Here is a 254,250-nt window from a genome sequence, read left to right as displayed (position 1 = left end):
ACGATATTATTGTTGTATTTGACTAGAACTTTAGTATACCAAAGCCAACTACCCCAAAAATCTAGAAAATTAAACATGCCAATCAACCAATTTTCTAAGATAAGGATATGAACAAATGTCAAGATACTATTCATTGAGTGACATTTTAAATGGACACTCATCTAAATGAAATTTAATTTACCATTAAGCAAATGAATATCAGACAATGGGATAGAAATACATACTTAGTTTTGCATTTTATCCTAACACTATATAATTCAATTTAAACTATACACTATACTTTGCTTAATTTTTTTTTAAACTCTTTTTCTGAGTTTATTTGAACTAGAAAATTCTTCATCAAGTTAATGTAATTTTATCTTTTAGAAGTTAGAGTTACCATCTTTCCGTACGTTAGAAGTAAAAAAAAGTTATAAAATTTGAAACTACAAAGTATTTTTATCTTATGAAGACACGGACCTTTCATGTTTTCCAATATATATTCCGATTACATTTATCTCATTAAAAAAAATAATTGCATCAAGATAGAAAGAGATTATTAGATGGTTGAACATATGTGTATACTATTATACAATACATTTTGGAGTCGTATAGTTATTTAAATCTCAAATTAATGATCGTATAAATTTATAGTAATGTAGAAGTTTAATTGATGTCTATATATTTTGTACGATATTTTTCAAACTAAGTTTAAATAAACATCGTTTAAAATATATGGGTGTTTACTGATATAAATTCATCTAATATTTAATACTAACGTAATGGCTAAGAGAGAGTGAGAACCTTGAGGAGTAAGCCAATTTTAAGGCATTTCCACATAAATTTTGTTGTGATAAAATTATTCTATAGTTGCCCAACACATTAGTTTAACTTAATTGACATTTATATATTTTCGAGCTTAAACATAAATTTTCAAAAAAAAAAAAAAAAGAATTCCATAGATTTTTTCTTTTTCAATTTTTATACCATAAAATAGGATTTGAGATAGCAATAGGAAATTTCAATAGCTACTTCTGACTTTATATATACATTTGATCGTTCAATGAATAGTTATATTTTACTATATTTTAAAATATTTTCAATAATTTTGTCATTTGAAACAATTATCTCATTATATAATCCATCATTTTAATTAATATCAAAATGATGAACTAAATAATTTCACACAATGTATTTGGCTTAAGGAGTTAGGAAAGAGTAGTAGGTGATGAACTATATATAAATATTATATACTCAAAGCTGCTAGTTAGTGCTGTGTAAATCCGTCTTTTAGTCCCTCTAGACATACGTGCAAGTCTCACTCTTTTTAAAGCTTTTTATTTATATTTATTTTATATGTAAAGTAGCCGTCAACAAAATTTTTTGATTTGTCACTGCTTATACTGTAGGTTCTAGAAGTTCATAGCTCTGGTGTAGGTGTTAAATGTAGTTTAAAATTATTTGAAAATTTTGGAGATCATGCACTCTCTCTTGAAAAAGAAAAGATATAATATTAATGCGTTCCCATACTCTTTCACGATTGAAAGTGTAGATAGATTGATAGATGGATTGATAGGAATAGTGTGTTTAAAGTAGTCTCTCTTGGAATCAAGGTCTTTGAAGAATTAAAATATGAGTTCCCAATTTGAAGTACTTTATATCTAATCCCATTACACAATATATTTCACTACTCCAAGCAACACTACACTTTAATTTTCTCCAAAAAGAAGCAACAATTGGGACCAAATATAGGTAGGTGATAGTCACAAGTAATGAGAATAATACCCAACCCTTATTTATTAACTAACTTTATAGATAAATTAATGCATATATATATATATATATATATATATATATATGGAGGATTAACAAAAGAAAAAAAAATACTTAATCTAATATTTAAATATTTAATTATAGGTTATTAGATAGTAAATTTCTTTGTTTGTGATTTGTAAGCAAAAGAGTTAAGTGTATTTTAGGTAATACATTTAAATGTAAAAGTTGTTTTAATTTTATTGGTTCGGGAGACATCCAATAACCAAATCAAATCAATGTCTACTAAAAGAGAAAAAAAAAAAAAAAAAGTAATGGATTCGTTTTATCTTATTTGTTTTATATATTATTGATTTAGTTCTTGCTTTTTTTTTTTTCTTCGTTTTTTTATTTTTACTTTCAAATTTGTTTGTAAGTGGTTCTTTTTCCTATTTTTAAATTAAAAATTGGGTCAATTTCTTTCTTTAAATATTAGATTGGACATTTTTGTTTATTTTTCTTTCACTTAAGCATGCATCTTTTAGAATAGTTATTCTTTTTTCTTTCCTCTAAGTAACAAATGTGCTTGCACCGTACAAACTAAAAAACATACTTACATTCATAATAAAATATAAAATAAAAACTAAACCCGTGATCCAAGGTAAGGCTTTGTGTCCGTACCGTTTCCATTAACATTTTTGTGGCCACCGAATACACTCCCAAGTCCCGTCCCTACAAAATTATTGTCTTAAACTCTTTAAGAAACACTCATTTTTTTTTTTATGTATAAAAATAAAAACATTTATCAAAGTTATGATATTTTCAATAATAATAATAAAAAAAGGCACTAAAGAGTTTTACTTTTTAGGAAATGAAAAACATAAAAGTTGGTTCAATCACTTGGTAGTTTCAATGTGAGATGCGCATGGTGGTGTATGGGTAATTTTAGTTATAATAATGTATGAAAATTAAAGAAATGGTAACGTTGTAAAAGTTAGGACGGCAAAGGGAAATAGTGTTATAAAAACATATATAGAAGCATAAAAAGAGATATGGATAATTTTTGGGTATGTGTATGGGTGCATGATGACATGGGAAACCATAACCATATTTTATTTTACGAACGTGGGAATTGGGAGGGACGTCTCTTCCCAACTTCTATATCCCCCCCCTTCCGTACAATCACTTCCTCCAATGGCTTTTCAATTATTTTATCTTAACTAAATAATTATATATTCTTTTATTTCCAAATCTGTCCCCGGAATATCCGCATCTTCTTTTTCTTTTTTCTTATTTTTTTTTTAATTCGTTTAATTCTTTTTTCTTTCTAAGTCATTTGAAATTTCTTGGAGAGATTCGTCTATAAACAAATGGACAATGAGAGAAGTAACTCATTATTTATCTTATTTCTTTTGGTTGGATGTCAATTTCATTTTAATCAAACTCAATATGTTATGCTACCATATTAGATAGTGTAATGTTCCATCTTGAAATCAATTTTTGTCAATATCTATATATATAATTAAAAACATCTTGAGAGGAAATGTTGAGAATTTCACATTGGAAAAACAAAAAGATCCTTGAGATAGAATGACACCGTACTAGGGTTCATCCTACTTTGGAGCGAGGTTATTAAAATAGACCAAAGAAAAAAAAGCACTAATAGTATAGTTTATTGGTTAATTATGAATTAGTAGTACTAGAATTGGATGAAAAGGTGAAGGATAAAATTGGTTTTAATTTATTTGTTTAGCAAGTAGCTGTAAGAGTTATTAATTAATAGATGGGGAGGCACTTTACCAGCTTAACAAATAAAACAAATAATACTTGGAATGATACACTTGGGGGTGAGAGTCTCGACCAACAAAAGTAAAGTCCATTAAATCCTCAATAATATAGTTGATTAAGGGGAACTAAGGATCACAGTCGAATGCCTCTCCATAAAAAAAACACTTTGAATCTAATTGGATTATTTACTTAATCTAATCTAAAAGTATTTTGCATAACTTTTTGTTTGTTTATTTATTTATTAATGAATTGTCGCACGTATGAATTTGTGAACGAAGAAAATTATAAAAAGAAAAATCACTCCTTGTCAATAAGTTATATGCTTTTAATCTAAATATGTTAATTTTTTTTAAAAAAATGAAAATATTTATAAATATAGTAAAATTTCTTAATCTATCATTATCAATATGTTTGTTTTTGAAATTTTTTTAAATTTTTATTATATTTATAAATATTTTAGTTTAAAATGGTGTAGTTTGATTACATGGAATGAGGTGAAACGTGGTAAATAAAATAAGAAAAAATAATAAAAAAAAGTACCACTAATTGTGATTTTATTAATTTTTATTTTATTTTAAAAATAAATGGTTAACATTTGAAAGATGTTAATGGCATATTGACCTGTGAATCACTAAAATTAAATAATGAAAAGTAAAAGTTAAAAAGATTTGGTGTTGTATTTGATTTTTATTAATAAAGTAAGTATATTAATTAAAATTTCCCAAGTGTGTTGGTGCATTCAAATATTATATTATGTCAATGAAGCAGCCTTATCGTTGGATACAATTCAAAAAGTGTTAAGTGTTTTGTCAAATTATTAATAATAATTCAAGTGTTTTTTTAGATTAAAAATAATATTTAAGTGATGATAAATGGTTGAAAACTTCATAGAGGAAAGAATATAGTTTTTTTTTCTTTAAGAGGATAAAAGTTTTAAATTTTCTAATTAAAACTAGAAAAATAAAACAATAAACAGACAAAAATATTTTTAAGGTGTGTTTTCAAATCTATTTAAATTATTATTATCGATAAAATTTAAATTTTGTTCACGATTTTTCATTTTTTATAAAGAAATTTTAAAAGTATTTAAACAATTCATCATTCTTTCAAAAAGAATAATTTTCTTTGACTATATATATAAGTAATTACAAAAATTCTCAAAATACTTGCATTGCATTAGAAAAAATCAAATGTTAAAGTAAAACAAATCAAATTGAGTAATTTGCATATGGTAAAACATACAAAATCATATTCATTTGGATTAATCTTTTAAATGTTTAAATAAAATAGAAAAAAGAAAAACAATATTTATAAATACTAAAAAGGTCTTTTTTAAAGTGACCAAATCTTAAGAAGGTAGATACATTATGATTCATTAAAGAAAAAAGAATTCGACGTCTTTCGATATCTAGATTAATCAATATAATAAATAAATTGGTGTGCAAACTTTTAGATATTATGTCTCATCTAAAAGTGTCGTAGGTGTTATTAAGTGCAACAACATTTTGTTATTAGTCCAATTTCTATTGATAGTTTGTCATTGTGAATGGAATAAGTTATCATGAATTAGGTTGAATAAAGTGTTTAAGCTTTTATATCTAATTTACAATTGAATATGGGTCGATTTCATCTCATTAAGACACCTATTTTCGACTTACTAATTAATAAAACCTAATTTACTGTTCACATCCATCAATTCCTCATTATTGATTCACTTTAATAGTACTCTTGACAATACGTTACAACAACTACATTCAAACCGAAATTGAATACATAATATAACGGAAAAATTCAGGAACTACTACACATCAACGAGAACAAAAAGTAGAAAACAGTAGCTTCAAAGAGAATTTGCAAAACAAAAGCATGTAAAAGAAGGGTAAGTTGCAGATTGCGTTCTCTTTAAAACACCGCTTCGTAACCATAAATGTCTAAATGGTAAAAAGATTAAATCAAAAAAATTGGTTGGACCAAATTAAAATATGAATAATTATTTAATTTAAAAACATAATATCATTATTTTATTCCTTACCTCATCTCATCTCGCTCGAACGGAAGATGACACTTGTGGAGATAATATTATCAAGTCCAAACCTATCTATCTCTTTGCTTCCTCTAAAACATGGATTCTCCTATCAATTATTTCTTTTTAAACTCAAGTGATATTATTGTTGAGTTAATTTTAATAAAAATTACTTTCACATGACTAACTTTAAGATTTATTAAAAGCATGAAGACTAAAACTGAACACTTAGAAGTACAAAGATTAAAATCAAACGAATTTTAAAGTGTGGGGATTAAAATGATATTTTAACATAAAAGTTATTTCCTAGTTTTCTAAAAACTTGTTTTTATTTATTGAAAATTTAACTAAAAATTTAATGGTGTTGGAATTTTTTTAAAAAAAGATGTTGAAAGTTGCTCTAAGCAAGGTCTAAAGCTCGCATATGGGCGCGAAGCAAAAAGAAAACTAGTAGGGGACACACATAAGTACAGTTCCAAAAAGAGAAAAATCAGAACTTTGAGTTTTAGGTCAACTAGATAAGCCATTAAATATATAATAATTAAAAAATAATCAAGTCAACCTCAACTCAACACCAGAACCAGTTCAAGTATTGCAACTACTCTAACATCGTCAGAGTAACACATAACCTACAAATAAAGTGTTAGAGAAATGATATTATAAATAGCTCTATTCTACGACCTCAAAGAGGAAAAAAAAAACATGTAATCTCTAAAGAAAAGCCTTGACCTTACTTAACAACAAAGCTAAACTATTAATTCTCCCGATATCAACTTTCACAAGAAATATGGTAGATTTGTTTACATTGGTACAAAGAACTCTAAACCAAAAGCAAAGTTCATACTAATAAAGAAAACTAAAGAAATTACGGCTAAATAACATAAAGTTTTTAATTAAAAGAAATCTAAAATAGAAATATCATTAGCAAATAATCATCGTACGAATTTTAAGAAATTAATTAAGATTATCATGCAGTTCATAAAGCATAAAGTTAAAAAGGAAAGATTTGTAGATGGGAAGTTTGCAAATAATACATCTTAAAAATTAAAAAAAGCTTTTACCATTCTTTTTTAAAAGTTATCGTAAATAATAAAATTACAAAATTTTAAATTCTATTTATTTTATTATATTTGATTTTTTTTTTTAAATTTTGAATTTTAAAATGTAGAATAGCTTTTCACACATATGTGTTTGTGTTAATTGGGAAGAGAAATGTATTATTGATGAAATAGTGGGTGGGTCCTACGTAAGGTTCGTTTTTGTTTAGACAATATATTTTGTTTAAAATTAGAACCAATTAAGATTTATTGACTAAATCGTATGATCTTTTTGTATCTTAGTGGTTGGTTTTCAACGTTTAATTAAATGTTGCACATTATATTATGTGTCTACTTTTTATTTGTCTCATTTCTTGGTAAGCAAACTATTAATGATATGTCACAATTTTAGCATATTTACATTACCTTCCTTTCTATATTAATGTTTTCATTACATTATTTTATTAACAAACATACTTAATCTATATTATAATTTGCTTCTTTTAGATAATTATATATATATATATATATATATATATATAAAGGACACTTAAGTAAAAAGAAAAGAGATAAATACTGTAAATTATTCAAATTAGAAACATGCATGATCTTGCATACAATATTATATTCTTCAAACTAAAAAAAAAAAAACAAAAAAAAAGGGAAAAAAGAGGTTCAAAGACAGAATTCATTCAAATGGAGAAAAAATAAAATAAAACAAGACTGTTTCAAAAACAAATTGAAATAAAATAGGGTTAAATATGATTTTATTTTTTATATTTTAGTTTTAGGTATTCATCTCGATTTTTGTATTTTTAACTTACATTTATTTTAGTTTCATCTTTTTGAGTGTTTAGTCTTTTTTTTTTATATACCGTAGAAAAAAGGTAATACTTGAGTACATTCTTTTTGTGTATTTGTATATCTATTCTCACCTTCATATTAAAATATTTTAGGAAAGAAAAATAAAATTGGCTACATGACAAGTTATGATGGAACAATTTGAAGGGATGTACAAAGATATGTGTTGTCGGATATGCATCTAAGTATTTTTTAAGAAAAATAATCACTTCTTTCCACTTTTTATCTCATTTGTTCAACCAAATTTTTAGCATGACATTCTATTCGCTAATTAAATAATAATAAAAAGTATATACGTGAGAATAAATTAAACTAAAACTAGATTTTGTAAAATAATATATACATATATATATATATATATATATATATATATATATATATATATACTTTGAATTATTTTCATAAATATAACAATACACCAAAATATTTACGATCCGTGTAACAAAATTGAAAAGCCCATGAACTTGGCCATTTTTTAAAAAATATTTAGGTTTACCGTTGTCGATTTTTTTTTAATATCCCAACTTCGATTTCTTCCTTCTTCTTTTTCATCTTCTTTCTTCTCTTTTTCTTCTGTAATTTTTTTAAAAAATTATGATCATTATTCTATAATCATTATTATTCTTTCTTTTATATATTTCTTTTTTCACTTCTTCAAAATCCCACTTGGTAAAGGATCTTCTTCATATCTCATATATTTCCTCTTACAGATCTAAAACACTTGTACCAAAGCTAAATGATCTTGATCGTATCGAATATAAAAGATTTTGATACATGATCTTGACAAAAGTCATTTAGATCTTGGTACACATCTAGCTCTTGGTACACGGTTGTGTATAAAATCTAAATGATATTGGTACAAGATCGTGTACCAAATATAAAAGATATTGGTACACAATCTTGAACAAAAATCATTTAGATTTTGCATGATCGCTTAGCTCTTGGGATGCGATCTTGTACCAATATCATACACGATCGTTTAGAAGAACTACACGCCCGCATGTGATCGATTTAATCGCATGTTGATCAGAACATTTTTGGTATTTTTATTTTGGGCATTTGAGTTTTTTTCGTTTTCGAAATTGTTATATAAAGTGTAAATATTTTATCGATTTGTTATATTTTTTAAATGATTTTTTTAATAATTATAAATATAATTTACACATTGTCACCATTATTGATAATTTTCTTCCTAAACAAAGATATTCAACTAATTTTAGAGATAAAGCGGTTAGAAGATAGAAAGAGCATTTATATTTGCATTTATAACTTAATTAAAACTTCTTGAAATAAAGTGCAAAAATGAACCAAAACAAAATTAAAAACAATAAAAAAAAAAGTGGGATGTAATGAAAACATTGAAAATAAATTAAAACAAACAAAATTTAAAAAAAATTACAAAATATAGAGCTATATATACTTGCAATAGTTTTTTAAAATATACTCATTTTTTTAGTACATACTTTTGACTTTGACACTTATACATACTTACATTATTATTGGTTTTTTTTTTTTTTTTGAAGTCATTATTAATTATTTGGTTTTAAGTGAGTTTATATGATGACTTTTGACTATGGACTATGGTGTTTTAATTTAACCTCTTTATTAATATAGCATGTGCTTTTTCTTCAACCCTCTCTTCACATGGTTCAATTATAGGTATACATTAAATATTAGGTTCAAAATGTCAGCGATAATTTATATAAGCTTTTCATCTCCGAAGTAGAAAGTTTGGTTATATTAGGTTAAAATACTATATTAGATTCGTATACTCTTGATTTTGCTCAATTTTAGTTACGTTATCGTGCTTTTGAATGTTGCTTTTATATACGAGACTTATATTTATAGATTGAAAATTTAGTAAAATTAATTTTGAACGGCTAAATTTACGGTTTATTAAGTGTATGAAGTCTAAAATTGAATCTCTAATAAAATCCAATCTAAAATATATGAACTAAAATAATATTTTAATTGAATTAGTATTATTATTTTGGGTTCAACTGTCTACTTATATAGTAATCAAACACTTTTAAATTTAAATTATGTTATGATATTTTTATAAATTTAAATGTTAGCATTTAATCTAATTTTTATTTGTATATAAAATTATTTGATTTGATTCTTAAAGAAATTATTAGAGTTGTGACCCATTAGTCACTATCGAATTAGGTCACTCTTTTACCTTTAAACCAATCCCACGATGATTAAATTTTTTAAAAAGTGAACTAGAAGTAGTATGAGATTTTATTTTTTTATCATTTTTTTAATAACATAGCAAGTGGGAAAATCAAAAGTTGCTTACTCCGGTTTAGATAGATATAAATAGTTAGATTTACTTCTCTCTAACGTACATTCGAAGAAAAATCGAAGAAGTATTTTAAAACAATCCACTTTAACTGGATCTACAAAATTTAGATACACATATGTAGGATACAACAATACATCAATTTGTAAAAAGTTAGAATATTGATATGTTGAAGACACGCTTTTTTTAAAACAAAAGTCTACGATGTAGGTAAATTCAACATCAGATGTTAAATGTAATTCACTAAATCTACAAAAAAAAAAAAAAAAAAAAAAAAAATCAAATATCAAGTTAATTACAATAATACAAAACACAAATCAATTACTTACATTTGTAAGGACTCAATCGTGAAGATGAGATTTGATGATTCTAGGGTTTAGTCTTTTATTAATTCTTTTTTCCTTTTATGCATCGGCGGAAAGGTTTTTTTATTCTTTTATTGTTAATTTCGGACATTGAACTTTGAAATAGACTACTTAGTTCTATATTGAAAGAAAACATCGACGTAAAAATAAATATGCCATAAAATTGTATATTAGATACATTTTTGAGAAATATTTAAAAATATTACTATCCAATACGGATTATTGGTCTCGAAGAAAGTATTTGTACTCTATACGGGATGGTGGAAGTTTTTATTTATTTATTTATTTATTAATATTAATGATTTAAAAAGAGACTTCACCTAGAATAGCTTTATAATCCACCAACTAAAAGGTGTGTGTACATATATATAACACTGCTTTGATATATGTACAATGTTTTAATTAGTTTGAGTGTACCCAAGATTGCTAGCCTATCCTATAAAAATGATTCAAAAGTCAAAACTTTATAAAATTTATTTGTTGGAGAATCAAATCTTCCACTTGTTTCCATCTATGATATCTATTAATCAATTTATGATGTATTTAATGCGCTTAAGTTTTTATGTCAAAAAATAAAAGAGAAAAAATCCTTCATCTTCTTCTTTTTTTTTATCAATACTTTTAGAAAATTTTTAAAAATATATTTTATTTTAGGACATACGTAATTTTGGCTTTTATAATTATACTTACATTACTATTAGGGAGTTGTTGTTATAAAAGCATTGCGTTAAATATGTGAGGGAGAGATCAAATAAATCTCGAAATTCATAATACAAATAATGTACGAGTTGAATTAGGTTCATTTTGACTGATGTCTTATTATTTGTTTTTTTAATAATTTGATTACGATTCTAGATGATAGATATTTTAACTTTCATCTTTAATTACAACATGTGCTTTTTTTCATCCCTCTTTTATATAGTTCAATTACACACATAATTCACGTATATTAATTGTTAGCTTAAAATATTACTTTGCTTCTAATTTTGTTCAAGTTTGGTTGTTACATTTTTAAATAGTCCAATTCTAGTAGAAGATTTTCAAATATAGCAAAATGAACAAAAATATTTATAAATATAACAAAAATGTTAAATTCTAATAATGACAGACAACAATAAACTTTTATCACGGTTTATTACTGATAGAATATGAAATTTTGCGATGTTTATAAACATTTTTTTTTTTTTTGTAATTTTGCCATTTACAATAATTTTTCATTATAATCTTCTTAAATTATCTTAAAATTAATCTGGGAGTTTAGGTACTTGTTCATTTGTTCTAAATAATTTAGTTCTAAGAGAAGATTATATATATATATATATATATATATATATATATTGATTATATTTATAGGCAAAACTTGTTTCATAATACACCCAGAGTTCAACTCTAAATCTATGGTAGTTTACTTGCAGTTAATAAATGAAATTCAATTGATTAATTAATCTTGCATCAATGTATTTTATAATTTCTAATTCAAATCTAAGAAAAAAAATAGTAATTGCAGTGCAGTAATACGTATTTTGGTATGATTATATATTTGAATTATAAGGAACTAATTTATTTTAAAATAAATAAGTTATTTAAGTTGAATAAGGTGAAGTAAATAGATAATTGAAGGATTAATTTATTTAAACAGGATTGAAACAATTAATTACATTCAAATAAATATTAAGATATAATTTAAAGAATTGAAATCTTTGAGGTAATATGAATAATATTTTTGAACATTGGATGATATTAAATAAGAGTAAGATGTAGAGTTCTATAAACAGGGTCGAATCCCACGCACACTTCTCTCCACAAATAGTCGCATGTGTGTGTGTGTGTGTGTATATATATGTATGCACACAACACCTAACCCTACAATGTTATTGTTATGTATATATATTTTGACAATCACCAAATTATATTCATTTAATAAAATTTACGTGTGGAAGATAAATTCATGCAACTATAACATTTATTGAGTTTCTATTAAATTTTGTAAATGATTGCTTAAGTTTTTATTTAATGCTACAAAAAGTTCAATTATGAGATTATCAAAAATTGCAACTTTTTATTATTATTATTTATTTATTATTTTTTTTAAAAAATAAAATTATATGACTTTTCAAAAAAAAAAAAGAAAAAAAGAAAAAATTAATGAGATAAGAACAATTAATTATAAAAGAAACATCTGTCCCCACAGTTGGTCCACGATCTACCTTCCTCCTCCGCGGTTCCACCGTCCACCGCCGCCGCCGCCGCCACTTGTCTCTTCATCCTTCAGTTTCATTTTGCAGGTGCACCTGTTGACTTGGTCCAGGCTAGAAGCTTCATAAGGGCCCCCCTCTTTTGTAGGGCCTTTGACTCATTAATGAGGAAGTCGCGATTTCTTCGACGACGGAGCAAAAAATATCGACGGCTGCTCCGGCGACGAATGGTGGAGCCCGCCGCTGACTGTGATAGATTGGATACAATGAAATTGAAAGGACAGATGGTATGTTTTGTTTAGGGATGGTTCTTAAAAATTTTAGGGTTAAAAATCTGTTCAATTATTACTAACCCTTATCCCGATTTGTCCATTAGTTTGAAAAAAAGCTTCACGATCTTTACAATTAATAGTATGTGATGAAATGAACGGCTAATATGCTGAACACATCGATGAATAGTATTGTTTCAATTTTTATCTTTAGCTACGAAAATGTAAATAGGAGTTGCATTTATTAATGGATTTAGGAATCCCATTCCCAGATAACTTGAACAGCTCGACGAAATAGCTATGAAATTGTTTACTGACGCAAAAATTCTGTCGTATGTAGGTAGGCATTATTTTATATAAAACCCGAGAGCTCACCATGTGGACAGAAATGAAGTTTGTTCAACTTTTTGTTTCCTCTCAATTACTGTGAGAACCTTCATAATATCCATTTTTTGATTTTATTCCTATTCGTTTTCGAACAGAAAGAGCAAGATTAGATCTCTTCTTTTTTGGATCCAGATGCAAACTTTTTTTCTGTAAGTTCTTTTAAGCTTTCACTAAGGAGGTTGCAAAAGTTGATTCATCTTTATAGTTTTTGATGTTCTGCTTCCAATGGTAGTGTATCAATTCCAGTCCATTTTTACACACTTGCCTCTTTTGATGTTGGGCCCCTCTTAATGTTTTGTCTTTTAAACTTGAATTTGTTAAACTTCTCAATCTGGGATGTATTGTATTGGTTGTACTGGAGGTTTTGAAGTTCCATTTTTAAGCCATGAGAGCTTGGAGCCGCCCTTTTCTGAAGTATTTGAAAAAACCGCATTTACTTTTTGTAATTTAATCTAACTTTGCTACCTTTAATTTGGTTCCCATCTCTGATTCTTATTGGTCAATGAATTTCGTATTTCCACTATTATTCTTTGAAAATTTGGATTCTGAAATCCATGGCAATGGCTACTTAGAAACTAATGTCACTACCCACATACAATCCAGTTGGTAATCTGTTTGAGAAGTGGGTGAAAAAGCAGAGTTTCTAGTACTGTTTGATACCATGTTCTTTTCTATATAATTGTATGAGTCCTACTTCTAAAAGTTCTAGCTATTAGATTAATATTCATTCCTAATATATTGCTTGAACTTTTTCTAAATTAATGTTACATGGCAAGTGGACTTCTTATCTTCAAAGTTAAAATATAGAAGAAATGGATACAAGTTGGCTCAATCAACATTTATCTCTTAGAGTTTCGCTTTTAGAAAGTTAGATGGTTCATATATAAATTCTTCACTGATGGTTTATGTTCAGAAATTTTGTCATCGTTTCAAGCTAAATAGCAGGTTCCTTGTAGTACTGTTTTTTCTTTCCTTGTCTCCCTTATCCTTGCATTCTATTATTTTGGTTATAGTTTATTTTTGTTTATATGACTCTATTTAAGATATTTAAACTAATCTTTCTTCTCAGATTGGCTTGGATGAGTAGGTGATTCAAGATACTGAGGTACTGTGGTGCGGTAAAGACATTTGAAATAAAATCCAGTCAATCAGGTTCAAAGCTGACTCAAGTTGAATCTGATTGCAAACATGGCCATGGATCATACTGTAAAAGTCATTCTAGGCTCGATTGCCTTCGCAGTCTTCTGGTTATTAGCTGTTTTCCCTGCTATCCCATTTCTACCAATTGGGAGAACAGCAGGTTCTATACTAGGGGCAATGCTCATGGTCATATTTCGAGTCCTAACTCCAGAACAAGCATATGCAGCCATCGATCTCCCAATACTTGGTCTTCTGTTTGGAACAATGGTAGTTAGTGTTTATCTTGAAAGAGCTGATATGTTCAAGTATTTGGGGAAGGTGCTGTCGTGGAAGAGTAAAGGAGCAAAGGATTTAATTTGTCGAGTGTGTCTGATATCTGCAATTTCAAGTGCATTTTTCACCAATGACACCTCGTGTGTGGTTTTGACTGAATTTGTTTTAAAAATTGCCAGGCAACATAATCTTCCTCCCCGTCCCTTCCTTCTTGCACTTGCATCAAGTGCAAATATTGGTTCTTCAGCAACACCAATTGGCAACCCCCAAAACTTGGTCATAGCTGTCCAGAGTAAAATTCCTTTTGGGCAATTTGTGATTGGAATACTCCCAGCTATGCTTGTTGGTGTTGTTGTAAATGCTTTAATTATTCTTATCCTATATTGGAAACTGTTATCTGTCCAGAAGGATGAAGAAGATCCATCACCAGAAGTTATTGCCGATGAAGATGTTCTTTCTCACAGATTTTCACCAGCCAGATTATCACACTCACAAATTCCATCCCTTAATTCTGCAGAATGGGATTCTCGATTGGATTCAATGAACGCACAAAGTCCTCCATGCTCGAATGCAAATGTGGAAACTATAAGAAATTCAGTAAGTTCAAAAGATAATGAAATCCACAGGTCTCATAGTACTCTGACGGAGCCGGCAAGAATATCCGATGCTTCAAAAGAGTGGCTGCCCAATGCTTCTCCTCAGAAAAGGGAAGAAGGTTTCTCTTCTAAGAGCCTCAACTCAATGGATAAACAGAAAGAACCAGTAATTTTGCAGTCCTCAGAAGGGAAGGAACATTGGAGCACAAAATGGCGAAGGATTGCATGGAAATCCTGTGTTTATCTTGTGACTGTAGGAATGCTTATTGCTCTATTGTTGGGCTTGGATATGTCATGGACTGCCGTGACTGCTGCACTCGCTCTTGTGGTTCTTGATTTCAAGGATGCTCAGCCATGCCTAGAAAAGGTTTGAACCATTATTTCTTTGTTCATCTTTAATTACTACAAGTTATAATTTTTCGATGAAATTTAACAATTCTTTTTTTTTTTTACACTATTTCAACAGGTTTCATATTCACTTTTAGTTTTCTTTTGTGGGATGTTTATGACGGTTGATGGATTTAACAAAACTGGATTGCCAAGTGCTTTTTGGAATTTCATGGAGCCGCATGCACAGATTGATCGTGTTTCTGGGACTGTAGTTCTTGCTCTTGTCATACTGTACCTCTCAAACTTAGCTTCAAACGTGCCTACTGGTATTGACTACTTTTCCTCCCACTGTTGCTTGCTTTCCATATTTTATCTTTTCCCTTTTCCTCTTCTGAATGTTGATAGCCTTCATAGAATTAAGATTCCAATATAGGATAAAAAACCCTGAACTTCGTTACTTGCATGTTTTTGGTGTTCGATGATTTGAAATGCACAAAATAATCTGTGAAGAAATATCTGATTATGTAGACAATCACTGCAACTGATGTGTACGAGTAAGATTGAGGTAATGAACATATTGACAAAACACAAATTCGTTTTCGTAGTATAAAGCAATGAATGGACTGGAAAACACCCAGGTTGTTATAGATTGCTTAGGATCTCATGATTATCTAGGATAGATAGGTACTAACTCCACAAATTAATCTTTTCATTTGATTAAATCTTGAATAAAAAGTGTTAACTACATAACTTTTCTTGATTGTAATTCTCTGGTTCGATTGACCTGATGCTTTTATGTTGTCATATTGTCAGTTCTTCTGCTTGGAGCACGAGTCGCTGCATCGGCTGCTGCAATTTCTCCAGCTGAAGAAAAACGGGCATGGCTTCTTTTAGCTTGGATCAGTACTGTTGCTGGAAATCTTTCATTATTAGGGTCAGCTGCAAACTTGATTGTGTGTGAACAGGCTCGTCGTACTCCACAGCTAAGCTACAATTTATCCTTCTGGAATCATCTTAAATTTGGACTTCCCTCAACTCTTATTGTCACAGCCATTGGTTTAGTTCTTATAAGATGATTTTCCTGTTTTTACTTGCCTTATTTTATTGTTTTTTTTTCCTATAATAAGGTTTTATTTTATGAAGGTTAGAAATTGTAGATTTCGTTTGAAGTTGATCTATATATATATATATATATATAATAAATGAAGAATGTTTCCTTGAAAGGTCTGTACAAATTTTAGTATGAAACAAATGTTCAATATATGGTTGAGTTGAAAATGGAAATGAACTGATAAATAGCCATTTTTTGTTCAATGCCTCCATTTTCTCTTTATTTTATATTTATATTTTTAGTTATTATTGTTCTGTAAGATTATTTTGAATTTGAAAAAAAAAAGGGAAAAAGGGATCCACTAGAATGAGATATAATAAACAATAAAACTTAAAAATCTATAACATTGAGAATCAAGAGAGATATTTGAAGAGAGATATTTGAATATCTCAACTAGTTTGATATATTTAATAGGTCTTCATCACTTCCAAACAAAAATATTACAAATAGAATGAAATAAAAAACGACATAAAGTCTTAATCATGTAGGAATAAGAACAAAATTAGGTTAAAACATCGTCAAATCAGATTAAAAATGATAAAGAGAATATAAAAATGATAAAGAGAATATAAGCTAATATCGTGAATTGAGTAATTATCGATAAAGAGAATATAAGCTAATATCGTGAATTGAGTAATTCTTTGGATAATTTGGATAAAGAACTTAATTAGAATCGCACAATCTCATAATGCTCCATCCAAGAAAGGGTATTGTTCTGAAAAATTCTTCAATTCCTTTCTAACCAAATTTGCAAGGGAATCACTTTGACACCATTTACCCAAAGAAGGTAATTAAGGAATAACTTTTGAACAATCTTTCTGAACTAAGGACCCACTAAGATCTGCATAACATTCTCCTTTGAAAGAGTTGCTCCAAACCCACTTCAAATTAAAGCGTAAGAATAAGTTCCTCCAAAAGTTCTTGAAAAAACCTAACCATCGAAGAAAAGGTTTGTTGGCAGTCCTATTTCTCATGCACAGAGGGCATATTGAAGGTAATAATGAGTGTACTATGGGAGGCTTTATTTGAAGGGTTTAACAAACAATCAAGAACCCCAAATATCATCTATCTAAAACTCTACTTGATTTTCTCATCCCTTCAAACAATGAAAAGGACTTAGAGTGCACTTCCACTTATTCTCGTCTATTGTATAGGCTCTCTGCTACATCCAATTAAATATTTTTACACGACAGTTTGTTACTAATTTATATAACATTTAAAGCTCACAGTTTTCATTTAAGTCACTAATTTCTACCATATTTATTTAGGAAAAATTATTTTAATTGTATTTAGGTCATTAAGCTTTCAAACTCAGCAATTTTACCCGTTGACGTACATATTGTAGAACTAAAAAAGTTTATTTGTCTCACTATGTAAAATCATTATAATGAAGTTTCAATTTGACATAAACTTTACGTATCTTAAAAATAATTTGGTGATTTCTTCTTTGGAGATCCACAATTTGTACACTTGAAATTGGAAGATAACGTGGTATTTATTCGCTCAAGATAATTGAAAAAACATATTATCGATTCCTTGATTATTCTTCTACGATAAATAGAATTAATATCCATTCTTATCTTTAAATTATTATTTTTTTCCTTAAAACAACACAAGGAATCATTTAAAATTTTAAAAGAATAATGAAACTCTATCCCTATCTAAGAGTCATTCCACACCATAGAAATATTATTTTCTTAGACAATTATAAGAATTATCCAAAATATGAAAAGGAGATGATGTGATCACATCTTTATTGTCGTAAGAATTAATGTTTGAATCTATTAATATAAAGACTACAGCGTGTGCCTTACAAAATAGTCTAAAAATTGTCCATCGATTTTATCGAAGAGAATGTCAATTTTAATTCTTAAACTAATTTAGTCAGCAAAAGCGATTTTGGAAAATATTTCCATGGTAGACCACGAGTAGTTCGGGTCGAATCCGTTGCTTGAGGTGAATTTTGATACATTATAAACTATAAATATATCGAACAAAAAAGAGGGCTCTTTAGCTGATATCAAAGTCTCTATCGAGGACATAATTTTTATAACATCCCACTTTTCTAACACATTCTTAGAGAGGAGACTAAAACTGTTCATCAACGTTTGTCAATTTCATATCATACACATCTTTAATACTGCATTGAATGCACAAGACTTTTCTAACTATATTTTTAGTGAAAACTTATCACATGAGTAAAATTGCAATAGTTTTGCAATAGTCTTAAAAATATTCATTTTTTATATTACTTCTTAATAAAAAAAAACCTATTTAAAATATATTTCAATAATTATTTAGTATTACAATTCATATTAAGATTTTTTTGCAGTTGAATTAAACAAAAGGGAAAGTTTATCATTAGGAGTAATATAAAGATTTAAATTTAAGCCAACAACTAAAATAAAAAGAAAAAGAAAGTACATATCAATGATATACAAACTTTTTTTAAGCTTAGCTTTTTTATTTTCTTTTTAATATACTTTCGTTTTTTTATGCCAAATTTTTCAAAATAAAAAATCTAAATGTTTATTAAATTAAAAGAGGTCAAATTTATAATAAAGATATTGTATAGGAAAAGTAAATCAGTTTTATAAACAAATCATTATTATTAAACAAGTTTAAACGGCCTAAATTTTGTTTGCTATTTTTAATCCAAAGAGGTTTTCATCTTTTTTCTTTCGCAACTATTTTTTTTCTAAACATCTTTTCTTACATTTTGAGATTATGAAGAAGATCCCACGTATTAAAAATAAGAGAATTGTTAAAAAGGACAAAATTTCAGATTCTACCAATGATAGACATTGATAGATATGATATGTTTCATATTGATAAACAGTAACAAAAGTCTACCTATATCTATCGTTGAATAAAATCCAAAATTTTGCTGTATGTTCTAAATATTTTAGTTTATTTTACTATATTTAAAAATATTATTTAAAATTATTAATTTATCTCCACTTTAATATCCTTATCTAACACAATTTTAATTGGAAAATTGTAAAATATAAAATAGTTTGTAAATTTTTTTGGCCCATTTATTAGTTTATGGAAAGACAAAGAAAAAAATTTAATTTTAAAAATTCAAAGAAGGATGTTACCAAAAATTTCCACCCCTTGTAAGGTTCTTTAGATTTTTTTTAGGTTTTAAATGGATACATTTTCAAAAATAGTTAAATAGTGAATATATTTATAAAATATAGCAAAATTTATCAATTTTCTAGTGATCAATTCAAGTTTTCTTTTTTTTTTTTTGTTATATCTTGTAGGTAGTTTTATTTTTTCTATCTAAAACAATTCTCTTTTTGAGTATATTAATTTTCAAAATTTTTAATTAAATTATCTTTAAAAATTAAAAAAAATATATTATTATGATAATTCATTTTTTATTAAAAATTAGCTTATCATTGCAGTAGAATCTAAAATTTCGTTCTATTTCGAAAATGCTCTTACTAAATAGCTTTTCTTTATTAAAATAAAAACTTTTAATAGACTTTAATTAAAAAAATAATTAATATATATTTAAAATCTAAAATAGGAAAGAAAAAAAAAACTAAATATTACTTTAAAGATCTTTACAAGAAAAATTCGGTAAAGTTTATTTATTATTATTATTATTATTATTAATTTTTGTATTTTTCTTCTCGAAAGCCAATAAATGGGATAAAAAAACTTTACGATTTTTTTTTTAGAAAAAATAAAATTGGGATTTGTTAATTGGGATTTGAAATTGTGTTTAGGTAAATGTAAGATTGAAGACATTGAGTGAAAGACAAAATAGGTTTTTTTACCAATGAGATTCTTTAATGGTAATCTCAAAAAGCAAGAAAGTGGTTAAAAGAAATTGGTTAGTTTGTACTTAATGAAAACTTTTTTATTTTAAAAATAACCAATTTTTGTTTGATTTATTTAATTTAAAAAAAGTAAGAAAGATATTATTTGAGTGAAAAAGTAGTATTTAACAATTATTTTTTAAAAGTCCCCCAAAAAAATTGAAATTTCATTTAAGATTTGAGAAATTAGATGGTGTTAATACATATACACACACACAATAATACATTTGGGCTGACAAAATAGTGGGCCGGGCCAAATTCAAGAAGGGAGATCCGTAACGGTTCATACATACAAATCCCCTTTATACAAATAAATAAATAATCTAAACTTTACCGTTTGGGTTAAAAAAAAGTACAAAAACTACTAACAAAGTACGATTGTCTTAGTAAGCACAGATGCACATACTCACACACACATGCATCCACGGAGTTAAATATGCTCTTATTGTTTGTTACCATATCCATTATCTCACTCACCTTCCCTTTCCCTTTTCTCTTTTAGTTCACGTACTCTATCATCCAAAATTTTTCCTTTTTTTCTTCTCTCTCTCTCTCTCTCTTCTTAATCTTCTTCTTCTTCTTATTAATCGAGTGAGATTTTAAGACTTATATGTTTCAACGATATTATATATTTGTAGTTGAGTATGTGTTGGAAGCTAAATATATTGTTTTTGTATCTAACTGTTCTTTTTTAAAAAAAAAAAATTGAGGGAATATTTATTTTAATATTATGTGAGATTTTGTAAATTTTTTTATTTTAACTTGTTGAAGACTTGATACAATTAAAGACAAAAGTCATTTGCTTAATTTCATTTGAATTGTCGACTTCTACTCAGCATGACATGCAGCGACTTCTAATATTTCTTCTGAATGATCCTCAAGGAAGCTTCTTGGGAGGGATTCTATCAAAGTTATTGACCGTCGAGGTTGAAGGAAGTTCTTGTCTTTTCTTTTGGTAGGCTTAGGCTTCCCTATCTTCTTGCTCCTTCTTCCTTTTTTTTTTTCTTAATGGAAGATGCTTCTTTTTGCATGCTTTTAATGGAATGACGACTCCTTTTGAATGGAATTTGGTTGTCTCCCTTTACGATGAGTCACAACTATCCATCCTTCGCCATCATCCTTAACATGTTCTTCTTTATTTTGGGAGTCCGTTGTCATGATTTTTTGTTAGAATCGAACAAGTACAGGTTTGAAAGTCCTAAATTGAATCAAGCTTTTTCTTTGATCATAAAGTTGTGTTGATGGTGGACACTCGAAGTCATCTCGACCGCAACATGATTCGTTTGAGCAACTTCATCAATATCTAGCTCAATCTTCTTTTCACGAGCCAACTTTAGAATTAACTTCTTTAACACGAAACATTTTTCAACAGGGTGACTAATTACCCGATATACTTGCAGTAGTTAGAATCATCTACTTTTTCTGCTTGTTCTGGTCGTCTGCATTTTGGCAACTGAATAAGTTGGTTATCTAGCAGTTGCTCTAACATGTCTATAACATTAGAATCAAGAAATGGATAAATTTTTTCCTGCCTTTCTTTAAAAGTTGGGTGTCGCTTTTTGTCACCATCATGCTTTCTTTCGATTTTTGTTTCTTTTCTTTTAGAGAAGGATTTCAAAAGAGTTGCATGAACAATCATAGACTCGTTTATGACACTATTTCCGATCTTTTAGCGTCATCAATTTCATTCTTGTTACTTCTCATTTTTGGAACCAAGAAATTTTTTGCTAACCTATTGGCGATACTTAATTCCATATCATAGGCACGAGTCGCCAACTCTTCAAACGTGTAGAATTTTATTCCCTGTAAAATATAAAGAAGTTAATTTCCAATGCATGCTTTGGATGCACATCTCAACTGCAAACAGTTCAGTGAGTCGATCCTTACAATTAAGACCTAGAGCTCTCCATCGGTTGAGGTAGTCGATGACTAGTTCTCCCTTTCGTTGTCATGTGTTTGTAAACTCCATCATGCTAACGATACGCCGAGTACTATAGAAGCGGTTGAAAAAGTTTCTCTCAAGCTGCTCCCAACTATCAATGGATTTGGGTTCAAGATCGATGTACCAGTCGAAGGTATTTCTTTTGAGGTTTTGGATGAACTGTTTGACAAATAAACCTCCTCTCGTACCAGCAGTTTCACATGTTTTGATGAAGTGAGCAACATGTTGTTTTGAATTACCTTTTCCATCAAATTGTTGGAACTTGGGAGGCTGGTATTCATTCGACATTTTGAGATTGTCGATCCTCTTCGTATATGGCTTTGAGTACAAAGAGAAAGTTTGAGCAGGTCTACCATATTGAGTTTTGATGGAGTTTGCAATCATCTCCTGCAACTGTTGAACAGATAGCGATGCAATTGAAGTCGAATTTTGTGGCGGACTTTCTTGCATAACTGCCTTCCCTTTGTTAGCATTCTTACAGTATGTATGTGACTTGATTCAACAACACACGACTCTCGATGTGGTCCTTCAGAGATGCAATCTCATAATCCCTTTCTTCAACCACCTTCATGAGCATGTTCACCTTCTTTTCAACTCTACCATTCTATTTTCACTTGTATCGATGTCATTTACCATAACTAACATTATATTTGGGTGAAGCGTCTCCTCATTTGAGTGTCCAGAGGACGAACTGTGTTCGTCAATCATAGGATTTTCTTTGATTATAATTCCACCTTTTGGTGGCTTTGACAATTGTTCCCAAATATTCTTTGCGATGTTAAAGGGTGACATATCCTTATATGATTGAGTCTCCCTTGAGCGGCTGCGAGTACTTGGCCACATGCTGATGTCGCTTATGTTGGAATTTGTGTCCTAAAACTCGTACTTTGTTATTTGATTCAATAAATTTTATTATTGAATGCTATAATCTTAAATCCAATAAGTTAAGGTCCCGAGACTATTTTACTGAGTTTGTCAAATACACTTGAACTTTATGTAGAGACATAAACATGAATTAAGTTCAAGTTAATAGCCCAAATAGTCTATAATGTTTGAATAAGGTTGGATGTCTTATTATGGTAAACACTATGGATGCGGCTCGCTCCGTAGTTAGTACAAACGATGTAATCCTGAATCGTTTATGTAGAGACATGGGAGTGGTGGTATCCTACGTAAATGGTTTGCATAAGACTGGAACCACAAAATAATCACTTTTAGTTATAACACCGTAAACTATAAAATGACTATTTCAATTATGATGACCTAGGTAACTTGATCTTAATCCTGAGTTAACTATGAACTTCTGTTCATTCGGTAGTATCCTTAGATCTGCATAGGTGAGGGCAGCTCATCATCGTTGGCCTAATAAGCCTTCCATTTCAAGGATAAGACCGAGTGGATAGCTAGGGACATAGGGTGCAATACGGAATTCACTCCTACCCATTTCTGGGATAGTAGATAGGTTGTTCCCTTAAGGACTGAATCCAAGTCTTGAACAAGGGGCCCCACCTTCTCATTGGCCCGAGAATGATTCAAGTTTATAGGTTGGACCTTAAACCAATTATTCAATAGCGGATTAGTAGGTCTTAAGGAACAAGATGTAATCTCGAGTGTAAAACAGTATTTTGACCCAGCCAAGATTACGAACAACCTGTGAAGGATCAACTTATTCATTGTGGTTATATCAGGTGGACAGAAATATATCTATAGTGAGGGGAGTGCAACTAAGAGTTTTTAGTGGAATGACTCTTTAGTTAACGAATGTTGGTTAAGCTTGGTCTAAAAGAGTTTAGCCAGTTAATCTCGAATCGTTGGAACCCATGATCTATAGGTCCATTAAGTTCTCCTACTAGCTCATATGGATTCAACTAAGAACAATATGTTGAAGTAACTCGAATTGTTCGAACTAAGAAAAGAGAAAGAAACCAACAAATATAAGATATAAGTCGGTAGATATAAACTTTAAGTTTTATGTTTAAATATGATTTAAATAAATATGGGTATAGATTCATATTTAGAAGTTTGGAAAGTTTTGAAACGGTCAAAGTTGTAAAAGTCAACATGTTGATTTTTAACTTTAAACTTTGACCGGATTTATATTCAAATATGATTTGAATTTTAGAAAAATAAATGCGGATTCATACTTGGGAGGTTAGAATTAGTCAAGACGAAAAAATAGTTAAAAGTCAAAAAGTTGACTTTTGACTATGAAAAGTCAAAGTTTGAGTTTGACTTAATTGGTCAAATGACCAAAATACCCCTTTGACTAATTACTTTATTAATTAACAGTTAATGGGAAATGTGGCAGATTATTGTGAATTTGAAGCCACTAATTCCATTAAGAATTAATGGATTAATTAGGTGTTGAAAATGTATGAAATAATTTGCATGCAATTTGCATGTAAATTTCATATAAAACATTTCTCATTACAGAATGAGAGAGGATGATGTTTTTCTAAAAAACCACCTAAACGATACACTACCTCCTTCTTTCTCTTAAAGTTTTACTTCACAGACCGAGTCCCACAACTCCGTTTTTTATCCTGAGTTTAGTAGGTCAACTTAGTGGTTGTCCTTGCTCGTGATATTCAGGCAAAGAAGAAGTTTTGGATCGAAGAAGTTCAGAACTATAAAAGGTAAGTTCATCGTTTACCTCTTATGCTCTTCGTTTAGGTCCATCGCATAGCACATGCATGTCAACTTCTAAATTGTTTAGATGCGTATAGAGTAAAGCATGATCCTTTTTATTTCGCTGCAGCATGTCTCTTGTTGTTTTTCCATCAGCTTAGAGCTTCGATAATGTTGCCTTTAGATGTCATGATTTCTTTAGATGTTCTTTAAAAAGAGAAAGAGATGAAAGGTAGAGACGGTCCCATCGGGCGTGCCAAACTGTTCACATGAGATTTTTGGAGAAATGTGATTTGTGGAATTGAACTTTATATATTGATTTATATGGTGTTGTGGATATAATCTCTAATATTTACTCATTTGATGCTTTCTCTCGAATACAAATTAAGACTTAGAACTTTTTAATCTTCGATCTTCAGGAAGTTGTGGTTGCAAGTTTATTTAAGCTTCAATCTTATGAAATTCAAAGAAAGTTTGATCTTCCAATTCTTCAATATTTCAGAAGATGATGATCTTGATTCTGATAAGAACTTGCACATTTTGAGAGCTTTTTGAAGTTTGAAACTTCAATTCTTCAAAGCTTCGATTCTTCAAAGCTTCAATTCTTCCTTCAACTAAAGATCTCCAAAATGAATGAAAAGGTCTTTATTTATAGAGAATTTCCATGGGCTTAAGGTGAGCTTAGGCCCATTTGCTTCGTGGGCTCGAGTCCATTAATTCTTTGACCTAATTTTTCATCCAGGGCTTGAATTGGGTTGAATACGAGAAAACTTGACTACCCAAATCCAATCAAATTATAATCATCACAATTTTGCTGTGATGACGTGACACGATTTAATTGGCCAAAATTTCTTGTTCAATAATGATATCTTGGTCTTTACTTTCAAAATATTAAAACAAAATTTATACACAAATAAAATTTGTTAATACTTGTATTTTGAGAAACTTAGAGCTGATTTAATAACGTTTCTACTTTTTGTTTCTCATGTTCCAAATTTTAGTTAGAAACTATGGAAAGAAAATAATCAAAACGATGAGATTAAAAATTGTTAGTTTTAAGCACATAGACCAAACAAAATGTTTCGAAATATATAGAGAGATTAACGGAACAAAAGTCTTTACATAAACAAAAATTTTAAAGTGTGTAAACGAAAATAAAAGATAATAAAAATATAAGAAGAAAATAAACCAAAATAAAAAAGTTGAGTAGCAAAATAATATTCAACATTCTTATGTCGTTTCTCCTTTTTTTTGCAAAGGGCTTGCAAGATTTTGAACGCCCTACGAATTCACATCTTCTACTCTCATTTGCTTCAACAATTTGGGATTGACATATAATATGAGTGTTTTCCATGGCCATTTCTCAGTTAAAAAACCTTCAAAACATATGAGAAGAATACGAGGGCACAATGACACGTGCGAAGGTACATCTCCTCCAACTCCCACAAGTCTTCTCAATTAAGTGCTTATACATCTCCCTTTGGTGTATATACTTACAAAGATCAGCCAACCTTTCATCACCAACACAACAACTTACCTTTCTTCCTGCCTTCAAATACTATGCAATCTCTCCCCAATTTATGTTCTCCCTTACATATCCACCCCTCCAATTTATCTCTTTAACTTTTGCTTTTCCCCCATTAGTCCCTTCCTTTTGTTATCTTTTTTCTTTTACCAATTTCAATAACACCCACCTCTTTTCAACATCTAACATTTTCACCTAACTTATAATGTTTCACCTTTTACTTCAATTTCAGTTTTGTTGATTGCCTTCTCACTGTTAAATTATTGTATTGCACCTTTTACTTCAACTTACCCTTTGGTTTTTCTTTCTTATACTTAATTTTAATTCTTAATTGGTACTTACCTTCGTGTCTTCATTATTTGTCTGTTTACTTTGTTATTCAATTAATATTTGTCATGTGTTAAACATTTATTTATTTAAAAAAAGATTGTATAAGATAAAAAATGTAACGTAAGCTATTGTGACCTTTTCGAAGTGAATGATATTTTCATTAACACGAATTAAAAGAAAAAAAAAAAGAACAGAATTTTCGAAATGTGTTATACCAAATAGGTGTGTTTAATGTTTGTAAGTAATAAATTATTTAACATGAATTAATATTTAAACCAATGAGTATTTCTAAAAGAGTTAAAAGGTAAATTTTGTTGGATTGGTAAAGTTCTATGAATTCAAGAAATATTTATCGATGGACGAAAACATATTTACAAATAAATTAATAATAGTTTATTATCGACTAATCTTCGACGAAAGATATTTTTTTAAAAAAAAAATTAGTAGCATTTTCATATCTGAATATATATTGATACAATCTTACTTTTTAGTTGGATGTGTGTGTTTCAAATTTTTAATTTTGTATTTGCTACTGCAAAGGCCCTAATTTTATTAATGATTAGATGTTATCTACATTTTTATAAAACTATCTTATCTTAGGGAGAGAATCTTGAAACGTTACCTATCCTTTGGAAGAGGGAGTGGTAGAAACGGAGATCAAAATTCTTTCTTTTTTCCATGAGAGAAATATCAAACTCTCCATAATTTAATTTTTTATTTTTAGCTTTTAAAAATTATGCTTAAATTCTTTTATTTTTTTTTTCATGTTCGATATAAGTATAATAGTTGCATATTTAGTTAAATTTCAAAAATAAAATTTTAATTTTAATTTTTTTTTCAAAATTTGAATTGGTTTTTTTAAATATGGATAAAAAGTAGTTATCAAAAACAGAGATTTAGTCGTCGACATATGTTTATAGACTTAATTTTCAAAATTGAAAAACAAAAAAGGAAATGGTTTTATATCACCAAAAACTTTGAGGCATACCAATTAAATTAAATTTTGGACTAGTAATCCTATCATTTTAAAATTACTTTCGTGAATATCAATTTACATCCACTCCAAACAAACAGATGTGGGCTTTCAACGGAGTATCCTCTCATAAAAACGTTAAAAAAAATCATCTTCCTTCAGTATCGAAATGAATCTAGCTAACGGACAATTAACATGATCTTTTTCTCTAAACATAAAAAATACTATATTTTAAGCTTTGTACTATAAATATTTAAATTTACTCTTTCTACTTTTAAATAATAACTTTAAAACAAAATATTTATACTTTATAAAAAATTAAAAATTGTAGAAAAATTGTAGGAAAAAATACAACATTTAAGAAAATATTTACATTCAGCTATTTTGTTAATTAATTTTATCTTTTATGATTTTGTTGTAAATAGTTTTTCAAATTTTTTATTTTCGAAAAAACTTTTTTTTATACCAAATTTAACTAATTATATCTTAAAAATTTAATAAACATATCCTATAATATATATTTTTAATATTTTTTTAAAATTAAATTTAAATTAACAGTAATAACTAAGTTTAATATCTCTGGAGAATGATAATTATATTTTTACATTAAAAAGTAAAGAATATAAAATTTGAAGGTTAATATGAACTTAGTTTAATTGACACCTATATGTATCAATAAGAGGTTACAGGTTCAAATATCTCATATCTATAATAAATTACATTATTTTTTTTTTAATATATGTATATATAAAAAGTCTAAAGTGTATTTTAATTTACTTTTAATACAAAATATTGGTTATTCGATTTCTTAAAAATAAAGTATTGGAAAAGTAAATGCATTTGCTACAATGCATATGATTTTTCTAACTTTATATTAAAATATATAAATAAGTAAAGGGCACAAAATGATGAAGTCTACTACATTAGACATCATCACTTATTTACTTAATAATTAAGGACCCACTAATAATTAGTCTTTTTTTTTTCTCTGTTTTATAAAATATGGAAATTATTTATTTAGATTATACTTAAAAAAACATATTTCGAAACCTTCGCGACAACCAAGTGAAAAAACACAATAATAATTTTCTTAAAGAAAAACACCTACGACAAAATAGTTGCATTCTTAACTGAAAACCTTCATTAACGATGTTTTTAAAATTTAAGTTACGAAATGGAGTAATATGGTAATTGTGAAATTTGTTTTAGTATTTATCACATTAGTGATTTTGGATTATACTAAAGTTTTGAATAACTACACTTTTGTCAATTTAGACACCATTTCACAAATAGCTTATATTTTAAAATGCGAAGTAAGTTATCTCATTCAAAATTACAAAACGTGTGAATTGTGGTTTCAACTGTACAAATATTTTTACAAGCGATTGATTCCAAATCTTAAGTAATTTTGAAAATAATAAAAAACAAAAAAAATTCAAGTCAAAGGCTATGGATAAAATTTATATTTAAACAAGTTAAAAAAATTTCATAAAATATCTTGTCACAACCACATTATATTCGCACACAACTGTGGTATTTATGGTAAATATAAATTAGAAAAAATTCATAGAATAATTTGTTACATGCAAACAAAAGTCCATTTAACCAATGGAACATATAGTCTTATCAACACGTCCAATATTCAAACAATCCATTTATTGTTAGTACTTTAAAAAAGAGTTTCATCACACCCATTTTTCTTTTTTTCTTTCTTTTTTTTAATTGATTTATAAAATTTTAACGTATTACTTTAAAAGTTCATAATGAATTTTTGTTGTAAGAAAGAATTATAAAATTATCATTAAATAATTATAATTTCACGTGTCAATATTCTCGCAGCCACCTTAAAAAGAAATAAAAAAAAGTCCAACACTCAATATTTCTTTTTTCTTTTTCTAGAAAAAACAATACTTACTTGTTTGAGTTGAATCTAAAAAAGTGTCTAAATATTTTTGACAATAATCCCTTCTCTTTATTATTAATATTTACTATGAAAGAATATATTACTATTATATGTTTGACATAACCTTCGATTGGAAAGAAAGAAAATTACGTAAGAATTAAAATAGTGGAAATTAGTTAATAATTTGAAAAATTAGATACAAAATCAAATATTAAAAATATAATTAAAAGTTTATTAAAGTGAAAGGTTAGAGAGAGAGAGAGAGAGAGGAAAAAAAAAAAAAAAAACACAGAGAAAAAAAAAAGAGAAGCAATGAATGATGAAATAAATTATTTTATTTTATTTACGCCTTTTTTTCCTTCTAAAGTTTAAAATAAAATCAATAAAATATAAACTTTCGGACAACTCCATGTCGTTCGCTGATGCATACGCTCTTTAGTCTTTCTTTTTCTTTTTTTTTTTTTTTTTCTTTCATTTCTCTCTTCTTTTTGCGATTTTTCTCTCAATCTCACAATTCAATTCAACATGAAAATGGAGAAAGATTGTTTGATGTAACGCTTCTTGGGTTTTGCTAATTTGCGATTTCAGATTACTAGGGTTTCGATTTTCACTAATTTTTCTCTTCACTTGGAATTATTGTTGAAGTCTACCTCACTAGGATTTGGGCGAGTATAGTGGGATTCTACTGGAATTTGCAGTTTCCAATTTTTGAGGTACCACTTCCTCATTTCATTATTCTAATCTAATTTTAGTAAAATTACTGATTATCTGGTTTTAGTTACGTTAGTCACTGTGTGTTAGTTTGTCTATATTAGATTCTTGGTAGATCTGTATTGTTGAGTAGAGTCTTGAGGGATATGAACGTGTAGCTCGTTGTTTGATTTCTTGAACAGTCGTGGGAAAGAAAAGGAGGGAACTTGGAAGTGAATGGTTAAGTTCATTTTGTTGCAGTGGGAGTTTGGGTTTCTATCGAATGATATAAGTGATTAGAGGTTGGATTTGATTATGTGGTATGTATGTTGACTATTTATCGTTTTTACTTGTTCGGCGGTGTAGATTAGTGATCTCAAGTTCTCATTATCCATTAATTTTTCCCTTATTGTGAGGATTCTTTATTTGTTTATATTTTGTTTTTTCCTTCTTATATTATCCATGAAACTGCTCTTTTAATGCCGATCAAAGACTATATCTTATATCAATAAAAGTAATTACGTGAGAAATGGGACAAAATGTTCTAACCCCAATTAAGAAGTAGATTTGGGGATTGTGAAAATATCTCAAATTTATCAATGATACGATAATAGAAATCTGACTGTCTCCAATTAAGAAATAGATTTGGGGATTATTAACGAGAGTCAAATAGTGCTTGAAATCTGTCCGCTATTCCCTTAATATAAATGTTCAAAGGTATTTTGTTATTGTAGACCACATCGACCAAGAAATGCTCTAATTGTCCAATAGCCTTACCTCTACTTTTCAACTTTCAACCTCATATTCGAAATGTAAGATTGTGATTGTCGGTTATTCATGTGCTGTGGAAGACTTCCAAAGGTTAAGAGAAACTTACCCAGTTTTTGCAGTATTCCAGCTGAAAATAATAAATTTTATGGATGCAGAGCCCGCTTGAACATGTTTGTTTTATCTGAAGTGGTGAAATCCTCAATTTCCTGCATGCACAAGCTTACTTTTCGTTATGGCTATCAGGACATTTCTTCTTCTTCTTAAAAATGTGTGTGTAATATGCATGTATATATATATACATCTATCTTCACGATATCTTAAGTACTCAAACTTTCACTTCCTTTTCATGCAGGATTTTGTTACATGTAATTGATTATTGGGCTTTCTCAAAATTAAGTTGAAGTGGTAGTTTGGATACTCGGTCGCTGCTTTACCAGGGTGTGCCTATGGGGTGAAAGCTACTTTTGGTATGAAGGGTATCATTTACTTGTCGGATGCCTTGGAAGTGTAACATCTTCTTAGCATCTATTTTTACAAAATATTTTCGCTCTGGAGAGTGAGCTCAATTTAGAGCCGCTTCTTTGCTTCTTCCACATAATTTTGGAAAAGAAAAATGCCTTCATGGTGGGGGAAGTCATCCAAAGACGTGAAGAAGAAAACGAGCAAAGAAAGTTTCATCGACTCGTTACACCGAAAGTTTAGAAATTCACCTGATGGTAAAGTAAACAGCAGATCAGGAAGTTCTCGTAAACGTGGTGGTGACACTGTATCTGAGAAGGGGTCCAAATCACCAATATCAAGATCACCATCACCTTCCAAAGAAGTAGTTAGATGTCAAAGTTTTGCTGAAAGATCGCATTCTCACAAACTTCCACTTCCAGATTTGCGACCTGTAGGTGTAGGTCGCACAGATTCTGGGATTAGTGTGACAGCAAAATCCAAATTAGAGAGAAGCTCCAAGACATCCTCATTCCTACCCCTCCCTAGACCTGCTTGTATTCGTAGTAGGCCAGATCCTGCAGATTTGGATGGAGATTTGGTTACTGGTTCGGTCTTTGGTGAGTCATCAAGTGATAGTGATGATCCCAATGATTCACGTCAACGTAGTCCTCCGGCAACTGACTATGACATTGGGGCTATAACTGTGATAGGTTCTACTGAACCTAGGTAATCTCTCTTACCTTTATCTTTCATGTTGGAGACCATTTCATTGTTCTTATTCTTTATTGAATGGTTGAATAAGGTTATTTGCCCCGTTTTGTCCCTGTTTTAAGCTGTCAGCTTGAGATTCCATTTGTAGCATTGTTTTATTAACTTATTATTTTACTTGTCCCTTACATTTTTGGTGGATTTTTCTGAAGTGAAACTCTCAAAGATCAGTCTCCTACTGTCGTGCAAATAAATTTAAAAGAAGGCAAGAAAGCGGAAAATCTTCCATTTCCTCATAAGCATTCTTCAATACCTAAACGGAGGCCTTTAAGCAGCAACGTAACAAATCTACAAGTTCCTCGTCATGGGGCCTTCTTTAGCGCACCAGATAGTTCTATGTCTAGTCCCTCTAGAAGTCCTATGAGGATATTTAGCACTGAGCAAGTAATGAACGCCGCTGTTTGGGCTGGAAAATCTCATCCAGATGTCATTTTGGGTGGATCTGGTCATTGTTCTAGCCCGGGTTCTGGTCACAATTCAGGGCACAACTCTATGGGAGGTGATATGGCGGGCCACTTCTTTTGGCAACAAAGTAGGGGTAGCCCCGAATATTCTCCTGTACCTAGTTCCAGAATGACTAGCCCCGGTCCTAGTTCCAGAATTCAAAGTGGTGCTGTCACACCTATTCATCCTAGAGCAGGAGCTCCACCTGCTGAGTCACAAACATGCTGGCCTGATGAGAAACAAACCCATCGTTTGCCTCTTCCTCCCATAGCAATCTCAATCTCTTCTCCATTTTCACATTCAAATTCGGCAGTGACATCTCCTTCAGTGCCTAGGAGTCCAGGAAGGACAGATACTCCAGCAAGTCCAGGTCCACGCTGGAAAAAGGGGAAGCTGCTGGGTCGGGGCACATTTGGGCATGTATATGTCGGTTTTAATAGGTATGTGAACAGAGTAAACATTTAATTTTTTAATTCATTGATTCAGGCGAAAGTTTGTTCATTTTCATTGCTAGTCATGATGCTGTAGACTTATATAGCTTATTCTATATAAGTGATATGGTACCTTGATTATAGTATTCATGTCATTTATTTCTCTTGCTCTGAGGCCTGTCATTTTTTGTGCCTAACATGGTTGGTTTCTACCACAGATAAGATAGTAGTACTTAACATTCTGTTGTGTTTTCTTTCGATATTGCATTCTGATTTTACTTCATTTTATTTTTTGGTTTATTTTTGGAATCATTTAGCGAAAGTGGAGAGATGTGTGCAATGAAGGAGGTCACGTTATTTTCTGATGATGCAAAGTCTAGGGAAAGTACTAAACAATTGATGCAGGTACAAATTCCATTTTATACAGATCTGTTCTACTGCTTCTGTTTTTTCACTCTAAAATATTTCTATGTTTTATTAGAATTTAATTTTCCACTTTATGGCAGGAAATTGCTTTACTCAGTCGTTTGAGGCATCCCAACATTGTGCAGTATTATGGTTCTGAAACAGTGAGTAAATCTTCTAATTTTATTTTTTCTGTTAACATTCTCGTTATAAAATTATCAAGGGAAGATGTTGCGAAGAAGCAGCCATCTTGTAAAGAAGCAGTCATTCAGAATGGAGGCCTGCTGGGGGATTGGGGGGGGGGGGGGGTTAGAGAGAGATGGAGGGAGGTTCAAGATAATGATTTCTTAATGCTATAAATCCTATTAAACACCTTTGCATTGCCTTGTAATTACCCTATTGGATGTGTTAAATTGAAAGAACCGAAGAGTGGGTTACTTTTCTAACTTGGTAGAGCACCTGGGTCGCTTGTTTTAAAACCAGCACCCATTGTCCCTGGATCAACGAGAAAAACTGCCAAGCATTTTTTGTGACCTTTGTTGTAGCTACCTTTATTTGTTAACTGGGATAGGTAGTTCACAGTTTTCAATGATGACAAGTCCTGGAGGTGAAGCATCTATACTGTATAGGATCTGACTCAAAACCTAATTTGTATTAAGTTTCAATTAACCACTGTTGTTGCATACAATAGGTGTAGTTGGAAATCTGGTTCTAAGTGCTTATATAATCTTCCTGGTTTTAGACTTCCTTTTTTTATTTGTACTTATCTTTTAGTCATTTGAAACATTTGTAACAGGTGGGTGATAAATTCTATATATATCTGGAATATGTATCTGGTGGTTCCATTTATAAATTACTTCAAGAGTATGGACAATTTGGGGAACTAGCAATCCGTAGCTATACTCAACAAATACTATCAGGACTTGCGTATTTGCATGCTAAAGCTACAGTGCACAGGTAATTGTGATGTGAATTTTAAACATCTTCCCATGGTTTCTCTGACACATGCGTTAGTAACTATTACAGTCTTATTGTACATTGTTTGTGGGCTTCGGTGCACAATTGAACTTCTGACCTCTGCAGGGATATTAAAGGAGCAAACATACTTGTTGACCCAAATGGTCGTGTTAAACTGGCAGATTTTGGGATGGCGAAGCATGTAAGATAGCTCACAGTGTTTACCTTTATTACGCCTCAAATTACATGCTTTGAAAGCATTTCTATTTTGACTTCTCCATCCATTAAATTTCTAGAGCCAAGTGTCTTTTTCATTTTTTCTCTTTTTCCGACTATCAACCATCTTGTGCATATCAGATATGTACCTAACAAGCAATATTTGAAATTATTATAAAAATTTAATAATTGGAGTACATTGTTTTTCTTTTTTTTGGATAAGAAATAATTGGAGTCCATTGTAATATGGACAATAGAATATTATTCAATAATAATTATAAATTGTGTGGGAGTGTGTTTTTTTTCCCTAATCATTATGTTCTTGAAGAACATATACTATTGAAAAGCCAGGATTCTATTAGTTAATCATCAAAAAATTCACATTTTCATATCATATATATCTACTATATTTGCATTCCGTATTCTAGAATTTACTTTAAAGTTTTGCTATTTTGGTTCTGCAGATCACTGGTCAATCATGTCCACTATCGTTTAAGGGTAGCCCTTACTGGATGGCACCTGAGGTGAGAATTTATTGTATCTTTAAGCAAAAATAATAACGAATTGATTCATATCATCATATGTCTGAACCAATATTTTGTCAGGTCATAAAGAACTCAAATGGTTGCAACCTTGCCGTTGATGTTTGGAGTCTTGGATGTACTGTTCTGGAGATGGCTACTACAAAGCCACCATGGAGCCAGTATGAAGGGGTGAGTAAGGAAGCTGTTAATATCTAAGCTATAACAGTCTCCAACATTAGGAAATACACTTTGTTACCAAATCTCTATGCGAAACCACTGTTAAATTGTTCAAGCCTTTTGTTGTATTTGATTGATCTTTTATTTTAATTATTATTAGAAGCTTTGATTGTAACTTGTACCCACAAGTCTTATTTTGCACATTATTGTTTTTTCTTCTGAAAGCTCTTGGGTTTGTATGTGGTCTATGTTGAATGTTTCTTTGAAGCTTTCTCTTACGTTTCTTACACAGTACCCTGTTCTTTGTTCTGACGGTGGGACATTTTATATTCTTTATTAAAGGTTGCCGCGATGTTTAAGATTGGTAATAGCAAGGAACTCCCTGTAATTCCAGAGCACCTCTCAGATGATGGGAAGGATTTTGTTAGACTATGTCTGCAACGAAACCCACATCATCGACCTACAGCTGCTCAACTTTTGGAGCATCCTTTTGTCAAACATGCTGCACCTGTAGAGAGGCCTATTTTGAGCTCTGAACCTTCTGATACAACTCCTGGAGTTACAAACGGAGTGAAGATTTTGGTACACACTTCTTCACTTTGCCTTTTGATTCGTCACAGCGTATTGTTCCAGAAAGCATATGGCTCTCTTGTGGTTGTGGGTTTTGTTTCTATCTGTACAGCTTCTTTTAATTTGCATAGTGCATACGATTGCTGATTGAGCTATGTTTTGCTGTCTAACCGTTTTTTTCTTGCTGGATTCTTCCTTCCATTAGTTCTGTAAATAATTCCTCTTTTCGTTCCATCTTGGTTTTGAGTTGTCCATTGATCACTTCCAGGGTATTAGTCAATCACGGACTACTTCTATGGACTCGGATGGTAGACTTGCGGTTCATTCTTCAAGAGTCTCAAAAGCTGTTCTTCATGCCAGGTTCGTTCTCTTCTCCCCAACGGCCTACTCAATCTCCAACCAAAAACAATTAATTAATTAAATAAATAATATTTTACTGATTGAGGCTAAGATTAATTCTGATTTCATTTTTCATCCAGTGAAATCAATATTTCCCGAAACATATCATGTCCTGTTTCGCCAATCGGAAGCCCTCTTTTGCATTCACGATCTCAACATCCTAGTGGAAGAATGTCTCCCTCACCCATTTCAAGTCCACGAACCATGTCAGGCTCATCCACACCTTTGACGGGATGTGGTGGTGCAATTCCTTACAACCACCTGAAACAGACTATATACTTGCAAGAGGGATTCTTAAGCGTGCCAAAATCCTTGAATAGCAGTCCATACAGCAGCGGTATCTCCTTCCATGATTCAAATCCCGATATTTTCCGAGGGTTGCAGCCTGGGGCTCACATCTTCTCTGAAATGATACCAGAAAACGATGTCTTGGGAAAGCAGATTGGACGGCCTGCTTACAGTGAGTTATATGATGGCCAACATGTCTTGGCCGACCGTGTGTCTCAGCAGCTCCTGAGGGATCATGTTAAAACAAGTCCTTCTCTTGATTTGAGTCCTAGCGCTACATTGTCCGGCCGCATGAATGGTATTTGACTCTGAATGCATCCACCTACTAAGAGCTAGTTCTGAGGAGTAAGAAGCTTTCTTTGGAGTGGAAAGACAATTACCTAATCCTTCCTGCCAAAAGAAGTTACAATAAGAACAGAGGGGAAAGGAATAGTAGACTGAACAAGTGGGAGATAAATTCTTTAATACAATTTGATTTTTGAAGGATAAGAAGCTCAGCTGTGTGACTAAAATTAACATCTGGCTCGATTTGATCCAGTGGTGGTTACCTCCGGTATTGGTTTGTACAGTGTTCAATGATCGATTTATCATCTGACCAACTAATCTGAGATGCAAAAAAAAATTAAATTTTTTCAAGCGGGATGACTTCTGATGATCCAATGTGAAAAGGAGGTTACTTGAGAGAGATAGAGAGAAGTACCCACCAAACATGGAGTTCCTGAAGTAGGAAAAGCATTTACATCAGTGACAAATGTACATTTTTTTTAGATCATCATATAGAGAAAGACCAAAGGGACCAATGGTAATTACCTACCATCTCTCCAAACCTTCTTCCTTTCAACCAAAAAAACAAAAAGGAAAGATAAATTATGGTGTACAGTGTTGTTGAAGGAATGAACTGCCTTTTTTAGTTTGTATGAATCTTATTTAGAGAATCAACAACTTGTACAGTTCATGGAATTAAAGTCCCTTACAATGATTTATGGAAGTTCTGTTATGGCTGACATTTTATGTTAGTTTTACTTGATTATTGAATGCACTCCAAAATATTAGAATGCATAGGAATAATAGGTACTATCGTAAAGTCGGTAGAGTAGAATTAGGATTGTGAAAATAGAAAGAGAGGGGATACTTAATTCAGCTATTGTTGTGGGATGAAAGACAATAGTACACGGAATATTTGCGAAATAGATCTCAAGGAAATAAAATATTCACAGACTATTTATTACAATAAAAATATTTACAATTATATATCACCCCATCATTTTATTAATTGCTTATACATTTGAAATGGACATTCAGAGTGCGTGAGTGTGTGTGGGTAGGTGTTAATGTTTTCTTTAACATGGTGATTGCTTGTTGTCAAGTGTGTGTATTAATGTTTCCTTTAACACCGTGATTGATTGTTGCCAAGTGAGGTGTTTCTTTCATTTATTAAGAATGAATAATAGTTTCTTTTATTAATTAGAACTCAAAACAGTTTGTTTTTTAAATAATTATTTATCATACACCATACTAGTAACTGATTGTAATTGTTGCTAGAGTCGAATTTTGACTTGTCAAAATTGAGCGTCATAGGTAGTTGCAAAAGTTTGACATTGAAAGTGGTCACTAAAATTTATTATGATATAATGTTCGTTAAAAGCATGTCATCATCGATAACTCTTGTTGGAGTGAGATGATGGTATCTACCAACGATGGATATTGTCAGAATTTATTGTTGACAGTATTTTTCGAAGTGATCATCCAAATTTGATTGTAAAAAATAATAATTGTTGAGGATAATTGTCTCTGAAATTGACCATTAGAGTGTCATCTACGATGATTATTGTTGGGGTGAGGTGGTGTTAATTGCCACCACTGGTTACTTTACGAGGCAGGTCATTGGTGGTGACCATGAGTCATTATAAACAGCACAAGGAAGATGAGAGAAAAAATGATAAAATTCCTTGATAATCAAAATGGTGATCATTCTATTTCTAAAATAATAGTGAATACTATTCAAATTAATAGAGATAAATTATCAACACTAAATTTATGGAGCAGACTCATTTCACGCACTCAACTCAAACCATTGTATACATATTTAGGAGATGTTTGAGACAGAAATTTGGTTATTATAATAATTTGTATTTAAAATGTATATTTAAATATGAAAAGAAAATAATAAACACGATAACAAAAATTACAAAAGTAAAATAGTAAAAACTATAGCAAATGAAATTTATAAAATATCGTTACTTTAGTTAATTTATTTATAGTAATGATGTGATTGATTATTATAACTTTTAACAGTGTTTATCCCAAAAAAAAAAAAAAAAAAACTCAAATGTAAAAGAGTAGTTCCCAGTTCCTTAACCCTTTAGCATTTTGAAAGTAGAAAATTTAAAACAAATAATATATGAAAGAAAGTTTGTGTCCGATAGAATTGGAGGCTATACCAAAAGTTTAAAAGACCTATATCCTATCCATTGGACAATGAATGCTTTTCATTCCATTCTTTTTCGGTATACTCACCTGTTGTCCATAAAAAAAAGTGAAAATTTTGAAAATTGCACATATACTTCTATAATTTTTTCAAAACGGCAATATGATCCACAATATTTACAAAATAGAAAATATTGCCATTTAAGCATAATTCCCCAAAGTAAATATAATTTTGTTCAGTATTTGCTACCCCTTAGTCCTAAAGGAGTTGGATAGACCACCAGCAAAAAATGAGAGGCTAAGGCAAAAAAATAGGATGAACCTTTTCCATAACTAATAACAAAAATATTACAGGAACATCTAGAAAATTATAACAAAAATAAGGAATTTTCCTCGCTAACAAATCTGCTGCAGCAACCTGACAGAAATGACAGAATCATAAAAGATTTCCCAGTAAAGGAAACAAAAAGAAAGAAAAAAAAAGAAAGAAAAATTTCAACTTCCAAGACAGAAGACCATTGGAAAAATTGGCTCTGCAAAGAATGTAAAAGAAAAACAACTCGTGGGTTAAATCCCATTCTGTCTTCTTTATTAGGTGGTAGTAGTAGTAGTTCGAAGTTTGGGAATGTACTTTATCTTCGCACCCTTTTCAAATTTTGTCCTGAACTTGGTGGTGGTCTTGCCAGCAGCTTCATTTGTTGAGGACTTGGGAGCCTCCAAGTTTATCAAAATTGTATTGCCATTATTAACAATGCGTCTGTCAACGTTGGTTTCATTGTCATTTTGCAATTGAAAACATCCAGAAGATTCAGAATCTGAGGGTAGATTCAATTTCACGTGATCGGCTGTTATGGCCTCCTTCCACCCTGTATCAACGAAACAGTTCAAATTTAGGATACTATCACCTTTCACACCAGATGAAGTAAAAAACAAATGTGAACTTACTTTGTGCAAGGAAAGCTTTTGCAGCAAGACTAGAGAACTCCAAGCCAACTGGTTGTGCAGGTTCTTCCTGGATAAAAGAGTCGTTTCCAAAGTCTCCAGTGTCACCATCCAAGGAATGAGGAGAATATACATTCAGAAGGGCCTGATCCTCTAGCTTTTCAGTTGTCACTTCAGCTTCAGACTCGCCATTTTCACTTTGATCTGGCATCGCATATTTGGTTCCGTTACGACTAACTGGCCTCCAAAGCTTAATCATCACCCGATTTGTTGCAGTTTGAATTGAATCCGGCTTAATGAATTTCTCCAAATGATTATTGATCTTCTTAGGTGTTTGATGATCGTCCTGGTAATCATCTGGGGTTCCAACTGGATATTTACTCTCTTGATTGCAATTTCCTAATGCCACTGAAATAGAACCTATCAAAACTTCATGGCTCTTAATTTCCTCTGCCCGGGTCGTTGCCTCTTCCTGTATCCTGGCCTGGAAACGATCTCCATCTCTTTCTGGCTTTGGCTTCCGGCTCCATACCTTTTTCCCATTAATAATAGGTGCGGCCCTTGATTGCACATGGCTTCCATGCCTTCGCATATCTCCATTTTTGAGTCCCTGATAATTCTGATCTGCACGAAAACCATTAGAAAGTCCTCTTTGTGTCTTAGGCAATGCCTGCCACTGGGAGATTACATGCTTATGGCCATTCATTTGTATCTTCTGCTGTTCACCATTGTGATCAGCAGGAAGATGTTCGGGGTAGCCATTATGAAACCCAGAATGAGACTCGGATTCTTCATCTTCATCAGTTAGAGAATGTTGAGATGTTTCAATTGAAGATGGAGTATGATCAGGCAATATCCCCAGAGAGTCCCTTTCTGAATGGCATTCAGTCTGAGGGCTAGATGATTCTTCAAGTAACCCATCTTCAATCATTTCATCTACACTCCCCTCGACATCAGCCTTCTCTTCAAGTTTTTGCTCCTTTGACCTTTGTTCTTTCTGCCTCAGCTTCTTCTGCCTTTTTCTTTCCAACAGCTCCGCTTGTCTACAGAGTTACATATGACTACACGAGTGAGGAACAAGCAGTACATACAGAATTCACAAGAGGCAAGTTTTTGAACAGTAAGTATTCTTAACAAGGTTATTTTACTTGTATTTTTTTTCCCCAAGGGTTGAATGAATCTCCGCAAGGAGATACTAGTTCGTGTGTGTAAGTTAAGAACACCAGGATAATCATCAAGTCGAAGTATACTGGTTGAGATAATCTTGTTCCTTACCAAGAAATAATAGTTCAACAAAGTAGAATTTTGTTCTCTATCAAGTAGCACACTTACCATTGATCTAGCTACATGACTATTGATGTAAGAATACTTTTTATCTACTCTCTGACTACATATGACCAAGGTTTGTTATATCCAGCTAGATCAGGCTACTCTAATAAGAGTTCACAGGAAGGTACCAAAAAAGAATTGGAAATTAGATGATATATATACATATATTTGATAGCTGTGAGTGTCCGGGCATAACTTAGATGATGATGATGATTGATATACCTCCTTTGAGCAGCTTCTTCCTCCTCTACCAGTAACTTTTGGCACCTTAAAGCTTCGGCATCCTTATCAGCAAGCCATGTTTTGACCTTAAAGAAAACGACAAGTCACAGGTTAATGAGCCAAGAAAAATAAATAAAAAAGAAAGGCAATCAAGTCCATATGAATAAATGATTACATAACAGCATATTGCTTGTATACAACCAAAATCTGCAACGAAGCAGGAACTATCAGATAGACAAAATCTGAGAAACATACAAAAAATTAAAGGTAGACAACTTACCAATTTCTCTTCCAACAAGAAGCTCATGCAAGCAACTAAGTTTTTAGTTTCAAGACCAATCTTTACAGCATCTCCATCAAATATATATTTTTGCATCGAGACAGCTGTTCCACATAGGAAGGTTCTTTCGCTTGCATTGTCAAGAATTTCAAATAACTCCAGGGAAGATAGTGGAAACCTAGATGGTCTACCTTGTACAATATCCTGAAAAGGTTCGGGTATGCAATTAAAATTTATATTCATTCACAATAATTCACTGATGACCAATGGATTCAAAAATAAAGGCTGGTGGAACATGAACATACCAAAAGGGCAGAACCTGCCCTCAAATAGACATGTGGTAGAGCAGAAAATCCTGGTTTCCCAATGATAGCTGTCAGATTCTTGATTACGGCTGACCCTTGTATTCCCTATATGTTTACAGACATTAATCATTTAAGAGAATACAAAACAGAATATCTAAAAACTGAAGGATTTTCTTTCAGAATATGTTCAATTTTCATTTCTATCCAATGATTTAAAGGCTGCAAAGAAAAGGATACAGACGTTCTATTCAAGAATTTAAAGATAAAAAGAATAAAGTAAGGAAGCTGAGTAAGACTTGCCTCAATTGAAACGTTCTTAAATGAGACAGCCTCCTTTGTCTCTTCCCAGGTTAGCTGTATAAGACACCAATGAATGAGCTTTTTAATAAAGGAATTCAACTATGCAGGATAACAACAATGAAAATGTTTTGAAATAAAGAATGAGCCTGGGTAGAACAAACGGAATTGGATAGTAGACAAAGAGTACCTTGTCCCAGAATGCTGCCAGTAGATCCCTACTTTTGGCAGAATCCTACAAAGTGCAAAAGAGCATGTATGTTCAAGCGAGCAAGAAATCAAGGAGAAGAAAGAATATTAGAAGGAAAAATCACAACTCAATGTACTAGTTGGCAAGCACATGGTTCCAAACGCAATATGTCAAGTAATTTTCTTAAAAGTAAAAAGAATTAACATCTGAGAGTAGAAAAGAAACACCTTATCAAGCTTTTTCAGCCTATGATGCACTCTTATATGTCTTCTATAATTGATAACTGAGCAAAATTCCCGGGCACACTTCTCACACTTCTGCATTTGAATCTTTAAAGGAGAGAGCAAGGGCCAACCTGGGAGTTCTGATGAAAAAAAAACAAAAACAAAAACAAAATATGTCTCAAAGCTATTAAATCTGAACGGATAATGAAGGAGTGGAAAATATACAATTTGAATAAAGAATAATGACTTGTTAAATGAAAAATTGATTCCCTCTAGGAGGCTTTGTTATTGCATAAGAATTCTGTTGTACGGACACTAAAGAGCAGAGGCATGGGCATGCCTGTATACACGCAAAAGATGACAAAACTTTACAAAAAGAAATTTGAAAAATATGCTAAAAAAATTCAAGCAAATTTGTTCCTGATCCCAGCCACTAAGCTTGTCTAAAAATGTTGTATATACCAGAAGATTATTCTATACCATTGACATGAAATGCAAGTAAATGAAACACAATAATCTTACATCCAAAGGGCATTATATGCCACTCCAATACTCCAAAGATTAGAATTAACCATCAGCACAACAACATTTCAGAGAGGGCCCCTTCATTGCAGTTTGATTTAATTGAACAATTCTATACCTTGCTGGTCGAGAGCATGAAGTAGTTGAATCCACTGGACTGGACTCTCACCAGCTCTTGAGAAAGAAAGAAAAGGTTCTTTTCCGATTGCCTGTCTAATAATAGTGTCTAGAGAATCATTTCCCTCCTCCGGTTTCATCACATCTGGATAGTTAGAGGCCTTGAGTTTTGCAACTGGCATCTACACACAAGTTTTAAACCCAAAATTCAAGGCCTGAAGCACTGCATAATGTCAAAAAATAAAAATAAAAAAAAATCATTACATGGTGGAAAGCAATACCTAGTGACCCTGGCCAAACAACTACACCAATCAGAGATGAGTCAAGGAAATAAAGCACAAGCTCTTAGCTGTAACAGCGTGCTGCATACAGAAAAGAAAGAAAGCTCTCCATCCACTAAGAATGAGCTAGCATACAGAAAAAACTTTGCAATGGAAAAAGGGCAAAAACACTTTCTAGGCGAACATACGACCACGCCAGATTCAAGTGTTGGCCCTCAAGTAAAGAATTCATTCCACTGATTATAACGGGGAACAAAAACTATTCTCCACAATTTATTAAAAAAAAAAAAATCCTAGAAAAGGAAAAATTAATCATACAAAAAAATATATAACATAAGAAATGAAGAGAATTCAATAGGTTTTTCCCAACATTTACAAAACCACTTCCGGGAACAAGACGAAAGAAATCAAGAACAAGAGAAGACAAACGAATAAAAGTCAGCATTTTCTAAATGCCATCTCGTTCAAAATTAATTACACAAATCTCACATCATTAAAACAGTCAAGTTACGTCCATTATTAGAAAAAAAAAACTAATATAGAGATACACACTACGTTCCATCCATCCATCTAGCAGACCACCAAAGACATATGAATTGGGAACATCAATTACAACACTAAAACAAACGAAACGAAACAAAGATTGGCAAGCAAGAAAAGAACGAAACAACCATTTCAAGAACTCGGGCATGTGATCTGTAATCGACAGAAGAATTAAACACATACAAAACGCAATACTCTTAAACAAAAATAACCAAAAAAAAAAAAAACGAGTGTGATCGGTTCACGTACCAGTAAGAACGAGAAAGATCGATTCAAAAAAAGAAACAAAACAACAGATCGGATCGTATGCGGAGAGGATTTGGGAAGAGTTGCCGGAGGAAAAGGGCCGGGAAAATTCGAGAAGTGATCGGTGGAGAAAGAGAGAAGCTGTTTTTTTTTTTTTTCCTTTTTTTTTTTCCTCTTTCCCTTTAGTTTTTCTTAGGGAGAGTTTCTTCAGAGAGAGAAAAAAAACGAAGGTTTGTAGGAGAAAATATAAAGGCATAAAAACGAAGCCCTCCTCGTGGTTTAGTCCGGCAAATTAAAATTAAAAATTAAAAATTTTGAATAATGTAAATTTGGAATTCTATGACGTGGAAATTACACAGGCGCACGCGCGGTTAACGTGCGTACGTTACTAAAATTGGATATTGGGCCGAGCAACTCACGGCCCATCTTCTATTTCAGCCCAATTAGTCTAACTAATTTGAGAAACCCTTTGGCATAAACTCCTTTTGTGACAACAAAATGAAGAGACCAACGTTTGGAGCTCCAGAAAATAAGAAATGAGATTATTCAAGTGATTTAAGGTTTGTGTCTCAATAATTGATTCCCATTCATTGTTGATTAAAAGATTATTTATTTATTTATTATTCTTATTCTTATTCTTTGATTCTTGTTCCTTTGAAGTAGACAAGCTTAGATGAAATCAATCAATTTTTGTTGTCCATGGAGTATGTGAATGATCCATCTAAGTATGGTTGACATATATCAAAATATCCCTAAACTTTGTATTTTAAGTAAAAAATATTCCTAAACTTTTACAAGTATCAATAATACTCTTGAAATTGAAAAAAAAAAAAAAAAAAAGAAAGAAAGAAAAGAAGGATACTCTGACCTTTGATTTTGGATGAGAATTGTTTTAAAAAAATACACTTAAATCTTCAAAGTTTTAATAATACTTTTAAAATTTAACTAAATAAAAATGCTTTTATTATTTAACCATAATAAAATCCAATTAACCATTTAAAAAATATTATTTAACTTTTAAAAGTTGCATTAATACTTTTAATCTTCCATGATAACCCCATAATTAACCTTTTTCACTAATCACAATAAATATAGTAATTTGTAAAGAGATAAAAAATCTTTGATTCGGTAGTCCACATGTAATTTTCTTCTTCTATTACAAGCTATCCTTAAAACTAAAATCTTAGTGTCCTCTTTTGTGCTTTAAGGCCCCTCACTAATTCCATTAATCTCTTTCTTTCAATCATAGTCTATATACCTACAAATAAAATGAAAGTTTTTTTTTTTCTTTTGTTTTTCTTTTGATAAATAAAGGTCAAATAATTAACCAGGATGAGAGTAACAAGATATTTAAGAAAAGAGGGAAGGAAAAAGAGAGAAAGAAGAGAAAAAATCGCAAAAATTAGGTCATAGAGGGAGAGTGGAAAAAGAAATCAGAGATGATAGAATGCATATAAACCATAAGAGCATTGTTTAACATTTTTGTTAAGGAGGTACTTTTAAAGTATAAACACATACTGTTTAACATTTTTGTTGAGAAGGTACTAAAGCCAATTTTAAACTATAAAGACATTTTTACAAGGAATTAGCAATTTCTGATCATATATTGATCATAAGGATATTTTTACACTTCCATTTTGAATTTAATGGTATTTCGTAAGCTTTAAAAAGTTCTAAAGTATTTTGAAAAAAGAAAAGAGAACATTTTTAAAAGCTTAGGGATAATTTTAAAACTTTTGAAGGTTTCAAATATTTGTATCCAATTAGTACAAAATTTAAGAACAATTTTAATAACTTAGTCATATTTTGTTTATTTGTAAGAGCAAATGGCCACCCGTCCAAGGGCTTTTCTGTGGTAAATGAAGACAATCGCTGATCCCTAGGCAAACCTCCAATAATTCAAATGATGAAGTCTTCCACCTTTGCAACTAAGAAGTGTTTATTTCATTCAAATGTAGGATAAAATCGTTTTGATGAGAATGGTTTTGAAGAACAAAATTTTACCTCTTGTTTATTCTCTCTGTACAAAACCCTCACCCCAAGGAACTTCCTTAAAGCAAATTTAACCCCCATTTTCAAGCATTCAATTCAAGTTGGAAAAACAAATTTTCATAGAGACAATTTTATCTGTCTAAGTTTAAATCAACAGTATGAACTATGCTTTATTTAGGTCTATAACAATGTTCTGTACATGGAAAGATATAGGTATGTAAATAACATGTATGAACTGTTATTATGGGACAGCTTTTGTACCAACCCTTACCAGTTTGTAGTATCTTCTGGCAGGTGAAGGTGTAAGGAATCTAAAACAAAGTCGTCATAGCTGATGCTGCCACTCTTGAATTGCATTCAGAAGAGCATAATTTGGTACAAGATTACAGTGCTCAAGTTTAAGATTTGTCATCGGAGAAGTGTTGTGGCCACTTTGGAACCATCCTCTTATTGCATCAGCTTCGTATGTGAATCCATCTGCAGCAATGAGTGGATCTTTCATAATTTCCTGAATTAATCAAAGGGTTTCAAGTAAGTTTCCCTCTCTATCTCTTTAAATAATGTAAATTTACCAAACATCCTCAGGAAACCATTTTCGGCTAGACTTTTACCTGAAAAATCGGACACGTAAAATGTGCAGGCACTCGAGAGTGTTTCTTCAGACTCGAACATGATGCTGAGGCAATGGATCTCATTGGCTCCAAAACACACCATAATTCTGAGACAAGGTCAGGCCGATCCAACTTTTCCTTCTCGCAGCACCTCAATGCCACAAGAGCTAATTGCTCTGCTAGATCATGTGGCCAGTCTCCAGCTGATGAATCTAAAACGACAACAATGTTGTCATTTTCTATAGCACATTTTACATCTTTTACTATACCCGGAGGTGTTCTGCCAGTTAAAATTCGCAGCAAAATAACACCAACAGAGTAGACATCTGATTCTGGAGTGAACTTTCCCGTCTCAAGATATTCAGGATCTATATATGGATTATTTTCTTTCGATATATTACATACTGAGGCCGAATTAAAGGCCTTCTCTTCTTGCGGGATCAAACGAGAGATGCCCAGACCACCTAGTTTGGCAATAAAATTGGTATCAAGTAGGATTTTGCTTGGTTTTATATCCCCGTGGACAATGCAAGGGTCGCTGTAATGTAGAAATATAAGGGCTGAGCAGATATCAGCAGCAATGCGAATCCGTGTCTGCCATGGAAGTGGGCAATTGTGATTTTTGCAGGCAAGGTGGTCTTCCAAACTGCCATTTTTTAAATTTTCATACACTATTAACCTAGATTCTGGACATGCTCCAATAATTGAAACCAGGTTGGGATGCCTAACCCTACTCAAGACCTCAACCTGCTACTCAACAATAGAAAACGAAACACGTAGTTAAAAATCAATTGTGTATATAATCATAGACCAGCAAACAAGACATGAATGTGAACAACGTGGTGAAAATATTGAACTTACGCTAATCTACTAGTTTTTTAGGTTAGTGGAGACTTAGGCTAAGATATTTAAATCCCGGCAGTGTTGGTTGCTCCTCTTTCATATTAATAGTAGTCCATATATTGGACATGTTGATCTACAAGCATACATTGAATGGGAAACCATGAGAGTAGAGTAAAATATCACAGTTTTCATTTTTATTTTTATATTAACAATTATTTGGACCAACTTCGCCTATTCTTACTGAGCAATCATCTAACCACACTACATTTGGTTACAACAAAGACTCATGGAATATTAAATTTTAAGTATGACTTTAATCGATTCTCTTAAACCCTAAATTACTTTCATTGCCAACCACTAGGTTAAGGTTAACACACGGTGGTCTAGAATATTGAATTTATTATCAACTATTCATTTAAACTTTTTAGTTGAGTGATTAGTTGATAATGTACCGTTAAAATTTTCCTTAACAATGCCTGTTACAAAGAAGTACAGTATCGAAGGTTTACCTTCAAATCACAAAACTAATTAAGAATGCTTGTATAGAACAGATATATTCAATGGTAACACATTTCAAAACTGACCATTTCTTTAAGCAATTTACTTTTTAGAATTTTCTTCAGATGAGAATACTGTGACAGTTGACTAGTTTTATTATTGGCCAAGTTTTACCTCATAATGAAATGCTGATTGGGAATGAGAACCATACGAAGGAAACATTTTTAGAGCGACATCCATGTGACGAAGGAGGCCTTTATAAACACTGCCATGTCTTCCCTCACCAATCTTCCAGGAAGGGTCAAAGTTTCTCGTTGCTTCAATTATTTCTACGAAGGAGAACATAGGCATTTCTGCATTGTGATAGCGTGAAGGTTCCCTTTTAACAATATTCTTCAGCTTTCGAAGCTTGTCCATTGCACCTTCACGCTCTATCAGCAATTTATCTCGCTTCTCCTTGAAACTCACTAAAAGATCAACAGCTGCAAACATCTTCTTCTCCAGCTCCTCCATATCAGACTGGTACTCTGAAGCTTTTCTCTCGAGTACTGATTTCTGTTCTTCGACATGTTGTAGTTCTTCCAAAAGCCCATCACGCTCTTTGTTCATCCGTTCCACTTCCTTTTTCTCTTTCTCTAAAAGTTCTTCCATCTCTTTTCTTTTCTTCACCTCCTCCATACACGAGCTTTCTAATGATTCAGCCTGTAAAATGACAAAAAGAACATCTTTTATTGAAAACTAAATAAACAAAATTAGCATGCATAACTCCAGAGGAAAACTTCATAAGTCAATCATAACAATTTTCTGATCATTAAGCTTTCTTATCAATATGCGTCGTATCAGATGATCTCGCTGATAGTATACTGGAGGAGAGACGGGTATGTTACAACCTATGAACGAAAATGAAATCCTGCCAAACTCAACTAGCCAAAATCAACCAAGATCTGAAAAACTACTCTTTCTTTCACAAAAGTTGATATTACCTCAGGAAACATCACAAAATACCTTGAATTCAGCACCCACAGTATCTTTCTCTACCCAAGCCTTCACTCCCTCAAAGTCTTTTATGGATTTACCATTCATCGAGGCTTCTTGCAAACCACTCTGGCTAACTGGATGTCCCTCTTTTACTCCCTAAGAAATTCATGATTCACCCGTTATGTTTAAGTACATAACAATGTTAAAAGATAGTTGAATGCCACGCTTCTGATATGAATAAAAATGTATCAAGTTTGTAGTACAAGCAAAATGAAACATGGTAAAACCCATTACATGCAGAATTTATTTTCCTTGGAAACCAAGGGCGATGGTGGTAAGTATTGGATGTTTGGAGAGACACATAGGTCCTAGACCCAAGCCTCTACGTTAAAATTTTAATAACTTCAACCCTTGTTCTCTTTCAAAAGTGGCCTCGTGATAGGTGAAATCTTCGCAGATCAGTGGGGTGAGGGAGTGAACACCTAACACCCAATTTTACTAAAAATACAGGCATTCACCTTTTAAATATATTGAAAATAGAGATGTAGAACAAACACAAATTTACGTGAAAACCCTAATAGAGAGAGAAAACCACGATGTCGATATTTCTTATTATAATAAAGGTACAAAGAGGAAAATATTTATAGGCAACACGAGCCTAATAATAAAAAATTAGAAAAAGTAAATCTCAATTACCCTTAGACTTTCAACATAACCCAGGCCCACTATTTCTAACCGTCCCCCTCAAGTTGGGACGTAAATTTCGAAAAGATCCAACTTGCTAACACACGAATTAAAGTTTTGTTTGAGGAGCCCTTTTGTGAGTATATCAGCAATCTGTTGACTCGAAGGTGTATGTAAGGGGTGCAGATGCTACCATAGTCCGGTCTTTCTTTGATAAAGTGTTAGTCAATCTCCACACCACATATTTCGTTCTGTCATGTTGGACCGGCTTATTGACAATGCTAATAGTTACCTTGTTATCGCATAATAGTTTTATAGGTATCTCATAGTCTTGATGAAGATCATAAAACAACTTCTGGAGCCAGATTTCCTCATAAAACTCATAGCGCACGTCATTCGGCTTCGCTGCTTCGAGACATAACTCCTTGCTTCTTACTTCTCCAAGTAACAATATTGCCCCACACAAAGATTCAGCATCCTGAGGTGGATATTCTATCAACAATGGACCTCGTCTAGTCAGAGTCAGTATAGGCCTTAATACACCGTCTGTCAATCTTCCTGAACCTCAACGCTCTACCGGGAGTTGCTTTTAAATACCTTAGAATTCTGTTAACTATCTCCATGTGGTTTTCATAAGTAGACTGCATGAACTACAAGACAGTACTTACAGCATAGAAGATATCAGCTCTTCTGTGAAACAGTAAATCAACTTTCCCATAAGGCGTTGATATTTCTCTTTATCAACAAGAATCTTGTTACCTGAATCTCCGAGTTTAGCATTGAACTCGATGGGCGTTTCAAGAGGACGACATCTTATCATACCTGTTTCAGCTAATAAATCAAGGGATGCCCTCTCTAGACCTAGCAACCTTCATCCCAAGGAAGTAGTTCAGATTTTTCAAGTCTTTAATTTCAATTTCATCCCCCATCTTCTTTTTTAGTTGGATGATCTCAACGGTGTCATCCCCAGATAGCACAATATCATCAGCACAGACGATCAATACGACAATTTTCCAAGTCTTGGAGACTTTTGTGAACCAATTGTGATGGGAGTGCCCTTGATTGTATCCTTGCTTGAGGCTTGACGAAAGTGGTAAACCTATCAAACCAAGCTCTCGGTGACTGTTGCAACCCGTACAAAGACTTCCAAAGCTTGCAAACCTGATTATCAAACTGAGCTTTAAATCTTGAAGGAGGACTCATATACACTTCCTCTTCTAAATCTCCATTCAAGAACGCTCAGTCCTTATTTATAGCAATTGACAACAAGACTTTAACAATGTTCAACTTTACAACAGGGGAAAATGTCATTAACCCCATAAGTCTGAGTGAACCTTTTTGCACCTGGCCTTATGTCTATCAAAGGTACCATTTGCTCTGTACTTGAGAGCAAGCACCTATTTGCATCCCATAATCTTGTGTCCCTTGGGGTGTGTAGAGATCCTAGGTTTTGTTCTTTTCTAGGGCTTTCATTTCTTTCATGATGGCAATCTTTCACTCAGGGCACTCTACGGCAAAGTGGATATTCTTGGGTATCGCAGCAGAATCAAGGCTAGAAGTGAATGCTCTAAACTGGGTGGGTGAGAGGTTCTTGTACGAAACATAGTTAGAAATGGAGTGCTTTATATAGGACCTGATAACTTTCCTTAGCGCAATAGGAAGATCCAGAGTATTGATATTTCCTAAGAGGTCCTGCTTGGTTTTGTTTTCAGTAGATTCAGCAAGGACCTCATTCTCATCAACCCTGACCTCTCTATCTGTAATGACCTCATCAACACTGCCCTTCTCAACTATATCTTCAGGGACAGATGTTTCAGACCCGTTATTTGCAGACCCGTCATTCTCACCCACCTTACTATCAGCATGTGCATTAGTGGAATTCATTTCGGACCTCTCATTCCCACTCATTCTGTTAATAATATGTGACTCAATGGAATCGGTCATACCTTGATCTCGTAAAAGTTCAGAATCCTGGACCGGAGTTGACTAAACAATAGGAAACCGAACTTCCTATCTGAGATTGCTCCTATAGTAGGTTTTCCAGAGAACTTGGTCTGTAGGTAGGAATGTAGTGTGAGAATTTGGGTCAGGTAAGGTAACCAGAGTAGAATAGGTAGGCTCTAAGGAAACCCACATAGTTAGACTTTTCACTCATACTCTCCCTCTGAAGTATACTAACGGGAAAGAAGGGACGATCTTCAAGAAAGGTGACATCCATGGAGACAAAGTATTCATGTGAGGATAGGTGAAAGTATTTATCGCCTTGTTGGTGCAGAGTGTCCAACAAACATGCATGGCTAAGCCCGAGAAGTGAATTTAAATTGGTTAGAACCATGGTTATGAACATAGGTTGTGCACCCGTACACACGAATGGGACATCAGAAATGAGACGGTTGGAGGGATAGAATTCTTTGAGACATTCTAAAGGGGTTTGGAGGTGTAGGATACTGGAAGGTGTTCGATTAATAAGATGAGTTGCAGTGAGAATAGCATCGTCCCATAGATAGGAAGGAACAAAAGCAGACAACATAAGTGAATGGGGAACTTCCAAAAGGTGACGGTTCTTTCTCTGAGCAACCCCATTTTGTTAAGGGGTATATGCACAAGAACTCTGTTGGACAATTCCCTTAAAGGACAAAAACTCGTTAAAGGTGTGGTTTTGAAACTAGCAACCATTACCAGTGCATAGGATTGCAATCTTTGCATTGAATTGCGTTTCTACAGTGTGATAGAAGTTTCAAAATGTGGATGTGACTTCGGATTTGTCGGAGATGAGAAAAACCCAAGTGATGCAGGTATGGTCATTAATGAGGGTAACAAACGGCAAAAGAAGTAGTGACCTTGGACGGTCCCCAAACATCACTATAGACAAGAGTGAAAGGTTGGGTTGGTTTATATAGTTGTGAAGGAAAGGAAACTTGATCCTGTTTAGCCCGAATACACACATCATAAGATGGTAGAAATATCAAATTTTGAAAAAAAAATGAGGAAATAAGTATCTCATATATTGAAAATTGGGGTGGTCTAAACGAAAATGCCACAACATACAATCTTTTTCTAAAGTAGTAAATTATGAAGATGAAAGACATCCTATAAATGCAACTAGAGGAGCCGTCATCATCAAGCAAGTAGAGTCCCTTACTATGTCGAGCAGTGCCAATCATTCTCTCTGAGCTTAAGTCCTAAAACGTAACAGAATCAGGTAAAAATATCACTTTGCAGTTTATTTCACAAGTTTGCTTATAAACAGTATATTGTTGGAAATTCAGGGCACATGCAACACATTATGTAAAGTCGATCCTTCAAAAGGAAAAATCAGCCCCTTCCCGACAATGGGAGCTAAGGAACCATCTGTTATCCTATCAAATGATTGGTGGTGCCAGAGTCCAGAATCTAGGGATTCTTCCCATCAATAGTAATAAGACTGAAGGACTGAGGTATACCCTAGCAATAGCTCCTAGTGTAGTCGGACTAGGATCCTCAGATCACTAATAAAGGCTACCAAATTCACTCAAATAAGCTTGCCCCGTGTTCTATTTTTTGTTGGAATGACGTTTCTTATCTCCTGGGGGACGACCATGTAGTTTCTAACATTGCTCCTTGGTATGCCACTGTTTCTTGCAGTGTTCACAGACAGAGATTGGTTTTCCATTATGCTTCTCACCGTCATGACTAGGGGACCTCGCATTGAAAGTAGTGGAATAAACAGCTCAGTTTGTCAGACTACTCATAGCTCTAGTAAGATCTTCCTCGAGGCGAACCTTAGAACACACCTTCATCAGAGAGGGTATACGTCTCTAGCTCAGTATACGTCCGGGAACAATATCAAACTTAGGGTTGAGACCCGTAAGGACATATATCCTATCAACCTCCTCGATCCTGAAATGTATGTCATCGTTAGGACAATTCTAAACAATTTCTCTATATAGGTCCGTTTCCTGCCACATAAGGGAAAGTTTGTTAAGGAAGGATGTCACATCCATTTTCCCCTATTTGAATCCATGAACTTGTTTTTCTGTAGAAACAAGAGGCATTTTGACGCTCGAAATACAATTGCTAAGTCGTATCCCAAATGTCGTTAGCGGTTGCAGCATACAGTAAGGGCTTATCGATCTGTGGTTCTATACTGTTGATCAATGTGGACTAAATAAAAGAGTCCTCCCCTTTCCAGTATCGTTTCTAAGGGTCTCCCGGTGTTGGACGAGTTATCTCACATGTCAAGAAACCAAACTCGTAACACCCTTCAAGGATCATTTTAATAGATTGGGACCACAAAAATAGTTTCGACCATTCAATTTCTCCCCTGGAAAATATCATGTAGATTGTGCTATTGGATTAGACACATAAGAAGAGGACGAAACAGGGCGGGAGGTTACCGGATTTTCAGAATACACCGATGAGGTTAAACGGTTGTTGGACGATGCCTCTAGCGTGATTACTGCAATTTGTTGTCGTAGCATGTCCAACTGATGTTGAACTATACCAGGAGATGGACCTTGCTCATAAGCCCTTGACTGCGTTGAGGACTCACCTACCTCAAAGGTCGAGTGGGCTGGATTTCCAACCTTGAGACAGCCACTAGGGTTTGCGGCTAACCCAGCAACAGAAGACTGAACCAAGGTAGGCAACTAGGTAAGTTCTGACGGCAGCGCGTGTGATGGTGCATATAGTGAAGATGTAGGCACGGGCAGCAGTGCGTGAGGGCCAGGTGGCACATATAAGGGAATTCGAACTGGTAGCACGTGAAAGACCTATACTGCTGAAGCCTATTGGCTACTGGATGGTTGCAGCTAGGCAGGAAGGTCGGCCAGTGGGTTCTGAAGACGTCGGAAGCACTCCCCATGGAGACACTGATATGGGCATCAACTGCGACGGCGATGACTGTACTGATGTCAACGGTTGTCCCTTCTGCTAGGGTTCCATCGGGTGTTTGATTGTGTGGGGTTCCTTCAATATCCCGTTCTGATACCATATTGAAAGTTGAGATGTCGAACAAACACAAATTTACGTGAAAAACCTAATATAGGGAGTAGAACCACGATGTTGTTGTTTCTTATTATTTTCTTATGATAATAAAGGTACAAAGAAGAAAATACTTATAGGCAAACGAGCCTAATTAAAATAATAAAAAATTAGGGCAAACTAAATCTCAACTACCCTTATACCTTCAACATGGCCCAAGCTCACTATTTCTTACAAAATATTTCCCCATAATCACATGAAAGGTAATTGAAACCATAGCCATTTTAAAACTTGTGATACATATATATATGTATTATGAGCATATATATTAAGAAGCCGAGCATTCAACAAGAAAAATAAAAGAATACACAAAGGAATACCAAAAAAATTAATAAATAAATAAATACAAACGGAGTCCATGACAAACTAAAAGAAACTCCAATCCAAAAGTATTACACCAAGCTGAAAATTACAAGATTTCTACTTAACGGAGACTCAGAATGACACATTATAAACCTTAAAGAATTACATTTGTTGAAGGGATGTTTTGTTCACCTCATTCTTTAACAATAGCGTTGTCCTTGAAGTGCCCAGGTCCCCATTATTGTAAAGTTTCTGATCCACCAAACCTTGATATCTAAACCTGCTTATCTTATCACCCGCATTCTCCTTTTCTTGAGCATCTGCAAAGTTCTGCAACAAATTTAATTCTGCTGTCCTCTCCGTGGAAACCAATACAGCTCAAGGAGAAAGACTTAGAAAATCCCATATCAGGCAAATAAAGACTGAATATGTGAGATACCTTACAAGTTACAGACTCTGGTTTAAGATGGTCGGTATAGTTGATTCCTACTTCCGAACTTTTTGATCTTCCCATTCTGCCCTCCCTGTTTTAATAGGAATTTACTTAGGTAATGACGAACAAATAACACATGCAGCCGATTGAAGATAGAGTAAAAATAAAAATAATTGTTATTTCAACCCCAGAAGGAATCTGGGATGTAGAGAACCTGTAAAAGTTAAAATGCTGTGTAGAAATATGAGAGTTCTGTCATCAATCCCAATTAAATGAAAAGAAAATTGTGTTGTAGAAGACACCTTGCTTCAGGGAAAATGAGAAACCAACTGTCTATGAAAAGTAGCATTCAAAGTAGGTAGCATGAAGGAGCCAGTGGCGGTTGGAAAAAAGTTTTGACATTTTTTAAAAATATCATTTATCACAAGTAGCCCAATGGATAAAACATCAAGCATAAAGATCATCATCCATCCTTGAAATCAAAACCAACCATATTCTGGAATATGAAAAATACCTTGAGTATATAAGGCGCCCTCTGCAGACAAACCATATGTGGCACCATATTGGTGCTTGCTGGGATACATAGAAAGCTTTCTTGGACTTCAACTCGATAGACCTCCTAATAATGCAATTGAGAAAGGAAATAAAACGCTTGTAATGTGAACAATACAAATTGTCACACTTGCAAGTAAAAAATAAACTCCCCATATCAAATGCCAAAGAATAGCAGATATCAAACAGTAATTACATTTTAGTCTGAACAGCCACCTCCTCTTTTATCTTATATCTTATATATATAGTGTGTGTGTTTGTGTATAAGAGGGATTTCCATTCCAAAATGTAAAAATAAAAACTATACAGTTCTCAGATGTGTATTGTGGGCAACGCGTGAATGCATTGTCACTTAAAAGAAATATAATGACTTCGTTGATGAATAAAAGTATACACATTTCATATTTATAAAAGCATGTAATTCCATGTAAGGTAACCATCTTTCACTCTAATTAGGCTTTTTGAGACAAATAGATAGATCTTGCAGGTTGAATTAAGTATAGCTTGGCTAGTTTAGACATATTGTTCCCAACTAAAAGGTTGGACGTTCGAATCTCCCTCTGCTAGTTGTTGAGCTAAAAAGTAAACAAATCTCGCAGACAACATTAAAACAGTACCAACCATATGTAGCCAATAAACAATAGCAAAACACCAAAAAAGTAAATAGGTCTCCCAGAAGCTCATAATGACAGTAAATGATGCATACTTCATATTGTATCTTTCTGTGTCTAAGCCCATGACTAGCCATTTAATACTGTACTGAGCAATAATTTCAACAATCCCTCTCTCAACGTTGTTCGTCTCAATCCATACTTTCTGGGCTTGTACCTACAAATTAAGCAAATTTATAGATTTTATAATAACCAAGAAAATTATTTTCATTGGTTAATATGAAAAGTACAAAGTTTTCATGCAACCGATTCATTGACATTAACATTCTATTGCATGCAAACATTACCAAATCAAAATATCATGGTACATTAGTCTTTATAACAATTAAACTTATCTTCTTATACAAAGAATTGTCTTTAATTAATATGGGAATTGAAATGATACCCCCAGTTTGGCAAGTATGAGAACATATTGATTAAGAAGTTCAAAAGGCTTTTGCCTTTCTGGTTCCTCAAATGCCTGCGCTACATGTTCTTTTAGTGTATAGGAAGATGGCTCTTCATTTCCTGCATGCAAGGATAACATCGTATAAGACTACTTATGATATATAAATTAAGTCACTACAAACTCCTCTTACCAATCAGATAACGTAAGAGAAAAGCAAAAGGAACTTGTCAATTACTTGAAATAAATAGAAAACAATGTCATGTACATAATTGTACATTATGTTAAATTTTAAATGTACAATGTTAAAAGTGGTAAAGAAAATAGATACCAAGTTACGTGGAAACCCGAATATGGATGGAAACAATTCATATTAGAAAGTTGCATTCATACCCTTTACCTTTAAAAAAAATTTAGAAAAGCTTTTCCTGCTAGTATATGGACAGAAATATTTAAGTCTTAAAGTCCCTCACTGATTTTATTATTTTCCTTTTAGTCTTTGCTATAACCTACATATCTTGATCGAATGGGGTAGTTTTAAAGATAGTGGAATAGAATAAAGGGAATAGGAGGGTACTGATGAAGAGGGGGGAGAGGAGGGAATAGAGAAGTGTTATGCTATAGAGTGAAGCAGGGAAGAGAGAGGTAACAAGCGTAGAATCATAGTAAAAGGAAATCCTTGAACTTTATTTTAAAGTTTAGGGGTATTGATGAAACTTTAAGGGTATTTTGAAAACAAAGTGCTAATGGTTTTTGGATTTCATCCAAACTAACAAGGGTTTTTTTTTTTTTAACTTTTTTGAAAATGGAAGGGTATTATTGGAACTTACAAAAGTATAGGTGCGTTTTTTAAACAAAAAACAAAGATCAGGGTTATTTTCTATAATTTAGCCTTATAGATATAAAATATTTTCTGGCACAAAATATAACCAACAAATTTTAAAGAATGGAGAACTCCTAGGTTTCTGCCTTGATAAATATTAATAGCATCAGTACTATATCCTATAAACGAATAATGAAAAAATCTTCCTTCCATTTTGTACTAGTATTAAACTTGATTCATAAATTTCTTAAACAAAATCTGGTAAACTTTAACAGAATGGCATACAGTAGACGAACTCCTATCATAAAATTTCATACATTTCATACTTTTAGGAATTCAATTTTTTCCTCTTTTTGAGTAAGAAACAAACAACCAAAGTAAGGTACCTAAAAGAGAGAAACCTACCAGAGCTTAAAGGAGCCGAAATGCCATTGTGCACGCATTACCTCAACCAGTCAAGCAAGAAAACTCAACCCTCAAATCAATGAACATTGGACACCGTATGATAAACGGAACTACCTCAATCACGTTTGAGAACTCCCCCTTATCCTAGGTGAACCCCCACAACAGTAATAAGAATAACCCCGATTAAACAATTAGTTAACAACCCCAAGAAAGCTAAACAGATTTGGCTTGGAAAGATTGATTAAAGATCGAGAAGAAAGAGAACTTGTTCCTAACTTCAAGATTTCGAACTCTCCACAATCTAATTGATCAAACTAGTTTGAAAATTCTAAACATGCATTCTAACACAAGAATACAAAGGAAAGCATAAAGCTTGAGAGAAACACTATGAGAAAATGTCATTCAAATCCAAGTTCTTTAAACGTGGAAACTACGGCCCTATTTATACTAACTTCAAATGTTATATGTAAGGACATGACATTTAATTTTATGCCCTTTCAACTACCCTAATAAATGAAAGTACATTCCATTAAATAGGTACATATTAAAGATGTGAATGAATATAAAAATACATTTAATATGTGAATGAATTTGAATTTCTAGATTCATTATGACCCTTGGTTATCTAAGTGACTCTTACAGCTCGTCATTAAAAGTAGAAAATCTAGCTTGAAAGTTACTCATTCTATGCTTTAGCTAATCAATGCCAATTATTTTGCTTATCACCGTAAAAGCTAATGCAGATGGAAACCAAAACCAAAAGGGTACTGCAGTACATCCAATCCATAACCAGATATAATTTCAGCTGACCTAAATACTACCGCTCTAAGCACCTCAAATGGCTGGTAACTACAAGAAATTGAAAGATATAGCTATTACTTCAAGAAAGTCCAATCCCCCAATCCTGAAGCACCCTACTTTTGATATCATTATACAAAAGATTTCACCAAACTGTCAGCTAGCTTTAATAAAGAGTTATTTCTACAAGGATCAGTCAGCAAAGACAGAAAACACCTCTACAAAACGAATTCGCAACTAATTCTACCCATTGACTAAGAACATGGGTCAAAAGCTGTAGATTGTAGCAAATGGAATACTGAACTCACTGGGAGGAAGGTGATAAACGTGAAGCAGACAAAAACTTTTGCCGGCGAAGTTTTGGACAGCCCAAACGAGAGTAGCTTTGGCGTCGTCAACATCGGTGCCCACAGCAACGAATATAGTGTCTTCGACGTCGAATTGGAGCGGTAGTCCAATCTCATCGGCAGAGCCCATTTGCAGGAAGCTACGAATCAGAAGAACAATGGAATTCCAACATCTTCTTCTCTGAAGTTCACTGTATGATTGAGATTTGGTCGGTATTCGACGTGCCGGTGGCGGAATTAGCTACTGACGACTCTCGTCTTGTCGGATTCCAAAGTCGCACCGACTCAACTAAATGCTACTTCCTACCATAGAATTTTGACATAGATTCCTTACTACTTAAGTTGGCTTTTCTCCGCCATTTAATTTACACTATAATGCCAAATTGCCAATTTACTAAAAGAAAAAAAGAATCCCTTTTGAATTAATTATAATTGTTATAGTACAAATACATGTGTAAAGTATTTTAATTACATTTAACATCTCTAAAACTAAAATTAATTCCAACTTAAAAAGAAATTAACTTTATTCCATTTGAAGCCTAACCACTTTCCATTTTTCTTTTCATTATTTTGCTAATTGGGCAATACCTAATCACTTTTCGTTTTTCTTTTCACTTTCAAATAATGTTGATCAATAATTTGGGACAACAAAAGTTACTTGAGGAATTAATTGAAGAAAAGAAATTCTTATATCAACCACCTTAAAATTAGTCCCTAGTTCAAATTGTCACACGGAATAGATAGAAATTTTAAACCTTCCCAAGGGATTTTTCAAAAAGATGCAACCTTATTGTCAGAGGCATGAACCATTCCTTATGATGATTCAACAAAGACGCAAGTCCAGAGGTTAAAACTATAAAATTAAGTTATATCCTGCAATAGTTCTTCAAATAATCACTATTCGAAAACTACTGATAATTGTCAGAGGCGAATTAAATGATGCATTTCTTTCCAGATAATGGCAAATATATCAAAGGAGATACAAATGACCCGCAAGGCTCTATTAAAGAAAAAAGACTTGTAGAAATTTAAATTTAAGTTCTAATGGCATCACAATACATCTAACGTAATGTTCAAAAATCCACTGAATATCATTCTGGATAACAAAAAATAACAAAATCTAGAACATGTCCTCAACATTATGGGAATTCGAAGCTCCATAATTAACCACACTAGTTTCATTTCTTCTTCTCGGCACCTCCACCAGCTCTGTATCAAAAATATTATAAAGGAAGAGGTTTTAGTATATAGCTTGAAACGTAATTACAATACATATTAACACTGACAGGATAAATTCAAACATAACGAGGAAAATTCAAAGCCGTCTAAAAATTACCTCATCTTGCGGAGTACACTGGACATCTCTTCTCTCTTCTTCTTGGCTCTCTTGTGAGTTCCCAACTTTCTCTTGGCCACTTTAAGTGCTCTCTTGTCCTTTCCAACTTTAAGAAGCTCAGTGATTCTCTTCTCGTATGGGGCAAAGCCAGCAACTTCACGAATCAAACTCCTCACAAAGAGAACTCTTTTGCTACTTTTCTATGGTAACAATCAAAATTAAAGCAAACATTAATCATTAGTAACAATTAATTCTCTCCACCAATAGCTAAAATATCTCCGAAAGAAACCAATGATCCAGAAATAAAAAAGTTCCAATTAGTTTGATATGCAGAATGGTTATATACATACGGGCAAAACCTCACACCTTTGCTAGTTTTTAACATTACCAAGACTAACTAAGCACATATGTCATTAGATAAAAAAAAACAACAAAAGAAAACCACTAAAATATCTTTGAAAGAAACTGATAACAAACCAAACACAGTACTGATCAGAATTTCAATTGACTTGCCCCTCATTTAGATTCAAGAAGGTTGAAAAAATAATTTTAAAACCTGCAATTTGAAATCCGGGTTGAAATGAATGTATTTAAAATTTGTGTTTTAACTGAAAAGGAACAAAAAGTTATGAATTTACCGATATAGACTTTTAACGGGTCAAGTCTGTAATTTACTTTTAGTTCTTATGAAATCCGGTAAAACTTGAACGTTCTGGGCAAGAAAGATTTTAAGTAAAAATAGGATTTGAAATCACTTCAGATTATAAAAATCACTTCACCATAAGTTTCCAACCAGGAAAACAAACTATCAATTGCATCAATAAGTTAGCTTTAGAACTTCTGTAGAGTATTAATTTGAGTTCATATAACATATGATAATCATTAAAAATATAGTATCAAATCCCCCTCTCAAGTTTCATCATGCACCAGGCAAATCCTAGTTCCATCCACCGCTAAAGTCCCACGTAAGAGAACAGATGAACATAATCAACTCAATAAAAATTTCAAACACATAGTTCAGAATCTCTGTGATTATCAAATGTCACTATAGATTAACAAAATACAAAATCGACTTACTCCTTTACGATCTGAGGGGCGGGGAGCCAACTCTTTCTTTGTAACTATGTGTCCTTTGTTAAGTCCCACAAAGAGACCGGTATTCGGCTGCTTCGGAGCCATTGCCTATTAAAAAAGAAGATACATTTGTAAGACAAAAAAACAAATATACAACGAACCAGAAGCTCAAATATACCTAAAAGAGAACAAAAAACTTGACCGACTTTTCAACCGGACAAAACAACTGGGAATTTATCATAGTCATTTGATCCGGAGAAAATAATAGTGCATTTCACGTTTTAGCATCTTGGCCATTAAACTTAAGTAAGACAGCATTCTAAGAAGATTTCGATTACAAAAACAGCCACTAGTACTAATTATCGGACATGGGAGAAGGAAAGAATAAGAAAGGAAGAACATGAAAGGTTAGTGGACGTACCTTCTCGTAAGGAGCTGAACCAAGTGATCGGAGGCGATGGAAGCGAAGTGTTAGGGTTACGAGAGCATTCTTTTATAAGAAAGAGTGATGGGTTTCTAATTTTGGGCTTTCCACCCGGTAAACGTTTTTGGGCTTTTTCTCTGTAAATGTTATTGGGCTTGTTTTGGTAAGTAGAAAATCAGCGCGGGAGGGAAGTTAAAGCCCAAATTGAAAAGGAAATTTTTTATTTGCAAGTTCTGGTGTGTTTGGATTATATTTAATTTAAAAAGTAAATTACTTCGATAAAAATTAGAATGTTTTGGAGTTACTTAAAATTTAAAAAAAAAAAAAAAAATTCTTAAGTTAATCCAAGCAGATCTTTCAAAATGTTAAATATATCTATATTTATAATAATCTCTATCTGCATTTATGTCTAAATACTATAGACTATATTAAAGGGACAACAAAGGGAGAGTTTTTTTTTCTTTATTTTTTATCCAAAAGCTTCTCATAACTCATATTTTTTCCTCACAACCCATTCACATTATACATAAAATTCATATAGGCACATTCACTCACGTTATAACTACAAAATTTATCGACACGTTCATTTACACCATAACCACAAATTTTATAGACATGTCCCTCTGTAACTACAAATTTTTGGTACTATAAATATAAAACTTTTTTGTTTTCCATCGGCCCCATCTCCATTTTCAAAAATTTATATGACAGAGAGAATTTTAGAAGAATGTTAATGAAGTTTTCATTACCCATTTCAAGATGGTTGTATTTCTCCTATTGTATCTTCATTTTGTTCGTTCCTTTTTTTCAGTGGATTTTTGTTCACCACCACCCAATGCTCTCACTGGATGGTTTAAGTCAAACTAACGAGTTGTAACAAAAATGGTAAAGATACCAAATACTTCATTCTTTCTTTCTTTAATTTAAATTTAATAACAAATCTCTAAGAATTTAAATGTATTTTTTAAATTTCAACTTAATTTAGTTAATGCATACAAAATTATAGAATAAATTTTGAGATCAAATTAAAGCAGCAGCCATAGAAAATGAAGAAGATGGAGCCAATTATATCTCATTTATTTAGTGGGTAGAAATGGATTGAAGATTTCCATTATGAAAAGTGGCTTTAACAAAATTTTAGAAGTTGATGCCAACTTTATTGTGCTCTTGGGAATCCCAATACATCCACTCTCAGCTGCAAAATCATAAGATGTTCTAAGCTCTTGGGTAATTTTCTTAACCATAAGACGTTCTAAACTTTTGGGTAATTTTCTCTACTCCTTCCCTACAATCTCCCACAACTCTCTTTGCTCCCTCCTTCATAGCCAAGCTCAACTCTGCAGTGCTCTGTTGCAGCTCTGTTGCTGATCTATTTGCCCTTGAAATCGCCACATTCTTTAGTTCTTCAGCCTGTTCTCCAGTTTTCGAAATCCATTGTCTCAAGTTAGATACCAGTAAAGCTATCTTCTGGATGATCTTCTCGATTACATCTCTCGATTTCCCTCTTACTTCTGCAGCCATTCTTTTCAGCTTTTCCATTAAGTTCTCAGCTCGGTCTGTGGTTTCTTCGACTGTGAACTGTTTGCTAGAATCAAGCCAGGTATCGCCAGCAGATTCTTGTTCACGGAGATCGCTGTCGACGACTACTTTGATGCCACGCTTTTCCCAGCGATCCCTAGCCTCTTCAAGTGCTTTTGCTTGTTCTCTTGCTCTTTTTGCTTCATCCTCGGCCCAAGCTCTGTGTGACGAAACAAAAGACACAGTGATGGAAGTAAAATGGGATGATGCAGGTTGAAATTTTCCATTTGTAGGTAAAACCAGTTGGCCTTTCATGGGGGAAAAGATAATTGAAAGCAGAAAAATGGTTCAAATTTCGAAGGAACATTGACAAAAGAGGGCGTTAAAACAGCTTTATGAATGTGTAAGACCCCCCATATTGCATACATATAAGAGGAGGGACAGAAAAGTAATTCAGCTGGACAAGAATGAGGAAAAAGGGAAAAAGTGAGGGATCGTGCGTGTGGGACCCAGGGAGAGAGAATGTGGGAAAAAGCTTATATATAGCACCTTTTGGGATTGGGTAGGTAGGTTTTATTTTGATAAGAAACTTGGGAGGGCGGCTGCTGCAGCCAAGGTTACCCTACAGTAGGCTACATGTTGGTATGTTATTTGTTATTTCTTATCTTTGAAAGTTCTTTCATGGTTAAAGCTTATGACTATATTTTGGCAATATAAATAAATAAACATACAGAGAATACTCTGTTTTTCTTGCCATTAAGTTGGGTTCTTAGTGTTCTTTTTGGGTAACCTAACAAATTGGTATCAGAGCCTCTAGAAACTGGGGGTGATCACGAGGCAAATGGCTCAACGACAGATGGAAGAAAGAGTCGAGGGAACTGAAAAGGAACTCCTGAGTTTGAAAGATATGCTGCTTGAAATGAAGAAGGCTGTAGAACGATTGGCTGACGAAATGAAGGAAAATCATAGTTACAAAAAAAAGGAAGAATCAGGTACCACATCAGACGGTTCAGTGATGAAGTTAAAGGGGAAGATGGACGAGACCGAGCCGATGACTGAGACCAATGGAACAGTAACTGACCGGAGCAAGTACAAAAAACTGGAGATGTCGATGTTCCTTGGAGAAAACCCTGAGTCATGAGTGTACAGGGCTGAACATTTTTTTGAGATAAACAATCTGCCTGAGAGTGAAAAAGTCAAGGTAGATGTGGTAAGTTTTGGCCAGGACGAAGTGGATTGGTACCGCTGGAGTCACAACAGGAAGAAGGTGGAGTCATGGGAAGATCTGAAGAGTAGGATGTTTGAGTTTTTTCGAGACTCGGGACAAAAGAGTTTAGGGGCAAGATTGATTAGAATTCAACAAGACGGATCCTATAATGAGTATGTCAAAAAATTCGTGACCTATTCAGCCCCACTACCCTACATGGCAGAAAGTGTGTTGGTTGATGCGTTTGTTACCGGTTTGGAACCTTCCCTACAAAAGCAGAGGTAATCAGTAGACATCCTCAAACACTGGAGGATTGTATGAGGGAAGCACAGCTAGTGAATGACCGAAATTTAGCATTAAAATTGTCTAAGATGGAATTAGGAATGACAGAGTGGGAGGAAGGAGGATCATCTAAAGTCAAGAAGCTGGGAGATGCGGACAAGCCACCACCACGGAAGACCGATTTCCAAATGAAACAAATCACCATACCTATTAAAGGTAACTTCAAGAAAGGGGAACCACCGATGAAGAGGCTGTCTGATGCAGAATTTAGAGCAAGACTAGACCGTGGATTGTGTTTCAGATGCAATGACAAGTATTCTCCTAGACACCGATGCAAAACCAAGGAGAAAAGAGAACTGATGTTCTTCATCATGAATGAAGAAGAAGAGAATGAAGAAGGAGACAGCCATGAGGAAGTGACCGAGGGAACCGTAGAGCTAAAGACTTTGGAACTCACCGAAGATATTGCAATTGAACTTAAGACCATGACTCGTTTTTCCTCAAAAGGAACGATGAAATTTAAAGGATGGATAAGCCAGAAGGAGATAGTGATACTAATTGATAGTGGGGCAACCCATAATTTTATCCATCAATCCTTAGCAGTAGACTTAAAGCTGGGATTGGAACAACACACTCAGTTCGGTTACACCATTGGAAATGGAACACGCTGTAAGGGAAAAGGAATATGCCGAAGAGTGGAAGTAAAACTTGAAGAAATTACCATCATAGCAGATTTCCTGGCGGTAGAATTGGGCTCGGTCGATGCAGTCTTAGGAATGCAGTGGCTGGACACCACAGGTACCATGAAGATCCACTGGCCTTCCTTGACGATGAGCTTTTGGAACGAAGGTAGACAGATCATATTGAAAGGAGATCCTTCCCTCATCAAGGCAGAATGTTCGTTGAGGACATTAGAAAAGACATGGCAAGAGGATGATCAAGGATTTCTGTTGGAATGGGCAAACATGGAAGTAGAAGCGGAGGAAATCTACAAGACCGATAAGAAAGAGAAAGGAGATGAAGCTAATATCCCTATGATTCGGTTCTTACTACAACAGTACGCCGATATCTTTACTACCCCAAAGGGCCTCCCTCCAAAAAGAAATATCGACCACAGGATCTTGACAATGCCCAACCAAAGGCCGATCAATGTCAGACCATATAAATATGGACATGTCCAAAAAGGGGAGATAGAGAATTTAGTGGCTGAAATGCTGCAAGATGGAATCATCCGTCCAAGCCGTAGCCCGTATTCCAGCCCTGTTCTACTGGTTAAAAAGAAAGATGAGGGGTGACGGTTTTGTATTGATTACCGGAAGTTGAATCAAGCTACAGTTTTAGATAAGTTTCCCATCCCGGTGATTGAAGAACTGTTGGATGAACTATATGGAGTTGCGGTATTCTCTAAATTGGACCTCAAATCGGGTTACCACCAAATTAGAATGAAGGAGGAGGATATAGAAAAGACAGCTTTCCGCACCCATGAAGGCCATTATGAATTCTTGGTGATGCCTTTCGGTCTCACAAATGCCCCAGCAACGTTTCAATCACTGATGAATCAGGTTTTCAAACCCTTCCTTAGACGTTGTGTTTTGGTATTTTTTGACGATATCTTAGTATATAGCAGTGACATAACTGAACATGAGAAACACCTAGGAATGGTTTTTGCTGTGCTAAGGGATAATCAACTTTATGCCAATCACAAGAAATGTGTATTTGCTCATTCTAGAATCCAATATTTGGGACACCAAAGATCCAAGGCAGGGATGGAGGCGGATGATGACAAAATTAGAAGTATGGTAAATTGGCCAAGGCCTTCAGATGTGACAGAACTAAGAGGATTTCTGGGGCTGACTGGTTATTACCGACGGTTTGTTAAGGGTTACAGCAACATTGCGACCCCCTTCACTAAGCTATTCCAGAAAAATGCCTTTAAATGGAATGAAGAAGCTGAAACAGCATTCGTTAAGCTGAAGGTGGCGATGACAACTATACTGGTCTTGGCACTACCAGATTGGAGTCTGCCCTTTACCATAGAAACTGACGCTTCAGGCAGCAGCTTGGGAGCAGTTTTATCACAAAGAGGGCATCCCATAGCCTTTTATAGTCAGAAGCTTTCGCAAAGGGCCCAGGCAAAGTCGATATATGAAAGAGAATTGATGGTTGTGGTATTATCTGTACAAAGGTGGAGGCATTATCTATTTGGAAGGAAATTTTCTATCCTATCGGACCAGAAGGCCTTGAAGTTTCTGTTAGAACAAAGGGAAGTGCAGCCCCAATTCCAGAAATGGCTAACCAAACTCCTCGGGTATGATTTTGAAATACTCTATCAACCGGGCTTGCTCAACAAAGCAGCAGATGCTCTCTCAAGAGTTGAACCGAGGATAGAGCTTCATGAAATGACAACTTCTGGTATTGTCGACATCAGTGTTGTGTGTGAGGAAGTTGACAAAGATGAAAAGCTCCAGCAAATTGTGGCAGAGCTGAAGAAGGAACAGGAAGTGGGAGGAAAATTCGAGTGGGAGAATGGTAGATTACTCTACAAAGGAAGACTTGTACTACCACGGACTTCTTCCCTCATTCCTAGATTGCTACACACCTTTCATGATTCAGTGTTAGGAGGCCATTATGGGTTCCTACGAACGTACAAGAGGATGAGTGGGGAACTTTATTGGCAGGGGATGAAGAATGATATCAAAAAGTATGTGGATTAGTGTGAAGTCTGTCAGCGGAACAAATATGAAGCTACTAAACCGGCTGGTGTTCTTCAACCTCTACCCATTCCAGACAAAATCTTGGAAGATTGGACGATGGACTTTATTGAAGGATTACCTAAGGCAGGTGGCATGAATGTAATCATGGTAGTGGTGGATCGCTTAACTAAGTACGCCTACTTCATCACTCTTAAACACCCCTTCTCGGCGAAACAGGTAGCTCTAACCTTCATTGACAAGATAGTTAAACGACATGGTACTCCAAACTCTATCATATCTGATAGAGACAAGATCTTCCTCAGTAATTTTTGGAAGGAACTGTTCGCATCCATGGGGACCTTACTGAAAAGAAGTACAACATTCCACCCACAGACGGATGGACAAACTGAAAGAGTGAATCAATGCTTAGAGACTTACTTGAGATGTTTTTGTAATGAGCAGCCACACAAGTGGGATCAGTTCATACCGTGGGCTGAATTATGGTACAACACTACCTTCCACGCATCTACAAAAACTACTCCTTTTGAGGCAGTTTATGGTCGTCCCCCGCCCCCTTTGCTATCCTACGGGGATAAGAAAACCACTAACAATGAAGTGGAATTAATGTTAAAGGAACGTGACTTAGCTCTTAATGCCTTAAAGGAAAATTTAATCTTAGCTCAAAACCGCATGAAGAAGTTTGTTGATCTATAGAGAAGGGAACTTAAGCTAAAGGTGGGAGAGGAGGTGTATCTTAAACTTAAACCTTATAGACAACGCTCCTTGGCACGGAAGAAATCAGAAAAATTGGCTCCAAGATATTATGGGCCTTATAAAATCATTGAAGAAATTGGAGCAGTGGCTTACCGACTGGACCTTCCCCCAGAGGCAGCAATACACAATGTCTTCCATATTTCGCAGCTCAAACCCAAGCTAGGGGCACAACAAGTAGTCCAACACCAGCACCCCATGTTGACAGAAAATTTTGAATTACAGCTATGGCCAGAAAATGTCCTTGGGATCCGTTGGAATAAGGAGTTAAGGGCTAACGAATGGCTAATCAAATGGCAAGGCCTACCGGAGAGTGATGCTACGAATAAGGAGTTAAGGGCTAACGAATGGCTAATCAAATGGCAAGGCCTACCGGAGAGTGATGCTACGTGGGAATCGGTTTATCAAATGAACCAACAATTTCCTTCTTTCCACCTTGAGGACAAGGTGAATGTGGAACCGAGGGGTATTGTAAGACCCCCCATATTGCATACATATAAGAGGAGGGACAGAAAAGTAATTCAGCTGGACAAGAATGAGGAAAAAGGGAAAAAGTGAGGGATCGTGCGTGTGGGACCCAGGGAGAGAGAATGTGGGAAAAAGCTTATATATAGCACCTTTTGGGATTGGGTAGGTAGGTTTTATTTTGATAAGAAACTTGGGAGGGCGGCTGCTGCAGCCAAGGTTACCCTACAGTAGGCTACATGTTGGTATGTTATTTGTTATTTCTTATCTTTGAAAGTTCTTTCATGGTTAAAGCTTATGACTGTATTTTGGCAATATAAATAAATAAACATACAGAGAATACTCTGTTTTTCTTGCCATTAAGTTGGGTTCTTAGTGTTCTTTTTGGGTAACCTAACAGTACAGAGGCTATTACTTGGTTTATTCACCTATTCCCTTTGTAACCACAATTCCTAAGACAATTCTAAGAATAAGATAAACAACTAAACCCAGGGTTACTTTCTTCTCATCTACCAAATCTTTGTAAAACCAATGATTTAAAGTTCAGTGTCAGCCTCAAACACGAAAAGAGCTGCAAAACCTTACCTGGCCATGGACAGCGCCTTTCTCTCAACCTCAAGCTCATACTGCAGGCGGGAAATCTCTTGATTTTCAATTTCAGCTTCTTTCCTGAGTTTGTTGATTCTTTCCTTTTCATAAGATACCTCTACTTTGTTGCTCATCAGGCCTTGCAACTGCTCCTCCAACTCACTCCTTAACCTTGAAAGAACTTCCATTTCAGATTCAACAGAAGCACGTTCCATCATCAACGCGAGACTATCTCTCGCACGTTCTGATCTTAATCTTTCCAATTCTTGCTTTGCCTCTTCTGCCATTCTCTCCACAGCCTCAACCTTCTCTCTTTCAATGGAAAGTTCTTTCTCAAAGCTAGCATTAATATCTTTCTCAACTTGAGCTACCAAAGCACTATGCGCAGCAACAGCATTTTCTGCCATTGATTCAGCTTCAATCCTTGCAAGCTCCTCACTTACTATATCAGAAGCCTCCCCAGTTGCAAGAGCAATGGCAGCTTGTGCTTTTGTTACAGGCTTATCTGGCTGGAAAAGCCTTGTATATCCTTTAAAAAGCAAAATTAGTTTATAAATGGATATGTCAACCACAAAATTAAAATGAATTTTGTATGGGAAAAAAGTTTTATGAAGCGCAGGTATATGCACGCACCAAATGCAAGAGCTATTATTCCCTGTTCTCCGACAGAAAGATCAGCAACAATTGCAGGACAAGCATCTGGATGGATCTTATCAGTATCAATAAATCCAGAAACTTGGTGAAGCATCTGCAATATCAGCAACTTTAGCAAAGATGAAAATCATATAAAAATTGAAAATTTCAAAGTCAAGCTTCAAAGTAATTTGACCTTTCTATCTGCCTCTGGCAGCTGTCTCTTTTCAAGGGCCATCTTCCAACTCACAAGATCTTGACGTGACAGGAGGCTGCAGTTTTAGAAAGATTATATATAACTATTGAAAAATAAAGACGAAAGAACACAAGATCTACGTGGAAACCCTAGTACTGGGAGAAAAACCACAATATATACGTTTCTTATTATTTTCTGAAAATGATAAAGGTACAAGAAAGGGGAAATTTTATAGCAAATACGAGCCTAATTAAAAGAATAAAAAAATAGGGCAAAGTAAATCTTAACTACCCGTGGGCTTTCATCATGGTCCAAGCCCACTATTTCTAACAATGACATAAACAATTTAGCTCGTAGTATGGTTGATAAGCACAAATTATAAAGGAAAAAAAGGCCAGTCAATGCAATTGAGTATTTTAAAAGTGCCAAGATTAGTCAGCAATGAAAAGTTTTTGCATAAATCAACATCGTTCATGAGAAATTTAACATTTTTAAAAATCACATGTTCATGCACTCTTTTGAAGGTAGACAGAAACATTTGCTTGTATCTTTAAAAGCGACACACAGGATAAACAACATTGAGAAACCATTAAAAACTGGATAATTTCCTTTTAAATGTAAAAATATATCCGGTGATTGAAATATTTAATTAATGACTGGGGAATACATAATGTTGGTGATGGACATTAAAAGAATGTAAACCAGAATAAAGGATAAAGAATAAATAACCTTTCAGGAGAGAAATATAAAGGACCCTGGTCTTCGTCCAATGAAGAAGAAATATCATGTCTAGAAAGCTTGCTTGATATCAGTCCAGCTTCAGCTAAACCTGAAAAATATAGATGAATTAGAAGATGTAATAGAAAAAGCTCAAATCCTCAGAGTAAAATATCCTACTGACCTTGAATAGATGCAAAATCAGGGTCTTGGGGTGTAATATCATCAAAAGCAAGCTCGGTAACATTCTCTACATACATCGCTGGGTATACTTTAGATGTTGTGTTCCTAGGGGATAAAACAATTCCATTGCTTCATTAGTTATATTCAGGTAAAATCATAACCAAAAAAGTTTACCATTTGAATACCCTTAAGTCCAATCCTTCAGAGAATGCTGCAATAACATTTAGAATTACCTTGAGAGAGCACTGCTTGCAGACACCAGCCAGCGAGCATATTCCCGACGAGTACATAGATCACTAGGTTCAACATCACTTTCAATCACCTGAATAATTTACAATTTTTAAAACATTGGATTCCGTTATTTCTAACCAGCCATCAGGCTTTCTCTGAGTCATAAACAATTATTAGGACAGTAGGCAGAGTAGGATATACTAAGATCAAATAAACAAAATGGATACTCTGATGCGTGCATCTGGAGAGGTGTCAAACGGTACCTTTAAGACTTGCAGTGCTGCCAATGCTTGCCCCTGAACCTGATCCACTACTGCAGGAACTAGGACCTTACCAGGAAGTGTTTTAACAGCTGCAGAAACCAAAGGAGCAGGAACACCTGCAGAAGAAAATAAAATCTCTTGTAGTTCTCGTTTGGCAGCAGTACCATTCATGATAGTTTCATGATTATTCTCTTGATCATCTGCAAGTGGATAATCTGTGATAGAGACTAATGCTGCTTCAGATAATCCACTTTCTAGTTGCTGTTCTATGCTTGGTGCAATATCCTCAGATGAGAACTGTTCAATTTTGCTGGGGCTCAAAACTCCTTCAAATGATTTAGCCACAGTCCCTCCGTCAAATAATCTTGATTCCTTGGCTGTGTCGCGAGATACGCTAGAAAATCCTTGCAATGAAGAATCTGTAATTTCATTTACAGAACCAAGTGTCTCATCCTGGTTGCCAGAAATATAGTTTGATGAACTATCATCATAAACTGGTAACTTCTTAGAGCTGAGATCATAATTTTCACCAGTGTCGGGTCTTTCATCCCGAATATCAGTTTTAAGGTTTAATGAATTAGCATTAGAGTTAGGCGAGTTGTCTGGTTCATCTTTCAATACATTCATTTCAGGTTCAGATGTTGAGACTTCTAAACCAGGATGACAGTTGTTTACATCTTTTAAACAAGAAGCTACATTAGAATCAAACTCAGATTCAGGTGAGATAGGTGAACTCAAACTTCCAGGAGCAACTGCTGTAACAGTTAGTGAGGAATCAGATTGGAAATCTTCTTGCAAGGAAGCAAAATTATGGACATCGTTGTTGCTGGATGAAGATTCAACATAATTTTCTGCCAACTCCTCAACATCAACACCGTCACCAACTCTATTTTTATTGAGAGTTTCTTCATTTTCTGTACATGAAGAAGAGTCCTCTTGATTACCTGCTTTACCAGCGAGAGTTTCATCATCTGCATCCACACTATTATCTTCCTTTTCATCTTCACCAAGCCTATCAGTTCCAGTCTCAGAGTCCAACAATAATTCTTGCTGTGTACCTAAGGCCTCCATTTGCAGCTTTTGTCCTATGAATTATTATATACATATTTGTGAACTAGTCAGATAAGAGCACATTTAAACTATAATTATTGTAAGTGGAAAAAGAAAGAAAATTTAGATTAAAGAATATGGGACGGTAAACAAGGGTATCAATACAAAGCCATAGACAAATTTACAAATAAAAGGAAAACATTCCTCCAGTCACTTCACTCTCTCAACTACTTAACATCAAGTTGGTTTCATCCACGTTGTACAAGAAAACTACTTACTGGAACTATTCTGCTTGTTTATTGACCATGCTGCAAAGGTGATTCCGGAGACGAGGATGAATCCAGTAATTCCAATCCCCACCAATCCTGAAAGAAACTACTTCAAAACCATTACTGAATAACTGATATAGAAAAACTCAAAATTTAAAAGATCATTCAAACACATAATTAGGTTAAAAATCCTAAAACTACATATTTAAATTGTTTCTACGAACTAAATTACGCCACTAAACATCATTACACAATAACCAATCGACGGTTCAAAAAAAAAGGACTCTCCACATGGAATTGAAATCCACCATTTCATCAGAACCACATTGACAGCAACAGTGCTTTATCATATAAAATTAAGATAAGGGCAACGCAATCCAACATGGGGTGAGAGTAATTTCCCAAATAATTCAAATCCTGCATCGCCAGCTCTCCTCCAAAAAGAACAAGTTAATAGAAAATAACAGCTCCACAATATATTAAGATTCTCGTTTTCCCCTTCTACACAACAATCAAACAGACCACAGCAAGAAAAATCATAAAACCAAATTTTGAGAAGTGCAGTAAGTACCTCCAAACCACTTCTTTCTCCGCAAGTCCAAAACCTCCCCTTGGGAATCCGACTCCGACCACCCAGAGAACCCATCAGCCGTAGACTCCGATCCAGCAAAACAAACTCCAGTGCCACGCAGTCCATTTCCTCTATCAAATTTGGCGCCATTATGAACAATAGGTTGACAAACTATGCGGAGTCGAGGATCCAATTTCCTAACTCTCGCACGAACAAAAACTGAAGGGAATTTTCCGCAATTGTTGCAATTGAGAGCGAGACGAAGCTGAAGAGAGCTGGGTGAACACGTGGGAGAAGTGGAAGCCATGAAAAATCCTACTCCAATAAGCAGAATGAGTAGGGTTACACAATCAAATGAAAAAGAAGAAGAAGAAGAAGTATGAACAAAAGGGGTTTGAATTCAGGTATGTATTGAGGATAATTAAAGCTCGAAATTGGAAAAAAGAAGAAATCTTTGAGGTTGAATTACAGAAAAGTATGACGTAAAGTGTTGTTTGGAGGGTTAAAGAAGAGAAGAAAGGGGACGACTTTTTTACTTATCTTTTTTATTATCCGAATCGAAGAAGATGTCCGTTTTTTATTCGATGTTTGAAGAGACAAATCAATTGGATTTTATATTTTTGTTAGAATTTGTAAAATCAAGGCCTTTTCTTTGTCCATCAACTCAATTTTCCACTTCATAATTTTAAACATTTAGATTTAGACCATATATATATATATATATATATAAATAATTTGGTTGATAATTATTTTCTTTTGTTAGAAAATTAGAGGAGCTTTCCTTTTATTTTAAATTCCACATGTGAATTTAATTGTATACAACCTTTCTATAGTAATTTATGTCAATAGGGTGATATTTTCAAGAACTTTGCATCATAAGTTCTCTAAATCCTGTCTGAGCCTACCTAGGGAACTTTATTGAAGAGTCTGTATATATGTATGTATATATATAAGCGTGTTTAAGAATTTTATACGAGAACACTATTTCGTAATCGTTCACTATAAGTTTTTGTGTTGTGATATTGATCTATGAAAACTTTATTATCTAATTTATCAAATAGATCTTTATTATCTTTCTGAATCTATTTAAGACAATCATTTACCAATTGATCTCTCATTTGTTTGCGCGATCAAATTTCTACAACATACGTGATAGTAATAGGTAAAACAAACGCAGAAATGAAAACTAATGAGTAGACCTTATTTGTATTTATCATAATAATTTTTTGGGGCAATTTCACGTATATGAAATCTCAACCATACGACCATAGAAATTGTCCAAGTACACCAAACAAATCAATTGAATTATGTGAAGTAAAAGTAAAATCAAGCTTAATTTAATGAGCAAAGACTAGCTTCTTCAAATGAGACTTCATGTATTTTAAGTTTTAGGACATTTTATGTTACACTTAGATCATGGTTCATACTGGCCATAATTGGTGGGAGATAACCGTTGTTTAAAACCATATAAATTGGGAAAAGGAAAAAGAGAAAGGAGGGAAAGCTGGAAAAATGTTATGTAGATTGTATGTTCAGAACAAGTTGATATGTTTGTGTGTATGCTAATTACTATACTAAATGAAGTTTTGTTGTTACATAGGCCAGAAAGTTATCAAACGTGAGTTGTCTAAGAACAAACACTCACTTGAGATATATGATATTATTTCCCTTTGGTTTGTTTCCACTGCTTCCCTTAGTATATGATCCCTTATTAATTTAATAAGTCGAGAAACATGAAAAGGATCAAAATGTTTTGTTGCCCATTTTTATTTCAATGACAAGCTAAATACACCAATCGATAAGGGTATGAGTTTCAAATGCACCATATATCCCACCGTGGAGTTAAGATAACGTTGCTCTATCGTACTAGTTACACATTTCTTTAGAAAAAATGGATAACGTTCCTCTATAGTACGAATTACACACATTTCTTTGGAAAAATGGCAAAACAAGATTTTTTCTGCAAGCTTTTTTTTTTTTTGAATTATAGCAAAATGCCTCACTTGCACGTGTTACAATTTTTCGTTATCTTAAAATGCCATCAAAGTATCTTTATTAAATCTTAATTATATTTTGGCTTTCCTATATTATAAAATCACAAAATCTCATATAGCCTTTTTTTTTTTTTCACTTGGGAAAGGTGCATTAAAACCCTCTTCATGTATCCAATCTCCATAAGTTCGCTCCTCATCTCACCTACATTTTCTTTAATTTGGTTTTTAAATTTTAAAGGAATTGAACTTTTTCCTCACATGTTAAATCTGAAATCAAATTAAATATTCTTTTCTTAAGACTCTAGCTTCAAGTGAGTAAAGTTAGCTATTACAACCTACTCCATGTTCGGAATTCCAATTATAATAGTTGATGTATCAAGCAAAATTACCAGTTCATATTTACCATTTTTCTCTCGTCATCTTTATCCCTCTTTGTTATAGTGTTTACTATATCCAACTAAATTAGCTACTACTCCAACACATCATTGATATATTCCTCGAACTATAACAACCTGCTAATAACCAACACAATATCTCATAGAAAGATTTTAAAGTTTGAAGCGTAGAGTACAATAAAAGCACACCTTCTATTGTCATAAAAAACTTCTAGCTGAGACCTTGTCATCATATCAAATAGAAAGATAACCATAACCAGATTTTCTTTATACCCAAATCAAGAGGCAAAAAGGAAAGAACGTGCAGACATTGATCTCTTCATGTTCATAGCAAAAACAATGAAGACCTTAACTTTATGGATCGCATAGTTGTCCTGTTCCAAATCCAAGTAGAAAAATCATGGATTTCTTTGACTAACTTTAGATGTGTAAGTTTCTGTTAAGCACTTTGTAGCTCTGAGGAATATCTTTTACATTTGTTTCTTCTTTTCTAAAATCTTATTGATCTCTCTCTCAGTCAAAGATTAGGCTATGTGATGTTTCTTCCTATGTGAAGTTCTTAGGTTAGGCTACAACCCAACACAGTTATGACTCATTTGACAATGAGAGGCCTCTAAACTTATGTAAATATGGTATAATGAAACTTCAAAATAATTAATTGATCCAATTCCTATATATCTATACCAACAAAAGTCTGAAGAAGTTCTAAATTGGACGCTCTTCAGAAATTCTATGCGGGGTGAACACAAATTATGTGGAATAGACCCCATTGCTGTAGTTATAATAATGTCACATAAAGGAAAATTCAGAGTCCAACACGAACAGTTAACAAATGGAAGAAAACTTTGACGTTCCAAAAAGGCATTTCGATTGCAATTATCTCAGTAATCAGAAATTCAAGCCTTGAGTAAAAAAAAACCTTATACTACAATCATAAACGGATAAAAAATTTCAAATCGAAGGTAATTGGAACAGAAAAGCAAAAAAATAAATATTACACCAGAAACTTGATTGTCTTTTTTAGAGGTATTAAAACCAACGGTGCTTCTAAACTTTAGCAAAGAAAAAAAGCAAATCTCAAATCCAATATATTCTTTTTTTATATAAACAAGCGCTTCATTGAGAAAGAAGGAAGAAATACAAGGCATACAAAAAAGGAGGCCAACTAAGAAAGTTATTGTTAGAAGAGTAATTACAAAAGATCTTTGATGTCGAAGCCTAAAATAGAATATGGAATATCACCAAGGACCAATCTTGTTCCCCATATAGAATTCAAACTTCCGTTAGAATTCATTCTTTGAAATTAATAAAGTGATTTATGGAAAACAAACTTTTAACGAAAGCTAAAGCGTACCTTATTCTACCGGCATAGAATTCTTGAAAGCCTCAGAGATACCGGCAGCAGCCTTTGAGAGGCAGCTTTCCATATCTGAAATTTTGCAGCTAACAACTGCTTTATATTGTGAGACAGAGTCGAGACATGAAAGTAGTTCACGAGCACACATATGAATTTCTTCTTCTTCTTGCTTTGTTGCTTCCTGATTCGCCAGTTTGGCATTCTTCACAAAACCAACAACAGATCACAATAAGAGAGGAGGAGATTCTAGCATCAACTATAAATTAACTAAGCGAAAATGAGGTAACTAGGTGTAATACAAGATACGATGATATGGTGCAATGCTTACAGAAATCTTCGAGAAGACTGACTTGGTTGTGTCAATGAAAGATTGATTACCAGTCCATCTAGATTTCTTCCAAAATATAGAAAGAAATTTAAACTCCAAACATGCATTTGGTTTTTAGTTTTTAATAAATTGTACTTGGTTTTTTACAATTTCTTAATCATAGTTTTCATGCTTTCAAGATAAACATCTTGGCCAAATGCCAAAAACAAAAATAACTTTTAGAAACTACTTTTTCAGTTTTCAAAACTTGACTTCAATTTTTGAAAACACTCCTAAAAGTAGACAACAAAATAAAAAATCGAATTGGTAGAATTGTGTTTATAAATTTAGTTCTCGAGGACCAAAAACCAAATGGTTATCTAACTTATAAGGGGATTGAAGTATCCATCAAGCTTTATTCTCATTGCCCCTAAATATGCGAATTAGAATTTTGTTTGGTCCCCTAAGTTCAACAACTTACATTCTAGTCCCATTCCTCCAAGAAATTGTTCTAGAAGATGCTTGGATTGTTAGTTAACTAACTAAAGGATGATTTGACAGTTAACTTGCTGACTAGATTTGTAAACGTGATTCTCTTTTCTTTCCCTACCCTTGTTTTTCCTTCTTTTCTCCTCTTCTAGTAAGTATGCAACTGCTAGCATTGGATTGATTTCAAAGGGGATAACATCTTATCTGGAAGGATAAGTACGAGATCATGGAGCCAATCAAAGGTGAATGTATCCGTTAGACCCCAAATATTGCATACATATAAAAGAAGGGGCAGAAAAGGGATTTGACAGTGATGATGGTAATTCAGGGAGCTGAGAGAGAAAGAAAACATCAGAGGGCCCACTGTGGGTAAGGGGTAATTATAGAGAATTTTTAGGGATTGCTGTTTTTAGGTTTTATATTGTCTTAGCCTTCATAGGAGAAGTTTCCAGTCTTCTCAAAGGTGCTGGACATTATTGTTATTACTGTTTTCCGGACTTCTTGATATCAGGTTGTGTATATTTTGATCTTTATTATCAATAAAGAATATCAGAGTACTGTCTCTGTTCGTCTTGTTGGGGATTCTTCACACTCATGTGCATGCACCCTTTCCTCACTCGCACAAATCTTAGGCGTGCAATGTTTGGAGTCCTATATAACTTATTTTCTTATATGAAGTGTTGTTGAAAGCTTTGGGAGAAGAAAGAGTGAGAGGTATGGGCAAAGACAAAAGTGTATTTTTTAATGAAGGAAGGTGAATGAATTTTTGCACTCAGATAAAAGGAGAAGGAGCAAATGAGGAAGAAGGGTAGGAAAAGAAAGAAAAATGCCACATAAGCTAAAAAATTTCCAACTCATTTGAAAAATTATATTACCCGCTAAATTATCATTCAAATAGTCAACTAAGTTTAGTACTATTTCTTAAAGGCATAGGACTAAAAATATCAGTAAGGGATCGAATAGAAACTTAGTTGAAATTCAAGGGCTAACAGTGTTATTTACCCACAGATATAATAGCCCCCTACAAAGTCAACTGATCATCAGGGTTACCAAAAGAAAGGGAAAAAATCGGTCAACTCCTCCCACCCAACCCAATAATGATAATAATAATAATAATAATAAATAAAGGGAATAATTGTGGTAAAGCATTAATACCTTCAAACTCTCTTCTGCTTCTCCTTCCACAAGATCTAAGTTATGAGCTTCTTGTTGAAAATCCTCCACCATCTTCTTAGATTCCGTGGAGCATCTTAAAATATAATCTCGCATTTCATCTTTTAAGGAGATTAGTTTTGTTTCATGCTGGAAGAAAGAAACCATTTAAACGATCAGCAAAACATCTTGTACGAGTTAATTCCTACCAGCCAAGCAAACCCCTCATTTATTTTGTCATGTCCTTACTTCATTAATATGGGATTGAAGAGAAGCGATCTGATTGCGTTTAGAGTCAATTTTAGCAGTATTTTCACTTGATTGCTGCCTGAGAGAAATCAACTCTTCCAACTTCATCATAGAACTTCTCCTTATGTCCTCCGCAAAGGAATCAAGTGCAGGCTTAACGGTTGACTTATAGTCAATCCCCATCACATCAGCTGGTGTCGACCCCTTTGCATTCAGAACATACTGATGACAACTATCGAGCTTTAATCTAATAACAACAAATAGAAGTTGTATTAACAAAGTAATTATGCTGAGTCGGTAAGAAAAAGGTTCCCGTTAGTATAAGGGGCTATTGAATTTTGTTATTGATTAACCCTTTATACTCATAGGTATCATTTGAGATGGATAAGTACCATATGATGTGAAATTCACAAAAATAAAATAAGAGGAGAAGAAATGCATTACTAACAATCAAATCAAGAAACTATAAAATAAACTACATTCTTGAAAAGCAATACCTATAATTCGAAAAAAAAGATCAGATTAAGTAAATGTTGGATACAATACCTTAATTAACTTGATGAAAACATTTGAATCGTGAATGTAGAAAGATTCAACAAACTTCACGGTAGTTCAATTTTACCAATAGTTTGTTTTAAAATTTCAATTTATCAACATAAATGATAAGTATGATTTGGGATGACCAATATTTCTAGTATCTTTACAATGCTGGACGACATACTTTCCCCTGAATATGTGGAAGACTATGGAGGTGATATACCATAGCTATGAACATTAGATTTTTAAAATGTTCTCATAACGTAGTCGGCTGAAAACAGAAAGTTGGAACTTGATAGCAGATATCCCAAATAAATCAATACATTTAAAACTTCTTCTCAATTGATAAGATTCTTGTCAAGAATGATTTCAAAAGAACGAACTAGAAGTAGTGGAAATAAACTTAAACTTGGTTCTACAGGATGGAAGTATTAAGTTTGAGATATTTGAAAACAAGAACTAAATGATACTAACAATAAGAAAAGTGAAAGAGGAGCAACCTTCTCATCGCCTGGTTACATTCCATTGCAATGGCCTCAAGCTCCTTAAATTTATTTCCTAGAGTTGCATCAAGATCCCATGACTTCTCCTCCCACGAGTTCCTCGAGACTTCGGCATCACCGATGTCCCTCTCAACAGCCTGCAATTCTCTTCTCATCCTTTCCACATCTCTAGGATTAAACAATTGAGACTCCACCCTCTTCTTCAGCTCTTCATTCTCTTCACAAATCTTATTTCTCTCCTCCATTTTAACTTCCAACTCCTTTTCCTTTTCCTCCAAGAGTTTCTTCATTTCCTGCATCTTCTCACTGTAGCCCGCGATCATGGTATGGAACTTCTTCACATCCTCTTCAAGCAAACTCTGCTGCTTCTCAAGAACCTCCCTCTGCGAGGGATCTGACCGCAAGGCCTCGACCTTGGCTTCGAGCACCTTAACTTCCTCCTCCAGTTCCTTCAAGCTTTCACATGAATCATCCCTCGTTTTCTTCAACCTCTCCATAAACTCCTGATCTAAAGCCTCCACCGAATCGTCATCCCCGCGCATATAATGCAAATAGCTATTCAGCACATATATATTCACATCGTGACCCATAAAAACGGGATTCGAATCATTTGCTAGGTTATAGTTATAAAGAGCAACCTGAACAAGCCAGTGAAGTAGTGCAAGAATTTGGTACCACTGGTGAGGAGCAGGAGGGGTCTTGAGGATATTCTTGTTAATTTTGAAGGGATACCCAAGGGATTTGAGAAGGATGGGGAGATCATCCTCAAGCTTAGTGGGAGGATAATCGAGACATTGAAGAAGCAGATTAATAGTTTCAGTGAGATCTTTGAGGGAAGGGGGAGAGAAGGGTTTGAATGTTACGTTAAAGGAGTGAGAAAAGAGCTCCTTGAGAGAGGAATTGATGGTGTTGACAGTGGAAATTTGAACGGCTCGTTCTTTGTACATGTCGATGGAGGCGGAGGGGGGACGAGACATTCCGATGGAAGAAGGGCGGCTACTGGCAAAGCTGACATCGGAATCGCGGCGGAATTGGGGAGTAGGGGGTGGCGGAGGATTGAAAGACGCCTTTGGACGGCGGCGGCCTGTGCCCTTCATATTTGTCTCCGGCGGGTACTTCGTTGGGTTTACAAAATTTCAATTTGAGAGATGATATTGGTAAAGGGAGGGAAATTTTATTCTTATGCCACGTCAGTCACGCCAATTGTTGAAATTACCATGACAGCAAATAACTTTTCCTTATTTACGAAAGCGCCATCCCATTCCTCTGTTACTCTATTTCATAATTTATACTCAATTTTTAATTTTCATTGCTTCATCGTCCACATAGTGAGTATGTTTCATTCAAAGTTTCATAATATGAACAGAGACATTCTTATTCCTTAAGTAATTAATTGGAATGGGCTCTCTTTAAATTAATTAAGTATGGGTATTTTCAATTTTGTTTTAATTTTTTGATTGACTTCATACTTAGTGATGTAAATTGAAGAATAGCTTGATTTTTTTTCTATTTTAAATTTGAGTATAACGAGGATACTTTCCTTTTTTTTCTAGAAAAAATAAAACTATGGTTCAAATACCAACAATCATATGTCATTGACCCCTAAAAAACAAGGGACGTTTTTGGACTCGATACAGTCGTGCAGAATGGACAGTTGATTGCTGCTCTTTCACTTCTTCTTCACCATGCGTCTCTTCTCAATGAAGGGAATAAGGTATGACGCTTTTGGCAGACTTGAGGAGAATTAAAGACCTTGAAGAAGTGGTTCACAAATTCTATTCCATGTATTTTGCTTTTTCTCCTTTTGGTGTTTGCATGCAAAGTGCTTAAATCTTGTTGCAAAGCTTGTTTTTGTAAGTTTTTGTTTTGCTCCTAGAAACTATAATAGGGTGGTTCATAATTTGCCAAACCATGCTATTGTTAACTCCACTTCGAATACATAGTTTGTTTTTTTTATTTTTCCTCTTAGGTTTCCATCCTTGTTGAGACAAAGATAAGTTGAGTTTGACTCTTTGGTTTAGTATATTGATCTTTCCTCTGAAAAGAAACCTTAAAAATAAAAGAAAAAACTGAAAAGAAGCCTTAAAAATAAAAGAAAAAATTGAAACTGAAAGACATGTTTACGTGGAAAAACCTTTATGTCAAATAAGTAATTTTGGACAATTTTGGGCCCGTTTGGTAATGTTCCTATTCTCTGTTTCTTGTTCCCTGTTTCCTGTTTCTTCTTTTTTTAGAACAAGAAACAGTAATGCGTTTGATAACTGTTTCTATTTCTTGTTTCTCGAAAAAAAAGAAACAGAAACAAAAAAAAAGTGTTTGATAACTGTTTCTTGTTTATTGATTTTCTTCTAGATTTATTTTTTATTTTTCACATCTACTTCAATTAAACATTAAACAAAAATATAGGTCTATCCATCAAATATAACAAATAAAATTATCAAAAGTTTATTCATTTAATACGAAGAAGTATCAATGCACGAATAAAAATAATAACATAAACATAAAATTATATTTATCCTTCAAATGTTACCAAATTTGATTGGCAATATCATCTCTCACTCAGGCAATTTCTCTTTTTAACCCATCAATTTTTACAATCTCATCGTTATTTGGTGACATCTAGAATTTAATATTAATTTTAAAGTAAGTTATTATGTCTTCAATATTCAGAATTGAAAGAAACAAAACAAAATTTAACCTTTAACTCTTAACCTATGATGCTTTAGAGAAAAACCCACAACGAAGCAACAAAGTTGTCTCTTTCAAAAAAGAAATTTTCAAATAAATCAATGGTCCAAAGGGTTGAGTATTAACAAAATGAACTATTTTTAGGTTAACAACAATTTAGAGTTAAAAAAAAGGTGAAATCTTCCCGTTCCTCTCCCACTTAACAAACCGACCCCACTAGAAAATTTGAAAAATACTATTTAGAGTTATCAACTAACAAGTCACAAAATCATCTACTAATGAAGATAGATCTTCCTGCCAAATTTAAAGATTTTGATTCCTCAAACTTGACAAGCTTCATGAGCAACAATATTTCAATTCCAAGGACGAGAAGGAATATATATTAGTTTCTTTTTCTTTTTTTAGCACTGGTAAAGTAATTCGAAACAAATCCTTATTGTGATTCACTTACATTTTCCCTGAACATGCAGCTTGTTTTGCGAGCAACTGTTTAGACCAACGAAATTATAGTACCCAGAAAAGAAAAAAAAAAAAGAGGGGAAATATTATGTCTAATTTCAGACATGAAACATACCTCAAAAACACATTTGAGAAAGAGAAAAAAATCAATACATTTCCAACTAGGCAATTCAAATTGGTGGGGAGATATCTTCCATGTTCAACGAGGTTTCTCAATTATAGCAAATAAAATTGTGAATACAAAAGTTCCCGAATTTTATAATAATCCTCACATAACGGCCCTTCAATGACAACTTGCTGTGTACCAGAACCACCACCCTGCATAAATTGAATGTACTGGGTTTAATGTTTATGCTTAGAAGCAAAGCAAATATGCATTTCGTTTGTGGCATGAAGCTGAAACATGGTTCAAATTCAATAAGCATTGAAAAGAGTCACATTCAAATTTATTTATTTATTTTCCTTCATTTTTCTAAGAAGTTCTAACCTTTTGACTTGCATCTGTAACCTTGCGTAGGGTGACATACTCGCCACATCTCAAAGCACCCCCAGCAAATTCAACCTGCAATGCATATAGAATGGCAATATTGTTCACTTTTCTTATTAAATTGCAGATTTTAGTGTATATACATATCAAAAAGGAGATATTTGTTTTTTCTCCTAGGGGGTCCATAAGCAAAGGTACCTGTATTCCCTTGCTGGCAAGAAATTGTTTGAAGTCGGCCATTTTTAAATCACCAACAAGAACAGATTTATGAGGCGCAGGAGCCTTTGAGAGAGGAAGTAAAGACAACGTTCCATTCTCAGTCTTCCCTACTTCAGCATCGAGCCAAGCGATTTCATAATCCCCAAGCTGTATTTGAAATTACGTCAGATATCATTGGAAAGACTGCTTACACTAATGCAAAATACAAGCTAATTTTGGAAGGAAATTTGCATGGATGCCAAAAAACTTTACCTTCTTAAACAGCACATTACTCATCAGCTTCTCTGAAAGTTGTACCTGAAATTCAAGAATTAGAGATCTTTTAGTCTCAGTATATGAAATGATAACCTGAAAAGGAAATGAAGAGTCTTGACTGTACCTTATATGCACACAAATCAGAAGTAACATCGATCGTTTCTTCAACTTGGGGGGCATAGACATGGGGGCAGACATTTTTAAGGCAATGTTGTTTAAGATGCTCGGTTGCCTCTGCGGTTCCATGCACCAAAACCTTCAAATAACAATGTAAATAACTAAGCAAAATCAACCAGTTGAATTGTTGATTAAAGTATTTTTTGTTGTAACAGGAACATGTATAGTGAAACAACAAAAAACTATGGCAAGTACATGGGATAAGGGAATTTAAAATCCGATCAACTCAGAAAAATTTTCAGAACACACCAACTTAGTTTAGCTGAACAAAACTTTCTTCCTACAATCAATAGTTATAAAGCCACATGCTTATTCATGCCCAACGCAAGTGCAGTTGTAAGAAAACACCATACAAGCTTCAATGGAGCAACGTGGGAGAGTATTGATTTAATTGATCTCCCATCTGAACGACCTTCAAAATCCATGTAATGCAATGAGCATTTAACTTGGACCTGAAAAGGGAAATTGCAGAAACATTTATTGCTTCAGTCAATAGATAAACAACTTGATTGTATCATCACATTGGTCAAAGGAAAGATGATCGACGGAAAGCAAAATTAAGCATTTGAAGAAAAAAGGGATTGATCCGAATATATCTATATATAGTGGTGACAGTAACATTAAATACACATTTGTATGACTTCAGCCGACCAATATAAACCACAACAGATATTTAACAGGAGATCAACTTACTGTCAATTCATTAGATACAACTTTCGAAGGCTTCATATCTAGAATCAAGTTAGCAGCAGTTTCATCTAGTTTTCCATCAACGTCCCCACCAGCCTGTAAGCATGATTCTTGTAAAGAAGCAATTCATCCAAATGACAAAGGGCATATAATTCAAGTTCATTTGACAGTGAATTCTACCAACTATATGAATTGGCTACATGGACGCAATTTTACTTTTACTTGGTTGTTTCCAGTAATTTGATAGCAGTTCTTTTGCTGGTATTTTTCGTTACTCCCAATGTTGGCTTCTCTTCAATACAAACAATAACAGACACCAACCACCCCCCCCCCCGAGGAGGAGGAGGCTTCTCAACCAACCATAAGAGAGAAGAAAAGAAAAGAAAAGAAAAAGAATCTCATTCTCATAACCCAACCCAAAAAGGATATTGCATTCCCAAATGTTAATTAACAAATTAGTCTGTACTTTTCTACTTTAAAAACAAAACAAATCAGTTTCCTAAACTAGACTTACTATATGAACCCACAGCCTATCAACAATTTCACATTTCATTTCAGTCAAATCATCTTACATGCATTGCTGCTTGGTCCATGTCTTCATCCTTAATTACATAATCGTCAGGATTGATTACTTCACCAAAATCATCCCATGCAGAGGTGTTTTCATAGAAGGGAAACATTGGAGCAACGCTGGTTGAAGGAGGAACAAAACCATCAATTAATATGTCTCTGTATGCACCTCCATGTGAACTCCCGACTGCAAGATACAACCAGACGGCCAATCAATTCCACTAAAAAATATTAAAACAAATGTTTAAAAAATCCAATAATAAATAAATAACTTCCATAGGCATGTATTGGGAATTGCCACAGTTTAAACCACTAGACACCCATTAGCCAAATATGATGAAATCCAGAGAGATATTGGATGGAACTCAATTCCAACACAGGTATATGATAGTAAGAATGATGAATTTTATTGCATTTCAATAGAACTTGTTACAATATAGAAACTGAATTGAAGAATGCCTTCAATTCGTGAAACTCTCTCCCTCAAATCTGTAACATATCTCTCAAGGTTGAACAGAATGACTCACTCAAATTCTGCCTGCTAATTCCCTCTTCTAATGTCCTATTTATAACTTTCTGTTCTACCCAATGGCCTCCACTACTATTAGTTACACTTCAACCGTCTTTCTTAACAAATTTTGTAACTACTTACTCAACTAACTATTCTTCTTTCTTCTGCTATACTGATGGATTACCTGTGGTCTATCAATTTTACAATAAAGTGAAAAAAAAAATGGAAATTGATTAAAAGCAAATAATAAATCACAGATCATTTGACAATTCCAGTGAAGATTAGGATACTCTTTTCCAGTGTCACTGAAAGACATGCTGCATGCATGTTCGGAGGATGAAGAAAAGTTAATGAGACCTTCAACTAAAAAACCAGGCGTTGTCCAATAGACCCTACATAATAGTTGGGCCTCAGGGATAACTATAGTATTTCTAAGATTCAATTTTGTCCATTGGTATTTAAAACTAACCAAAAAAAGAACTAAGATCGAAGTAGAAACCTGACACATCAGAGTGGCAAAGTAATAACATGGCTAACGTGTCCATGATAGAGTTTGAGAAAACATTTTGCTAAATATTTCTGTAACCAAATTAACAAAATCCCACTTTCACTTAAAATATATTTTCCAATTCATTAGATAGATTGGATGTCCATAATTTCCTTACTGAAAAAAGTTTCATGTGTCCAGAAAACTGCAGTTATCAATCATCATATTCATACCATCTGGTGCTGCATTACTGCTAGCATCAATGATCATTGGATCGCCAGTATCATTATCAGCTCCATGAGATGCTTTAGATTGTTCCTCCTTAAGCAAACTAGCCTTAAGAGCTTCTTCCTTTTTCCTGTTTTGCTCTTCTTCATAAGCAATAAGCTCATCTCCAGTCAACGGGACTCTCTTAGACACAGTTACCTTAACAGCTTTGGGAGGTGGATCAGCTTGAAGCATGCGGGCCAAAGTGCCAAACTACATTTTCCAACTGATGGGGTTATGCATTCACAATAAAGTGTAGAAGTTATAAGAGTTAAAAAGAAACGTGCAGTTCAGCGAGTACATAGAGAAGGTGAAGATAGAAAGAAAGAACAGAGGTAAAAAAAATTATGTTTCGACTTCCAAGCACCGTCATATCAAGACATGCACAAGGCACTAAGAGTATACTTAAAGTAGACTACCACCAAGTAACTGACTATTGTTAGAAAAACCATCTACTAAAAGATTAAAGAAAAAGGAGATTAGGCATATCCTTGAAAATAACAAAGAAACTCTGAATAAGATTACTTAATTTTCTATGAAGATGAAACTCTAGTCCTGTGGAAGACATTTAAAAAATGGAAACAACGGCATTTATGCAAGGGTAATAAAGAAATTTTGGAGAGCAGTTACTGAGCTCCAAGGAGTGAAGATAAACAGAAAACCAAAACAGGAAAATCACTGTTGATCTGGAGTGCTAATCATGTAAAAAAGTTACTAAAGAATACCTGGCCTCTTTCAGAAAAAAGGACGAGGTTTTTGGCATCCATTGCCCAGTCAACAAAAATGTCATGTGAGTAACCAGCTTCCAAACTAGCCATTGATGCTAGAACAACCTATAAGAGAACCCACATGGATAACTCAATTAAACCTCAAGCAAAAGGAGGTAAACGTTAGGCAAATTAACAATTTGTTGCAATCAACCTTTGGACCATCTGGAGCATTATCAAGTTCACTTTTGTTGATTAGAAGGGTAACATGTCTGCAAGATTTAAAACAACAGCCTCGTAAGAGTTCTGGGTTCCATTTGTATCACTTCACACGGAACTCTGCTACACTAAAATTATCTCAGTTTTTTTAATCAAAGGTAACTAGAGCATGTTACCAAGTGTGAAATATATAACTTCAACCCTCAATGGTAACTGCCCCCTGTTTCTAACTCCTTTCTTCTTAAATGTATTAGTTTCCTATCAAAAGATAAAAATGTAACACTTGAAAGAATACTTACTTGAGAAGAAAAGCGTTGTTCCGTGTGTGTTCAAAAGACTTTGCTATTGTATCACTCATCCACTCTAGGAAACTCTTGATATAATCAATTGTGCTGGATGCAACGTAAGTTAAAAAGAAAATGGGATAATTTAAACTTTCCTCTTCCCAGTACTGCAATAATAACAATGAGACAGTGAATATAACTGCGCAACTAATGCAACCAAAAAGAGAAGAAAAGACGAGAGGATATTTATCTTTCCCCAACTAACCCATTCCAAAATTTGAATAAGCTCCAGCACGCGCCCAGCAGTATCAACAGGAAGTAAGACATTTCCATTAGCTCTTAAGGTCTTCTGAATAGTATCTATATTAATCAAAATGGTAGCTTTCATCAATAATTCTTGGTAAAAATGACTAAGCATCCTTAAGAAAGGATTATTAGAATACACTTTCTTTGCTACAAGTAAGGCATGGAGGGGGAGAATGAGGCAAGAAATGGAATCTCTGGCAGGATCCTAAGTACCTCCAAATTCTTTGTCCTTCTGACGTCTGTAAGGCTGATTATTTAGAGCATTATATGCATCAGTTATCAATACAGCAGGTCGCACGAATGACTCTAGAATGGTTCCATTCAGATGCCTAAAAGTAAGTTAAATAAGTATTGTGCATCAAACTTTTGTGTCAGTTATCTTTCCGGAAGTGTGGTGCATGTAACAACATTCACTATACCTTTCCTTGCGGTGGTTGAAGTCAACGGCATATATAACATCTTCTCCATCCTTAGTTATCTTCCATAGCGTTCCCCCCAATAGATGCCCAGCCACATGAGGTGCAATAACTATTCCCTCTCCTTTGCCTGTGATAAAATATTAGAGACGAGAAAAAGGGAGGGGAAAATAGTTACCTACAATTTATAAAGTATCACATCTTACATAGCCTTCATGTATATTTTTACTTATTCTCAATGAAAGATGGTTTCTTCATCCATAAAATTCACAAAGTACCACATCGCTACATGAACTACGGAAAATGAACAATTCAATCCAAGTAGTGGGCCATGTTAATATAAGTGAATGCTTGACACTCCAACACTAATTGGACACTCAAACTCAATTGTCAAATCGTTTATTTATATATATATTGTCTAATTTTAAAGGCTTCTTGAATGTTGGGCAAAATAAGTTTAAAAAATTAAGCGTATAGCACAAACTTATTTAATTTTGCAAAAATGACAGGAAAAAGTCAAATCCACATGATACACTTGATACACCACTTATACACTGCTAATATACACTTGATACACTATTGATATACACTTTGATACATTGATAATCCTGTGATATACACTAGATATACTTGATACACCTTTGATTCTAATAAACACTTGATATACTTGATACACCTCTGATTCTAATAAACATTTGATACACTTGATATACATGTGATACACATTGAATATACACTTGCTACACATGATATGTACTTAATATAAACTTGGTACACATTTGATACACACTTGAAATACAAAATATTTGAATTTATGATAAAAAGTTTTGAATTTTGTTAAAGGATTAGGAGAAGAAAACTATATATTTGTTGTAAAAATATAAACCATAAACACATATTATTATAACCCAAACTAAAATAATCTACACCTTAAACACAAACTATTATAATTCAACTATAATAACCTAAGACTAAAATAACTCAGTCCTTACCTCAAACTCTCCTTAAAAAGTGTTTAATGTCTTTTTACCCTAAAGTTAATAGAGATCAACTTATTTACAAAAATATCACATTGCTTTATTTATCCAAATGTTATTAGGCATATTTACTTAATTTCCATTAAATTAAAAACCTTTAGTATTTTGTCAATGTATATCAATATGTGTACCTACCAGTGCATCATGTGTATATCGGGTGTATCAAGTGCGCTGGACTTTTTTTTGCTATATCTACAAAATGAAAAAAGTGTGTGACAAGCTAGCAAATTCCTAAACTCAAATTGCCACCCACTACAATTTCCCTAATTTTAAACACTATGCAAACGCCGAGCTTGGTCACCTAAGCTTGTAACTCGAATGAAGGCATAGAAGAAAATGGAACATGAGCCCAAATTTCGGTGTCAGGTCTAATAGGCTTCATTCTAGGCCAGCCTTTTTCAAGCAAAGAGATGGGACGTGTGGTTTGGGCATAAAACCACATCACATAGCCCTTAAAGCAAAGGGGAACGTGTCAGGCTAGCTCACCTAGCAATGACAACCTCCTGCTCTATGCAGAAAAGAAAAACACTACAAACAAGCTAAAGCACGAGGATACAACAAAATAAGAGAGCAAAGGAATTTATGAGAATAAGAGGCAAAAGCTTTGAAGTATAAAAAAAAGTACACAAAAGGAGGGGGAGATAAAGGAGATCAAATATCAAACACTTGAGCATATCAAGGGTATGGACGTGTTCTATACCAAATTTTCTTATTGAATAAAGATAAATATTTCAATCTGGCTTTCCATTCCTTTAATAAGCTTTTTCTTTATATGTATATAAAATGTAGCATCTTTGGAAGCACGTCATTGGCTTCTATAATTTCCTATAGATGACATTTTTTAACTCCTATAGTTTCCATGTAGATGTCCTATGGTTCTTTCTCTTTTGTTTTCTTTTTTTCTTTTTAGCTCGAAAAGGGACAGTCATTGCTGTAACATGTCATGTGGCATGTTTGTGCTTTCCAGAAGAATAATTGAATGGTTTTCCAAGATACATCTGGTGGGGTCATCAGTATCAACACTACACAATGATTAGGCAAACAAGAGAAAGAGGGATCGATTAACTTTGATCGAACAATAATCAAGAACAAGAATAACCACCTGAAAGATGATGATTCTGGGAGTATGTTAGTCTGGTTATAACTTGGAAAGCAGAATCGATATCATCCAGTGTAAAAAGATCAAACTCCGACACTTGCTGCAAAGGGGAAGGGGACGTTTCCATATGGAAACACACAGCACAAAGACAGTTAAGAAGACCCAATTTAATGAAAAGCTATTGTATATGAAATACCAATCAGGAATCCATGGTAAATTTGTGATGTAGAGATTATTATTCTGACTTGAATAACAAAATAAATCTGCCAATCGATTAGTATCCATATTCTAACAAAATACATAATTTGGATCTGCTAATGATTTCCCACCCTCACCAAACCACAAGCAATAAAGAAAAAATAAAATACTTTAAGACTACATATAGCAAAAATTCAAGGGTCCAAGCCCATATATATACTTGCAAGCGATGACTTACCTATATAAGTTACTGAATAAATATAATACTTAAATTAACAAAAACTTGCAAGGTCACGCATCACTCATATAATCGTAGGAGTCTGCCACACTCTCAAGGCGCAAAAAGCACTCCTTACTTTACCGCACTCCAAGCTTACTATAGCAAGATCTATTCTATAGGTCGTACAACTTGGTCCTTGAATACTAAAGAAAGTTGAGGGTAAGTACTTTTTTAAAGTCCACTAAGTAGTGGCTTGTTTTGATTTGGTTAGTTAATACATTAAGAACCAAATGACACAAAAAACCTTTACCTTCCTTGCGATGAACTGATCATACATTGTAAGGAGACCCAATCGGTACACGGGTTCAGTGGAAAAAACTGGAGCAGAAAGTCCAAGTTGTTTCATGGCATAAGGAAGGGCCCCTAGGTGAAGTGTATCAGGATGTGATATCAAAACTGCATCAATCGTGGATGCCACCCTGAAATACCACAATTACGTATTAAGAGCGAGAATTAAACAAAATGTAGCCCATTCCTTGAGAACCCTTTTAACCAATGAGTTATTATTCATTCCTATCCTTCTAATCCACAAAAACTATCCAATTCAAAAGTAAGTAGAAGCTCCAATGAAGCATTTCAGTGATTTCCTCAGCAACCTAACACGTTTCAAAATCGGCAAAAACCGCTAGGTATCACTGATTTCCTTACGTAGCCAGTATCAGTAACCTTTCACATGTCATTCAGTAACTTCGATACATGGGAAGTTACGAATTCAGCTGAAACAAAGAAAATTAGGAAGAAATGTTGAGAAAGAAAACCTGGATAAAGGTTGAAGAAGAGCAGGATCGAAGTGGTCGTTCCAACCACAGTCGATAAGGAAGTTGAAGTCGTCAACGGAGACCAAATAGGATAGAGGATTTTCATTGTACACCCCACAAAGTGGTGTCACCTGAACAGAGGTTCCCATTGCTATGAAGCTCCAAGCTCTCTGAAGCTCTCTGCTACTCCCTTCGTTTTGAAGGAAGAAGGAGAAGGTATTAGGGAAAATGGCGGGGCGGTGTCTTTTTCTTTTTTTCTTTTTCTTTCCTCTATCAAACCACACGTCGTCGTTCTGATAGGTGTGGGATTCTGGAAATCCTTCTCTTTTTTCTTTTTCTTTTTCTTTTTTTTTTTTTTTTTTTTTTTTTTGCTTTTTTTATAAAAATTTTGGAGTCTACATCCTTGATTTGTATTTAATAAAAATTACGCAAGCTAATTGAAAATTATAAGATTCTAATTTCTTCTGTCTATTTTATAAATAATGATTTATATTATAATTTAGGGAATAGCTAGGTCTGTAACGTTTCATTAAAAGATAGCAAATATTTCTTCTGAGTATTACTCAAAGTTACAGTTTTGATAAAACCAACATTATTCAAATGACATATAAAGGTGTTGTCAACCACAGAATTTACAATTCGATTCTTCTCCTAAATTCGATTCTTCTCCCTTCTACTCAAAATAACAAACCTCAAAGTTCAAAGTATGTTGCGCATGTCTGTCTTAAATTGAGATACCACAACTATATTCAATTAACATCTATCTTTATTCATACATGATTACTATTTTCATTTGTACATTGTTACAATAAAGTTGAACTTTTTAAACCTATATCAAAAATGAGCTTGACTTGGTGATATTAACATAACCTCCATAAAAGTCGAAAATAATCCCCACCCCTATGAACATTCAAAAAAAGTTACAACTAAATCCAACGGTTCACAACGTTCACAATCTTGTATGAGAATCAAAAGAGAATAATGTTTAATATATAAACATTAGGGATGGATACGCATACATCAAATGTCCCAAGATACACCCCAATTGTTCCATAATTCTCTTTCAAAAGTGGGAATGAAGTCGGAGTTAACTCTTTTTTCCCCTTCATCCACAACAGAATTGAAGCATTTTTCCCCCTTTTCATTGATGAGTTGGACATTTAAACAGAATTTTTGTAAAGGGCGTTCAATTTCATACAAATGACAAAATGTTTTAAAAGGATAAGCATTTGATACAGCAAATGACTTTACAACTCATATTCATGAACAAAAGGGGTATTGCACGGAAGATGAGGTGAGTGTTTCAAACTACTTCTACGACTTTATCATTGGGGTTCGGCGAGGGACCTTCCCATAACTCCAAAAAATCCTTCCTTATCCAAGATATTGCAATAACAGGTCCTAATGTAGAAGGAACCTGCAGATAACATTATGAATACATGAGCAAGAAGCGGTCAAGTAACAGTGGTGAAGAAAAGACGAATCAGCAATTAACAACAAACAATAATCCAGGAAAAGAGTGTTGTGTTTATATGGTGGGATTGATCATATGGGATCTCTCTATCTCATTCTCAAAATACTCCAAAAGCTACCTAGAAAAAATGTCAGTTTTTACGTATTTTGAAAGTATTTATAACAACAATAACTCGGACGTAAAATACCAACAAAAGTTCAGCTCAACTGACATCTAAGAACAAGAGATCCCGGGTTCAAATAACCCACTCACAATTTGTACAAAAGATAAATAAATAAAATAACTCGGATGTAAAATGATCCAGATTTCAGACTATTTCATAATCCCAAAAGGCATAGGGTAGTTGCAAATATAACAATACGCATAACATGATGCAAAAGAATTCGTAAATATAGCAAAATTTAGATCCAACTCTCGAGGTCTATCAGTGATGGACTATATAGTTGGTATGATTCTACTATCAATCGAGCCTATCGTGATAGATTTTGCTATATTTGCAATTTTTTTTAAAAAATGTTATACGTTTGATTATCGGCCCTAAAAGTACGACCCATCTCAATTACCCTGTGACAAAAGACCTATGAAGCATATCATATCAGATATAATGTGTTAATATATTGGAAACGTAATATTACAATTGCAGATGTGCATATCAGATTTTCAACCCAAAAGAAATTTTTTATGTTTATGGTAGCTTTAATGTATTATTTAATGAAAGAGAATTTAAAGAACAATAACCCAGGATGTAAAAAAAATTCCAAAACTTCAAGCTCTCTAAGAAAGTCACTTAACTAACTTGAAAACTTCAGAAATGTGGAGGAGAACAGAGAATCATAAATCTCTTTCCAATAATCTATAACCCTTATAAGAATATGCATACATGAATGACATACAAAAGATGAAACGGCATTACCAGATACAATAGAGCGGGTTGAGGTGAGTGAGTCAAAACACCAGCTGCTAGAGCGGTCACCAGCCCAATGGCATATCCAGGCAGGGCATACCAAATGTACTTGTGGCCCCTTGTATGGATATCTAAGAGGTTGACTGTATCCCTACTTTTCCGATGGTCGAAACAGAGAACTAGAGCTAGAAACATGGCAGGAATTGCCTACAATGTGAAAGAACCAAACGTCAAACAAAAACCACCTTAAAAAACAGTGCAACTGATCAAGACAAAAGAGTAAGAAGAGGTAACGATCACACAACAAAATCAAATGGAATAGAATTTGCACCAAACCTTCAACAACATGGTATCAAGTTGCTAGGGGATGTTTAAACCGCCAACTGTACTTGAACAACATTATCCCTAAAGTTTTTAAATAATCCAAAAAGATTTTTGCACCTCCTACATTCACCGGATTCAAGATCAAATACTATGTTGAATCCTCAAGCATAAAAGAAACCTCAGAAGGTTAACATCCAAAACAAGTAGCTCAAGTTTTACTGAGAGCAAGCAATGGCTAACAATGTCACCACTGTAATAAACCAGATGCAAAAAGATCGGACAGTTTGTTTTCTTTTTTTGTTGGGGGTGGGGGGAGTAACCAATTTTCACCAGCCTTCAGAAACACAAGCCACAGCAATTATTTCTCCTTTTGCTTTACTGTGTTGTAAATTCACCCCCCCCCCCCCCCCCCCCCGAAAAAAACAAACAAATAGTATAGTCCATAAATTAAGGTCTCCTCTGTAATCACCCTTAGTGGCTGGGGTCTTCCCCTTCCTTTTGTGTATCAATTATCAATCAAATCTATTGTTGCTAAATAAAAGTATATTGGCATGAAGCTACAATTAGATATGACCATATAACATTAAAAAAAGAATAAAATAAAAACCTACAGCGAAAAAAAACACAAACGAGCTAAATACCCTAACTTGGTCCTCAGTGCTCATCTAAGGCCGGTGGCTTATGGGCAAAAAGAATGAGGCATCACATTTCCTCTTCTCTAATTCCAGGAGTAATTTATGATTATGATATAAAGAAATTGTTCTTTCTTTGTTAGTGAACCTTTCCCGGATATATACGAAGTTCCCCTTTCTTTTACATTGATAATCACTCTTTCAACATGCAAAAAGATTCTTTAGACTCAATTCATTGTCAGAGTTTTTTTCTTTTCTTGTCTTTCCTTTCCTTGAAATAGATTAGAGAGAAATGGAAGAGTTCTTAAGAATGATAAAAGATCCACTGGGCACTTTCAGAATGTTTTCATTTCATAACTTGGTGGAAACATGTGCTCCTTTTTGTCATTGTAGTTTTGATTTTTGAAATGCATTGAGGCTTTCATCCCCTCTGTAATGTCATGATTTCAGTTATATCAGATGTTCCTATGTAAGCACATACACACCAAAATATGTGATTTTATAACACTTTTTGGGTTCAAAATTATTGAGGAGAAGATTCAAACCTCTGATTTTTTAATCAAGGATAATTGCTTTACCTGAGCTATCCCAACTCCCAAGAATCCAAGATTGCAGTGATTCACGATATTTGTTTAACTTGGAAGAGAAGGATGTATTTTTATTTTATAGATATAAAACCTCACAGAAATAAATCCCTAAATATCCAGATGCAGGCGAGAAACAAAGAATGCACATTATTGATATAATAGAGTCTAATGTTGAGTGGAAGGATTTTCTGACCTTGATTAAAATTGTAATCGTATTTTAACGGGAGGCAGCTAAGTTCATGAAGTCTTTCTAATTAAAATTATAATTGTATTTTAACGGGAGGCAGCTAAGTTCATGAAGTCTTTCTAATGAAAGATGAGATAAACAAATGGATGCGCAAAACTGAAGAAAACAACAATATTGACAACTATTGCTGGAGGAACTTACATGAAGAAAGATAGTGCAAGGAAATACAATTGCATACCATATCACCGAGTCCAAGCATCATGAAATCAGTGGCATTTTTTCCCGGAATGACTCCACCAAGTAAGTTCCTTGGGAAAACTATCTTGACAGGTAACTCCAGCTTCTTAGTTATCAATTGCAGCCCAGGAAGACTCAGACTATTAGCAACTGTGTGAACAGGATTTGATGCTTGCTGAGTTGCTACAGATACCATTACATTTGCCCCAAAGAATCTCTCAGAGAAGAAGACCCAGAATATATCATATACAAAGAGACAAACTAGGAGCATTGCACATACTTTAACATTAGGGAGACGCACATGGCTGACAAATGCAACACATATTGAAATTCCTAACAAATTATTTAGTATCCAATGCCCAGAAACAAGCCAAGCTGCAACTAAACCAGAACATGCCAACAACAATAAGCCTTGAATACGTGTAAATGACTTGGAACAACACCTTGATACATAAGGATCAGCCAATCCAAACTGGGACTTCAAATACGCCATGTAAGGAGATAAACAGAAGAAGAGGGATGAAACAGAAGCAACTGCCGTGAATGCAGTAAGAAGTTGGGACACAGAAGAAAACAGGTAGAACATCAAAAGCAAACTGCAAGAACTCATAACTGGGATCATTAGTGCTTGGGATCTATCTAAGGTAATGGATGCTTCTGAAAAGTCACGGTTTCGCTCCATTTCCTTCCCATAATTTAGGGCCCGGAAAGCAGATCCAAATGTAACAGCCACTGCAGTCACAATGAGAGTGGCAGGTGCAGGTTCAAGCAAATATAGAAGTTTCCATAAAGACTCCATAATGAACTAATTGCAATTCTCCAACTTTGTTGTCAATTTTAAAACTCCTAAAATTGTAAATTTGGCAACCAAAGTTGCATTCTTTCTCTGATGTAAGCTTGACCAGAGAAATTCATGCAACCTGCAAGACCAAAAGCAGTTGTTAATTAACTAAATAAAACACACAGAGACAAATATACAGTTAAACAAAAGCAAGAGTTATCTTCAAAACAAACATGAAAAAGAAAGAAAGGTCCTGCCTGCACAACCATTTGATTTGATACTACTAGAGGATAAGCGAAAATGTTCAAACTATAAGCTGAACCGGGTTGTTGAAGAAGCTTAGGATTAATTGTTTCGGAAAATGATTATTGACGAGCCCAGTGATGATGATAGTAGATAAAGTGTGAATAGTACAACAGAATTTCCGTAAGAAGGTAAATCAAATTGCTCCATTCAAATACATCAAGAGATTTCCTCTTAACTCAAAAATCTGTTGAAACATGACTCAAATATGAAGAACCGTTTAAATGCTCCCTTTCAATGATCCACTATTTAAGGCCTCAGTGAAAAGAGTAGTAGCGTAAACGGATATGCAATAAACAAATGTTAAGAAAATTCCAAAATAATCAAATTACAATCACTTTCTAGAAAGATTGCCATCCTTAGCTTTGCATTTCAAACGAATAGCTCCCACAATCAATTCAGTCAGTTACCACTAAATCAGTAGACAAAATGCAAAATGAGAATTACCCCAAAAACCAAAAAATTACCCACGGTTATATCATCTACCAACCGTCGTAAGGCTTCAAATATTAGTTTCTCGAAACAATCCCTCGTTTTCCTCAGTAGCCAGACAGGAGGTCAACAGGACCTGGAAATGCAACTCCCATTACGCTTCCAATGGAAACACCGGTCAATTGACAATATTCATCCAGAGACAAAGATATATCTAGGGTAAAAACATTAAAGCAATGAAATCCTACGCGTATTTGTAGTGATAACAAGCGCATACATAGAATCATTATACGTACATAACAAGCGATCAAAATTGTAGAAAGAAAAGAAGATTACAAAATTAGGGTTCGTGGAAAGGAGAGGATTAAGGAAGAAGACTAACCTTGGACTTTGAAGCTGTTCGAACTCAGGAGGTTCCCTATTAGCCACACTGAAGTTTGATCAAACAAATCTATTTGCTCGAAGTGGGAAAGCTCAATGGTAAAGGAAATTTATTTCGCTGAAGTACATAGCAACCCTTATTCGGTTGTAATGTAAACACCAAAGTATTTGAATTATTATTGTTTTTTTTTTCTTTCATGTAATTACTCTCAATCAATATTTTACAAACATTTATAAAAAAGACCAATTTTTCATATTTATTAATTACAGATATATATATATATTTTTTTTTTCCGTTTATGCAATGAAGTATTTAGAAATTAAAATATAGGAAAAAATTAGTTTTAGTCTTATCTTGCTTGTCCTTAAATTTTAAAATGTTATCCTTTCTACCTAAGATTTGAATTTTATTTTTAATAGGTCCTATATTTCAAAATGTACTTTTGAATATTGATATTTATTTTAATTTTTCATTAAATACTCATTTTTATTGAGTTTAGTGTTAGTATTCGTTGATTGGTTTTTAGAAAAATCAAATTAAATTAGTATTTCCCTTATTTTCTTTTTTTGTCTTTCAATTTTTTCTTTTTTTTTTTCTTTTTTAAGAAAAATCACATCATAACTATTTTAAATTAATTTTACAAAAGATGATGTGAATTACAAATGTGCATATTATTTGAAAACTTGAGAGCAAAAGGCTAAAATGTTGAATACCAGACACAAATCAAATTTAAACTCCCACCCAAAAGAAAATGTAACTGAAATTTAGACAAAAATAATAATAATAATTAAAGTCATAACTTATTTTTTCGAGAATATGATATAGATTTTTTCTCGAATGCTCCATGATAATTGCGGAAGAGATCATATGAAACGTCGATTTCTTGGAAGGTTGTTTGGGAAGACTTGAAATTTGAATGTACAATGTTTCTCGTTACACCTTGCATATTGAAAAACAATATGAAATTTTGTTTAAGGGTGTATTTGGATTGAACTCTCGAGTGATTAAATTGATAAATAAGTTATTTTGGAAAAGATATCATGTACTTGGCAACCACCTAAAATAAATTTTGAGAATGAATTTATAAAATAATATGGTTCAGGATAAACACCTAAAACTACATGTTTAATGGTTAATGTCCCTAAGTTTGTCATTTTTTTTGTGACCATTGTTGCTTGTTTTTGTCGATTGTTTTATGGTAATCATTACCAATCAACTTTTGTTAATCGTTTTTCTATATTTATTATCGGCCCACGACTATTTTTTTTTAATTGTCGTTGTTTGACTTCCAATGATCATTGTCCCCAATTTCTGATTATCATTTTACGGTTAATGTCCTCGACCACCATAAACCACCATTCCCGATGATCGTTGTCGAACTTCCATTGAAATCTACATGGACAAATTATATATATATATATATATATATATATACATAAATCTTTTACTCTATTACAAATCAAACAGTTTTTTGCCTAAGAACACATTTGAAAAAACAAAATTGTCACACACGTGTGTTTTTCTTTCAGAGAAATTTTAGAAAAATATGTTTAAATGAAAATGTATTTTTTAGGAAACATTTTTTTCTTAATTCATTCCAAACAGTCCCTAAATTATAGGGAGATGAAAAACAAAAATCAAACTGTCAACACAACCTGACCCAACCAAGATTTTTTGGGTTGAGTTGGGTTTGCTCTTGCATATTAAACTTGTAGGATTCATTTCTTGCCAACCGAAATACTTTGGGTTAGTTCCATTATTTTCCTTCAACCTGACCCTCGCGTACACATTTAAAAGACAAAACAAGTAGATTAAAATGTCGGAGATTTAACATCTACATAAATCTACATCAAATTCAATGCCACCATCTACATTATTTTAGTCAATCTAGTGCGAACAACAATATTTTTGTTCATATTTTTATTATATTTCATGAACTTTTTTTATGATACATGATGTAATTAAATTGTTGGTTCACCTCTAATGTTGATGACAGGTTTTTAGATAGATGAAAAATTCGACAGAAAAATTATATCTCCCATTATAATTTATTAGTCATGGGGCATGTTTATGTATTATAAAGTCGATTTTTTTTTTTTTGTTTGATGACATTTTGTTAAGGGGAAGCTTAGAGATACAAAACCACTCTAGATAAAGAGTGAGCTACAATGATATAAGTTTTCGGAGAGTGAGATAATGTAAAAGAGGTCGAACAATAACATAGATACTCTGTAACTTCATCGTTATTTTATAAACACAATTCATTATTTTAAAATTAAATTATACAATATGTATTATTTCGTCTATTATACAATATTTAAAAAATAATAATTTTACAAATTTGTTTAACATAAAACATGATTTTAAATAAATAAATAATAGTTTATTATCGATTAACCTTAAACGGACATCTTCAGCTACTTTTATGATTTATATATTAATATAGTGAGTCGAATACATTTTTAGATGATTGTTTTTTATTTTCATAGTATAATTTTAATTGTTACATGATAATCCAAATTATAAAATTGTTACCAAACACACACACACATATATACATACATACATACAGGAATAAAATTACATTTTTATTAAATTTCGTTGTTTTCCAATTTTCTATCTAACATATTCTTAATAACCAAATTTACAACTAAGTAAATTTTGTAATGAAACACAACAAGCAAGAATTACAAAAGATGTAAACAAGAGAATAAAATATTACACAGAGGATCAAGTGCTTCAATTTAAATTATATATGTGTGTGTGTGTGTTATATGTTCATTGAATTGTGAAAACATTGCAAGTATTTAGAGGGGGAAAAAAATCACCAATGCACTAACCTTGAAGCTCTACTATTAATATTAGATTCTTTTACAAAAATGAGTTTATCTAAGCGGTAATCAATACGACCTTTCATCTTAAAAGTAGGAGACTCGATTTTGCATCTTCGTAATTGTTGTACTAAAAAAAAACTCTAAAATTCTCTAGATCAATCTTCCAAAGACTAAGTTAAAATGTCTATATTGACCCCTAAATAAAAGCCAACAACATTATTTAAAAGAAAAACAACTACTCAAGTACATGTAAATTAAGTTCTATACCGATTATGAACAAAACTAACTAAAAATGTAATAGCACATTCAAGTACATATAAATAAATAATTTCATGTTTAATAACCATTTGATTTTTTAATTCTTAAAAATAAAGTCCATAAAAACTTAGGTCATATTTATTCTAATTCAATATGGGAACGACTCAATGATAATTTAAAAAGTAGGTATCATGTAATTACATTTTGGTGTTTATTTACTTGTGTTAAGCATCTAAAACATGAGGCACACGTCCAAATCCGCAAAACAAAAGTTTCAGTATGATAGACGAGTCAAGAGTGACCAATCCGATCACTTCGAACATTATGTCATATTGTCGTAGTTATGTTACCATTTATTGTTACTCTTTTAGAGAAAAAAACTATAAATATTGACACACATTTACTATTACTAATAACCGTTATGTTTTGGTCCTATAGTTAAAGATAACTATACCAATAAAGTAAATTTGAAAAAATTTATAATTTTAGGTAAACACAATAAAAAAAATCTAATCACACATTTGTGATTGCGGTTCATTACTTCATAATTGAATTCCAATACGACCATACCAATGTTCACTACAAATCTGTAAACATAGTCTTATATCAATTAAAAATCAAATAACTAAACAAAAAAAAAAGTTAACTCTTAGAAATTTTATATTTGTTTTTAACATTTAGTTAATAATTTAACTATTCTACTTTGAAAAAAAAAAGAAGTAAATTATTGTTTGAAATGGAAAGAAAAAAAGAGTTTTGATTAATATTTGAAAATGAAGAACTAAACGGAATTCAAATCAACACTTAACGCTTAACGTTTCAATTATTATCCTAATGACAATAGTTTAATAATAAAATTAAGAAACTCAAGAACTATATATATATATATATATATATATATATATATATATATATATATATATAATTTTAAAAATGCATGAAGAACATGGGCAGGGCCTGAAGTCAATTTAGAGACTATTGGCTGTCTCTCACTCCACTCTTACCTTCCTTCTATTATTTTCCAGCTGGACAAAAATTATTCAACTTTTTAGTTCATAGGCCCTCTCTCTTATTATATATAGTTATTATTTTAACTTATTAAAGCAAATTATCTTTTTTAGATTTTTAAAAATATTACTTTATTTTAACAAGGAAATTATTTATACATATGGAAGGGATTTTGATTTCCTTAAATTGCAAAAATAGCATAAAAACACATGATAGTAATAATAATATATCCATACTTTGGTGACCCAGTTATATATCTAAATGGGTTAATTTGTATTCATAATAGTCAAGTTTGGTAAAGAAAACAAAATATCAAATTGAGCCAATATGTTTGCAAAATAAGACAATAATTTTATAGGCTTTGGTTAGACATGCTAGGAAAAGTAAGTGAGTAAATAACAGTCAATTATTGAATAAGCAACTAATTAATTAGGATGGAGGTCGAAGATTCAAAGCTAAGGAATCTAGGAAATATACTATAGGATGGATGGCCACATACAAGTCTTTAAAGAATAGTTTTGTAAGACATTTATGATATAACTCATAATTTAAGCGGATATCTTCCGTTCACATATATAAGCTAAGGTTTAAGTTACGTTGGGCATATGTATATGTACTTTGAAAAAATGTGGGTGTGTACGACACTTTACACATATAAAACTCTACTAAAAAGTGAAAAACATATGCTTTTGGTAATAATCTACGATGCTCAAAAGCGTTAAGTCAATTGGTTTTATTAAATCCAAAGTTTGATATAATTAACCTCGTCGTAAAATATGAAATACGAAATATATTACATAAAAATTCTAACATGTACGAAAGCTAAGAAACAGAGTTCATATTTTGATTATAAGTTTATATTCTCTCCCTCCTTTTTAAAAAAATTAGCAATCCAATTTAAAGTTTTACCAAAGGTTAATCCTTCATCCTGCTAGTCTTGAATTGAGAAGGAAATATCTTTTGAGAAAATCAACCCGATTTTTGATAACCATTTGTCTTTGTTATTATTATTATTATTATTCAAATTATTTTCTTTTTCTCACAAACTATTGATTTTTTAAAGTAAATATTTAAATTCTAAAAAAAAAATCCATATCTTTACAATTCTTTTCAAAACTGAGTTGAATTAAAAAAAAAAAACTCATAAAATGTAGACAATCACACGCAAACTAACAATGTGGGATGGCTAAAGGTTCATTTGGATTGACTTAAAAAAATGATTTTAAAGAAAGTTATTTTTGTTTTAATTTTTTTATTATGAAATCGGTTTTAAATATATTTAAAAAACTATCTTGAATGGCTTTAAAATATTTTTTTTTCTATAAATAACTTATTTTTTGAATTCAAATACATCATAAATTTAAATTTTTATACTAAAGAGTCCTTAGATTTCAAGATTCAACAACCAAATGCATTGACACCAAATTTAATCTCACCTAGGTCTTAAAAAAAAAAGCAAAAATTAGAATATGGTCAACACTATTATTAAGCACTTTGGTTAGGTCACCAAAAACTTTTTTTTTTCCTAAATATACACATACATATTTTCAATATTTGAATGAAAAAATCAAACATCCATTACACAAACTTCATGTCAATTAAATTATCCTCATTTTAACAATTAGATTATCAACTCAACCCTTTGACACACTCTTAAAACTTTATCATAAAATTACCAATCACTTTAAAAGTTATTATGACATCAAATTATATTTTATCACTTAAGAATATTTAGTTTCCATAACATTACAAAAGTGAAAATTTATAAAATTTAAAGCTAATTAAATTGCAATTTAACTGAGATTTAAAATGTTAACGTTAACATAAATTTGAAGGAAACGTTAAAAAAAATATGGAGAATTAAATTTCAAGTAACATTCAATAAGAAGAAAAAAATCAACATTTTATTGATGTGGGTATGAATATTGATAGAAAAAGTATAGAATAAAAGTTTAAATAAAATAAAATCAAATATGAATTTAAACCAATTTATTACCTATTTTCATAATTTTTTCTTAATGTAGACTCACTCCCAAATCCAACAAAATATGGAAAATATTAAGGACGGTAATGAAAATTTAATACAAGGAATTTAACACAATGGCAATAGACGTAAATATTGTCGTCTTTCAGTGTCAATTCCTTATCCAACCTCTACGTAATAAAATCCCCCACTCCTCCAGACCCAAACACACAACACACACCTCCTTCTTCCTCTTCTTCTTCCTCTCCGCTTCCATTTGTTCGAATGCACCGTCGCTAATCGCCGTTGACGCCTCAAAATGAGTCCGACCGCCGTCGAAGCTCCATTACTTCTTCTTTTTCTTCTTGCTGCAGCGCTTCTGTGCCCGCTCGGCGGAGCCAGACTTCTGGTGGAGATGACGGTGGTCCGAAACGCCTCTTCCATCGGAGCTTGTAAGTGGAAAAGATTTGGCTCCTTTTTTAAAATTATTTTCTGGAATTTGATTGGATTATGCCTTTTGTATTTGGATGAGGATTAGTTTGTTTGGACGGAAGCTTGCCGGCGTATCATCTGGACAGAGGATTCGGCGCCGGAGCGGGAAACTGGCTTCTACAGTTCGAGGTGAAAAATGAAAATTATTTTCTCTTCTTTTTACCTTTGTTTTTATTTTATTTATTTATATTTTTTTCCGGAATTATATTTCATTTGCGCCATCTTCCAATGACTGCTTGACACGTTTGATTCCTACCTGGCATAATTATTAACCTCCGCACTTGCTCTCTCTCCCTGGAAAAATTCCCTTCAAGATCAAATTTATAATTTAGTCAAATTTAAACCTCCAATACTTTAGTGAAGAATATAACTGTCTTCATCCAAGCGTATACTAATTTACTATATGTGAATTTTCTAAAACAACAAAGTTGATGCTATATATAAAGTTCTTTCAATTCAATTGATTTGTTTATTATAACATTACATTATAATCTCGTTAATCAACACTGGAGTGAGCAAAGCCTTCCGCAAAAACTCTATCAAAACTTTGAAACAATCAAGATGCCAACTCCAAATAAAAAAGAGAAAACTAAAAATAACATATATTTGAATAAGATTATATTATAGTATGGTTATTTTTGTTAATAATCTAATTCTTTATTTTTAAATAATATTGAGGGGAAAAAGTTGTACGACGCCGTTTCTTAGATTTGTTTGCACATTGTTGTGTGTTTGGCTTGCCGTGTCCCACGTTGAATACCACATCTATTTTGCATGCTTGGTTGGACAAGGATTCCATGCTGTCTCTTGGGTAATTATTTTGTTTCCAAAATTAGTATATGTTTTACAAATTTTACACTTTTATACCTAATTATTTTGTTTTATTTTTATTTTCGTTAATGTTTTGAATGTATTGTTTTTATATATATTTATTTATATTTTACAATTTCACCTTGCAATTTTGTTAAGTATTTGATGTTAGCTTTTTATTTAATTATTTAGAATAATTTTTAAATTAGTTTTTATAATTAGTGAAAAAATTTAAAAATATAAATGTTGAAATCTAAATATCAAATAAAAACAAAATTTAAAACTTAATGATGAGAACATTTTAAAATTTAAAAACTAAGAAGAAATTAAACTATAAAAAAAAGTTTAGGAGGCTTAGAAAAGTAATTTTCAATCATATTATATTTACATATAATTGTACTCCATGCCCGAAATGAACGATAAATCAATTGTAAAAGGGAATCACTAGTCGTTATCAAATACATATATATAACTCAATAATTAGAAGCTGACTAAAAGTCTCATGCAAATACCGAATTATTAGAACGATTTAGGCCCGCCAACCATTATGGATGTATTATTATTTAATTTTGGGCTTTCTTTCTCCTATATATATATGTTTTTAATTATAATTCAAGGTAAGATTATGATATCTAACTTTTTGGTTGAACCCAAATTATTGGATAGCATGATACGGTTTATGTTAGAACCAATTGATAATAAGAAAAGTAATCAATCTATCTTATAAGTAGCGAATTTTCTTGAAATTTTTCAATATCGGATTTTCAACGTGTTTTCTTAAGATGGTGCATGTTTGGATTTACAATTCTTGATCAATCCCAATTTTATTTTATTGGATCGCATACCTATTTGGACTTTGATATCTTATTTGATAGTATGAATCAATTTATCTCAAAGTCAATTGATAACGAAAGAAGATGAGTGAATCATCTATCTTACAAAAATCGCGAGTCTATTGTTTTTCAAAGTTAGATTCTCAACCTTTCAATACAAATTAGTCTATTTAATTTACATCAAATAAATAACATCAATCTCAATGTCATAATCCATGACAGTATACTTTTTTTTCAACTATAGAATATCATTTCACTGACACAAAATTTATATTATGAATAGTTAAGTTCTGAGGTTTGGATTTAAGAATAAAGAATAGTGTAAAAATAAGTGAACTAGAATGGATGGTTTTACTTTTGTGGCATGGTCCCAAATGGATGGTGTGTTACTAAGAGAGAATGAGTAATTTACACGGAACTTTGAATTGAAGAAAGTGACAGAAAGAGAGAACATTCAAGGAAGAATGGCTCCTCGTTTTGGTTAATTATTTGGAACTTGGTGGGTCTCACTAGCTCTATATATATATGCATACATACATATATTATCCTTTTAAATTATGTAATTAAATTTAGATGGTTAGAGATGTCTGACAAAGTTATTATAGGTAACTATAAATATTTGTGGTTTAAGTATAAATTATTTTAATTATAATTATAATTATAATAATATATGTTGAAAGTGTAAATTATTTTAGTCGTAAAATAATAAAATAAAGAATAAAAAATTATAAAGGTAAAACAGTAACTGAAATAGTTTTAGATACTTTTCACTCCAAATGTCTCCTTGGTTTATCTTAGAATTATTAGATTGTACAAGATTTTCATATTTTGAAACGAGTAGTCTAACTATCTTATTAACATATCGAAGTTTCTCAATTTTTTTTAATGTGAGATCATCAACATGTTCCAATAAAATAGTTTCTTTTTTAATGCATCCATTCTTGAGTTAGATCCAAAATATTTCTTTTTGGACTGAATTCTTGTATTTGCCTTTAATGAGCTATTATAGGGTATTAGCTAGATAAGATATAGTAGCCCAATTATTTGAGTTTCTTTAATGTAAGATCCAAACGTAAATATTGAAATTTGATGATCGTAATAAAATAGGGTGGTGGGTGGTGCAATGATGTAAAGTCTTGTTTTGAGAGAGCAAATAGTCGAAGAGGATCAACACATTTGATGACCAAATGGGAAGATTTTTCTGGTATTCTTAGCAACAATGCTTCTCTTAACCCAGGTAATTATTTCTAAATATCATCAATTTTCTTCCACACCCATACCCTTTTAAAATTTGCTAGATCTACGTAATTTTATAATTAAGATCCTAATTATATCATTAGATTTGCGAGTACCAATGGAACTTTTTAAATACAGGAGCATTAATATTGAAACTTACATTAGATTTAGAAATATTTTATATAATATAACCATCGTTATTAATTATCATGAAGATTCCTTTGTAATTTTTTCAACCTAAATATATAAAAGTAATCAATGATGGCTGGATCGAATATTCAATACATCGATTGATCGAATATAATTATCTAGAAAATGAATACTATTGTTTGTGCCACAGACTTCAAAAGGTGGGTCACATGATTGACAAATTTGTCATCAGCTTCTTGGATTATGAATGACAGTCCAAATGTATTACTACTTTTTAATTTATAAAATGATTAACTAATAATTAAAATGAGAAAGATATGTAATTACCATAAAAAGAGAGAGAGTAGGGGTAGATATGGAAAATATGGGGCGGGTAAAAGTGAAAGGGATGATGATGGGTCAGGTTCTAGTAAATTGGGGAGCTGGGTCAATGTACTGCCTATTGTCTGTAAGGTTCACGTGAATGTCCAAAACCTGACACCCTATTCCACTTTAATTACCAAACTCCACCTTATGTTGCTTCTCCCATTGCCCCGACTTACGCCAAATCTCTCACTTTTACTAAAATATACCAAAATTTCAGTTTTATATGAACCAATAATAAATTAATGTTTTACATTTTTAAACAAGTTAATCATAGGATATACGGTTGGGTAAACGTGACCACCTAAATTTTGTAATAATTTACAATTTAGTTTGTTCTACTCAAAGAATGTTAAAAGAAAAATTAGGTTTAATTTATTTATCCATCGAGTAAAATTAACAGATCGTTTTTGTGGAGCAGACTTTTATAATTGGAACCGTGTGAAACTCAGGTATTGTGATGGAGCCTCATTTGCCGGAGATGCCTTGTTTGATAATGGGGTAATATTTTCTCACATTATCCTTTCCCTAATTAAATGACAAATTTTAGTTTAGAATTTGATCCTAATTATGGTTTTAACTTTATAATCATATGCCTAATCTAACTTTCTCCAAACCTCCCCATAGACATCAGTGCTTCATTTCAAAGGGCAAAAGATATGGGAATCCATCATTCTTGACCTTCTACCAAAAGGGTTGGGGACAGCAAGGAAGGTATTAATATGATTATATAAATATGTCTTCAAATATTAATAATTCTGCCATTCCAAATTTCTTGATATGACCTCTAAGTTATCATTTTGTTTCCTGCCTCACTACCTAATTCCAATTCTGCCAAATTGAAAGTGTTTGTTTTGTTGTGGGGGTGGGGTTTTTGTAGGCTCTGCTTTCTGGTTGCTCTGCTGGAGGTTTAGCAACTTTTCTGCATTGTGAAAATTTCACTAATTATTTGCCAAGAAATGCAAGTGTCAAATGCTTGAGTGATGCTGGATTTTTTCTCGACTTGTGAGTTCTTTTAAATCACCTTAGCAAATAAAAGGGATAGATTATTGTTTATATATAATTCCTATGTAACTCTTTGTTTTCTCCATTTTCACAGAAGAGACATAGGTTTAAATCACACCATGAGGAACTTTTATAAGGATCTTGTGGCTCTTCAGGTACATTATTTCTTTTTTCACATCAATATGAACTCAGTTGATTGTTCTAATTCATGTTGAGTTAGTATTAGTTTAGGTTGTATTGGGCAACTCTTTTGATTATGATTTTTGAAATATTTATCTATTATTACCTACACCCAATTGATTTCTTTATTTTGTTGTCTTTGTGTTTTCAAAATCCAAAACTAAGTTTTCAAAAAGCTAAGTTTTGAAAAATGAAAATAATAGTGTTTAAAGGTTGATTTGGTACCATTTAATTTTTTGTTTTAAAAATTAAGTTTAAAGTAATCATTTTACCTCTAATTTTTCTTTTTTTTATCAACATTTTTAAAAATCAAACCAAGTTTTGAAAACTGAAAAAAAGAAGTCAAATCTGAAATTTGGTTGCTAACTTTATTACTTAAGGATAGAAAGAAAATAAACTTAATTTAAAAACTAAACGAGACCTAAAAGACTCATTTTTGTTTTGAGAATTTGGTCAATAATTTATTTAAGGATGATGGAAGCTATTTTAAAGAAACGGTGCGAAAACAAACACGATTTTAAAAGATCAAATGACTATCTAATGTAACATGCCTGAGATTTTCTTCTCACCGTAATAATTCTTTTAAGGACGAACTTTTTCAACCAATCAACTTCTCATAGATTTTTTCTTGGAGGTAAGGCTTGGTTTAAACAACAAACTTATATTTGGTTTAATTTCTAAAAGGAAAGGTAGTAAAGAAGAGCACTAAAGAGTGTTTATCATTATTCATGCTCAAGCTTTTGAATTCATCTGTCGATAAAATACTTAAGAAAGAAAAGTAATAAAAGTAATATTGTATGTGTTCTGAACATAGATTAATATGGTGCAAGGTGTGGATAACAGGGAATGGAGCAAAATCTGAATAAAAACTGCACAGCCTCCTCTTACTTTCCAGAATTGGTACTTAATTTTATTAATCCCAAAATCTTCTCATCACTTTATTATTTTTCAATCACTATATAGATCAAATATATATGGTTCTAAAATTCTCATCTCTGTTGGTTATGTGCAGTGTATATTCCCTCAATATTCTTTGAAGTACATAACAACACCATTTTTCATTCTCAATTCAGCATATGATGTTTTCCAAGTAAGGAAAAACCATATCCTCCTTTAATCTCCTTTGATAACTCTTTTAACTTATATTTGATTATCTAGAAAATTATTATTATTATTATTCGTTTTCAATTTTAACAAAATGGTCATGGAACGGAGGATTTTTTTAATTGGTTTGAATCGAACAGTTTCATCATGGGTTGGTGCCACCATCTGCTGATTTACATGGACATTGGAACCATTGCAAATTAAATCCAGCAGAGTGTAGTGAACTACAGATTCAGGTACTGCAAGGTACTCTCTGCATTCCCTTTCTTTTCTATTTCGGTTACTACAACAAAATTGGGTTTCGTTTGGTCATTATTTGAGTTTCGGTAGATAGTTATTTAATTTTCAATTTTGAAAATTAAGCATGTATACATCTCTTTCACTCCTGGTTTTATTATCTACTTTCTAATAATGTTTCCAAACGCTAAAATTTCTTTTAATTTTTGGATTGTGGCTAAAAAATTTCCTTTTAGGTAGGACAAATGCAAACCATGGTAAATAATGAGAAGAAAATTGGTCTTATTTCAAAAGCTAAATGGTTATCAAACAAATTTTTGATTTCTTGTTTGTGAAAATTTAGCCTATAGACACTCATTCCACGTCAATTCTTTATTTTGTTATCTACATTTTCTTAGTGTTTTCAAAAACCAAACAAAATTTGAAACCTTTAATTTTTTAGGAATTTATATTTGTATTTGATCAACGATTCAAGTTTTACGCTAAGAACCAAATCATGGTGAAAAATTGAAAACAAATAGAACTAATTCTTTTTTAAAAGAAAACGAAAATAGTCTACCAAATGTGGCATAAATAATTATAATTAATAGGTTTGATCTTTGGGAGCGATTATTATTATTATTATTTAAAAATTGAAAATTTTAGGTCTAAGAATCAGTATGCTCTCAGCATTAAGATTATTCCATGAATATTCAAGCAGAGGAGGAATGTTCATAAATTCATGTTTTGCTCATTGCCAAAGTGAGTCACAAGACACATGGTTTGCACCTGACTCCCCAACAATAGACAACAAGGTACTTTTTATTTCCTTTATCACACATTTCCAACATTTCTACGTAATTTTTCTCACTTTTAATTATCTATCAGGTCCTTTAATTTCAAAAATAAAATTTAAGTCTATTATTATATATTTAAATCGAAACTAATGAAACTATTAGATATAATTAATTAAAATTTTTGTTTAATAAAACATTAGACTTCTAATTCTGTCTAATAAACATCAAGTTAGTTAAACGATCTATTAAGCACAAAATTAAAATTTTAGGAATTTTTTTACACTAGACTTCTAATTCAATTGTTCCTTTGACAAAGATGATTAACCAAAAGAAAATAGACATAATTTTTTTAGAAGGAATAACGATTAATTGGGATTGTAATTTCACACTTTTTTTTGACAGACGATAGCAGAATCAGTTGGTGATTGGTACTTTGGCAGGAGAAACGTAAAGGAAATTGACTGTGCTTATCCATGTGATTCTAGTTGCCACAATCTCATACCATAATTAGCTTTGGTAACTATTAATTATTTCTTCGTCACTTTTTTTTTTTTAATTATATATATATATGATTAATTTGGACACCTATAGGCTCAAAACATTTTTTCAGGTTGAGGCAGAGAATTTATATAAAACATTCTTTTGAAAAGACAAGAAAGCAAGACAGCGCCCATTGCCAATTTATCCTCGAAGAGGAACACACATTCAAATATTCAATACGCAATACACACATCAATTTAATAACCCCACACAATATTTTCTAAAAAAATATATTTTATTTTTCTTTAATTTTACTTTTCTTTCTTCTTATAATTTCCTTCAAAATTACATGTAATGTTACTCAAATTCAATGTATAAGTTATTTTATTTATATATATATATATATATATCCATTTGTTTCTATTCTTTTTAAGAGTTTTGATTATTAATATTGTTAATTTAAATAAGTTATAAATTTTTATGATTATTGTATAGCTAGTTTGAGATTGTTGTAGCTTTTTAAAATATTTGGTTTTGTCCAAGAAATATCGTTTGGTAATTTTTTTTTCTTTTGCCAAGGTGTAAATTTCAATCTCAAACTTAAAAAAGAAAGCATCTAATTATCTTGTTTGGTAAATTAATAACAAGTAACTATTGTGATTTAGCTACTAATGACTTGAGATAGATACAGTTATTTTTAATTACTAATGATTAATATCATTTTATTTTCGGTTTTTTTTAATAAAATTATAAATATTTACCCTCCATAACAAAAAAATTCATTAAAAAAAAAGTCTATTACACTAATTAATTTTTCTATGAAAGGTAAAAATTTTGTCAATTTTATTGTTTTTGATAATTTCCGTTATATACTACTTTTCTTGGAATATTTATTAGTTATTATAAGATAATTATTTTAAGGATATATATGCTTTAATTTGAAAATAAATTTGTTTAAGGTAAACTATTTGATTAATGTTAAACAAATTATATTGTTTATAGAAAAGAATGGGTTAATCCAAAGTTTGTTGATATAGGAGAATGTATGTGACAAAAAGAAAAGAAGATATATTTGAAATTGTCTAACTATAAGTAGATTTGTTGGAAGCTATGTCCAAAAGCATGTATGCGTGTGATATTTTAAAGGTTTGGACATTTTGTTCTTTGGAAACAAAACATAACTAGAAGATTTAAATGTTTGAAATTATAGACACCTAAAATGATAGATATTTTATGTTCTTACATATATGGTTATATTTTAAAAAAATACTTAGATAACTATATCTGATTTATAATTTTTCAAGAATATTTTCACGATTATTTATAGTTAATTTAATATAAGATCAACTTATGTAACATAGTTGCTTTTATTAATTTATATTTTAAGAATTAATATAGTTTTATTATTTTATTGTTTACAATTCTCAACAAAATGATATATATATTATGTTTTTTATAAAATAAATATTAATTTAAATATAAATTTGAATATATAAAATAGATATAATTTCTAAAATTTAAAATATAAATTGATATAATTATTAATTAGTTTATGATTTTGAATTGATAAAAACTTTAAAATTTTGAGATATAAATTAAAAGATTTTCCCAATTTTATATACGAATAGTTTAGGAAAATTGTTAGGAATATATAAAAAAAAGACTAATTACAAAGTAAAGAATTTTTTTTAAATAATGTAGTTTATAAAAATATTATCAAAAATAGGGACAACCGAAAAGTATTGTAAAAAATGGGGTAGTGAAGTCGTGTACCCGGTACACGACTTCCACAAAATCGTGGGTCTCGTACACGATTTGGGTCGGCGTCGTGAATGCGGGCCACGACAATTGACTGGAGTCGTGTACGCGGTACACGACTTCTGACTGTAGTCGTATACCACGTACACGTTTTCCGTACAGGTGGCAGTCAACAGTCAGGTTGACTGCCAGTTTGTCGGCTAGCGGGGAAATGGTGTACCACGTACACGATTTCCGTACGTGTAGACTGACAAATGGCAGTCAATAGTAACGTTGACTGCCAATTTGTCCGGTAGTGCGGAAGTCGTGTACACCGTACACTACTTCCTTCACGTGAACATCCACGTGTCATTCATGCAGGAAGTCGTGTCCCATTTACACGACTTCCCCGCGTATAAATACCCCCCACCCGATTTCATTTCCTCATCCTTCCTTCCATTCTCAACAAAGTTCCCTCTCCTCTCTTCCTTTTTTTCACTCTCTTCCAAAATTTTGCTCCATTTTCCTCTTCTCCTTTACTCCTCAACTATCTCCTCTACCTTTCTTCTTCATCCAACTCCATCAAAGTGTGAGGTAAGTTTTATTATGTTTTATATATTTATTTATCAGTTATATATTATTTTTAGATATTTATATATTTGTATTTATTAGTTATATATTGATTTTAGGTTGTTGTATATTTTTAGAATATTATTGGAATAATTATTATTAATTATGTATTGTTATTAGGTTGTTATATATATATTTTTCTTTATTAGTTGTATATTATTTTTAGGTTGTTATATATTTTAAGAATATTATTGAAATAGTTATGTATTGTTTTTAGTTTGTTATATATTAAATAGTTATTATTATGTTGTTTTTATGTTGTTATAATAATAATAATAGTAATATATTAATAATAATAATAACAACAATAATTAAAATGATGATGATGATATAAATAATAATAATAATGTATAATAATAATCATAATTATAATAATAATAATTATGATAATAATAATAATTACAGTAATTGTAGTAATAATAATAATATATACTAATACTAATAATAATATAAATAATAATAATAATAATAATAATAATAATAATAATATCTAATAATATAAATAATAATAATAATGTATAATAATAATCATAATTATAATAATCATAATTATAATAATCATAATTATAATAATAATAATAATTATTATTATGGTAATAGTAGTAATAATAATAATAATAATAATAATAATAAATAATAATAATAATAATAATAATAATAATATATAATAATAATAATAATGATAATGATAATCATAATTATAATAATAATAATGTATAATAATAATCATAAAACAACTGAACCCAGAGTGTCTTGAATTCTTTGAAGATATTGACCTACAAAAATGGACACAGTCTCACGATAATGGGTATCGATATGGGTGGATGACAAGCAACGCAGCTGAATGTATGAATGAGGTATTTAAAGGAGCTCGTATGTTACCCATGACATCTTTGGTTAGATTAACATTTTATTGCACAATTCTGTATTTTGAACGCCGAAGAGCTGAGATAAGTGAAGTAGTTGACCGTGGCAAAGTTTATACAGAATATGCGATGAAAAAGCTAAAAAGATGTGAAACACGGGCTTCTGCACATTCAGTGACATCCATTGATAGAGAAACCCAGACGTTTGAGGTTCACACGGGTATGAGTATGATTTCTCCATATAAAGGCCAGCACACACAGGTAGTGAGTTTGATGGAAGGGACCTGTTCGTGCAACAAGTGGCAATCTTTTAAGATACCATGCTCCCATGTAATTGCAGTTTGTAATTACATGCACTTGACGTATGCAACATACATTGATGAATGCTACTTGTTGTCGAACTTCAAACAATGTTATGCCGGTCGATTCCATCCAATCCAACACCCAGATTATTGGCCTGAGTTGTCATTCACCGAAATTCGCCCAAATGCAGACTTACTTAAAGGACCCGGTCGACCGAGAACAACAAGGATCTTTAATGAAATGGATTGGAAAGAATCTGGTCAATCACTTAGATGCACTATCTGTAAAGTCGAAGGACACAACAGACGTACTTGTCCTCAACGTGCATCTTCTTCTTCACGACACTAATTTTAGGATGTATTATAGGATTTTATGATGTAATTGTTTGATGATGCAATTGTTTGATGTAAATGCTTCTATGTAATTTCAGAAAGCTTTAATGAACTACTTCTGTATTTTTATATATACGTTTGGGTATACTTTCATAATAAATGTAAATTAGGGTTTAATGTATACTTTTGTTTTACTGCAATTACATAATGGTCTTGCTTTTCTTCTTCGTGTAATTAATGACATTATTTTTTATATTATTTGCAGAATGGATCCTGGTCCAGTTGATGATAGCCATCTATATCTACAGGCAACCCATAGATCACAGAGCATATGGGATACCTCCTCCACCGTCGTGTTGAGTTGTCGGAGGAGAGAGGCAGCGTCTCAGCGCACCATCCCCTTCGACCAGCGTATTGCACCCTACTTAGAGGCTGCTGGATTCCTCGGGGTTTCCCAGGTTGGGTTCATGCAGTTAGATTGGCATTTAATTACTGCATTAGTCGAGCGTTGGAGACCAGAGACCCACACATTTCATATGCCATGTGGGGAGTGCACGATCACCCTACAAGATGTTGCAGTACAGTTGGGGTTGCCAGTGGATGGGGAGCCTCTAACAGGATCATTAAGGTATAATTGAATGCTTATCTGCAATGATTACTTGGGAGTCGTACCGCCTGACATGAAAGGTCAGCGACTGAGTCTTCCGTGGTTGGCAGAACAGTTCGAAGAATTGCCACCAGATGCTGATAGTGTGAGCGTTCAGAGATATGCTCGTGCCTACATCATGCAGTTGATTGGGGGCTTTCTTTTCGCTGATAAGTCAAAAACCCTGGTTCACTGTATGTTTCTTCAATTCTTATTTGATTTTGACCAGGCTGGTACGTATGCGTGGGGCGCTGCGACTCTCGCATGGTTATATAGGGAACTCTGTCGAGCGAGTAATGCACAGTCCTTAGAGATCGCTGGCCCATTGATGTTGCTACAAGTATGGGCATACGACAGATTCTCCATTATAGCTCCACAGAGAATGTTGCATCATTCAGATGGTCGACCTTTGAGTTTCAGGTACTATTTAATATATATGTTGTTTTTTTAATAGAATTGTTTTTTTAATAGAATTTGCACTATCTATAATTTATTAATTGTTTATTTCACAAATTAGATGAAGCGGTGTTCAAGCTGCATCTGAACAGTCAAAGAATATGTTGCTCATATATCGATGGACATTTGATCGACTAAGTCGGTCTCAGGTTAAATATTAACCAAATGTTCTATAATTTTATTTTTTGTTGACTACTAACGTTTGTTTTTTGAATAGATTAATTGGACACCATACACGCCCGACATTATGGCATCGCTTCCTGTTAGATGTCAGAGTGGTCAAGAGGTTTGGACTTACGTGGGTCCATTGATTTGTTTCCATCTAGTCGAGAAACATCAACCAGATCGCGTATTGCGACAGTTTAATATGTTGCAAACGCCACCAGCGATTAGCTACACAGATCAGAGGTTGCATCAAATAGATTTAAGGGGTAAACATGATGAAGATTGGCGTCGGATTCATGCGGAACATATCGGAGTGTGGAATTCGCGATATGATTTTCAGGTTGAAGCACCCACTACAAGCGAACCGACGGTATCAGAGAACTATTTTGTTTGGTATAGGTCGATTACCAGACGCTTTATCACCCAAGAGGGCGCTTCTATCATTGCATGGTAAGGATTTAATATGCTTTGTTTTATACATTTAATCAAAATAAAACAATAATTTGGTTTGTATTACTTGCAATCTTTCAGTATGATTTTGTTGACGAAGTACAAACTTTCTCCGTGGAACACGATATAGAAGCTTTAGGGCAAATATGTGACAGAACCACAGAGCGCGTAGATCACATTATTCAACAGACTCGACGACTTACTGTTGCTGACACAGATCGTAGACGCATGCGACGTAGACGACGACGGCAAGGCGATGATGTCGTAGAGGGTGATGAGGATAATTAAAAGTTTGTAAATTAATTTTGAATTCTTGTTAATTTCAATTAAAAATGTATAAGACATTGTTAATTAATTTTTTAAATGTCTAACCTTTTTAAAAGTATGGTAGTTTTTTACTAAGAAATTTGACTATATACTCTTGAAAACTTACACATTTAGTACACAAACAATTTATCTCGATTCAATTGAAATTTAGAACATATCGTTTACACCGAAATTATATTAAAATCTTCAAAGAAACTAACACAAGTATTTGCTAAACATAATTTGAGTTGTCATCCAATAATAATTCTTATTCTAATTCTAATTCTAATAATAATAATAATAATAATATTGATAAAAATAATAATAACATAATAATACTAATACTAATAATAATAATAATAATAATAATAATTACAATAATAATAATAATAATATATACTAATAATGATAATAATAATAATAACAACACTAAACATAATAATAATAATAATACTAATAATAATAATAATAAAAATAACAACATAATATTAAATTAAAACAAAGAAGTCGTTGTACCCGGTACACGACTTCTTTCCACGTTGGACGGGACTTGGACGGTCAACAAGTCCAAGCTGATGTGGAAGTCGTGTACCCCGTACACGACTTCCATGCAAGTCGTGTATGAGGTACACGATTTCATAGTAAATCGTGTACCTCATACACGACTTCCTTCCACATTTCCAGAATCACTCTATTTTTGACAATATTTTGCCCCATCACCCTATTTTTGCAATTTCTTTTCACCTCACCCTATTTTTGTCAATAATTTAAAAAAAAACCATATTTCTTAAAATAACCCCAAAATAAAGGAAAAGAAATCTAAACATATAAAAATAATATAATATAAAAAAACGATAATGTAGACTTCTTAGTTTCTCCCCCTACTTTTTGTCGTTTATATCCCCATTCCCTACACTTACAACTTGCAAAGTGGTCTGTTTCTAATTTATCTAAACAATAATATCCAAAAGGTGTTGGGATAAACACCTTTAGCTTGGATGAATTATCCCTCTCTTGTGTGAACCTGATAGAATACTAATCAACAATAATAGCAATAATAATTAAAGTATGGACACAACGAATTTAACGTGGAAAAACCCCCTCAATGTGAGGAGTAAAAAACCTCGAACCGAAGTAAAAATCTCCACTATAATCTTTAATGGGTACAATAAAGTTCTCCCTAGTCACAACTAGAGGCAAATATCTCAAGAATAATAATCCCGACAACAAATAACAATAACAGTGAGAAAAATTAGAAATATCTCACAATATGTGGTAGCCAATTATCTACTAGAATCTGACTGTAGATAGCTTCAAACAAAATCTCCACCGTTCAAAATGAAGACCCTCGTGCCAAGAATATACTATCAAAATTTCAACTCAATCGGACCATAGATCGATCCCCAAATAGCTGAAGATCGAAACTGCAGAATATTCTTTTTCTATTTTCTCTCACGCCAATTGCCGTCACGCACACCCTTTCTTTTCTTCAATTGCATAGAAATTAATTAGCCCTAAATGAATGGGCTGGGCTTTACTACAAAGGGAAATAATAAAAGCCCATCAAAAGGAACTAATTTAATTATTAATATTGTCTTTAGTGTTTTGTTTTTGTTTTTATTTTAGAAATTATTACTGATGCAAATTTTTCATTAAAAATTTTCTTTAAATAAAAATGTTGATATGTTTCAATAAAAGTTTGTATATTATGCTGAACAGGTAATCATAACTCCGAGGTGTGGTTGGAAATCTCTTCTTCTTATTATACTAAAAAAATTGCATATTATTACAATATATATATATATATATATATATATATATATATATATATATATATATATATATTCTTAAAATGATTAGTCTTATTATTCATTTATTTTTTATTTTTTACAAGCGAGTGCTTTCAAGATAACATGTTTGAAAGAGATATATAATACTGACGAAGAGAAGACAAATAACCGATGTATATATATAAACTTCACAAAATAAATATATTACAACAAATATGTAATATGTATAGTCACATATATTCCCAATAAGATCACAGAACCTAATGTTAAATGACCGATATTGATCATAATTAAGATAAAGACATTTTATTTTAGTACATATATATATCTTTGAATCATATACTGTAGTCTAAAGGAAAAGAAGAAGTATTATGGGCGCATAAAGCTCCACTAGTTAAGAACATACCCTTCGATCGACCTCACATGCACCTTCAAATATTACTACTATATGTTGAGCTAATTAAGAATAGAAGCAGGAAACGTGAAGAAGGTTTAAGGTTGAAGAGGGGTTAGAATGAGGGGAATGCCATGGGCGGGCCTCAAAGAGAGTAAAGTAGCAGGAGAATGGGAGTAAGAGGGGGAAAGTGAGAGTGAAAAGGTAGAAAGAATTAGGGTTAGGACGATCTTATACTCCATAGAAGATAAGTTTCTACCAATGCACATTCTCCCTCCAAAGCCGAAAGGCAAATATCCCATTTTGTGGTTGCATCCGCCATGAATGGTGTCGTGTTGGAACCTGCTAGGATTGAAGTCGTTAACGTCGTCGCCCCATAGGGTCGGGTCGTGATGCATTGCAACAACGTCTATCCATATGTTGGTCCCCTTTGGGATCTTTATGTCCCCTAAATCAATGTCTCCTTTTGCTTGTCTTTGTATGTTTGGAGCTGAGGGGTATAGTCTAAGTACCTCATTCCATACCCATCCCATCTGCATCCACACAGTATTAATCATATTTAATAATGTATGAATTTTTATGTTGGGCCCATAAATTTTAAGAACTGCATTTCTAATACATTATCTCAAACATATTATGTAATAAATATGTTCAAAAGTTCTAAAAAGTGACATATATAGTTAACTTCAAACTTACTTTCAATTTTTGATAGCTGGACACTATATCTAATTGAAAAGTTAGAGAGTGTTATTGAAAACTAAAAGGTTTGTAGTTAATTAACCTCTTTTAAAAAAAATTCAAATAACATATAAAATCAATATTTTTTACTAAAAAAGTAAATTAAAAACTAAAGAACTAAGATCCTGTTTTAATAACCATTTTATTTTTTATTTTTGGTGAAAATTAAGCTTATTAAATAGTTTCTTCTCCCGTAATTTATTTATGTTGATTTTAATATCTATTTCTTATCCCTAATTTTAAAAAAACAAGTTAAAATTTGAAAACTAACAAAAAAAAAAAAAAAAAGGAGCTTTTAAAAAATTTAATTTTTTTTTTAATTTGACTAAGAATTCTAAATTCAGCCTAAGAAAATAAATAAAAAAAAAACTTAATTTTTAAAAAACAAGAAAATGAAGAAAAAAGAGAGAAAACTATAATTAGTAAAAGTTTAGATTTTATTATGAAATATGTAAATATTTTAATTAAAAATGGTATATTTTGGAGAATGGTTCAAAGAGAAAAGAAAATAGGAGAATATGAAGTAAATAATGTAAAATGCAAGCATTTGTCCAAGGTTAGTTGGTTTAAGTTTGAAAAAGAAGAAAAGGGAACCTTTTTGAGGGAAGAAAGCATGGAGAAATCAATATCTTTATCACCAACCACTTCTTTAATCTCCTCTCGCAAAATCCTTTGCCAATCGGGAGACGTCGCCAACAACAGCAACGTCCAACTAATAGCCAGCGCCGTGGTCTCATGTCCCCCAAAGAAAAAAGTCTTACACTCATCCACCACTTCTCTCGGACTCAGCGCCTCCCCGCCCGTATACTCACTCCCAATCAACCGGCTCAGCAAATCCGAATATCCCGATCCCGAACCCGACATTTTCCTATTAGATATGATGGACAAAAACAGGCGGTCGATTTGAGCTCCCAGTCGCTTGGCGGCTAGGGTTCGGGCTGGGTAAAGAAATAGGCTGCTGAATGGGACCCCCACGTAGCTACTGTTCTTGAAAAGAGTTAACTGTAATGCTCTCAGGTTGTTCAATGCTTCTCCACCGCCGCCGCAGTTGGATATTCCAAAGCTTGCTTTTGCTATTATTTCGCCCGCGGTGGCGGTTATTTGTCTTTCCACCTCTATTTCTGACTGCCCTGATTTTACTAGGCTTCTCCATTCTTCTAGCATTTTTGTCGTCGACTCCACCATGAATTTTGTCATTGCCTGAATTAATTAATTCACATTTTCTTTTGCATTTAAATATATATGATAACAAAAATGATAAAAATAAAATTTTAGATTATATCAATAATAGAAATAAAATTTTGCTATATTAAATAAGAGACAGGGTAGAAAATTATAATTTTTTATTTTTAAATTAAAAGTTCAATTTCCTATCCTATATTGTTTATAAGATTCTTTTTATTGATATATAAGATTCTATATATTCATTCATGGAAATTTTATTAACATAAAAGAAGATGATAATGTATGTTTACAGATGAGAATTCTTAAATTATCTATTTTTTCTATTAGATTTTAAATTATTAAAAAGCTCATGATTTTTGTGTTTAGTTTTTATTGGATGATTTCTTAGGTTCAAAAATGTCATATTTTTATTTATAAATTTTGAGTTTTATTTTTATTTGATAAATACAATTATTTGAAATTAATCAATTCCAAGTTAACACTAAAAATAAAAGTAATAAAAGGAAAATTATAAAAAATAGAACCATTACATTTCATAGAAAAATCGGTGTAATAAATTTTATATTTTAATGATTTTATTTTATAAAATGTAAGTATTTTGTCAATTTTTTATAATTTTTAAAAAAATCCAATATAAAATGTACTTTTAACTTAATAGTAAAATTGATAATAAAAATATAAAATGTTGAAAATTAAAAATAAAAATAAACGATACTAAAAACTGAAAAAATGTGGCCTTATGAAACTAAAAAAAGAAAAAGGTTAAATTAACTTGAAGGTGAGAGAAATGGGTATTAAAAAATAAATTAAAAAAATCGTTATTTAATATAATATTTTTTAATTCCTATAAAAGAGACAAATATTACAATCTTGTCAACAAAACCATCGACTAATCTTCTAATTTATTCGGTCATTCATTATACAGATATTATTGGTCCCGATGGTATGTTGTCATATCTCCACCATCAATATATTAATAAACAAATAAAATTTGTCTTTTCTTAATAATACTAATATTTCTATTACCTAATTTGTTGGAAGATTTATACTCATTTCACCATAGCTTTAAACAAGTTTGAATTTAGAGATCAGACAAAATGTTGGATTGTGCAAATCTAATACCTCAGTTGGCTGAAATATAACTCAACTCATATAAAATATAATCTAAGATGAAAAGTTAGTCGAATCTTCTATAAGTATTGTTGAACTAAGAATAGTATAAATATTGGTTACATAGATAACTTAGATTAGGAGTGAAATATGAGTCAAATTACCTTCAGATTGGTAGGGTTGAAGGCAGGAGTGAGGATATGGCGATGGCGAATCCAGTTGTCTCCCTCAGTCATGACAAGGCCATCGCCAAACATGGGTTCTCGGTCGTTTCTAAAGACTGCTGGCTTCCCCCAGCTCTTACCCAATACAGCTTCGGATATCTTCTTCACAAGCTGTGGATCTGCTATGTACAGAAATGGCTCTGTCCCCAACCAATATACAAACTTCTTCCCTGTCGTAATAACACGAAAACGAAACTATATTCTTAAGGTGCATTTCTATTAATTTTCTTATTAGTATTTTAGGAAAACAAAGTAAAAGTTTTTATTTATCAGCTACAATATTGAAATTTACCATTCAAAATTCTAAACGCATGATATTAAAAAGTTGAGAGCCTAAAATTTTAATGGCATTGATTATAAATATAAGGTAGGTTATTAGCTAGTTCCTAATCTCATGCATCCCTTTAATGGACAATAACTGTCCAAGCTGCACAAATAACTAAATAAGGATAAAGATGCAGCTCAGATATAGTCCATTTTTTAAACTTTTAAAAATGATAAACAACATAGTATTATAATATGCACATGTCTATATGTCTATGTGTGCTTGCATGCACAGTGAAGTTGAAGTGACATTATGTTAGCTCTTATTTATATAATACAAATGAAAACAATATCATAAAAAAATGAGCAAAAATATTGATGCACCCATTTTTAAGCAAATTGATAAAATATTTTAAAAATAAGTAAAATTATACTTAAACATAGTAGTTGAAATACACTTTACCCTTAGGTATTTTACTAATAATATAATCTTTTATCCACTAACTATATAATATATATTATCATTCATGCATAATAATCAATCATAAAAGTAACAAGAGATCATTGCTATTTAAAAAATATGGGGGGGGGGGGGGGGGGTTGTTTGATTAATTACCATAAGAATTCTGCCATTGAGCAAAGTGAGGGAAAATAGTTGAATGAATATCATGGGACAAATTATTTGATGATGATCCATTAGTGACAGCAGTAGCAGCAGCAGCAGCTTTCATTATCTTCTTCATTTCTGTAATATTCCCAAGAGGGAAACTAGGAGAAGGGCCTTCAAATCCATTTCTCTTCAATTTTCTATGAGCCAAAATTGGCAAAATCCAGCATGAAATCACCACTTTCCCAAACAATACCATAATTGAAACCCTAATCATCCACTTGATTAACATAATCAACACACAAATCAACTCCATCTTTTGTAATTAAAATAAAGAAAAAAGTACTTTAATCTACTTATAAAAATGAAAACAAAACGAGAGAGAGAAGGAGAGAGAGAGTTCTGTGTTTTAAAATTTGTGTGTGTGTATGTGCTAATGTGGTGGATATACACAATATGATTCAAAAGTTGTGTTGGGTTTAGGGTTTATATAGAAACAAAAAATGATAAAGAGGGAGTTGATGGGTCCCAGTGGGGAATAATTGTGGGAATATTTGACTTTCCACTACTGAATATTTTTATTATTTTTATATATAAATATTAATTAAATTTATAATTTAGTATATAATTTTCTTCTAGTGTGTGAATGTGTTTGACAAAATTTTATTTGACTTCAATGTGAAACATGTCATTATTTCTCTTCATTATAGCAACTATCTACTTCCATTGTTCATCTTTATGATGCAATATTTTGTTTCATTTTAAGCATCAAGTTTGCCTCTGTGTTGATCTATTCGTTATTAAATTCTCTCAGAAATTTCTCGATTTTATATTATCTTTAATGTTAGGTTATGTAACTAAATCTAAACTTACTAATATTTTTACATGACAATTAATACATTCCAGTAACAGTAATGATTCCAATAACAGTAATGATTAGGTGCATCTGATCACTATAATCTACTTTTATTTACCACATGAATAATTTTTTTAAAAAAAATATATTAGAAAAAAATTAAATTGTTACGTAACAATATTTCATTTGGGACAATTTGGAGTGTATACACCTAATTATTTATTTCCTTTTAATAATTAAAATCACATTTTCTACTAAATTAAAATCGATTAGTTTGATGGTATTGACATACTTTCGTCTCTTGAGGTTAGAGGTTGAATTCTCACATACAATTTTTTCATAAAAAATGGTATTTTTTTTAAAAAAGAAATCCCATATAGAAAATACACCAAAAGGCAAGAATCATTAATCAATTTTTTAAGTAGTTATATTTTGTCAATTTTTGACCGTATAAAAAATAAAGCTATATATATATATATTTCTCTCTCAAAAAAGAATTCTTATTTTCTCTCTCTAATTTCCAGCCTCTCCTTCTGATATTTCCATCTTTCGAAGTTGCTATCTTCGTCTTTCGAATTTGCTATCTTCGTCTTTCGAATTTGGTTTACATTTAAAATATATAAAGAAAAAAAATAATTTAGAAGAAAGTAAGATTCTCAATTAAGATTAGAAAAATATAAAGACAAAAATAATGTAGATGAAAGTAAGATTCTCATTTAATATTAAAAAAATACAAAGGAAAAAAAAAAAAAAGATAATGTAGATGAAAGTAAGATTCTTAATTAGGATTTAAACAAGTTTTAGCACTTAAATTAGGAATTTTTTTAATATAGGAATGGAAGATTAAATCTTCGATATTTAAAAATATTAAACTTTCAAGTAGAAGGTCACGTCATTACTAGCTAAATTTACTATAAATTTACATCAAAAATTTTATAGATAAGAAAAAAAAGTTAAAACTATTTACAAACTACAAGAAAAATAACTTAAATGGGTTATAATTTTTTTAAAATTTTTATTATATTTTATAAAAAAATTTATTTTATTTTTTTGCTAAAATGATACGAACATACACTTTATTTATTTATTTGGTGTATATATATATATATAAGAAATTAAGTGAAAAATTGTTTTGAATAGTTTCGAAAATGAAAGCAAGTTTGTCTGTGGGATTATGACTTTGAACATAACACATATTATATTGTTGTTACTTTTTAAAAATAATAGTTATAGAACTCATCTAATAATTAATTTAAAATGCTAGTTACCTATTTATTATTATTATTATTTTAAAAGAAAAATTATGTCTATAAAGACTACTCCTAACAATTTGCTCTTCTATGTATTGTTATCTAAAACCTTCTAATTGTTTTTTTTTTTTTTAAAATCAAACTAAGTTCTTAAAACTAATTAAAAAAAAGAACAAAAAAGATATGGTTTGAAATTGAAAAAAAATAAAAAAGCACATAAGTTGGGGAAAAAGAAAGAAAAGAAAAAAGGTAGTGTATATATGAGTATGCATGGGATGGGGTTAGAAGTAGAAGTAGAAGTGGAAGTAGTAGTAAAGAAGTTTGTGGTATTGTCGGTGTTGGAAGAGCAAATGTTTTTAATTTTGTTTAGTGAAAAATGAAAATGTGTTTAAAATGTTTTTAATTAAATTGTTTTCATTTTGGATACTCATTTCCATTCCCCTTTTTATGTTTTTATTTTTTATTTTATTTCTTTTACCCTTCCTTCTTCCTTTTGTTCAATTAACTTAAACACAAAAAAACATCCTTGGCCCTACTGCCCCCACACCCCCCAACTTTTTCTTTCTTTCTTTCTTTTTTCTTAGATGCTGTTTCTTTGTATATATTGTTTTAAATAGACTTATTCTGTAGCCCACAAAAACTTAATTTTTAAAATCAAATCCGCACCAAGGATTTATCAAGGTGGAAAGAAAAAAAAAACTAATAATAAAACTTCCAAATATAATGAAATATTATAATTTATTTATAATAAACTACTATTTATGTCACAATCATATTTATAGAGAGGTTTATATATATAGATATATAGGTGTCAAATTCATTTTTATTTAATAAATTTATTTTTGAAAGAAGAATAATTGGTTTTGGATCATATTAGACTATCGTAAAATAGATGGATGCAATGATTATGTTTAAAGAAATAGGTACCGTAAGAAATCTGATTTCTAACAACGTGTTTTCGTCGTTAAATCCGTTTTTCGTGGAACTTATTTCTTTTAATATCAAAATTTCTTTTTCTTTTTTATCGGCATCAAGACAAAATAACCTTAACAATTTCAGGTAGAAAATTACAAAACTTATTTAAGTCAATTTTCTTGGGATGGATTGTATTAAAATCAAATCACCTACGGTTTTGTTTGATTACAGAAAAAGAAAAATATGATTTTCAAACAAGTTGTTTTCATTTAAAATCATTAGATAAAGATATGTTTAAACTACCCCTTTTGAAAAAAATGTCAAAGTTGCTTTAAACGGTAATTTATTTTTAAAATTAAAAGCACACTTACAAAATTAAACCAAACATATTTTTAACTTTGAAGTTAATTATAAGTTTTTCTTTTCTTTTTATGTGAACAAAAAATGACTATAAATTGTAATATTTTACAACAATTTTTGTTCGTGCTATTATTATTTTTACCTAATACTGCATCCAATAAGAAACTACCATGTGGCAACAACTATTTCTTTGAAGAATTGATTTTAATTTTCTTTTTGTATTTATAGAAGGGAATGCTTTTTCTTTTGTAGGTATTGGTTGTGAATTCATTTTGTTAATTATTATTGCTTAATAAATTTAATTTAGAGAAAAATAAAACCAAATAATTGGCATTTGATCATTTCTAATTGAGTGCAGTTCGATTACAAAATAAATGGTGCAATGGAGATTACTTTTCACATTTTTAACGATTATTATATTTTTAGGTTAAAGTTTAAAAGAAATACAGACTATAAGAAATCAAGCTTTTAGCGACACAATATCTTTATCACTAAATATATGTTTTCGTTGCAAAAAACATTTAGTAATAAAATGTTTTTGGACGCTAGAGAACTTACTTTATTTATTAATACTAAAGTTTTTTCTTAAAGAAAAACAAAACAACCTTACCTGTTTTAGGTAAAGGAAAGAAAATTATAAATATCATATAAGTCAATTTTCTCGGATCAAAATTATATTAAAATAAAAATTATAGATCAATTTAGGATTTGTTTAGATTACTAAAGAGAAGAATATGATTTTTAAAGAAGTCGTTTTTATTTAAAATCTTAATTAGATAAAAATATATGTTTAACCAGTTTTTCAATAGTTTAACTTCAAAATAATGATTTACTTTTAAAATTAAAAGCACTTACAAAGTTAAACCAAACACATCTTTAACTTTATAAACAAAAGCATGAATTCTCACTACAAGAGACGTGGGTACTCCCGACGCACAAATACGTCGGCGAAAATGCAAAGTACGTTGGGAAAGGATATCCCGACGTACAAAACGGCGTCGGGAAGAACGTCGGGAGAAATGCGTCGCGAGAGGCTTTCCCGACGCCGGGAGATGCGTCGGCATCGACGGCGTCGGGAAAACCTTATTCCCAACGCCGTCTATGCCGACGCATCTCCCGGCGTCGGGAAAACCTATTTTCCGACGTTTTTTTCCCGACGTTCATTACGTCGGGAAATATTTTTATATCGACACTAAAGATGCTTTTAATGTTGTTTCTAAACCGACATTAAAGATCTCTTTAATGTCAGTTTAAAAACGACATCTTTGCCTTGTTCTGGGCCCATTTTTTTAATTTTATTTTTATTAAAATGTTTCATTATTGTCCATTTTTTATAAACCGACATTGAGTCCATGTAGATAAATATTTTTTTACCCCAATAAATCAATAAAATTAATATTATTTTAGAAACTATAATATTTGTCTTTTACATTTGTATACACAAAATGGAATCTTATATTATGTTTATATATTCTACAACGGTACATGAAACAAGATCCTAATACAAAACTTAAATAAGAAATCTTAAACGCCTTCTCAAACCTTCAACGATCGTCTGACTTTCTACACAATTGTTTAGTTTTGAGTTTGATATGACTTCAATCATTCTACAAGCAATATCAAGAACACCCAACACGTGGATTTTGAATCTTCAACTGGCGGAACTATGATCAGCCCTGTTGTGGAACTTGGTTCAGTTCGTAATAATTGCAATTTCCCCGACTACTGTATCAAACACCTACAACACCATTCAAACATTTTCTTTCACCAAACTGAATTCTCCTACTTAAACCATTAAAATCAGTTTGCATAAGTAAATCTCACCCTCTATCAAACACTTTTAACTTTACCCAATTGTATTCCACTTTCATTAGAGCCAAACACTTTACCTATGGGTGAAAATGTAATGATATTCCCATTTTCTTTAAGAAATTATTCACTGCCTTTCCAACAATCCATACTGAATCATAGCCAAAAATCAAGGCAAATATTTAAAATAATGCAAGGAAATAACAGGAACCTTAAATTTTGCAACAAACTTAATCCAAAAGAAGTAAAACTTGCAGAAACTATAATCGACAATGAAAAGAAAAGAAAGAAAGAAGAAATTGCTCACCGCTCCAAGAACAAACCCAAGCAAACATAGAACCAGAACCAATATTTCCCGATACTTCATCTTCCTTTCCTATTTCTGCAACATTAACCACATAAATCTCAACCAGAAACAACATCCATGCAAACAATAAAATCATCAACAACGAAATAGAAAATCAAGCCAATTTTATAGCAATTGCAACAGAATAAAGAAGAGAAACTGCAGACCCTACTCACATTTTTTATTTGAACAATGTAAAACAGAGTTAATCCGATCATAGTATTTTTTGGTCAGCATGATCTAGCACACACCTAAGCTAATTTTCATAAAAAAAAACCCTAAACTAATTTTTATCAAAAAAAAACCCCTAAAACATAAACTTAAACTAAATAAATTTACATATTTCACTTACCTAAAGTGGCAGACGGCGACGAGGAACAACGGCGAGGGCGGTCGGCGACGGACGGCGGCGGAACAAAAGGATTATGCACGGCGGCGACTTCTTCTTCTTCTCCTTTCTTTTTCTCCTCCTCTCGGTTTCGGTTCTGTGAATACAGAACTGAAACGAATTTAAAGAGGATTTCCCGACGCAGTGACGTGGCGTCGGGAAATCCCTCAAAATGCGTCGGGAAAAGGGGAATTCCCGACGCTCATTAAACCCCTTTTCCCGACGTTTCACGCGGCGTCGGGAAAAACCCCTATTCCCGACGCCTCTCCCGACGCACTGTTCACGGCGTCGGGAAAAGGGGTTTTTCCCGACGTATTCTTGCCGACGCCTTCGTGGTGCGTCGGGAAAGATGGTTTTCCCGACGCAGCTCCTGACGCGTTGTTGAGGGAGTCGGGAAAGCCCTTATTCCCGACGTTCTTTATGCCGACGTGATTTTCGGCGTCGGGAATGCTCCATTTTCTTGTAGTGTCTTAGATGTTTTTAACTTACAAAGTTTTTTTTTTCCTTTCTTCACGGTGTTCTAAGACTTGTAATAGTTTCATAAAAGAAAAAAAATGATTTTCACACTAATGAAACCGACAACAAGGTATTGCATTATGTTAATACGTATCAAACAAGAAATGGTTTATATGGATTAAAAAAGTATATCTATATGAACAAGAAATGAATAAATGGGCAGGTAAAAAGATGACACTTTTAAAATAATTAAGTTTTGAGTACAGATATGAAAAATAGTAACCCAACAATAATAATAAAAAGAAAATTGTGGTTATCATATAATCGTTCTAGACAATGATCTTTCCTCAAACGGCCCCTTGCAATTTCACCCTTGATATTTAAAATTTGTTTAAATTTAGTTCATGGATCTAATATTTTGCGTTACTTTTTTACTAAATACCTTTTTTTTTTTTTGTTCTTAGTGCTAATGTAGGCTAATAAATTTAAAACAATTATAATTAATAAAATTTTACTATTTTTCATCATTTTTAAATTAGATTTAAAATTGGGATCTTTTAAAAAAAAATAACAAAGCGGAATAAACTCACGTACTCACAATGAAAAATATAAAAAATGTCTTGTCAACCACACTATCAATAACGCGCGTAATATATTTGGTACACGATCGTTTAAATTTGGCTAAACTTATTTTTCAAGATTCTTTTGGTACACAATCGTTTATTTTTTTAAGATTCTTTGAAACACGATCGTTTAGGTTTAGCTAAACGATTTTTTTTAAATTTTTTTGTACACGATTATGTAGATTTTTCTACACAATCGTTTATTTTTTTTACATGATCGTTTATGGCTACTTCTATCTAAACGATTCTTTTCAATATTCTTTATACACGATCCTTTAGATTGGGCCAATTTTCGCACACGATCGTTTAGATTTAGATTTAAAAAATAAGAGGAAAAGAAAGAAGACGATGGAAAGAAATCACAGTGAAAAAAATGAAAAGAAGAAAGACGATAGAAAAAAATTGCAGTAAGAAAAAGAAAGAGAGGATGACAAACTTGAAATATTTAAAAAATGACTAACTCCATGAACTTTGTTACATGGACCATAAATATAGCAGCGATTTGTCATATTTATGAAAATTTTCCTTTAAAATTTTACTTCGTAATTACTTTAAATTAATTAATGAAAATCAATGTCAAATTTTCGTGATTATTCGACACAAAAATGAGATTAAAATGTAAAATATTGAAATCTGAAAAAAGAAAAAACTCAAATCTTAAAGTATAATCATAATAATTTGATACTTAGATGCCAAAATCGAAATTAAATAACTAAATTAATGTATAACATATAGAAACTCGGAGGACTAAATAAAAAGTAGGACTCAAAATTAATATATTTTTTTCCTAAAAATGAATGAATTTTTCTATTAAACCGTCGCTAATACATATTTGAGTGTCGTCAAAATGAAAAAGGTACAATATTCCACTCTATGTTGTTATAGGAAAAAAGAAATGATGAGGGTATCAAAGTTGTAATTAATTAAGTAATCTTACAGATACTTTGTATTATTTTCTTCTATAACATATAAATATATGAAGACATAACAAAAACATGTGACACTTTCAATAAAAATAAAAAAAGCAATGAAAGCAACAGAAATCATTTGTGAAATGGGGGCAAATAAAAATAAAACAGAAAAGAAATGATTGAAATTAAAAAATACACACACACACATATATATATAGATATAGATATTATATATATATATATATATGAAAATGAACAATTATAATCACATGCAAGAAAAAAGAGCAAGTCCTTAGCCAACAAAATAGTAAAATGTGGCTCCAAAGTGGAATAACGGTCAACATTTCCGTCATTTGACTGCGTCATGACATCGCTCTAACACGCCGCTTTTTTTTGGGACCCACGTGGAGTCCAGGTGGACGGCAAAGATTAACTCAAAATCTCATTTTAGTTTTTGAAGACTTTCAAAGGAGACCAACTTCAATGACTTCAAAATTATAAATTAAAGGTAGCGTATGACATTTTTTTCTAAGATTAAAGTGGGTTGGCTGAGTCAGCTGGGTTTGGATAAAAATCATAATGTACTTTTTATTATTTTAGATTCATGATATTATCACAATATTCATGTAGTAGTAGGGCCTATGATATAAGTGTATGCATGATGTGAAAAAATTGACTTGGTCTCATCATGTACTACACACACACACACACACACATTATAACAATATAATGAGAGGTTGGTGAGTTCAAATTTGTTTGAAAGCAATTTATCGTACCTTTGTCATCAACTTTGTACCTTAGCTTTGTATACAATGAACATGCTTGCATGTTAATATCTTTAGAATGATTTGCATATATGTAATCATGAAAAATATGAAACAATGCACATTTTCAGGGCAAGGTAAATAAATAAATAAATAAATAAAAGTTAATTATTTTGAGATATTAAATTATATGTTTTCGATCAGGTCATGAATGAAATACACCCTTCCTTTTTTCTTTGAAAAACGTCTCCTAAGATGCCAACTTGAGCTACTCATAATTAAAAGGTTTAAGTAAAACATTTTATATTGTGGTTAATAATATTTATTCTTACACATTTTAGTCCTTTGAATCCTATTTTAATCTTAAAAATTTATATTTTTAAACTTTTAAAAATATTTGTTTTAATCCTTGAACTTTTAAAAAGAGCCTATTCCATGAGACGGCTTTTTATACTTAGATGGTAAGACTACAAAATAAGATAATAACTCTTAATCATATAAGGTTTTAATTTTTAATTAAAGGCTAAATGGTATATTGAATGTTTTATCAAAAAACTTAAAAAGTCACTTCGTCTTCAATATTTTGATCATCATCACTTTGGCGCATTATCATTTTACTTTCACTTCCTCAATTCACATGCCGGATGCAATTCATCAATATACAAATTTTTAAGTGCATGAAGTTTGACATATTTTGTGATTCATTAGGGTGCGTTTTTTTCTCTTCCTCTCAATTCTTTAGTCTTTCTTTCAATTCTTTTTTGGGTTTTATGATCCATTGTAGAAATATTTATATGCAATTCTACATAGTTTATTTTCTACATATGTTGTATGTATTTTATTTTTCTAGTTTATTATACTCTGTCATGGATGTTAACATCAATATATCAATTCTTATATACATACATATATATACTCAATGTCATTATTTTGATTTGCTTCAAGATTTCAATTTGAAAAAAAAAATCAAGAATGAGGAGTAGGGAAAGGAGATGCGAAAGTTTTAAGTTTTTTGAAAAAAAGATTAATTTTTAATTTAGGTTTTCTTTGATTCAAGTGTATGTTGAATTAATATTATTAATATAGAGTCTAAAATAAAATTCTAATAGCAGAAATCAAAATAAAATTTTCAAAAGTTTAAGGATTAAAATACACAACTTTTAAAAGTTTATACACCAAAATAAAACAAGAAACAAAGTTGGAACACTAAATGAGATTTGAACCCATATTATTTGATTGGAAGCAAAAAGATATGAACAAATAATGATGAGGAGGAAAGTGGTTTTGGTTGTAGATGTGTTTTGTTGAAGAAAAGAGATGATGCATGAATGTGGTGGCGTAGGTAAGTACTTTTAGCATTAATCTTAAAATTAGATAAATTGGTAAGAATTTTAAATTTTCAAAATTTAAAGATATGGAAGATAAGCATTAGTTTCAAAATAAGTATAATTAATTAAAAGCTAAGGGATTGGGAGAACCAATTAATTAATTTTTTTGGTTACATTGCAATTTTAATCCCTCATATTTTATGTTTGATTAAATCCTTAAAAAAGTGTATATCAAATGCTAAAACTTTTCATTTCATTTCAAACAACATAAATAATTCTTTTTCCAATTTTTTTTAAAAGAAAAGTTTGTCATTATACTAAAATAAATTAAAATATTTATAAATATAAAAAATTTTATTTTCTATACAGAATAATTATATATATTCATCTGTGTTATGATAGACATAAATAATAATTTATTACTCTTATAAAAGACATATTATGATATTTTATTATATCTATAAAATATTCTCAAACGAGTTGGTCATTTGAAATAATTTTCTTTTTTTAAAATCAACAAGTTATTTATTAAATTGAATTATGTATATAGTAAATTATTAAGTTTTCACATTAGTGTTTAATAGGTTCATAATGATATATTATAAACATTATAAGAGTTTATAGGAAGCCAATTTAGTACAGACTTAATAATTCATGAACCAACTTTACAACTTAACCTAAGAAAAAAGAAAATATTTAAAATGTATAGCATTTGTGAAACCAAATATATAACTAAATCTATCGGTGACGGACTCTATCGCTAATAAATTAAAAGGTTGTTTGGATCGTGAATATCATTTTGTGGATAAGATATTAAATGTTTGGAATTTGAAATTGGAAATACTTTAAAAATATTTTGATTCCCTCTTTTCGACAAAATTTTGAGATTTTAAATTCTTTTGCATTTCTAGAAAATTTGAAGTTTCTTTTTTAAACAACTGTGTTACCTCAATATTCAAGTTTAATTATACACAAGTCAATAGTTTCACAAGTCAATGTCATTTTAGACAAATGATTAAACATTTTTATATTTTACTTTTTCTAACCTACTTTTGTTTATTTTCAAACCCAAAAAATAACATATATTTATTCATTAAATTTTCGCATAATTTCATCTCAAAATGATATTCACAATAGACATCTAAATGCTATCTTATTTTATAGAAGTCGTGATCAAAAGTAATCCATCATAGTCTATTAAGCCACAATCAAAATTTCATTAACTAGTTACAACCATTTTTATCAATTTTTCTAAAACTTTCATCAACGTTGATATTTTCATAAACTACATACCAGAATATTTCTATCAATATCGATAATTTCAAACCTCGATTATAATTAGATTTACTATTATCGATACATGAAAAACTCAAGTTAAAATTAGTCCTAATACCACTTTAAAATAAAAAAATCAACCCCCAATCCAAGAATCAAGTTAAAATAATTAAAAATGAAAAGAAATACAATAGAAACCACCAAGAATGAAAAAAAAAATATGCATTAATATTAAATCAAACTTTAACATTACAAAATATTTGGTTGGAAAAAGAACTTAACAACTAATGAAAAGAAAAAAAAAACGATTTAATGTGGAGGAAAAAAACATTAAAAAGAAAAAGAGAGAAAATGAAACTTCTAGTTCTAACCAATTACAAATCAAATATTAATCGCAATAGCAAAAAAGTTCAATATATACATAGAAAGTCTCTTCAAATCGCAGTCCAACCACTACAAAAATTTTACCTATTTTTCTACATAATTTGTAAATGATATCACTGTTTATTTATTTATTTTTCGAAAGCACCTTCTTATATTTCCAATTAATCCAAATTTTGATAAAAAGATATGTATATAATTTGGTAAGAAAGTAAGTTTGAAACATTATGATACTTATCATTTATGAAAAGAGAATGCATGTGTTTGAAGAAGTTTTGGACAATTGTTAGCAGCAGCTAATGTTTACCAAACATTATTTGGTTTGAACAAAACAAAAATATAAAATAAAGTTGAATATGTTAATAAGTTCATGTTAAAGGTGGGTATATATATATATATATATATGTAGTAAATCTTTTTAAGAAATTATAAAGGAAACTAATTATGGGTCAACCAAAAATCTTGAGTCAGTCAAAAGTATTATTTGTAGCAAAATTAGATGGTAGAAAGGTCTTCAAGTTTGACATAACTGAGTTTTCATGGACATCCAAATTAAAGAAAAAACCAATAACTTTCATTTTTCCGTCCAATTTTTCTTTTTCCAAATAAAAGTATTTGAGAGCAAAGGGGAATTCGTATTTTTTTCTTCAAATAATGTATTTTCCTTATGCCCAAAGAAAAAACGTAGAAAAAACAAAAAACCACTTTTATTTTCTACATTTTATTTGACTTTTCAAAACTTCAATTCAACTATTCAAACCTACAAAATGTGGGTTTTATTTGATTTAACTTTTTTTTTAGTACTTTTGACTCATAATTCAAATCTTTGGAAAAAACTAAGATAAAAAAATTTGTAATTTAAAACATCAAATACGGTTTTAGTTTTTTAATTTCCAAATTTATAATAATATAATCACTTGTATGAAAATTTTCAATAAAATTAAGTGTCATATATATATATATATATATATATATATATATATATATATATATCTATGATTTTTCATTAAATCTTATATTTCACCTTTTTTGTTTTTTATTTTTGTTTCTTTTTCTTGTGGCTTTCATATTTTCTAAATAATCATTTGAAGTGGTCCTTCCAAAGACAAACTAATTTTTCAACACTCTATTTTTAGTTTTCAAACTTTGGTTCAACAAAGCATATATATCATCGATGATGAAAATTGTAGTTATAAGCTTTCACTTTGAAATATCAAAAACTAAGCAGTAACAAAAAAAAAAAAAAAAAAAATCTACATGTTGTTACATATATTAAAGGATTAAATTGTTACAAATTAAAATATAACTAAGTCATACTATATACTATAAGGAACATGTAAGAAGAATCTTTTTGGATCAAATTTGTTTTTATATTTTTTATTATTATTTGTCGAGCGGTTATGACTTTTTAAGTTTAATTGTCCATTTGAAAGACAATGAGACGACTCCTTCGACCTTTAGTTTACAAAATAAATTTATATGTTTAAAATATAAAATCTTAAGTCCAATAAGAATAACTGATACAAACTCTTAAAAATAAAATGCAATAGATGTCTGTTGGATACATCTCATCAAGATGGAGTTGATTACACAAATCAAATTAGTGCATTGATTATTCTATGTACATGTAAAAGAAAAAACAAAATAAATGTATTTACATTCTTAAAAAAAATACTTTCATGAGATTTTAGAAAAAATACGAAAGAGGAAAAAAGAATAATTGAATAAAAGTAGTAATTAACATAGCATAGTGCTTCGTGTGTGATTTTGCAGTATCTATTTGTACTAGATAGAAGATTTTTTCAAAAGAGAATTGCTATGAATAGAAAATAAAACTATTTATAAAATATAACAACTAAATAAATAAATAAATTGACAAGAAAGTGCTTTGATATTTTGCTATTTTTAAAGATATACCTCATTATACCTTAAAAAAGATAATAATATAAGAATAAGCTATCGCATTATCTAGCTTCCAAAAGTTTTGGACAACTAAAACAAAATTGCATACTTGATCAAATAAGAACTTCAAAATTTCACAAATTCACATGAATAAGTTCAAAGACTAGAATGACTCACTTCAATAAATTATGTTAACAAGTTTATCATTAATTTTTTTTTAGAAAAAGGTAATAATCTTATTGTTATTATTATGGATGAAATTCTCTTAAACCTCTCAACATTTCATAAAGTGACAAACCACGATTTAACCCTGTAATATTCTCCTAATAGTAAATTATTAACTAAATAAACACTAGAAGAGGATGATTTGAGTTTATGGTCTCTTGCAAATAATGTTAACTATATTTTTCAAGAAGCAAATGATACAATTTTCTTTCAATTCAAATAGAAAATGTCAAGTGTACAAACCATTTATGAAAAATACTTCCATGTAAACCCCAAAAACTAAAACCTTAGCTCTATTGTGATTGAAAAGTCTCTCAATGATCTGATGACCAAAATATATATATATATATATATATATATATATATATATTATTAAAAAAAACAATATTTATAAGGCCAGTGAAATTCATGTATTCTAATAGAAGAAAGAAAACACAATTTTTGTTCTCAAGATTGAAAGAAGCTTCCTCCATATAATACACTCCTCAATGAGCTACTGATCTGAATTTTCAAATTCAGAAGTCATGGAAAAGCATTAGAGCATCATCGAGCTTCACCAGCGATGACCGCAGGAGGTTTCTGACTTTCTCAAAATGATGCATTTTTTTCACCAGGGGTTTGTTGTTGTTATCTTTTGGAAGACTTAGAAGCTGGAAAATAGATGGCAAAGCAAGAAGTCAGTATTTTAACTTATTTATACGAAAACTATATGGTAACCAAGCCGACCGCAAAACTATATTTATATGAAAATTCGAGTTTTTTTCAATGCAGACAGCGGATGGCTCTAGCGGCAGCAGTTTCATTGGACTGAATAGTCTAATGCGCGTGTTTGAGCCTGGGTGAACAGAAATATTTTATTTTGAATATGTTTACACACAGTTAACACAAGTTTCCTGACACACTTTAGGCCTCGATCCAATAATAATGAATTCGGCTCCATGGGCGAGACGAAAACCAGACATTATTAATGTTAACAGGAAACAGAGCCCCGAGTAAACCAGTTTATATTGGCTCCGTGCAGTTCAGTTAATATCCCTTAAGTAAACCTCCATAGGGCAGTTCGGTTTGAGGTTAAAACCAAGCAAAACTGAACCGATTACACGCCCCTACAAAGCGGGTTTCAACTCCAGTTCACATACACAAGTATCCTGCAAGTTCACATACACAAGTATCCTCTCGTGCAACCACAAGGGTGGTTTTATAGCCATTACAGATAAAAGTTGGCAAGTAAACCACATGCGGCATATCCTAAAATGTTCTGATATGGGACACCACACGAATAAGATGACAAAGGATAAAGTAACCAGATCAGTGATAAAAAACATACTTGTGGTCGATATCACAGTTAAGTCTAAAGGACCATGGGTGTGTTTGGTGGGCAGTCTTGAAATCTCAAATCTGGGAATGTTAAGACCGGCAGTTAGGCTGAGAGGTTTAGGTAGCTTGGACTTGAAAAAAAAACTGTGTTTTAAGTGCTGGTTTAGGTTAGCTGGGTGTAAGCAAACTGTATTTAGAGTGCAAACTCATGAAGCTTGGGAATGAAGTGCAGATTAATCTTTAGTTTTGAAATATTTCGCTTTTATTTAATTATTGGTTATATTTTAAAATAGTTTAAATTTGTCATTTTAATCATTTTAATACAGTTAAATTTAAAATAAACAAAAAAATTAGAATATTTATTATTTTTAATTTGAAGTAGAAATTTGACTAAAATTATAATTTTATTTCATTTATTATTTAATAATTTGATATTTTGAAATAAAACTTCGCAAGCGTTTGTCACTTTAATTAATTTGAAAATATTTATTTATTATAATATGCTAACTTCAAATTGAATTAAACTAGTATTTTAATCCCAAATTCAAGTTTTGGAAAATTATAATTCTTTTATCAAATTATATTTTGAAAATGTTATTAAAATAAAACATAAATAATGGTATATGCAATATATATTTATATTTTCTACAATAGTACTAATATATTTGACTCATACTTGAGATCATAGTAGATATATTGATTTTCGCCAAAGAAAAATAGGAAAAAAATAAATAAAATCTCTTAAAATAAAAGAAACATTAACATGATCAAAGACAATCTAATAATAATTTTAGAAAAAAATCCAAAAGAAGAAACAGAAAAATGAGTGTTTTAAAGAATAATATTTGTGATATGACTTACAAAATGAGGGTATTTTCAAAAATACATTTTTACTTCACCACTTTTGATAAAAACTTAAAATAAACTCAATGATAAAATCTTCTTAAAATAAACTCAAATAGTCAAATGTGTTGCTTTAAGAGTATTTTGAGAGTATTTTATGTATAAGTTAGTTTGTTTTGTTATATACCAAAAGTGTTTTGTATGTGTTTTTCAACATTAGTTGGTGGTGATTGGAGGTTAGTTTGTGGCAGCCTCCTGAGTCGGTGGGCAGAAGTTCACCAGTGGATTTGCCACCGGGAGTAGCGGCCAAAGGTTGGCCAGCAATAGTCACCAAAGGTTGTCTTCGGAAATTGACCAATGGACCTTCTAAATTAAATTAGGAAAAAAATGAAAAAAAAAAAAAAGAAGAAGAGGTAAGTTATGGGTTTGAATAAAGTTAACTATTCAAACCCTCAAACCCATTGGAAAGAGTGTAGGAAGCTGGATTCCTAAACGCTTGTTCCAAACAAGGGATTGGACTAAGGATGCCTAACCTGTCTAATCCCAACCCTTGAAACAAACATCTTACGAAATAAGTGAATTTTCTGCATATTAACCTCTTTGTTTTCTTCGATCTCATGAGCCAGTCGTAGCTGCAAGTTCAATGAAGCATGATACATCTCATCCAGAACGTGTTCCCATAAGTTATATCTGTCTACTCTCCACAACAAGCATAGTGAATGTCTAGGTACTGTTATAGCCACTTTCTGCAACAAAGATAAAATTGTTTCACTATGAAGCCCCAAAAACGACTAACAAGATAACTCATTCAAGCTGCAAAAGAACATGAGTAGCGTGTAGGTAGAAACGATACACAGAAATCAAGAAACAAAGACAAGATATAAGGAAATTTAAGTCAAAGATGTGCAGAACTGCTAATAAAACTACATCCTATCCTAATAAAAAAACATATATTACCTGATTAAATATTAACTATGCCTGTAATATTCTTTTTCTAGTTACATCCATGTCTGATTACACACAATTATCTTGAGTATTTATTATTTAATTAGTGTACTGAAAACCAATACGTCTGATGCCATCAAGATTCGAACTCGTAATCCAGTATGATAATTTGGCTTCCTCCATGGTCACTCCTTTATGTTTTTTTATTCTATCAATGACAGTCCCATGCTTTCTCATTGGAAAAAAGGGTATGGTAGTATCTTTACTTCATGATTCGTAAATATGTGAATTTGGATGCAAAAACACATGCTTACAGAGAAAAGGTTTACCTCCATGTATAGGTACTCGTCCTTCCACAACCTATATAAAATTTTAGGTGCCTCATTCTTATCAACAAACGAACTATCGGAGATCTACAGAAAAAGAAATGGAATATCTGTAAAATGATTAACCAAAAGAATAAATGGCCAATTTCAAAATACTGAGTAAAAAAAAAACAATTCCTAGTGATCTTGACAACGAATTGTAAGGGCAGAAAGCCAACCCATTATATTATTAGTTTTTTAGTTGAATTCACAAGTAAATTATATATATTTCAAGATAAAATGTACACATTGCAATGCATGTGTTCTTTTATTAGTAGTTGGACAATCTTGAGTGTAACCGACAGAACACTCTTTACCTTTTCTGTCTCGACCAAGCCACCAGTTTTGGACAGAAATCTGAACATTCTGTAAGCATCCCTTCCATATCTTTTCAAAACAATTGATTCAACCTGTAACGAAGAGAATTCAAGTTTGTTGGCTATAGATTAATAAATCTCCGCAAGTGCAAGGGATCAGAGAAGAAATGTTTCCCTCAATGACCTTTTGTGAATTATTCTATAGGATCTATTTTGAAAGCCAGAGCCCCTACTTACAGTTGGGTTCCCATTTTGGTGGGCTTGGTTTTTCCGATGAGTGATTTTTATGTATTCTTTCATTTTTACTCGATCAAAGTTGTTATTTAAAGAAATTAAATACTAGCTCACATCAGAGATTTCAATCTACTGATTGCAAGATGAAATAGAATCTAGGAACCAAGAAACATCATTTCTCAAGACTCAAGAGAACAAATGTGTACTTTTCACTAGATGTATGAGAGTGAGGGAGAGACCTCATCAGTTTGAGCTTGTTCAACGATCCTCCGTAAATCTGTGCAATCACAGGTTTTTAGAAAAGCTTAAACTCACTCAGAAGTGTGAAAAGTAAACACATTGGGAAATCGACAGTGGGTGAACATACTGATTTTATAATCATCCATCCCCGGACAACCCAATGCAGCGAGGGAAGCTTCAACCCGATCTAAGGTCATACTCCGTCCTACTTCATTCTTCATTACCTCCTCATATATGTTATCCAATGATAAAGGTACTGCAAACAATTGAAACTTTAAAACAGGACACATAAAGTGCACACAGGTGAATCGGTGATAAAGGAAAAACATTTCTAATAGTTTCCAATCACGTCATTTTATTATATTTCTTGAGCCCTACCTTTCATGATTTAGTCTTTACAAAATGTATTAACCATGCACCCAACCGTTTTAGAAAAAAAAAATTCAATTATTCGAAGAATCAACTCACCTTTAAAAACAAAGTAAAAGAAAACATTAGAAAACAACTTGTATAAATCGTCTATATATTTATATATATAAACAAACTTGTATAAAGCAATCAAGCCAGCATGTTTTCACCAATATTTTATTTTTAAAAGTAGAAGTGGTCTTCAAAAGAGTCTCCAAACAATTTCTTAAAATTCAAGACCCAACAGGAAAGGAAGGAAAAAAAAAGATTCGTGCAATACGATGAATGTGCATCAAGATCGAACACTTACATAACTAAACTCTATGAGGAATCTACAGAAGCATTAGATTGTACCTGTTATCTCTGTTTTCACAATTTTTTCAGAACTTCGAGTAGCCTCCAGAAACGCACTCAAGACATTTACGACTCCGTCATCAAACTGTGATCTAACATGTTCAACGCAAGCCTAGAGCCATACAAAGATATTGATCCAATTACTACTTGAATGTAGATAACAAGTACATTTCCAAAATTATCACAATGAAAAAGGAATCGCTCAAAAGAAGGAAAATAAACATAAAAGTAAAGGGCAACATGGGTGGTCAATTAAAACACTCAAAGAAGCTAGAACTTGTGATTTCAAGTACTGTTTTTATTTCACGTTCTTGTATAACATTAGCAAGCCCATCTTGTGACCACAGTCAGTATTCAACTCCAATAAATCGAGTTTACAGTTTACACAAATCATATAGTAACATTCATTCTCTCCCCATCTTTTTAGATTGGAGTCTTTCGTTCAATTCCTCTTCATAGGCTCAGGGTCTCATAGGTCACCCCTAAGGCTTTTAGGTTGTGCTTCTATATTTGTTCTACATATTATATAAAATTAGAAAAATACTAATAATAATATCAATGTCCATGAAAAAGTTGCACATTGAAGTCTTCTATCAATAGGCTTCAAGTGAGTAAATTGCTCATTTTTGTCATTTGTCCGTTTATCTTTCCCATCAACCAACCATTAATGTGAATGAAAGTAAAGAGGCGTGACATTCCTTGTAACAGTGTACGTCATATCACCTAACTAGAAGGTATAAAAATTCCTTAGATAAAATATAAAATAATACTAACCTTATGTCTAAGACATCTTATAAACTCGTCATAGTTGGCACGCCAAAGAATAGCACCATCTGCATGTCCAGAATCTTGTGCAATCTCTAGTTCATCGTGTTTGCGCTGAAGAAAAATTATGAGCAAGACTAAATGTGTTTCAACCAGGTAATTTGATATCGTATAACATTCTCATGCATACCTTCTGTCCAGAAATTTGTGAATAATGTTCACTCTTTTCTGCTTCTGGGTTGGTATCACCCATTGAAAATCTTAGAACTTCCACTGGACGTGCAGCTTCTATAAGACGTTGTTCTAAGGTCTCTGGGACCTCAAATATCTGTAACGAATCCACTTAATAACACAAAGGTAATAGTTGACACCATATTGCACAAAAAGCTTCAGACAGACAATTACCTTGGCAGCCTTGGCACCTCTTTTTCTAGGAGGAGGTTGTTCTTCAACTTTGGGCGAAAGAGTTGGTTCTGGGGCTGGACAGCGTTCAACGAAATGGGCATTCAAAAGTTTAAATAGACTGTCATGTACAACATCTGGAATTGGACGGTTTCCTAAAATGCAGAAACGATACTTCAGAAACGAAACATTTGTAATAGTTGATGTATTGCAAGAAAATAAGTGTTACAAATACTTTCTCCAAAAAAAGTACAAATGTGCTTGTTCAGTAAGTTTGGCCAAACGTATCACAGTTTTAGCCTTTAGGAAATAAAGGCCAATTTTACTTTTCTAAACAAGATGAAAATGAAAGAAAAACAAGTTGAAACAAAAAGAAATATAATCGATAAATGATACCCCAACAAAGTCAAGTGGGGATAAAAATTGGCAATTGGCTAGAATCAGAGAAACAGAGTAGTTAGAGAAAAGCTTTGACATTCTTCCCCCTCATAATGAATCATAAAGTTCCATTTAAAAATAGAAATCAATATCTGATCTGTAGACACTGAGAGAACATATCACAGTAAACGATACTGCAGATAGAAGAGAATAATAACATGCAAAGAAAAACACCAGGTAACTAACTTGCCTGCACGTCCACTCGACTCTGCTCTTTCAACCATTTGTTCCATTGAAAGCCTACCATTCTGCAGCAGACCCTCGAGAAGTTCTTGACACTACAAAATCAGAAACATAAGTTGAGAAAATAACTTAACTTGAATCTGGAAATTTCTCGATAAGACATATTTTTCCAATCTGAGTAAATGAACTAACGTTTTTATCTTGCCCAAGCTTTTGGGAAGCAATTGCCAGGAATTTGGAAAACCTCATACGATGAAGTATATTACTAAACAATGCCAAGTATTGTGTATCATCCTTGGGTGCGTCTCCAAACTCACCTATATAAGCAATTCCAGAAACAGTGATAAGAAGCACAAATTGTACACAAGTGGTGTGCTTTCTGAGAATACAAACTACCTCTTCAAAACCCCATTTATCCAATAATGTGCCGATGTGATTCCCGATAATAGCTTCCTATCAAAGCTAATAAGTTTAAAAGACGAATGGGCTTTAGACAGTGTCACTGAGCATAAATAAATTCTACCAAAACACTATTTATAATCCCAGTTATGTGGAACTCAATTCTGAAGTCCAGATACAATTTAAGATAAAAGGGTTTCTCTGTTAGCTCGTGAGTGTTCTTTTGCCAATAATTAACGAAGCTTCAATTAACTTTACCAAAAAATACAAAAACCCAGAACTCTCTACCTTCTGTCACATCAGTGAAGGCTTGGACGCAATTATGTTGGATGAGAATAAGAAGGGAGTTGTTGACCTGTGATGGGGTAAGTTCTGTGAATCGTATAAGAAGTCTCAGAGTCAGAGGTCCCTTTCGAAGCAGGGTTTCGCACACTTTCTGTCAATGCACAAACAATACTGATGAACAACGATAATACGTAGAAGATGAAGAAGAAGCTGATAATTTCTGAAGCAAAGATTAGAAAAGAAAAGCATACAGCGACAAGATTTCCAAAGTGTGCAGTCATAATGTGGACGGCATATTTGATGCCGTACTGAGTCATCACCATGATTTTCTTCTTTAAGATTGTTGTCCGTCTATGACATCCTTGAGTACCAATGAACAATTTATAGTTAATTATTCCAGAATAACTATAATAAAAGTACAGTAAATAAAAATTGACCCTCGGGGACTTTTGTACTCTCTTGCCATGTCTCGCACTTGCAAACCAACGTGAGGAAGGTCATGAACAAAGTATCAACCAAATATCTTAGAACAAAGAACAACAAACACTTTGTTCATCAAGCAACAATGTAAAAAAAAAAAAAAGCAATTTCTTTCCTCAAGAAAAAGCACAAAGCAACGGAAGAAAGTTTCTCATCAAGCCTACAAAGAAAAGGAATATTACAGGAACTGCCATGTGATGAACGCTGTCACTGCCGTCGTTGGTACTTGCGTCACCATCGCTGTCACGAAGGTTTCAGTGTCTCAAAGTGTAACAACCCAACTCTTTAAGACTACCATCAGGGTTAATACTCACTACCTTATGCATGCATAAATTTGAAAGCAAACTTTTACAACCAAAACGAAAGAATCAAACCATTTTATAAAGTAAAGAATTTCAACTAAATATAAATTTCAAATAACATAAAACCTGAGTTCGGGGTACCCCTAGAAATTATAGAGATAGAGCAAAAGCTGGAAAATTATAGAAGTGTTTGATAACGAAGGTACTAGAACCCTAGAAGTTTAAGCATTTAAAACAAACCACAAGTACTTTATGTGAGACAAAGAATCTGTATCAAATATTGGCACTTCTCAGATACGTATCTGACACACAATTTGGCGTATTTGTTTTTAGGTTGACCTTTTCGTAAGAAAAAAGATAAGCAACTCATCTAATATTTCCTAATCGAAAAATAAGCAGTATGTTTAGAAAGCTCACAACCCCAATTCAAAACTAAAGGGCAAAATAATAATTTAAATAAATAACAGTAGAGTCCTCACAAAGTCTTGCAAAAAATAACCAACTTGAATATCTTCAACAATTTACCGAAGAGGTTCTTCATTAATCTTTATACTTCTCCCTTCCATGTAAATTTGTCCCTACCACTTTGTCCCAAACCCTAGATCTTTCCAACCCTTCAACCAAATCCTACACCACTACCCAACCAGATACTATACCTCTCCGGAAACTCTACCCAGTTGTCACCCCAGTGTTGGTAATCCTCATGTGCAATTGATATTTGAGGTCAGTGAATCCTCGGCTCTATGCAAGGCTTTTCTCAGGGTACCGCCCAACAACAACTAGACATGCTTCGACAGAAAATTGCGGCATTTGACGCAACGTTAGGGCTCCTACAAACACTCTTAGTCATGGCATTCCTACAATCTTACCAATGGATTCCGAAAATCCGATAACTTCTTTCCCTAATTTGTCCTCTTTTTATGTCTAATACAGTGGCACTGTCTACAAGATTTTTTCCAGGTAGAAACTAAATAGCCAGAACTATTTCTTATGGTCCCAATCTATGAAAATGATCCTAGAGGGGCCACAAATTTGGTTTCTGACAGGGGAGGTACCCCGTCCTCCACAAGGAGATCCCTAGGAACGCTACTGGAAAGGGGAGGATTCTCTTATTCGGGCCACGTTAATCAACAGTATGGAGCCACAGATTAGCACCCTTGTTGTATGCTGCGGCTGCTAAGGACATTTAGGATATAGCTCAAAAATTGTATTTGAAGCATCAGAATGCCTCTCGACTTTACATACTGCGAAAACAAGTCCATAAATGCAAGCAAAGGACAATGGATGTAACATCTTATTTCAACAAACTTTCTTTGATTTGGCAGGAAATGGATCTTTGCAGAGAAATAGCCTGGGACTGTCCTAATGATGGAATATGGTACGCTAGAATTGAAGAGATTGATAGAATCTATGACTTCCTTGCTGGCCTCAATTTAAAGATTGATGTAGTTCATGGGTGTAACAGAGCCAGAAACCTATTCCTTCCCTAGTGGAGGTTTGTTCTGAAGTTCGCCTTGAGGAGGACCGCACAAACAGCATGAGTACCCCTGCAATTGATTCTGCTGCCTTCAATGCAACGTCCTCTACTCATGACAACAAAAAGCATGATGGCAAATCGGTCCCTATTTGTGATCATTGCAAGAAACAATGGCACACCAAGGAACAGTGTTGGAAATTACATGGTCGTCCCCCAGGTGGTAAGAAAGAGCCTCCCAACAACAAACAGAATTCAGGGCGGGCCTATGTGAGTGAGTCTGCTGGACCTTCTCAACCACTTATGAACCATTAGGGTTTCCACGTAAACTTGTGTGTTATTTTTTGTCCTAACTTTCAATACTTTCAATTGACTATTATACTTCAATATCCCTAATTTTGTTTTTGTTTTTTTTGTGTTGTATTTCAATGTTTGTATTGTTTTTATTAGAAAAACAACTTTCATTGAATACAAAAAAAAAAACCAGCCCGCCAATCCACTCTAACTAAAAGGAGGGGATCTAACCGAGTAAAATGTTACCAATGGAATAGTTACGAAAGGTCATCGAAATCGAAACCCAAAGGAAAACGTGAAATCTAATCAAAGATCAACCCTCACTATGATTTCTTTCCCTACCACGAAACACTCGATCGTTCCTCTACCCCCAAATGTCCCAAATAACAGAACACACCACCGCAATCCTTAAAAAAAAAAACCTTTCTCCCTGAAGGGCAGATGGAGGAGGAACTCCTCGATCACCACATGAACACTCTAAAGGCCGACATCCTGTAGAAAAAAACTCCACATGACCCATGCATATTGGCAATCTCAAACAAGACGACCAAGGTCTTTCTCCGCCTTCCGAAAAAGCAAGCAACAAAAAGGCCCAACAAGTAAAGTCCTCCCCTAACAAGCCTATCAATAGTGTTAACCTAACCAAGTAAGACTTGCCAAATAAAGTCAATGTTTGTATTGTATTTTAACCTATTGTCATTAACTTGATGTTTTATGATTTCCTGTGGAGTCAGTGGATTGCATTTAGTATTATTATGTTAAAACTTACCTATATCTTGGACACACTTTAATGAAAAAAAGGTATCTTCAACATGTCAGTATCTTAGTTTTTTTCTTTAGAAGTATCTTAGTTTTTTTCTTTAGAAATTGACGTATCATTATATCCTATCATAGTTGTAATTGTGTATATGCTTCATAGTTAAAAACCAACATCTAAAAACATGAAGACAAGAGTTGAAGCATCTATCTGATCCCAAGGGCACAATTATGGATTCTTCTGGTTGTTCGCCAGCTTTTTTTGTTTTTATATCCTCTACCCGGGTCAGGCTATGCATTTATGTCCAATTAATGCAAAATACTAGTGGGACATGCATAGATCAACTAATCCTAAATGGCCATCTAGTGAACTGATTGAACCCATCCTAGGCGGCCCGAAAGCACACGAATATAGTACGGAACCCGTCGGCACCTGATAACATAGCAGGGAACCCGGTGACACCCGATTACATAACAATGTTAGGAGGGAAAATCGTCACCTACTTACTTAACATTCAAGATAATACTAGCTGGTCCCACATCATAATCATATAGGTATCAAATAACATCACTTATAATCTTAATTGACAACATCCCAAACATACCAAACAACTCTAAACTTGAAATACTTGCCGAAATTCCCGCCGAAACTGGTCTCAAACCTCTTAAATCACCAATGTATCCAAAAACTGGGTGAATACAAGTTTAATACAATATCTAACAAAAAAAAAATACACCCAATCTTTAGTCTAAACTAAACTCAGAACACAACGGATGTTAACCAATCAAACCCAAAAGTTAATGGCCATTCAAGGTATTCCACTAAAATTGTAGGAAACCACGAAAATCTTACCCCAATCTAAATCTTCGGTGAGATATGGCGGAAACCGACAGGTGAACGGGAAATTCCGACGGCAGCGACTGGAAACTCCGGCACGCAACAAGGAAGCTGGCGACTTACGTCGGCGGCTTGCTGGTTGTGGTCGGCGGCTGGCGTGACTGAAGACAGGGAAGAGAATAGGTGGTCTGCGCGAATGGGGGAGTAAAGGGAGTGAGGTTAATCTCTTTTTTTTCTCTCTCCTTTTCTTTAAACCCTATTTATATATACCGGAAAACATAAACGTGCAACATCGACAACTTCCTTTCTTTTTAAATTTTTTTCTTTCTTTTTTAAATTATAAATTTTTTTAAATAATATATTTTTTAAGAGTAATGTAAAAAATATGGTAGGAAATAAAATATTAATAAAAATATGATAATTTGGCGAAATTGTGTATCCGTAATAGACGGGTCCACGATTTCAATGATCTAATTTTCTTTTATAATCAAAATAAAAAAAAAGTTATGGCAACAATTAATTTTGTTAATATCGGTAGATTGCAAATATTTGTTTAATATATTTTTTAATAACATATTTGGTTAATATATACCTTTTTAAAAAAAAAATTGAATATTGAAATTTGAAATTTGGAAAGATATTTAATAAGAAAAATATTTTTAAAAAATGTGTGGGGTTCACGTATATCTCATTGAAGTCGTGGACCCCGTTTACAACTTCCAAACAAAGTTGGGATGCCCAAATTACTTTATTTTTGTCAATATTTTACCTTATATCATATTTTTGACATTACTTTTCAAAAATATATTATTTAAAAAAAATCTGAAATTATATATAGAAGAATTATCCTCAACAGAAAAAAATTGTAAATACAGTAAAAAATTTCAATTCAACTCTAAGATAATTTCGTTATAAGTCGTAAATAGTTTCAATGTTTTTTATATTTGAAAATGCCTCTTATATATTTATTGATTTGGAAAACAAGTAATCTCATTATACATATATTTGTTTTTTGGGCATTAAATATTCAACATTTGAATTTAACAAAACCTTACGTTTTTATTGAAATCTTTCTTTTAAGTGCAACGGCAACCTACAATTATATAGTAGGAAGATAATTACAAACATATAGTATTATTAGGCGTTGAGCCTTTGTTAATTGTAGTTGTATAATTGAGCCACGCTGAAAACTATAAAAATAATAATAATAAATTAAATTAATAAATTGCATCGACTCAAATTTAAGTCTAACTTACAATGTCATGAAATGAGTTTCAAAATTGACAAAACTCTATATAGTTATTTATTATTATTTATAAATTTTTTAAAACTAAAGTTTGGATTTTGTATATAGGAGTAAAAGAGCGAGGGAAAAAATATTGTATTGTGATAATATTTTAAGTAACTTAAGAAACAACAAAAAAAAAATTGAAATGTAGGGTCGTTGTTTTAATTACAATGACTTTTGACATCTCTAAAACTTCTCCATTTTTCTGTTTTATATTTTTCAACTTCCTTTAATTTTTTAGGTATTTTGAAAAAATTTCAGATCTTTTATTAACATGTTCACCATCAAACCTGCAAATTTATCATAACGTATTAGTGACCATATAACAATTTAAATAAAAATTAAATAAACCATGGTAAATCTAAATTTTGTTTAAGAGGTGTTTTTAAAAATTAAGGATTGACATAATACAAATACATGTTCACCATCAAGTCTATAAGTTTACCAAAATGTGTTAGTAATAATAGCTTAGACATGGTTTCAAATTGAGAATTTCCAAAAAGTATTTTAAGTGTTAAACTAAACGACTCGACAAAAATTGATCGATCTACCAACCGACCCTTATTCATTGATGTTGAGGTGGGTTTGAACATTTAATAAACTGACTATAATTGATTTGGGATTGGTTTTGTCTAAGAACCGACTCCGACCGATCGACAATCATCCCTAAAAGGGATAAAGAGATTTTTAAAAAATTAGTTAGTTTTGGTCCAATTTATGGTGACACTTCAACACTTCTCAAATTTTTATTCAAAATTAATTAAAAAAATTAACTGATTACCTTTTAAACCTATACTTAAAAACTCAGGATCAAATTGGTTCATTTAAAACATGAAAGACCAAATCCACCTATTCTTTTAAACTTAGGACCGAAAATATATTTTTTCCAAGAAAAAGTATTTTGTTTCTCATTTATTTATACTAGTTAGGATTTTAAGATATAAGGTCTTTTAAAAAGTATAACAAAGCGGTAAAATATTTACACTGTATAGAACAATTTCGAAAACGAAAAAAGCCCACACGCCACCATGGAAAATACCAAAAATGTCCCGTCAACAACGCGCGCGTAATATATTTGGTAAACGATCATTTAGATTTTGCTACAATTTGTTTTTTCAATTCTATCGTTTAATTTTGTTACACGATCGTTTAATTTGGTTATGTTTAAATTTGGTCACACAATTGTTTATATTTGGACCCAAATTTAAATGATTTTTTTTCAAAATTTGGTTTTAAATTTGGCTAAACGATTTTTTTTAATTCTTTTGGTATTTAAACTTGTCTAATTTATTTTTTAAAAATTTGGCTACTCCAATCTAAATGATTTTTTACCAGATTCTTTATACACAATCTTTTGGATTTTGGTATATTTTATGTTGTTTAGGTTTGATTACTCAAATTTAAACCACGTAAAAAAAGAGATGGGATCCTTGTTTGTATTAATATTCTCTTTCCTTAATTAGTAGTAGGACGTATATATCAAAAATTAAGTGAAAGAAGATTATTTATACACGATGATCTTTTAGATTTTGTTATTTCTTTCAATCTTTTATATTTAGTACACGCTCTTGAACAATCAAATAAAAGTTTTAAAAAAATCTTTTATATTTGATACACGATCTTGAACAAAAAAAAAAGAATGAAAGATGATGGAATAGATGAAAACGGGAAGAAAGAAAAAAAGAAAGACGATGAAACAGTTTGTTTTTATATTATATATATATATTTTAAAACTCCTTAAATTAATTTAGTAAATGTTTATTAAGAAATAGAAAAATATTGTAAGCGGAAGGGCAAACCTGGAATATTTAAAAAATTACTAATTTTATGAACTTTGTTACACAGGTCGTAAATATTTTGGTGTTTTGTTACATTTATGAAAGTTTCCTTTAAAATATTGTAGAATTATCTATTGAATTTTGTTACACTCATCGAATTAAATTAAATTAAGAAAAATTATAGTTGACACAATATTCATACTAATAAAAAAAATTAGGTGTAATAAGTTTTTGTCTTTTGGTATTTTTTTTATGGAATATAAATAGTTTATTTTTATATTATTATATTTTTAAAACTCCTTAAATTAATATAGTAAATGTTTATTAAGAAATATAAAAATAATATAAATGGTAACTTTGTTGAAAATATTTACCAACATAGAAAAATTTCAAATTCTAGTTTGTTAGTTGATTAATAGAATCCCAAATTTTGTTACATTTTGTAAATATGATTTACCAAAAATAAATATAATACATATTAGAATGAAATTTGCGAAAGAAATTTGATAATTTCAATGGTTGATTTTTTGGAAAGATAAGTAAATATTTAGGAAAATTATCAAAAATAGAAAATTTAACAAAATATTTACCTTTCTTAAAATAAATGAAGTGAAATGAATTTTGTTTTTTAATAAGTATTTTATGAGAATTATATATCTTGATGGAAAAAAAAAGTAAATGATAAGAAAAATAAATAAGTACTTAATAAATTAAGTATTGAATGGAGGAAATTTTCTATTTTTGATATAAATATTTCCTTGTGATGTATTTTATGATATCCAAATAATTGATTCACTAGTCAAAGCATTTTTTAAGACTGTTATATATGTTAAGAAAAATAAGGTTAATGCAATGTTCCCTACTACACCACCAAAACACACACACACACCACCACCGCGACCAAACAAGACAAACAATTTATGATCAATAACATATGTTCTTTGTTCTTTAAGAAAATTGCATTATAAAATATATGATCATACGCATACTGTGGAGGATTTTTACCGGACATAAAATGAAAAGAAGAAAGTGATTAAAAATTGTTTTGGAAAAATAATAATAAATTGAATAGATAGATAGTCAAGGGCAAAAAGAAAAATTAAATAATTTAAATGATAAAATAGAAATTTCATAATTAAAAGAGCTATAGTAAAATTAAAAATAAAATAAAATAAAATTAGAAGAAACTACTCGGAATAAGAATATGCAATATTTAAAGTCTAACATCTCTTTAGTCTAACTCCTCCGAATCGCTCCAAAGTCTAATATGTGAAAGTTCAATTCCTCCAAATAGGAGCTTACATGCTTCGCATGGCCGATCGAGTCTATTAATTCGTTTATAGTACTGCTGATGGTACTTGAGGTCATATGGAACAGCTTGTCCGTTTATAAAGGGCTCCCCTATCAAACACCAAATAAACCATGAATACACATTAAGACAAACGTACAACTAATTGGTTGAAGATGTGAGAAATAAATATAACTAAGAATCAATTACCTCTATAGTTTTTGTTTTCAATATCAATGTATCTATCAGAAAAGACCACTTGGACCTTAGGCAGCTCTAAAAAAAGAAGGAATAGTTACGACTTCAGAGAATCAACAATACAAGAGACAAAAAAATGGACACAACGATGGTATATTTATATATATCTTTGATTTTGTGAGAAACTTCTTGAGAAACAAGGCACCCAAATAAAATGGTGAATTTAGTTGAAACAAGATTACATCTTCATCCTAGCTTCTTCCTCACTGTATGAAGAAGAAAAGGCACAAATGACTACCGATACCATTTATCACAAAAGAACTAAGTTATTACCAATCGTGACCCAAAATTCCATTCATAATTCTCAAACTCAGAGCATAGATATGTGTATAGATAAACAGAATTCGTTTTAAGACAAAAAGTTAAGGGTTCTGAAATAAGTAATATAGTTAAAAATATTTCAAACATTGGAAAAAACTAAAACTTGAAAAATCACTAAACTCTTTGTTTCCTTTCTGCACATTTTTCTTCAGCAACCACTAGAAATGAACCAATTCATTGCCACTCCGTTCTAAATATCAAATTATAATCACTACAACACCAAAAGAGAAACATTAAGAAGAGAAAATAAATAAAATAATAATAAAAAAAAAATTTAAAAATTGAGAGAGATTTCACCTTCCAACAACCATGGCAAGGGTTTTGATATAGATGTTGATCATCTCATCCCTCGTGAGTTTAGCCCTTGGCAAATCCATGACAACGAGCCAGTGTTCGAAATCACAGCCATAATCCGAAAATGTGGGTGGGTCGTTAGAGTACTTAGGTTTCGGGTCAGACGTAGAAAAGTCCCTCACGCTCATGGCAGAAGAGAGAAACCCGAAATCAGCGGCGACTATAGCAGCGAGGGGAAGGAGGCGGCGCAGAAGGGAGAAAGATGAGCGAGAAGAGGCTGATACGGCGGTTCCGGTGGCAGTAAGGAAGGAACGTGAGAATGTAGAACCCAAAATTAGGGTTTTAGGGAGAGAGCGTGAGAAGAGCTAGGATCGCCATGGGATTATTAAGGATGAAGAGAAGAAACAAAGATGATGGTTTTGGGATGGCTAATCTAATTCACTCTTTAAACAAAGAATTTGGACGGCGGCGGGATAGAATTCACGAAGAAAGAAGAAACCTTTTTTTGGGAAGAAATTAAATATATATAAAAACATACATATTTATTCTTCTTTTTTCTCTCTTCCCTAAATTATTCATCCAATTATTCTTTTATCAATAATTATTTTTTTCAACTATACAATTAGTTTCCTTTTTCTTCCTCAATGATATCTTTTTTCCAAAATGCAACGTTTTTACTTGAATAATTATTTTTTTCTTTTCCGTAATAACTTTTTTTTTTCATAATAACTTTATATATATATATAATTATAATTATCAAATCTGAAAAAAAAAACCATTTCTCCAATTTAATTAAACTAGTTAGTAACACGTGCATTGTACGTGAAATTTATCGTTTTATTTTAGTATATAAAAAAGTTAAATTTGTATAAATAGCATAGTATGAATTTGTATATTCAAATGTAGTAGAATCTCATATTATTATAACATATATAATTTTTATGAACATGAAAGTAAACACACAAAATAATTTTAACCACCAAACTTTCATAATCTGTCATAATTGATATTTTCTTTATCTTAAACCCTTTTTCATTTTGTTCTGGCCAGAATTAAAAACATAAATTAACAAAATATCATTTTAATATTTAGCTTCCTTACGATGAAAGAGAGAAAAGTTAGGAAAAAATTATAATACTAATTTTTTAATTAATTGTAAAAACAATGATTGAATTAAAAAATAATAATTGAAGAAGAAAAACAGCTTTAAAACAAACCTCTTCCTCGATCAAAATGAGTTTCAAAATTGATAGATTTCTTTCTTGACCACAAGATTGGACGTTTGTTTTCTGAAGAACTGTCACTTTAATTCTCCATGTTTTGTTGAAAGACTTCAAATCTCTAATCAAACAATAGGATTCATATGTCGATATTTTTCAAATTAATAGATTTTCAAATGTAGAAGATTTGAAGAAGATACCCAATAATGTTATTAAAAAAAAATCAAATGAGCCTTTTATATAATAGTGAAAGTTAAACAAGTGTTACAAAAACTTGTGACATTTCAACTCTTTACATTTATATTGTTAATTAGAATTAATGAAAGATATTTAATTTTTAATTAATTTCGAAAATGTAAATAAAAAATCTTCAAACTTCTCACATTCTTCATACTTTATTTTTTTTAATACAACTTTTAACATCCTAAAAGAAAACTGTTCACACGAGATTTTCGGAGAAATTTGATTCGTGGAGTTGAACTTGTGTTGATGTTGTATTTACGTTGATTTGATGCGATGTAGTTCGATCTCGAGAATTTGATCCTTTGATTCTCTTTCAGCTGGATGCTTACGCTTGATTTGAGGAAGCGAAGCACGTGATGTTCTTGAAGTTGGAGTTTTGGAAGAAAGCTTGTATCTTCAAAGGAGAGGGTGTTCTTGAAGTTGGAGACTTGGAAGAAAACTTGTATCTTCAAGGAGCTTCAATCTTCAAGGGTATTCTTGAAATTGGAGACTTGGAAGAAAGCTTGTAGCTTCAATCTTCAAGGGAAGCTTGTAGCTTCAATATTCGAGGGTGTTCGACTATTGAAGGTGTTCAATTTTAGGAGTTGAGGAGTCTTCTATCTCTTGGGAGAATTCTTTCCAGATTTCTGAAGTAAAAAATTTGCCTCCCCTACAAATGAAGAGAAGGGAGTTCCCTGGTGGGCTTTTATGGACTTGATGTCCATGAACCATACACATGGGCTCAATCACAGGTCATATTTTATTTTGGGCTAAATTAAGTTTATTTTTTGGGCTTAATTGAATTTTAGTCTAACTAAATAATATTTAATTAAATCAAAATAATTAATTTGATCCAATTGCCATGATAAAAATACATCACATCGTTAGAATTGTCCAATTTGTCCTAATTTTTAGTTAATCCCAAATTATTTCAGTAAATGATGTGGCAATTTGTGATTGGTTCTAAAATTTCTTATTCATCGTATACATTATTACAAATAAAGTAGCAAGAGACCGTCCAAATGAATTTGTTTTTTTTTAAATGAATTTTACCACTAAACCAAAAGAAGATTTAGAAAACAAAACCTAAAAACAAGGATACAAAGAAGAGGAAAAAGCTTCTCAACTTTCAACCATTTATATATATCATAGATTCATACTATGGTTTTCTTTTTACAATATGGATTTTTCTTTTTGTAATTTTTTTTAAAAAATTATTAATAAAGAAGGTTATTTTCTTATTATTAGGACCAAATCTTCCAAATCATTATTTTCAATAAAATTATAATAATAATTACATCTTTAGTATTTTTACTATTTTGTTTTCTGGTACTTGTATTTACTATTCGTGTTAATTTTTATTTTTTTTACTTTGTTGATACATAAATTTGATTAATCTTTTTTTTAAAATGCTACTAAGATTTGAAGTTTTGAACAAACCAACAATAAGAAAGGAATGATACGTTAAATCCCTGTTGAACTTACAAATTTACGACGATGAGTTTTGAAGTGAGGATATGTAACGCTATCTATCTATGCAATGATAGTAAGGAAATAGAAAGTTCACAAACTATTCATCTTCAAATCACAAAAAGACAAATTTACGAAGAAAAACCTAAACATCACCCTAAAAAGTTTACTTAAATTATAACAAATTTCATAATTTTCGTTACTTATCATTTGAAATGAATTATCACAATCAACAATGATTAAATGCCAATTCAAAATTTCAAATCTTTTATAATATAATAAAGTAAATTATCTTAACAAATCACAATTTTAACCTCCAAACTTTTAAACTACACCTAAACAATTAAGAAGTATATAGTGACTCACTAAATGTTTACCGTGCATGAATGGACTACCTATACACATGTATGCAAACCCTCTATTGGATAGTTTTTTTCAACTAACATTTGAACTAAACAGGATGACAAATTTATTAAAATTAACGTAGTAACCAGAGACTCTCATAAATAACTAGAATCTTCCAAATACGACTAGAAGGCTCTCCGAAAAAACTTTATAGAACAACATACTATCGTCCACATAAAACAAGTGGAGTATCCTGACTAGAACACTCCCTTGAAATTTTACACTCGATCATGTTCCCATTTACAACTTCCACATTAATTCGATAGGACAAACACTTAGCAAAAAGAATAAAAAGATAGAAGATAAAAGATCACCTTGTCAGAGCTCCCTCTGAAGAAGAAACCTAAAGATTGTCCAAAATCAAAAAGCTAAACTTTGTGTGGAGATCCAATCAAAATATTGTTTTAAGTTGTTAATCAGAAACTGAGTTTGGTTTAGTAGTGTTATTCTAGCCTTCATTCCTATTATCATAATACTATATGACCAACATCAAATAAATATAGTATAATATAATGTGAAAAAATAGAGAAAAAAAAACACATATGTTTACCTTAAATTTGACAAGTTGTATCAATTTTGACCATAAACTTACAATTTGATAAATTTAAAATAGTTGAATCTAAAAGTGTATGGTTAATTTTGTTTAGTACAACGAACAATAAAATTCAAAGATAAAGTAAATCATTAGTGAATTACGACAGAATGCATCGACAGAATGCACTCATGAAGATGATCTTCATAAGTCATACAGTAAAATGAAAGACATGTGTGTGGGTATAGTTAAAACCGATACAATAGACTAAGTCTATTGTTTGAATGAAATTATAGGATTAAAATTGTTAACATATGTCAAGTTTAAGGTAAAAAGGAAATTGTATACGAATATGTAAAAGTTTGAGACTGAAAATTACAAGACAACTTTTAAAAAGTCAGCAACATATTCATATGAAAACTTTAAATATTTAATTTAGTGTTGAAGAACTCAAAGATTGAGACCCACATGCATCAAATCAAATCAAGGGGACAAATATATGTATGCAAAGTGAAGTTCATAGTGACTGTGTGGATGGATTTCCTTTTGAGAAATTACTTTAATTTTTTTTAGCTTGAACACATGTATTTTAAAGAAAAAATATTTGAATTACAAACTTTTGACACATGTTGTAAAATATTAGGTATATTAGTTGAATTATGTTCGATTAAACTTCATTAATTACATTCATAGTAGAATAAATATTTTATTCAGTTAAATGTTGATTCATAAAATTTTCTAACTAGAATTCCTTCGTTGATTTTTCAAATCATTTTTTCCCTGTGCAGATATGTTTCTATAAGCATTCAATTTTTCATTACAAACGAAATATGGCACTAATTGACTAACATCCGTTTTATAACAATTGATTATTGACATTGCACCATTCCTGTAAATCATTATCTATGAGTATCTTGTGGTACAAGATTGTTTGAAAATAGGCTTAATTTAGATTAAAAATTATTATATTGTATTTCAATATTCATAAGAGAAATATCTCGATTTTATATTTAGTAGTGATTAAAGATCGCTTATTCATGTTTGTTCAATATTAGAATATATATATATATATATATATATATATATATATATATATATATCTAAATTTAATATATAGTTTGTATTAGTTTAAATCAAGAATTAATAAAGGTTTACATTTAAATCTTAAACTTTTTGTTTGTGTTTCAAGTTACACGATTTCTTAAATTTCGTTTTAGAAAATCTTACTTTATCGATTAAAATTCTAAACTTTCACAAATGAATTATAATTTAGATCTTTAGTCATAATTTCTTTTAAAAATTGGTACATGCGTTTAGTTTAATCTATCCATTTTCTAAAATCCATATGTGAAGAAATATGTACGTATGGAAGATTTTCAAAGATAATTATAATGAAAAGTATAAATTGATTTGATTTATATATGAAAACTGTGATTGAATTGACTTAATTAAATAAAAATTTAATGCAATATTGGTGGAACAAAATCTAGAAGTGTAAAATTGATAAAACTAAACTTGGATTGTTAAAAGTTTAAATCGATACTTTTATTTATTTATATATTTATTTTTTCAAACAAAGTGCTGACTTTGCATAAATATATATATATATATATATATATAACAATGAGATATATATGCATGTGAAGGTGGAGCTTTCAATTGAAAACCCAGTTTTAAGCCCATTTAAATGCAATCATATTAATGTTGGATCCTTTTCATAGTTGTTTTCTATTGCTCACTCGCTAACTCCTAAAAATTCAAATTCAATTCATAACAATTTTATCTTCCTGTGTTTTCACTTTTCTTAATAAAAGTTATTTTACATGATTACGTGATCAAACCAAGATTAATATTCTCGTAAAAGTTTTTCGATAAAACAAATCAAAGGAGGAACGTTAAAAACACACAAACAAAGACAAATGAACTTTAAGAAAAAAACAGTTTACTCGCAAAGAAATAGTTTATAAATCAAATGGGTTGTGAAAGAGAGAGGGAGAGTTGAACATTGTGACAAAAAGGAGAGAGAGGGAGTTGAACAATGTGAGAGGGGAATTAGATAACCCTAATCCCTAATTATTTTAATCTATGAGCTAAACGTGGAGTGGACTATAATAACCCCCTCACCTCACTCTAGTATCCACCTCAAACAGCACCCAAGTACTCTCATTTTGTGGAGTTCAAAATTAAATAGCATAAAGTTTAACCTCTGCCTTTGCCTTTGCCTTTCCTATTGGAAAAGAACATAATGCTAATTGATTCCCATGATATTGAAATATTGAGAAAGATAAGCGCACGGTAAAGAAGAAGAGGAGGAGGGGAAAAGGAATAGGAATATGTCATTTTCTAAAATGTACAAATTGCTAAGTTTCTTCCCTGCAATATTAGCTGTTTGATTACAACTTATATCTGTCTTTACAAAACAAATAGCACCATCTCCCTTTATACCAATTTTAATGCTCTCTACATTATCTCATCTTTAATTCGTGTCTTTTTCTTTTTGTCCTCGTTATAACCATCAAACTTTTAAGTTTTGATTAACCAACAATTGAATGCAATGAAGTACAAATGTCACGTTCTCATTGCCTGTCATGCCCAAAAAGTCAAGAGTTGATGGGAGCTTTAGATCAAGGCTTCATTAGATTCTTCAAAAAAAAAAATCACTCGTCTTTTAAGATTATAGTACATTTATGGTGACAACACAATTAAATATATATTTGGGATTTAAAAAATAATTTCTTTTTTTATTCGATTCGAGAGAAGTATTCTTGACGCAAGTTTTCTTTTTACGTTAGTTAACGTATGTGGAGGAGGAATTCAAACCTTAAACGTCTTGAATGTTAAAACTAAAGGAGTTATATATATGTCGAGAGATACCAGATTTCCAATCTTACTTTTACGTGTAAAATAAAATGAAAATTAATAATTTTATAAAAGTAAAGTTATGAAATTAGGCTAATAATTAAATTAGTCCAAACACAATAAAAACATGAACACACAAGGAATAACAGATATAAGGTAATAAGCTAGTGGGACAAAAACTAAACTAAACCCACTTGCCTACCTTTTCTTCTATAAATAACCTACAAAAGGACTATGCTAATTAAGACAAGCAAAGTTTAATTTCTGATATATACATACATACATATAATTTAACCAAGTTCTCCTTTTTTTTCCTTCTTCTTCTTCCATAGTTTCAGTGTATGAATCTTTGGTGCAGGTGGAGAGTTCCAAAGGGATCGCATTGATCCAATGTTCGTCTTGTCTTATTGGTGATGTTGGAGTGATCAATTCCCAATCGATTATTGGATCGTGCGATCCCTTAGGAATCTTCCATCGATAGCTACCTCTAATCCTCATAATTTCTCCAGGTATGGAAGACTAGTTTATTCTTGTTATATATATATATATATATATATATATATATATATATATATATATATATATATATATATATATATATATGTATGTATTATGTGTGTGTTTCTTGCTTTCCTTCATCTATTTAGTGTTTTTCCTTTCTTTTTGTTTGGTTAAGCAATGAAAGTTTGGAATTGTATTACTTAGTTGTATATAAGCTGATTGATCATCATATCTATCTGCAAAAGAACCATCACCTCATGCTTTTGTTCTGTTTAATCTCATCCATTCTCTTATAATAATATGCTTTATGCCCTTTAGATAAAAACGTTTTTATGAATAGTTAAAAGGCATGTTTTATAATTATTTTGTACATAATATAAAACTAAAAAATTCCTTAAATTTTATCTAGTTAAAGCGTACAACATGTTATCCAAATTAGCCTTATTCACGTCTTCCTGCATTCATGGCATGCATTCTTTATGAAAAAAATTAAATACCAAAGAAAACCAAGAACATACGACTATATTATAGAAAATTATCGTGTCGCAATTTAAAAAAATATATTTTATTTTTGTGTAAAATCATAGAGAAGCAAATTGAAACTGATCGAGAGGAGTAATTTTAATCTTTGAAAAAATATAAATTGTGATTATTGTTAGGCTAACATATTTCTCTTTCCGTGTCATTTTTTTTTTTAAAAAAAACCATTCAACTCAAAATATTTGGAGAAATTAATGAATGGGAATGGGTATTTGAGTGGAGAATATGTTTAACTCAATAATATTTGGGACAAGGATTCAAAATAAGTTGTGTTTGTGTGCGTGTGAATTTGATTGTATATGATCTACATTTTAAAAATTAATTGGATAAATGTTTGGGAAAAAGACACCTTTTTGATCGGGCCGGGTCAGACTCATATGGGCCGGATACTTAGACGGACAAGGGCCAAGCCCAAAATTTTTACGGAGTGAACCTAGTGGGCTTTCGTTCGCCTCGCCCATTTGCCTTTTCTTTTTTTTAAAAAAAAAAAAAAACAATAAAGTTTTACCCTCAAATTTGACAAATTCTACCATCAATTTACAATTACCTTTTACTATACATTATGAAAGTCATGAGTCTGACATATTTATGGTTATCTTTGGTTAAGTTATAATTAACGAAGGTCTAGCAATAACGATAACGATAACAATTATATGTCATATATTTATATTTCTAGGTACATTCAAAGCGAACAAATTATATTTGAGATACAGCTGATTACGATTTATCTTATCAATGAAACTCATTTTAATTACACTAATTTTCATTGCGGTTTGATAAACGTGGACCAATATAGAAAGTAAAAAAACTTACTTCTCTTAAGCAATGTTTATTCTTGTGTATTCTATCAAAATTTTCAATTATAGTTTGTCACATAACAAACATTTTTTACTTTTCTTTCATGCGAATGTTTTATATTTGATGTGTATGTGATAATGAGAATGAAATGCATAAACAATGAACCTAAGTATTTTTCCTTTAAATATAATATAGTTAATGTTATCAAATTCATTGATTATATTTCTAAATAATATAAGCATGACCATTAAAATTTGGATATACGTCTTCTTATCTCTTTTTTTCTTGTACGGTTGATTCAAACCTCTCGAAGATCAAACATATGTATCTTAATTAGTTATGTTTAAATTAATTGGGATGTAATATATTGTAATTTTCTTAAAAGATAGTATAAGATTATATTATGTATATTGATATGACACAAGTTTCACATGTAGATAAATTAATTTAATTAGAAAGTCTAAGATTGAAGTTTGAAATGTCACCCATGGCAGCTTTATCAGTTTAATGAGCCCCGTAATCAGTGGCCACCAATCTTGTTTACTTTAAATAGAACCATGATTTATTATTATTATTATTTTCTTCTTTAGGATATGAGTATATAATATTGTATCTATATATCTTTAGTTTTAAAAATATGTCTATACAATTTTCAATTCTTGAACTTGAATTCATGTACTAAATTCTATCTTATCAATTTAAAATTTAAAAACAATTTTTTTTGAGTTTTATAAGATTATTTTTATTTTTATTTGGTGTGAATGTTAAAAATTCACGAGAAAACGGTATTAATAGGAGTCTATCAATATCTAAAATTTTAATGTATTTTATAAATATTTGAATTTATTTTGTTATATTTGAAAATGTTCTTAATATTTAATTTTTGAAAATAGTTTTTTTTAACAGTATAATGCACACAAAAAAATCTATATTTTTACATGAACAAATTGGACAAATATGTGAATCGATCAAAACATGAAACTTGGTTGGTACAACATTTTCTTTTACGAACAGTACTTTCATTTGACTATGTAGAAAAGTTTAAGAAAGTTTGTTATTGAATTAGGTGTTTGGTCCTTAATTCTTTCCTAACAAAGCCAACAAATTTTTGTTTTATTTTCTTTCATTTTCCAATTACTACATCTTCCTAATTTTGATTTTTCTCTTAGCAGAAATTAAATGAAATTACACACCTGAACACAATCATTTTAAGTTTTTAACAACTTTGATTTGATTTGATGATGTAAACCTTGCAAAAACCAAATTTAATACCTAATGAAAAAAAATACGACATAATTATTATGAATATGTAATAATGTAAGAGTTGTTCAAATACAAATATTAATTTTTTTTATCCATTTTGTCATACTTTAGCTCTGAATAACAAAATTGTAAACACTACGTTGAAGAGTACAGGAGTAGTATGATTATACTCTCAATACAATAGATTAACTAAATTCTTATTTTCTTTGTTCTTTTTTTACATATTTAAATTAATTCTTTTAAAAAACAAACAACACAACAAAAACTAAGACTAAGACAATATGATACAAATCAACTTTAAAAAATTAATAAATTCGATCTAAAGTGGAAAATCCTTCCACGTTATAACACGAGACGACCATGATCTACCTTCTAATAATTACGTGAACACGTCTTATAAATTTGGATCGGCACACAATCTGTCCCTTATTTACCTCCAAAATTTTCTCCACCAAATATGTACCTTAGTCAAATTGATATTGTTGTCCTTCAATTATTTGTCTAACTTCGTATGCTTCTAGAATGGAGTTTCAAGGGGAAGCTAAAAAAAGCATATTGTTTAGAAGTCTTTAAACTCATGTTATGTGCTACAATTATTTAATCACTTTTACTCTTCCCATTTTATTTGAGGGAGGAGATTTTTTTTTTTTGATATTTCCAATGATATATAATATTAATAATTTTTAGTTTTATGTTTCTAAAATTCATGCCTACTTTTTTTCCTCTTCAATTTTGTACTATAATTTTCAAAGAAAACTATTGAAGTTTCGATTTTTCCACAAACCCTAGTAAGAGTTGAGTTGCCATACACGCTCCCTTCCATCCGCCTTTTACTCACTCTTTTTTAAAAGAGTTTTAATTTATAAAACATCGATAGATAAAAAAAAAAAAAAAAAAAAACAAGTGAAGAATAGTGTATATAAACTTACTTTTCAGAAGCCAAATATCAATTAGACGAGGATTTAAGATTCCAAACTAATTTCAATCGTCAATTGTAAAGATATGAAAGCTATGAAATACAATACCAATATTGAAGGTTTAAAGAACCTAGCTCAACTAATATATACAATACATGTCTAGCAACTTAGAGGTATGTATTTTGAATTCTTCACTTATGCACTAACAAGATATTGATTATCATCTCCAGAAAGATTTAGAAATCTACTTCTTTCAACTTATTAAATCAATATGCTTTTTAAAAATAGGATAATATTCTAATATCAATACACAATTTTAATTATATGAAAATAAAGTTATAGTGCGAATACAAGAAGTAGGACAGTAATAAGTTAAAAATTGTGTGGAGGAAAAAAATGGGACACAGGAGCCATCAATGTCGACTCATTTCCTTTGGAAAAGAACTTAGAAATTCATCAAAGAAAGTGGGAAAAATAGAGAAAGTAATTTGTTATAAATAAAAATCTTTATGCCGCCATTAATGGGGGTGTCATTGACCTTACTGTATGTGGATTGTGGTGCCCATGGAAAGCCTCCTTTTTGACTACTTCTTCCATGGAATTTAGTTAATTACGATATGGTTAGAGTATTGGTTGAGCCCTTAATAATTAGGGTTCGGTGCACAAGTGAGAGTTAATGGTTGGCTTTAAAATTTGATAATATTTTTAATATAATATTTTTTATGAAAAAGGAAATAACATTTTTTTTTTTTTTGTTTGGATTCTGGAAGAATAATTCTAAAATATGAATTACATAATGTGCTTTTAAGACTGATTTCGGTTTTAAAAAATGCCGAGAAAAGTTTGTGTGAAGATCAAAATCATATGGCATTTAAAATGGTAAAGTTTGTGTAAATGTGAAAGAAAAAACAAAGCGATATAAGTGATTATGTTAATAACCAGTTTTTCGCAAAAGTGACTTTATTAAAGGATTGAATAAGAATTACCTTAAGACAAATTAATCACTATTTGACGACAATCTTTTTCGTGATTTGAGGTCATTATTCAAAAGCTACATTTCTTTTTTCAATACCAGAAGTCATTTTCGAATATATCGTTATTTTATGTTTGCATAGATTGATTATTTCGACTCTTTCCGCATCACTTTCATTTTTTTAAAATAAAAATACTAGTGAACTCTAAGCTATATATAAAGATTTTAAAAAGTATTTTTGAACATCATAAAAAAAAAGTACGATGAAATAGAGCTGATGAAAAATAATTTTATTTTGTCCAAAAAGAGAGATTTAAGAAAGAAAAATGGATCCAAGGTGAGCTGGTCACACGTTCCAATTCAAGAGGTCGGAGTTTCGATCTTCTATCCTGCAGTTGTTGTATACTAGAGAAAAAAAAAAGTATAAATCGTTTATGACCTCTAAATTTTGTCCTTCTATTTTTTTTTTTTTAGTTTGTTAACCGTTTCAATTAACCTCTAATTTATTAAAATCTATATTTATTGTTAACTGTGACATGTATAAATTTTCATTGACCTTGTTAAACAAGAAATTTTGACCAATTAAATCGTGTGACGTCATTACACCAAAATTATGATGATTATAATTTAATTAGATTTGGGTAGTCAAGTTTTCTCATATCTAACCCAGTTCAAGCCTATGATGAAAAATAGAACCAAAGAAATAATGGGCTTGAGCTACCAAACAAGTGGACCCAAGCCCGAGCCCACCAAGCAAATTAGCCTAATCCCAAGCCCACCTAAAAGCCCATAAAATGTCTCTATAAATAGAGACATTTGCTATTCATTTGGGGATCTTTGGTTAGAGGAAGAACTGAAACTTGAAGAATTGAAGATTCAAACTTCAAAAAACTCTCAAGACGTGTAAGTTCTTATTAACATCGAGGTCATTATCTTCTGAAAGATTGAAAACTTGGAAAATCAAAATTTTCTTGAATTCCAAAAAATTGAAGCTCGAATTGACTTACAACTATAACTTCCTAAAGATCGAAGATCAAAAAGTTCTAAGTTTAAATTGTATGTGAGAGAAAACTTTAAAGGGATAAATACTAGAGATTGTATCCATAATACCATATAAATCAATACAAAGTTCAATTTCACGAATTACATTTCTTTCGAAATCTCGTGTGAACAGACATATGTTTAAATTTAAGATTTTGGAAGAAATTTGACCAAACGAATTAAATTAGAAGGTAAAATTTATTAAAAACTATCTATTTTTTCTCCAAAACTCAAATCTCTCGCATCCCCTCTCTGACTGCTTGTCCTATATTTATTTATTTTTTTAAATTAAAATCTTGAAGCAAATCAGAATAATGATATTAAGTAGATTAAAAAAAATAAAATAGAATTAACATATTGATGTTAACATGGTAAAATAAACTAGAAAAAGAAAGTAATTATAACATATGTATAAAATAAACTTAGATAAATATTCTCACAATGTATCACAAAACCAATAAACTTAGATAAATATTCTCACAATGTATCACAAAACAAAAAAAAAAGACACCTCAATGAATCATAAAATATCTCAAATTTGAGGTACGTCTAAAAAATATGTATGTGAGTGAATTGTATCTTACATGTGAGTTGAGAGAGTAAATAAAATGACTTTTTGAGGTTTTTTTTTTTTTTTTTTCATAAAACATCAACTTACCCTATAAATACAAATTAAAACCCTAAATTGTTAAAAACGACTATCTTATTTGGAAGCCTTGTCATCCAAATATATAGAAATCAACTTATAATTTCGTTAAAAGAGTTAATAAAATCTTAATAACAAAGATTAAAATAGACTGTTTTTAAAAGTTAAAGAACTAAAATAGATTTTTTAAAAAAGTTCAAAGACAACCTATGAAACAAAACCAAAATGTTCATGTATCAAAATAGTATTTAAATCTAAAATAATTTAATAAAAGTATAGTTAGTTGAAATATTAAACAAAAGAGTAACTATTGTTTAAGAGTGAGTCATCAAGATTAATAATTGAAACACAATTAAATACCCAACCAATTCTTGAGCTATCGAATTGATTTCGTTTATTAATTAACATCACCTAAAAAAACGTATCCGACGGTCTTACAAGTCAAAGTCTTCAAATTAATTAAAATACAATAAAATTGAGCACAATTTAATCAAAGTACTTCTTTTGACTTTGAATTTCATATCTATTTTCTTCTTTGGAAAATAATTTGTAAATCCCTTTTTCCTAATATAAAATTCCAATCTTTTCTTTTCTTTTTCCCATTGTACAGTCCCCTTTTTAAACCATCTATAAATATTCCCCATTGTTCTCCATTCCTCATAAGAAGATTTTCTTTGGGTCACCAAGAAATATAAAAAGCTAATTAAGCTTTTTTTTCTTTGCCTAAAGTCTCCCATTAGTTAACCCTCATTCTTCTAATTCTCTTTTTAAGCTTTGATAAAATGAATTATTCTACGTTTGGCTTCATCATTCTCCTTCTTCTGCCTATCTCTTTCCAAATAACATTAGGTATGCTTACAAGTTTTTATTGTGAAATAATGGCGTATAGTTTTTTCATATATATATTTTTTTAGTATCCCTAAGTTTTGAAAAAAAAATTATTTTATATATTCTAACTTTGGAAGTTTGTTATGAAAGATGGCTTAAATTATATATATATATATATATATATATATATATATATATTTTATGAAAATTATTATTTGTTTAAACATATAAAATAAAATAAAAAATTCCCACTTTTATGGTGGAATGGCTTATGCAGGGGACTCGAGAACGAGAGACAGCAACATGATAGAGTGCAAGAGTTTAGAGAAAAACAAGTGTGCATTTGCGGTTTCATGGTCCGGAAAAAGGTGTGTCCTTGAAAAGTCAGTGAAACGCAGCGGAGAAGAAGCATTCACATGTCGGACGTCCGAGATCGAGGCCGACCGATTACAAAACATTGTTGAAACAGAGGAGTGTGTCAAAGGTTGTGGACTCGACAGGAACACTCTCGGCATCTCATCTGACTCCCTTCTAGACACTAGCTTCACTCGCAAACTTTGTTCCTCTCGTTGTTACAACCATTGTGCCAATGTTGTCGACCTCTTCTTCAACCTGGCCGCTGGAGAAGGTGACTTTGGCTTAAACATTTACGAACTGCTTTTGATTTTTTTTTTTTTTAAAAAGTAAATAGTAATTTAAGTTTAACGTTGGGTGTTTTAATTTTTGTTGTAGGTGTTTTTCTTCCAAAGTTGTGTGAAGTTCAAGGAGGAAATGTGAGAAGAGGAATGTCGGAGATTAGAAGCTCAGGGATTGTCGCACCGGGACCAATTCAACCAGTTTCTTTGTCTATTGCGCCGGCAGTTGCACCAAGACCGATTCACGCGATCTCTTTATCAGCTGCTCCAGCAATGGCTCCGACGATGAATGGAGCTTAATCATCTTTACATGGAGGAAGAAAAGAAAGAAAGAAAAGAAAGATCATAATTAATATTAGAGAGTTTTAATTTTGATGTTATAGAAGATATGAATTTCTACATTGTAGTATAGTGTTAAGAGTGTGTGATAGATAGAGTGTGGAATAATTGGGCTAAAGAGCTACTGTGGTTTGTTGGTGTGGTGGAGGCTCTCTCCATTTCCTTATACTATAATGCAATGAGATTTAGATGTATCGTATGAAATAAAAATTAAGTTTAATTTTATATTGTTGGTGAGAAATGTTGGTTTCAATTATTTGAGCAATGACACATCATATTGCCGTCTTTATTTATAACATGATAGAAAAATAATAATTCAAAATTTTTAAAATGTAATTATGAATACAATTGGCGTGAGATTCAATTAGTAAATCAATCGTAATGAGTCTCAATTGCAAACGTAGTTGATTTGCTTTTCATTACATTTACTTATACATGTTGAGGATACAATTTGATTATGTGATTGAGAATTTATTTACGTTGCATATATATCATTGTCTTCTTGTTGTTGCCACTGTCATTTGAGTCTATCCAACGATTCATACGTTTTAAGGAGTGTAAATGAGTTGGGTTGGGTTACGAAGATTATTTTTGGAGATTTCAACTAGAATAGCTTAAATTGATATATCATTTTACATAATGGGCCTTTTTCATTAAGAAATTTCATAAATGTCCTAAATGAGCTATAAAATTTCACAAATGTATGTCCTAATTTACCTTATTATCCCTTTCCATTAAAAAATAAAATAAATAAAAAATAAAAAAGAAATGTGCAGGGGATGCTCTTTAATTATGGTAATATTATAATTCTACTGTGGTAATATTATAATCAAAATTACTCTTTAATTATTTTTCTTTGGTGATTTTGTTAAAAGAAAATTTCCTACCGATCTCTCTCTCACTTTCCAATCTCTCTCTCCGTCCATTCTTTCTTTCATTTTGCATTGCTTTTCATATATTCTACATAATTATAGTATATATTTAATGTTCTCTAGTATATGTAATGTTGAGTAAAACTGAATATGGTTGAGATGTAGGGACTTTGATGAAAAAATTGAATATTCAAGGAATTATATGAAAAAGTGGTTAAACAAGGAATTATATGAAAAAGTGGTTAAATGGAGAGGATATGTTAAACTGATTTATGAATAATATATATAAAATACTACATTGTACATTTTATGACTGAAAGCTTGTGTTTTCAATTTGTTAAATTGGTTTCTGTATTTTATTTCAAATATTCATATTATATGTAAAAAATAATAAGTTAGGTTTAAAACAACAGTGATTATGTATGAAGGTTAGTATATTAAATATAATAAATTGAGGAACATTGATTAATATGTTGGAAATTTATGAAAAAAATATGAAAAATAAAATAATTGAACTAAAAACTGGAATATAAATATTTCAAATAAAATTATGAAACAACATACTAAAAGTTTAATAATAAGAAGGAAAAACTAATTCAATAAGGAAAACTTATCTCTTTCGGTTATATATGGCCAACACGTCCATAACGACCATATTTAACACGTCTCTTGAACTTCATTTTAAAAGAAATTCTAATCTTCTTTGGCGACCAACTGAACGTTTTACATTTGATGGGAGGATGACACTTCAATTTCTGTATTATTGAATATATGCATTAGTATATTTGTAACAAATCACATAATATAAACGTATTATGCAGTAGTATATATATAATAAATCAAAGAAAATACTAATCGAATCGAGAAAAAATAAAGAAAACGATACGAAACATGAAGGAAAAAAATTAAAAATTCAGGACATTTGTGAAATATCATGAAAAAATTAGGTGATTTCTCTAAATATATATATATTTTTTACTAACCCGAATTTTTGGGTTGGTCAAATTGGCAACCCAAATAACCCAAAATAAGATTTTCAACCCAACCCAACTCTTAAATTTCAGGTTGGATTGGGTTAGGTTATCGAGTTATTATTATTTTTTGTAAGTATCTTATTTATTAACTTAAAATACTTAAATTTGCTTATAACACATTTTAATAACTAAAATTTCATAAAACTCAAATGTTATATATCCAAATTCAACATATCTATTACAAACTAAAAAAAAACTTCATATTAATATAAATGAATTATAATATTTATAAGTTGTTATATATATTTTAATAATATTAGAAATTTGGGTTGGGTTGAGTCAAACTCAAACTTTTTAAAATGTAACTTGAACCCAACCCAATCCGAAGAAAAACATAAAAAAATCCAACCTAAACCAATCCATACAATTTAGGTTACGTAGTCTGGATTGTTCGGATTGTCAGGTTATTTGAACATCCTTTAATTCTTCTATTGTAATCGAACAACGTTGTAATGGTAACCGTATCTTATAGTGAGTTCCACGTAATTTTCAAACGCCATTAAATTGATTACTCTCTAACGCTCTAATTAGATTATGTTTGTATGTTTATTCTGGGTTTGACCCTCATGTTTCAATATATGATTATGGAACACAAGTAAACAATAAATGTAATCAAATATGACACACTTTCTCTGATTACATGTCTCTTAAAAGTAAACATGGTCTAAATCCAATCTAATATCTTAAAAAAAAAAGCAATCAAGATAATGATCATAAAACCAATATTGTATCAGTGGCAGATACAAGAATTTTATATAGAGATATATTCATAGATTCATAAATTAATTAATTTAATACGTATTACGATTGTCTTTTATGACTTTTCATGTTTTAAAAGCGATCCATGAAAAATTTATTGTCTAACTTATCTAATAAAGTTTTCTCATTATAAGTTACAAAATAATCATTCATCAATTGATTTCACCATTCGATTATACAGTCAAGTCATCACAATATTCATAACAAAAAATGTTTTCTCTATAGTAACTGCTATTGCAACAAGTAAAATCAATACCAAGGTGCGAGCAACCGATAAACTAACGAGTAGACTTTATCTCTTTTGGTAATGACCATCAAAATCAGAGATATGTCTCTTTTTTAGGAGGATGACTCTATAGTCTCTATTGTTGTTTTTCTTTTAAAATATCTCTTCATATTGATATGTTTACTTTACAAAATTTGTATTAAACAATATAAGTATTATGATTTATGACATAAATTTAAAAATATAAAAACTAAAAAGACTAAGAACAATTTAAACTCACTGGCACTACAAGAAATCAAGACTTTTCCGACGCCAAAAAGGACGTCGGCACAAAGAACGTCGGAAATAAGGATATTCTCAACGCCGGACAAACGAGTCGTGAAAGCCGCATCGGAGAAAATCCTATTCCCGACGCCACGCACAATGCGTCTGGAAAAAGGGATTTCCGTCGCCGTTCCGCCACCGTCTGCCACCTTAGGTAAGTTTAAATATAAAATTTGTTTAGTTTTAATATAAGTTTTAGGGTTTTTTTTTTTTTTGAGAAAATTGTTTTAGGATTTTTTTTTGGAATAGATTTTTGTTTGTTAAATGTATTTTTGTATAGAATGTATGTAATTTGTGGTTGAATTGAAATTTGAAGGGTTTAGGATTTAGGATTTATAGTTAAATTGAAAATTGAATGTCGTGAGGTGGGATGGGGTGGGGGGTATTATAGTTAAATTGAAATTTGAAGGGTTTAAGGTTTAGGGTTTATAGTTAAATTGAAAATTGAATTGTTGGGGGGCGGGTTATAGTTAAATTGAAAATTGAATTGAATGGATGTTATAGTTAAATTGAAATTTGAAGGGGAGGTTATAGTTGAATTGAAATTTGAAGGGGATTTAGTTAATTTGAATTTTGAAGGGGGTTATACTTATATTGAAATTTGAAGGGGGATTTATTAGCTAAATTGAAATTTTTGTAGAGGGTTATGGTTGAATTCAAATTTGAAAGAGGGGTCTGGTTGCATTCAAATTTGAAGGGGGTTTATGTTTTGAATTGAAAATGTAATATCTGTGTTAAGATTTGTTTTGGATATCCTCCAGTTATGGTAGTCTGTTTGTGTTGAATAGCTTATTGAATGTTTGTTTTCTATGTCCACAGCCATTATGTCATTGTTATACCCACGTAATAATTTTACGGAGACGGACGCTATATTCCGCGGTACGTATATATGTCTCCATTATTCATAAGTTTTTGCAATGATAGTATATAGTGAACATATGGATATATGTACTAAACTTAGTTACTTTTATATTATTGTAAGACCGAAGGTGTAGAATGACGCATACGCACCTCGATGGGAGACTTTTTGTTATGTTTGCGTTTTTTTGTATTATGAGAACTACATTTTTTGTATTAAACTTACTAATATTTTTTGAACTTATTCGTATTATTAATTTAATTTTTTTAATTTTTGTTTGTATTTCTTAATTTATATTGAATTTGTTTTAATTTAATCTAAAACGTTGGAAAAAATATTTGAGCAATCCGAATGTCGTTGTGAATGTTCGAGCAAAATATTTTAGGAAAAAAAATGAGAAATTACATATTTAAAAAAATATATAAAGAGGAATTCCCGACGCACAAAAGACATCGGGAAAAAAAACGTCGGAAGAGGCATTGTCGATGCCGCGTCATGCGTCGGCATAAGGTCCGTCGGAGAGGAACTCCCGACGCCACTTTGGGCAATGCATGTTACGGCGTCGGGAGAGGCATTCCTGACAGCGTGTTGGTACGACATCAGGAATGCCTCTTTCGACGCCGTGAAAAACGTTGGCATATCCTTTCCCGACATTTTATCACTTTTTCCGACGTTTTTGTGCGTTAGGAGTACCTCGTCTCTTGTAGTGTGGTGAATGATACGATAAGTATATTATTCTAACGATGGACGAAAAACAATTATCTTGTAGTATTTGATAATTTTGAAATTAAATAAAATAAATAATGTGAATATGAATTTAAAAACTATATTAAGAAAATAATACATTTTTCATAAAATATTCTTGGATTTTCATAAAATATTCTTGAGAGTGAAATTCAAATTGATTTGAAGCATGACCTTACAATTGAAAAAAACTTGAGGGCACAATCACTACTCTACCACCTAACTTTGATTTACATAATTTATCATACAATATGTATAGTAAAATATACTTCAAAATTAATATTAAAATGTAAAATCGATAATTTGAGGGGAGCATGCACACCATTGCATTAAATGAGATAATACTTTTAATTTATTATTATTATTATTATTCAAATATTCTTTTTATTTTTTAGTCTATTACTGTGTTCAATAAATTTAATATTCTTCAAAGTTCAAATGTAGCAACATATAATCGTCTATTAATAATAGACACGAAAAGATTACTATCATCCATCAATATTTTCGCACGTGAAACTTTATATCAATTAAATCTCTAAACTTTTACTAATGAATTAATTTAATAATCTCTGCATCCAACTCACTCATAGTTTAATTCTTTTTTTTATAAAACCAACCTCTAGAAGAAATCTGTGTTTGAGACTCAGGTAATATACAATGATATAACTATAGGCATCTCTCACAATAATTTTAAAATATGTTTCATTCAAATCACATTTGGAGTTTTATAATTTGAGTTATATTTTAAACTTTAAGGGGCCATTTGGGGGAATGATTGAGTTATGAGGAGTTAGGGTTATGATAAACCTAGTATTATGACAAACATATGATTATGATAAGATATGAAGGGTTATGGAGGAAATGTTATAATAAGATTTGTTTGGGAGAAAAGTTACGTGGATAGGGTTATAATCGTGTTATGATAAGATGTGTTTAGGGGAAGAGCATGTAGGTAGTGTGATGGAATTTGTTTATATATATATATATATATATATATTATTTATTTATTTAAATTCATATTATAAATCAAATACACAAATTTCATATATTTAATTTACTAAATCGTCATAGTTTTCGTAAAACAATTTGCTTTAATTTCTTTAAATATGACTTTCATTTTCAACTTTTTTTCGAGTAATCGTTATGTGCGAATATTTTTTTTAAAAATTCATATTCTAAATCAAATACACGAATTTCTTATATTTAATTAATTAAATTGTTTTAGTTTTTGTAAAATAATTTACCTTAATTTATTTGACTACAATGTTCATTTTTCAACTTTTTTTTAAGCATACGTTACGTTTCAATAAATTAGTTTTTATGAATGTGACATACAACTCGTAAACATGTAAATAAATGCAAATAACAATTGAAAATATGAAGTACTGGAAACAGAAAATAACAATCAACGTTTTTACCAACTCTAGTTTTGTTTTCTAGTGAAAAATTATAATGAATCTAGTTTTAGGTTTCTCTCAATTTATTTTAGTCTACTTTTAATATATTAATTTTAATTTTTATTCTTATTAACGGTGATTTATATACTTTCAAAATATTTATTGTAGTCATTTGCAACAATTATTGGGTAAAAAATTCATGAATCTACTACCTCTGTAACAAAAGATTTGTTATGTTAATTTAACCAAGTTTAATTTAAAAATCAAAATAACATTATGAAGGTGGGAAAATATAGACAAACCACCTCTAAATGATAGGTTTGTTGAAATTACAGTTCCCCAAATTTTTAATTTAATCAAATAGTCCTTATAATTTTTTTTATTGTTGTAATCAATTTATGGTAGTTTGTTAAAATTTTATCATTTTTTTTATTGAATTGACATTTCTTAAATATTTAAGCTAATTAACAAAATACAATGACGTTGAGATTGATATCAAAATTTTAATTTTATAGATATATTGATATGAATTTGAACATATAGTTGATTAAAGGTAATTAAATTAAAATTTTAATTGACAATAAATTACCTAATTCAAGAGTAAAGGAAGAAATTAAAATTTTAATAATGTAATTGTATCAAATTATTAATTTAAAAACATGTTGTATTTTTTAAATAAAAAGATTAAAATTAACAAAAACTCATAAATACAAAATTATAAATGAAAAAAACAAAAGATCCCGAAAGAGTCAAGAAAGGGTTGAGGGGATAAAACTAGGGTTATAATAACCCTTCTCCTAAACGAGAGTTGGGTTATCAACTCTTCCCCCGAATATACTCTTCAAGTTTTGTTGGAAATATTTTATATTCAAAGGATTAGACAATAGTATCCATACATGTATATATTTCTTTAAATTATTAGAAAACAACAATAGGCATCTTTTACAATAATTATAATTAAGCTCTAAATTTGATTCCTAATTTCATTTAACTCACGTTTTAAAGTTATATAATCGAAATAATATCTTCTAAACTTATTAATCAATACTTAGGTTGCATCACTGCACATGGTTTAAAATGAAAGTTGTCTACATTTGCATTATCAAATCATAATTATTACATATTTTTTTTTAAATTTTTTTAAGTGTATATTTTTAATTTTTATATATGACTTGTTTGACAACTAATGATTTAAAAGCTAAGTTTGTGTTTATGCAATTTCTTCAATGTTCAAAATTACAAATATAGTTTTTAAACTTTTAATTTTTTTTAATTTATGGATCAAACGTATTAGGTATAAAAGTGAAAGTTTAGACATTCTAAATTCAAAATTTATATCAAATGAAACTAACATACGTCAAAATTTGGTAAATTAACTTAATTTAAACCAAAGTAGTCCATTTTGAAATTTTTTAGTTCAATAGTATAACACAAAGCAAAAGATTTGAAATTTTGAAATCTTCATATATTTATGTTAAACTAACTATGACTCAAATTTGGTCCCTTCCAACCTCCAAAAATGACAAACTTTATTTCCATGAATAATTTCTTATTTATTCTTTTCCCCAATGTATAGTCCCATATGCAAACAAACATCTACTAAAGCCCCCAATGGCTCATAAATAGCATTTCAAGAACTCCATACTTCCCAGTTTTTTTTGGTTCTCTTAAGTCTTTCCCCAATCTCTGCCAAAATGAATAATTCTAAATTTTGCATTAGCAACCTTGGCTTTCTCCCTCCAAGCAACATTAGGTACTCTTATATATATATATATATATAGTGTAACTTTTTAGTTTAAACCACATTTATATTTTTACAAATTTTCTCCTTCAAGTGATCTTTGTTTCTGTATAAATTGTTCTTCTTTAATGGTTAGTTTATTGTTGATTTTTAAAAATATTTTGTTATTTATTAACATCTTTACTATAAATTTTGAAAATTAATACATTCTCATATATTGTATTTACTTTAATAGTTTTAAGATTTATTGTAAATATAAGGATGATAAAATTGAATAAATTTTAGATAATGGAGCCGAAATATCTTTTTTTGTGCCCGTCACACTCGATTGATCGTAGTTTGTCGAAAAGAAATCTTCTTAGGCCATTTCCAATTTTGTTTCATTTGTGATGAGAGCGTAGGATGACATTTCTTGTATAGTAGCCACAAGTCTTATAGAAGTATGAAATAATTTTGTAGTTCGGAAAGCCCAACACAATTGAAAAAAAAAAAAATAGAGTGGATGCAGGGGAAACAAGAAAAACAAGAAGCATGAAGAAGATAAAATGCGAAGATCTAGGGATAAACATGTGCGCATTTGCAGTTTCATGGTGGGGAAAAAGGTGTGTGCTTGAAAAGACGGTGAAACATGACGGAGAAGAAGGATTCACATGTCAGATATCAAAGATTATGGAAGTGAAGAAATTAAGGAACAGAGTCGAAACAGATAAGTGTGTCCGACGTTGTGGCCTCGACAGGAACACCCTCGGCATCTCCTCCGATTCCCTCCTAGATACTCGTTTCACTCGCAACCTCTGTTTTTCTCACTGCTATAACCATTGCCCCAATATCGTCCACCTTTTCACCAATCTCGCCGCAGCTGAAGGTACTCACACCTTGTCTGATAACTGTTTCGTTTTCGGTAACTGTTTTAGTAGTTGCTATAGTTTTAGTTTGGTTGATATTGTTTATTGTAGGTTTGTATCTTCCAAAACTTTGTAATGCTGAAGGAGGAAATGTGAGAAGAGAAATGTCCAATATTAGAAGTTCTGGGATAGTTGCATCGGGACCTATTCAGTCGGCTTCGATTTTGATTGCGCCCGCCGTCACACAAGAGCCACTTCAGTTCAACTCTATGTCGTTTGCTCCGGTCACAAATGGAGTTTGATCAGAAAAAGGGAATTATAATAATGGAAGAAGAAGAAGACTAAAAAGCTTTGGGTGTTCATGGTTTCAATTTCACCATGCTTACCTTTTCATTTTATTTTCCATTCTTTTGACTGTGGTCTCCTCTTGTAACAAAAATTATATGTATTTTATGAAGTAATCATAGTTTTTATTTTATATCCAGAAGTAGTAAACTATATGTAGTTTGAACCATTAAAAAATTATACACAACATCAACGATATCTTATTGAATGAATGTATCTTCAGCATAGACATTTGTATTAACTCATCAAAATTACCTTAGCTTTTTTAATAGGGTAACGGTAAGATAGTCGAAAACATTTGTAAAAATTAGATTTACCATCCAATATCCAAATGATTGATTTTTCATTTTTCACTCTTGTAAAAATAGTAAAGTTGGGAACCAACCCAATTTAAAAAAGAAATTGAAACTAAAAAGTCTAAAATGCCATCGTTCATACATGAACTTTGTGATTATTTTAGTTAGCTTGAGATAATCATTTGATAATTTGATTTTTTTTTTGTCTATTGTTTATGTTGATTGTCTTATGATTGTTATTTGATTAGTTTCTATATTTTGACATGCCTAAATTGTTATCTGCTATTGAATGTTATCATGTGATTGCTATCTGATTGTTAGCTAATTAATACTTTATACATATTGTTATTTGATTGCTAACAATAGTTGTCTGATTACTCGATGATATTATTCATAATTCACATTACTATGCAAGTATGTCAATTTTTATGGATATAAGAAGGTAAGTATATCATAGTACTAAAGCCATAACAAAAGCAACATAAAAACTAAAACACAAAATCAATACAATAGAACATATTTGAATTCCAATAATCTCAAAACAATCAAATGATAACAATGATAGTAATGAGTTAACAATCTTATAACAATTTGATGGAAATCAGACAGTGATCATAACTAATTAAGTTACGATTCTCAATCTCCAACTAAAATATAAACAAAAAAAAATCAAATTAGGTCCACTTATCCACGTAAAATTGAAACTTAACATCTTACTTTACACAAAAATATTACTTTACACAAAAATAAAAGGCAAAGAACTTATTATATGTTTTTTTTTTTAATAATTTAACAATATGTTTGGATCAAAATTTGAAAATTTAGAAACTAAAATGGCAATTTAACATTAAGTTCAAAACAAATAATAATAAAAAAAAACCCAAAAACAAGAAGATAAAAAAATGAATTTTATGATTTAAAAGATCAATATTAATTATCGAAATATGAAATTTGTTTATAAAATCTCAGAACTGAAACTTAATTAGACCTGGACTTGTACTTGGGCCTTGATTTATGAATCAGCCCAATTTTGAACGAGAAGAAACCGACATGTAGTTTTTACTTTATACCCGTTCGCATAAACCTCGCCGTCACGCCGTTCGTTGAGAAAACCTCGTCGGGAATCACCGGAGCCGTCACCTTCCGATCCTTCCGGACCCTGTTTTCAGGTGAAGATGGTGAGCCAAAGGCAACGGCTTGCACGGAAAAAGTACAGAGAAGGACACCCAGAACTGTTCCCGAAAGCAGAGCCAACGCCACCAAAAGACCCGGACAAGAAGAAGAAGAGTAAATTCAAGCGCAAAAAGGGAGAATCGAACTCAAACAGAGACCCAAATAAACCCCACAAAAAGGGTTTTAAGAAACACCCTCTTAGAGTACCTGGGATGAAGCCTGGAGAAAGCTGCTTCATCTGCAAAGCTAAAGACCACATTGCTAAGCTTTGCCCTGAAAAGGCTCAATGGGAGAAGAACAAGGTTTGTCTTTCTGGTTTACCTTTTGTGCTTCTGGAGTTTCACTGTTTACTCGATGTATGGAAAATTTGATCATTGGATAGGATTCTCTTTCAAAGTTACTATAGTAAGGAATGTGGTATCTGTGACAGTAGTTAGGACTGGATTCTGCTCTCCAATTTTGGGGAGAATTCTTAACTTAGTTGTTGCCATGCTTAGGGTTCTTCTATCAACTATTGTCACTTTGGAATAGATTGTTAGAGGTCTTGGGGATAGAGGGACGTGGATTATTTGGAAGAGCTCTGTGATGATAATCTTTTGGGGAAGTGGAAGGATTGTAATCAAATGGTTTCTTAAGACAAATATGGGGATATGCCTTCAAAGTGGGAATTCTTTTTAGGCCATGTTAATGGTGTTTAACAAAGGTTTATGAAGCTTTCTATACTGGGGTAGGGTGTGGTTTGTTCGTTTATTCCACCTTTGGTTCTTGCAGTCTCCAACTTTCTTTCTATGCTAGGCTGAGCTATATTGTGGAAGATTTGGAATGAAAGAAATACAAGAATTTTTCAAGACAAAGTAAGAACCCCTGTGGATGTTCTTGATTTAGCTTTATCCAATGCACTTTTTGTGTGTAAAAACATACCTCTGTTCTCAAGTTACAATTTAAATTTCCTTGTATCTTTTTAGAGGAGTCTTTTGTAATTCCATGATGGGCTCATTTTGTAACACTTGGGATATTCCATTCATCAATGAAATTGTTTCTTATCCAAAAAAAAAGGCATACGGTCCTTCCTTTATGCCTATCAATAGCATTTAAGGTTGTTTTTGGCTTTTGCATTCAAGGACATTAATAGCAAAGTTTTTGTATTATCGCGGAGTCTTATGTTCATCTCTGTTATTTGATTCACAGATATGCTTGCTTTGCCGGAGACGAGGGCACAGTCTCAAGAATTGTCCAGACAAAAATGAAGAGACCATGGATAAGAAGTTATGCTATAATTGTGGTGAAACAGGACATTCACTAGCTAATTGTCCACAACCCCTTCAAGATGGTACATTTTATTACAAATTCAAACTCATATTTATCAGTGCTTTGCATAATATGTAGAATATTTCCTTGTGGCACTTGTATTATCTTTCCACACCAAGTGCCTTTTGTATATTCCCATGAAATGAAGTGCTTTTGCGATACAAATGCTCTGGAGCTCGTAAGGCTTTATTTTTTTTATTTTCTGAATTATATGTATCGTTTTACATATTGAATCTGCAGGGGGAACTAAATTCGCCAGTTGTTTTATTTGTAATGAAAGTGGACACTTAAGCAAGAACTGTCCGAAGAATACTCATGGGATCTACCCTAAGGTATTTGGTTTAACCTTCACATATTTAACTTCCATGTGATTAGCAATGGGCACACACCAGACTCTTGGCTTCCCTGTAATGAATTCTAGGTTTCCCCGTAATCTCCTTGTATTATACAGCATTTAAGAATTTCCTTGGATGATATTCTGCAGGGTGGTTGTTGTAAAACTTGTGGAGAAGTCACACATTTAGCTAAGGATTGTCCAAAGAAAGGAACCCAAGTGTTTGATCGGGCAGGTGTATCTGGTTACAGATGTAAGTATTCTTGCTTCTTGTTTCTTATTTATATTTTTATTTGTAAGTTTCCAACTTTGTTTCTGTCGTTTTGTTTTTTTGGGTGTGCTGTTGTGACATGTTTGTTGGTACAATCTAAAAATTATAACCTTTTTTAAAAAAAAATTGTCATAATTTCTTCATTTGTATTATTCTTTCTTTATCATTGGGTTATTATGTACATCAAAGAATAGAGCTTCGAAATCTGTCTAGACAGTTTTCTTGAAGATAGTTAACTCGATGGTTAAGATGTCTGTTCATAACTTGGGCTATGAAGTTGTTAGACTTCCTTCTCCCTGTCAAGGTTATACGACACCCAAACACACACCAGTACACAAATACACACCACAGCAGCACTACAAACACACAATAATAAGCCGTATTGAATATACTCAGATCAATGGAGTCAAACAGAAGTTATTTATATATATATATAACGGAAGAGCATTCATTACAAAAGAGTTCTCACAAAATGATGTGCAGCCAAGTAAGAGGCTGTTCTCTCCCACTCATGAACTAGGAAGTCCACTCAAAACATTCTTTCATCATCCCCCAGCCCTAGCTAAGCTTTCACTATATATCCTTCCTCCCCTGCTGCCACGTGCCCCCCCGGGGACCACTGACCATTCCAACTACCCCTTTGTCTAGGTTGAAATGTCCTTCCTACCCTTCTTTCTCTTTCTATGATAAACCTGTGTGACTGGTGGCCTAGCAGAAGTCGAGCCTATGTTTTGTTAGTAGATTTGTTCTAGTTTGCTAAACCCATGAGCTTACATAAACTTTAGCTTTTATACTAATTGGTAACTGTTACGAATAATTAACCTACAAATCAAATGAGTTACACAAGCCAAAGTTTCTATAACTGGTTAATAAGGGCATGTCTAGATTAACTTTTTAAACGCTTAAAGAAGTGTTTGAGTGAAAAAAAAAAATGTTAGTAAGATTGCAATTCCTGGTTTCCAAATTGAGTTCCTTGAACCTAAACTTGTTACTCTTGTGTTATTCTCTTGCCATTCGAGGAGTTCCTCCTCCATCCACCCTTTAGAGAGAAATGGGCTTTTCTATGGCTTGTTGTGTGTGCTGTTTTTTGAGACATTTGGAGGGAGAGGAATGAATGGGTGTTTCGTGGTAGGGAAAGAGATCATAGTGAGGTTTGGTCTTTGATTAGATTTCACATTTCTCTTTTGGCTTTGATTTTGAAACCCTTTTGTAATACCATTGGCAACATTTTAGTTAGTTGGATCCCCTTGTTTTAGTTGAGGTGTTTTGGTGGGCTAGTTTTTTTTTTCCTTTTCAATGCTTATGTATTCTTTCATTTTTTTCTCAATGAAAGTTATTATTAAAAAAACATGCATTGTTTCATTTTCCCCAAACTTGGTTTTTCGAATAGAACAGCAAAGCCAAAGTTATTATAACTGAGCTAACCTTCCCCATTTGTCTGAGATACGAGGGTCAGACATAGAAATCATGACCTTTGGTTCTCAAGGATATCATATCATTTCACCCACTAGTGGTCAAGCCTGCTTGGAGGAGCATCAAATAAGATTGATATCATGATCTTCATTCCTTTTCTAGGAGTTTGCAGCTGTTCTTTACTACCATATTATTCATCAAAGTAAATGATTCTGAAACTTCCTAAGGCAATTCTAACCAGTCAAAATACTCTAAAGTTTTTTGCCAGTATTTGTTTTCACATCGATAATTTCTTGAACACACAAAAAATAGTATTCCACAGATGTTTCTATAAAACATGCTCTACTGGAGAAAGGTCACATTTCTAAATTACTACTCCAAAAGCATCATCTCATGAACCAATTTGTGGACTAAAAGGGTGGGTTATAACTGGGAATGAGGAACCAAGACTTCTGGATTGATTAACTTCTGCTAAAACTATCTATAATAATATCTGGAAAAGCTGAAATGGAACATACTATTATGAGTAATTATTTATTTTCTTGTCTCAGCATCTGGATACGTGGAAATGCCAAGACGACCAGAGACGAAGCTAGTCAGTGGTGATGATCTCGAGGATGACTTCATGATTGATGAAGATCGTTTGCAGATCAAAGATGCAAAAATGGGAAAGAAAAAGGGTCCTAAAGTTGTGAAGTTCATGGATTGATTGAGAGCTGTATGAGATAAATTGATTTGTTCTCTTGTGCTTGTTGTAAAGACTCTTTTGCACACAAGAGAAAACAGGGTAGTTTTGGAACATTCGCCCATTATTATTTATAGGTGTTTCTCTTCCCTCCCTAATAGCAAATTTTAAGGGTGAAAAAACCCGCCCGATTCGGTTCGGTTTGGGTTGGACCGGTTAATAACAATTGCGTTACCGAACCGAACCGAACCGATTTGATTCGGGTTTAAAATTAACCGATTAGGTTACAATTTTTCTTTGTCTGCGTCGCGATTTTATTTCCTCTCCTCTTCGTCGACTCTTCTTCACCTCTTCGTCTGCAGACTCCGTCGGCATCTTCTCTTCGTCTGCAGACTCCGTCGGCATCTTCTCTTCGTCTGCAGACTTCGTCGGCATCTTCTCTTTGTCTGCATCTTCTCTTCGTCGGCATCTTCTCTTCGTCTGCATCAGAGGTGGGTGTGTTTACCTATTCCATCTCTTCGTGTTCACTCGCCATTCCATCTTTTTGTGTTCACTCGCCATTCTATCTCTTCGTGTTCACTCGCCATTCCATCGTTTCATTTTTTTGTTTGTTTGTTGTTATTGGATGTTCATATAGGAAATTTGTCATCTGGGTTCTCATAAATAATAAGAAGGTGTTTTTCCTTTTTTCTTTTTATTCTTCCCCTTAAGTGCCTTTAATCTTACATCTCCTTTTCAACTGAACAATGACTGCAATTCTTATTAAGTTTTGGTCAATGAGGTTGGACTAACAAAGAATGAAAACTATGATATGATTGATTCAAAATCCACCCTACCCAGGTTCATATATGCATACATTCATATATAATTATACTTTTAAAAGAAACTGCAAAACATTATTTCGATGTTGTGATATATGATACTAGGGGTAGAAAAGAAATAGAAAGAGGACCATAGGCTTACCCAGAAAAATAGTAATTTTTCAATACTACAAAATTTAATGTTCCAATCTCTACTACTTCTATATACTCTTTTGTATGGTTATGGAAATTGACCCTTATGTATCAATAATTTATTATGCTTTAAATTTGTCCCTATGTACTTCAACATTAGGTAGTGAATTTCTCTGTATTATGATGGAAATTTTTGTTTCTATTCATGATGTTGGTGTTTAATCTATACAAAATGTGAAAATATGAATAGATTGATGATGTTTATAATTTGGATTTGGCAATTAGAAAATGTATCCCATCTCGTTGAATCTCTTGTGTATAAGTATTAGTTACGGTAAAGAGTGAAAATGTTATGACATAAAATAAAATTGGTTTGAAGAGTTTTTGTAAAGCGGAAGAAATAGTTAAATAAACAAAAGCAGCAGCAGTAGTTAAATTCATGGTCTCATTTTGGACAAAATTGGATTGAGGTGCAGTCAAGAAAGTTGACATTGCTGCTGCAATGCATTTCATGATAAAAGCTCAAATTTTCTATTTCGCATGCATTTTCTGTGTATATGTGATTGGGAGAGAAGGATTCGGGTTTGCCGAGCCTGGTATCCTTGGGAAATTCCTTTTTTGTTGTTGAATGGGTGAAAAGCAAGAACGAAGTTCAATTTTTTCATAATTGTGCTCATCAGTATCTGGATGATGGTCCCTTGTAGTTTCCTGCTTCTGTAATTGAAATTTTTTCTCTTTCTTTTTTTCTTCTTCTTGTGTCTCTTTCTGATACCTTTGGATTTCAAGCAAAGAATATATACTCTTAGAATCTAAAGGATATTCAAGTGGGAGGTATATATATTATAAATATAATATATTTATCATCTGCCCCTTTATGTTTTAGTATGGAGTTTGGACTATGTTTGCAGAAACACAGAAGAAAGCTTTTCATATCCCTTTGCTTAAAAGGATTGTATTGCTGTCATTTATCATTTTGATCATATCATTTCCAATTATTGAATTTCATTTAATATTTCATTATGTGATGTGAAGTCTAGAGACCTTACAAGGAAAACAAAATGCTCTTGAAAAGCCTTAGGCCCTTTTTGAATATGTTAGCTTAGTAATAGTAACAATCAAATACCAGGAATTAATTCCTTTAGTTTGATCTGACATTGGTTTATTTGCACTTGGCTTTTAAAGAAATGTTTCACCATCACATGTTTTCTACAACATCTTCTGATCAATCCATTCTTTACGTTACAGCGACCATTGTTAATTCCCAAACCCTTGAAGAGGTTTCAAGGTTAGAACAGGTATGCTTTGTTTTTTGTCTTCTACAGTCCCTCCCTCCTCAAAAGGAAAATGGAGGAGAAAAATCAGAGTTATATGAAAACTCGTAGTTATTGATTCGAGTGTCAAAAGACTTTTGAAAGATTGGAGGAGCATGAACCTAGTTATTTGCCAAAGGATGATATTTCTACTACTGAAGATTGAGATAATGCAAAAGTGTTTGTAAAGTTCCTAAAGACCTTTTCAGAGGTAACAATGAAGTTTTCTGCATCTATGTCTGTGACTTCAAACATATTTTTTCATGAACTTTGTTTGATCCAAGAAATAATTCGTGAATACTCATCGTATGAGAATGCATTATTGAGTCAAATGACATTGAGCATGCAGGCAAAATTCAACAAGTATTGGGGTATAACTACAAGTGAGAAAACCAATTTATTATTGTATGTTTATGTAGTTCTTGACCCTAGGTACAGGCTAGCTTATGTGAATTATTGTTTTAATGAATTTTTGGAGGAAGATTGTGCAAAAATATGGACGAATAAGGTTGAAGAAGCATTTCGTCGATTGTGTGATGATTATTATATGAGAATGTCAAAAGAAAAATATTCACAAACACAATCATGTACACCTATCGAAGGATTTGGCTTTCAAAGTCAAAGTGAAATACCTTCTATCTCATCTAGTGGATCTTATAAGGCCCGTGCTACTGTTCATGATAGATTTAAACAAAGTAACAAAACATGTCTAGATGATGCTAAAACAGAGGTGATTCGTTATCAATTTAAATTGTTAACTTGTTAAATATCGAATCTTGTTTTTTTAGAGTCTTGAAGCTCACTGATGGAAGCACTTTGGGTTATACGAACAAGGTGGTCTCGTGAAGATGTTCATTAATTCATGCCTTCACAATTGTAAACTCTGTTGTTTGCGTAAGAATTTGAAGGGCCAATAGCTTCTCTGCTTTTGATTATCATTTGGGAGATGGACGAGCTTGTGTTGTCACCATTATCGTTGCCTTTGAAGCTTTAGGTTATATAATTTTCTTCTTTGATTATTTATTCTCATGGTTTCCATTTTCATTTTTAGTGTGAACTGTGAGAATTTATATATTTAATTCTATTGAAGTGTTTTCAAAATAACTTTTTCATTCATGTAAATTATACCCATATTTATTTTATTTTATGCTTCATCAATAAGGAGGAGGAGGAAAGAAAGAAAGAAAGAAAAAAAAAAAAAACCCGACCCGACTCGACCCATTCGGCCCGACCTGAATGTGGGTCGGGTTTCATACTTAACCGTACATTTCGGGTCGGGTAGGTTTTGAAGAAAATCCGACCCGACCCGACCCAATTACACCCCTAGCAAATTTATTATCATCGAAATAATGTCGCAAAAGGAGGGTCATTATTTGATGACTTTTTTTTTTTTTTTTTTGAGAAGCAACAGAAAATAAAAAGGGTAACTTTTCTTTTCTTCTTTAAATCTCTTATTTAATGGAAAACAAGGGTTAAAATGATAGACTATCATGTACGATGTCAATGTCAATATATATATTATAAAAAAAATCTAAATGGGTAAAATATATATTCTTGTGTTTTTTAGATAAGTAAATATGACTATTAAACTATTTTTGTTGCACGCATACACATATATATATACACACGTGAAACTATCTAGTTATATTTAAAAAGAGTCATTTATTATTTTGGAGAATTTATTTTTTATTTTATGTAGATTTTTCAAAGTTTTACCAAAATAAGATTGATCACATGAAAACTAAATATCACTTAAATATTGTCTAAATTGTTCTATTTTGTATTGAGTGGTGTAAGTGTTATATTATTTATTTATTCTTATGCAAGTATTGTGTTATTATTATGGAAATAAAGGGTAAAATTAAAGAAGTAAGTGTTTATTTTGGGGAAGGGGAAAGAATGGTGCTATGTTTTAGGAAGAAATGTGGATGAGGAGATAATTGGGGATTGAAAACAATTGTGAACCTTAGTTTTATCCTTAAAATGACTCCTTTTTATTCTCGTCTCTCTCCCCCCTCATTAAGGATCTCTCCTTCTACCTTTTCATTTTCATCTCTCACATTTCTCCTCTTCTCTCTTTTGTTCCGTTATTATTCTTCCTTCCCTTCCCTTTTTCCATACACCCATCTTTCTCCTCCTTTCATACACATTCTTCATACATAAAAATGGTGATCTTTCTCTCTAGCATCTCTTTCATGGCTAAGTGTTCTTGTCTGCAATTATTACTTTTTCCCTCAATCTCCCACATGTTTATCGTCATTATTATTCTTGTTAATTAGGTTAAATTACAACGTTTGGATGGTTACTAGAATTTGAGATGGTGTGATTGTGACATAGAATAATGATAACAATAATCTTCACATTGTTATAAGTCATCAAGCACACCGTTTCAAGTCTCAACTTATGTTGTTCAATGTTCTGATGCATTTCTACTTCAATAGTAGTTTTAGAACATTCATGAAAAATGGTGGGGAATGGTTGAAATAATAGATATTCTAAGACCAAAGTTTAAATGTATTGTTTTATTGCTATCGTGTTAGAGGAATGATTAAACATAAGGAGCGAGAGATTTATTCCTTCGATTTTAAGGAGTAAATGGTAATTGAGCTAAGCTCATGTTGATAGGAAATAGAATATGTTGCGTTTTTATAGGCACTTTTAGAGTATGATTAGATTAGAAAAAAAAAATAATAATGGAGAGATATATTGGTTGTTATGAATTAGGCAAACGCTGCTTCTGGAATGGCTGTAAGAGATGAATGCAAGCTGAAATTTTTGGAGTTAAAAGCCAAGAGGAACTATCGGTTCATTATATTCAAGATTGAGAATCAAGAAGTTGTTGTGGAGAAACTTGGAAGCCCTGAAGAGACTTATGATGATTTCACTGCTGCTATTCCAGCTAATGAGTGTCGCTATGCTGTCTTTGATTTTGATTTCACTACCGATGAGAACTGCCAGAAAAGCAAGATTTTCTTCATTGCATGGTAACCTTCCAACTTTTCTTCTCTGTCTGATACATGAAAAGCTTGCATTCTACTATTACCTTTCATATTTCGTAAGCATTTCAAAACTACACTTGAAAGAATTTGTTAGAATGTTTGATAAAAATTGAGACTCGAACACAGATGCACAGTTTGACAGGTGGAGGAATTTCTACCCAAAGGATAGTTTTGAAACAATAATGAAGTGTCAAAAGTAATACGACTTTTACTAGAATAAGAAGTTTATGATATTCTAACAAACATTATTCACAACGCCATTACTTGATTTCCTCAAGGAGAGAATTTCAACATACTTTGGTAAAATTTCAACTTCTCAATCAAATTTTGTTACATAAACTTAACCTTAAACTTGAAGACAAACACATGAACTAAGGTTATCTATGATGTCTCTGTTTTGAAGGTCACCTGACACATCAAAAGTGAGAAATAAGATGGTTTATGCAAGCTCCAAGGACAGATTCAAGAGGGAATTGGATGGAATTCAGGTGGAATTACAAGCCACAGATCCTAGTGAAATGAGCTTCGACATAATCAAAGCTCGAGCTTTTTAAGCTCAGTTTTCCTCCCTCCCTCTCTTTCTCCATCTTCATTTTTGAGACTAAGCATAATTAATGTTGTGACATTACTCTTTCACTTTCTTTTTTTTTTCCTTCTTTTTGTACTTTTTTAATCTTTTTCACAGCCTTGTTTCTTTTTTGCTTCATGGGGTTTCACTGATCTCTAAAGCTGTATTGATGATCTGTTGTAATTCTATATATATATATACATAAAGGGAGTTCCTTCTTTCACTTAATGTTTTGATCAGAAAAAGATTCCAACTTAAAGAATAACATTTAAGAGAACACCCAAATGAGTTTTTGTATGATTCGATCATATCATTGATAAAGCTTTCTGTATTAAAGTTAAAAAGGAGAAGGGCGTCTTTCTCTATGGCTGCTTACTTTGAGTATTCCAGAAACTTGTCTCCCATTTTTCCACTTGTTTGATTGAATTCTCTTTTCTTCTAAGAACAAAATGAAGCGATGCGGGATCATATGGAGGAGGCATTGTGCATGGGTTCGACTCTGCAGGCCTCTTCACTAATGACTCTGTCATGAATTTCTTGGTGAGCCCTTCAGCTGGACAAGCCATGGCTTCAGAACAAAGCTCGATTGCAGTGGGCGGTACCGTTGGCTTGAAAGTAAGGAGTTTGGAATATTCACTTAGAAGATGGAACATGTAGTCATAGACATAGTCCATCTTCAGCTCCTCTTGGATGAAACTGCTAGCTGCTTTACCAATGGCTTGTGCCTGAGTAACCACGATAAGATACATAATCTCGTACTCGAAACTCAAACCGTATAAGGAGAATTTAACCCGATACTAATATTATATAAAGCTAGTAACCGGTTTGGACTATTGTAGAATTACCTTTTGCTTATGGCTGTTGCCCCAATCAACTGCAAATTTTATAGACTTGCACTTGTCGTCATCCTTTACAGGCCAATAGTGGTGCACTGGCATCAAACCTCTCGTGAAGAAGTCGTAGTAATGGGGCTTTACAATTAAGGTAACGGAATCACAAGCAAGAATGTACTTTTCACTAACAGACCAAGCTGATCCTTCTATATAGATTTTATATCTGCAAATGTGTTTCACACAAAAGAAACACAGAGTTGAGTTGAGTAAAAGATTAGCTAATAACATTGGACTGAAGAAAGAAAGAGGCTTCAAATTTTACCTATGAAGGCATTGGTTTGAAAGATCTGATTGCTTGTATCCCTCCTGGGATTCTTTCGTCCAATCCTGAAAATTGTTTTTCCAAGCAATATAAGAATTCCTGTCCTAATTCCTAACCCAATATTATGAGCCAAGCTCGATCCACTTTGCATTCGAGTTCTGTTCTAGTTTATAAGAATTCCTATCCTAGTTTCTGATCTCGAATGAATCCTAAAGTGATTTTATATTTGACAATATTTAAATGTAAATTGATACCTGAGCAAATACACGAGCATTCCAGTCTTGTTGGTCAGAGACATTGCATTTGAGTAGATCTTTTCGGGTGTCGGCGACCTCCGGATTTCCTTTCCAGTATGCATAAGGCTCTCTACTCTTCCATAAAATCCTTTTATTCCCTTCTTTTAGATCCTTCAACAACGGCTCCCATGGCTTTATATTGATCTCTGGCCTACAAAAGTCGGCCACTGTATTAACTATTAATTATTAAATCATCACAACACTGAAAACCTCAAAGGAAACGACATTCTATTGAATTCAGATCTCATGTTACCACTAGAGTCAGAAGTTTAAAAAGTTCATTTTGATCTTCTATAAGACAACTCCCATGATCGGTTTCAAATAATCATTGATTCCTAAGAAGCTAAAAAACTTTAATTTAGATAATGTATCATGTCGAGAGTCGTCTAAGAACCAAAGCTCATGGACAAGCTTCTACGTCCCAAAAGGAAAAGTTAAACCTCTGGCTCTAAGTTCTGCATCAACCAACCATTAACCAAAGGAAAAATAATCGATTCAAGCTTGCTTCTGACACAACTTGGAGGCCGTACTAATTCTGACACCACAAATATTACACAATATTCCAAGCAGGTGTCTGTAAGAAGTTCGTATCCTAAATTTTTAACAAAGCAATAAGAACAAACATTTAATTCCTGACAGCATGGTGTAATGTAAGAGCAAAAGTCAAAGGTTGAACTCACCATCCCCAGAAGGACCAATCAGGAAAAACAATATCCAACGTGGGATCATCTCCACAATAACGAAACAAAGGAGGTGGGGTAGGCCCATCAGGCCCACTAAAATGGCTGCTCAAAATCACAGGCCAATCAACGCAATCAAACATAAGATCCAAATCAGCCACTTTTCCGGGGTACCTCCGTAACAGCTGTAGAATCCCCCACAGCGTAAAAGTATCTCTCGTTTGAAACGACTTCTTATAAGTCTCCACGTAAGCCTTCCCATTCAGAATCACTAGCCGGAAATTCGCCGTCCGTTGCCCAGCCTCCACCGCGGCCCTCGATATCCCCGTCCGGGCCCACGGTCTAAGGTCCTCGTGAATCCAACGGAAGTACTCGGGGCACGTGGTTGAAGATGGACGGTTCTCATGTTCGTCAGTAGTCCTATTGGTGGGGTAGTTGGCAGGGCAGGCTCCTCCTGTGATGTTATTGAAGGAAGTACAATCGAGTGCGAATTCGACTTGACGTCGTCGTCGTCGGTGGTTTGGGTTTTCTGGGACTTCGGAAGTGTCGTTAGGGTAATATTGGGATTTCCCGCTCCCTTTTATTGTTAAATTGTACGCTGCCGTCTGAAATAAAATCGGATCCAACCAATTTTCATTAAATCTTTCTGCCGACAAATTTAACGGTATCCCTCATCTCTTGGAAAAATTTAACTATATGTCTCATCCATAGTGTTTCAACCCTAAATTTATGCAACAAATTTTAAAGCAATTGATACTCCACAAAAGTAGCTTTGAATTTGAAGTGTTTTTGGACCCAGAATGTGAAACCTAGAAAAAAAAACATACCTACTCTTCAAATATATTGTAAAGTTGATCTTTTTTGTTCTTTCTAAATTATTTTATAGATATAAAGGTGATGTGTTAAATCATAATACATAAATATATTTTTTTTAATAAAAATTGTTTAAAAAGCTTAGCCGATAACTAAACACTTTCAATTTTTTTCTTCAGAAAACTTATTATTATTATTTTTTTAAAATGGTTACTTTTACTTTATCATTATACACTACATTTATTATATTTCATTTAGAAGAACAGACACTTACAAAATTCCTAAATCTTCGTAGTAATCAATCCTGAGTATTTATTAAAGTTCTCTATTCGAATCTTTCACCCATTCTATCGTTTCCTTTAGTAAAATCCACGTTTGAAAAAATCTATAAAAATTTGAGAACCGATCCATGAATAATTTCAAAAGATAATCAATAATGAAAAAGTTATGAATTTAATTGATTGAAAATAAATCTCCCAAATTTGTATAATATATATATATATATTATCATAATTTAAATGGAAGCAATTATTTATGAACTCAAATTATAGATTATAAATAATATTTTGTTTAAAAAAAAGTGGTGTTGAGAAGAACGCGTGGCAAAATGTAAAAATAAAGGAGGAACAAGCGTCGGAAAAATAGACAGACTTATTGTTCCAAGGAAAAATTTAGAGCCGACAGTTCGGCCAATCCAAATGTTACTGCACCACAAAACGACATGTCGGTTTCTTAACTTTTAGGAGAATTTTTTTTTTTTATAAAAAAATTAGTTATGAGAAAAAAGATGAAAAACGGAGACTTACAGAGGAATGAAGGAGGCGCGTGGAGAGGAAGATGCCGGCGAGAAGGAAGAGAGAGAAGAACAAGAACAAGAGAGAGAAAGTGGCCGGAGATTTTATAAACGGCTTGAATATATGATCGGAAAAAGAGGCGTAATGCGAAAACCTGTTGAGGAAACTACTGCTGGAGCCTTCTCTCATTTTAAAATTTTCTTTATTCTTTCGACCTTCACTCACTCATTCTTCATTCCCCACATTCTGGCTTTATAGACCCACCGCCGCCGTCGTCCGGAGAGATTAGAGAATGTGGGGTTTTATGAGGTGGGATGGGTTTGTGGCTTTCACTCAAATCATACGTTGAATTAAGAAATTTTATGTAAACATATAATATAATAATGATAAATACCCTTTTCTATTCTCAAAATTACAACTTTAGATATATTTACTCTTTTACACGTGTCTAATAGTCATAGGTAGTAAATTTTAATATTTATAGGTGATGTGATATTTTTATTATATGGGAATACAAAATCAAATTGTCACTAACGAAAAATTATTAATAATATAATGTTTATCGACTATTTCTTAAATTATTTTTTTATAATCTTTTATATCAAAATGAATTAAGATTTCCGGATGATTCATCTATATCAAAATGGTAAGTTTTTCTACTAGTAACTCTAAAAGTTGTATGTATGCTAAAAAATAACTACATTCTATTTTGATTTATTTGTGACTATTTTTCTACGATTATTGTACTTGAAAATATATAGGTAAACATTAGTTAAATTAAGTTTAGCTTCATATAATAAATTAGGTTGAAAGTTGTTTGACATCTTGAAGATTGGCTTTTGATATATAAAATAGTACTTTTTGCAGCGGAGGGTACACCAAAATACAAACTCCACTTTTCCACACATATTTTAAAAAATTTCATATACTTTTAAAAAGAACAAATTACCACATGATGTGGTAACATGCATTCGGTTATCTCTTCAAGTATTATATTTTTTCTAGAGTTGCACTCGAGTTTTTTTCGATTCGATATCTATTTAAACACCAAATTTGTCTCTATTTATTTATTAATTAAACACATATCAAACAAAGTCAATTACTTATTAGTAGGGGACTTCCTTGAGAAGTTCATTTTCTTTCCCTATTACCTAATTATTACCTAATGAAGGATGAGATATGATCTATGGTATGATTACATCTTTGTTCATTTTTTAAAATATTTATTTGAGTTTGAAGAGGAACATAATGTTTAGGATTAGTTTATATGTGTTTTAAAAGTTTTGTATTTGTGAATTATAAAATTTAAATTTAAGAATTTCTTATTTTGGTGAATAATTTGATATTACTATTTTTTTCTTTTCAAAAAGTGATGTTACTTATTTTATTTGGATTAAAATAAAATTCATTTGAAAATCTCATTGATTAAAAATATTCTAAAAAGAACTAAATGGTAAATTATCTTCCAAAAAATTTAATTTTAAATGTTCTAAAACTTCAATCACTTGTAATTAAATTGTAAACTTCAATCATTTGTTAAATTCTAATAGGCACAAAATTATTACAAGTTTTTGTATTTATTGGGAGAGTTGATTTTTTTTTGTTTTGTTTTTTGAGGACATAATTGTAAAACATATATACTTCTAATTGTGAGAGAGTGGGTTGAAATTGTGTTGTGAAATTAATTGTTGATGTAGTATAGTTAATTACAATTTAATTGTGAGAGTTAAAGTGAAGTTGTAATGTCAATACATTGGCTTTTGTGAACTAATTCTTCAATTAATTTTGAGAGAGAGTTTGGAACTCTATTAATAATTCAATTTTGTCAAACAGGAATCTTAATTATATAATTTATTGAGAGAACTTTCATCACCTTAATAGTTATTGTACTAATAATTGAAACAAAGTTAGTTCGATAATGACAACAATAGAAAGAAATGTATCTTTTCAGTTAAATTTATTTTCGAAAAGAAATACAAAAATGTCTTTCTTTTTTGTTCCTAAGTTTTGTTACTGATTAAGTTGGTAAATTTTAAAATTTAGTTTCAGTTTAATTCGGTATCAAAATGTTATAATTTTACCATTGAGATTTGAGTTTATTTTAATGTTGTCTCGAGCTATGTTTTAAATGTTAACCTCGATTTTTTCAATAAATTTGGACCTTTTCATCTTTAATGTATTAGTCTATTAATTAATTTAAAGGAATTATAATTTGATATGCCGCTTTAATATTATTTACAACAACTTAAGAGGTTAGTGGGCCAAAATGGCCCAAAGTATAAATCTTGAGACTTGAAACATGGAACCCAAATTAAAACAAAATTCAAAGAGGAATCCGTGGAAATGACAAATATAAGAATGGAAATTGTCAAAATAGCAAACTGTTTTTTTTTTTTTTGATTTATGGCAAACCTAACTGCCTGGAATAATTTTCAACTTTTTTCGACCGAAAATGCCCCTCAAAGGATGAGAACTGTTCATAATCAAATACAGTATATTTAAGGAACCCGAGAAATCAAACAAAACATTATCACATAGCCGATTGCAGTGTATCTGTAAACACACTCACTTATGATAACTATTAACCAAATCAAATAATTATTATATTATTTCAAAGATCCCTAACCATATTCAATTGATTTCAATATCCCCTAATTATTCCGATTTTTCCCTTCAATAATTATATATTCAAACTTTAGCTACCGATTTTTTCCTTCAATAGCTATTAACGCAATGAATAGGTTCTAAAATTTTAATGCAATGAATTATTCCTTCCTAAAATAATGATAAACATGATGCAATAATTAACCATATACAAAAACATTAAAAAAAAAGTAACGGAAAAACATTTAAAACATTCAAAATTCAAATCTCTAAAATTCAAATTTAAATTCCAACCATTCCCTAAGATTATGGCAAATATAATGGGAATACTTAAGTTTAGATTCAAATCCTAACTATCCCTAAAATCATGTCAAATAAATTGTGATCTATTTTTAAGGTTGCCAACAAACCGGAATTAATGGAAACCAAAACACAAGATTCACAGAAAGACAATCTCAAATTTGAATATATATGAAAATACAAAATTCACCGGAACGTTCATGGCCATTAAAACATAAATTGCAACGAAGAACGGAGCAAAGCATATTCTTTTTGAAATTTTAACATCTTTATATTCTAAACTACTTTAGAAAAATAACTAATATTGCCTTCCCAACATTATATTCATAAGATTATGCTATATACATTTTATTTCTTTGCCCTCGTCTACCATATTTTCGTAATATCCGACCATTACATTAAATTAAAACGTGATCCCTACAAATGAAACAGGTACCCGTATAATATATGAAACAATAATTTAATTTAATATTCATCCCTCCTATATACAATCTACCAGTGAGTACTTTATTCGATAAACGTGTTCCCTTTGAATTTTTTCCATGGCTTTACAACGAGTGAAGATCGTATTCGATGGTAGATGGATTGAGTCCTGTCGATATATTGACTATCGCCTCATTGATGTATATGTTCCAGTTTCATCCTCGTTTCAAGAATTTGCAAATGGGCGGTGCAAACCGATTAAAAAACGAAAGGCGTGCAGATGACGGAAAAACGGCGGTTGAAAAGCGACGGGCCTGAAATAGTTTCCCACTTTTTTAGTCCGAAATTACCCCTCAACGGATGAGAACTGTCCAGATTCAGATACAGTATATTTAAGAAGATCCAAAAATCAAATAAAAAATCACATATTCGATTATAGTGTATTTGTGAACACACCCACTTATGATAATTATTAACTAAATCAAAAAATTATTATATTCTTTCAAAGATCCCTAAAAATATTCAATTGGTTTCAATATCTCCTAATTATTCTGATTTTTACCTTCATAATTATATATTCAAACTTTAGCTATTAAGTTTAGAATCAAATCTCAACCCTCCCTAAAATCATGCCAAATAAAATGTGATTTAATTATGGCAAATATAATGGAAATACTTAAGTTTAGAATCAAATCCCAACCCTCCCTAAAATTATGCCAAATAAAATGTGATCTATCTTTAATTTTGCCAACCAACCGGAATTAAGGGAAACAAAAATAGAAGATTCAGCGGAAGACAATCAACCAGAATTAAGGGAAACGAAATTTGTACTAAAAGAAGAAGGTGGAAAGCGACGGTGCTGGTGGAAAACAAATGCGGGTGGAAAGCCATTTAAAAATTTGAAGAATGTTAGAACCGGAGAAAATTTGAAGAAAATTTTGAAGAAAATTTTGAGAACTTGGTATTTTTTACCGATACATGCAGAAAACAGAGGAAAAATCCAAAGGTTGAAGAAGAAACAGAAGCATGAAACGAAATAACTCACCCATACTTTGGGTGCTGCAAACCGATTAAAAAGGAAGGACGTGCAAACAGTGGAAAAGCGATCGGAAGAGAAACTGATGGTGGAAAAGCGACGGAAGAGAAAGCGACGGTGGAAAAATGGAAGAGAAAGCTACGGTGGAAAAGCGATGGTGGAAATGCATCGGAAAGCCTTTACAGAAGATGATTTATTTTTTTGGGAGGGAAAATTAGAAAATTGAAAGGAGTGCATAATATGTATTAATTACAGGGTATTTGTGGTTTTTCTTACAATTGTATTTAGGTGTCTATATTGTAAAGTAGGTAAGGGCATTTAAGGCATAGTTATCCCATTTATTATGTGGAAATCAACTGTTTTGCTATTTTCACAATTTAAAAATAAATTTGTCATTTATCCAAAGTAAAACTTAGATTTTGCTATTATTCTTGTCGCCCCAAATTCAAATGATCAGCAATGAAACATGGAACCCAAATTAAAACAAAATTCAAAGAAGAACATTAGGGATAGCTCTAACTTTGAAGAGAGTTGAGACGAAGACGAATCCAAGCCAACAAGGTTAGAAAAGGTAGGAAGGAGTTGGATAAGCAGTTAACGGTGACTTTTCTAGTTATTCCCGCTCCAGTGGAGATTGCTTGCTTGATGAAAATTAGTAATACTTGGTCTTGGTCTTTGATGAGGAAGTGGTGGGAGGGCAAAGAATGGGTGGAGATTAGGATATAGTTAGGATATTCCACTATCTCGATAAACCCATTTCTAGTTCTTTGGAAAAGGTTTATTTATCGTAAGAAAAAGAAAGGATCGCAACGTCCTACTTAACTAGTCCATCAACCTATAGGATTGCCATTAGTCCTTTTAGTCCGATCTTTACAGTCAGACCAGTCACTTGGACTTTTTCCCCTCTCCTTTCAGTCGAGCCCTCCGCTAGGAGCAAAGAATTTGCGAAAAACCTCTAACAAAGGAGGAGAAAATGGATTCGATGACTTTTCGAGATGGGAATTGCAATTCTTCTATCATCGCCTCGTGGGAGCCCCTTCTTTTCTTCTGAACTTCACAACCAGTTCTTCCATTTCTGAATTCAACGTTGGAGAATTGGCTAGTAGAAGATCATAGATCATACTTCTCTCTTACTTTTCCAAAAAAATGGAGTCAAGTAATAGGACTGATTTTTTCTTTACCGTGAGGTTATGAAATACTCGAAGATAAGAGGTTAATATCTAAATTTATTCTCTTATAATAGCTGTTCTTTACAGGGGAGGTAGGGTAATCTGTACCAAGACTATGACCGCTACTAATGCACATTATCAAGGTCCTTCATTCATTATCATAACTTGAAAGATGAATTTCAAGCTTCTTAATGAGAAGAAATTTTGATGGATGATTTTGAGTAGGAGGAAAACTTGATCTTCCTACTAAGCCAAGTGGTGACGTCTGCTTACCAGCACATTTCTTCTTTAGAGAAGGACTTGAACCTTTTATAGACTATCAAATCCATAATGCTCGCAATACTCATCAGAAACTCATACTCATGGAGAGGCCATGACATTTTTTTTCATATTGAAAGGTGTTCTTTGCTGATTCAAAGAGAAAAGAATCAAAGCCGGAAGACCCAGTATCCTCAGAAAGGCAGATTGCTAAGGTGACCCCCAAGCGCCTCAATTCGCAAGGGCAGGAGGCTACCACGGATCCCTCACGAAGAAAACCACTGCTGAGATGAGATTCGAGCCATACATAAGTAGGAAGAAGAGGCGCAATGAAATATGCGAGGAGTTGACCTAACTCCAACAATCTAAAAAGCTCCCAATCCAATTGAAAGGACAAGAGCTCTCTACCTCTATACCTTGTGTTGAATTTCCAAGCCACCCGATATGGGTTGTAGGCAAGCTTTTGGCTCTCTGAGTTGAAATCCACCGGGCGCGTATAAAGAAGAAGAAGAGGCGCAATGAAATATGCGAGGAGTTGACCTACTCTTCGAGATCAAAAAGCTTTCTTCATCCCTCTTTTGCTTTGAAATCAAGCTCCTAATCAGATCTGAACTCTCATTTGTGAGCTAAACTCAAAGTACAAAGAGACTATCTTAGAGTCAGCAAGCAAGGGCTAGAAGGAGAGGAGCGAAAGTGGCTCGACCGTAAGGAGATGACAGCTGCAATGATCCATTTGCAACCTTCCCCTTATTCATTGAGGCGGTAAAGAACTTAGGTTCAAACCCCTTTATTACCAATTAGATAAGATATCTCCTCCAGCTCTATGCCATGTATTACATATTGTATAACAAAGCCCATGCTCACTCCACTCTATCTCATCTGGTCCAACTCTATGTGCTATATAAGTCAAATAGGAAGGTTTGAGATCGAGTAGACCTCCTAATCCTGCCAATGCTGGCTCTGGCTCCAAAACATCTACCACGGAAGGGCTCATCATCATGCTCTTCTCTAGCTTATCTGGTGAAAGCCCACGTAGCGGTACTCTACGTATAAGTAGAGTGATATTTGTCTGAAAGAGGCTCCTTTTCACTGGTCCTCCTAACCAGAGCTCTCCCTAATGAAGAAAGATTCTCTATCTTTTCATCCTGACTCTCTCAAATTTGCTTAGTTTCGGGATTCCTTTTCTGTACAAAGAAGAAAAGACGAAAAATTAAGAAGTGAGTATTGCCTCTTTCTTGCGTCTACTAATTGCTTTTGCAAAATGAAGTTCAAAATGAATGCTGTCTTAGTTCGTAGCAAGAAAACAGAAATGAAAGAATAGTCTTAACGATCATTGATCATTGATAAAAGTTCTGAAAAATGCTTATTGACCCCTCATCTTGACGTAGAAGTCCATTTGGCTCCTCCTCTTTCAATCGAGCCCTCCTTTGATTTTGAGTGGAATATACTCCTAGTAGAGGGGTTCAGATGACTGGAGAGACTTTCTTTTCTTTCATGTTCCTAGTCCCACTCTGCGGTTCCACCGCCTCAATGAACAAAGGTTCTTCTAGGCTTGAGTTCCCTTTCTCTAGATCTGATGGTGGTGGGCAGTTTGTACCTTTGCCTTTCATCTCTTGTATCCATTTCTCCTCGTTCATGTGGAAGACTGACATCATCTTCTCAGTAAGAAAATCAAGAATGAAATTTTGCGCTGAATTCATGAAATTCATTCTCTATAACTCTTAAAGAAATGAGATTCACTTATTTTTTGTAGGGTTGGATGAGTTCGTCCTCCGAAAAGAAAAGGTATACCATCGATCTGAAGGACTATCCATATTAACCTGTGGAATTCCATCGGAACATGGGAATCGAGTCATGGAGTCTCGCTCCCATAACTCTTGATGGTTATAGGCTATTCAAAAAGTACAATCACGTACGGATTGAAGTAGAGTACTCGGCGTCTTGCCTAAATTCCCCCTTCAATGAGAACTTCTGACATCAAATACACCAACATAAATCAATTTAAGCCATACTTTCTTTTCAAGGATGAGAATGAATTTCCTTTTTCCCCTCCTTTGGACTTCTCCTTCGTAGCGATTGAATGAGATGAATGAACCGGTTCGAAGGGTCTCATTAGATAAGGACACTAAAATTAGTCCAGAGGACGATCGTCCAAACCCTTGTTTATCTACAGGTCTCATTAGATAAGGACACTTTATTCAATGATCTTTGAGCCTTTGTTTTTCCTTCTACGTCTGAAATCTACCATACGAACTTCTTCTTCTCTGACGCTATTTGTCTGGAAAGAGGGCTATAAAGAATCTCATTCCTTTCTCCTTCCCTGTTTCTGAGATCAATATAGCCCTAAAGAAACCTAGCAGTTAAAGTCGCATTTCTGAGCTAATATTCCACTTCATCCCTGACTCAAATTCTCCTCAAATTCTTTGATCCTCACCTTTTAGTCGAGCCTTGTTCATTGAGGCAGCTGTGTGGGCCCTTGCTCGCTTTGGTTCTCCTTCTGGGGTGACCAAGATGCAAGAGCTTGGACTCAACTAGCCGTTGAGATTTTATGGTGACCAATTGGGATGGAGATTTTAGTCCAGTGTAGGGGACACCTTCTTCATGATCTAGGTAAGGGTCCAATGTAGTCGGCGCTAAGCTACTGAGCTTCGCACCCTATAGGGAAAGCTACATCCACTGCACCGCACCCTACCTCTTTCAGTCTGCCGATTTATGTTCCCAACTCATACGAGAAGTCTTCCTCAACCTAAAAAGTCCCTCTCAGCTATAATCGATAAGTCTGACGTAGTCTGCTCCCTAACTGGAAATGGATGTTCCAAGTCTGCCTCTCAGCCAAGCGGAAAGATCAAATTACTCGGTCGATACGATGAGGCATCCTCAGCAATTGACAACAGACTCTACTTCTTCAACTGCCGAAGCTACTTCCTCCTTCGACTCCGCAACTACGGCTCCAACCCCTTGATCTTCCCCGACTACCTCAACGAACAAGGTTGAATGAAGAGATCATGAAAGAAAGAAGAGAAGGACAACTCTTAATTAGAATCAGAAAGAGAGAATGAAAGATCTCTTTTTGAGAGAAATCAACTGACTTTCTTTTTCTCAAATTCTTTGAGCCTCTTTCTTCTTTTGAATACGAAGTTTGAATGTGGAAGGAATGAAATGGCTTTCCCGATTCCAAACCTACTAAAAAGAATCAAGCCTAGCCTCAATGAACAAGGGCTACTTCTAGTTCTTCCACAACTTAATCTACTGCTTTTTTTCAAGGGGTGTCCAAGGATAATTGGAATATTTCTGAAAATCATAGAAAGGAATGAAAGAAGTTGATATTGACAAGTAATAAGTAGTGAAAAAGAAAGCCTAGGAAGAAAAAGTCAATGGAAGTCTGCGGAGCAACTTAAGATAAGAGGGCTTCCTTAGTAATAATGCCGAAGGTTTCAGAGGACCTCTGAATTCTGATAATCAATTGGCTAATGAAAGGCTTTCCCAACCTAGAAATTCTAACTAAAAGTCTTGCCTACTTCAAGGCTGAGGGTAGTCCTCGACAACCTTCTTCTTTTACTGGCTTGGGAAAAAGAAAAACTGAGCATTTACTACAAAAAGAAAGGGATTCCTTACCACTGATAGAGAGAAGGAAGGACAAGAGCAAGCCTTGGTGATATTGATTCGGCATCTTGACTTGGAAATCCTTTTTTTGATTTGAGGCTTGGACATTGTATGGAATTTAGAAAGAGGAAGGTTATGGCGAATGGTGTACTGATCAGGGCTCAAGAAAGTCTTCTGCCTTAGACGTGGATGTAGATGTAGACATAGATCATCCTCTTGGCTAAGAAGAAAGATCGAGACTTATGGACTCTATCTCTTTTGAGAACTTCCCAACTCCTACTGACTGAGATGATTTATAGACTGACCTCTATTCTATTAGTGTTTCCCGGTGGTTGCCCTTACCTATTCTTTCCCTTTTTTTGGCTTTCAATCAAATACAGAACAAAGGTCAATTCCCGGCCTAGGTTCTTCAAAGACCTCGGTTGTCCTCTGGTTAAGGAATGTCTTCTTCTGCTGGTTTAGGACGAAAAAAGATCCTGACCTCAAAAGGAAAGGTAGATCTCTCAGAACGAAGAGCAAGTCCTTCTATCAAATTAGTGGAATATCTCAGTCCTCCGGACCGCTCCTACTCCGTCTGGTTCCATATGAAATTTAGAAGACTAAGACTCAAATTAGTGGAATATCAGAGTCACTTGGACCCGTCCTTAGTTGTATATTCCACTCTCTCTTTATCGAATGGGCTTTGAGCCTGGCTTATATATCTTTAGGTTTTAATGAGTTCTCCCCTTATTGAAAAAGATAAAGCATTGACTTCGATTCATACTTAAATGACTTAAAGGAAGAAAGCCTAGGCTCCCAAACACAGAAGTGCTAGTTCCGAACGAAGAAGAACAATATTTTTTTTTGGTGGTGATCATTTTGGTTCAAAAGAAGATTGAAGGATGCCTTTTCCATTGGCTTAGATTAAAATGGCTCATAATTCATATTGAGACATTCCTGCCAGATCGAAACCTGCCGACAGATGACCCTATCAGTTGAGATGAGTTGCATTCTTGGCCGTTCGATCGATGACTTCTTATGCCTTACGCTGATTCAGGTGCGGTTTCAGCCATTACAATACTTAAATAGAATGCAAGGGAAGGGTTCCGAAAGGGATCGAGACGCTGCCGTTGATTGACTTTGGTGTGATCGATTTTGGTGTGATCGTTTTAGTATATAAGAGAAAGGCTGCACATGAGACTATCCATTTTCTTTTTCCTGGTGACGGTGTGAGAGTAGGAACTCTTGGTCTTTTATCCCTAAATCCTTAATTGTGGTTGAAAACCCAGTGTTAGCAAGTTAGAATATCCCTTGTTCTCGTAACCGGTATGTAACAAGTCCCGTAGAAGCTCGAACTCTTTCCGTTCTTCTTGGTAAGTGAATAACTATAGTGCCTTAATGTAATTACTGAATGAGTGGATTCACTGCTTTACTCCTTAGCCTTGACGACTCTCCATCTATCTACATTATTATGGCTTTCTTTCTTTCGTTTTAGCTTTGAGAGAGAAAGGATCGACTGACGTCTCAGAGCGACTCTAGAAGCACTTCCATCTCTTGACTTACTATGCAAATACACATCTAGCTTTCAAATAATATGGTTTCTTATCTAGAGGAAGTCAAAGACAGAGAAAGATCAAGCCTAGCCTCAATGAACAAGGGGTGCCCTTGGACTGACAAAATGCTGATACGAAGTTTTGACTTCAACCTTCAGACTTTGTGTACTACCCCAAAAGCTCTAACCTAGCTGTCTTTGATTCATGGTTATTTTATGCGTGCCATCCTTTTAGCTATCAATGGAATCACCGCTCTTTAATAGCATTTTCAAAAGCATCAGGATGATACCTTTCTTCTTTTGAGATGCCAAGAATATACTCTTTCTTTACCAGAAAACTCAAATCATTCTGCCTGATGATGACTATTAAAGAAGCTTTTATAGAAGCGACAAGATAATCTTTCTCTTTCTGGTAACATAGAAGAAAGAAAACCTACTCGCTTATTGTTTTTTTCTCACATCTCGATCTCCGATCGAAGAAAGAATCTCAATATTCCCTCTCTCAATTCAATGTCTTCCTTTCAGTTTCTAGTTAGTATTAAGCTACGTAGGACCAATCCGAACTTCAGAAGTGAATAAAGAATCCCTATTGTCTTAGTGGAATGAATGAGGTCCGACTGTCCACTGAAGAAAGTCTAAAAAGATATAAGAACATAATATCTAAAGACAAGACTACTCTGCTCCGCTTCTTTGCTGAAGTTTTGGAACGGATTGACATCGTATTGGAATCAATAGACTTGGTATAGGTTAGAAGTTAGTGCCCTAAGGCAGTGAGACTAAAAAGGCTCGTTTTTCGACTTCCTTATGAAAAGCATATCTTTTCTGATCTTTATCTACCGAGTGCGATAATTCTGTCTCTTTCTTTATGTCAAATTATCCTCTCCTTATCAGTTGAGCCTCTATCTGATCAAATTCTTTGAGCCTTTTCTCGCGGAATTTTGCATTGAAAATAGGTAAATAACTACTTCACAAAGTATAATACGCAAAAGTCTAATTTCGCTGATTTTTCTTTCATTCTTTCATCTCTGCCCAAGATAAGAATCCTTTGTCTGAACCTACTAAAAGGAAGGATATAAAGAGAGAAGGAAGTGGAGGCAAGGAATAAGACAGAAGAGAACCTACCGCCCCGTGAGAAACCTCTACTCCATGGAAGAAAGTAGGGATCCCGCTCCGTCTTCTTGGAGATTGGAGATAATAGAAAACCTTCGCTAACCCTACTTAAAGGAATAAGATGAGAGCATCCTATGTAGCTTAATTAAGACTTCGATCATTCTTTGAGCCTTCAAATTTGAAGAATAACGACTTTCACTTTCACTCAAATTCTTTGAACCTCTTATTTTGTTTTGGGATCGAGTTATTTCATAATTTAAGGGCTTCTAATAAGGGATAATGACTTTCGTTCTCAAATTCTTCTCAAATTCTGTGATCCTTTACATTTTGAGTCGAGTTATTTCATTAATGCACTCCTTCACAGAATAAGAAATAAGGACTTCGCTTTAAACTCTTAATGGAGCCTTTGATTTTGAGTCGAGTTATTTAATAATGCACTCAAATAGTGAAGGGATCAGGACTTCGCTTGAAAATTCTTTGAACCTCTTCTTTCTAACCTTAGTCGAGTGGCTTCGCCCTTCTCGTCTCTTTCTTAGTCGAGTTTCTTCGAATTGCCCCGTGGGAGTCGAGTTATTTCATGACCTCCGAACAGGTGAATATGGATTTTTGACTCGTATGAAGTAGCTTAATTAGGTCGGAGTTGAATATGAATATCTCATTCTCTCCTTTCAGTCGAGCCCTTTATTCGCAATTTCTTTGCTCCTTTGGTTTTCCATTAAAAGCCTAGCATTCAATGCGTGGAACAATTCAAGAAAATGAAAGAAGAAAATTCCTCTCTTGCTGACTCAGCAAGGGCAAGAAGGAGAGGTGGGTTTGCTCGAGATTAGCTTGCTTCTGATTTCCCTTCGAGCGAGGCTAGCTTCTCGTAATCATATTCTAATAGAAATAGAAGTCGATTTGCGCTCCTCGTTTTCTCTGGTTTTTTTGAGAAATGCCTTTCCTTTCAGTCAAGCCTCCTCCCTTCTACTCAGACTCTGAGGATGGATGTCTTACCCATATCGATTATAAGCCAAGGCCTATAGGCAAATTCATTACCGTGACCCAAGAACCTGAGATCTCACTCCCTACTTTGAAAGTAAAGGATCTCTAACCTCTAACTCAACTGAGACAAATTCCTATCATGTTACCATAATGGATCCCTCAATTGGGACAGATTCCTATGACTCTTCATGCTTCCTTTCTTTATCGGTCGAGTTGATGATCTCAACTGAAAGAATGGAGTTTCCTTCCTTCGCTTCCTTTTTGACTCAGCTAGAACTAGAAGTTTAGTTGTCGACTTTCTTCCTTCTCTCTCCGGTCTCGCTCATCCCTTAGAATTGGGATTTAACTCGTTCATATTAACAAGACCTTTCATGGCTGGATGCGTAGTGGGCTGAATGGGGTCGAGCCACTGACTAAAGGGAGCTACTTCTGAAAGAGGAGCAAGGATAGTAGACTTAGAAAGAGCCCCGATCAAGACTGACTAGTTTACCCCTTACCTTCGAGATCTAAGAACACGACTGTAGATTGATTAAGCTGCTTGCTCTTTAGCGCCTAGCTTTGCGCTTTCTTCGTCACCGCCACGTAGAGGTATTCGACTCTCAAAATGGAAGAAAGAGTAGGGAACGTGGAATCATCCCTTTCAGAGAAAGAGTCAGAAAGAGAAGATGGGGCATAGAGAGTGAAAAGCAAGGCTATTTGCCTAAGATCGCACATCCCTCTCCTTACAGTCGAGCCGCCTTCGTCCCTCTCCTTCGCAAATTCTTTGCTCCTCTTAACTCCTCTAAAATTCTTTGAACCTCTCCTTACCTTTCAGTTGAGCCTCTCCGTCTCCAAATTTGCATGGCTGAGCAGTTTGATCAACTGTTAAAACTCTCTCTCCATCTACACCTTAAAAAAGGTATTGCCGATCTACTTTTTGATCTTCTTCTCTCTAGAGTGATTACATCTTTTCTTCTTTCAATTCGAACTCAATGAATTAAGAATGAGAATTAAACTGTCAGTCTTATCTCTCTTTGTCTTTCATTCTTTGTGAGTTCTTTTATTCTTTTATGAAGTAATTGTTTTTAGTCATGAACGAGTAGGCAAGATCTAATTGAGTCGACCCACTGCGTAATGTAGAAGGAAAGGTTAGAAGTAGCTTTACCTTAATTAAGGGAGAGAGATGAGGCAGACCAAAGGACGACGAAGAGTTGCCCCAAAAGCCTAATTCATCCCTTTCTTGCTTGAAAAGATGATCCTGTCACATTCAAACTCGGGATCCAAGGTGTAGATTAGCTTTCTTGTGGACCTACAGGCAGGAGAAGAGCCTTAAGCATCATAATTTATTGACTTTCATCTTTTAAGAAAGTCGGATCCCTTACCCATCAATCGTCCGCGCTCACTCTGAATTATAGGGGAGGATGATGAGATGATATTGGTTCAGGATCCTAGACAAATCCAAGATGAGAAAGACAGAAAGATTTCTACCTTCCATTATAAAAAAGGTCAGTAATTCAAGATCAGTCTCGATCCTGTGGGGGCCCAAGCATAGTTAGAGAGACTGGGAGTCAGGAAGTATGTTTATTTCTAAGTCGAGGCTCAAAGAAGTTAAGAAGGATTTCCCTGCCTAACCTTAGGTGCTTTTCACATTTAGCTCCAGAAGAGTTCTTGAAAGGGAAGGTTATGAGAAAGGAACCTTTGAATTAATAGTAGGGTGAAGGAAGTTGAGATTAGGCTCTGAAAGGGGAATGAGAGAGAGAGAGAAGTCAGTTCTTGAAGTGAAAGAAGTTCTACAATATTTGATGTAGAACAAAAGAAATCAGGATTCCTAGACCTAATCCATCAATAAGTAAGGTACCAAAATAGAGAGGCACGCTCGTGCACGCACTAAACTCCATGAGGCAGATGCTTAGAGGCATGAAGAAGAAGAATGTGTTCGAATTTGATGAAGAGGCAGAGGTCCGCGGTTGACTGAGAAGTCAATTTACTTCACCTTTTGAAGTCATAAAAGCCCACGTAGCAGTTGAGGAAGATGCAGTGGTAGCTAAGGTAGTGGAAAGATCTTGAAGAAAGAGTAGAGGATCTTAACGATCAGAGGTTATGAAATAGCGAGACGAAGAAGATGCCTTATTAGTCGATTGGGATAAGCCTTTGTTCATTGACTTTGCCAAGGCTTATAGCGAGCCTTTCTTTGAACGAGAAATCCTTTTCTTGTTCTGAGCTTGATCCATAAATAAATTACCACCAGGCTTCAGGCTTAACTTAAGAGATTGCATGAAAGAGCATAACTAAACTAAGCAAATGAAGAAAGAACTTTTGCTACCGCCTCCGCTGCAAGAGCTGAAACTTGGAATGAATACTCTTTCTCTTTTATCGAGCCAGATGTCTTCCCTTATTTCGAATTCTAAAAATTTCACATAATAGAATAGCCTTTCATATTTTTCTTTTCGTACAGAAGATCGCCCCACACCAGAACCCGCTCATACGATTATAACCTTGCTGCAAACATCCCATACTACGGGAAGAAAGAAAGGGTTTGACTGATAAACAAAGGTATTGACTGGATGTCAAAAAAGAAAAAAGAGTAGAATCGAGTCAGACTAGGTTTGGACCCGTAGGCTTTCTTATTGCAGACTCAGTCCTTTCTATCTCTATAAAACTGCTCGAGTGCGAATCTACTAATTAGTGTGATCTTCAGTTTTGATTTGATGATTTTAAATCTGATTATCAATATCTTCAGTGCCTCATAATTAAGTAAAGATTGATTCTCAACATTCAATTAGTTTATAAAGCTCTTCTTTTCTCTTTCTCTTAGATCTCATATTAAGAATCTCATAACCTTGATAAAAGAGAAAAATGCTTTGCACATTTCTAAAACATAAGAAAGAAAGAATCCTAGGCTTGAACTTAATCTTTCTCAAAATGCATGCGGAAGATAACCGAAACTCAAATTGTTTGAGCCTAGAAAACTTTGCTAAAACCCGTCTGAAGGACTCTGAAAGAGTCTGATTCTTTGTTGCTCTAAAGGAGTTTTTCTCTTCTTTTTTATCCATATGAAATTGACAGTTTCTATAATTTGATTATCTAACGAGAAAAGATGCAAAATGACTTATTTTCATTCTTTCTTTTTTCTCAAATTCTTCTCAGTCCAAAGGATTCGTTTTCTCTTTTTTTCTTCTCCATAAATTCTTTGCGCCTCTTCTTCTTAGTCGAGTTGCTTCACACCTTTTAGTCGAGCCCTTGTTCATTGACTGAATTTTTAGCCTTCTACGTCTGAAATCTACCCTAATATTCCTGAAGACTACTCCTCCGGATTTGAGAGTCCTTCGCTTTCAGACTCCTAACTATGAGGTGGACGTTCTAATTGAGTTTGCATGCATTTAAAGCATAAACTTAGACTGCATACTGCCACAAATACTTATTCTGACTTAAACTCGCTTCCTTGGTCTCAACCGAGTGAGATAGGGTAGTGATTATCTAACTTTCCCCGATCAAGAATCCTCTCGAGGCTTTCACGAATACGAACCGGGTCGGTCAATCCTTCTCCCTTAGAATCCAAAGATAAATATCGGGTTTCTCGACCTCGTCTTGAGTCCCTCTTCGACTTTCATCGATGGCATCCTTATCTTTTCCAATAAAGCAAAGGGCAAAAGAATATTGAATGACTCGTCCAAAGTAGCTTAATTAGGAGTGAATTCCACTTAAACTTATGGCGTCCTAAACTTTTAACATTTCTCTTCTTGTGTCTCTCATCTTCTTTCAATCGATCCCTTTCTTCGTCAACTCCTCAACTCCTATGGAGCCTTACTCTCGATCCTTCTTACTCTTTCCGTTCTACTCCAGACCCTATGGTATGGGGTTAGCATATTCTCTTTCCTATCTGGATAGACTACTTCATCCCCGACTAAGAGAAAAAGCTAAGCCACTGAGAGGGAGATCTTACTCTTTTCATATAAATGATGGAACCCGGTATAGGCTGATAACCTGCCACTGACTTAGAGAAGATCTAAAAGATCTGACTTATTCCTCCCCTACTAAATCTGGATTAGAAGCTTTGTTCGCCTCGCCTACTCTTGATGGGATGGATAGTTGCTGCTGTCTATACTAATCAGACTGATTATCTACCCGATCCCTTTTGGCTTGAGATAGACTGATCTTTTGACTCATGAGAATGCTACCTTCTTCAATATTCAATGTCGAAACTAAAGTAGAAGAGATATTCATTAGCTACCCTAATCGGGGTCGGGAGCTTCCTTTCCTGCCTACTCTCATTCTACAACTCAATCGACATCCCTTCTTCTCTACCCGTAGGTCTGAACCTTTCTCCAGATAAAAGGCAAACTTTCAGTCTCTTCCCTTCGCGTCTCTCACTTCAGTAACATCTACAACTTGGTCGATCCTAGTAATCTTCGACCCTTATTCTCTTTCCCTACTCTTATCTTAAGAAAATGAAAGGGACACTGCGGACAATTCTCTTATGTCTACTTTGAGAAAGATATCTTCTTTAGATATTATGTCTCTTGAGATCCGTGTGGAGGCAGGATAAGAGCCCATTTTGTTGGAATTTATGTCCTAAAACTCGTAGTTTGTAGTTTAAATTACATTCTATTCAATAAAGTGATTATTGAGGATTTATTAATGAAAATAGAATACTATAATCTTGAATCCAATAAACTAAGGTCAAGAGGCTATCTAGTGTAGACTTGAACTTTATGTAGAGAAATAAACTTGGATCAAGTTCGAGTATATAGCCCAAACGATCTATAGTGAATGAATAAGGTTGGATGCCTTATTCTGGAAACACTATGGATACGACTCGCTTTGTAGTTAGTACAAATGAAGGGATCCTAAATCGTTCATGTAGAGACATGGAAATAGGGGCATCCTATGTAAAGAGTTTACATAAGACTGGAACCAAGAGATAGTCACTTTTAAGTTATAACACTGTTGACTATATAAACTGACTATTTTGATTATGATGACCTAGGTAACTTAATCTTAATCCTGAGCTAACTATGAACTTCAGTTCAAATGGTATTATCCTTAGATCTGCATGGGTGAGGGCAGCTCAATGGTGCTGGTCCAACAAGCCTCCCATTTCAAGGGTAAGACCGGGTGGATAGCTAGGGACATAGGGTACAAGACGGAAATCACTCATACTCGCTTTAAGGTCAGTAGACAGGTTGTTCTCTTAAGGACTGAATCCAAGTCTTGAACAAGGGGCCCTACTCTCTTATTGGCCCAAGAGGGATTCAGTTTATAGGTTGGACCTTAAACCAATTGTTCAATAGTGGATCAGTGGGACTTAAGGAACAAGATGTAGCCTCGAGGGTAAAACGATATTTTGACCCAGTCAAGATTATGAACAACTTGTGAAGAATTAACTTACTAATCATTGTTATATTAGACATAAATATATCTATAGTGAGGGGAGTGCAACTACGAGACTTTAGTCGAATGACTCGTTAGTTAACGAATGTTGATTAGCTTGGTTTAAAAGGGTTTAGCCATTTAATCTTTGATCGTTGGAGCCAATGATCTATAGGTCCATTAGGTTCCCCTGCTAGCTCATACTGAATTAACTTAGAACAACATGTTGGAATAATTCAAATTGTTCGAATTATGTAAAGAGAGAGAAATTGACAATTACATGTGATATAGTCGTCGATTATAGCTTTGAGCAAGAGCTTTATGTTTAATGTGATTTAAATATTAAAAATATAAATAGAGATTCAGATCCGAAAGCTCAGAATTAATGGAAATGGTCAAAGTTGTAAAAAGTCAAAATGTTGACTTTTGACTGACTTTATATTCAAATGTGATTTGAATTTGGAAAAAATGAATGTGGATTCATGCTCAGAAGGTTGGAATTAGTCAAGACGAAAAAATGACTATTTTGCCCCTTGACCAAAGCTAGTGGGAAAATCCAACATTTTGTTGGATAATTCCACTAACCCTTAGTGGGCTATGTGGAAGCTTATGGTGATGACACCATGCCCACTAAGAGAGTGGAATGGTGATTTATTCCACTAAATGTTAATGAAATGCTAGGTGTTGAGATTTTGGCCAACTAATTACATGCAATTTTGGTTCCTTAAGGACTTTGTATCATAAGAGGATATAGAAAGTTTGAGTGGAATGAATGATCCTAGGCTTTCTATTCCATATTCAGGATAGGTCAGACTTTGATTCCTTAAGGACTTTGTATCATAAGAGGATATAGGAAGTTTGAATTTCAAGGATAGGCTTGAATCTTTTTAATAGGTTTCAAGTCCATACTCCAGCAAGAACTAAGATACAGAGAATGACCGCGCATGAACTATGAAGTTGTCTCTTTCACTCCGATCCCACATACTAAGAAAAAAAAGGGGAAGAGTTTCGAAGAGGTTAGAACTAGCCTCAAGCTATCTATTTGCATGGATACGATTATGAGTAGCTGAGTTGACAAGCTTCAGTGGTCTTGACCCTTTTGAAGTGGAAGAGAGAAGGAGTCTTCTTTACTGAGTCTGAGAAGAAGAAGAGGCTTGGGTTCGGGTATCATAGGCTCGAGGAGAGGATGGCGAATGAGGAAAGGGTTCAAGAAGAGAGCCTGCCCCAATTCCTATCTGGAAAGGACCCTTTGTTCATTGAGGCGGTTTTCCCTTCTCCTCATCTAACCTCTTATATGCAGATGGAGTTTAAAGAGTTCACCCCATGGGAGTTAACTTTCTCAATATGAAGTTTCCTATGAACTTAGTTAGTTTGGATGATAGGCTTTCCTTCTGCTCCGTGGGCTTTGAGGCCTCAATGAACGAAGATGAGAATTGGATGGAGAATTTCTCATTAAGGAACTGATGAATTAAGAAGGTGTAGATCGCTCTCCCCTCTTGGGCGAGAGATCCATCTTAGACTATTTGAGTTCTTTGGCATGGAATTCATCCTTCTACTTTTTCTTTGGTTCCGTAATCTTTGATCATTCACTATTTGATGAATCTTTCCATTGAGAGCATTTTTTGGTTGAGCTCCTTTATCTCCTATCCCTCGGGGTTTGTTAGCCCTGATTCTATTCTTCTCGAGTGCCTTCTCCTGATTCCCCATACTCTTATTAAGAGAATGAAGCCAGTTCAGCCTCTTCGAGTCAAGCCATTTCTTTGCTTTACCTTTATGCCTGCCTCGACAGATCTGGAATCTTCGAAACCAGGTGGAACGACTAATTCTCTCTTCTTGAGTGGATAGTCGAGGTGGGGCCTTCGTCCTTTCATTACATCCTTTCGAGCTCTTCGCTCCTCTAATTTCTCGAGCTATCACTATTGCTTCCTCGTGGTCATATTCACATCGAATTCGATTAGTTCTTATACAAGACAATGTCTTTATAATAATAGATAAAAGAAAGTTGACTTATCCCGCTGCACCAAGAAAAGGATCACCCCCTGAGACGACTACAAAAACCTTCAGGGATTCCACTGATGGGGGGATAACCCCTGCTTAATCATGGAATTGAGACTTCTGAGCTAGTGTGTCCTCCGATGAGAAAAGTGACTGAGGAACTTGTCCAGAACGGGGATAATAACCTAATTCTAAGAGAAGCCTCATTTGATCAGTGTTGGGGTTGATGTCCTAAATCTCGTGGTCTTGTAGTTTGAAATTGTATATCTTATAAAATTTTTTATTTATCTAATAAAATAAAGTGTTTTATTTTATTTGACATTTAGTTGCATTAACCCACAAAATCAATAAACTAACATCCAATGTTATCTTCTGTAATCTAAACATGTATATGGAGACATACAAGTGGTTCATGTTTAAGTGATAACATAAATGGTCTGTAGTAAATGGATAAGGCTGGATACCTTATTTTGGTGACACTACGAATACGACCTACTTTGTAGTTATTACAATTATTCTAAAGTGCTACAAATGATTTGATCCTAATCATTCATGTAGAGACATTAGAGCGGGAGTATTCTATACAAAGAGTTTGTATAAGATTGGACCATGAAATAAATAGTCTCTCTTATTAACACCGTTATTATTGAGACTACATTTCATCAGGATGACCATAGGTGACTTGACCTAAATTCTGAGTGAGTTGTGAACTCCTGCCTATGAAAGCGGTCCTTTGATTTGTATGGGTGAGAGTGGCCTATGTTGCCGACTCAATATACCTACAATTTTGGGGATTCGTCTGATTGGGGAGCTGAGAACACAGCTACACAATAAGGAATTCACTCATTCTCTATAGATAGAGTAAGTAGTGAAATTGCTCTCTTAAGGGCTGATTCCAGGACTTGAACAATGTGGCGCCACACTCTCTCTTGGTCTGATAGGAGTTCAGTTATAGTAGGACTATAATTATTGTTCATTAGAGGAATCAGTGGTACTTAAGGAGTTAGATGTAATTACAGGGGCAAAACGATAATTTTTGGCCTAACTGTACTTACAAGCAATTTGTGAAGGGTCATTGCGCTGTTGATTGGTTATGTCTAATGAACACAAAAAAATATATCTACAGTAAGAAGAGTGCAATTATTAGTCTTTAGTGGAATGACTAATAGTTAATGAAATAGAGATTAATTTAATTAAAAAGTTTAATTAATTAATCCCATAAGGTCCCCTTGTTAGCTCAATAAGGATAAATGAGAATCAAATTTATTTTGGTTTAATTTGAATTGTTCAAATTGATTATAGGGAATAAATTATACATGATACAATTAATATAATGTATTTGATACATTATAATATAAAGTTTTTACGAGAAAAGTTAATATTTTGAATATGATTCAAATAAGGGAAACTTTTCTAAATATAAAAAACTACTGAAATACTTACGGTCCGTGTAACAAAGCCCATCAATTTAGCAATTTTTTAAATATTCCAGATTTTCCCTTCCATCCTTTTCTCCTCTTTGCGATTTTTTATCGTCTTCTTCTTCTATGCTCACGCGATTTCTTCCATCTTTCTTTTTTTTTTAGATTTGTGTAACCAAATTTATTTCTTTTTATTCCTGTTTCTTTTTTTTTTTTCATTGTATCGTCTTTCTTCTTTTCTTTTTTAAACAGATGGTGTATAAAGAATCAAAAACTAAAAGATTGTGTATAAAGAACAGAAAAAAATCGTCTTTTTTCTTAGTTGAGTTGCTTCGTACCTTGAATATGAATATGGATTTCTGACTCGTCCTACGTAGCTTAATTAAGACTTCGATCATTCTTTGAGCCGTTGAATTTGAAGAATAAAGAAGGAGTTTTGCTTTTTCTTTATTCAATGAGCTTTGATCCTTTCGTTTTGAGTCAAGTTATTACAAAAAAGAAAGGGCTCCTTCACAGTTGTTTCGCTTCACGCCTCATCTTTTTTTTTAGCCTCTGGACTCTGAAATCTACCATATTCACTCTCTCCTTTTAGTCGAGACCTCATACAAAAATTCTTTACCCCTCTGCTAGGAGTATATTCCATTAAAAAACCATATTCATCTTCAAAACTCTCAAACGGTTCTTAGACGAGTAGACGAGGATGCGCCATCCAGCAGCGGTAGAATAAGTTCTTGCTTAGTTATGCTCTTTAATGAGATATGTTGAGTATCTTGAATAGGAATCTGTGTCTCCCTACTAATTAATTGGAAATCTTCCTCTTTAGTGACTCCTTCGATCCTTCAACGAGGATGGAAACAACAACATAAACTTCCCTTGATGCCAAGGACAAATGCGACTTCTCTTTCTGCCACAACAACCTAACCACTTTAGGTCGGGTTGCTGGATTAATCTTGATTCTTAAATCATGATCATGAACCCAACCTTACTGAATTTGTCCAAACAAGAGGACAAAGGCAAGGAAAAGAGGGAAGCCCCACCCAGTTGTAGGAATTCATTTGAACCCCACTACGCGATTTCGAAACAGCTTTAGTTAGAGGCCAAAGGCTGAGGAAGAAGAATCTGTGTGTGATAATGCTGTTCTTAGGGCAAAGCATATTATTCTATTTCTTATCATGAACGACCGATGAATGAGGGAAGGAATTCGATAGACTAACTAACTAATCTGGTACAATTAGAGTTCTCTGAACAGCGGCTTATGTGCTATCAATTCAAAGATAAGGATGCCTTGTTCAAAGAATATTGACCTTGATGCCTGCTGCTCGATCATTACTAGTGATCATTGAAGAATTAGAACTCTTGGATAGTAGATAGGAGCCTCATAGCCTACGGAGCGAAAGGAAAGCCTACATTAGGGAGAGCAGAAAGGCTGGATTCAATTTCGAAGGAGCGGCTCAGTTCAAGGGTTCCAAAGAAGCTCTATTTTCTAAAAAAAACTCTTATCGATATCTATGATTATGATTTGAGCTCTCCCATCCAGGCCTTGCTTGAAAATGGGCATGACTTCCATCCTGAGTCAGACTTCTAGATCTATACCCTTTTCTTCTAACCTCCTCTATTCTGTCTTTCTTGAGTCACTGAAAGAAGTAGCTATCTCATATCAGCAAGGTGCAGATACATAAGTACTACTCGAAAAGGGAACTAACCCGTAAGAAGAGGCAGACAGTATTCTCTCTTGAGGCTAGAAAGGCTTTGAGTTGAAATTTAGGGTCAAGACGACCCCTCCATTAGGAGTATTAATACCGCTCTGAATGAGTTTTATGAAACGTCTTAGGGTGGTTCTCTCTTTCCAAACAAGAAGTGTGACTTGCATTTGAGTACTCTCATCTTTCTCATTCCCCGAACCCAACTGGACCCTAACCAAAGTGAGTTTAGCACAAGAAGGAGTGGTTGAGGGTGAGTTAGTGAGGTTCTTGAATCCACACAGAAGTTTCAGAAAAATCAGTAGTTATGGCTTTTCAAATTATTTGAACCACCTTTTTTGATGAGACCTTCTTCTGAAATTGGTATGCTCTTTCTAAACCTACTTAAAGGCTCCGTAAGGAGTTGACCTATCTCCCTGCTTTCTTTTCTTCCAGCATCCTAGAACTGACTCCAAAGGATGAGTCTGATTCCTCATGCAGAACTTCCCTTTTGGAATTTCAAACCTACTAAAAAATTTCATATTGATGCTTCTATATCCAAAAAGTACAAGAAAAGCAAGCTTCTATTTTGATGCCTTTTATCCGCTACTTTCATCCTCCACAAGGAGGTTAGAATAGGGTTTTCTTTGTTTCACGTAGAACCAGTTATCATTCTCTTATTCTTTTGATTATCGTAAACTTGTTCTCTATCTTCCATCTCACACCACATAGAATTTGATAAATGTAGAGTCGATTCGTCACAGGTAGGTCACTATTCTCCGTTGAATAAGAGGATCTAAAAAGGCGAGATGGAACGAAAGGGTAAAGCTTCGAGACCAAGTAGAAATCCTAAAGTTCGGGAGTTTCAGAGTCTCAAGTCTCACATCGAGCCTGACTCACCTAAGAACGAAAAGAAAAAGAAAGAAGAGCCACTTCTTATCCAACAACGAATGCAAGAACATCAGGTCTTACCTTCATTTCTTGAGATGTGTGGGTCGTCAACTCCTTACGGAGCCTCTACCGGTACATGGGGTTGGCTGAAAGGGAAGACCGAGGTGGGGAAGCTTTCAGACATTACTGACTTATTCTATCTGTCTTGAGTAATGGAATTGCATAACAGCAGTTGCTAACCCATATCGGATGGATCAAATCGACCGAATGTATTCTCTTTGGAAGTGAGATCTGAAGAGGAAGAGTACGTTAGGGAATAGGGCATGGCCTAGTCTCAGTACACCAAGCAAGAGTAGACTGCCTCTTTTCAATGGTCGGACAGAAGATGGTTTTCGGCCAAACCAAGGCATCCTTATTTACCAATAATGTCTATTACTTAATGATTAGTGTTCTAAAAAACGTCACCGATCGGACGAGTTAGATAGCCACTGCCAAGGGTTTTAGTCTTTTTACAAGTTTGGAAAAGTTAACCAATAAAGGTTAGGCCTTGTGAGATCTTCAATCAGCATCCTCAGCAACAAGAGGAAGAGTAGACTAAATCTTAAACAAGAAGAGTGACTCTACTGAAGAAAGAAAGTCTGCTGTTGGAATTCCTTCAATCATTTCACTTTTTCCTTCAGTAATAATTCAGTAAAGAAGCTCCGTGGTCTAGGTTTAGCCGCCTATTAGCCTATCCTTTTGAGTCTTGCTACTTCTATACATTTTCAAGCTTGAAGAGTAACCTTCTTCTTCTTTCTTCTCTCCGACCTCAGATTATATGGTTAGTGCTGGTTGTACTTTATGTAGAACCTGGATCGAGTATGTGAGTATGCCTTGGGGAGCAGCTTTACTAGCATACATGTACTCTGCTTTGTACACTCGAACTCATGTGGATAGTAGCGGAGCTCCACGTTCAGAACTTACATGCTTTGCCCCTTTCTTTGATTTAGATAGGTCTTCGAATTTTCATCCTTTTTCTTTTTAATCTTTACAATGAATCGCTACGCTCATAAAACTAGAAAAAGGCTGTTAAATAAAGCCACAGTGAGAGAGATCTTGTCTTTCCTATTCGTTACACGCGGTTAGAAAGAAATTGAGAGAAGGACGGAGCAACTTCTCCTAGGGTTCGGTGGAGAAGATCTTTTCATAAGTTGCAGAGTTTCCTAGCAGAGTAGAAAGTGAAACTGCCTATCCTCTGAAATGAAAAATCTAATGATTCCTCTTCTTTCAGTCAAGCCTCTCCTTCTTAGTCTAGTTTCTTCGAACCCTATTGTTTTGAGTCTAGTTATTTCTAATCTAAGGACTCCTTTGATTTGATAATGAATGAGTTTCACTCTAAAATTCTTTAACCCTCTCCATATCATTTGGAGTCGAGTTATTTCTAAAAATCAAGGGCTCCTTCAAAGTCATTTCGCTTCGCGCCTCCTTTTGTGTATATTCCACTAAACTAAACCAGTGAGGACTAGCTTAATTTCAAAAAATAGTCGAAGGAAGAAGGCTCGTGAATATGTTCTTATCAATGGCAATTTCTTTGCTCATAACGGTTAATGAAATATGAGAAAGAAAGAAAGATTTAGTGGAATGGATCAGTGGATAGGCTTTCTTTGAACAATGTAGATGTGGAAAAGATGGAACTAAAGGGAGTGAAAGTAGCACATAAACGAGTTTAGATGAAGGAGGCAGCTAGACCAGCACTTGGCCTAGTGGGATCAGAGTTCTAAGAGTTCTTCCTCTTCTCTCTTTGAATTGAACTTTAGTAGGTCAAGCCACTACGAAACCTTTGGGAGAGTTCTTTTTCATTCCTCTTCTTTCTTCTTCTGAATTATATAGCTTTCTCAAATTCTTTGAGCCTCGTCAATCTGCTTTGTCAACCTCAAGACGGATGACTGTGAACCCTCGGAGTTGCTCGCAAGCTGTTCTCTCTTTTAAAGCTTTATTCTGAGTGAGTGGGTAAAGAAAAAGAGTGAGAGACATGGCATCTAAATCTTAATGGAAAGGATTGAGAAAGAGTGAAAAATAGAGATTGATCGTAAAGAAATCGAATTAATGAGTAGAAGGGAAGGAAGAAAAGAAGTGTAATTCGGGAGGTATTCACTAGCCTCAGTTAACCCAATTAGTTAGGATGCAGCTTTCCCGATAGGTAACAAGGAGAGAGAATCCCTTTCATATCAAGAAAGTAGCTCAGAAGTCCCAGTTGAAGTAGCGATCAGATTGAGGAAGAGTCTGCTGTCGATCTTTCTTTTGCAGTTGAGAATTCTAGCTTGGTTAGTTCTTCATTCGATCGTAAATGAGCTAGATCTCCAAGGCTTAATGCGAGGCTTTGAATGACATCAGAATCCCCAGAAAAAGATCAACCGGCCTATCGTGAGGCCTTGGCAAAAAGATGAGGCTCAATGCACCCTACCACAAATGAGTCGACTTTTCTTTCTTCAACAATCAAAGCTCCTTCTCCAGCAACTAAAGCTACAGCTACAACTTCTGTCGATCTTTCTATTGTGCCCTTTATTCCAAATTCCAATATTTCTAAGCCATAAGGTTTCGCCCTTGAGTATCGGAGAAAGAAGAATGAGATGTTTAAGGAGATTTCTTTCTTTCTAAACCGAAAAGGTACTTCATCTCTATAACCTCCTCAATAGGAGGAGACTTCCAACCAGAGAGAATGAGCTCATCCGTAAAAGGAAGAGTCATAAGCTGCTGATATGGATGCAGAGTAGGGGCAAAGAATTTGCAAAGAAGCTTTCCTGATATCTTTCTAAGCCTTCATCTGAAAGTGAAAAGGAAAAGTGAAAGGGTTTGATTGAGTTGGGTAATAGGGATTGAAACCAGTCTTCATGCTTAGGGTCTATCTCTTTGCCTTAAACTCTTCTTCAACTTAGATGAGTAAATGAAAGAAAGAAAGGACTAACAAAGAAATCAGAATTGAAATTGTCTTCTTTCATAAAGATTTTCACTCTCACTATAAAAGAAAGAAAAGGAGAGGAGTGAAGGCAATAAAGTTGACTACGTTGAGAAGAGCTAAGCTTGAGTGAGTTTATGAAGGAGAGAATATAAAAGTGAATAGAAAGCCTACGGCTGGGTCTCGTCAGAGGCAGACGAGGCTGGATTCAGTTGAGAAGCAAGAAATTGAAAAGAATAAATCGAGGAAATTTCTCTTTCTGAGGTCTAGTTGGTGGGAACAGGTTTAGCTTCTTTATCTTGGTCGTGGAGGTTGAAGTAGTCTCGATTTTATTGGAAGGAGAAGTTCAATCCCAGGTTCTTTGCAAAAGGTCATTTTGTCGACTACAGTACCACTTATTAGTAAGAGGCCTATAACCGTTAGACATCCCCTCCTGACCCTTCAGAGGAGGAATCCTCTTGTATTTCTATTCCCTTATTAAGCATAGGCTAACTGATCCTTATCTACCGAGAAAACTTCCTTCTAGCTAAACCATTAATAAAAGAGAGATTTGACCCGTCCGAAGGACCTCTTTTATCTCTTTAGATTAGATTCATTGAGGAGATTCTTTCTTGCTAGGAAAAGGGTACGAAATTCAACTGCGTATTCTGGGTAAAAGAGTCCCTTTTCAGCAGTTTCAATTGAAGAAGAAGTAGGTTTTTCTTTTCTTTGTTGCTTTCTTTAGTTATTAGATTGGATGATTGGGAATGTAGAAAGAAAGTGGAAGTGAGAGATTCATTAGTCGGCTCATAAGCTAAATAGAGGTTGATCAAGCTAAACTGAAGTTCAAGGATCAATGAAATATGATTGATGCTAAGAAGAAACTGATGGCTCAAAGAATTTGAGAGAGGAAAGCCTACTATAAAGATGGGGAGGACTTTGAAAGCCTAGGGATAGATAGAAAAAGAAAGGAGAGACGAAACGTATCTTTTTTGTAATTCTGACTCTCACTCTGAAAGTTGTCGTTGAGATCCTGCCTACCTTCTTTAACAGCGAATCTAACCTCTTTTTTGTTTTTATCTCATTTGAAGCTGGTTTTCATCTAAAAATCTAGGGAATCTGCAACTCAAATTCTTTGAGCCTTTGATTTTGATACGCTCAATTGCTATTTACTCAGAAGTAGGGGCACACCTAGATCAAGAGGCCTTGTTCATTGACTTTTCGCTGAGGAATTCAATTGAAAGGAATGAAATTGCTCTACCACTATGTGGCCCTCAGAGGTGTAGTATAAGAAGCTTGCAAGGATTGAAATATAGGGATTAGTGAATTCTCAAAAGATTCAACCTAAGACTTTATTCATTGACTTCCTTTTTGAATTGTTACGAAAGGAGAAGTTCGTGCTCCTGTGTCGGATGCTAGCTTAGTTATTTGATTGGGGTGTGTAAAGCAAATGATAAGAGATCCTTTTCTACCTAGCTTGAATTGCTAAAACCCCATAGAAGGATCATAAAGAATAGGAGTCTTCTTCGGGTTCAGACGAAGGAGCATCTTCATTTCTTTTCTTCAAAATGAGAGGAAAGCTAAGCACCCCAAAGAACAAGGGGTCTTTGTCCATTTGACCACCTTTCAAAGTAGGGAAAAGAGGAAAGCTCCTAAACCTACTAAAAAGAGGATCATATTCTATTTTGATGCCTCCTTCTCCGCCACCAGGCCTACTAAACCTACTAAAAGGGCTTAAAGGTTTAAAGCCCACGAAGCGGAAGAAAAAGAAAGCTAGCCTAAAGAAGTGAAAGGAAGAATCAGATTCAAGTCATAAGACGATAAAGGAAGAGGAAAGCTTAAAGCAGAAAAGCCTATGTTAAGGAACGTAATCAATGAACAAGGGCTTCTTTGCGGGGTTTGACTCTTTGATTTATGTGTGACCCCTTTGATCCTATCCCCCTTGTTATGCTGCCCTCATTGTATTTCATTTCTCATTCTCACTCTTCTTGCTTTACTGGGCCATGCCCCATTCCCCCTTCTAACTTACCTACTCTTTCAGGTCGAGCTTCCTCACGGGTGGCTTCGTGGACTCTGAAATTTGGATTTTCGAAGTTTCCTTTCATACTCCAACTCTGATTCAACCATTTTTTTAGGGTTTCAGCCCTCTTCTTTCAGTCGATCCCTAGGCCTTTTTCTTCAGATTGCTTAAAGAGAAAAGAGAATATTACTGGGTGGGTGAGACATGTATGGACCAGTAAATCCATAAAAAAGAAGCCTTAGGCCTTTTATAGGCCTTGGAATGAATAAGCCATGAAAGAGCTGACCTCATTCCTCTTCTTGTACATCAAATAGTTCTCAGTTACAAAATGAGAACAATTATTCCTATTTCAGTCGTATCCTATCGCATAGTGCGATCGATTTTTGATCGCGCTGACTGAAACAACGAAGATTCGAAAGAGAAAGATCTCTAACCTTGCCCTATCGAACATTTTTCGCTTATTATGAGTTTGAGTACACTTCCTTCCCTAGCTTCAAAAAGACTATCTCATATCGATTCCTAAACTGCGATTGAAAGAGAGATGCAAGCGTAGAGGGAAAACCTAAGAGGGGAAGTGTTTTAGGATAGAAAAACTCAAGTGAAAGAGATGCTATCTGCGTATTGCGTACCAGAACACAATTGGGATTTCTTTCTTCTTTTTGAGCTCTTCCTCTTTATTTGCTTCTACCTCAACGAAGAATTCTAACTTTGATTCTTGGAAGAACTCATTCTCTAATTTCTTTTATGGATGTTCATTGATTTTCTTCTAAAAAAATACCGACGGAATAAGATGGGAGCATATTCCAACCCACGAACTAGTCTTTCCCTTTTATAGAGCCTTCCCTAGCTTTCAATGAGGGTTGGGTTGGAATATGAAAGTCACTACTTCAATAAACAAGGGTAGGCTGCCACTACCTCAATGAACAACGGTCTTCGCTTAGCCTCGAAGGAGGACTCAATTTTGACTCTTTCTTTGTAACGATTTTGATGCACTTACTGAATTAGATATCTTCCATAACCTTTCTAGAGGCTAAGGGCTCGATCTAGCTCATTCCTGACGAAGCACGGATTGAGTGGATGAACTCACGGATGTGAATACCTTGTCCTCCATGGCTACCTTCTTTTATGAGAAATGCTACCTCCTTATAAGAGGACATTTGATCCCTAGGCGAACCTTTCAAACCTCAAAGTAATACGAAAGAAAGCCTTCTCACCTTTATCTTATCTTTCTGGTAGCCTATTTGGGGCTATGAGTAACCTCGTGACAGGTCAATTCCCACTATGCAGTAGGTTTTCCCTATGAAAATATGAAAGTCTTGTTGTCAAATCATCCCCAGACAAAAAACAACTCACCCGTAGAGGTCAGATGGGCAAAGCCACGAGGAGTCTGACGAGAGGGAAGTATCTACTCGTATGAGTAAAGGCAACGATTAGTTCAGTAGAGGCCCAGGTGAGAGACTGAATGAGAGGCATCCCTTTCAGAACAAGCTATAGCCCTTGTGTTCTTTATTGATTAATGAGCAATCTTGCTGAAACTTTGCCTTCTTTATTTAGATCTGAAATCAAAGGCATATTAAGAAAAGGATGAACTTCACGAGTCTCCCATCTTGAAAAGAGAAAGAAATCTAATTTGACTAGCACAAGCAATGGAATGATAGATTTTCCCTTAAATTAAGGTTGAGCAAGGTCGAAGCAGAAAGAGCCTTCTCTTTCTACTATGATTCTCGATTCTGCTATACCGAGGTCTTTCTTATATCAAATGATTCACTCCTCAAAGGTTCCAACAAGAAGGAGTGAGTAAAGGAAGGGAATAATAATAGGACTAAGACAAAGTCTTGGAAGATAGGGCATGAGAATAGGAACCAGTCTACTGAGTTTCAGGTAGATGAAATTGAGCTAGACTGGTCGAGTGCCATAACTCAACTTATTAGGATCATGCTTAGAAGGAGCTATCCCTTTCCTTCTTCCATTAGACTCATCAATCTCCATCCAAGCTAGACGGGCCCCCCATTATTCATTCTCGAAATTAGACTGAGCCGTAGCCCACTACGCGGGCACATTTAGAGTCATTCTCTCTTGAAGAATCGAAAGTAGGAGAAGTGTCCCTTGTTCTTGTTCCAGTTGCTGTGGAAGCAGAGGTTGCAGTTCTTGTGCCTGCTCTTGGAGTTTCTCTTGTTCTTGATTGGTAATCAAATGAATGAGAACAGTTTTGAGGTTCCCAAACTCCCTCATTGAAAGAAAAAAGGGATCAACTTAATCTATTGTAATATCAACTCACGAAATCTTTCCGAGTTCACTCCACTTCTTCTCATGGCACGCGGACCTCACTTCCTACCTTTTTGATCCTTCAGCGCATTGTTGAAATCTTTGTTCATTGATAATAGAGTGAATAATCAAGGATATTCATCATCTACGCTTTGCAAAACCAGAGACAAAAAGAGCTGCATCTACCACTGACATTGGGATAAGAAAGGCTACTAAACATAATGGTACTTCTCCTCTTCCTGAAGGGATAACCTCGAGTGGCTTCTTACTCAATGGGGACTTTTGTTGATAGAGTCTATTCACACCATGAGTGAACTCCAACTAAGCAGCAAAGACTCCACGCGGTTTCAAGTAGCTTTCTTCCACTTAAGAAGACTCAAGGGAGTCCCATTAAGATCCTGCCTTTAGGTAGAGCGGTAGAAACTCATACTTCTTTCGATCCTGAGACTGATGAGTATGAGGGAGATTGAAAGTCATAGCTTGAGGGTGGTAAGGAACCCCTTTCGAAAGTAGTTTATTTCATACCAACTCTTCCTACTCATCCACATAACGGTAAATCAGGCCTAACAGGTTTTTATACAAGGGCTCGATCTTATGCTGAAAGATATGATGAATTAGCCACTAAGGGTTATTAGAGAGGCCTCATTAAAGCAACTGCGCAGGCACAAGGAGGCTCCTAAACCCGCCACTTTCTGCGCTCTCCTTAACTCTCTCGCTTCAAAGAGAGATTCTCTACTATTCACTGGTATTCATTCAAGACAGCAAATTGAAGACCACCCTTCTAGCTTTCAATACTGGATTTACCGATCCTTATGTAATGAATGAAATACTTCTTTTGTTCCACGTGATCAGATTTCTAATAACTAGTCTTTTGGGTAGAATTTTGATGATTGGATTTTATCAGGACTGATGGGGCTCGAACCCGCAGCTTCTGCCTTTACAGGGTGGTGCTCTGACAAATTGAACTACAATCCCAAGGTGAGAGTATAGGAAGAAAGAGTTAAGTTCATTCACTCATCAAAGCAAAGAGTTCTTTGGATTGATTGAGAAAAATCCCATTTGACTTTTGAGCGTGATCACACGATGAATGATTGAATCACCCTCTTTCACTAAAAAAGGATAAGGTAGACCAAGAAAAAAGAGGCACAACACACAGAGTTTCAGCCCCTCAGAGGTCTTCCATTAAAGAAGAAAGTACAAGAGTCAGCAATCATAGAGTTTTTCCGAAGTGCTCAAGCTACTTGATGGAGGTGACGATGCCTACTACACGGTGCGAAAGCTGCTCAGCTCGAACTGAGTTGAGTAAGGGAGAAAGGAAAGACCTGTAGCAATTACTGTAGAGGTTCTTGTTCCAACAGGATCAGTTGTGGATGCAAAAGTTGAGAGAGTTGCCTTTGAGAAGCCTGAGCCTTTTGAGTGGAATGAAGTTGAATTAGTGGCAACCTCGGCATTTGCCTGGAGTTAGGGAATTCTCTTTGTTCTCATTCTCATTCTCATGTTCCAATAGTTCTTTTTTGGTAGCTATTTCCCATTTCCAAGGGGCTTGAAACTCATTGGTGTACATGTCCCAACCTCGTAGTCGATTTGACTTCTCACTCTTCAATCTCTTCTTTTGCGTGTCCCTAATAAATGACTGAAAATCAGAGTCTCATATCTCGACCCCCATCCATCTACAGAGCGATGAAAGTCTCACTTTCTCTTTCACCCTCACTTTCGTGAAAGATGAGAATGAGAAATCAATCTATCTATAGTTAGCAGCTCGAGAAGAAGCTCTCCGGTCGAAAGCAAGGACTAGCCTCAAGCAAGAATTATGAATTCAGATAGAACAAAGGGGTAGAAGTCTCGACAGAAGGAAGAAGAGAAGAGGCAGAAGATCATGATTCAGAGAAGAGGAGGTGTGAGAAAGAGGTCAGAATCCGTCCAAGTCCCCATTGAGTGGAATTCTCTTTCTTTTCTTCTCTTTCTAAAGTTGCCCATGTAGCTACACAGTAGGCTAGTTCTACAAAGAAACCCCCTTGTGTAAAGCACATGTACATAGATCCTTTAGGTCCTTTCTTTTTTTTATCTTTTCCATCTTTTTTGCTGAATTTGAGCATGAAAACGGGAGCTACTTATCTACTATGATTATAATATACTAGACTAGAACAAAAGAGTGTCAAACCACGAACAAGAAAAAAAGCCAAAGTGAGAGCCCAAAACTCATGAAATTGGGGTGGCTAAAATGGGGATAGAAGCTCTATTCTCTGATTAGGATAGAAGAAGCAAAGGAGAGAAGCTTTCCTGAGATCTTTCTCTTTCAAACTCCATTTGAGAACATTAATTCAGATAGAACTCAATTTCCATAGGTAAAGGGAATTGGTCAGGCCAGATTGGATTGAATAGGCTTTCTGAACATTAGTATCTTGATCTATCTTGATCTATCAAAGGAAAGAGAGTTTCAAGAGGCCGACGACCACGTAGTAGGGGTGCTGATCCTTAAAGAGAGGGATGAAAGGAAACCTCTCATGCCTTCGAATGAAGGAAGGCCGACCGATGAAGGCAAAAAGATCTGAACTCCTTTTCTTCGTGATCCGTCGACTGATTATTCCTCAAGACAACTAACTCTTGTCTCAGTTCTGAGCGCGGGTCCTATTCTATCCACCCCTGTGAACTCAGCGTTTTAGTCTGATGCTTTGTCCCACTCTCGCATTCTAATGAATGGTACTTCTTTTTTTTTCTCTCTCTCTCTTTCTCCCTTTTCTCCTACCCTGGGAGAAGAGAAGCTTGGGCAAGAAGAGGGAAAGCATATGATCAACCTTTCCACTCAATTAGGTTACATCCTTCTGATACTAATTTCTATCTTTGATTCGGAGCTATTTCTTCCCTCTCTGCACTGGTCCGTGGTAGTTTAATTTGTAGGTCTGACCTTTCGCCCTCTTCCTATTCCCGCTGAGCCTGATCCATCCGAAATCTCATGAATTCCTGTCAGTATAAAGATTTCGCTCTTGATCCAACTCTTATTTGCAAGAAAGGATGTGTCAAGCAAGATAGTCCAATAGTGAGAAAAGTCTACAAATTGTACCATAGTACTGAGGAATGAATACATTATGGCTGAATAGGTGGGTGCTCAGACTATTAGGCTGAAGGCTATAGGATTGGCCAGAAGGGGGAGCTTCTATTACTGAATTACTTTTGTGATTCCTTCCTCGGCAGCCAGCACTACTTCAACTACAGCTAGAACTCCTACAAGAAGGGCTACGTAGGCATCGAAAGAGATCGGTCGCTGCCTTCTGCTTGAGCTACTAATCTCTATCTCGCCCAAATCAATCCCTTTCCATCTGGTTGAGCATATTTCCCTGCCGAATTGAGAATGAATCTGACCTCTTCTTCTCCACTCTCGTGGCTTCTCTTGATCCTTCTTCTTCGAACTCTGTAACGATCGGTATGATAACCTTTCTGTGCGAGTGTGCCCTTACTGGGGATGAGGATGCCTCTGAATCCATCAATAGAAAGTGGACAAATCCTATTCAAGAATCCTACGTACTCCACCTCTTTCTTCCTCTTCTTTCGATTCTGACTAATTCATCATCCATCAATAGGCAAAACCTCTATTTTCTTTATCTGTTCCCTTAAGTCAATCTTTCTCATAATGCCAGATAGAGTTCTCCTTTTCATTTTTTACTATCGAATACTTTTTATTTGTGAATGACCGCTTCGTGGGTGAAGAGGCCAGACTACTCTTCATGTGACTACAACCTCCACTTAGAGAGATTCCCTAGCCACAACCTCCACTTAAAGAGACCGACTGTCATCTATGAAAGTGGAAAATCATGATTTCGAAGGGGACTACATTCTAATGCATGTCTATCTATAGCTAGCAAGTCCCTAGGGAGTGAAATTCAAATCTGGACTAGACCTCCCATAAAAAAAAGATTGCAGCCTAAAAGTTTGGGGCTAGTCCTTGATCTTCCCTCTGACATCTAACTCTCTCCGTCCGCCACAGGAAAGATCACTTTCCGACAACTACGTAGGCTAAAGATTGAATGCCCTTGCCTCTTTGCGACCCTTTGGGTCAAGCGAGTGCCTTTCTTTTCTACTGCGTAGTGGGTACAGATCAACAGATTGATTCTTCCATAGAGGTACTCAAAGTGGAATCGTAATTTGAGTCAGAAAAGGATGAGTACTTATCTCGTATTCTAAGCGATCAAGGGTAGGGCCTTGAATGCGCGCGAGGACTTCCTCGGATTCTAATCTCATCTTTTTCGATTTGACCTATACCGTCAAAAGAAGGAAAGCAAGGGTCGGAAGGTTGAGGACAAGAAGAGGAGTCAATGAACAAAGGCTCATTTCATAAGGCGAAAGGAATTATCCCTTCTTATTCGACGAAGGAGCCTCAATGAATAAAGACTCAAAAAAAGGGCTTTGCGCTGATCCTAGCTTTTGACATTTGAGTATATAGAATAGGGCAGGGCTTACGCGAGAGAAAAAAGAAAGAGTCTCGACGACATAGCTCTATAGCATGCAACCGATAACAAAGCCTTAGTGGATATTCATCCATTCCTTATCTTGCATACATTCTAGCATAATAGCTTTGAGAAAAGCAACTTCCCGAACTGTTGTAACCCCAACATCAACTTCTAAGGGCAACTCAACTGAAACTTCAAAGTTTCTACAATCACTTCTACCTAGGGAAAAAAAGAAAAATCAGACGCATGGTACGTAACCGACTTTCACTCCTGTTAATCGAGCGAGCAAGCTTTTGCTTCTCAAATTTTTTTAGCCTTTGTTCATTGATGCATCCTTCTTTATTGAGAACACCTAGAACACAATCAAACCCTGAATTTTATGATTTAACTCTGGAGTCCATTGGTCAATAAAGCAGCCATATAGCTATCCCTTGACTTTTTCCATTTGAGCTACGAGATCAGAGGTCTCTTACCCCACTATGCGGTAAAAGAGCAAGGGGATCGAACCATTCCTAGACTCAACCTATATAAAGACCCACTGCACGAAAGGCATCTGAAGCAGCTCCGCTCGAAGAAGAAATCGACCTAGTGTCTTAGCCGGGGAAGGAAGAGAGAAATTTGAACTAGCTTTTCAAGGGAATTGAAAGAGGAAGAACTCTTCTCTAAAAGGTGCGAAGGACCAAGCTGGATTTACGCCTCAATGAACAAGAGGTTGGCCTAAACCGCGGAGTGGGATCTTGTTTCTGAAGTTATAAGGCTCTACCTTTCGTACGAGAATATTTGGTGCGATAAGCCAATGCTTCAGACGTCGCTCTTGTTAATCAGCGGAAAGATGCCTTTCTTTTTCCTACTAGGATTCCCAGCTCGTTTTCATGAGTGAAAAGACCTTTATTTCACACCTTGTACCCCCCTTTATGTTTCATCTTTCGTTAACAATCAATGAACAAGAGCGTGAGACTATATGAAGGGTAGCAAAGAGTAGTGGATAGAGATGTGCTTCCAAAAGCTATTGTGAAAATAAGTTTAGACGAAGGAGACCATCTTGTTCTTTCGGTGGAATCTGTCCCTTGAATGAGACCGAGTTCACGCTATGCCAGGAGTCAGATCTTGAAAGGAAAGATCAAGAACCAAACCTCGAGGACTTTTGCTAGGGCTAGTCCTACTCGATTAAAAAGACCCTATACTTCATGATATCAGCCCGATCTTGAATCCTTTCGCGCTTGGTAAGAAGATAAGAAGACAGACAAAGAGAGAATTAGGAGATCATAAAAAAGATCATGAAACTGAAATAGTTATGAACACCGCTCCATGGGTTCAGATGAATGAGAGCTTCTGAGAGAAACTGAAAAAACTTAGTTTCATTATTCTTCTCATTCGTAAACCTTGCACAAGATCTCTTTAATTTCATCTCTTCTCTCTCTCTCTCTTTCGTAGGTCGAGTATCATCTCACCTCTTTCTCTTTCTCTGAAACTCAAATTAACTCTCATTTTCTATTTGTCCTTCTTTTTTCTCTCCAACATAATTAAGCCCTTTGACTCTTGATCATGAAACTGAGACTGATTTTGACCCTCTCCTTTAGAAGTAGAATGAGTCTTTGCACTCATGTAAAATGACTGCAAAATCAACCCCTATCCAGCTTTATATAAAGGCTCAAAGAATTTGAGAAAACCTAGAATTTTCTTCATTTGAGCTAATACCCCCTTAAAGGAATCAGACTCATCACTAATACTGGGGGCAAGGAAATGAGAGGAGAATATTGAGAACCTACTATTTGTCAGAAAGCTATATGGAATCCTTAAATTCATTAATTAAGTTAACCTGAACTTTTAGTTTTGGACCCTTTCGCACCAGTCTGTGGTAGTTTATTCCTATGGGAGTTTGGTGCAGCCGAGTGCAGAGGAGAGAACTTCTTTCCCCAGATCAATAATGGACACCACTCGGGCCGCTTAGCCGAAGTCAAGTAGATACCTTCTCGTTCTTTCTGTAGGGTAGATATAAATAGTTGATAGATAGCGAGCAGAAGACTGCAGAGTGGGGTTAGTTATCACGGATAGTCTTAAGGAATGCCAATAGGAAGTCAATGAACAAAACAAGGGGTTGGGGAGGGGAAATTCAGGGCCGGGAACGCTTGATAGTAGGTCACTGGGTCTTCTCTCTGAATGAGTTGATGTCTCCAATCGGTATCGGTAATCAATGAAAGAACTATAAGATAGTCCTTATCAATCTTTGATGGCTAGGAAGCATATGAGGAAGAACTAGTTATAGTTAAGGCTGCATTGAATCTTTGACGGCTAGGAAGCATATGAGGATGCTGAAAGCAGTAACAGTTTTGGCTAGTAGGAGTTGCTCATAGTCCCTTACTATACTAGTCAAGGAATTGAAATCCTTCTTTTCCCTTTTTGCTTCACTATCCTTTCTCTTCCTTTTTTAGTTAGATAAAAAAGGAAAGCCTAGCCAAACAAAGGAAGAAGTACTACTTACTTAGACTACCAATTCAGAGATATTAGGGACATGAGTTGACTTGCAAAAGAGCTACTTTGCGTTAAGAGCCTACTTCTTTCACTTTTGGTCCAGAGATAGAAGGTCGTATACTATTCTTTCCAGATATGAAAAAGTAGTAGCTATGGAGTTTACCTCTTCCTTCTTCTTATTCTGAGTACTTCTTCTGTTTTGACATCTAAGACATGAACAAAGGAAGGAGGAAGAGTTATATTCTTCCCATCTACTCTATAGAAAGATAAAGTCAGTGCGAGAGTGGAGTTCAGAAAGATAAAGTCAGTGCCAGAGTGGAGTTCCTCCCTGCTCGCTGGGCTTTTGCTGTTTTGAAGATAGGCTTGATGAGAAATAGTAGGTTTGGAAGTTTGAAGCCTCAATGAACAAGGGAAGGGTCTCATACGAGTTATGAATAGGAATTAGGCAGAAAGGTTTCAAGTCAGATGAATTAAGCTAGTCCGAAGTTGACATAATATCTAAAGAGGAATATGCTTGACCTACGGAATTGAAGGAAGCAGCCAATATGGATCCCCTCGACCTAGAGGGAAAGGTTTTAATATCTCAGAGAGGAAGCATAACGGCTATGGATAGGATAATCCATTGTCATTTCATGATCAATTTCCTTATAGGTTGAGCCATTATCTTTAGTCGCTGTGTAATAGAAAGCGTCGACGCAATTAAAGAAAATGGAAAGGTCCTTCGGACTATCTTTCCATTTGATCCACGAGTTTAAGAGGACCAAGAGCAAAGAATTTGCGACGGATTGATTAATGGAACTAAAATACTTGGTCTCTCGTTTGTACCGACATGAAGAGCTCTTCCTCAACCTAAACGGGCGGGGAATTTCCTAATTTTTGTCTGACCCTTACCTAGCCTCCAGCTTCTTATTGCAGACTTTAGACTCTCAAATTCTTTTAGCCTCATGGGTCTCACTTTATACCTTTCTTTCTGAATAATCAGCTTGATAATCGAATTCCTACTAATGGAACTCCTTCCACTAGTAAACTTAGGAAAGCCATGACTTGGGAAAGATGTACTTGATGATCACAGTTTAAGGAACATCTTATGGAAGAAGTAGAATATGGTTCAAAGGATATGGGAGGACCTATAAACCAATAAACAAAGAAAAGACACTGTAGCAGAAAAGATTAAAGAGTACCTCCAAACAAAGGGATGGCCGAAGGAGTATACCATTCAAGAACTATCGAATAAGTACTTGAAACTAGGTTGGATAACGACCAACCTACTGTCGCAAAGACCCATAAGAATAAAAGAACTCTGAATCTCATTCATCTTCTAAAAAAAGTCATACGATAGCGTTGGCACCAGAAAGACTAAAAGGGGGCCAATGACTTCTTTGGTCTTCTTTTCATAGATAAGTTTAGAGAACTAGATGCACATGCCATGTATCCCAGAGAGCCGAGGAGGAAGCATGAAACCATTTTCATGCCTTACTCACACTTTTAGACGGATAAGAGATTACACGCTAAGAGAAAACCTTCAGGAAAACGACTCCATCATTCGAAGTGGGAATCACCTGCCCACTTTCTTCGCTAACAAAGGACCCTGGGTGGAATGAGCCCCTACTCACAACCAAATTGAGAAAAGATGAAGGACGAAAGGCAATAATTGAAAGGTAGACAACTCCTACTTCTACATGCTCCAGAGGAGTCTGATTCCATATTCAATCAAAAGGGATTTCAACAATGACTCAACCTGAATGAATGATCCACGCATAAAGTACAACTCGAGAGAATGAGAGATAAAGCTTTAACTACCATCAGTGGGCTAGTTCCTCTTCATATCGGTCGAGATATTCTAACCTCGATCTTCAAGTGAACCATCTCTTTTTACTCTATCATATTGGTTGAGATACTCTAACTCCACTCCGGAGGCTCAATGCAATATGAGTTGTCATAGGTTTGTTGTCGCTTCTTCAGACTGGTTTCTTAGCTCAAATTAAGAAAATGAAAATAAAGGTAAGACTGAAAGGTGCGAAGCAGCTCGACTAAGAATGAGAGGTTCAAAGAATTTGAAATTGAATAAAGGGAGAAAACAAGTCCTTCGGACTGAGAAAAATTTAGTTAAAAAACAACTATTATCATAAGATAAGACCAGTCTATAAAATCAACTTTTGAAATGAAAAAGAAGATTTAAGTGAAACCTACGACAACTCATATTACATTGAGCCTTCGGACCGCTCTGTTAGGAGTCCGAAGGACTATCCATAAGAACCTATGTCTCATTGATAAGGACATATTCATTTTCAACTTCGGACCCGTCTTCTGGAATATGAAATTCCTTTCTAGGATGAGTTGGATCCCTTGTCATTTGCTTAACACATTCATTCCTTGCCTCCTAACCCGAAACGGAAGAGAAGAGCACCTATCCTTTCTCATCAAATGTATGGTCTTGCCTTTGTTCCCATCCTGTAGTAGGAGTCGTTTTCTTCTGAACTGAGATTCTGATTATCTCTTCAAAGTTATTCTTCTTTTCTTTTTAATAGTCTTGTAAAGAAGTCAATGAATCAAGGGCTCGACTGAAAAGAGAGGAAAATCAGAGAATAAGAAGTCCGAAGGACTCGTTCATTCCATAATTCTTCTTCTTTTGAGTTGTCTTGTCTTAAGACTCCTAAATAATTAATATGGATTTCCCAAATTCTTTGAGCCTTATTCATTGATTTGTTTTGAGTTTAGTTATTTTTAATTTGAAGGGCTCCTAATCAAGGGATAAGGACTTCGCTTTCAACTCCTAACGAAGCCTCAACTTCCTAACCTCAGTCAAGTTTAATGAGGCTTGAACCTCTCCTTTTGTTTTGAGTCGAGTTATTTCTGCGCTCCTCTCTTTCTTAGTCAAGCTTCTTCGAACCCTATTGTTTTGAGTCGAGTTATTTCATTAATGCACTCTTGAACAATCGTTTCGCTTCGTGCCTCCAAACCTATAGAATGATGAATATTTATTCAGCCTCCGGACCACTCAAAGTCGACTCCCATAGAGACAGAATTTCTCAAGTCTGATTCTAAATCTACGAAAAGGATTCAAGCTTATCCATTTGCTTCCCCGCGCCGAAACCAACTAACTCAAGGGGAGCTGACTCTTTCTCTTATGCTTGGTCTTACACCTTGAAAATGGTACTTCTGACTAATGCTACCTCTTTAGACATGGAAGAACTCTTCCCCGACCCCTATCAAACAACAACAAAAAACTCGTAGTTTGTTCTAGGGTAATGGGCTACTCTCAGTTTACGGATGAGCTCATTCTCTTTGTTTGAAAGTGTACCGAAACGTCTCATTCAACCTCTTTTTAGATATTGATATTATGTTCTTCTGATAATGGAAGAAGATCTCATACCCAGCTACTAGGTATCATTCTTCTTACTCACCTACTATGGAAGGTAGCTACTACTCCGTATCCACTTAGTCAAGGAGTTCCACTTCTATTCTATGGCTTCTAGGACAACTGTATAGGAGAGCAGCACCATATCCAACTAACTTACACACTGGCTAGGCCCTCTATTTTATGGACTTGGTCGAGCTATTACTTAAGGCTAGTCCTTCTTTCAAACTCAAACCACTCCTCTCCTGCCTCAATGAATAAGGGAAGCACTTTTTGACTCCCGACTGAAGACGCTTTCTAAGCTGAAATGGGGCCTAACCTAAGATTTCTTGTTCGTGCTGCCTTGTCTAGCTTCTACTTTCTCTTATGCTTCCTCTTTAAATATTATGTAGTTACCTTCTTCCGAAACTGGGATAGATTCCTATCCAATCCCTATCTCTGGAGTTCTCTCAAAGTGCTGCCATATGGGGACGATGCTCCTATTAAGTTGAGTTTCTTTGCTCCTCTCCCCGATCCCGAAACTAAGACTGATGACTGACGACTTTCCTTTGACTACTAAGTTGACTCTACCAGCCGATCATGATTCAGTCTCCCTTAAGAGAGAATTCAAGGACGTCGAATTTAAGAGATGGGGTTCCTCTATCATTTTTGACTTTATGGTCTCACATTTCATCCTTTTATGACTCAACAAGAGCCCTGCGAAGATTTGAGTGCTTTCATACCTTTTCCTATAATGAATGTTAGGAGAGACCTACGGGAAGAGGAGGAAGTCAATTAACATCCATAAAGAAATAGAAGAGGCTCAATGTAATATGAGAGAGGCTCAAAGAATTTAAGTGTACTTGCTGGAAACCCTGTATGAAAATCCTCATTCAAAAAGGTCTTTCCCGACTGGTCCTTTAATATCCTTCATTCAATAAGTAGGGTGCTCGAAATTGGTCTTAACCTCTATTCATCTTGGCCTCTCCCTTCGTGGTGTGGGCAGCACACACAGGAAAAGAGTGCTTCGTCTCCAAGAAAAGGTATTGAAAGAAGGACTAGAAAAATCATCGGGGGTTACAATTGTCTAACTCAAATCAGAAGAGATAGAGGAAAGTCCGACCATTGAATAAATTGAATAAGATGGCCAAGAAAAAAATTCCATAAATCAATCCTCCCTCCGATGGAGTCATGAAACAAGGAGAATTTCTGAGTTGCACTCCTGAACTCAAATTCTTTGAGCCTAAACAGTCCCTTATTATTGAGGGCTTTTAAACCTCTCTTTCCTAACCCCACTCAAGTTCAATGAGCTTTGAACCTCTCCTTTCAGATTCTTATGGATTTCTGACTCATTTGGAGTAGCTTATTTAGGCCTATTCAAAGGCAAACTTTCAGTCTCTTTTCACATTCTTTGAGCGTCTCATTGATAAGCACATATTCACTTTCACAATGTAAAAGCTCAACCGAATACAAACTACAATGAACAGGAATGTGGACCAAAAAGTTTATTAGGCCTTTTGGCATAGATGAGTTACTTTGACTTTAAGTCCTCAATCTCGATGGGTTGCAATATCTTTGGGAGGAAATTTAAAGATAGGATTAGATTATAGCCAAAATCCTGAAACTAGATTTTTTATACGAATAAGAGAATAGATAAAAGTGAGTGTAGTGTGTGGCGCTCATTGTAGTATCCTATTAGTAGTCGTGCCTCATATTCTTTATTTTTTTCATTGGGGGCCCTCTCGCTTCTCTACTTCTCTCATTTGATATTGCTCCTCGTCTTGCACTCCCTCCTTTTCCGTCTTCTTCCTTTGATTTTAGTAAGTTCACATCTCCTTTTGAGTCTGAGCCTTATTACAATTAATTTTTCTTAACAGCCCTTTCTCGTATTTGAAATAGAAGGGCCATTGGATGAAATAGACGGACCATTGCAAAAAGATAGTAGCTTCCTTCTCTTTGCCAATGACCATACCTGTGGTATAGGTATTACTGCAAAGTTGAGGAGTCTCGTGCCATCTATCTCTCACTTTTGAGTATGGAAGATAAAGGTAAAGTGTGGCTTTCTCATTCTCAGTTTGTTCTTCTCGCCTTAAGGCTAGGATGATATACTTCTTCTCTTTTTTTATTTATAGGAGTCAGAAAGATTCAAGCCTAGGATCCATATTTGTATTATTGTTGTTGACCGTTCGCCTCCTCTTTGATGTCAGTGTAGGATAGAGGGTAAAAAATCTTTGGATTCCTTATGAACTTCCAAACCTACTCAACAGTGAAAAAATAATGGATTTCTCAAGATCAAGAAAATCTCAGTTAAATATAAACCCCTTAGGTAATAATCTTAGTTATTTGGTTAATTGACAACGCACAAATGTAGACCCAGCTAAAAGAAAAGCAGTGGGACATATGCCAGAGCCAACCACAGCGAAAGAGTTTCAGTCATTTTTCGAAAAATTAAAGCTTCTTACATGAGAAGGTTCTTAGCAGAATTAGCAGCCTTATCGACCCCTCTTATGGAATTGCTAAAGAAAAAGATAAAGTACAGATGGGAAGAGGTCCACAAGCCTTTGCAAAAATCAAGGAGACCTTAGCGAACGCCATAATGATGATGGCTCCAATAGTAGGTAAGGAAAGTTAGGTTAGCTATATCTTGCTTTGAATAAGAATGCCATCTTTATAGTGCTAGTGCAGGATGATCAAAATGGTCAATCAAAGGCAATATACGTGGGTAGTAGAATTCTCAAAGAAGCCAAAGCCTTATACACTAAAGCAGAGAAAAAGAGTTTAGCACTTATATATTTCTATGCAGCCAAAAAGTCCAGACATTCTATTCTAACACATAAAGTAGGTTAGGCTAATACGCCCACGTAGCGGTACTTACTATCAAGGCTAGCGTTATCGGGTAGGATAGTGCGCTGGTTGTGACAACTCTCAGAATTGGAGATAGAGTCCTTTTTTTGTGATCAAGGCGATAAAGGGGCAAATGCAAATCTACTGGCCCATCAAAAAACCGAGCTTTCTTCAAATATTCCTGGTGATCTCGAATGCAAGATTAGAAGTGGGCAATGGACCTTATACTTTGATGAATCATCCATAGTGGTGTACGATTTTGAAATCATCAAAAAGTCCACATCTTTCTCCTTTGAATTTTCCTTTCCATTCTCTAACAAGAGTGAATAATATGAGGCTTAGGGAATTGTTTTCATAAGGGTTCTCGTTGGATCTCAGGCCAAAGTAAAGGAAGAAGTTAAGTAAAAAGAGAAATGTGAACTCGAATTCTTTGACTTAGAATTTCAGATAGAGGCTCGACTGATAAGGAGAGGAGTTGAGCTTTCAATAAAGAAAGTCAACTAAAAAATGAAGTCGCTTCGATCATTCTTTGAACCTTGGACTTGTGAATTTCACTGATTTGATCCACTAAATCCAAAATTCCACCTTCCATATGACTATACTAGTATCAAGACCGGTCGTTATCAGATATCAAGAGTTTTCCAAAGATTACTATCCTGTTCAAATCTCGTTTTTTACTCAATTCAGTTTGCTTGGATGCCTTTTTTCATTTCCATCAACCAAGGTCAAGACCTGCTAGTCCTACTACGTTAAGGGAGAGCACCCAACTTGCTTGTTGACACGTTATAGGAGTCAGAGGTGGGAGGATTGACCACGTTCGCCCTATGGTAGTGATGGTTGGTTTTTTAAATATTATGTCCTTTGAGTGCCTTTTGCGCGCTTAGCCTCGAAAAGAGGTGCTTCTACAGCTTTGGTGCTAAAACCTCAAACTAGGCTCAATTCGGAAATAGAAACGAAGAAATTCCCACTTCACTCATTCTTCTGACTGCACTAGCATCATCAGATACGACAAGATCGATTCTTCTAACTTCGACAGTCTTGTAGATTATTTCATTCCAAATCGTTGCCCCTTTTCTTATCTATATTCGGTAATTATAAACTTTAAACTTTATATTCAAATATGATTTGAATTTTAGAAAAATGAATGTGGATTCATACTTGGAAGGTTAGAATTAGTCAAGACGGGTAAAATAGCAAAAAGTCAAAAAGTTGACTTTTGACTAAGAAAAGTCAAAGTCAAAGTTTGACTTTGACTTAAATTGGTTAAATGACCAAATTGCCATTTGACTAATTTCTTTATTAACTAAATGTTAGTGGGAAATGTGACAGCTTATTATGAATTAGAAGCCACTAATTTCATTAAATAGTTAATGGATTAATTAGGTATTAAGATTATATGAAATAAATTGGATGCATGTTGCATGTAATTCTAATATATAAACTTCTCATTACATAATGAGAAGATGATGATTTCTCATAAAATCTCTAAACGATACACCTTCTTCCTTCCATCTCTCTAAAAGTTTACTTCACATAACGAGTCCCACAACTCGATTCTTGGTCCTGAGATTAGTTGGTCAACATAATGGTTGTCCTTTGCTCGTGATCTTCAGGTAGAGAAGAAGCTTTGGATTGAAGAAGAAGTTGAGAACTAAAAAAGGTAAGCTCATTGTTTACCTTTTACATTCTTCGTTTAGTAATTGCATGTCAATTTCTAAATCGTTTTGATGCATATTGAGTAAAGCATGATCCTAAATCTTCCGTTGTGCATGCCATCTCTGATGTTTTTTTTTTTCCATCAATTATTCAATAACTCGACTCCAAATTATAAGGATACATAGGTTAGGACTTGAAAGCAAAGTTCTGATCCCTTCATTATATGAAGGAGTGCATTAATGAAATAACTCGACTCAAAACAATATGGAGATTTTGAGAAGAATTTGAAAGCGAATTCCTTATTCTTCCCATTAGAAGGAGCCTTTAGATAAATAGAAGAGGAGTCTTTTCATTCGTCCTTCCATGATCTTGCTAACTCGACCAATATGGGAGATGATAATATGACCTAGAGCAGAAAATCATAGAGAGGTAAAGCTATAAGTAATGGGATCGATCGGATTCATGCTGGAGGCATCCTTCTCACATGAAAGTCAGACGAGGGGAAATGAAGCGATAAAGCCTCTTTCAAGAAAGGACTCGTCAAGGAAAGTAGTTCTTTAAGCAAAGCTTATATTGTGAAGGAATCAATGAAAGAAGTCAAATTTTTTATTGAACTTTCTCTTCCACTGGCAGTCTATTTTTTGTCTCGCTCCTTCACACCTTGAGCCACACATCTCATTCCGCGTCTTTCTTCTTTGAATTGGAAGTCTTTACCTTTTCAAGTCAAGATTCTTTTCAATTAATGGAAAGCCTAGCATCCTCTTTCTTCCTTTTCTTTTACTAGGTTCCTTTTGACATAAAAATTCCATTCTTATTGGACTAGACTAGCTTTATATCTTTTTTGATTTCGGTAGCAAAGCAACAAGACAAACCAGCATCAAGATCGAGACCAATACCTTGGCCTTGGATAGGGTTCCAAACGTGCCTAAGCTTCTTCAAATATCCCAAAAGGTCATACTAACAAGTGCTAAGAATTTGCAATGGGGTTTTTCAGCTTAACCGGATTCTATAATTGAATAGCAGAAGAGCTACTTAGTAGTCGAAACTCAGAGAGATAGAGAGGGGACTCTCTCATACCTGCTCATTTCTAGGATTAAAGGTAGGTTCCTTGTTTTTGGTAGGAATAGTTCCAGCTTTGTTGTCCCTCGGTAGAGTGAATCTACTTAGCGAACTAGCAGGACGCGGAGATCAATTTTTTAATATGAATTCAGAGAGTGGATGGTTGACCGCTGCCCCTTTGTCCTGGAGGCGCTCCGGCTGAGGAGGGGCTTGCTATTGTGACCTTTTCTCCAAGGCATCCTTATCTTGGTAGGCTTTCTTTTTCTTCAGTTTCCTTTCACCCATCACCATTTTTTCTTCGATCAGAAGTTGGTCCAAAGAAGGAGAGTGGGCTTCCCCTCAATTCTTTGACCTTTGTTCTTTAGTAGCTCAGTGGTAGAGCGGTCGGCTGTTAACTAACTGGTCGTTGGTTCAAATCCTACTTGGGGGGAATTAGGAGTTCAAAAAGAAAGTGGACTTGTTCTATGCAAATTCTTTATGCCTTTGTTTTTGGACTTCTAAACAAGAAGAATCATGGGACATCGAAAGTAGGAAGTTGTTGGTGAATCTTCCTCACTCTTGTATAGGTCCACTTGCTTCCTTCAATTTTGAGGTTTGACTTCAGAGGAGAGGCACAAAGAATTTGTGGAGTTGAATAAAGTATATTCGCCAAAAGGAATTTGTCTCTACTAGTCGAATGAGAAGAATGAAAAGCAAAAAAAGGGTGACGATTTAGGTATCTGGATGTAGTCCAATGGCTAAAGCTCTGTCAGCTTCTTGTAGATTGAAGTTTCTTCCCTTATATAAGGGTTATAGGTAGGATGATCGAAATTGACTTCTAAACTACTTCTAGGTAATTTAGAAAGGGGAAGAAAGATCTCCACTAATTTCATTTATTCAGTGCCTGCGGTAAGGCGCAGCCCACAACAAACAAAGGCCTAAAGAATTTGAGTTTGTTGTAGCCCTCTTTTTGTAGACTAGACTTAGTAAGCATAAACTATTTAAGTAGGCTCGATCAAGGTGGATGAGCAGCTTTGCTCAGCGGAAGAGCATTTCTCAAAATAGAGTCTTAGTCAAGCGAGAGCGCCCAACCTATTGGGAAGGATAAGGGAAGGGAATCAAACAAAGAGGTCCTTTTAGGAACATGGCTCGATTCACTTGCTAATTCACTCGCAGCTTCGCCAGAAGCAACTAGTCCCTTCCACCTCAAGATGCTTAGTCGAAAGCGTCAAATAAAGCTCCAGATGAGTAGTTGTCTTTGTTCTTTGAAGCTTGCTTTACATGTTATGAACTAACTAAATTACTCTTTCTCTGCTGCAAATGAAGCAGAGCAGAGTCTGATAATGGAACTTGAATGTTATGGCATAGAAGGCTACGTAGAAGTTGAATTGAGTTCCATTTTTCCTTTAGTAGATCAAATTTGGAGGACGTGTCCGACCTATCCTAAATATGGAATAAAAAGCCTAGGATAGACTTTCGACCTTCAAATGCCCTTGTTCACTGATTATGCTTGCATGAGTATTCGTTTCTTAAATTCTTTGAACCTCTTTTATAGGTCGTAAAAATGAAGTTGAACCTTCGCTTAGAATTATAAGGGGTCCTCAATGAACAAGGACATATTCATCTATCCAGAGGTTATGAAATAACTCGACTGAATCAATGAACAAGGTTTTAGAGGAGTCCATTAGGCATGAAGCGAAGCGACTACAAAGGATCCCTTAAAATTAGGAAAGAAGAATCGTCTGAAAATTATTTGAACCTCTATTATTCTTTGAGTTCAATTTTTTCTACATCTACATTGTGAAAAGAAAGCTAATATATATGAAAATGCCCGCTCCGTGGGTCATCTCAAATTCTTTGAGCCTGTGTTTTTAGCCAAAGGACTTTTTTGAGTGACTTTATTCAATGATCTTTGAGCTCTTTATTAAATGATCGTCTAGTGGAATGAACTCGTCCTCTGTCCTATTAGTGACTTTCTTTATTGAAAGCTCAACTCCTTACATATTTCATTGCGTCTCTATCTAAATTTACATCTCGTCTTCTTTCTTTTATTGCATTTCTTCATTTCATCCTTAGGCTTTCTAGAGGCATCAATCTCGTTCATTGATAGTACTCCTTCGGATTTCGCTGCCCGCTCTGTCTTTCGCGTAGTACTTTCTTGATTATCCTGCTTTGCTCCCCATAGATCAGAGGTTAGGAGCTTTCTTCTTGACTATCCCGCTCCGTCTTCCTTCATCTTCTTGAAATGATATTATGGCCTTCTTTAGGCTTTCTGATTTTGACCTTCTGCTCTCCTTTCAGTCGAGCCTCTTCATTCTTGTTTTTGAGTGGTCTAAAGTGGAACTTGAATATGGATTTCTGAGTCAAGAGGACAGATCTTTTATTTTTGAGTGGAATATACTCCTACCGGAGGTTTTGAAGGAGTTGTTTCTCCTATTCTACATTCAAAAGGAGCAAAGAATTTGCGAAGGACTAGTCTTTGAGTGACTTTAATTCAATGATCTTTGAGCTCTTTATTCAATGATCTCAATCTAATGATTCATTTTTGCACTTTGGACATGTTTTTCTTTATTGAAAGGGATTTGGCCTTCTATCTGAGATTCAATCGAGTTCTTTCATAACCTTCGGACCTCCGAAGAAGTCTAAAATCCATATGACGAGCCACATTCGCTCCTCTAGAACTTGTGGAATGAAAAGAAAGCTAATATGGAATCCTCCTTAGTTGACTTTATTCAATAACTTGTTCATTGACCCTCTCCTTTTAGTCCAACCTCCTCTTTCTTTTTTAACCTCCGACGGTCCTCTCCGCCCCGTTTGAGTCGAGCTCTTTATTCAATGATCTTTGAGCCTTTAAAACAAAGGTCTTCAATGAACCGATCTGTGGGATTTTTTTAGCCTCTGGAGGTATAAAATAACTCGACTCCCACGGGGTGGTTCGAAGAAGCTTGACTAAGAAGGAGAGGAGAGGGGCGAAGCCACTTAATTGAGGTTAGGAATGAGAGGTTCAAAGAATTTTTAAGCTCACTCCTTATTCTGCCACATAGAAAGAGCCCTTATATTTAGAAATAACTCGACTCAAAATCAAAGGCTTCGTTAAGAGTCCCAAGCGAAGTCCTAATCCCTTCATGATTTGAAGGAATCCTTATATTTAGAAATAACTCGACTCAAAATCAAAGGATACAAAGGTTAGGACTTGAAAGCGAAGTCATGATCCCTTCACTCATTGGCCCAAGGAGGATTCAGGTTTATAGGTTGGACCTTAAACCAATTGTTCAATAGTGGATTAGTGGGTCTTAATGAACAAGATGTAATCTCGGGGGTAAAACGGTATTTTGACCCAACCAAGATTACGAACAACCTGTGAAGGATCAACTTACTCATCATGGTTATATCAAGTGTATAGAAATATATCTATAGTGAGGGGAGTGCAACTATGAGTCTTTAGTGGAATGACTCATTAGTTTACAAATGTTGATTAAGCTTGATCTAAAAGAGTTTAGCCAGTTAATCTCGAATCGTTTGAGCCCATCTATAGGTCCATTAGGTTCCCCTACTAGCTCATATGGATTCAACTAAGAATAATATGTTGGAATAATTCGAATTGTTCGAATTAGGAAAAGAGAGAGAAACCGATAAGTATATAAGATATAAGTCCGTAGATATAAACTTTAAGCTTTGTGTTTATATATGATTTAAATAAATATGAATGTAGATTCATATTTAAAAGCTTAGAAAGTTTTGAAACGATCAAAGTTGTAAAAGTCAACATGTTGACTTTTGACTTTGAAAAACAAAACTTTGACCATAATTTATATTCAAATATGATTTGAATTTTAGAAAAATGAATGTGGATTCATACTCGGGAGGTTAGAATTAGTCAAGACAGGTAAAATAGCAAAACGTCAAAAAGTCGACTTTTGACTTAGAAAAGTCTAAGTTTGACGTTGACTTAATTGGTCAAATTACCAAATTGCCCCTTTGACTAATTTCTTAATTAATTAAAAGTTAATGGGTAATGTAGCAGCTTATTGTGAATTAGAAGCCACTAATTCGATTAAAGAGTTAATGGATTAATTAAGTGTTGAGATTATATGAAATAAATTGCATGCAATTTGCATGTAATTTTCATATATAAACTTCTCATTACATAATGAGTAAATGATGATGTTTTCTCAAAAAGATTACTTAAATAATACACCTAACCGCCTCCCTTCTCTCTAAACGATTTCCTTCATGGAAACTAGTCCCACAACTCAGTTCTTAGTCCTGAGATTAGTAGGTCAACTTAGTAGTTGTCCTTGCTCGTGATCTGAAGCCAAAGAAGTTTTTTGGAACGACGAAGAAGTTGTGAACTACAAAAGTAAGCTCATCATTTACCTTTTATACTCTTCGTTTAGGTCCATCGCATAGCAATTACATGTTAGTTTCTAAATTGTTTAGATGCATATCGAGTAAAGCATGATCCTTTCTTTCGCTACTGCATGGATTTTGATATTTTACCTTCATGTGGTATCAGAGCATGCTTAGTTTTACTCATATGCATAGTGGGTTCTTACAATTTATATGATAAATTGCTATGGTTGAACTAAAATGGATTAGTTATGGATTTGGCTCTAAATTAAGTTGTTTATTTGCATTAATCATTGTAATTAACCCTGTTGATGGCTTAATTTATTTTTGCAAAGAGTTTGTAATTTATTGGAGTAATTAGATTTGAATTTAGGCTGTAATTACTTCATTCGGAAAGAAGAAGGAGCTGTTTCAGGCCTATCATTCACCCTCTCAACGATCGCATATGGTACGTGCATCGCTTGTGTCAATGAACATCGCTCTTACCAGCTAAATGATCGCGTATGGTACACGTATCGTTTAAACAAGACCCCATCGTTTATTTGCTAAACGATCGCGTATGGACACGTATCGTTTGCATAATAAACAATCGTATATCCGCTAAGCGATCGCGTAAGGTACGCGTATTGCTAACGCTTAAACGATCGTTTACCTTATAAACGATCACTCATTCGCTAAGCGATCGCGTAAGGTACGCGTAACGCTATCGCTTAAACAATCGTTTACATGCTAAGCGATCGCGTATGGTACGCGTGTCGCTGGCACCTATAAACGATCGTTTACCATTATAAATGATCGCTTACCTTTATAAACGATCGCTTACCTTTGACGGTTGCATTTTTATTTTCTTGACGGTTTTTGGAAAAACGTCAAGAAAAGGGTGGTTTAATAGGAAAACCGTCAAGAATTTTTATGAAAAGACGGACGGTAGTCAATTTTTCAGCTTTCTTGACAGTTTAAAATCGTCAAGAAATATGAACCTTTTCTTGACGGTTATAAATTGTCAAGGACTATCTTCTAAATTCTTGACATTTTTAAAACGTCAAGAATTTTTATAAATTCGACATTCTTGACGTTTTTCAAATGTTAAATAATATGTAGTTATCCTTGACGTTTTAAAAACGTCAAGTAATATCGATTAAATTCTTGACGTTTTAAAACGTCAAGAATTTTGATGAAAAGGCGGAAGAAGTAATTTTAAAGTTTCTTGACATTTTTAAAACGTCAATTAAGAGGGTTTTCCTTGACGTTTCAGAAACGTCAAGAATTACTAAATAATTGAAAAAAAATAAAAATATAATTTCTTTTAAAAAAAACCTAATTTCTTTTTTACTTTTTAAATAAAAAACTAATTTCATTTTTTTAAAAAATATAAACCCAAAATTTCCCTTTCTTCACAACCTAAACCCACGAAAACTCCTCCCTCGCGCGCCCCCCACACTCTCATCTCTCTCACATTTCTCCATACCCAAGATTTCTTTCCTTTCTTCTTCCTTCTTCACAAAATTTCCAAATCCTATTTTCTCAACTGCGTGCCCTAGTGCCCACCATCGTACATCGACGATTCCAGCTCCCTCCACCATCGTAAGTTCGTGACCCCGCCTCTGCCGACGTGACTCGATCCAAGTTAATGTTCGCTCTCCCATTTCACTCTAAAAGTAAGACGAAGTATCCAATAATTTCTACTCGTCTTGACGATTCTAAGAACTCAACTAATCAGGAACTCAATCTCTCTATCCTCCGGTTCACATTCGGTACCTCTCTCTTTCTCTTGAATGTGTGCTTTCTGTAGGAATTTGAAGATTTGTGAACAAGTAATTTTTTCTGTGTAACTTTCCGTTGTAATGTTGTCTAGGGATTTTTGGGTTATTGGTGGTTTGCAAGTTCCTTACTATCTTGATGAAGCTTCAGGGTGAGGATTGGAAATTTCTGAGCTGAAAAAATGTACAAATGTTTGGTATATGTTTGTTTCTTTTCTTGTTGGTATAACATTTCTTCTGGAAGATAATTTCTTTACGTTGGTATATGTTTGTTTTTTTTTCTTGTTGGTATAACATTTCTTCTAAAAGATAATTTCTTTGTGTTGGTATATGTTTGTTTGTTTTCTTGTTGATTCTTCTCTTCGTTTTCTAATTCTCTTTTAAAGAATTTTTTTTCTTCTTTTGTTTCATTATTGCCTTTAAGAGTGCAATTCACTTATTTTCTCCTTTGTTCTGTCTCTTCACTTTTATTTTTTTATTTAACATCTCTTGTCATTCTTTATTGCTGTTTTTTTAAGTTCGACAATTGGGACTAGAGGAGATTCAAACTTAGCACACTCATAGGATGGTTGAACTTTTTTTTTTTTTTGCTGTTGTTCTACTGCTATTGTTAAAAATTTGGATCTTATATTTCGTTCCTAAGATTGGATGTACAATTTATTTTTTTGGATGGTTTTAAATAGCTTCACCCTTTTGTCTGTGTTTGGTCTGTCTTTTATAGTTAATAACATTATTTTTAATCTTGTAGTTTAAGCTTGCCAATGTTGATTAAGCTTGGTCTAAAAGAGTTTAGCAAGTTAATTTCGAATCGTTGGAGCGCATGATCTATATGTCCATTAGGTTCCCCTACTAGCTCATATGGATTCAACTAAGAACAATATGTTGGAATAATTTGAATTATTCGAATTAGGAAAAGAGAGAGAAACCGACAAGTATATAAGATATAAGTCGGTAGATATAAACTTTAAGCTTTGTTTTTAAATATGATTGAAATAAATATGAATGTAAATTCATATTTAAAAGCTTTGAAAGTTTTGAAATAGTCAAAGTTGTCAAAGTCAACATGTTGACTTTTGACTTTGAAAAACAAAACTTTGACCGGAATTTTAAATATGATTTGAATTTTAGAAAAATGAATGCGGATTCATACTCGAGAGGTTAGAATTAGTCAAGATTGGTAAAATAGCAAAAAGTCAAAAAGTTGACTTTTGACTAAGAAAAGTTAAAGTTTGACTTTGACTTAATTGATCAAATGACCAAATTGTTCTTTTGACTAATTTCTTAATTAACTAAAAGTTAGTGGGTAATGTGGCAGCTTATTGTGAATTAAAAGCCACTAATTCCATTAAAGAGTTAATTGATTAATTAGGTGTTGAGATTATATGAAATAAATCGCATGCAATTTGCATGTAATTTTCATATATAAAATTCTCATTACATAATGAGTAAATGATGATGTTTTCTCAAAAATATTACCTAAGCGATACACTTAACCGCCTCCCTTCTCTCTAAACGATTTTCTTCATAGAAACGAGTCCCACAACTCAGTTTAGTCCTGATATTAGTAGGTCAACTTAGTGGTTGTCCTTGCTCGTGATCTGAAGGCAGATAAGTTTTTTGGAACGAAGAAAAAGTTGTGAACTACAAAGGTAAGCTCATTGTTTACCTTTTATACTCTTCATTTAGGTCCATCGCATAACAATTGCATGGTAATTTATAAATCGTTTAGATGCATATAGAGTAGAGCATTATCTTTTCTTCTGCTGCTGCATGCTTTTTGATGTTTTCCCTTCTGAACCATCCTATGATAATGAGATTGCTTATTTTTTAAATGGAAGAGAATTTTAAAGAGTAAATAACAAACTATATGCTCGCTAGGAATATGTGAAGAGTGAAAAATTACGGTAAGGAGCATGTGGATTTGAGATAAAAACCAAGCCCTTCTTACTAAGTGGATTTGAGATAAACTTATCAGCACAAAAAAGATGCTTAATGAAGGGAGCTTATTAAAAATAAAATCCGGTTCAGCATATCACCTAAATGAAGGGAGCTTATTAAAATACGGTGCTCTTAAAACAATAATGTTTAATACGGCCATATCTCTGTGTGGTTCTATTTGCAGAACTAACGATGAATAAGAAAATCACCTCTTCCTCCATTCTTTGGAAATTCTGAGTACTTCGTGATGCTTTTGGATAGTCTTTGGCTTTTCCTAGAGAAGTTACTACATACTCAACCTTATTCTCTTGAGTCACCCATTCAAGAAAATAGCTCTTTTGTAGTTGCATATATCTTATGCTCTCTCTCGGGTGCTGTGAGCCCAAAGAAATCAATAGGTCTTAAAGGATCGTCCTAATGACACTTCCCTTGATCCTGTTATTTAATATGTTATTTCTTGGTGTAAATAAAATTTCTAACCTTTTTGCTTCATATTCATACGCTTCCCTTCTAAACCATTGAGATAGCTTATTATAGTTCCATGTTATATCGTTTTGTGTATTTCAAAGATCAATGAAATTGTTTCTTTAAAAAGAAAAAAAATAAATATCAATGAAATTGTGCAAAATGATAGTTACCAGATGAACCCTGAAAGTTGCCCATATGCCCATCTGGGTGAAGTTGAAGAGAAAATTCTTGCCCTATCAAAATCTGGGGCCTACAATACCCATTGAAGAAGGAATTAATCGCTCTTAAATTAAACAGTATTTCAAATGGCTGCAGCAAACTTAATCTTGAAAAAAGATTTAAAAAAATAGCACATTTATGGGTTGTTCGTCATTTTAATTTATTCCAAACTGCATGTAGCTGTAACATTTTTCAAGATAAGTTTATAATATCTTACTTCGTTAGCAGGCCATTGAATAAGCCATAGCTCTTTAGAGTCAGTTAAAGAAATATCAGTAAGAAATTCCCTTCTGTCTTCCTCAAACTTTGCTTGAGGTTTGTAGCCTTCTACGTTTTTAAGAGCATCTACCTCGCTACTTATACTCAAAGCTGATTAAGTCCCTGTAACACAACAAAAAACAAAGCAACAATCTGATATCATAGAACAAAGAAAAAAAAGCGCTCCCAGGCATTTCATCAAACAACTCACGTACAAACTATTTTAATAAGTTTCTTTTTAATGCCAAGTGAGACCACCCCCCCCCCCCAAATAAAAGAAGAAGAAAAACAAACATAATTTTTTATTCAAGTTGAACTTTAAGATGTAGATGAGTGATAACAAAATAATAAGACTTCAAAGCCTTAATTGAAAAGGGCAACACGCTGCAATTCGAAAAACCACCCTTCTTCCCACTACTCAGCCCGGGGGCAAAAAACCAAAAGATTGCAACAAACACCATCATAGGAATTTCATAAATGAATAACAATAATACAAATTAAGCAATCAAAACTCGACATTTCATGAAAAAATGGGTTAGTAATCAAAGAACACAACCACTGTACGAATAGTTGTGACAATTTCTCCGAGCTTGAGCTTGTACAAGATCGTGGTCTTTCCAGCAGCATCAAGACCAACCATCAAAATCCGCATCTCCTTCGTTGCAAAAAGCCTACTGAAGAGCTTGGTGAAGGTCAATCCCATTTCTCCTTTCCCTTAGCCAGTTATTTTCAATTTGTCTAAGAACCTAATACATAACAAAAAGAAACCAACAAAAGTAATCAAATCAAGCAGTCTAACAAACTACAAATACAGCAAAAGAACCTGAATAAAAAATTGGTTTTAGGTCCAACCTATAATGAGAGGGTGGGTCCCTTATTCAAGACTGGAATTCAGTTTTAAGGGAACAACCTATCTACTAACCCTAAAACAGGTAGGGGTGAATTTCGTCTTCCCTAGCCATCCACCTGGTCTTACCCCTGAAATTTGAGGCTTATTAGGCCAGCGCCATTGAGCTGCCCTCACCTAGCAGATCTAAGGATAATACCATTTGAACTAAAGTTCATTGTTAACTCAAGATTAAGATTAAGTACTTAGGTCATCATAATCAAAACAGTCAATTTATATAGTCAACGGTGTTATAACTTAAACGTAACTATTTCTTGGTTCCAGTCTTATGTAAATTCTTTACATAGGATGTCCCCACTTTCATGTCTCTACATGAACGATTCGTCATACTTAATGATGGTTTAGAGGATCCATTGACTTATAAAAAGGCAATGAATGATGTAGATTATTCATCTAACGTCAAGAAATAGCTAACTATGCAATTCCAAATAAGAGATTTAAAAACGTACAATGTGTTCTCATGGATCCAAATTGTTTGAAACCGCAAGAACATATTACTAGCCAGTCTCAAGCATCTTATATAGACAAAATGTTGCCTAGATATAATGCAAAATTCCAAAAGAGTTGGATTATCGTTAATTATATTCTAATATTGTCGTTGATGCTTCTATATCCAAAAAGTACAAGAAAAGCAAGCTTCTATTTTGATGCCTTTCATCCGCTACTTTCATCCTATATATTCCCACGGGGCGGTTAGAATAGGGCTTTCTTTGTTTCACGTAGAACCAGTTATCGTTTTTTTGTTCTTTTGATTTTCGTAAACTTATTCTCTGTCTTTCATCTCACACCACATGATTAGATAAATATAGAGTCAATTCGTCACAGGTAGGTCACTATTCTCCGTTGAATTAGAGGATCCGGAAAGTCTAGATATAACGAAAGGGAAAAGCTTGGAGACCAAGTAGAAATCCTAGATTTCAAAAGTTTTAGAGTCTAAAGTCGCATATCGAGCCTGACTTTCCCAAGAACGGAAAGAGGAAGAAAGAAGAGTCACTTCTTATCTAGAAACGGATGTAAGAACAGTAGGTCTCACCTTCATTCCCTGAGATGTGTGGGTTGTCAACTCCTTATGGAGCCTCTACCGCTACGTGGGGTCGGCTGAAAGGGAAGATCGAGGTGGGGAAGCTCTCAGACACTACTGACTTATTCTATCTGTCTTTAGTAATGGAATTGGATAACGTCAACTACTAACCCATATCGGATGGATCGGAACGACTAAGTGTATTCTCTTTGGAAGCGAGATCTGAAAAGAAAGAGTACTAAGAGCGCTTTCTTATTTAGAAAGGATAACCTTTGACAAAGACGTTCCCTTGAGGAAGCTGATAACGGCAA

At 33.2% G+C, this 254,250-nt stretch overlaps 17 protein-coding genes, 3 long non-coding RNA genes and 1 other non-coding gene across 52 annotated transcripts; 9 read left to right on the top strand and 12 right to left on the bottom strand.

Moving 5' to 3' along the window:
* The first annotated feature begins 12,328 nt into the window (after positions 1-12,328).
* Positions 12,329-16,614, top strand: LOC103484097 (silicon efflux transporter LSI2). 6 transcript variants are annotated; one of them, XM_017043622.2, is made up of 5 exons: positions 12,329-12,592; positions 12,915-13,110; positions 14,031-15,337; positions 15,437-15,626; positions 16,114-16,614. In XM_017043622.2, exons 3-5 carry the CDS (start codon positions 14,150-14,152, stop codon positions 16,374-16,376), a joined length of 1,641 nt encoding a protein of 546 aa, XP_016899111.1. In that variant the 5' UTR covers positions 12,329-12,592; positions 12,915-13,110; positions 14,031-14,149; the 3' UTR covers positions 16,377-16,614. The 6 variants fall into 6 exon arrangements, with proteins under 6 accessions (XP_016899111.1, XP_016899114.1, XP_016899112.1 ...); XM_017043625.2 differs by having other exon boundaries at positions 12,337-12,592; positions 12,915-13,000; XM_017043623.2 differs by lacking the exon at positions 12,329-12,592 and adding an exon at positions 12,719-12,914 and having other exon boundaries at positions 13,057-13,110.
* A 13,380-nt stretch (positions 16,615-29,994) lies between these two features.
* Positions 29,995-37,632, top strand: LOC103484096 (mitogen-activated protein kinase kinase kinase YODA-like). Of its 2 annotated transcripts, XM_008441041.3 has the most exons (13): positions 29,995-30,258; positions 31,162-31,274; positions 31,359-32,173; positions 32,368-33,099; positions 33,408-33,495; positions 33,597-33,659; positions 34,292-34,452; positions 34,579-34,654; positions 35,133-35,192; positions 35,274-35,381; positions 35,712-35,951; positions 36,208-36,299; positions 36,419-37,632. In XM_008441041.3, exons 3-13 carry the CDS (start codon positions 31,620-31,622, stop codon positions 36,930-36,932), a joined length of 2,688 nt encoding a protein of 895 aa, XP_008439263.1. In that variant the 5' UTR covers positions 29,995-30,258; positions 31,162-31,274; positions 31,359-31,619; the 3' UTR covers positions 36,933-37,632. The 2 variants fall into 2 exon arrangements, with proteins under 2 accessions (XP_008439263.1, XP_008439262.1); XM_008441040.3 differs by lacking the exon at positions 31,162-31,274.
* A 1,720-nt stretch (positions 37,633-39,352) lies between these two features.
* Positions 39,353-44,786, bottom strand: LOC103484095 (uncharacterized). Of its 3 annotated transcripts, XM_008441038.3 has the most exons (11): positions 44,555-44,786; positions 43,763-43,843; positions 43,483-43,663; positions 42,846-42,982; positions 42,619-42,663; positions 42,432-42,485; positions 42,132-42,236; positions 41,827-42,030; positions 41,547-41,632; positions 39,999-41,038; positions 39,353-39,919 (listed from the first exon to the last, which is right to left on the bottom strand). In XM_008441038.3, exons 3-11 carry the CDS (start codon positions 43,661-43,663, stop codon positions 39,645-39,647), a joined length of 2,127 nt encoding a protein of 708 aa, XP_008439260.1. In that variant the 5' UTR covers positions 43,763-43,843; positions 44,555-44,786; the 3' UTR covers positions 39,353-39,644. The 3 variants fall into 3 exon arrangements, with proteins under 3 accessions (XP_008439260.1, XP_008439259.1, XP_008439261.1); XM_008441037.3 differs by lacking the exon at positions 43,763-43,843 and having other exon boundaries at positions 43,483-43,704; XM_008441039.3 differs by lacking the exon at positions 43,763-43,843.
* Positions 44,787-46,687: 1,901 nt separating this feature from the next.
* Positions 46,688-60,253, bottom strand: LOC103484094 (U-box domain-containing protein 32). Of its 7 annotated transcripts, XM_051086709.1 has the most exons (11): positions 59,858-60,007; positions 58,752-58,895; positions 57,524-57,645; positions 57,174-57,295; positions 56,430-56,534; positions 55,922-56,006; positions 55,675-55,812; positions 49,501-49,629; positions 48,670-49,197; positions 47,155-47,904; positions 46,688-47,051 (listed from the first exon to the last, which is right to left on the bottom strand). In XM_051086709.1, the coding sequence occupies exons 4-11, from the start codon at positions 57,203-57,205 to the stop codon at positions 46,869-46,871; spliced, it is 1,950 nt and encodes a 649-aa protein (XP_050942666.1). In that variant the 5' UTR covers positions 57,206-57,295; positions 57,524-57,645; positions 58,752-58,895; positions 59,858-60,007; the 3' UTR covers positions 46,688-46,868. The 7 variants fall into 7 exon arrangements, with proteins under 7 accessions (XP_050942666.1, XP_050942664.1, XP_050942665.1 ...); XM_051086707.1 differs by lacking the exon at positions 58,752-58,895 and having other exon boundaries at positions 46,688-47,020; positions 59,858-60,253; XM_051086708.1 differs by lacking the exon at positions 58,752-58,895 and having other exon boundaries at positions 46,688-47,020; positions 47,155-47,901; positions 59,858-60,252.
* Positions 60,254-60,899: 646 nt separating this feature from the next.
* Positions 60,900-74,948, bottom strand: LOC103484091 (uncharacterized). 3 transcript variants are annotated; one of them, XM_008441031.3, is made up of 12 exons: positions 74,368-74,900; positions 73,806-73,892; positions 73,422-73,562; positions 72,478-72,593; positions 72,217-72,305; positions 71,985-72,088; positions 71,813-71,912; positions 71,084-71,159; positions 70,888-71,002; positions 70,252-70,783; positions 62,728-64,468; positions 60,900-62,414 (listed from the first exon to the last, which is right to left on the bottom strand). In XM_008441031.3, exons 1-11 carry the CDS (start codon positions 74,672-74,674, stop codon positions 63,967-63,969), a joined length of 2,169 nt encoding a protein of 722 aa, XP_008439253.2. In that variant the 5' UTR covers positions 74,675-74,900; the 3' UTR covers positions 60,900-62,414; positions 62,728-63,966. The 3 variants fall into 3 exon arrangements, with proteins under 3 accessions (XP_008439253.2, XP_008439251.2, XP_008439252.2); XM_008441029.3 differs by having other exon boundaries at positions 72,478-73,562; positions 74,368-74,948; XM_008441030.3 differs by having other exon boundaries at positions 72,478-73,562; positions 73,806-73,902; positions 74,368-74,904.
* On the bottom strand, positions 61,075-62,411 carry LOC103484093 (60S ribosomal protein L36-2-like). The gene is made up of 3 exons (XM_008441032.3): positions 62,310-62,411; positions 61,233-61,432; positions 61,075-61,105 (listed from the first exon to the last, which is right to left on the bottom strand). The coding sequence occupies exons 1-3, from the start codon at positions 62,409-62,411 to the stop codon at positions 61,075-61,077; spliced, it is 333 nt and encodes a 110-aa protein (XP_008439254.1).
* A 2,865-nt stretch (positions 74,949-77,813) lies between the features above and the next one.
* LOC103484089 (kinetochore protein NDC80 homolog) lies at positions 77,814-82,485 on the bottom strand. The gene is made up of 5 exons (XM_008441027.3): positions 81,348-82,485; positions 80,311-80,557; positions 80,065-80,211; positions 78,111-78,315; positions 77,814-78,009 (listed from the first exon to the last, which is right to left on the bottom strand). Exons 1-4 carry the CDS (start codon positions 82,445-82,447, stop codon positions 78,112-78,114), a joined length of 1,698 nt encoding a protein of 565 aa, XP_008439249.1. The 5' UTR covers positions 82,448-82,485; the 3' UTR covers positions 77,814-78,009; position 78,111.
* A 2,139-nt stretch (positions 82,486-84,624) lies between these two features.
* On the bottom strand, positions 84,625-93,807 carry LOC103484088 (cleavage and polyadenylation specificity factor subunit 2). The gene is made up of 18 exons (XM_008441025.3): positions 93,465-93,807; positions 92,957-93,125; positions 92,232-92,328; positions 90,096-90,222; positions 89,890-90,005; positions 89,636-89,730; positions 89,386-89,537; positions 89,082-89,139; positions 88,886-88,993; positions 88,127-88,373; positions 86,898-87,082; positions 86,329-86,421; positions 85,989-86,087; positions 85,583-85,714; positions 85,456-85,500; positions 85,183-85,350; positions 84,985-85,059; positions 84,625-84,815 (listed from the first exon to the last, which is right to left on the bottom strand). Exons 1-18 carry the CDS (start codon positions 93,611-93,613, stop codon positions 84,714-84,716), a joined length of 2,217 nt encoding a protein of 738 aa, XP_008439247.1. The 5' UTR covers positions 93,614-93,807; the 3' UTR covers positions 84,625-84,713.
* A 614-nt stretch (positions 93,808-94,421) lies between these two features.
* Positions 94,422-99,882, bottom strand: LOC103484087 (signal peptide peptidase-like 1). 8 transcript variants are annotated; one of them, XM_008441018.3, is made up of 5 exons: positions 99,708-99,882; positions 99,341-99,461; positions 97,811-98,729; positions 95,852-96,049; positions 94,422-94,881 (listed from the first exon to the last, which is right to left on the bottom strand). In XM_008441018.3, exons 3-5 carry the CDS (start codon positions 98,606-98,608, stop codon positions 94,768-94,770), a joined length of 1,110 nt encoding a protein of 369 aa, XP_008439240.1. In that variant the 5' UTR covers positions 98,609-98,729; positions 99,341-99,461; positions 99,708-99,882; the 3' UTR covers positions 94,422-94,767. The 8 variants fall into 8 exon arrangements, with proteins under 8 accessions (XP_008439240.1, XP_008439241.1, XP_008439245.1 ...); XM_008441019.3 differs by having other exon boundaries at positions 99,361-99,461; positions 99,708-99,876; XM_008441023.3 differs by having other exon boundaries at positions 99,384-99,461; positions 99,708-99,876.
* Positions 99,883-105,987: 6,105 nt separating this feature from the next.
* Positions 105,988-113,859, top strand: LOC103484085 (pectin acetylesterase 9). Of its 4 annotated transcripts, none has more exons than XM_008441015.3 (13): positions 105,988-106,222; positions 106,309-106,391; positions 109,013-109,142; positions 110,076-110,155; positions 110,282-110,368; positions 110,535-110,659; positions 110,754-110,814; positions 111,683-111,739; positions 111,852-111,929; positions 112,084-112,189; positions 112,826-112,974; positions 113,359-113,472; positions 113,567-113,859. In XM_008441015.3, the coding sequence occupies exons 1-12, from the start codon at positions 106,090-106,092 to the stop codon at positions 113,461-113,463; spliced, it is 1,194 nt and encodes a 397-aa protein (XP_008439237.2). In that variant the 5' UTR covers positions 105,988-106,089; the 3' UTR covers positions 113,464-113,472; positions 113,567-113,859. The 4 variants fall into 4 exon arrangements, 3 of the variants coding, with proteins under 3 accessions (XP_008439237.2, XP_008439238.2, XP_008439239.2); XM_008441016.3 differs by having other exon boundaries at positions 113,548-113,859; XR_536663.3 differs by lacking the exon at positions 113,567-113,859 and having other exon boundaries at positions 112,881-112,974.
* Positions 113,860-121,295: 7,436 nt separating this feature from the next.
* On the bottom strand, positions 121,296-125,990 carry LOC103484084 (cytokinin hydroxylase). Its single transcript, XM_008441014.2, has 4 exons — positions 125,649-125,990; positions 124,709-124,938; positions 122,844-123,449; positions 121,296-122,044 (listed from the first exon to the last, which is right to left on the bottom strand). The coding sequence occupies exons 1-4, from the start codon at positions 125,953-125,955 to the stop codon at positions 121,610-121,612; spliced, it is 1,578 nt and encodes a 525-aa protein (XP_008439236.2). The 5' UTR covers positions 125,956-125,990; the 3' UTR covers positions 121,296-121,609.
* A 4,413-nt stretch (positions 125,991-130,403) lies between these two features.
* On the bottom strand, positions 130,404-131,665 carry LOC127150025 (uncharacterized). The gene is made up of 3 exons (XR_007821952.1): positions 131,528-131,665; positions 131,137-131,211; positions 130,404-130,758 (listed from the first exon to the last, which is right to left on the bottom strand). It is a non-coding gene; the product is annotated as an uncharacterized LOC127150025 (long non-coding RNA).
* Positions 131,666-139,623: 7,958 nt separating this feature from the next.
* On the bottom strand, positions 139,624-151,312 carry LOC103484083 (uncharacterized). Of its 6 annotated transcripts, XM_008441011.3 has the most exons (16): positions 151,083-151,310; positions 147,586-147,643; positions 147,175-147,284; positions 146,927-147,074; positions 146,432-146,556; positions 146,247-146,334; positions 145,622-145,773; positions 145,407-145,544; positions 145,226-145,330; positions 144,452-144,563; positions 143,817-143,945; positions 143,689-143,726; positions 143,216-143,308; positions 142,863-142,946; positions 142,185-142,334; positions 139,624-140,078 (listed from the first exon to the last, which is right to left on the bottom strand). In XM_008441011.3, the coding sequence occupies exons 3-16, from the start codon at positions 147,244-147,246 to the stop codon at positions 139,944-139,946; spliced, it is 1,569 nt and encodes a 522-aa protein (XP_008439233.1). In that variant the 5' UTR covers positions 147,247-147,284; positions 147,586-147,643; positions 151,083-151,310; the 3' UTR covers positions 139,624-139,943. The 6 variants fall into 6 exon arrangements, with proteins under 6 accessions (XP_008439233.1, XP_008439232.1, XP_016899098.1 ...); XM_008441010.3 differs by lacking the exon at positions 147,586-147,643; XM_017043609.2 differs by lacking the exons at positions 147,586-147,643; positions 151,083-151,310 and adding an exon at positions 146,636-146,701 and having other exon boundaries at positions 146,927-147,094.
* Positions 151,313-155,225: 3,913 nt separating this feature from the next.
* On the bottom strand, positions 155,226-156,744 carry LOC103484082 (uncharacterized). Its single transcript, XR_536662.3, has 3 exons — positions 156,298-156,744; positions 155,632-155,697; positions 155,226-155,534 (listed from the first exon to the last, which is right to left on the bottom strand). It is a non-coding gene; the product is annotated as an uncharacterized LOC103484082 (long non-coding RNA).
* A 6,327-nt stretch (positions 156,745-163,071) lies between these two features.
* LOC127150024 (uncharacterized) lies at positions 163,072-167,007 on the top strand. Its single transcript, XR_007821951.1, has 2 exons — positions 163,072-163,511; positions 164,720-167,007. It is a non-coding gene; the product is annotated as an uncharacterized LOC127150024 (long non-coding RNA).
* On the top strand, positions 163,360-163,478 carry MIR393C (microRNA MIR393c). The gene has a single exon (NR_120755.1). It is a non-coding gene; the product is annotated as a microRNA MIR393c (primary transcript).
* Positions 167,008-170,292: 3,285 nt separating the features above from the next.
* LOC103484081 (uncharacterized) lies at positions 170,293-171,708 on the top strand. The gene is made up of 3 exons (XM_008441009.3): positions 170,293-170,530; positions 170,787-171,137; positions 171,242-171,708. The coding sequence occupies exons 1-3, from the start codon at positions 170,464-170,466 to the stop codon at positions 171,442-171,444; spliced, it is 621 nt and encodes a 206-aa protein (XP_008439231.2). The 5' UTR covers positions 170,293-170,463; the 3' UTR covers positions 171,445-171,708.
* Positions 171,709-179,864: 8,156 nt separating this feature from the next.
* LOC103484080 (uncharacterized) lies at positions 179,865-180,702 on the top strand. Its single transcript, XM_008441007.3, has 2 exons — positions 179,865-180,304; positions 180,396-180,702. Exons 1-2 carry the CDS (start codon positions 179,971-179,973, stop codon positions 180,584-180,586), a joined length of 525 nt encoding a protein of 174 aa, XP_008439229.2. The 5' UTR covers positions 179,865-179,970; the 3' UTR covers positions 180,587-180,702.
* Positions 180,703-181,930: 1,228 nt separating this feature from the next.
* Positions 181,931-186,411, top strand: LOC103484078 (uncharacterized). The gene is made up of 5 exons (XM_051086699.1): positions 181,931-182,400; positions 183,287-183,428; positions 183,647-183,738; positions 183,891-183,993; positions 185,976-186,411. Exons 1-5 carry the CDS (start codon positions 182,101-182,103, stop codon positions 186,131-186,133), a joined length of 795 nt encoding a protein of 264 aa, XP_050942656.1. The 5' UTR covers positions 181,931-182,100; the 3' UTR covers positions 186,134-186,411.
* A 3,959-nt stretch (positions 186,412-190,370) lies between these two features.
* On the top strand, positions 190,371-192,162 carry LOC127150023 (actin-depolymerizing factor 7). The gene is made up of 3 exons (XM_051086700.1): positions 190,371-190,540; positions 191,097-191,356; positions 191,775-192,162. Exons 1-3 carry the CDS (start codon positions 190,538-190,540, stop codon positions 191,923-191,925), a joined length of 414 nt encoding a protein of 137 aa, XP_050942657.1. The 5' UTR covers positions 190,371-190,537; the 3' UTR covers positions 191,926-192,162.
* LOC103484079 (uncharacterized) lies at positions 192,104-196,031 on the bottom strand. Its single transcript, XM_008441006.3, has 6 exons — positions 195,690-196,031; positions 194,071-194,675; positions 193,349-193,541; positions 193,095-193,159; positions 192,785-192,995; positions 192,104-192,664 (listed from the first exon to the last, which is right to left on the bottom strand). Exons 1-6 carry the CDS (start codon positions 195,864-195,866, stop codon positions 192,302-192,304), a joined length of 1,614 nt encoding a protein of 537 aa, XP_008439228.2. The 5' UTR covers positions 195,867-196,031; the 3' UTR covers positions 192,104-192,301.
* Between the last annotated feature and the right edge of the window lie 58,219 nt (positions 196,032-254,250).

This window comes from Cucumis melo, chromosome 6, assembly GCF_025177605.1.
Source record: "Cucumis melo cultivar AY chromosome 6, USDA_Cmelo_AY_1.0, whole genome shotgun sequence".
In the NCBI taxonomy this organism is placed as follows: Eukaryota; Viridiplantae; Streptophyta; class Magnoliopsida; order Cucurbitales; family Cucurbitaceae; genus Cucumis; species Cucumis melo.
This window is presented reverse-complemented; position numbering and strand designations above follow the sequence as displayed.

Coding starts and splice junctions, on each gene's coding strand:
- LOC103484095 (XM_008441038.3), bottom strand. CDS start 43,663: ATGCCAGTTGCAAAACTCAAGGCCTCTAACTATCCAGATGTGATGAAA. Junction 42,664..42,845: donor GGCTGAAAAAGCTTGATAAG/GTGTTTCTTTTC, acceptor TGCACTTTGTAG/GATTCTGCCAAAAGTAGGGA. Junction 42,486..42,618: donor TGGCAGCATTCTGGGACAAG/GTACTCTTTGTC, acceptor TGTCTTATACAG/CTAACCTGGGAAGAGACAAA.
- LOC103484081 (XM_008441009.3), top strand. CDS start 170,464: ATGAATTATTCTACGTTTGGCTTCATCATTCTCCTTCTTCTGCCTATC. Junction 170,531..170,786: donor CTCTTTCCAAATAACATTAG/GTATGCTTACAA, acceptor TGGCTTATGCAG/GGGACTCGAGAACGAGAGAC. Junction 171,138..171,241: donor CAACCTGGCCGCTGGAGAAG/GTGACTTTGGCT, acceptor TTTTTGTTGTAG/GTGTTTTTCTTCCAAAGTTG.
- LOC103484097 (XM_017043622.2), top strand. CDS start 14,150: ATGGCCATGGATCATACTGTAAAAGTCATTCTAGGCTCGATTGCCTTC. Junction 15,338..15,436: donor CTCAGCCATGCCTAGAAAAG/GTTTGAACCATT, acceptor CTATTTCAACAG/GTTTCATATTCACTTTTAGT. Junction 15,627..16,113: donor AGCTTCAAACGTGCCTACTG/GTATTGACTACT, acceptor TCATATTGTCAG/TTCTTCTGCTTGGAGCACGA.
- LOC103484079 (XM_008441006.3), bottom strand. CDS start 195,866: ATGAGAGAAGGCTCCAGCAGTAGTTTCCTCAACAGGTTTTCGCATTAC. Junction 193,160..193,348: donor ATGCTCGTGTATTTGCTCAG/GTATCAATTTAC, acceptor AACAATTTTCAG/GATTGGACGAAAGAATCCCA. Junction 192,996..193,094: donor TCAAACCAATGCCTTCATAG/GTAAAATTTGAA, acceptor ACACATTTGCAG/ATATAAAATCTATATAGAAG.
- LOC103484087 (XM_008441018.3), bottom strand. CDS start 98,608: ATGGAGTCTTTATGGAAACTTCTATATTTGCTTGAACCTGCACCTGCC. Junction 96,050..97,810: donor TGCTTGGACTCGGTGATATG/GTATGCAATTGT, acceptor TTCACATTGTAG/GCAATTCCTGCCATGTTTCT. Junction 94,882..95,851: donor AACCCGCTCTATTGTATCTG/GTAATGCCGTTT, acceptor TGTTATCTGCAG/GTTCCTTCTACATTAGGACC.
- LOC103484093 (XM_008441032.3), bottom strand. CDS start 62,411: ATGGCTCCGAAGCAGCCGAATACCGGTCTCTTTGTGGGACTTAACAAA. Junction 61,433..62,309: donor GCCCCTCAGATCGTAAAGGA/GTAAGTCGATTT, acceptor TTGTTACCATAG/AAAAGTAGCAAAAGAGTTCT. Junction 61,106..61,232: donor AGTGTACTCCGCAAGATGAG/GTAATTTTTAGA, acceptor TTTTTGATACAG/AGCTGGTGGAGGTGCCGAGA.
- LOC103484091 (XM_008441029.3), bottom strand. CDS start 74,674: ATGGCTTCCACTTCTCCCACGTGTTCACCCAGCTCTCTTCAGCTTCGT. Junction 73,563..73,805: donor AAACAAGCAGAATAGTTCCA/GTAAGTAGTTTT, acceptor AATAATTCATAG/GACAAAAGCTGCAAATGGAG. Junction 72,089..72,216: donor GCAAGCAGTGCTCTCTCAAG/GTAATTCTAAAT, acceptor TTTATCCCCTAG/GAACACAACATCTAAAGTAT.
- LOC103484088 (XM_008441025.3), bottom strand. CDS start 93,613: ATGGGAACCTCTGTTCAGGTGACACCACTTTGTGGGGTGTACAATGAA. Junction 86,088..86,328: donor TTGTATCTAATGAATTGACA/GTAAGTTGATCT, acceptor TTCCCTTTTCAG/GTCCAAGTTAAATGCTCATT. Junction 85,501..85,582: donor CTGATTTGTGTGCATATAAG/GTACAGTCAAGA, acceptor CTTGAATTTCAG/GTACAACTTTCAGAGAAGCT.
- LOC103484084 (XM_008441014.2), bottom strand. CDS start 125,955: ATGGAGTTGATTTGTGTGTTGATTATGTTAATCAAGTGGATGATTAGG. Junction 123,450..124,708: donor TCAACCCTACCAATCTGAAG/GTAATTTGACTC, acceptor TAATTAATTCAG/GCAATGACAAAATTCATGGT. Junction 122,045..122,843: donor TGCTTTCTTCCCTCAAAAAG/GTTCCCTTTTCT, acceptor GTGTGGATGCAG/ATGGGATGGGTATGGAATGA.
- LOC103484080 (XM_008441007.3), top strand. CDS start 179,971: ATGAAGAAGATAAAATGCGAAGATCTAGGGATAAACATGTGCGCATTT. Junction 180,305..180,395: donor CAATCTCGCCGCAGCTGAAG/GTACTCACACCT, acceptor TGTTTATTGTAG/GTTTGTATCTTCCAAAACTT.
- LOC103484083 (XM_008441011.3), bottom strand. CDS start 147,246: ATGGTGATGACTCAGTACGGCATCAAATATGCCGTCCACATTATGACT. Junction 145,545..145,621: donor GAGGTGCCAAGGCTGCCAAG/GTAATTGTCTGT, acceptor GATTCGTTACAG/ATATTTGAGGTCCCAGAGAC. Junction 143,309..143,688: donor AACAAGCTCAAACTGATGAG/GTCTCTCCCTCA, acceptor TCTTCGTTACAG/GTTGAATCAATTGTTTTGAA.
- LOC103484096 (XM_008441040.3), top strand. CDS start 31,620: ATGCCTTCATGGTGGGGGAAGTCATCCAAAGACGTGAAGAAGAAAACG. Junction 32,174..32,367: donor ATAGGTTCTACTGAACCTAG/GTAATCTCTCTT, acceptor ATTTTTCTGAAG/TGAAACTCTCAAAGATCAGT. Junction 34,655..35,132: donor ATTTTGGGATGGCGAAGCAT/GTAAGATAGCTC, acceptor TTGGTTCTGCAG/ATCACTGGTCAATCATGTCC.
- LOC103484094 (XM_008441033.3), bottom strand. CDS start 60,026: ATGGGCTCTGCCGATGAGATTGGACTACCGCTCCAATTCGACGTCGAA. Junction 49,630..55,674: donor CGCTATTGTTAAAGAATGAG/GTGAACAAAACA, acceptor TGAATTTCTTAG/GGAGTAAAAGAGGGACATCC. Junction 47,052..47,154: donor TTACGTGTCCGATTTTTCAG/GTAAAAGTCTAG, acceptor TGATTAATTCAG/GAAATTATGAAAGATCCACT.
- LOC103484078 (XM_051086699.1), top strand. CDS start 182,101: ATGGTGAGCCAAAGGCAACGGCTTGCACGGAAAAAGTACAGAGAAGGA. Junction 182,401..183,286: donor CTCAATGGGAGAAGAACAAG/GTTTGTCTTTCT, acceptor TTTGATTCACAG/ATATGCTTGCTTTGCCGGAG. Junction 183,994..185,975: donor AGGTGTATCTGGTTACAGAT/GTAAGTATTCTT, acceptor TTCTTGTCTCAG/CATCTGGATACGTGGAAATG.
- LOC103484089 (XM_008441027.3), bottom strand. CDS start 82,447: ATGAAGGGCACAGGCCGCCGCCGTCCAAAGGCGTCTTTCAATCCTCCG. Junction 80,212..80,310: donor TTCAATCCCATATTAATGAA/GTAAGGACATGA, acceptor TCTTTCTTCCAG/CATGAAACAAAACTAATCTC. Junction 78,316..80,064: donor AAGCAGAAGAGAGTTTGAAG/GTATTAATGCTT, acceptor GGTTTTGTGAAG/AATGCCAAACTGGCGAATCA.
- LOC103484085 (XM_008441015.3), top strand. CDS start 106,090: ATGAGTCCGACCGCCGTCGAAGCTCCATTACTTCTTCTTTTTCTTCTT. Junction 110,660..110,753: donor GCTGGATTTTTTCTCGACTT/GTGAGTTCTTTT, acceptor CCATTTTCACAG/AAGAGACATAGGTTTAAATC. Junction 111,930..112,083: donor CAGCATATGATGTTTTCCAA/GTAAGGAAAAAC, acceptor TGAATCGAACAG/TTTCATCATGGGTTGGTGCC.
- LOC127150023 (XM_051086700.1), top strand. Junction 191,357..191,774: donor AAGATTTTCTTCATTGCATG/GTAACCTTCCAA, acceptor TCTGTTTTGAAG/GTCACCTGACACATCAAAAG.